Here is a 280,131-nt window from a genome sequence, read left to right on the forward strand (position 1 = left end):
ATTCAATAATGGTTATATGCTTAGGGGTCTGGAGAGATGATCAGGGGTGAAGAGTACGCATTGTCTAGAGGATCTGAGTTCAGTTCCCAGCAACCACCTGTAGCTCTAGTTCCAGGGGATCTGACCATCTCCTCTAAGCTCCTGAGGGACCTCTACTCCTATACACATACCCGAACAGAGACACACATATTTACTAAAAATTAACAAAACAAAACAAAAAAAGTAGGAGTTGGAAAGATGGCTCAGTGGTTAAGAGCACTGGCTGCTCTCCCAGAGGAACTGGTTTCAAGTCCCTGCACCCACATGGTGGCTCACAACCATCTGTAGCAGTCTTAGAGGATCCAGTATCTGTTCTGACTTCCCAGGAAGCAGACGGTATATAGTACACAGGTATACATGCAGACCAAACACCAATAAATAAACAAATTGAGTAATTATTTTTTAAAGATCTATGGTAGGGTGTTTTGATCAATGTCGTCTATAAATGAGGTGCAGTGGTAGGACTCGGGCGAGCAGAGTTACCTTCCAGATCTGTATAAACAGTAATGGTAATCCAGAAAACGGCCTGATGTAGTCTTAAAGATTTATTTATTTCATGTATATGAGTACACTGTAGCTGTTTTCAGACACACCAGAAGAGGGCATCAGATCCCATTACAAGTGGTTGTGAGCCACCATGTGGTTGCTGGGATTTGAACTCAGGACCTCTGGAAGAGCAGTCAGTGCTTTTAACCGCTGAGCCATCTCTCCAGCCTGATGTAGTCTTATATAGAGATATGAAAGGGCGAATGCTGTATGTGTGCGTACTTCTATACACAAGCATAACAACAGAAAGCTTACATCGCTTTTTATTTCAGAGTCTCATGCAGCCCAGGCAAGCTCAGAACACCAACTGTAGCAGAGGCTAGCCTCCAATAACAAGCTTTAGCTTCTACTTCCCACCTGCTGGGATTACAGCTATGTACCACTGTGCCAGGCAATAAAACTCCTTATTATTGAAATATAATCTAATCAGATTTCTATCTAATATTAATATTAGATATTAATCTCTGATAACAGAGAAACCCTGTCTGGAAAAACCAAACCAAACCAAACCAAACCTCCTATCCTTACCCTGTCCTTCTTCCTCTCCATCACCCTAGCAAATAAGTCCAGGCCGGGGGTTGGGGATTTAGCTCAGTGGTAGAGCGCTTGCCTAGCAAGCGCAAGGCCCTGGGTTCAGTCCCCAGCTCCGAGAAAAAAAAAAAAAAAAAAAGGTCCAGGCCTGGGTGTGTATAGCTCCAGGCTGCGGGTAACCAGGGTCTTCCCTAGGGTGACGATTCTAATACCTGAGAACCCAACTGAGTCAGGAACTAATGTGATTGCAGAGGTTTGGTCTGAGGTCAAAACCCGGGAGGCAGAGGCAGGCAGATCTGAGGCCAGCCTGGTCTACAGAGCGAGCGAGTTCCAGGCCCGTTCCAGAATGTGGCAGAGGTTTGGGTGTATTGGTACTGTTGTTCCTGGCAGAATGCATCCATCTTGAGGCAGAGCTTCCTGATGGGGAGATGTGATGGAGTCATACATCTCACTTCAGGATAGAGAGAAGGCCACAGCCAGCAGAAGGATGGGGCAGGACCAGCCATCCCAGGACACCGTCCCAGGACACCATCCCTAAGAGAGCTAGCTTCTCGGATGGGGTCCGTATCTTATTTCCTTCCCTTTCCCAAGAAAGCCATCAACTTGAAACTATCTGAAGTGGAAACTTAAGTGTTCTTTGGAAAGTCGGTTGTGTCGGATGGTGTTTTGCTGGGGCAAACACGTAAGGGAGTGTTTTCCTGAAGTGGACACGAGAGGTGGGTTTGCGAAAGATCATTCACCAAAGCAGGCACAGGAGAGAGGTGTCCTGCTAAAGCGAACACACGAAAGGACACATGATGACGGATTCTTTGCTAACAACAGGCATGTCTTGGTCTGCCTTACATTTTGTAGTGTAGTTGAGCTCCATTCATCGGGACTCTGAGGACTCAGGCTGATGGACGCATGTGCTGAGGCAAGGCACATGGACAACAGGTGATGTTTGGAGGGTACAAATAGGTCTCAACGGAGTGACAGAAAGAGAGATTGGCTTGCTGGTACAGTTAGCTGTGTGACACTTCCCTGAGAGAGGCACAGCAGAGAGCTTCTCCTGGTCTTCCTGCTGGACCGTCTGCTGCTTCGTGCCAAGGCTGAGGCCTGGCTGTCTCTGCTAGGTTGTGCCACCACTGCTGATTGGTGTTTGCTATCCTTGTTCATTCAAACTAGGCTGCTGGTGTACCCTGAAGTGTGTGTGAGTGAATGGAGCTGCAGCCGCTGACCTGTGAGCTGAATGGCCGATTTCCAGACAACACAGAGGGAGTTGCTCCAGGGAACCATTTCTAAACAGGTCCACGTCCCCACCACCACATCCTTCCTTTCCCACTACCTCTGGTGGGTGGTGGGCTAAAAGACAGGTTAAAGCATTTAAGAACCATGATTAAAATAAGGTTTAAAAATTAAAGTTGCAACTACCTGATTGATCTATGCCTTTAAGATCCAGTTGATTCCTAAAATCTTATCCGCAGCCGCGCCTGTGTACGAGGGCCCTCAGGTCTCATCTCAGACTCTGGTCAAGCATTCTTGTATGGTTCTAATGTCTCATGTTCAAACAGTTGGTCCCCAGTTGGTGAAACTGGGAAGGATCAGGAGATATAGCCTTGTTGGGGGAAGGTATGTCACTGAGGGTGGGTCAGGAGGGTTCAAAAGCCTCCCACCCTCCCTAACGTTCTCTCCATTTCTCGTCATTGGAGATGTGAACTTTCAGTCACCCTTCATTCTGCCATCACCGACTCTAGGCCTCTGAAACTCAAGTGAAATTAAACCGCTCAGGATGTCCTGATCACCATGTTTTCTCACAGCAACAAAGAGTGACTAGGGCAGTTCTCAAAAAATAAACAAGCGGGGTTGGGGATTTAGCTCAGTGGTAGAGCGCTTGCCTAGGAAGCGCAAGGCCCTGGGTTGGGTCCCCAGCTCTGAAAAAAAGAACCAAAAAAATAAATAAATAAATAAATAAATAAACAAGAAGTACTTGGGAGGTAGAAGTGGGCAAATCTCTAAGCTTGAGGCCAGCTTGATTTATATAACAAGTTCGAGGCTAGCCAGGGTTGCTTAGTGAGGCCCTAACTTTAAAAAACAAAGAACAAAACAAAAAGACCCAACCAAAACAAAAACAAACAAAAAAATAAACAAGAGAGGCAGGGCCTGGTGGCACACATTTTTTTAATCAGAGGAAGCAGAGACAGGAAGATCTCTGTGAAAATGAGGCCAGGCGGGGACTCCACAGGAGAAAAGAAATCCCATCTCAAAATAAACAAACAGGAGGACATATACGAAGGGAACATTTGACTACTTTCTGTTTTTAGTATTCTATTTACTGTAGCTCAGTCTGGCCTTGGACTAGTTAGGTAGCTGAGGATGACTGAAATTCTGATCTTGTCTCTACATCCCTGGCTCTGGGATTACAGTCATGTGTTGCTACACCCAGTTGTGGTACTGGGGCGGTTTCCTGCCTGCTAGGCAAGAACTCCATCAACTGAACCACATCCCTTTGGCTGAATGTTTCATACTCTAGGGCATACAGTAGCTTCCTATTTTGCACAGCCGATTGATATTTTGATTTCATAATTGCCAGTGCTGAGGTGGCATTTTGTATAATGCATAGCACAAAACGACAGGTTGCTTAGGGCCTTTTCAGAAACTGTTAGAAACTCCATCCTAATCTTATGCTAAAATTTAGTCCATAGCTATTCATTTATTTATTTTGGAGACAGGATCTCACCATGTACCTTTGACTGGCCTGGAATTTGCTATATAGACCAGGCTGGTCTTGAATTCACAAAAAAAACTGACTGCCTTTGCTTCTGAGTGCTGGGATTAAAGATAGATGCTTTCATACCTCAGCATTCAGTGGTCTCTTTCTTTCTTTTCTTAATGAAACTTAAGTCAACAACACAAATAAATAGCACTTTAAGAAAAGCAAGCATCCTGTGGGCATAGTGGTGAGCACCTTTAATTCCAGCACCCAAGAAAAAGAAGCAGGTGGATGTCTGAGTTTGAGGCTAGCCTGGTCTACATAGCAAATTCCCGGACAGCCAGGGTGACAACAAAGCAACGTTCTAACATAATACAACCTAAAGATATGCTACAGTGACCTGACAGCATGCACGCTGGAACCCTAGACTGCCCTGTGTTCAGAAGCAAGACTGCACGGGGGAATGTGGTGTAACACGGGCACGTGCCGTCAGAAACATGTCAGATTCATTTCATGTTTGACTTTGAATTTGGTTTTGGACTCTGCTTGTTCAGAAAACTTCTGCTGCTGCCAAATGTCTCCCACACCCACACACAATCACTTAGGTGTCCGTAGTGGGGTCTCCACTCACAGTCTAAGAAGCTGTAGGTCAGTGTGGTGGTGCATGACCATAACCCAACATTTGGGAAGTGGAGGGGATGGGGGATCGGGTGTTCAAGATCAGCCTGGCTTACATGAAACTGTCCAAAGAGAGAAAGCAGTGGGAGGAGGAAGCAAAGAAAATGAAACTAAATGAAATTACCAGTCAGGCAAGCACTTTAAGGCTGACAGTATACCCTTAGCTTCTTTTTCCTCCTCCTCCTCCTCTTCCTCTTCCTCCTCAGCCCCATCCTCCTTTCCTTCTGTTTGTTTCCGGTAAGATCTGGTCTCACTACAAAGCCTCGGCCTGGAACTTGCTAAGTAGACCAGACTGCTTTTAAGTTTGAAGCTATGTCCTTGGGTTACTGGAGATTGACACCATACCTGTTCTCTATCTCGTCAAATTTCAGTTCCAGGAGACTCCATCTGAACACCACCTACCATCTCCCCACACCGAAAATAAAAAATGGAGTGAGAGATTCTAACTGAAAACAGGCAGGGGCGTTGCTCCATCCCCAGAGCATTTATCTAGCACACACAAGGACCTGATTTGCTCTTCAGCGTGAAGTGGTCTGGGCTTGTTGGCACACAGGCATTTGGGAGGAGGCAGGAGGCTTACAACACCTCCGGACCACATAACAAACTCCATCTCAAAAATGGGGCCTGGCAGTCAGGTTGCCCTGCCTCCCACTTCAGACCTGAGCACTTTGTCTTCAATGTCCTCTAAGGTCCCTTGTCTGGGGATGGGTTGCCTTCTTAACTCTGTGACAGGGAGAGAAGAGCAAAGCAGGACTGGTAAACATTGTCCTTGAAAACAGCCAGAGGGGATGTCTCTCAGAGGTCACCATTGTTTGTCCCAGGATTTAAAAACACCTGCAGTGGGAAAGAGAACCAGGAAACAGCCCTAGAGCAAAGACTGAGCCCTGAGCTCAGCTCAGTCCGGAACTCCACAGAGGCTGTCCTGCTGAAGGTGTCCTGCTGAGGATGTCCTTGTCCTGCTGAGGTTGTCCTCCACCAGCTTCTGTGGATGTTAAGGGCTGGATTTGATGTGTGTCTCTGCCTGTGACTGTCTTAGTCAGGGTTTGTAATCCTGCACAAACATCATGACCAAGAAACAAGTTGGGGAGGAAAAGGTTTATTCAGCTTACACTTCCACATTGCTGTTCTTCACCAACGGAAGTCAGAACTGGAATTCAAGCAGGGCAGGAAGCAAGAGCTGATGCAGAGGCCATGGAGGGATGCTACTAACTGGTTTGCTTCCCCTGGCTTCTCAGCTTGCTCTCTTATAGAACCCAGGACCATCTCCCGAGGGACAGCACCACCCACAATGGGCTGGGTCCTCCCCTCTTGATCAATAGTTGAGAAAATGCCTTTCAGGTGGAGGCATTTCCTCAAGGGAGGCTCCTTTCTCTGAGATAACTCCAGCTTGTGTCACATTGACACACAAAACCAGCCAGTACAGCGACTGTTTGTTCTTTTGCTTGAAAGCTTCACCGGAGGGGACACTCTGCTCTACCCAGAAGTCTCAGTGGAAACTCCGATTGTTCCCTTAAAAGCGCTTCCCTCATCAGGTTTTGCTGTCTGTCTGTCTGCCTGCCTGCCTGCCTGCCTACGTACATACAGAAGCTGGCTGTGTAGTACATACATACATACATACATACATACATACATACATACATACATACACACACACAAGAAGGCAGAACATTCATTCATATAAAAATAAATAAATTGAAAAAAATTAAGAATAGATTTTGTACACACACGTACCTAGGGGTTGGTTTTCTCCTTGGGTTCTGGAGATGGCTCACGTTGTCAGACTTGACAAAGGGTGACTTTATAGAGCCCTCTCCTTCTCCCCTTCACTGTACATGGCGAATATCCCTGCTCCCCATCCCTCCCTCCATGGGATGGCAGGTGTTGAGCACCCATCACTGTTACACTAATCTTCTGAGGGCGGGGCTGTTCAAGGATAAACCTAGGACCTCACACAGGCCAAGCAGGTGATTTCCAACCCTAAACGGTCAGGTTTGTTTGGTTTTGTTCTTGTCTGTAAGGGCACTGGAGATCAGACCCAGGCCTCCTGCACAAGTGGGTGATGTACCATCGCGCTATGCTCCAACCTTAAGTGTTGATCTTGTTTGTTATGGGTCAAGGTCTCAGGCAGCACAAGCTGGCCTTGAGTTTACTATGCATCCAAGGAGGGAGAATGACTGAGCTCCTGATCATGGTGCCTCCTCCCCACCACCCCAAGGGCTGGGTGCCAGTGCTATCAAAGCCGGCTGCACACTTTCAAAAATCAACTTTAGAGAGGGACTTGGTGTTACATACCTAGAATTCCATTCTTGAGGTGTGGAGGCAAGGAGGGTCAGGAGTCCATGGTCGTTCTCAGCTACAAGGAGAGTTCGAGGCCAGCCTGGGCTATTTGTGATGCTATCCAGCCTGGGCTATTTGTGATGCTATCAAAAAAAAAAAGGGGGGGGGGTTGGGGATTCAGCTCAGTGGTAGAGCGCTTGCCTAGGAAGCGCAAGGCCCTGGGTTCGGTCCCCAGCTCTGGAAAAAAGAACCAAAAAAAAAAAAAAAAAAAAAGGAAAGAAAGAAAGAAAAGAAAAAGAAAGAAAGAAGAAAAAAGGAAGGAAGGAAGGAAGGAAGGAAGGAAGGAAGGAAATAGTCAGCTAGCCCAGTAGTTGTGCACATCTGTAATCCCAGTATTCAGGAGACAGAGGCAGGCAGGTCTCTGAGTTTAAGTACAGCCTGGTCTACAGAGTGAATTCCAGGACAACCAGGGCTACATAGAGAGACCCTGTCTGAAAAGAAAAGAAAAGAAAAGAAGAGAAGGGAAGGGAAGGGAAGGGAAGGGAAGGGGAGGGGAGGGAAGGGAAGGGAAGGGAAGGGAAGGGAAGAGAAGAGAAGAGAAGAGAAGAGAAGAGAAGAGAAGAGAAGAGAAGAGAAGAGAAGAGAAGAGAAGAGAAGAGAAGAGGCTGGAGAGATGGCTCAGCGGTTAAGAGCACTGACTGCTCTTCCAGAGGTCCTGAGTTCAAATTCCAGCAACCACATGGTGGCTCACAACCATCTGTAATGGGATCTGATGTCCTCTTCTGCTGTGTCTGAGGACAGCAACAGTGTACTCACATACATGAAATAAGTAAATGTTTTTAAAAAAGAAAAAAAGAAAAGAAACTGGATGCAGCTCTGGGGAGGCAGAGGAGGAAGCCAGGAAGCCTCTTGCTCTTTCCTTCTTGCTCCTGCTCTGTCCCGTCACCCCTTTCCCCTCTCTTCTCATTTTCTTCCCCGTCTCTCCAGGTGCTCATGTCCGCTCTACTCCTCTACCCACCCCCCACCCTCCCAACGCCCCTCCCGGTCCCCTGAGTAAACTATTCTATCCTATAGGTAGGAAAACCTCTGAGTTCCAGGCCAGCCAGAGGTATGCAGTGAAACTCTATCAAAAAGAGAAGACATATGGGGGAAGAACTTTTTTGGTTCTTTTTTTTTTTTTTTTTTTTTTCCCGGAGCTGGGGACCGAACCCAGGGCCTTGCGCTTCCTAGGTAAGCACTCTACCGCTGAGCTAAATCCCCAGCCCCGGGAAGAACTTTTAATTAGGGTTCAACCTCTCCTCTAGCCCACCACTGAGCAGAGGCAGTGAAAGAGAAAAGTTATGAGGATGTGGGGGAAGTGGACGTGGTCAGCAGTAGTTCTCTGGGGGCTCCATCTTCTCTGGCAGCAGCTCAGTCGGCAGCTGTAGACCAGTCCTGAAGGAACCCGCCTCGGGAGCAAGCTGCCGCCAGAACCCAAGCAGTTCCTTGTCGAGTTTCTCTCAACGGCTGGGCTGTCGGAGTCACAATGCTCACTATGTAAGGAGAACCAAGCATGCACATCAGTAGCAAAGAATAGTGAGGCGGAGCAAACCAAGCCAATTCTAGGTGGGAGCACTGTCTGGGGTCACATTTATAGTCCTCCATCACACATCCTTTCATGTCCACCACAGCAAAACATCCTGTCACCTGTGTCTGCTTCAGGGAAACCTTCTCCTTCTCCTTCTCCTTCTCCTTCTCCTTCTCCTTCTCCTTCTCCTTCTCCTTCTCCTTCTCCTCCTTCTCCTTCTCCTTCTTCTTTTTTTAAGATTTATTTATTATATGAGTACACTGTAGCCGTCTTCAGACACACCGAAAGAGGGCATCAGATCTCATTACAGATGGTTGTGAGCCCCCATGTGGTTGCTGGAATTTGAACTCAGGACCTCTGGAGGAGCAGTCAGTGCTCTTAACCTCTGAGCCATCTCTCCAGCCCCGGAAATATTCTTTACTGTGTTTGCTTTAGCAAGATACCCTTTCACCTCTGTGCCCCAGCAAAACATCATTTGACTTTCATAATTGACTTTCCAAAGAAACCAGAAGTTTCCACTTCAGAGGAGAAGGAACATGGTCAAAATATATTGTAGGAAGAGAAGTGGGGTTTTTGGTTTGTTTGGTTGATTTGTTTTGAGACAGTGTCTCTCTGTTTGGCCTTGGTGCTCCTGGAACTCACTGTGCTGGCTTCTAATTCACATAGATCCCCTGCCTCTGACCCCTAAGTGTTGGATTAAAGACGCTTGGCACCACACCTCTCCATAAAATTTATTTATCTTTTTCTTTTCTTTTTTTCTTTTTTTTCCAGAGCTGGGGACCGAACCCAGGGCCTTGCGCTCGATAGGCAAGCGCTCTACCGCTGAGCTAAATCCCCAACCCCCTCCATAAAATTTATTAAATGGCAATACTTACAATAATTCAAAGATTGCTTGATTTGTATAGGTGTGGGTATGACATGTACATGCATATGTGCATTTCTGTATGCACACGTATGAAGCCCACCACCCACCGTGCACACACATATGTAGCCACCACTGATATTGAGTATCTTGCTGAACCCAAAGCTCACCAGTTTAGCTAGTCCGGCTAGACTTCTTGCTTTTCGGGGTCCCCTATCTCTGCCTCTCAAGAGAGCTGGAAATACAGGTGAGCCACCATGCACACTGTGCGTTTATGTGATCCTGGAGATTCTGTTGCAAGCACTTTGTTCACTGACCCATCTCCCCCAGATCCTTTCCTTTCAGGACTTTTATTATTGTCATTGCTCTCTCTCTCTCTCTCTCTCTCTCTCTCTCTCTGAGAAAGGAGGCTGGGGCATGCCACTACACAAGTAGGAGGCTCAAAGACAATGTGATAGCTTTGAAAGTCTCCTTTTGTCTCCTTTTACATGAGCCCTAAGCACTGGACTCAGGTCCCAGGCCTGTGTGGTTTACTTTCTGAACCATCTTGCCAGCCCAAGTCTATTCTGAAAACTAAACTTAACACATTTGGGATCGGAGGGACGGCTCAACAGCTAAGAGGGTTTGCATGAAGTCTCTAGTAATAATGGCAAGTGCTGTTATTTGGGGATAAAAAGTGCTTTATTCTCTAACATTTGGTACCAAGGCCAAACAAGAGCCCATTCAGAGACAGTCTCTGGTTCTGTTTCCTTCCATTATTACAAACTCGCACATAACTCTTCAAATCGGGGAGTGGCACTGGCAGTGACTTCTTCCCCAGCTTTCAGTGTGTCTTCCCGGTGTGTCCCGCCACCCAGAGGGAAGCGTTTGCACAGGATTGACTCTGGAACCCCTGGCATCTTTTTTTCTTTTTTTCCGGAGCTGGGGACCGAACCCAGGGCCTTGCGCTTGCTAGGCAAGCGCTCTACCACTGAGCTAAATCCCCAACCCCTTAATTAAATATTTTAAAAATATATAAAGCACATAACTTTTTAAATTAATATTTATAATATATAAAAATGGCATATTAATATTACTTAAGAGAATATATTTCAAAAAAGCACACTCAAACGACTTTGTATAGAATTACCAGGATGTGGGGCAGTGGTGGCTCACAGCTTTAATCCCAGCACTCAGAGGCAGAGGCAGGCAGATCTCAGGTATGGGGACAGTGTGGCATACACAGCAAGTTATAGGACAGCCAGAGTCAATAGTGAGACATCGTCTCAGAGAATGGGAAGGAGGACCTCCCTAGGAAGAGGGGATAGAAAAGAGCATTATGGATGGGTGGGGTTGGAGGCTGGAACAGGAAAATCAAACAGGGAGAGGTAGGGAAGGGGTTAAGAGGGACTATGGGTAGAGACAGCCAAAAGCAAGAGCCATTTGAGGGACGCTTGGAAACCTAATACAGTAGAGCCTTCTTAAATAAAGGTGGAGAGAAAGCTCTAACATAAGACACATTGGCGAAACAATGACCAAGAGTTGTGCGAGGAACCAACCACCACCTGATTGGACGTGAAGCCCTCTCCATAAGATGTAATACATGCCTGACACCGCTCTGATGGCCAAGAGCCTGAGACTGGATAGCCATAGACCGAGGAGGAAACCAAACGGTGCTGTTCTACTGAAGAGTGCAGCAACAACGTGATTCCTAACACGTTCTACTACGCTCGCTCATTGATCTGAGCCTCGCCAGACGTCATCAGAGAAGCAGATGGGATCGGACACAGAGCTGCACAGCCAGACAATGCGCAGAGAGGGACAGACCCTGGACGAACACTCACTCCTAAAGAGGATGTCTCCGCCAAGTCCCTCCCCTCGGGGCTCCGGGAACCCTGCTGAAGAGGAGGCAGAAAGGTCAGGGGACTGACACACGGAGGCACTCACAGGACCTGAAGCAGCAGGCACAGGGTCTCACAGATCTAAACCAGGGGATCCCTGTGCCTAGAGGGGAAGTAGACACACACCCCTCCATACCTAACCCGGAAGCTATCTCCAATTAATAACTGCTCACAAAGGAAAAATTAGTTTTCTCCAACAAAGTCTCACTGGAGGGGTTGGGGATTTAGCTCAGTGGTAGAGCGCTTGCCTAGCAAGCGCAAGGCCCTGGGTTCAATCCCCAGCTCCGAATTAAAAAAAAAAAATGTTTAAAGTCTCACTGGAGACTTGTTTCATAGTGCTTTGTTTGGGCATGAAATAAAAAAACAAAAAAAATGTGTACTGGTCCTTTACTTATATACGATGGCTTCTATTTTTGTATTTTTTTTTTATATACGATGGCTTCTATTTTTGTATTTTTTTTTCTATACGATGGCTTCTATTTTTGTATTTTTTTTTTCTTTTTTCGGAGCTGGGGACCGAACCCAGGGCCTTGCGCTTGCTAGGCAAGCGCTCTACCGCTGAGCTAAATCCCCAACCCCCCTATTTTTGTATTTTAATAGGATATCTGTGTGTGTCTGTATCTCTATGTTTTTTCATGCTTTTTCCTTTGGCTCTTTTTTTCCTGTTTGTTTTATTTTATTATCATCATCATTGTTTTTGATGCCTACTTTTTTCTATAAAGATTTGTGGGGTTGGGGATTTAGCTCAGTGGTAGAGCGCTTGCCTAGCAAGGGCAAGGCCCTGGGTTTGGTCCCCAGCTCTGAAAAAAAAAAAAAAAAGAAAAGAAAAAAAAAAGATTTGTTTATTTATTTATTTTTAAAGATTTATTCATTAATTATATATAAGTAGCTGTCTTCAGACACACCAGAAGAGGGCATCGGATCTCTTTACAGATGGTTGTGAGCCACTGTGTGGTTGCTGGGAATTGAACTCAGGACCATCTGGAAGAGCAGTCAGGTGTTCTTAACCGCTGAGCCATCTCTCCAGCCCCCCAGATTTATTTATTTTTATTTATATGAGTACACTGCTGCTGCCTTTAGACACACCAGAAGAATGCATCGGATGGATGTGAGTGACCATGTGGTTGTTGAGATTTGAACTCAGGACCTCTGGAAGAGCAGTCAAAGCTCTTAACAGACAAACCATCTCTCCAGCCCTGATGCCAATTTTTTTTTGTTTTTGTTTTTGTTTGTTTGTTTGTTTGTTTTTTTTTTTTTGGTTCTTTTTTTTTTGGAGCTGGGGACCGAACCCAGGGCCTTGCGCTTCCTAGGCAAGCGCTCTACCACTGAGCTAAATCCCCAACCCCTGTTTGTTTGTTTTTTATGAGAGAGAAAAGAAAGGGTGTGGTGTTTTGGGTGGTGGGTGGGATCTGGAAAGAGTTGGGGAAGCAACAGTGTAATCAAAATATATTGCATGAAAAAAATCGATTTTCAAAAAAAACAGCAAAAATACATGAAAATAAATAAAAACAAATTTGTTTTCGGAGCTGGAAAGATACCTCGGTAATTAAGAGCTCATGCAGCTCTTCTGGAGGACCCAGATTTGGTTCTCAGCACCCGTACCAGACAGCTTGCAAACACCCGTGACTCCAGTTCCAGTAGTCTCTGGAGGCACCTAGCTACCCCCACCTCCACGAATATATATAAATAATAAAAATAAATATTCTAAAATATTTTTATCGTAAAACAAAATGTAAGCATGAATTACCCTGCTGATCTCAAAAACATGAATATATATATATATTTTTCACATGTAAAGGTTTAATGAGAGAAGAAGAGTAGAAAGGGGGATAGATAAAGGCCAGCCATGAGCACGTGGAGGGAGGGGGGGATGGGGAGATTAGGGACAAAGAGGAGAGAGCAAGAGAGCAGAGTAAGAGTAAGAGCAAGGGCAAGAGAAGAGTAAGAGCCATGACTTGGGCTCCTGCCTCTCACAGTTATTTCTCTCCTTTTCCACCCTGTGGGACCAGGGAGAGACTCAGGTTGTCAGGCTTGGTGTCAAGCATCATTTACGTGCTGAGCTCTCTCCTCAGCTTACCGTTTAAATGAAGTTCCTGAGGTTTGGAAAGAGTACATTCGCGTATAATTGCAAATGAACAGAATAATGCGGGGGAAAAATTGAAACTCAAGTTAGTCTTCTAAAACAGGCTCTTAACTGCTGCACCATGTCGCCCCCTACCGTCTGCCTAATGCACTGACATCCATGCCGCATCATTTTTAACGAGCCAGAGGAGCTCTAGTGTGACACTGGAGCAGCTAGGTTCAGGCCAGAGAAAAGGAACACCCACCAGAGCAACTCTCACTGGCCCTCATCTTTGGCTAGTCACCACGAGAAGCTCAGGTTTAGCCACCCCTGGTGATAACCACGTGAACTCCCAGCACTCAGGAAGCAGAGGCAGGAAGAGTTCATGAGATTTCGGCCAGTGTGTTAACTCATAGAAAGTCCCAAGCCAGCGTGAGACTTAGACTTGCTTCAGACTTGAAGCAACCCTTCTGCCTCTGACTCTGGTGTGTTAAAATTAAAGTTTCGGGCCACCCCACCTGGTTCCTGAGTGTCTTTTGTTTGTTTATTGAAACGGGGTTTTGCTGTGTTGCCTTGGCTGGCCAATAGTAGTTGGTATGTAGCCCAATCTGGCCTCAACGTGCCTCAGCCTTCCAAGTACTAGGTCACAGGTGTGAGCCACCAAACCCGATTCTTGGTCAGATCACCTCTCACCAGTCCTCCCTCCATCTGGTCTTTCCTCTCCATCTACCCTGACCTGGGATAGTAAGAGAAAAAGGAAAAACCAGGCATGGTGGCACATACCTTTAAATCTTAGCCCTCAGGAGGCAGAGGCAGGATCTACATATGAAGTTCCAGGCAGCCAGGGCTCTACAGAGCGATCCTCAAGACACAGAGAGTGACACGTACCTGTAAGTCCAGCACGTGGTAAGTGGAAGCAGGGATGGGGAGTTGGGGTCATCTCTGCTGCACAGGTTGAGACCGTTCTGAGCCACATGCGATCTCATCTTACAGATCGATAATAAAAAGCTGTGGCAATCCACTGAGGAGGTTATTTATGTGCTTTTTAAAAAACAGTGCTTTGGACAAAGCCTCGTACACACTAGGCAAGTGCCCCACCACTAACACACCCCAGCTCTTGGCTTATGATCCATTCTTACTGGCTTTGAACGTGCTATTGTAGGCTTATATTATTCCCAACCTACTTTAGTAAGGGTCCTTAAACGCTTCAACCTCCTTTATAGCCCACTGACCAAAGGCAGGGGAGGAAGATGGTTGATAGGACAAGGGGGATGTAGACCTGGTTAGAAGTGGTTCTTTGGAGTGATTCCAATTTGCTGCAGCAGCAGTCCAATCCACCAGTAAGGCACCAACCAGGAAACAGCAGCAGCACATCCAGAAGAAACCTTGAGACTCTGCGATCGGCGCTGAGGCTCTTGGTTTTACTGTCTATTGTAGTGTTAAGTGCAGCCCCCAAGATCTAGAGTCTGTACACAGCCCTTGGGACCCTGTCACCAAGTTAACTCTGATCAGTGAATAAAGATGTTGACAGCCAGGAGCTGGAGAGACGGCTCAGCGGTTAAGAGCGCTGACTGCTCTTCCAGAAGTCTTGAATTCAAACCCCAGCAACCACATGGTGGCTCACAACCATCTGTAATGGGATCTGATGTCCTCTTCTGGTGTGTCTGAGGACAGCTGCAGTGTACTCATATAAATAAAAATTATTAAAAATATCTTTTAAAAAGATGCTGGGCGGGGTTGGGGATTTAGCTCAGTGGTAGAGCGCTTGCCTAGCAACCACAAGGCCCTGGGTTCGGTCCCCAGCTCTGAAAAAAAAGAAAAAAGAAAAAAAAAAGATGCTGGGCAAAAGAGACATAGATTTTGCAGGCTTGCAAGAGAGAGCACAAAGGGGAAGGAACCACCATGGGATATTCAAAGAATGTATAGGAGGGGAAGGAGAGCCTCCATGGGCTAGGAACCAAGAGAATGTGGCCCAGAGGGCTACCTGGTTGGAGTAGACAGCAGCCCAGGTGGAAGACAGTTAAAGATTGCTGTCTTTATACAGGTGAGGGCTGGCACAGGATGGGACAGGGCCTATGACTGGGCAGTGAGAAAGTGGGGTGGGCACAGGGGTTTGGTAAGGGGGGAAGAGAAGAGAGAGAGGAACCAGGGAGGCAGAGAAGGGTGACCCAGATCTGTGTGGCCTTAAATGGCCATCTTAAGGGGTGGGTTTTTATAGGCCAGTTTATCTTATCTAGGTGGGATATTTACATCATTATCAATTGGTTGTGAGTTTATTGTGTGGACGTTTTGTGAAATAAAAATTTAAGTTATAAATCTGATTGCTAAATTCCAAGCTTTTGGGGTCTTGATTTTAACGGGTTGCTGGGATTTGATACTATAACCATTAGGGGGCAGATGCTGGGAATGTGAGCAGAGTTCAAAGGCAGAGAACCAGGAGGGCGGCTGCAGCTGGGAACAGAAAATAGCTGGGGGTGGCATGACATGGTGCTCTAGAGCCAGCCACCACTGAGGTGAATAGACACTGCTAATGCCATACGTCTCGACGATGGTGGCTATCGAGGGATTGTGGATATTTCTGATATTTATCACTACACACAGTAAATAGTAAGTGATAACCTGGGCTTACCAATAGGAAGATAGATTCTAGCAGCTTGAAGGGTAGCAGCTGCCCAGCTACTGGGCTGCCTAAGGCATATTAAAATTTAAAGGCTGTGTGTCTTTCATGCGGGAACACAAATGGTCTAAGGCGGGGAAGAAATCCCACACCAGATTTTTAATATTCATTTCTACAAGTCGGCACAAGTCCACTGAAGCAGGAAGCAGCAGCTGGAATACCACTGTTCTCTGATGCATTTCTCTCTATGAAGTCAGGACAAGTGCAGATCAGCGAAGAAAGCAAGGTGAACCAATGCCAGAGCGGCATCCACTGTCTGTTGCGTTATACTCTTTCCAAACATCACACGTCTTCACAAGCATCTGCTCAGCAAAATATCACATGCCCTTTCTCCAGGCTGCTTCCAGAAAAACATCACATGACACAACTGAGTCTCCAACGAAACCAAGAATCACCACTTCATGCTATGTAGCCCAGAGTGGCCTCCAGTTGAGGGCCTCCTGCCCTCATCTTTTTTTTTTTAAGATTCTTATTTATTTAATGAGTATGAGTACACTGTAGCTCTCTTCAGACACCAGAACCCATTACAGATGGTTGTGAGCCACCATGTGGTTGCTGGGAACTCAGGACCTCTGGAAGAGCAGTCAGTGCTCTTAACCGCTGAGCCATCGCTCTAGCCCTGCACTCACCTTGAAAATGCTGTGATTACAGGGGTGCACCACCATGCCTAGGATTTGGAGAGTTCTGAGCCGGAGAACAATATAAAAAGTGATTAGAAAGAACATTCGGGAAGTAGTCCCCTAGTATTTCAGAAGGAGCTGTGGTACAATCTAAACAATAAACAATGTTAGGCAGCAGTGCCACACACCTGCAATCCTAGCACTTGGGAGGTAGAGGCAGGAAGATGACACCATCAACCTGGGTACATTGGAAGCCATCTTGGGCTACACAGTAAGATCCTGTCTAAAAGAGAATCCTGATCAGGATCAAGAGGTGGCTCAGTGGTTAAGAGCACCGACTGCTCTTCCAGAGGTCCTGAGTTCAAGTCCCAGCAACCACATGGTGGCTCACAGCCATCTGTAATGGGATCCGATGCCCTCTTCTGGTGAGTCTGAGGACAGCGACAGCGACAGTGTGCTCACATAGTATAGGTAAACAAACAAACAAATCTTAAGAAAAGAAAGCAAGAAAGAACATGATGAAAATCTTGTTATATCTCTCTAAGGTATTATTATTATCGTATATGGCTGTAAGAAAGGGAGGGAGTTGTGTCGAGCAGGCAGATAAAGGGGAAAGAGCAGCAGGAGAGATGATGCTCAGGAGTTAAAAACTGGTGCTACTCTGTTGGGAGGCTCACGACTGCCAGCTCTAGTAAATCCAAAATCCTCCCCAGGCACTACACGCATGTGCACAGGCACACACATACACATAATTAAAAATAATAAAATATTGCAAAGGGCAGGAGAAGGCTGGAGGAAGAAGCCGGAGGAAGGAGGGAGGGATTTTATAAGACTATAGAAATACGAGCACGAGAGGATGGGAAGATAAATACGGAGAGGAACAGCTGCTTTAGGAGACATGGAGAGTGTGTCCTTTCATAGCCAGGAAGTGGGGCAGGTTCCCAAGTGTGCAGATAGAAACTGTGCTGGGGGGTTGGGGATTTAGCTCAGTGGTAGAGCGCTTGCCTAGCAAGCACAAGGCCCTGGGTTCGGTCCCCAGCTCCGGAAAAAAGAAAAGAAAAAAAAAAGAAACTGTGCTGGGCAGAAGCATGGAAAGTAATCTGTAGTAGAAGTCATCTGCAGTCTAAACGCAGGTCAGTCACTGGACACCTTTGTGTCTCCGTGAAGTAGGAAGCCAGATCATGCGCCAATAGTGATGGCACAAGGGGTTGGAAGCAAAAAAACAAAAACAAAAAAGTCAGTATTTTGGAACTTCCTGGTAGGAGCTCTCTATGTAGGTAAAGTCTGACCTGTCCTCCTCTCTCTCTCTCTCTCTCTCTCTCTCTCTCTCTCTCTCTCTCTCTCTCTCTCTCTCTCTCTCGTTTCTTTGAAAGGGGCTTTTATCTTACTCTGTAGCCTAGGCTCCTGGAACTCAGAATCTCACTAGCCAATGCTGACCTAGAGTGTCCATCCCGCCTTAGCTTTGCAGAGCCGCTGACCTATTGGGATGAACAGGGTCTCACTGTGTAGCTCTTAGCCTGAAATTGTGTAGACAAGGCTGGTTTGTAGTAGTTATCGTGCCTCTTTGTCCAAAATGCTGAGATCACAGGGGCGGGCCAGCACACCTGGCATATATACTTACTGATAAAGATTCTCATTGCTGTTTCAAATCCCTTCTAGGATGTTATATACTGGGTAAATGTGCAGTATATTGCTCCTTAGTCTTGAAAATCATGCCAAAGTAAATAAGGACCCAGAGATAAAGGATCATAAACCTGAACCGGTCCATCAGCTCAGTGCAACTTAGCCACCGCCACCTCTCTGAATCATATCAGCTCGGTGGGCATGCTCCTGCCTCAGATACTTTGTCTTGTCACATCCAATGCTGGAAAGATCTTTTCTCATTTATCTAAATGGCTTGTTTGCCTTTACAGCCCCCCCCCTCTCCTTTTCTGGGAGAGTGTTGGTTTATGAGACCCTCAAACTCCCCATGTACTTCGGGATGAACTTGAACTTGGAGTCCACCCTTCCATTACCTAACGTCTGGGATTACAGGCATGCACCAGTATCCTAACCTTCCTTCACTTCTTTAGGCTTATGATTAAACATCTCCGTAGTTAATTCTATCAAAAAGCTACTGGGGCTGTAGAGATGTCTTATTGGTTAAGAGCACGGGCTGCTCTTCTGTTAGGACCTGGGTTCAAGTCCCATCTGTCAACATGCTGGCTCATAACCGTCAGTAATTCTAGTTCCAGGAGCTCTGATATCCACTTCTGCCCTCCACAACAACCAGGTATGCACATGGGCACATACATACGAACATTCATACATACGTACGTACATACATATGTACATACATACATGCAAGCAAAACACTCATACATGGGGCTGGGGATTTAGCTCAGTGGTAGAGCGCTTGCCTAGGAAGCGCAAGGCCCTGGGTTCGGTCCCCAGCTCCGAAAAAAAAAGAACCAAAAAAAAAAAAAACAAAAAAAAACCCCACTCATTCATACACATAAAGATAGTGTTTTCTTTTTTTTTTTTTTTTGGTTTTTTTTTTTTCTCTTTTCTTTTTTTCGGAGCTGAGGACCAAACCCAGGGGGCATCTCCTTCTTGAAGTGGGGTGACCCCAACATGCTGGAACAATAAAGCTCCTCTTGCTTTTGCATTGTCTACCGCCTCTGTGAGTCTCATTCAAGGGTCTGGTAGAGGTCCGACTGGAACCTCACACTACCCAGAGCTGGATTGTTGGATGAAGCTCAGTTGGTAGAGTACGAGCACGAGGCCCTGGGCTTCCTGCCCAGGTATGAGATAATGTGCCTGAAACCTAAGCACTGAAGAGGTGGTTACAAGAGGATCAGAAAGTCAAAATCATCCTTAGCTCTTTATTGAGTTTGAGGCCAGTCTCAGCTACAGGAGACCATGCATCAGAAATAAACAGTCTGGAGAGATGGCCCGTCTGTTAAGAGCTGATACTGCTTTCCAGAGGACCTGAGTGTGTGTTCCAGCACAACACCAGGGGATCTGGTACCCACTTCTGGTCCCTGTAAGCACCTCCACACACGGTATATATACTCATTCATGAACATGAGTAAAAATAAATTTTTCCCCTTTTGTTTTGTTTTTCAAGGTAGGGTTTCTCTGCATAGTCCTGGTTGTTCTGGGACTCACTATGTAGACTAGGCTTGCTTCAAACTCAGAGATCTGCCTGCCTCTGCCTCCCTGTAGAGAAGTTTTAATCCAGCAACATGGCTGCTCTGGCAAGGGATCACATCCAAAGACTTTCTAGGTATGTGTGATCCAGCTGGAATGACAGACACACCTTTAATCCTTCTGGGTGGAATATAGAAACACCTTTACCTCACACCTGTGGAGGTAAAGTTTGGAGAAACAGCAGTGTTTGGAAGTGATGTGTGATTGGTGGAGGGCAGTTCAGTGAGTGCAGTTGGGTTGAGTTCAGGCAATGCAGTGGAGTGCAGTGCAGTTCAATTCAGTGCAGTCTGAATGCAGTGAGTTCAGTTGAATGCAGTTGAGTTCATGCAGTCCTGTTCGGTCATCTGTGAGTCAGTGCAGTGAGTACAGTGCAGGTCAGCAGAGGCAGTTGAAGCCAGAGAATAAGAAAGGGACAGAAGATTAGAACAAACTGCCAGAGTAACTTTGAGGCCAAGCAGAGTAATTCAGTGAGACGCTTAGAGAAGCCAGATTGAATCAGTCAGCCTGGAGAGGAGTTTGTGTCAGAACAGCTGAGCTGAACCAGCCAACCAGAGTTCAGAAAGAACTGGAAGGAGTGTGTTTATTCATCAGTAAGCCTTCAAGATGACAATTACAGGGTTGGGGATTTAGCTCAGTGGTAGAGCACTTGTCTAGCAAACACAAGGCCCTGAGTTCGGTCCTCAGCTCTGAAAAAAAAAAAAAAGATGAAAATTACATTAGGTGAATAAAAGTTATTTTTATAGTCCCCAAGTGCTGGGATAAAGGTGTGTGCCACCACCACCCAACTTTTTTCTTTTTAAAAAGGATTTTATTTTGCTTGGCAGTGGTGATGCCACTTGGGAGGTAGAGACCAGTCTGGTCTACAGAGCAGGTTCCAAGATAACCAGAGATATGGAGAGAAGGGGCTGTTGCGGGGGAAAGGCATTATGAAACTTATCAAGGAGTCAGATGTTTAGTTTGTTTTATGAATTACCCCACTAAAGGTCATATGGTTCATTGATGCCAGCTAGTGAGGGTTTGTGGTTACTTTTGATATTTGCCACAACAGGAAGCTCAGATTCTCTCTTTTTTTTAAAGTTATTTATTTTACGTATATGAGTACACTGTAGCTATCTTCAAACACACCCGATCTCATTGAAGATGGTTGTGAGCCACCATGTGGTTGCTGGGAATTGAACTCAGGACCTCTGGAGGAGCAGTCAGAGCTCTTAACTGCTGAGCCGTCTCTCCAGCCCTCAGATTCTCTTAATGTGGACTCCACGGGAAATTTGGGTTTATTTCCTGATATCACAGAGTACAAAAGCCTATCAGGCTCATTATTTAACACTATTGTTTAGCTTACTTTTTTTTTTTTTGGAGCTGGGGACCAAACCCAGGGCCTTGCACTTGCTAGGCAAGCACTCTACCGCTGAGCTAAATCCTCAACCCCTAGCTTATTTTTTTAAAATTGTTTAATCTTCATAATGGGTGTGACTTTGAGTTTTATGGTAATATTATTACTCTGGGAGAGAGTGCAAGATACAGCTTTTCTGGTTACAGACTAAGGAACACAGTATTTTGGGAGAATGATTTTGTCTTTGTTTTTTGTTTGTTTGTTTGTTTGTTTGTTTCTGGAACTGGGGACCAAACCCAGGGCCTTGCGCTTGCTAGGCAAGCGCTCTACCACTGAGCTAAATCCCCAACCCCTTTGTCTTTGTTTTTTTTTTTTTGTTTTTTTTTTTTTTTGGTTCTTTTTTTCGGAGCTGGGGACCGAACCCAGGGCCTTGCGCTTCCTAGGTAAGCGCTCTACCACTGAGCTAAATCCCCAGCCCCTTGTCTTTGTTTTTTTTAAAAATGTGATTAGGCTCTGGGAACCTCACAGAGTCATACTGATCAGACTTGATAGAGGTAGACCGCCTGAAAAACTAGATTCAAGAGAATCGAACAAAAAGATATCTCGATTCTAAACTTTTGTCTTGAGAGTTGTATTTTGCGGAGTGTGCCTACTTGGATTCCTGGTCTCAAGGACTTTCAGCTGGGTCCAGTCAGGACACATCTGGCTACAGCATTTGCTTCATTCTTCCTACCCTCTACCCACAAGATTATCTCAACGCCCAGGCACAGCCTGAAGTTATGGAGGAGTTTTAGCCCCAATTCCCTGGACTTTTGGGGGGCTGAAAGTGGTTATTCTAAGGTTGTTTTTATGAGGAATTTAGAAATGGTTGTAATTTAACAGGGAGGAATTAGCTAGATTGTGTTATACAGTCATAATCTCATTTGGTAGCTAGGCTGAGATCATGTCTTTGCTTTGGTATAGAATTTGTCTTGCCTCTAGCACAGGCATATAGTGTGCTCCAATATGGCTGCCTCCATGGATCTGGAGTTGAAGAAGGCCTTCACAGAGCTTCAAGCCAAAGTTATTGATACTCAGCAGAAGGTGAAACTTGCAGACATACAAATTGAACAGCTAAACAGGGTGAAAAAGCACGCACACCTTACGGACACGGGTAGATGAGACTAACATGTATGAAGGTGTAGGGAGAATGTTTATTCTACAGTCCAAGGAAGTAATTCACAACCAGCTGTTAGAAAAACAGAAAATTGCAGAAGAAAAAATTAAAGAGCTGGAGCAGAAAAAGTCCTACATGGAGCGGAGTGTTAAGGAAGCTGAGGACAACATCGGAGAGATGCTGATGGCTCTAAGGGCACAGTAGGAGCTGCTGGGAAAGTTATTCCCTACCGATCCCTCTCATCCTGCCAAGGCAGGGGCTGTGCAGGACACTGCCGTCCCTCTGCCCTGTGGCCCCATCTCTCCGTCACCTTGAGCCCCTTCAGGTCCCAACTGAATGTCTGCCAACACTGCCCAGGACACTCTTCTTTCCTGGGGCAAGCCAGGAGCTCTCAATAAAGGGAAGACTGGAGGGCATAGGGAGAAAGCTGCCCAAGCCTATCACTAGGCATGTGGGTTAGACCAGGTTAGACCAATAAAAAGCTATGTCTCAAAAAAAAAAAAGAATTTATTTGTCAAAAGGTTTAAAAGTGTGGGTTGGGGATTTAACTCAGCGGTAGAGCGCTTGCCTAGCGAGCACAAGGCCCTGGGTTCGGTCCCTAGCTCCGGAAAAAAAAAAAGGTTTAAAAGTACAAGGTCTAAGCCAGTCCTTCTATTGATGTCATTGCACACTTCTGAGTTGATTACACCTGTGAGTTCAGGGCAGATAGCAAAGTCATGGCTCTGAGTTTGTAAGAGGACTTTCATGATATTATTAAGATATAAAGACAGGGCTGGAGAGATGGCTCAGTGGTTAAGAGCACCGACTGCTCTTCCTGAGGTCCTGAGTTCAAATCCCAGCAACCGGTGGCTCACAACCATCTGTAATGAGATCTGATGCCCTCTTCTGGTGTGTCTGAAGGCAGCTACAGTGTACTCATACAATAAAATAAAATCTTAAAAAATAAATTTAAAAAAAAAAAGATATAAAGACAACAGTACAGATTACCTTATATAGATAGATGGTTTTCAAAAACGTCAGAAATCCACAAAATTTGAGATTTAAAGTTATTTATCTTTTGTTGAGACATATCTGCCCCTAACAGTTCCCCTTTGGTGGATTTAATGAAGAATTTGAACATCTCTACCTCCAGGTAAGGCAATACTTTGTGGCTAGGCAGCCACTGGACAAAACTACCTGTTTCATCTGCAGACTAATACTGTCCAGAAAAGGACAAATTATGCAGAATAGTTGACTGATAAACCCTGCCAAGACAGGGTGATCAGCCCTTCAACATCTGCATTTCTTTTTTTTTTTTTTTTTTCTTTTCTTTTTTTCCGGAGCTGGGGATTGAACCTAGGGCCTTGAGCTTGCTAGGCAAGTGCTCTACCGCTGAGCTAAATCCCCAACCCCTTAACATCTGCATTTCTAGAGTCTATCTGTTGATGTGGGGCCAGAAGGCTGAAGACTTGTACTCACATGCTGCTAACAGGGGACTTGCTACTGGAGATTTGTCTCTACAACCCTTCGGTTCTGAAAGCTGTGTTAGGCTTCCTATGTGTATAGATATTTGGTCATTCTCATATTTCTGACATAGTTGAAGACTGGTAGTCTCATAGACAACCCAAGCTGTTTAACATTGAAAAAGATAATAAATTTAAAAGGGTGGTTTTTCAGGTGGCATATGATCTCAAACCAGGATATAAGTCAGATATAGAATTAAAGTCTTTTAGGATAGATGACAAGGTGCTTTAGTTAATGGACGAAATTGATGGACCGGGTGTTGAGTGTACTGTATGTTTTATAAATTGTAGAATGGTAGTAACTGTACTCAATTTATATATAAGGGAAAAGGCCTTTTAACTGGACAAAAAGGGGGAAATGTTGTGGTTTACCTTGGAGTTATCTGTATTTTTTTTTTTTTTTTTGGTTCTTTTTTTCCGGAGCTGGGGACCGAACCCCGGGCCTTGCGCTTCCTAGGTAAGCGCTCTACCACTGAGCTAAATCCCCAGCCCCCGAGTTATCTGTATTTTGATGCTAATTCCACTGCCCCAAGGACAGCTGCCTAGTTCCGTAATCAAGTGACTTCACCAGAACCTTCTCTTCATTGAATTTGTAAAATACAGATGAGGGCAAATACAGGATAAAAGGAGGCCTGTCATTGGAGGAGAAGGAATGGGTGGGAGAAAATGTTTAAGGGAAAAGGAAGAGAGGGGAGGGGAGAGAGAGAGAGAGAGAGAAAGAGAGAGAGAGAGAGAAAGAGAGAGAGAGAGAGAGAGAGAGAGAGAGAGAGAGAGAGAGAGAGGTTAAGACTCCAGGTTGTGTTGGGGATTTAGCTCAGTGGTAGAGCGCTTGCCTAGCAAGCGCAAGGCCCTGGGTTCGGTCCTCAGCTCCAAAAAAAAGAAAAAAGAAAAAGAGAAAAAAAAAAAGATTCCAGGTTGTACCTTTACAGGTTGTTACGAATGTTCTTAAGGGATGGATAAGTACAGGGCTTTGTATGTTTAGGTGGGCAATTATATCTTATCAGTTGGATCTGAGGTTATTGTGTTGTGTGTTCTTTCATGTGTAGATTTAAGTGTAAGGGAGTGTGGGGTGGTTGGTCTGGGTGGCCATGGAGTTGGGATGTGTTTCTGCCAAGATATCTAGCAGACTATCTTGGGGCACTGCGGTGCTGGACCTAGAAAAAAGACTGTTTTATTTTTTATTATAATTTTACAACAACAAGGTTCTATGTCTGGTAACCACACTGGGTCTCAAAACCATCTGTAACTCCAGTTCCAGGAAACCTGGTGACCTCTTCTGGGTTCCATCGACACTGTATCCATGTAGTACACACACATATATGAGCAGGCAAATCATCTGTGCCACATAAAATAAATTTAAAAGTACTGAACATTTATATTCCAGTCCTTTCTTTATATTCCTACTGGTCCAGTCTACTTTAATAAGACTCATTAGTTTAACTAATTTATGGTGGTTAAAGAAACTTTTTCCTTCCAAGACAGGGTTTTGTTGTTTTTTGTTTTGTAGCCCTGGCTATTCTGGAACTCACTCTGTAGACCAGGCTGTCCTTGAACTCATAACAACTCATCTACCTTTGCCTCCTGAGTGCTGGAACTAAAGGTGTGTTAGCGAGAAACTCCACTTTATACAAGGCATCCTTCTTTGTAGCCACTGTTTGTTCCATCTCTAACTCCAGTCCCTGGAACTCAGGTTCAGTGATGCCCCACCCAAAAATGCTCAGCATCACCACCTTGTAAGTTATTTTGGCTTTTCTATGCCCATTCTAGTTCCTAAATAAAGACACTGAGACTTACATTTACTGTAAGCTTCGGCAGTAAAGCTGGGCAGATACTGAGCTATTCTAACCCAAGTATGCTGGCCTGGCTCCTTCCCAGTTATTACCTGCCCTCTTAGTCTTGCCCTTGGCTGCTCCCGCTCCACTGGTGTCTCCATGTCATGTAGAGCCATGCACCAACCATGTGGCAGAAGTAGACTAGTACAAACAGGTTAAATAAGTTGCAAGCTAGTGGAGGAACAAGCTTGGCTTAAGGCCTAGGCATTTATTAATAAATAATAAGCTGAGGGCTGGAGAGATGGCTCACCGACTGCTCTTCCAGAGGTCCTGAGTTCAATTCCCAGCAACCACATGGTGGCTCACATCCATCTGTAATGGGATCTGATGTCACTTCTGGTTCACAGCTACAGTGAACTCAATACATAAAATAAATAAATCTTAAAAAAAAATAAGCTGAGGCCTGGGGTTTGGGTGGAAAATCTTGTGGCTACACCACCCACCTGTTAGGACTAAGTGCTTTTTTTGTCTCTGTAACTTGCTTACACAGATACCCAAAGATTGTTTTTGACTGATTGATTGATTGATTGAATTATTTTGAGACAGGCTTTTTCTGTGTTACCCTGTAGACGAGAGCTCATAGAAATCCACTTGCTTCTGCCCCCTATGTGCTGGGATTAGTGGCATGTGCCACCACTGCCTGGCCAAAGATTGTTTTGAATTACCCTAACCACTTAACCAGTTCTTACTTGCTTGCATAGACATTAAAGGTCTTCTTGTGGTTTTCCCTTTAAAATCCCTTCCCCATACCCCTCCTTTACGACATGTCTGAGACTGAGCTTTAAGCTGTTACCCTGCTGGGAGCTAATCAATAAATCCTTTGATTATAGTTGAATCAAGTCTTCCCCAGGGGTCATGAACTCTGTAACACATTAAATGGGCGTACCCTCACCCCAGATAGTAAGAGTAAACTTTGGGAGCCAGCAAGATGGCTTGACAGAGAAGGGTTGGATCAGGCCTGACGAACACACACGGTAGATGAATGTAACAGAAACATTTAAAGGGGAGGGGCAGAAAGATGACTAAGCCCCGTTCTCAGCATCCGTATGGTGGTTAATAACTATCCATAAGTCCAGTTCCAGGAGATGCCTCTCTTCAGACCTCTGTACACACATGGCTCACAAACATATGCAGGCAAAACACTCATACACAGAAATATTTTAAATGGTAAAAAAAAAAAGTGTCTTGGAGGGCCAGCTGTGGTGGACTCATGCTCACTCAGATGTGAACCACCACTTAGTCCTGTGTCACATAAGCTTGGTCATGTCTGTGGCATTGAGGCCTTTAGGAATTTGGGAGCACTAGGAACCAGCTTGACTAGCAGAAGTGGCTAACTCCTGGAGAAAGCAGGCACTATTGGTTCCAACTACTCAAGAAGCTTAGCTTTGTTATTGTGAGAGGGTCTCACGCACTTCAGGCTGGCTGGTCTTGAACAGTGTGGCTGAGGATAACCTTGAAATGACAACCTCCACCTCCCAAGTGTTGAATTACAGGTGTGCACCACACTTGGATCACGCCACATGCACCAACCTCCCAAGTGTTGGATTACAGGTGGGTACCACACGTGGATCACGCCACATGCACCAAGTGTGCTGGTTAGTTTTATGTCAACCTGACACAAGCTGGAGTCACTGGGAAGAGGGAACTTCACTGGAGAAAACGCCCCCACCAGATTGGCCTGCAGTGCATTGTTTGAAGTTGAAGGTTGATGCAGGAAGGACCCTGGGCTGGATGGAGGTCCTGGGAGCTGTAAGCAAGAAGGGTTGAGCGAGCCTCAGGGAGCAGGTCAGTAAACACAACTCCTCCAGTCTCTGCTTTCTACCCTCACTTTCCTAATGGACTGGGAACTGAGAGTTCTTTTGATGAAATAAACTCTTTCCTCCCCAGATCCCTGTTGGGCAGTGTTTTGTCACAGCAAAAGGATCCCTGAGACACTAGGCAAACACTCCTAACTGAAGTATAGCCCCACCCTCCAGCTAACTTGAACTACTGACTCTCAGCTCCAGAGGGCTAGGATTACAGCTGTGTGCAGTCATACCCAGCTCCTGGCCTTAATGAGAGAAGCCTGTTATGTGTCTCTGACACCTTGAGTTCCACCATACCTTCCTGACCACGAGGGGACTACACTTTCTGCAACTGTGGATCAAAATAAGCCCTTCTTCCCTGTTTCTGTTAATTTGCTCAGGAAGGTTGGAGAAAATTACATAACATACAGGAGGCCCTAAATTCAATCCCCAGCACTACATAAAATGTTTACAGAAAAAAAAGAGAAAGAAAAGAAAGCTAGGACTGAAGACATGGCTCAGTAATTCAAAGAGCAGTTAAGAGTTCCTTCAGAGGACACCCAGGTTTGTTACAGCTCAAGACCTTTCGTGAGTCCAGTTCCAGGGCACCCGACATCCTCTTCTGGATTCTATGGGCACCGTAGACACAGGGCGTATAATAAAACAATTTAGAAACAAGGTAAATGTGCAATGACACATCTGCATGATGTGTCTGAAGATAGTGATTAATACTATATCATACACACTAGTTCTGGACTACACAAGGAGGAAACTTAGGGCATATGCAAAGGCAGCCCAGGACCTCAAGACTCCAGCCTAAACACCAGCCTAAAGTGAGCCAAAGGCCCCATCTGCCTTGAACACTTAGTGTGGTCACCTCAGAAGCAAATTAGATAGGATTCTAGGCTACAGCAAGACCTTCCTCAACAAGGTTCATTAAAAAGCAACAAACAAGGGGTTGGGGATTTAGCTCAGTGGTAGAGTGCTTGCCTAGGAAGCGCAAGGCCCTGGGTTCGGTCCTCAGCTCCGAAGGAAAAAAAAAAAAAGCAACAAACAAAACCTGGTGGAAAGGCTAACACTTGTACCAGGTTAAGCAGATGGGCTTTGACATTCATCTCAAGGGAGCTAGAGATTGCTCCCTTGAGATTGCACACACTGTTTACAGAGGACCCAGCTAGAACTATCAGCTCCATCGGATCCAACATCTCTAGCCTCTGCAGGTAGCATCCACACATTTTTAACACAGAACTTGAAAGCTAGCCTGGAGTCTTGTTCTATAGCTTGTGACTTTCCCTTAAGACTATAACTTAAGTTGGGTGTTAGATGCCTGACTAGAGGTGGCTGACTATTCCAAACAAGTAATGAATGAGACAGAGCCTGAAGCCGTTCTGCAGCTCAGGCTGCCCTTGAACTCCCAAATGCTCATAACAAGTATGACAGCTTTGGATTCTCAAGGCCAAAGATTTTGCAAAACCATTTTTAGACTTTTTGATCCCCTGGAATTGGGCGTTAATAGTTGTGATTAGAAGAACCATCTACATAAAGGCACCACAGGTGTGCCTAGTGACCTTCCAGGTCACAGACACTGGAGCCCTTGAAGCAGGGTTGGGAATGGATGCAAGCCACCATGTGGGTACTCAGACTGAGGGTAAAAGTGCTTGCTACCAAGGCTGACCCAGACCCATAGTGAAAGGGCAAGCTCACCCCTGCAACTTGTCCTCCATGCCACCTCATGTGCTGAGCTGGCCCTTGTCCATCAGAAAGAACTTATTTCCCAAGAGGTAAAGGTCTTAAAAGATGTGGGGGTAGGGGTTGGGGATTTAGCTCAGTGGTAGAGCGCTTGCCTAGGAAGCACAAGGCCCTGGGTTCGGTCCCCAGCTCCGAAAAAAAAAGAAAAAAGAACCAATAAAAAAAAAAAAAGTGGGGGTTCGCACGACTCTAGCAATAAAACTACCAAGGCTGGGAGACCTTACTTTACACTCAGAAACCCAGGAGCTCACAGTGAACACACTCCTGACCTTGTCACTAATGCAGACTCGGGTCTAGAATTCTCTGAGCTCAGAATTTCTATCAACCTGTCAACAGCTTTGCCTTCAATTTGGACTAAAGAATGCCTAGGATCTTACTGTCCTTTTCTTGCTGCTGTGTTCTCTGGATAAACATTTACAAACCTTTCAGCCCAAGGTACCAACAGGCTCAGCTCTCAGGCAATGTTAAATGGTCAGCTTAGCCAGAGATGCTCAACACCCATATTTTGGGCACTAAGGCAGAAGGATCGGAGCTCAAAGCTAGTAAGACATGAAGGCACAAGACAATACCTCAGAACAAGAAATTGGCTGATAACTTTAATATTCTATGATCAAATAGTCTATAGGGATGGGGGCCAGTGAGGGCCCCACACTAGAAAAAGCAATACAGAAACCAAGGTAAGGACATTCCATGAATATAGAAGCTTTGGCTTACAATCTGACAAGGATCCAGTTGATCCCTCAGAACGCCCTCAAAGAAAAAAAACCCCAACCACCCCAGCCTGTTGACTGTGGAACTCGCTGCTGGCTAGCCTGCAGAGAATGCCTTAAAAAACAAGGCGTGGGGTTGGGGATTTAGCTCAGCGGTAGAAGGCCCTGGGTTCAGTCCCCAGCTCCGAAAAAAAGGAAAAAAACAAAACAAAACAAAGGCGTACAGAGCCTAAAACACCAAGTTCTGCACAATGGCTTCCAAAGTGCAAGAGACTCGACATAGACACACTCAAATGCCACATAAAGTATAACTTCAGTTTTATTTTTCCATGGTATTTTTCTTTCTGTCTTCATGAAATCACCTCTTTACATGGGCTTTGGTGGAGGTCGTGGTGCAGCGCCCTGAAAAACAAAGAGATGAGCTAAATTAAAAAGATTCAAGTAGTCCCCAGCTCCGAAAAAAAGAACAAAAAAAAAAAAAAAAAAAAAGATTCAAGTATTCTGCTGTGGTGATCGACCTAATTCCAGCACCCTAGAGGCAGAAGAATCTTGAGTCATGGGTCAACTAAGGCCAGTGACACCTCATAAAAACCTAAACCCAAACCCACCCCCCCTCGTAGTTCATGGTAGAGCCCGTATCAGTTATCAAGACGAGGACCCAACCACCGACCTCCTATCACTAATGGTGGTTTCAGGCTATAAAATGAATTTACAGACAACATGCTATTCACTGAAAACAGCCTAGCTCTTCCTCCGAGAAAAGCAAATATTTTAAAATTGAAATGTAGGTCACATCTGCCATACCAGGCTAAAACCTTAATGGATGCTTCTCTGGGTCAAGTTAAAATAATTTACTTACAGCAGGTCTGAATCGTGGTGGGGGTGTTCGGTCCTTCCGGGCCTCACGAGATCGATTCCTGACAACCTTGCTATGAATGGCACAGCTCACGCAGTAGTGCAGCTTGACATAGAGCTTGGGAAGCACGTAAGCTGAGAAATGAAGACACAGTTTAGATTCTTCTTCTATTGGTCAGAACTACTCTAACCTCTAAGCATGTACAATTTTACCCATAAATACGCAATGCAAAGCAAACAGGGACGCCAAGATCACACCCAACGTACACTAAGAGTTCAACTCCTGGGGTACAGGTTGCCACTCAAAAGGTTAAGGGATACTCAAAACAAGAGTGGGCCACACAGTATGAGAATAACTCTCGTTGGGGAGGAGTCTAACTCTGCTGGAAGGTTCCACGGCTTCCATTCTTGTTATTTAAAGGGGGGGTCAGTCAGGGGCTGTGATGCACGCCTTTAATCCCAGCACTGGAAGCAGTTCTCTTGAGTTCAGGGTCTACACAGTGAGTTCCAGGACAGTAAAAAAACAAGTCATAAACTGTCCGCACCACACACTTCCTCAGTCCCTACACAATTCACGGCTGTGGCTCACTTACCGTCGAAGACGCTTGCTTCAGATATGTCCCTGACTGCAGCGGCTTCTACAATGTTCCGAATGACAAACTTCTTAATGGCCTTATCCTTGGGCACGCACCGGGCGCAGTTCGTGCAGCGAATTGGTTGCACATGGCCGCGGCCCTTTTTGGCACGACCGTTGTTTCTCCTTTTTTTGGTCTGTGAATAAAAAGACGCTATTAGAAAGGGGGTGAGACTTCAGCCCTTTCTGGCCGGCCACAGCCCCGTCACCCGTAGAAGTCCCCGGGCACGTCAAGTCCGGGCTGGACGGACACTCTGTCACTTCCTCCTCCAAGGCTTTGACTCTCATGTCCCTACGATCCAAGAACCCACTTCTAACCCAGTCCTCAGGCCCGCGCGCTCACCACGCGGCGACACTCACCATATTGGAGCCAAGACTCGAAAGAGGACCCGGCGGCTCTCCCGACACTCTTATATAGTACGAGATTCCTACGCTCACGCCGGAAAAAAAAAAAACCAAAAAACCTCAGAGACGTGTGATTCTATTTTCTCTCTAGCAACTATTGTACGCGAATTTACCTAATTATTTAGCGTTTCCGATGAAAGGTAGAGTTGTGATAAGTCCCTAGAAATTGTGACGCAAAGTACCAATGGGACTATTTACCGGCGGAAGACTAAAATGTTATACGCTACGAACCAGGAAGTGAATCTAGGCTCTATAACATCCGGTTTACGTAACCTCCGGAGCGGAAGTTATCCAGAATTCGGATGCACACTCCCTATTTAGGAGACCAAAAGAAATGCATTGTGGGAATTGTAGTATGACTTGGAGAGGTCTCTCTATCCCGGAGTAGACGGACTAAAGGCGGCGCTACACCACCGTAAGATGCCATGATTAATTTCTTAGAAATGTGTATTCTAGGTGTAGGAATTAGAAGACCTGGGAGAAACAAACCATTTTGTAAACTCATCTTTCCAAATAAAAGCTTCAAATGAGACAAATGTTTTGTTGATGGGGCTATTTGGGGTTTTGTTTGAACCATCTTTTAAACTTTTTCTGAGGAAGGGTTTCTCTCATGGAACTTGCTCAAACACAGATCTACCTGCCACTGCCTCGCGAGTGCTGGGATTAGGCCACCACGCTGGGCTTGAACCACCTTTTTATTTCTAGATCCTATTAACACAGGTGAGGCACTTTTCACTTCATTTTGAAACACAGTCATGTAGTCCAAGCTGACCTGGAACTCATTTGGTAGCCAAATGTAACCTTGAATTTCTTCTTCTTCTTCTTTTTTTTTTTTTTAAAGATTTATTTATTTTATATATGAGAGTACACTGTCTCGGTCTTCAGACACACATCGGGTCCCATTACAATTGTTGCTGGGAATTGAACTCAGGACCTCTGGAAGAACAGTCAGTGCTCTTCCCGCTGAGCCATCTCTCCAGTCCAAATTTCTTACTTCTTGAGTCTACCTCCCAAGTGCTGGAATTCCAGGCAACCCAGAGTTATCCTGCTCGGGTTAAACGTGCTAATCCTACAGACCAGAGGACTGGATTTCTATCTCCAGAACTCATATAAAACTTTGTTGGCTGGGCGGCACACATCTGTAATCCTAGACTGCTATGTGAGATGAGATGAAAGGCTGAGACAGGAAGCTCACAGGAAAGCTTGTCTAGGAGCTCGGTGGTAGAAACAACACAAGACTGTATCTCGCCAAGGTGGATGACTGGAACTGGGTTTTGAAAGTTGCTGTCTGACGTCACACACTTGCTGTGGCACACACACAATTTTTTTGCTGTTTTTATTTTGCATATATGTGTGTTTTCCCCAAAGGTGTGTACACACACCACACGCATGCCTGGTGCTCAGAAAGATCAGAGGAGCTCATCCACACTAGAATCAGAGTTACAGAGGTTGCCAACCGCCTTGTGGGTGCTCGGAATGGTACCTGAGTCCTCTGCAAGACAAACAATGGTTCAAACCTCTCAGCCATCTCTCCAGTCTTGAGTGAGACTTGATGAAGCTGAGAAGCTTCTGCATGGCTAAAACAACAACCAACCAGGTAAAGAGGAAGCCCACAGGATGGGACAGAATCCTTTCCAGCTGTAACTCCTGACAGGGGTTTAATATCAAGAATATACAAAGAACTTGTAAAACAAGGAGTCCAAATAAACAATGACCCATAGGAAAAACGGGCCTAGAACCTGAATAGAGACTTCTCAAAAGAAGAAAAAAAAAGAAAAGTCTGAGTTTTGTTTTGTTAGTTTCTTTCAAGACAGGGTTTTTCTATGTAGTCCTGAATCTCCTGGAACTTGTTCTGTAGACCAAGCTGCTCTGGAACTTAGAGATCTGCCTGCCTCTGCCTCCCAAGTGGGCGGAGAAATATCTTTTTTTAAAGACTAATTTATTATCATATTTATATGAATACAATGTATCTGTCTTCAGATACACCAGAAGAGGGCACCAGATCCCATTACAGATGGTTGTGAGCCACCATGTGGTTGCTGGGAATTGAACTCAGGACCTCTGGAAGAGCAGTCAGTGCTCTTAACCGCTGAGCCACCTCTCCAGCCCAAGAAATACCTTAAAAGAAAAAAATTCATCTCTAGCAATTAGGGAATTGAAAAATCAAAGAAAAATCAAAACACCTCTGCAATTTTTTTCATCTTACTCCAGCTAAAATGGCAAAGATTAATGGGACAACTGACAGGAAATGGCAGAGAAGGGGCAGAGGATTCATTCCCTGTGGGTGGGATAGCAATCTGGTACAGCCACTGTGGAGATAAATCTATCACACGACCCAGCCATACCTCTCCTCTCCCCTACTCTGCAGATCTGTGCACACTCACTGCTGCTCTAGTCACAGTAGCCAGGAAACGGAACAACCTAAATGTCCTACAACTGACAAATGAATAATGAAAATGTGGCTCATATACACTATGGAAAGCTGTTCAGCTGTAAACACACACACACACACACACACACACATGCTCACTCTGACACACACACACTTTCACATACACACACACTCACACGTACATGCTCACTCTCACACACACTTTCACATACACACACTCACACGTACATGCTCACTCTCTCACACACATATTTTCACACACACACTTTCTTTCACATACACATACTTACACACACACGCTCACATACTCTCTCACACACACATGCTCACTCTCTCACACACTTTCACACACACAGGCTCACACTCACACTCACACACTTTCACACACACAGGCTCACACTCTCACACACATACACCTCACACACACACACACGCACAATCATGAACCTAGCAGGTAAATAGATGGAGCTAGAAAAGGTCATCCTGAATGAGGTAACCCAGACCTGGAAAGTTCACTGGAGGCTCCTAGCTGCAAACCTTCAGGTGTGAGTTCACATTCTAGAGCAACTGCAGAAGTGAGGACAGTAAAGTGGAACCATTGCCACGATGGATCCAGGGTTGGGGAGCAGTAGGGAGGGAGGCAGCAGAGCACATGTGATCTAGTCAAAGGAATGGGAAGGGGGGTTGCTCCTAAGGGAAGAAGATCAAAGTAAACGCAGAAAAAGGTGGGAAGAAGGTAAAAGAGAACAGTAGTATACAGTTGATTTGATAGAGACATGGGACCTCCTTAGGGAATGAGAGGGAGGTAAATACAGAAGGAAGTAGATGAAATAATTATTTCTGTAAAGTCACAAGAAATCATACTGTATTATCTACTTAATAAAAAAACCCTGTAACTCCGTGTATAAATACACACACATTTTTAATGCATCTTCTCAATGGTGCTCCCTCCAAGAGCCAAAGACCACTTAATGAAAATTCCAGTACCAAACGATTCCAAAAAGAGAATCCCTCTTTTGAGGTGTTGGCCAGGGTTGTCCAAGAGACTCCCAAACATGCAGCCTGTTCCTGTTGCCCTCAGTTACTCCTCTAAGAAGGAAAGTGTGTTCCTGTCACTGCTGAGGATAGGATCCATGTCAGTAGCAAGGCCCAGAGGCCCCCGGTTGGAACTGACCCAAATGGTTTCTCCTTACTAGCTTTTGTGATACCAAGGGCATGATGCAAGCTTCCAAAGGAGGGAGTCAGTCTATGGTTCTACTCAGCTATGATGCCTGAGAACCACACCAATGACCAGCATGGCACACTAGCCTAAGAGGCAGTAGTGGCACTCATATTTTGGCAGTAACCAACAACTCCATGGAGGGGGACCATGGGAGCCTAGTCAGTGCTAGTGAAGGCATGGCTATTGGAAGAGAAGCTACCACTTCTAATTTGTCAGGCTAACATAATCCCTAACAACAATCTGTAAACATCTGTCCGTACACCCACAGATAAGTGTAGACTTCACCCCTCACCAAGGCAACTGCTCTTTGCAACAGATGGAGGCCACTACAGAAAACCACAACCGACCAAAGTGCAGAGCTGCAGAGCTCAGTCCCAACGGATACAACTATGAAAAACACTGCTGCACCTGAGGCTCGGGGAACATTACAGAAGAGGGGGCAAAAGGTTGTGAGAGCCAGAGGGTCAGGGCATTTACTGCTGAACAAGGATGATACCAAAGATCACGTCAGAAACTGATGGGGAAAAGCCCAACGGGCCTCAGTCCTGCAAAGAACTATAGGCAGCTGAAGAAAACTGGGGCAAAGCGAGAAAGGTGGCTCTCCCTGGGGAAGACACACCAAGTGGTTATCCTGTGGCAAACGGTAAACACTGAAGAAGACATACTGGCAGCATTATACAGACTGTGCAGGCTACATCTAGAAATATATATATATATATATTCTATACATATGTACATATATGCGATATAATGCAATATCATTATATTATTATAAGAAGAAAAAGACCGTGAATTTGAAAGAAAGTGGGGCTAGTATATGAGAGGGTTTGGAGGAAAGAAAGGGAGAAGTGTTACGGTTGAAATATAATCTAAAAAAAATTTAAAATAATATTACAGGCGAGTCATGGTGGCCCACATCTTTAATTACAGACTTTGGGATGCGGAAGCAGGTAGATTTCTGTGAGTTCCACCTGGGTTACAAAGAGAGACACCCCTGTCTTTAAAAAGAAAAGAAACAACTGTCCTGCTAGACCAACAGCTTTAGTAGTGTCTGGCTTTCCACTCAGTCTTAGACTTGTCTATGTCTTGAACAGATAAATAGTTGGTATGAAGTCTGCCTTCCTCCCAGAAGGAAAACAAGGGAAAGGGAGTCTCCAAGAACAAACAGGGGTGTTAAATTACTCGTGTTTATTTATAACAGACCTTCAGCCAGTACAGTACAAAACTTACAGTAGTATTTCTCCATTACACAAATATTTACTTACAGTATGTTACATATACAAAATGCTTTGCAGTAAGTCTCAAAAGCTGGTTTAACTCCCTTTGAGAAAGGAGAAAAACTCTTTAAAAAGAGGGAAAGTCAGGAACCAGAGGAAGGGACACGAGGTCAAGGGTCAAGGGTCAAAGGGGACACTGAACAGGCTGCAGAGGAACGGTGGGGAGAAGGAGAGGTGGTATTGCACTTGCTTCTGTGTTTATTCTATTTTTGATCTTCATAATTTCTGATTAAAAATATATATATATATTATGTACACAAGGAAAGAAGCTGCCAGAAGTATTATAAAATTCCACCTGCAGCTTGGACACAGACGAGCACACACACACACACACACACACATACACACACACACACACACTCACACACACACAAAGGTCTGGAAAAGTGTCTATTTAGAAATTCTCTCCCTTTCCCCCACTTTTTTGGGGTGTTGTTTTTGAAAAGTAATAAAAAAAGAGAACACCTCTTTTCTCTGTGTGGGTTTTGGTGGTTTGGTTTTGTTGTTCTTACTGTTTTCTTCTTTTACTTTTTTTGTTTTTTTTGTTTTTGTTTTTCAATGCAAAAGGATCTGGGAGAGAGCATGAGGATGTTTGAGGTTCCAGAGCTGGAAGGCTCTGAAAAGTAGCATTTTGTACCTAAGACCCTGGTTAAAGTGCAGTGGTGGGCTGGAGAGAGACAAAGGCCTCTCCTCCCTAGCACCTGGTCTTGTCCCTCCACCTCTGCTCTCATGGGCATTAGTATAGCCTCGGAGAAGGAGGAGTATAGTCCTTCGTGTTTCTGGGAGCTCACAGGTGCTAAGGCTGACTAGACAAAGGGAGTGGTGGGGCACTCTAAGGCTCTAATGCCTCGGAGGAACTAGTCCTTCTGAGGTATCCTCAAATATGTGGTGGCAGACACAGAAGAGGTGGGAGCAGGTATAATGGGAAGAGGCCTAACAACCAGAGTAGTTCAGGACAAGCCCAGCCAGTGACCTCAGCTGTGCTGCTGGCCCAAGGAGGAATTAGGGCCAAAGTTCTGTTATGAAGACCCTTTACTTCTCTCAGGACCACCCAGTTCTCTGCCTTTGGCAGCACCCGCTTATTGCTACATTGTCAGGGAAGAAGAACCACCCCAGAAAGCTTCTCTCTGCCAATCTGGTCCTTCTTGGAAGCGGTGCCACAAAGGAAGAGAAGAAAGTGGTTTTTCCCCCACCCCCACCCCCGCCACCCTTCTTGTGATAGGGGAAAGTAGACTCTCTTCAGAATGCTTAAGAGCCCCAGTCCCAGGATCTGATCTAGCCCACCCTTTATCCTGCCTCTCGACATCCCTAACAGGGATCGAGGAAAGTAGGGAGAGGCAAAAGAGAGAGAAAGGGCCCATGGAAAGGAAGATGGACAGAGAGGAAGAGAAAGGGAGGGGGAAGACCAAGACTATAACTTATGAGGTGTTGTGTTTGGTTTCTTTTCTTTGCTTTTTTTTTTCTTTTCTTGTTTTCTTTAAATATAGAAAAACAGCCTTTGGTTTGAATCTCAGAGAAGCCGAGAGTGGGATGGTTGTGGCCTTGGCAGGGAACTATAGAGAGACTTCCACAGCAATGGAGTTATGCCTCCTCCTGCATGGTCTCACGAATCCTCCATATCTGAATAGCCAGAGTCTCTGCGACCACCAGAGAAGACTGCCTCTCCTGCCATGTGTCGGAGCTAGATGTGGAAGGGCAGTGGGGGTGACTCCCAGTTGCGTCCGTCCCATTTTTGCTAGGACACGGTAGAAGGGTTGACGGGCACACACCTGTCATTCATCCTGGGACAATTTTTTGGTTATACTGAAAGTTGGCAGAGAGAAAAGAGACGTCCCTTTCTCCCTGCCATTGTGATCATAACAGGGCCCAGGAGCCTGGGAACGTGACTGTGAGTCCTGCTGGAAGGAAGAGGAAAAAGGCAGCGTGACTGATGGGGTTGAGAGAGCCCCTGGTCATTGAGCAGCAACCCACTGGTTTCTCCTAAGATGGGGACAGAAGGAGTCCTGAGAGCCTAGGAAGGTCACTGAAGTAAAAGAGTTTGAAAGGTGGAAAAGAGATTCCCACCCATCCCCTTCCCCATGCCCTGGTTCTCAGCTACGTGCCAGCAGCTCTCGGTGTGTCAGAGAGAGGGTTGCAGGCCTAGCTTTAGCCCCTGAGAATATAAAATGGGGGCGTTCCAAGGAGAGAAAAGCCACCACTGAAAGGAGTGGAAAGTTGAGACCAGAGGGGGGAGCCAGGGAGAGGAAAGGGTGGTCTCACATCCTAGAGGGAGATCCTGAATGTAGCTTTTAGGGATCTTGGATTCCCAGGTGAGGTCAAGAGGACCCTCAGTCCACAGTGCCTAGGGAGAGTTTCTACAGCCCCTCCTACCTGCAGATGAGGAAATTCTTCATTCATTTAAGAATAGTGCAAGCTGCCTAGAGTGAGTGGGCACAAGAGGTATGGAGTGCCGGGTTGAAGGGTCCCAGAGAGGAGATAATGCCACAGACCTAAGGTGGGGCCGTTGGGAGGTATCAGCATCAAAAGTGAAGGGTCAGATAAATAAGGGTGAGGATTAAAGCAAGAAGCTCAACGTCTCTTAGCACCGAGAGGAGCTTCCAACCCCTGGAGCTGTCGGAGGATGTGGGATCCACAAAATAAAAAAAAATAATAATAATAAAAAAGTCTAGGCTTAGAGCAGAAGGGAGCCAAGGGCAGAAGAGTGAAGGAGTGACCAGAGATTTCAGTCAATTAAAAAAGGCCAAGGAAAAGTCACTAATTAAAAGAGCAAATGTGCCGGGGAGAGAGGTTAGAAGGAGAAATGTAAGCAAGAGACTTGTCTGGTCGCAATGCTCAAACTGGTCAGGGTAGAGGGGAACAGGCAAAGACGGGTCAGAGTCAAGTGTGAAGTGAGGTGGCCAGTGGATGGGGCTACAACGCAAAACTCCTTAGGGTATAACAGGGATTGGGTTAGACACCTGTAGGTGGGGCGGGGCGGGGCGGGGCGGGGCGGGGCGGGGCGGGGCCGAGAGCTGGCTTGGGGAGAGAGGTTTCTAGCCCACCTTATGTTCCCCCCGGACGATGTGGGAAGAGAACTCATACCGATCCTGGCTGTGATAACCACAGATGTTACACTCGAAAGGGTCTCTGAAGCCATGGCAACCCATGTGGATGGTGAACATGACGTGGTCCAGAAAGAGGATGCGGCAGTGTTCACACTTAAAGGCCTTCACAGGCTCACCGCTCTCACCCACCACCCGAAGCACTTCCTTGGAGGGGCCTGGGGTGCCCCGCAACAACCCCTCTTGTGGTTTGGGGTCCTCTTTGGCATAGGCGGGACTGTGCCGGCCCACCACTATGGTGGGAGGAGGTTGAGGTGGGGGACCCTGAGGGAGGGATACCACCCCGCCAATCCGATCTTCATGGTTGCTCTCTGTATCTGTGGAGTCCTGGCAGCCATTGCTGGGGGATGCCCCGGGGTCAGTCAAAGAGCCTCGGGCTCGATAAAGGAGGGGACCTCCGTCTCCCAGGTCCTCGGGTCCCTCACCTGCTTCTCGTGACCCTGGAAGCTCCAGTCGGCTGGGGAGGGGCTGCATTTGGGTGTACACAGAACTGATGACGGGTGTGAGTTCTGAGATGCAGTTGGTGGGCGGAAGGCGGAGGGGACGAAGGTGCTCAGTACCCACAAAGGCTAGAGACCCTCCGAAGCCAGGCTCCAGACCATGGTGTGCCACCAGCTCCACGTCCTTTTCATAGCCACCGCTGGGGTTCACATCATAGGGAAGGTCTGAGAGGCTGAAGCGCATCTGCTTTTCTCCTGTGGAGTAACAGATCTCGTTGGGGTTGGGTTTGAAGACCCCTAATTCTTTGTTTTCTAACTCAGGAGCCTAAATATAACAAACAGTATCCTCGTCGTTATTAATGAGTTCTGGGGACCCAACCCAGGGCTGCACACGTGCTAAGCACACATTCTCCCACTGAGCTACATCTATAGCCCCAGGGGACCTCATTCACTTTCCCTGAGGGTCAGGCCCTGGGCAGGCTGTAGTCCTAGAGTAAGGCCTCTCTATGAAGTCATCACATCCTCAGAGAGATGTCATTTGCAGGACAAGGAACCACAAGTTGGCTAGGCTGCCTGGTCAGTGGACCCCAGGGCCCTATTCTTTCTCTGCACGCGCGCGCGCGCGCACACACACACACACACACACACACACACACACACATACACACACACAGTGCTAGGATTATGAGCACTAGACATCATGCCTGGCATTCTTAGGTAGGTTCTGGGGGTTGAGAAACTCTGGTTCTCATGCAAGCCCTTTACACACTGTGCTGTTCCCCCAACTCTCTTGGAAGCATGAATTCCCTCCCCATCCACTCCCATCGGAGTGAGCACACATTCTGAGCACCACAGAGACCACTTGGCTCATTTTTTCCCCATCAAATCTCCAGGTCTCTCTGGTCTAATGGCAATGGAAACTGTGATGTACTTGAGCTATGGCCCGAAGCTGCTATCTCCTTTGGGACAGGAACTCTTACCTACAAACTTCTGTGGGGTGGAGCGCTTGCGTTTGGTGAGGCTGTTGGCCAAACGGTCGATGAAAGTTGGCCGCTCTGTTGATGGGTGCAGCATTGAGTCAGGCACCATCTCCAGGTCACGGATTTCATCACCTGGAGGGGAGGGGCAGGATGGGAGCTGCTGAGTAAGGGTGGCATTGGCCCAGCAGCCTTGCCTGGAGAAAACCAGCCAGCCAGTAGTCGAGGAAGGTTACACCTGCAAACTGGGCTCTCTCTCCCCCTCCCTCTCCCCCCCTTTTCCTCCTCTAGCTCCCTCTCTTTCTGTCTGTTTCTTTCCTTTTTCTTTTTGTGGTTTATGTTTTCCCAACAGGATCCCACTTATGCAGCCCTGGCTGGCTTTGAACTCACTGTGCAGATAGACCAGGCTGGCCTAGAACTCACAGAGATCCACCTGTCTCTGCTGTTTAAGTGCCAGGATTAAAGGAATGTGTCACCTTTAGATCTTTATCTTAAGCTCAGTCCAGGAATGATCATTTGCGGACAATCGTACACTTCTAACCCCTTTATCTTCTATTCTTTGTGCTTCCTCTCCTGCTCCTATCTAGCCTGAGATGATAGATTCAGAGTTCCTCTATGCCAGGATCCCCCTTGTACTGTCTGTTTTTATGTGTCAACTTGACATAAGCTGGGGTTATCACAGAGAAAGTAGCCTCGGTTGAGGAAATGCCTCCATGAGACCCAGCTGTAAGGCATTTTCTCAATTAGTGATCAAGGGGGGAGGACCCAGCCCATTGTGGGTGGTGCCATCCCTGGGCTGGTGATCTTGGGTTCTATAAGAAAGCAAGTTGAACAAGCCAGGGGAAGCAAGCCAGTAAGTAACATCTCTCCATGGCCTCTGCATCAGCCCCTGCTTCCTGACCTGTGTGAGTCCTAGTCCTAATTTCATTTGGTGATGAACAGCAATGTGGAAGTGTAAGCTGAATAAACCCTTTCCTCCCCAATTTGCTTCTTGGTCATGATGTTTGTGCAGGAATAGAAACTCTGACACCAGGGTTGGGGATTTAGCTCAGTGGTAGAGCGCTTGCCTAGCAAGCGCAAGGCCCTGGGTTCGGTCCCCAGCTCCGAAAAAAAAAGAAAAAGAAAAAAAAAAAGAACCTCTGACACCCTGTAGACCTTCCTGTATGTCTGGATCCCCTATTGACCTGCCTCAGAGCTGTGCTTGCCGCTCATGGGGTGCTTAGGAATGGATGCTTGGAAGGTTCACTAGGAGCAACCTCATCCCTTGCCTGAACTCCTGGTCCTACCCTCAGCTCCTCTATAGTACAACCCACAGCCCCACCTGGCTGGCCAGCCAACGTCTGGGCATCAGTGCTGAGACTCTGTAGGTAGTTGTGGCACCGCTCCTTGTGCTCCTCGAGGGTACTTTGCTGTTTGTAGCTCCGGCCACAGTAGTTGCACTTGTAGGGTTTACCCACGGTGGGAGAGGAGACTGCGGAGGAGAGAGCAGAGGCAGCGTGAGAGTAGCTTCTCCCTGTACCTGGTCATGCAGGAGCCACTGCACAGTGGCTCACAGAGGAAAGAACGTTGATAACTTGATATTTTTTTTTCCCCTTCCCTAACTCCACTTACAACAGAAGAGAAGGTGAACTACATCTGAGGAAGCGTTGGACAACGTACAGCTAAGGGAAGGGACCCGTGGCACACTGCTTTAGGCTGGCAGTGGGATTCTAGATGCTCTGGCTGCTTCTGAAAGGAAAGGAGGATGTGTGAGGACTTAGTAGGGGATCTTCCCAGCTAAGTGCACAGGCCCCGCCCCAGAATCTCAGAGTCTGGGGCTCAGACTGTGGTTTAACCTTTCTGGGCAGCGGGCGGGGGCAATGGCTGTTTATCAGACAAGGGGACTTTTTGCTTGCTGCACTCGGCTTTGGTTGGAGGGAAACTGAAGCAGCAGAAAGGGCAGCCCTGAGCCCTGCCCATGCAGGAGGGCAGTGGGGGTTGGCCCCCACTTGTATTTTTTTTTTTTGATCTCCAGCCCTTGTCTGTTTAACTGATCTTTTTCTTTCTCTGTCATTATACTGTGGTATCGAGAGCCCCCCAGAGAGCCCTGCACTGACAAGAAAAAGGCAAGGAAAAGAACAGAGAAGATGAAGGGAAGGAGCTTGCGTTTATTTTTGTTGTTGTTGTTTTTAAAAGGACATGTTATAAAGCTCTGAAAAATGGGGACACAGGGGGTTGGGGATTTGGCTCAGTGGTAGAACACTTGCCTAGCAAGCGCAAGGCCCTGGGTTTGATCCCCAGGTCCGAAAAAAAAAAAAAGAATAGAAAAAAAATGGGGACACAGATTGTTAACTTATTTAAACACAATTCTTGGAGATTTTTTTGGAGAGGAGGAAACTCAGAGGAACAAGGTATATTTGTGTATTTGTTGCTACCACTGCGTGGCACGGCGGCAGAAGGCATTGCTAGGAGATTGGTAATTATTATTCAGCCCCACATATGTCTCTGTTGGCTACGTCTAAATCGACCTTTGCCATGCTGCTCTCCACCTGTAAATGACAGTTTAGAGATAGGGTGAGTGCCGGGGCCCTCTCCACCATGTTGGGAGAGGATCCTCTAGCCCTTTATTGCTTACAATGTGATTATAGCAGGAAGCATCTCACAGAGATGTGACCTCCATTTCAGTCTCCTTTCCCCTTAATCTCCTATGGGACAATATTTGAAACCTATGCAGTTGACCTTGTTAAGGGTCCGTGTGGTTGCAGGGTCTTGTAGAGAATATCTTTAATCCTAGTACTTGGGAGGCAGACCCAGTTGCGTCTCCGAGTCTGAAGCCAGCCCGATCTACATGGCAAGTTCTATGCTATCCAGAGGTAAACAGTGAGACTCTTTCTCAAGAAAAAACAAAACTGGCATTTTGTGTGGCCAAGCTATCCTTGCAAACCGGGAATCACCCTGGGAGCATGTGTTTTGGCCATTGGATCTTGATGAAGGCCGGGTAGGCAGAGTCCACAATGTTTATTTCCTTTCTCACAGCATCAGCTTCCTTGTGAAACCAATGCGGGCCTTTGTGCTGGGGCTGCAGCTCATTTAGTAGCATACTTGCCATGTGTGTATGTCTGTGTGTCTGCGTGTGTGTGTGTGTGTGTGTGTGTGTGTGCGTGTCTGTGTGTATCTGCATGTCTGTGTGTGTGTGTGCATGTCTGTGTGTGTCTATGTGTGTGTGTGTGCATGTCTGTATGTGTGTATGTGTGTGTGTCTGCATGTCTGTGTGTGTATGTGTGTGTATGTGTCTATATATCTCTGTGTATGTTTGTGTTTCTGCATGTCTGTGTGTGTGTATGTATGTGTGTGTGTGCATGTCTGTGCGTGTGTATCTGCATGTCTGTGTGTGTGTGTCTGCATGTCTGTGTGTGTGTGCATGTCTGTGTGTGTCTGTGTGTGTGTCTGCATGTCTGTATGTGTGTATGTGTGTGTGTCTGCATGTCTCTGTGTGTGTATGTGTGTGTGTGCATGTCTGTGTGTGTGTGCATGTCTGTGTGTGTGTGCATGTCTGTGTGTGTGCATGTCTGTGTGTGTGTGCATGTCTGTGTGTGTGTGTGTGCATGTCTGTGTGTTTGTGTGTATCTGCATGTCTGTGTGTGTGTGTGTATCTGCATGTCTGTGTGTATGTGTCTGCATGTCTGTGTGTGTGTGTGTGTGTATCTGCATGTCTGTGTGTATGTGTCTGCATGTCTGTGTGTGTGTGTCTGTGTGTGTGTGTGTGTGTGTGTGTGTGTGAAGCCTTAGGTTTGATCCCCAGCTGCTCATAGGCAGGAGTAGTGGTGTATTCCTTCGAACCCAGTGTTCAGGAGAGAGGGGAGGAGGACCAGGATCAGAAAGTGAAGGTCATTCTTGGGTACACAAGGACTTTGAGATTGGCTTGGGATACATGAGAGTCCTGTCTCAAATAGTGCAGTATCTGCTGGGATTCCTCAAGCCCCTTGCCTGCCTCTGAAATTCTTATGGTCACAGAAGGTGACACAGACAATTGCCTGCAGAAGTCAGCGATGATCAGAGAGAACAAGGGGTCCCAAATCTGGAGCAAGTTTGGCTGAGGAGGCAGAAGGCGCAGTGCCTCTCTGTGCCCCTAAGCCCTCTCCGGTGAGGCTGAGGAAGAAAGAAAAGCCCAGGAAAGATTCCGAGGACAGATGCCACTAATTCTCCATCCCACCTTCCTTCCCCTCAACCCTCACATTCCCTCTTCCTTGCTGACTCAAGTCTCTGGATCTGACCTCCTCTCCAATCTGGCCAAGAGTCCAAAACTTGGTAAAATATCTGGAAAGTTCTCCAATTCTCTAGTTCCTTCACAGATGCTACCTCAATCTTTCACCATTTTTGTTATTTTGAGGCAGGGCCTCGTATACCCCAGGCTGACCGACTACATGACCTTCCTGCCCCTATCTCTCGGAGACAGCCACACCCGGCTTCAGAGCGTCTTGAGTGAACTAGCGCCTGTTGCTTCAGTTCCCTCACAGCGATCCAACCACTGACCCCTGGGTGCTCTGTGGACTTGCTCTTGCCTATGAAAAAACTACCACTTCTTGGGATGCAAGGCAGAAATGAGGTAGTTTTCCCCATTTGGTCCTAGTGCCTGTCCTCCTGGTTTTGGAAGCTTGTAGATTTATTTATAGGAACCACGAGAAGGTAGAGGGAGGACATGCAGTGACCATTCAAGACCTCTGGTATTTTGGGAATAGGAGTAGGGTCAATGTGGTAGCGGGTAAAGGTCCTGATGCAAGAGAGTGGGAAGAGAGCCTCCCATGGGGCTCAGAATTAGAGGTGACGGGACACACGGCATCATTACAGTGTTTAGACACGAAGGTAGAAAGAAGGAACGTTAAACCAAGCTCTTTTGTTTTTGCTTCACATCACAGAATATGGCAGTAAGAAACCACAGTGAAGACTCCCACAAGTTTCTCACAGCCCCCGTGTGCCCTGTCACAGTGGCAGACATTATAGTATCCCTCTCCAGAGAAGAGTTGTGAACCACGGCCATTTGCTGCAGGTGCTGGGTGCCTCTTTGTTCCTGCGGATCAGTCACTCACCTGAGTGTGTGCGGAGGTGGCCAGTGAGGGCGTCACGCCGGCGGCAGGCGTAGTTGCAGAAGGGACATTTGAAGGGCTTCTCCCCTGAGTGCAGCTTGATGTGACGCAGCAGATTCCCCTTCTGTGTGAAGGAGGCACCACACTGATTGCAGTGGAAGGGCCTTTCCCCTGCAGGTGAAAGGACAGGTCCCGGAGACTGGCATGAGAGGCGTGGAGGGAAAGCCTTCAGAGTACACTCTGGAGGGGCAGCAGGTGCCACACATACCAGGCCTACATTATGGAGGCCAGCCAGGGGCCCTTTTACCCTGAAAAGGTGTGGACTACAGGTGTGTGACTTGAAACCAGAACTTTGGTAGAAGACCTACCAAAAGACCATTGCCCCAGTAGCTGAGTCCACTCTGCCCAGGAGCTCAATGTCTGAGGAGGATAAACAGGGGCTCTGTACCCCTAAGCAGCAGCTCTGTACCCCCTTACAGTTTTTTTCTTTTCTTTTTTTCGGAGCTGGGGACCGAACCCAGGGACTTGCGCTTGCTAGGCAAGCGCTCTACCACTGAGCTAAATCCCCAACCCCTACATTTTAAGATGAGAAGACCCTGGAATTCTGTCCCTTTTGGACCAAAAGCTCCCCCCACTTTTTTTTGGTGTTGAGATCCACCACAAGGCCTTACACATGTACACACTCCACCACCGATCTACACTGAAGTTTCAAGACTTCTTCTAGAGGTACCCACTCTCTGAATATCTCTGTACATCCCTGAACATACTGAGAAACGTAGTAGGAGCTTTTCTTTGTCACAATGGCTGAAGGAAAGGGCCAGGTAGTTAACGACGTTCCGAGGGGCTTATATCCCTTTTCTCTTGTTATCTATGAAACATGCTCTAATGACCTTTCCATTTCTAGGAATTATTTATTCATTTTTTTATGTATATTAGCACACTGTAGTTGTCTTCATGACACCAGAAGAGGGCATCAGATCCCATTGCAAATGGTTGTGAGCCACCATGTGGTTGCTGGGATTTGAACTCAGGACCCCTAGAAGAGCCAACCAGACCCTTCCATTTCTAAGCACCACCCCCCTCCAGTGGGTCTCTTCAGCCTCCTTCTTCCCTACCAGAGTCTTAGCACAGCCCTGCCTCCCAGTCCCAGCCAACCCCACCCAGAGCTCTCCCATAAGGCCCTTGGGCTTACTTACCAGTGTGGCTGCGCTTGTGTACCATGAGCACATTGGGTCCAATACAGACCATGCCACAGACGTCGCACTTGAGTTTGCCGTTGGGTAGCCGGATGCCGCCAGGGGAGTGAGGCTCTGGTCCGCTTCCGTCGCAGTAGCCCAAGGGCTCCGACAATGAGTCCTCCACAATCACACTGTCATCCTTATCCAGGAGCCGTTCATCCGGCCCCAGCAGTCTGCTCGACTCCTCATCGCTGTACATCTCCACCTTGATGGAGTTGGCTGGGGGTCGGGGGACTGACGTTTAGAATACAGATAGGCAAAGGGGCAACCATTCCCAGGGGCGAACGACACTGTGATAGTACAACAGGGCGCCTGACTGCAAACACTGACTTAGGCTTAGGTGCCCGAGTCAGGAGGGACACGGCCTATGTGTTATCTCAGGTGAGGGTCCCAGAGTCTGAACTGAAAGCAGTGGAGGGGGGTGCACAGGCTGACTCCAGTCACTGGGCAGGAGGGGTAGCTGCCGAGGAGCCTTTGCACCCTCTTGTCACTAAGAATGATGTTCGGTTGGGTGTGGTGGCACCTATCTGTAATCCCTGCACTTGGAAGGCAGAGCCAGTTGGATCTCTGTAAGTTTATGGCCAGCCTGGTCTACATAGTGAATTCCAGGTCAGCTAGGGCTACACAGGAAGATCCTGTCTTTAAAAAAAGAAAAAGAAAAGAAAAAAAAGAAGGAAGGAAGGAAGGAAGGAAGGAAGGGAGGGAGGGTGGGAGGGAGGGAGGGAGGAAGGAAGGAAGGAAGATGACTATGTTTGTCTTGGGCAGGAATCCAGCAGGTAACAGAGGCTGGAAAACAGGCCTGGGAAGACTGGAGGGGGGAGCAGGCTAGAAGCAAAGTGACACTGGAAGACAGGTATCCTATTCTCCCTCTGAGAAGGAACCCCCACGTCTCTGCCCAGCAACCTGAGGGGACACGGGGAGGAGCTTTGGCACTAGCTCTGACCTACATTCTCGGCTATTTCAACCATTTAGAAAATGTCACAGATCTAGAGCCAGCTGGGGAGGGGCATTCAGGGACCCTGTCTGGAACAGAAGTGGGGTGGAGTTGGTGAAGTCCTGCTACTGTGTGTTTTCCACCTCTCTCTCTACCCCGATGTCCATTTCTGTCTCCCGGAACCTTTATTCCCCTGCCCCTGCCCAAGATTCAGACAGGGTTTCTCTGTGTAGCCCTGTCTGTTCTGGAACTCACTCTGTAGACTAGTCTGGGCTCAAACTTACTGGCATCTGCTTCCTGAGTGCTGGGACTAAACGCGTGTGCCACCGTGCAGCTGGGACCTTTACCTTAATGTCACCCATAGGCTTTTTAGCTTTACCTCCGGCTGGCGTTAGCCATTCTTCCCACAAGCTAGGAGAGCTCTAGGTTCTGGCCTCCTCCCCACCCTGAGAGGCTCTAAGCAGGAACCAGAAGGAGATGATTTGGAAATGGTGGCCAGGGGAAGGCAAACTGAAGGCCAAATAAAAAACAGGGCTACCTAGTGCTAGGAGTTGGGAGAGGACCGTACTTACCACTGAGCGAGCGGCTGGGTGAAGAGTGCTGGCTGTTTGGGGTGCTCACCGAGGGCCCCACTGGGGCCCCAAGGAACTCCTTCTCGAGAGATGAGTCCCCGCTACCTTGGAGGAGAGAATGGAGGGCAGGTAAAGCTTGGGCTGAAGCCATCTATAGTCCACTACCTAATGTTTAAGAGAAACTTCAGTTAAATATCACAAACATTTGTCCTGTATTCATGCACAAGGTAGGCTGAATGTTGAGCACCCTACCTGGTGCTCCAGCAGCCGGGTGCCCTGGGCTGACTCTGACTTCCGTGAACTCAGCAGCGGTCTGGCTTACCCTACCTTTATCTGTGCCTGAGGGGAAGAGCATCACCCACTGCCTAACTCTGCAGGAAACAGGCCTAGGACTGGGCGGACCAGGGGAGAACAGAGATCAGGGACATTTTTACCTACTGTTCTCTCTGGAGCTACCAGGAGCAGCTTTGGAATCTGTAGGAGAGGGATCTGGAACTGTCCGGAATCTATTGATAATATCAGTAGCAATAACAATAGCAGCTAATTACTAATTACTGATTGGGTACTTGTATCAGGCCTTAGTCTGTGTGCTGGGACGTCTCCTTTAAGCTTCACAATCACCTTTTGAAATAAGCACTGGGATATTACTTAAATTGTATTTATTTATTTATTCATTTATTTATTGGATAAGGAAACACAAAAGATGTTATATTATTTGTTTAAACTGGTAGTGGCTGAGTTGGGGGTAGGATCACAAACAAGATAAATGCCGAGTCCTTGGCCACTGCTTGTCCAGTCAGGAGTCACTGTTTCAATGGGGGTGAGGTGGGCTCATTAGACTTTGTAATTCAGTCAAATTTTGAAGATTCTAGAAGCTTTCTAGCTGATCCAAGTCCAATCGCATACTTATATTTGGTATTCTCTCGAGAGCTAAATATCAGTTATCCTATGCATGTCAGTTTTTTTTTTTTGGTTCTTTTTTTTTTTTCTTGGTTCTTTTTTTTCGGAGCTGGGGACTGAACCCAGGGCCTTGCGCTTCCTAGGCAAGCGCTCTACCACTGAGCTAAATCCCCAACCCCTGCATGTCAGTTTTAACTTGTTGACAAAATACTTTGTAAAAAACGCTTTTTAAAAATTCTGTTTTTTTTTTTAAATCCGGCAGCATACCTGAAAACATGAGTGAATTAAAAAAATCCCCCCTCCCCACAGCCTTCTGCACATGTATATGAATAAAATCAAAACACGTGTAGATAAACACACAAACACAGATCACACATGTAGATACACATAAAGAGAACATACCTACTGGGATAAACATACAGCCGTCTATTTTATCTGCTAACATGAACATGCATGGATATATGCACAGAGGCCTAAACATGGAAGAGAGAGAGAGAGAGAGAGAGAGAGAGAGAGAGAGAGAGACCCTAACATTCACCTAAAGTTCACCTAGGTTAGTAATTTACCCACTTTCCCAGCTATGCACATACTTACTTTCACAAAATAAAGATTCCATTATAAAATGGTTGGAGTCCTGGGCCTGAGGCAAGAAATCCGGAGCACACCCTCCTGAGAGCTCCCTCTCCAGCTTTGGTCAGTGGGAAGAAAACAACCACTCAGGACTTTGGGACCATTTCCCATCACAACCTCTCCTAAAGTCCCGTTCCCCGTTCTATCCCTCGGAAGCCCGAGGAACCCTGTTCACGATCTATAGAAAAAGCCTTATGCCTTGAATCTGATTTCCCCTGCTGAGGTCCTGAGGCAAGCAACGGTTTTCTTAAGAAGTTGCCTTAAGTCAGCACCAGACACAAACCATGACGTGAGCGGCTCAGGACCATTACGACTTGTAGATTCAGGTCCAGTTTTAACGCATGCCCTTTCAACTGAGTTTACTGAGGTTCGAAGGCTAGCTAGGCTGAAAATGGCTAAGTAAATTCACAGTCCTCCTGCCTCAGCCTTTGAAGTGCTGGGATTGTGTGCATGCACCACACCCAGTTTCTTAGTCCTTTCAAAGGTTAGTGCTGACCCTACTCTAAATCACCCAGCATTAATAAGAAGGGACCTGCTGATCCTAAAATGAATGAGCTTCTTAGAAATTCATATCTGGTCCTGACTCCTGGAGCTGAGGCTGCCTCTAAGACTAGGGGCTAGCTTTCTGGGAAATGATACTCTTAAGGGGAAGCTTAGGGACATTGAGGGGAAAGCATTCTTTGTGGCTCTCCCAGGGAAGGGCTGGAAACAGGAGAGAAAGCAGGAGCCTCAAGGCGCACTAGTAACTCCAGAGGCTCTTTGATGCTGCTGTCATCCCTAGGATAAAGGCAAGAGGGAAAACACACTCAAGTCTACTTTCATGGCACTAAAATCTAAGAAGGATCTGTGTCAAAGGCCAGAGGGTCTTTGTGGGGCTCCAGGGACTTAGACTTCTGCCTGAGGCTGACAGGGACAAAAGTCAGATTTGGGAAACTCATCAGTTCCTCTCTCAGCCTCGGAAACCCCAGTGAGGGAATTTCAAATGCCTGGGACTTCCAAGAAATCTCAGACTGTCAAAGCCAAGAATTAAGGCTGCTCTCAGGTATCAGAGACATTTTCTTGGTCAAAGCCATCATAGATTGGCTGAACCTCCAGGGAGCAAAGCTGAATCGTGAGGTCCACAGCAAGGCAACTAAGAGGTGGAGAAAGGGCGGGGGAAGGGATGGGGAGCACTCGCGCTAAGCTAAGCGTCTCTCTCACACACGGACGGAGACCAGCCCTCTCCTGGATCCCTCGAGTGGTTGCCTCCGGGGAATAGCCTGGAGCTCTGCAAGCCTCTGCACTTCTCTGTAAGGGATCTCTCTTCTTGACCATGGGCTCCAGGTGGCAGGATGCTAGCCTGCTATCAGGGACCAGTGAGTGCATGAGCAAAGAAAGACTGCCATCCCCGGTTCTATTGTGGGCAGGAGGCTGAGGCCCCTCACATGTCGGTTCCAGGCTGAAGCATCTACTGTCAAAGCTCTTCTTCCTATCTCAGTTCTTTCTAGTATCCATTCCCACCTAGGCCTGTTTCGGCATTCCACCCCTGGCTGCTCTACCTCTGTCCCCAAGGCCTAATCAAGATGTCACCACAAGCTCCCACTGTCCAAGTCACCGTCTTCGCTTAGCAACACCAAGCACCCTTTCCCATCCTCCCCAAGTGTAAGGAGGAACGCCCCCTCCCCCGCTACACACACAGCCCCCATCCTCTCCCTCTCCTCAGGCTTGGGAGTTGTTACTGAATTGACTCCCTAGCCCCATCACCCCCTTTTCCCCCCTCCGCTAGCCGCCTTCTGCCTGAACTTACATTATCCTTCCCTTGCCGGTGAGACCCTGGGGTGCGAACGCGGCCGCCGCCTTGGAAACGGCGAGGGAGTGCGGGTGGTGTGTGCATGTCTGCGTCTCGGTGGCAGGCAGGGGTGAGCCCAGCCACTCACCTTCCAGGAAGCGTGGATTCCTGGAAGTGAGGGGAACCGCCGTCATTTCGCAGGCAGTGGCAGCCGCACGGTGAGCAGGGGCCCACGGCTGCAGTCGGCAGAACCGCTCAGCCCCGGGTGTATGTGCTGAGAGCCTCGTGTGTGTGTGCGTGTGTGTGTGTGTGTGTGTGTGTGTGTGTGTGTGTGTGTGTGTGAGAGAGAGAGAGAGAGAGAGAGAGAGAGAGAGAGAGAGAGGAGAAGAGAGGGAGAGAGAGAGGAGAGAGAGGAGAGAGAGAAAGGGAGGGAGGCGTGGATGTGCTTGGGGAGGGGGCAGGAGAAAACGAGTGTGTGTGTGGGGGGGATGCTAGGCTACAGCATCCCTTTTTCAAGACAGTGGAGGGGTGGGAGTGGGGGTGCATAGGGAGGGAAGGCAGATGTGTTTGCCCTCCTGCCCAGAAGACAAAGAAGAACTGCACAAACGCTTGAGAGGAAGGCAAGTGTGTGTGTGTGTGTGTGTGTGTGTGTGTGTGTGTGTGTGTGAGAGAGAGAGAGAGAGAGAGAGAGAGAGAGAGAGAGAGAGAGAGAAGAGAGTGTCTCAGGCTTGTGGGGAGGAGGAAGGGGGGGTGTCCCAGGGAAGAAGGCCCAATCCTCTGCCAGCTAGGGAAGCCAAGGCCCCAGAGGTCATGGGGCCCGGGACACAGGGGCAGCCTCCAGGATCTAGAAGTGGCAGAAAGCTCCTCCCCCAGCGAACTCCAGCTCCTGTCCCTCTACCCCTCCTTCTGACATCACTGACTAGTGGAGGTCTGTGACCCTGAGCTCTTTCTTATCTGGATGGGTCTCCCTGTCTCTCCTCTCTCCTGAGCCTCTGGGGCTCTGGCCGCTGGAGTCCTGGATGACTCTGTGTCCTCTATCTGGATAAGGCCCTTGCTCCCTTCCCTTCCAGAGGAGCTGCTCGCTGCTGCGCTGACCTACTTTGGAAGACTGCTTTTTCTGATTCCAAGAATTTGGGGATGGGAGGGGCCGTGAAACTTTTGGCTGCCAATCCTTGCACCCCTCTCTCCTCAGGTCCTCTTAAGTGTTTCAGAGCAGCAGGACAAGCACTGCTCCATCTGGTTTGAGCAACTCAGTTTCTGTTTTCAGTGTGTGTGTGGGGTGGGGGTGTAGGGTGGGAATCTGTGTTATAAATTAGTGGACTCATTAGTGGACTCTTGTTTCCCCCATTTCTTCCCATGGGAACTATCTTTACTTTTAGAAAGGAAGTTGGAGGGGGGTGCTTTCAGAATCAGATTCTGTGAGATGGTAGCATCCCTTAGTGGAACAGGAGACTGCCTCCCTTTATTGGGTGGCCAGTGGGGAAGGCAGAGAGCTAAGAAAAAGTGACCTAAGAAAAGGCTCATTAAAAAGCCAGGCACTGAGGACAACTCTGCTGGATCAGCCGAGGAGAGGGACGGAGTCAGTAATGGGTTCTTAGATGCCCTATCACACACCCTCTTGGCCATGTCTGGCCCGGAAGGGGTCATTCTTTAGATCTGTCAGTCCTGCCCTGACTTTGTCTTTTTGAAGGTAGCTGTTGACATCCAGAGTGGTGTGGGTTTCTCTTCTGATTCGGAAACCGTCTGTGCTGGGCCCACTTCTCAAACAGGCCGTGCTGACCCACCTTAAGCAAGTAAGGCTTGGTTCCATAACATGGTGAAGCAAATAGCTTCAGAACTTTCCTGCTAGCATCCAGCGCTCTCCGGAGGTGCAATGAGAAGAGCCCTCGGGCCATTTCCCCAGGATCCTTCACAGCTTCCCATTTGCCTTCCTTACGTCAGGGATTGGATTCTGTCCATCTGACAGTCAACACCCAGCACTAACCAGGTCCTCGGTGTTCTTGTTGCTCAACAGTGAATAAACCTGACTGAACTGGAGGTAGCAGAAATGGCTGGTTCCTCGGAAGGGCCTCCTTCAGGTAAAATGACGCACCTAGACTGTGTCACTCTGTCTGGCGTGTGGCAAACAGGGCACACCTCTTCCTCAGCTGACTCCTTCAGAGCCACTATCTTTCTGTGCCTTATGCAGAGGATGGAGGTGATTCTCACGTGTGTCTGACTGATTTTACTCTCTCCATCAGTACACACCAACAATTCCTGTTTGGGTCTACTTTGTTTTTTTTGTTTTTGTTTTTGTTTTTTTTTTTCCGGAGTTGGGGACCGAACCCAGGGCCTTGCGCTTGCTAGCCAAGTGCTCTACTGCTGAGCTAAATCCCCAACCCCGGGTCTACTTTAAAGTAAACAAAATACCTCATAGCCCATTTCCACAATGGCGCTCGGGCTCTTCGCATGCATGTGGCGAAAGCTAGCCTTGAATTCGTAGTCTTCCTGCTTCTGCCTCCTTGCTGATGAGATTACAGTCATCATAGTCTTTACTGTATTTTGTTGTTGTTTTGAGACAAAAGGTCTCCCTTGGCTGGTCTAGAACTGCCTAAGTAGACCAGGCTGGCCTTGAACAAGATCTACCTGCTTCCGCACCATCTTGCAAGACTCACCATCTTCCCTTTTACCTTGAGTTAGGGTCATACTGTGTACTTCAGGATGCTTTAGATCGTGTGTTAGCCTCCCACAGACTAGTATTATAAATTTATGATATCATGCCTGTTCCTTTGGCCCTAACTTTCTAATGGTTTAAAAAATATCTTGAAGACTAACTTTCTTTCGACCCAGACTGGACAGCACACACTTATAATCTCAGCACTTTGGGAGTGGAGGGAGGGGCACCAGGAGCTCCCATTCAGCCTGGGCTATATACCAAGTACAGGGCAGACTAGGCTATAAAAGTCTCCAATCTCAAAAGACAAACAAACAAACAAAAATCACTAACTCTGTCTTAGGCTCTGTCTCTACTCAGGAAACCTGTGGACAAAACCCCTGCCTTCACACCTTGGGGTGACTGGTGTGCCTCGGGGCCTATGGCGTGCTGAGGTCAAACAGAGCCTAGTACATGTCAGGCAAGCAGCCTACGGAGCTGCACCCCAGTCCTCTCCTCCCCCTTTTCTTTTTGACTTATTAAACCTGATTGTTCTGATACTTCTACAGTGCATTCTTGTACTAGGTAATGATCTCTTCCCCTCTATGAGGATACTTAGCAGATGTGAGTAACCTGTGACATGCTATCTGTGGAATAGGTCTGGGGAGAAGGAGAAATGGGTTCTCTGTCTCTGTCTTTAAAGGATGCAAACCAGTGGCCTTCTGGCTGAATTCAGACCGTATCAATTATTTTTTTTTTTGTTTGTTTGTTTGAGATAGGGTATCTCTATGGAACCCAAGCTGTCTTGAAACTTACTATATAGACCAGGCAGGCCTTAAACCTACAGATATCCACCTGCCTTGGTCCCCCAAGTAATGACCACACACAGACCTGACTTGCCACATGGAGGACTTCTTAAAATATTGAGTGATTCATTTACTTACTTTTGAAATTTTTAATTTCTTTTTACTTTTAAAATTTATTTATTCTTATTTTATGCACACTGGTGTTTTGCCTGCATGCATATCTGTTGAGGGTGTTGGATCCCTTGGAATTGTAATTACAGACAGTTGTGACAGTTATTTGTTTGTTTGTTTGTTTGTTTATTTATTTTTCGGAGCTGGAGATCGAACCCCAGGGCCTTGCGCTTGCTAGGCAAGCGCTCTACCACTTATTTATTTATTTATTTATTTATTTATTTATTTATTTGGCCTGGAACTCACTTTATAGACCAAGCTTGCTTCAAACTCCCAGAAATCTGCCTCCTAAATGCTGGTATTAAAAATGTGAGCCAGGCTGGAGAGATGGCTCAGTGGTTAAGAGCACTGACTGCTCTTCCAGAGGTCCTGAGTTCAATTCCCAGTAACCACATGGTGGCTCACAACCATCTATAATCAGGTCTGGTGCTCTCTTCTGGCCTGCAGGTGCATACATGCAGGCAGAAAGCTGTATGATGTATACATAATAAATACATGTTTAAAAAAAAAGAAATGTCAAAAGAAAGGACATTTCCATTAAAAATGTGAGCCATCAAACCCAAGATTGGTTTTATTTCCTTGAATCAGGGTCTGATTCTGTGGCCTTGTCTGGCTTCAAATTCATGTTACTCCTCTGGCCTCAGCTTTCCAAGTAAAGGGGCTGCATGACCACATCTGGCTTGAGGTACATATATCTTTAGCCTCTGCACTCAGGAGGCAGAGGCAGATGGATCTCCATGAGTTCAAGGCCAGTCTGGCTAGCTATATAGAGAGTTCCAGACCCCCCCCCCAGGGCTATGTGATGAAACCCCTGTCTCTAAATAAAGAAAATCGATTTGGATTTCTGCTGGATGTGGTAGGGGTGATAACATAGCAGCTCATGTCTGTAACTCAGTATTTCTGAAGCTCGGACAGGAAGAATTACAAGTCTGAGGTCAGCCTGTGGTCACATAGTGAGTTCCAGATCAGCTTGGGCCATACAACAAGATAGGCACTGAGTAGCGGAGGTGTTCTCCATCTATGACACTCCCTGCTATTCTATTTACTATCCCCCCACACCCACTCTAAGTTTTCGAGGATGGTGCATTCTGCTTGGCGGGACAGAACTCTGCTTGGCTGGTAGCCTCAGGACATATGAAGAAGAAGCACACTTTCCTCCCATCCACTTGCTTCAGACCATCCATTGCATCCATTGCTATCCCCCTCCCTCTCTGCAGCACTGTTAGAGATATAACCCACGAGGGAGCAGGCAGTGACCCACACCATCAATCCCAGCACTCGGGACAGAGAGGCAAGAGTATCTCTGTGAGGCTGACCTGGTCTACAGAATGAGTTCTAGGATAGAAAGCCACAGGGGCATTGCACACTACCACGCTGAGTGGCAGCAGAGACTGACACTTAGTTGAGAAGGAGCGTGGGCCAGGACCAGAGGCTGTCTGCCTTCACCCACGTCTGCTCCCGTGTCCACCTGAAAGGAACATACAGAAGGCATACCAGACATGTAGGAGCGGCCATTGCAGTCTTCTATGTCCATCTTCAGAAGCTCCTGCTGAAAGAGAAAGGCTTGCTGTTAGCAGCCGCAGCTGGGGCGGGATGAGGTTTCTTTTACATTCTGGTGTAAACAAGAAATCTAAGGGATCAGGACAACAAAAATATTTTGTTTTGGTCCTGGGAAACAGACAAGGTTTATAAGTGCCTCAGCCTACCTTTCATCCATCTATCAACCTACCCACCCACCTACCTACCTACCTACCTGTCCACCCACTCATCCACCCACCCACCCACCCACCTACCTACCTACCTACCTACCTACCTACCTACCTACCCACCCACCTACCTACCTATCTACCTATCTTCCTACCTACCTACCCACCCACCTATCTACCTACCTACCTACCCACTCACCCACCCACCCATCTACCTACCTACCTACCCACCCACCCACCCACCTACCTACCTACCTGCCCACCCACTCATCCACCCACCCACCCACCTACCTACCTATCCACTCACCCACCCACCCACCCATCTACCTACCTACCTACCTACCTACCTACCTACCCACTCACCCACCTACCTACCTACCTACCTGCCCACCCACTCATCTACCCACCCACCCACCTACCTACCTACCTACCTACCCACTCACCCACCCACCCATCTACCTACCTACCTACCTACCTACCTACCTACCTACCTACCTTCCTACCCACCCACCTACCTACCTACCTGCCCACCCACTCATCCACCCACCCACCCACCTACCTACCTACCTACCCACCCACCCACCTACCTACCTACCCACTCACCCACCCACCCATCTACCTACCTACCTACCTACCTACCTACCTACCTACCTACCTACCTACTTTCCTACCCACCCACCCACCTATCTACCTACCTACCTACCTACCTACCCACTCACCTACCTACCTATCTACCTATCTTCCTACCTACCTACCTACCCACTCACCCACCCACCCATCTACCTACCTACCTACCTACCTACCCACCCACCTACCTACCTATCTACCTATCTTCCTACCTACCTACCCACTCACCCACCCACTTACCTACCTACCTACCCACTCACCCACCCACCCATCTACCTACCTACCTACCTACCTACCTACCCACCCACCTACCTACCTATCTACCTATCTTCCTACCTACCTACCTACCCACTCACCCACCCACTTACCTACCTACCTACCCACCCACCTACCTACCTATCTACCTATCTTCCTACCTACCTACCTACCCACTCACCCACCCACTTACCTACCTACCTACCCACCCACCTATCTACCTACCTACCCACCCACCTATCTACCTACCTACCTACCTACTTTCCTACCCACCCACCTACCTACCTACCTACCTACCTACCTACCTACCTACCTACCTACCTACTTTCCTACCCACCCACCCACCTATCTATCTACCTACCTACTTTCCTACCCACCCACCCACCCACCCACCCACCCACCCACCTATCTACCTACCTACCTACCTACCCACCCACCCACCTATCTACCTACCTACCCACCCACCTATCTACCTACTGAGATGTGCAACCCTGGCTGGCCTGGACCTCATTGTTCGAGCTCCTGTCTCTGCCTCACAAGTGTTGTCAACCCATTTTCTTTACAGCACCCAAGCTTCTGAGGTAGACGTGCTACTTTACTGAGGAGCAGCTCTGGATTTTGAGGGAGTGCCCTTGCTCTTCAGTAGAACTGATGTAGCAGATGGGTTACACTACCTCCCCCCTCTGCTCCCCAAGAAGGCAAGGGAACAGCCTCATAGAGGTGCAGACTTGGCCATAGATGCTTGCTCCCAGCACTCAGAGGTGAAGCCTGGAGGATCTTGGGCTATGAAGTGAGATTTTGGAAAGGGGGGATCCATATTCTGTTATTACAGATATCCTCTTCTTTTAGGGTGCATGTAGCAGAAGGGAAGTAGTAGAGAAGCCCTGTCAGGGTTCAGTGATTGTGTCTGTACGGATCATATCATAAACTTTTTATGTGTGTGCTGAACGTGCTAGGCATATGCTGTACCACTACCACATCACCAAGCCCAAACTCACCTCACTTTTGTTTTAGCTCTGGCTGTCCTAGTACTTTCTATGTAGACCAGGCTTCTGGCTGGCCTCAAACTCAAGAGATCTGCCTGTCTCTGCCTCCTGAGTGCTGGAATTAAAGTCCTGCATCAACATGCCTAGCTCCCATGTCTAGACATTCTAATTTATGTTCTATTATTATTATCATTATTATTATTATTATTATTATTATTATTTGAGTATTCAGTCTGCGTGTACACCTGCACACCAGAGGAGGGCATCAGCACATGGGTGCTGGGAATTGAACTCAGGACCTCTGGAAGAGCAGCCTGTGCTCTGAACTGCTGAGCCATCTCTCCAGCCCATGTCTAGACTTACTTTCTTTTTTTTTTAAAAACATCTTTATTCATTTATTGTATGAGTGCTCTGCTGCATGTACATCTGCACACCAGAAGAGGGCATCAGATCCCATTACAGATGGTTATAGCCACCATGTGGTTGCTGGGAATTGAACTCAGGATCTTAGGAAGAAGGGACAGTGCTTCTAATCACTGAGCTATCTCTGCAGCCCCATGTCTAGACTTTCACATGACTTTCCCTACTCCTCTGGTCAATGTTTATTTTATTGTGTGTGTTTTTTTTTTTTAAAGATTTATTTAATTTATGTGAATACACTGTAGCTGTCTTCAGACACCAGAAGAGGGCACCAGATCTCATTACAGATGGTTGTGAGCCACCATGTGGTTGCTGGGATTTGAACTCAGGACCTCTGGAAGAGCAGTCAGTGCTCTTAACCGCTGAGCCATCTCTCCAGCCCCCTTATTGTGTTTTTTAATTTTAAAAAAATATTTAAATCAGCAGGGTAGTAGTGGTACATCCCAGCACTCAGGAAGAAGAGACTTGAAGATCTCTGGGGGTTCTAGGCCAGCCTGGTCTACAAAGCAAGTTCCAGGATAGCAGGAGCTATTAACAAAACAAAGCAAAAACCCCAAAACACACACACACACACACACACACACACACACACACTTATAACTTTAGGTGTATGAGCATCATACCTTTGTGTATTTATGTGTACCACATGAGTTTAGTGTGTAAGGAGGCCGGAAAAGGGCACTGAAGTTGGAGTTACAGATGTATGTGAGCTGTGTGGGTGTTGGGAACTGAACCAGGGTCCTCTGCAAACATAGTAATTGCTCTTAACTCTGAACTACCTCTCCAGCCTCATTCTGTTTATGTTAAAGACAAAGGAAAAAAGTGCACACTCCTGTCAGCAGTTAGGAACTGGAAGCAGGAAGATCAGAGTTCAAGACCAGGCTCAGCTATATAGTAAGCTTGAGTTCAGCCTGAGATACATGAACTCTTGTCTCAGGCTGGAGAGATGGCTCAGCGGTTAAGAGCACTGACTGCTCTTCCAGAGGTCCTGAGTTCAATTCCTAGCAACCACATGGTGGCTCACAACCATCTGTAACGAGATCTGATGCCCTCTTCTGGTGTGTCTGAAGACAGCTACAGTGTACTCACATAAAATAAATAAATAAACCTTAAAAAAAAACATTTAATTAATAGCACTGAGGGATTTTTGTCTGTCTGTTTTTTACTGTTTGTTTGTTTATTTTAAGACAGAGTTGGGGTTGGAGATTTAGCTCAGTGGTAGAGCGCTTGCCTAGCAAACGCAAGGCCCTGGGTTCGGTCCCCAGATCCGAAAAAAAGAAAAAGAAAAAGAAAAAAAAAAAAAAGACAGAGTTTCTCTGTGTAGCCCTGGCTGTCCTAGAACATGCTCTGTAGCCCAGGATGACTCGAACCCACAGAGCTCTGCCTGCTTCTGCCTCTTGAGTGCTGGAATTAAAAGCATTCAGCAGGGCTGGAGAGATGGCTCAGTGGTTAAGAGCACTGACTGCTCTTCCAGAGGTCCTGAGTTCAAGTCCCAGCAACTACATGGTGGCTCACAACCATCTGTAACAGGATCTGATGCCCTCTTCTGGTGTGTCTAAAGATAACTACAGTGTACTTATATATGATTAATAAATAAATCTTTAAAAAAAAAAAAGCATTCAGCAGCACTGTCTGATGAGAGAGAATTTTTTTTTCCTTTTCTTTTTTTTGGAGCTGGGGACTGAACCCAGGGTCTTGCGCTTGCTAGGCAAGCGCTCTACCACTGAGCTAAATTCCCAACAGCGAGAGAAAATTTTAAAATACATATTAATCTATTTATCTATTAATCAGTTAAAGTGATAATTTATTGCAAAAAACTATCTCTTTAGGTGTTCTTGGGGAATTCCATATCTAGGCATGGTGGTTTAAGTATGTGAGCCTAGCACATGGGAGGCCAAAGCAAATGGATCTCTTGAGAGTTCAAGGACAGCCCGATTAGTGAAACCTGGTTCTAGGCTAGCCAAGGTTACACAGTAGCAAGACCCTGTGGTAAAAAACAAAACAAAACAAAAAGGTCTTGGGGATGGAGAGATCTGTGGTGAAGAACAGTGGACTTGGGTTTAAGTCCCAGCACCTGCGTAGCGGCTCACACCTGTCTAACTCTAGTCCCAGGGATCCAATGTCTTCTTCCAACCTCTGTAAGCACTGCACACACATAATGCAGCACAGATATACATTCAAGCAAATTCTCTTATACAGAAAATAAAAATAAAAAGTCAAAAGAAAAACTGACTGTCATCCTTGGGACTCCAAGATACTACACTCAGGGTTGCGGTGACTTTCAGGTAAGTGCTCACACACAGAAAATGAAACAAATACATCGTTTTAAAAAGTCTACATGGTGGAAATTTATATACATCCTAAATTGTTTTTGCCACTCTCCTAATAGGTATAAATGCCCCATGGGAAACCAGAGTGCAGCAGGAAACAACCTGAGAGGCCTCCAGGAGCCCCAGGCTCTTTAAAGACTCTTAGGAAGGCAGACAGAGAAAGTCTGGCTTGTTGGTGAAGCTATCTTAAGGGAGTGTAGATGGGCTCACGGGGGGTGGGGGTGGGGGTGGGGGTGGGGGTGTATTTTCCTGCCCAAGTCTTACATGGAGCAAGGCTCATGAGAAGTCTGACATACCAGTAGAGGGCATCAGATCCCATTACAGATTGTGAACCACTATGTGGTTGCTGGGATTTGAACTCAGGACCTCTGGAAGAGCAGTCAGTGCTCTTAACCGTGAGAAGTCTGAAGTGCAGGCTTGTGTCCATCTGCAAAGCAGTTCTCCCTTTCATTAACTCCAGGGATCCTGGGTGTGTGTGGGATAATTCTTGTCTCTACCTCCTACAATGGACCGAGCTTAGGAACCAGGGCTAGAACAAGCCACAGCTCTTCGGAGGTGAGTGCATTTCCAGTTCCAACAAGCCACAATTATAAGTGATTGCTTAAAGTTTCCCCTAGGGGCAATGGTTAGAGGAGCCTGAGAGCACAGGCTCAGAACACCCTTGGAACTAGCCACAAATCGAGAAGTGGCCAGAGATCCCGAGACAAGGGAGGTCAGTCTGTACTCAGAAGTCAACGGCTCCACAAATGGCCTTTGGGATGTTTTTTCAAAAACAACTACAAAGCTCAAAGTGTTAGGCATGGCTTCCCTCAAACTTTCCCCTCCCCCATGCAGAAGAGAGGATTTTCCTAGTTTCTGTTTGGAAATACTGAGGGTTAAAGCAGTTAAGCCACTGTCTTAAGGCTCATGTGAGACTGAACTGAAAATTAGAACATGGCTCTCCTGCTTCTCTGAGGTGCACTCTTTCTTTTCTTTTCTTTTTTTTTTTTTTTTTCTGGAGCTGGGGACCGAACCCAGGGCCTTGCGGTTGCTAGGCAAGTGCTCTACCACTGAGCTAAATCCCCAACCCCGCACTCTTTCTTTTAAGATCAATTTTCATCATTTTTAAGGTTTGTGTATGTGTGTGTGTGTGTGTATGTGTGTGTGTATGTGTGTGTCTGTATATGTGTGTCTGTGTGTGTGTGTCTGTGTGTGTCTGTATGTGTGTGTGTCTGTGTGTGAGTGTGTGTATGCGTGTGTCTGTGTGTGTGTATGTGTGTGTATGTGTGTGTGTCTGTGTGTGTCTGTGTGTGTGTGTCTGTGTATGTGTGAGTGTGTGTATGTGTGTGTCTGTGTGTATGTGTGTGTATGTGTGTGTATGTGTGTGTATGTGTGTGTCTGTGTGTGTATGTGTGTGTATGTGTGTGTATGTGTATCTGTGTGTCTCTGTATCTGTGTATGTGTGTGTCTGTGTGTGTGTTTGTCTGTGTCTGTGTATATGTGTGTGTCTGTGTGTCTCTGTATCTGTGTATGTGTGTGTCTGTGTGTGTGTTTGTGTGTGTCTGTGTGTGTGTATGTGTATCTGTGTGTCTCTGTATCTGTGTATGTGTGTGTCTGTGTGTGTGTTTGTCTGTGTCTGTGTATATGTGTGTGTCTGTGTGTCTCTGTATCTGTGTATGTGTGTGTCTGTGTGTGTGTTTGTGTGTGTCTGTGTATGTGTGTGTATCTGTGTGTGTGTCTGTGTATCTGTGTGTCTCTGTATCTGTGTATGTGTGTGTCTGTGTGTGTGTTTGTGTGTGTCTGTGTATGTGTGTGTGTCTGTGTGTCTGTGTGTGTATATGTGTATCTGTGTCTCTGTATCTGTGTCTGTGTGTGTCTGTGTGTGTGTTTGTCTGTGTGTGTTTCTGTGTGTCTGTGTATGTGTGTATGTGTGTGTGTCTGTGTATGTGTGTATGTGTGTGTGTATGTGTGTGTCTGTGTATGTGTGTGTCTGTGTATGTGTGTGTCTGTTTGTATGCATGTGAGTGCAGGTACCCTTGAAGGCCAGAAACATTGGATTCCCCTTGTCCTGGCTGGTTTTGTGTGGCAATTGGACACAAGCTAGAGTCATCACGGAGAAAGGAGCCTCAGTTGAGAAAATGCCTCCATGACATCCAGCTGTAATGTCAAGTATTTTCTCAATTAATGATGGTGGCTGTGGGGAAGCCCATTGCAGGTGATGCCATCCTTGGGTCGTGGGTTCTATAAGAAAGCAGACTGAGTCAGTCATGGAGAGCAAGTCACTAAACAGCACCCCACCATGGCCTCTGCATCAGCTCCTGCCTCCAGGTTCCTGCCCTGTCCTGACTTGTTTGTTTTGTTTTGTGAAACAGGGCTTCTCTGTGTAGCCCTGCTGTCTTGGAATTAACTTTGTAGACCAGGCTGGCCTCAAGCTCAGAGATCTGCCTGCCTTTGCTTCCCAAGTGTTGGGATTAAGGGTGCACGCCATCAAGTCTAGCTCTGTCCTGACTTTCTTCAGCAATGGACTGTGATGTGCAAGTGTAAGCAGAATAAACTCTTCTCCAACTTGCTTTTTTGGTCGTGGTGCTTCACTGCAGCAATAGAAATCTTAAGACACCCCTGGAGTTAGAGTTACAAACCAACTTGAACCACCCAACGAAGGTATGGCGTCCTCTGCAAGAGCGGCGTGTACCCTCAGCCACCGAGCTGCCTCTCCTGTCCCTACAGAGCACGCTCTTCATCATATTACATTGCTTCCTTTCAAGATCCAGGCTAGGGCTAGGGCTGGTGCTGTAGTTCAGTTGATAGAGTGCTTGTCTGGTATACACGAAGCCTTGGGTTGGATTCCTGGCATAGCTGCTCACCTGTCATTCTAGCATTCAGGAGACTGAGTCAGAAAGAGCAGAAGTTTACGGCCATTCTCAGATACAAAGTTGAGTTTAAGGCCACCGTGGGATCCAGGAGAAACAAAACAAAAAAAACCCTTTTTCCCTTTAGAGTGACCGTTGTAGGAGGTTCTGTTCCTTAAAAGGCAGAACAAGTTCAGCTGGTTCTTCAGTTGAAACATTGTCTCAGGAGTGGCTCACTCTTGGATCCTTGATGAAATGGCCCAGAAAGATCTGAAGAGTGTTTGTGTGTGTGTGTGTGTGTGTGTGTGTGTGTGTGTGTGTGTGCGTGTGTGTGTGTCTGCGCATGCGTGCGCGTTGCCGCTGCCAATACAAGTCAGAGGACAATCCCAGATATCATTCCTCAGAGGCCATCTACCAGTGGCTGTTGAGGTGGGGTCTCTCATTGGTCTGGAACTTGCTAAGTATACTAGGCCAGGTGGTCAGCAAGCCTGAGGGATCCGTCTGTTTTCACCTTCCCAACACTGATGTTATCCATGTACAAGTACAGCCATCATGCCTGGTCCCCTCCTCTTTTTCTCTCTTCAGGCTGTCCTCCAACTTCCTTTGTAGTTGAGGACGATCCTGTTGCACCTGTTACAGGCATGTGCCACAATACCCAGTTTATGCAGCACTGAGAATTGAATTCAGGTCCTTTTTTCTACTTGCTAAATAAGCACTCTTGGACTAAGCTATATCCCCCAGCCCCTCCCTGCCCTTTTAATGTGGGCTCTGGTCCTTAAGTTTGCAAGGCGAGTAAATATTTTATCTGCTGAGCTGTCTCCCTAGACCCTGGGAGTGTTTTCTGAGTTAGACTTTCATCCTAGTACAAAGTGAGAGCCCTCCTTATTCTTTTTTTTTTTTTTTAAAACAAGAACAGTTTATTGAATGCACACACCAGAAGAGGCACCAGATCTCATTACAGATGGCTGTGAGCTACCATGTGGTTGCTGGGATTTGAACTCAGGACCTCTGGAAGAACAGTCAGTGCTCTTAACCACTGAGCCATCTCTCCAGCCCCCCCTCCCCGCCCCCTTATTCTTTCTTTCTTTCTTTCTTTCTTTCTTTCTTTCTTTCTTTCTTTTTTTTTTTTTTTAATTTGGAGCTGGGAACCGAACCCAGGGCCTTGCACTTGCTAGGCAAGCATTCTACCACTGGGCCAAATCCTCAACCCCTTGCCCCCTTATTCTTAATGGCTCTTGGCACTTGCTGTGTGCCATAGTTTGAGCAAAATCAGTGCTCAGTGTTCTCCAACTGATCCTAAGGTGGGAATTCTGCAAGTGAGAGTGGTCTGCAGTCTGCTGTCCTCAGTCTTGGTTTTCTGAAAGCTCGGATGGACTTTACTCTTTGCTCAGCCCTCAAGGCACCACCTCCCCTAGCTGAGCAGGCAGTTCTGAGTTTCTCCTTAGAGTTAAGTTAGGCAGAGCCTGCTGGAGACACTCTGGAAAGGGTGCTGTAGGGGGAAAAAGTTAGCAAGCCAAAATAAGTTTTGCTCCAAGATCTCAGAGATGGGAAGGAAGGCACAGGAATATGTGGGGCCTGGTGGTACACACCTGTAATCCCATCACCTGGGAGAGGCTGAGGCAAGAAGCCATGAGTCTGAAGCTAGCCTGGGTTACATAGTGAGTCCTAGAACCAAGCCCTAGTCTCAACACACACACACACACACGCACACACACACACACACACACACGCACACACACACGTGGTGGTTCCAGCTCTTGAAAGGCTGAGACTAGAGGATTGCCACGAGTCTGGGGCTAGTCTGAGCTACATAACAAGATCCTGACTCAAAACAAAAGCAAAATGATAATGCCATTCAGTAATGCAAGAGAGGCATGTGCACTTGTAAATTCTCAGTGAACTGAATGCAGAGTAGCTAGAACGGCCGGTCTCTCCCCCTTCTGCCCACTAAGAAGGCAGTACTCAGTAGGGGATGGAAACGAGAATCAGCCGGTCTGATCTCGGGGACTAAAGAGCCCACCCCAGACTGAAGCCAGGTCTTCACACTGGCTAGGCAAGTCTCCTTGGCACCCTCACACTCTTATTCATTTAATTTAAAATAGTCTGGTGTGTGTGTGTGTATGTGGTATGTGGTGTATGATGTGTGATGCTATGTGTTGGCTGTGCTTGTATATGTGTTTTGTGTGTGTGTGTGTGTGATGTGCTTGTGTGTGGAATGAGTCTGTGTGATGTGTTTGTGTGTGTTGTGGTATGTGGTATATACTATATGGTGTGTGTGTGTGTTGGCTGTGTTTGTGTGTGTGGTGTGTGAGTCTGTGTGATGTTTTATGTATGTTTGTGTGTGTGTGTGTGTGTGTGTGTGTGTGTGTGTGTGTGAGAGAGAGAGAGAGAGAGAGAGAGAGAGAGAGAGACCAGAACAGACCTATGTAGGAGCTGGTTCTCTTTCTATCATGCGGGTCTCAGAGAGAGGTAAGCACCTTTACCCATGAGGCATCTCACCAGCCCCCTCTTCATGCTTTGAATGACACATAACCAAAGTCCTGCATGGCACGGACTTTCTCCCACATGCTATTCCCTTTAAGCAGGAATGGCTAAAAGTGGCGTCCTTCCTAGAGAGAATTCCCTGCCCACTAATTTCCTAACGGGTGGTAATGCAGTCAGTCCAGGGTCTGACTTCCAAATGCCTGCTCAGCACCCTACCAGTCTGTGTCCCAAAATACTCAAATGGCTCTATTTAGGAAAAACATACGAGGAAGTGAAATTTCCTCCATATAATAAACAAACTGACATTTATCTATTTATTGATTGATTGATTTAAGGATTTTTTTTAATATGAGTACCCTGTATCTATCTTTAGACACACCAGAAAGGGGCATTGGATCCCATTACAGATGGTTGTGAGCCACCATGTGGTTGCTGGGAATTGAACTCAAGACCTCTGGAAGAGCAGTCAGTGCTCTTCACCACTGATCCATCTCTCCAGCCCAAAATTTAGTTTTTAATTGTTCTTTTGTTTGTTTGTTTGTTGAGACAGGGTCTCTCTGTATAGCCCTGGTGGTCCTGGAACTCTGTAGAATAGGCTGGCCTCGAACTCAAAGATCTGCCTGCTTCCCACTCCCAGAGTGCTGGGATTAGAGGTCTGTGCCCCTGCCTAGCTATCTTTTAGTGTTCTTATGTTGATTTTTCGAGACAGAATTTTATATACCCCAGGATGGCCTCCAGCTTGCTATTTTGACTGAAGATGACCTTGAACTCCTGATCCTCCTGCTGCTTCTCCCTCCCAAGTGTGGGCCATGAGTCACCATGTCCTATTTTATTTTATTTTATTTTATTTTATTTTATTTTACTTTTGGGATGGGGGTCTCACTCTATAGTCAAGGCTGTCCCAGAACTCACTATGTAGCCTAGGCTGGCCTCAAAATTATTTCTAAATGGTGGGGATTATGGGCATGAGCCAACAAGTCCTGCTATGTACTGGGTTTAATAGGCTAAAATAATATGGTTATTTCCAGTAAGCAAAATTATTCAAACCTGCCAAAGAATTCAGTTTAAAGGAATGACATGCTAAAACTTGAGGATTTAGAACACATGCCCTGTGGTCTAACAGATAGAAAAGTGGCAGAAAAGGTGCTGGGAAGACAGTGAGGTTGGGCACCTGGCGAGCTCCATGACATACTTTTTCATGGGGAGTATTGGTTCTTTGTTTTGTTTTGTTTTGTTTTGTTTGAATACAGGGTTTCTCTGTGTAACTCTGTCTGTTCTGGAACTCACTCTGTAGACCAGGTTAGCCTGGAACTCAGAGATCTGCCTACCTGGACTCCTGAGTGCTGAGATTAACGGTGTGCGCCACCACCAGGACATACTTTTACTTCTGGTTATTACTTCAAACAGCTGCAGGGAGAAGTGGGAACATTTCCCCGGTTCCCCTTAGGACCTGAGTTTGAGATGAAGCCCAGTAGTTCTTAACAAATTCAGACACAGTTTCCCGAGTCGTGAGTGTGAGCCGCTCATGAACCCTGAGTACCCACAGCCTCATCCTCTCCTGTGCGTGCCTCCGTACACAGCGTGAAATACGAGCAAAGATATGCTAGAGGCTGGGTTTGCTTCCTACGGAGGCGGCTTTACAGAATTGGGCTACAGAGGGAACAGGGCTAGAGATTAATGTAGACAAACGTAGACCCTTTTTAAGGAATCAGACCCAAACTGAGCAGCGCCGGCTCCAACAGGCTCTTTAGAGCAAACTCGTAGGCACTGAAGGAGGCACACGCTCAGCACGTGCATCTGTCCTTATAGCAGACTCATCTTTACCCCTGGCTATGCCTCGGAACCTCCGGTTCATGTATAAACCTGGTAAAGAAGACCAGTTTCAGGATCGAGTGCTTTGGGAGCAGAGGGGACGGGCTCATCGTGCTAGGAATGCCACGGTAGGGGGAAATGTCACCTCATTCTCTCCTTTTAGACCTCAGATGACTGTGTCTTTTCTCCTTTTCTCTCTGCTCCCCTGTCCTCCGCATGAAGACTGCAGGAGAGAGAGAGAGAGAGAGAGAGAGAGAGAGAGAGAGAGAGAGAGAGAGAGAGAAAGAGAGAGAGAGAGAGAGAGAGCTGAGGTTTTTATGGGAAGGATGAGAACCTTTGCCACTGCAACTCCTTGATCCATATCTCTATATTTCAGGATGAAGAAACTAAGGAAGAAGGCCAAACAAATTACTTCCTGAGTCTTCTGGATCAGCATCTGAGGATCCAAGCCCAGCGTTTAAGGAACAACTCTTTGCGGTCACTATTGTTCAGCTGTATATGCTTGGAGGGGTAGAGAAAATAGAATGGAGAAGTTCCATGTGAACTATAGTAATTCTTTTTCTTTTTCTTTTTTTCGGAGCTGGGGACCAAACCCAGGGCCTTGGGCTTGCTAGGAAAGTGCTCTACCGCTGAGCTAAATCCCCAACCTCAGTAATTCTTATTTTTTCATTCACTTATTTTTTAAATGTATGTTTTTTCTTTTCTCTTTTATAAATTTAAAGTAGTTTTTTTATTTTTTTAATTTACTTATTCTTTTATAAGTACACCGCTGCTGTCTTCAGACACACCAGAAGAGAACATCCGATCCCATTACAGAAGGTTGTGAGCCACCATGTGGTTGCTGGGAATTGAACTCAGGATCTCTGGAAGAGCAGTCAGTGCTCTTAACCGTTGAGCCATCTCTCCAGCCCTGACACAATCTTTAAAATTTTTTTATCTTTATTTTATTTTTCTTTATTTTATTTTAAAACATCATTTTTGTTTGTTGGGGGGAGTACGTTTGTGCTACAGCACAAGTTGAGAAGTCACAAGACAACTCATAGTCAGTTTTCTCCTTCTAGCTTCTAAGGCTTCAGGGATTGAACTTAATGTGTTAGGGTTAAGTCTATCTATTGAATTGTCTTGCAGGACCCCTATCAGAATCCCTATTTTTAAAAAATTGCATTAAGATTTTTTTTTTCTGTTTTTTTGGAGCTGAGGACCGAACCCGGGGCCTTGTGCTTGCTAGGCAAGTGCTCTACCACGGGGCTAAATCCCCAACCCCTGCATTAAGATTTTTTAATTAGGGGACTGGAGAGATGGCTCAGTGGTTAAGAGCAATGGCTGCTCTCCCAGAGGTCCTGAGCTCAAATCCCAGCAACCACATGGTGGCTCACAATCATCTGTAATGGGATCTGGTGCCCTCTTCTGGCACCAGCTATATACTCATATAAATACAAAAATAAAGTTAAAAAAAACTTAAAGAAAAAGAAAATGAAGTTACAAAAGGTGATGAGCCACCACGTCAGGGCTGGGAATTGAACCCAGATCCTCTGGAGGAGCAGTCTGTGTTTTAAACACTGAGCCATCTCTCCAGCCTGTAAATTATGTTTTTATGAACGTGTACGAGCATGTTAGGAAGTCAGAATGTAGCTGGTGGAGTTGGTACTCTCACCCCACCACGTGGGTTCCGGGCTAGAACTCAGGTCTCGAAGCTTGTGTGTTTATCTGCTGAGCCATTCCACCTGACCGGCAGAATCTCAGCATGGAGTGCAGCCTAGCTTGTCCTACATCGTCAACACTGGCCTGGAAGTCATGACAACTCTCCTGCCTTCTGCAAGCTTGGGCCACAGTTGTGTGTCACTGTGCTGCTATTAATTTGAGCTTCAAAACAAATCAGTTTCGAAGTCAAAGATTCCCAAACAGGTGCATGAAATTACATAGAAGTCTTGACTGCAGCAAGGGACAAAACTCTGGAGAGGTGTCTTTGGTGGTGATACTAGCCAGAAGTCCAAAGAGCTCACCGCTCCGTGGCCAGAGAGACATTTCCAGGCCCCTCGGGTATCAGGGATTCTTGCTTGGATAAGCAGCTTTGGTGAGCCTCTCTACTTCCTGAACTAGGACTAGGACAGAGGCTCCAAGTGCTTCGAGCTGGAATGGAGCTGAGAGTTGATCTCTAATCTCTTGGAAAAGAAACAAAGCCGAAAGCCACTTATCTGGTTAACAACAGCCGCGGCAGAAGTAGAATCTGGGAAACGAGCAGGCGCTTCTGCCGTGGGATTTAATGTTGCCCAGCTGGCAAGCCTTAGCAACCCTGTTTGCCTTTTCCCATGTTTAAAACATTTTGGGGGGTATTCGCGAATGTATGCATTTTCATATTCTTGTGGGAGCACATGTGTGTGAGTGCATGTGCATGCATGTGTGCTCACATGGAGTCCTGAGGCTGATGGTGACTTTCTGTTTTCAATATCTAGATCTAGATTTATCTCCCGAGCTAGGGTCTCTCAGCTGAGCGATTAGTCATGTAGCTAACCAGCTTGTTCCAGAGCTCCCCTGTCTCTGTCTCTCATGTGCTGGGATTACCATATGCCACTACACACGGCATCTAAGAGATGCTAGAGATATGAGCTTCAGGTCCACACTTAAACCATGGAAGGTTTTTAGGTTCTGTGAACAGGGCCTTAAATCGTTGAACTAGAGACACAAGACTTATAAAGAATAATCCTCTTAGTCCCGTGTCTTTCCAGAAATTATGGGAGAATTAACAAACTGGTATTCACTGATCTTTTTATGATAATAACAGCTTTAGTCAGCTTAGGGGGCCACTTGAAGGTAAGGTTGTGTGCTGGCTAGTGCCTACAAAGTCAGTCTCACCAAGAGACCAGCTTCCAGTCAACCCTCCCAGTTCTTACATGTTTTTGTCTGGCAAACTTTGACCTTCTCTCTCTGTTTCCAAGACAAAGATGCTCCTGAGAAGATGCAAATCAACAGCCTGGAACTCAAAGCCTTTTCCAGCAAACAGAACCACGAGACCATTTTCCGTGTTTTAAAAGGTCTGGCCTCATAGCTTGGCCCATAGGACTGGCACTATTAAGAGAAGTGGAGTAGGTGTGGCCTTGCTAGAGGAAGTGAGTCATTGTAGGGCGCGCTGTGAGGTCACCTATGCTCAGGCTATGCCCACTGTGACACAGTTTCCTTCTGTTGCCTGCAGATTGAGACGTAGAACTTGAAGCTCTTTCTCTAGCGCCATGTCCGCCTGTGTGTCACTGTGCTTCCCGAATTGACAATACATCCTCTTAAACTGGAAGCCAGTCACAGCTAAATGTTGCCCTTTATGAGAGTTGCCTTGGTCATGATGCCTCTTCACAACAATCAAATCCTAACTAAGACACCAATAAAGAAAGGTAGTCTCGGGCTGGAGAGATGGCTCAGAGGTTAAGAGCACCGACTGCTCTTCCAGAGATCCTGAGTTCAAATCCCAGCAACCACAGGGTGGCTCACAACCATCTGAAGTGAGATCTGATGCCCTCTTCTGGTGTGTCTGAAGACATCAACAGTGTACTCACATACATAAAATAAATAAATCTTAAAAAAAAAAAAAAAACCAAAACTGCCAAAGTTGTCACTACAGGGGTGGGGTTTGAGATTTCAAAAGCCCATGCCAAGCCAAGCCTCCCACCCCCGCCTATGAATCTGAACAGTTTTCAGCTGCTGCTCCCATGTCTGCCCGTATGCCACCACGCTCCTCACCATGACGGATAACAGACTAAACATCTGAAACAATAAGCAAGCCTCCATGTAAATGCTTTCTCTTATGACAGCTGCACTCGTCATGGTGCCTTCTCACAGCAGTGACTGAGACTGAGTTTTGCCTACATGTGTGTCTGTACCAAGTGTATGACTACTGCCTGCACAGTCTGGAAGACAGTGTCCTTTCCCCTGGAACTGGAGTTCCAGAGTCTATTACAAGCCCCCATGTGGGTGCTGGGAATTGAACCCAAGTTCTTAGGAAGAACTGCCAATGCTCTTAACCACTGAGCTGGAGAGCTCCCATCTGATTTTTTTTTTTTGTTTTTTTTGTTTTTTTTGTTCTTTTTTTTCGGAGCTGGGGACCGAACCCAGGGCCTTGCGCTTCCTAGGTAAGCGCTCTACCACTGAGCTAAATCCCCAGCCCCCCATCTGATTTTTTTGAAACAAGGTCTCTCACTGATTCTGGAGGTTATTAACCTGCTAGGCTGGCTGGCTAATGAATCCAGGAATGCTCCTGACTCCGTCCCCAAAACATTGAGATTATAGGTGTGTTTTGTGCCTCTTGGCTTTTACACAGATGCTGGTGATTCACACTCAAGACTTCGTGTTTGCAAGGCAAACACTCTGTGTGTACATACCTTCCACTTTGTGAGTCCTGTGGATGGAGCTCAAGTCAGGTCATTAAAGCTCGGTGACAGATACCTTCAACCACCAAGCCAACTTGGCAGCTACCAGTTCTCTCCATATTGACTCATCTGGAAATCCTGTCTTGAAACCGAAAATGCTTTTGCCTGAATTTAAGCTCCCCAAAGACTAAAGGAACTTCTCAGGATGATCTAGGCAACAGAGTAGAGCCATGTCTCACTCTGCCACTAAGTAGCAGTCCTAATGCTTGACAGTTTCATTCTGAGAGAAGGCGTGCAATTCTTTACACATACAAGTTGGTGACAAATTCTTGACCTTGGATGAACGAATAGGGTACCTTATTTAGTCAGATTTAAACGAGTCACATGTAGTGAGTGTTACATGATGATGGCCTGTTTCCCCAACACTCGGGAAATGAAGCCAGAAGGCTCAGAAGTTCAAAGTCATCCTCAGCTATAGGAAATTTGAAGCTAGCCTTGGAAAACTGAGATTCTGGCTCAAAACAAATCACTAAGCATGGTGGCACTCACCCAGGAGGCAGAGGCAGGTGAATGGATCTCTGTGAGTTTATGGCCAGCCTGGTTTACTGAATGAGTTTTAGGCCAATGAAGCCTATACAAGAATAAACCAACCAACAAAATAAAGAAAATCCCACAGAGAAATTGAAGGACAAGTCAGCTAGACACAAATGTAATCCCAGTGCTCGGAAGGTTAAAGCAGGAGAATCACAAGTTGAGGAGTTAGAGGTCATCATGAGCTTCATAGTTCAGGGTCAGTCTGGGTTACATGAGACTCTGTTTCAAAAACACAGCTGTGGTTTGCTTGCCTTGAAACCTGGTGGTATCCGCTCAGTCCCTGGAACCCACGTAAAAATAAAAAGAGAACTAACTCCAAAGTTGTTGTGAGCCTGACATGCAGCATACAGCTTTGCTACACACACACACACACACACACACACACACACACACACACACACACACACACACACACAAGCTCACACTTACCAACCAACCAACCTAACAATCCAGGAAACCAAACAATACAACCCTAGCAGACAAAGGGTAAAAACACTAATATGGGTCTGTATGAGAAGGCACACTGAGGGTGGTTTTAACATTCAGAAAGAGGCCTTTTGCTTCCCAAGTTTATGTGGTTCCCACACAGTGGTTTACCATGGGGCTTCTCCTATGATTTCTCTCTAGGGCTCCTGAGTAGTGAGTAGATCTTTTCCTTCCCAGTCCTGCTTCTCAAGTTCTCTAGGCTTCTCACCCCAACAGTAGAACCGACAACGCTGAATCCTGCTATTTCTCCCAGTCCTTCACAGCCTCCTGGAGACAGTCATAGGTAAGCCTGGGTCTTTTTCTCCAGTATTCCCAGTGAAGCTCCTAGGCCCCTTGACTTTTCTGGTGCTCTGTCGCTTTGTTTTTGTTGTTCTGTTCCTATGTTCTGTCTTAACTATTCCCTACACAGGAGCTTCCTACATGTCAGTTCCTGTCTGTCTTCAGCCCTCTCTGGAACTATCTTCCTACCAATCTCCAATTCTGAGGTCTCTGACCAAGGTGCTGCAAACAAGCTCCTGTCCCTCAAACGCAGATCTCCCCCCAAGGCTGCGACTCCCCACTTCTAGTCCAAACCAAAGCCCCGCCCCGGAGGCCAAGCCACGCCCCTGACTCGCGTGGGCTCCGCCCCTCACTCACCTGAGGCGTCTCCGCGCGCGCGCGCAGGCTGTTGGGGGTTGAGGGAGAAGGACCGCGTCGGGTGGGATAAGAGGGGTGGGGAGTCCCCCACTCTTGGCCCAGGTGGCCCAGCGCGGGGGGATGGGGTCACTGAGGCGGCGGCAGCCAGGCCGAAGCCGGGATCCGGGTGTTCAGCGGTGGCGGCTCCATCTCCATCAGGGGCTTCACCTGAGGAGGGACCGACCCCCCCCCGGAGCCCCCCCCATCACGGCCATCCCCCCCCTCCGGAGTAACTTCCGGTCCCACTACCAGGCGATAGGCGACTGGGCCAAATACCGAGCGCCCCCAAGCCGGGGAGACTGCTGAGGGAAAAAAAAGGGAGAGGAGCTAGGGGAGAATAGCCGAGCGCCGAAAGATTTAAGTCCGAAAGGCCTTGTCGTGCAGAGGTTAAGTCAAATCTATCCTTCATCTGCATCTAATTTGCAAACTAGGTGCACACTGATCGCCCAACGCGCCCAGGCGTGTCTGCCCTTGGTGCCAAGGTTTGCCCCTGCCCTCCCTAAAATAATATTGATTTCATTCCTGTTTTGCATTCCTTGTCAATCCGGCCTAGAGAGCAGGAATTGGGGAAACGATTTGAGGGCAACAAACACTTCTTTTTTTTTTTTTTTTTCTTTTAAATCGCTTCTCTCTTCGTAGGTATCTCCAAGTCAGTCGTTTAGGTGATGCTGCAGATGATAGCAGTCCTGAGAAGGGAGATCCACTCCTTGATTTATCGAGCGAGCGACTGCACCTCCCTCCCTCCGGTTAGCTTTGGGTTAGTACCACACCTCCCTCTTGCAACATATTCACTGTCCAGGCCCAAGAGGTTCCAGTCATAGTCTTAAACAGACACTTTATTGGAATCGTTTTAAAAGCACTCTAAGAGGGAAATCTCCTTGCATCCCAGAGGCGATTGAAAGTTGTAGACGGGCAGTGGCGGCACATGCCTTTAATCCCCCGATTCTGGAGACTAAGGCAGGCAGTTTGGTCTACAAAGTGAGTTCCAGGACAGCCAGGGCTACACAGAGAAACCCTGTCTTGAAGGGAAAAAAAACAAGATGATGAAGAAGAAAAAGAAATAACGTACAGTTTTTACACATTCCATACATCACACACATATCTGAAGAATCTAAGCAATGCAAAACAAGGCCTGAGGGGAGGCATGAGAAGTAAAGGTATGGTAGGGTAAGAAAGTGATGTCTTGAGAGCTGCTTTCTCCCCTCAGTAGAGGAAGGAAACGTTTATCTATGGCACCGAGGATTAAGGCTGGGTTGGTAAAGAGGTGTAGGGGGTCCTTTGGGTACAAACTGCTGTTCCATGCTTTCATGGAACCACCTGAACGTGGACACGGTGCCAGGCATTGCTGAGCACGCCTCGAAGGTTCCAGATTGGGGCCACAGTGTCTGGCTGCACATTGTAACTGTCATCTACCGCTTTACAAATGATGTTCAATTCCTTCTGCTCAGCTGGCACGTGAGCTTTCAACTGCCATATTCGCCAAGCCCAGGCCTTCCTGGGATGCTGTTCCTCTCCCTCCAGCTCAGCTTCCTGCCAGGTCAGTCCACCATCCATAGACACATCCACTCGAATCACAGCCCTACCACCACCACTCCATGCATAGCCCTTGATAATCACCTCTCCTGATTCTACAGTCGTCCCATCTTGAGGCTGTGTGATAGCTGACTGGATGGGTAGTTCCTGAATTGATGGGGCTAGATCAAAGTCTACAGTGTCCCAGTCCACAGATGGAGAAAAGCCTTTGTAATCCCGCCTCTGCCAGTGACTATAACTTTCCTCTGACTCCACACTCACTCTGCCCAACCACTTGACATGGCGAGCACCTACCACACCAGGAACCACCACCCTTACGGGGAAGCCATGGTCACGAGGCAGAGGCTGACCATTCATCTCATAAGCCAGGAGGACCTCGGCTTGGGGATCCATGGCCCGAGCCAGAGGGATGGATGCCCCATAGGCAGTTCCAGTGGGGTCTGAATCCAGTCCTTCAAAACAGACATGGGCCTCGGTTTCACGGAGTCGGTGACCAGCCTGGGCTAAGACATCACAGAGCCGTGCCCCGGCCCAGCGTGCCGTGCTGATGGCCCCTGTTCTCCACTCCAGACCTTTCACTTCCTTGACCTTATTCATCTCCGAGCGCCGGTTACCAGCACACTGCAGAGTGACAGTGACCTCATGTTTGGGGAACTTATGCAAATCATCCAAGGAGAGAGAGAGCGACTGACCTCCAGGTGCCCCTACTACATGCAAGCGATAGGTGTCTGGGTCCAGGTTAGGTACAGGCAGATGGTTCCGGGTAAAGAAAATAGGGTTTGGTGTGATGTAGCTTTCTGTAAGCAGTTCAGGAGGAGGCTCTGCATTAAAGGGGCGCTGGCTATTAATCCTCAGGGCTGGATGACGCATAGGGTCATTGGAATAAGGGTCAGAGGCCTCCAAGGGAGGGGACATTCTATCTTCGGGGTTCAGCTCCCCAATCTTATACTCAGCCAGTAACTCACGTACATGGGGCTGGTTGTGAACAGCATAGAGGGCCCAGAAGGGTTCTAGGGGACCTCCAGCAGCTAGCATCAGTTTTGATTGTCCTCCTGGATGCAGGTCCACAAATTTTGTGACATCAAAGACCTCAGAGCCTAGAGTTACCCAGACTCCAGTTTGAAGGTTGTTGTGAGAACGCACATCCTCTTTAGAGTATATCCGTGGTGACTCCTGAGAAGCCTGAGGGTTGGGGAGGGAACAGAATATTAAATCACTTTAGGTCACGCTGACCCCACCCATGGTCAGCCTGAGAAATTAAGGGGAGCAAGTAGTAGTCCGCAGTGCATGGAGACAGATCACCATAGGCAAGAACATATACGATCCCTTTGTTCTAACATGGAGGCTCTTTTCCCACTCACCCTACACCGATGGTCATGATAGGCCAGCACGGCACCAAGGCCTATCAGGGTCCCCATGACTTTCCATCCCCGAGTCCTTGAGTTATCATCAGAAAAGGTGAGGCTGGGATGCTGCGGCTTAAGTGAGTCACTTGAGGAACATGCTTGAATGCAGAGTCTCAAGGGGGTTGACTTGGCTCTGGAAGACAGAGGTATTAGTAGCACAGAAAGTCCTGTGAAGCTGTGTGGTGGGTTACCTCTCATTAGTCATTGGTGTTCAGTTGGAATTTGGTTCCTTCCGGATGGGTAGGACCAGTGAAATATGACTTTCTCTTTCCTCCATCGCTGTACTATATTATATGCCAGATAAGATAAATGTCTACCAGATAAGATAACTATGAGATAGGCTAGGAGATAAGCACTGGTTTGGGATAGCCTACCTGATGGCCCGCGGAAGCCCCACAGCCACAGATCTGTATAGCCGAGGCAGCATTGTGGCAGACCTAGAACAAGAAGATCCTAGGTTTCAAACCAAGAGAACTCCATGGTTGGGAGACCTGAGAATGCATGGTCCAAATGTGTTCTTACGAGTAAGCTTGGAGCACCTCGGAGACACACTGTGCAGAAAGGAGTGGGGTGGAGTGGGGGGCAGAAAGGTACAGAGGCTTCTAGGAAGAACAATGCCCCAAGGCTGAGGGACCTAAAGGACAGATTAGAAATTTGCCATTCTTTTTTTTGTTGTTGTTGATCTTTTTTTTCGGAGCTGGGGACCGAACCCAGGGCCTTGCGCTGAGATTTGCCATTTTTTTTAAATGATGCTGTGTATTGAAACTAAAGGTCTTGAGAATGATATAACTCTACCACTGAGTCATATCCCCAGCCCCTACTTTAATTATTTCAAATTGAGACTGATGAAAACAGACAAGAGGTGGTGGTGAAGGAGCCAGAATCCTGGAAGCAAACTGCCTTGGGTTTGCAAAACCAGGCCTTGTCATTAACCAGCTCCCATGGCAACACAACAGGCCTCTCTGAACTTGTATCCTCATCTCTACCCAGAGGAACTGATACGAAGAGTAAACAAGTTAATAACATTCACTCAGGCCTTTCCTCTTTTCTCCCTCCACCCTTCTAAAATAAATACCCCATATGAGAAATGAACCCCAATTCAGAGTCTCCACCCTGACCTCGTAGTCTATGGCATTCTAGTGATCTCAGCAAACTGAGCAGAGTCAATGGCCAGGGTGTCAGGGGATGGGCTAGAGAAGGAAGTTAATTCTTCTGCTCTCTGTCCTGTTGCAGTGTCTTCCTCACAACCTAGTGCCTCTCTGACCCAGGAGGGTTAAAGCGAAGAGGAGTAAGATGCTACTAGAGGTGGGAGTCTTAAGGATGGCAAAGGAAGGAAGATTCTCTTTCCGCCTGGGCCACAGGGATCCGTATTCTTCCTGCCATCTACCCTTAATTTCAGCAACCCGTTCTTACCAGCCCCGTGCCAGGTTTAGGAGGGGTGGCCTGTTAAATACCGAAATGCGACTCCGCGGTGCAAGCTCCTTACTCTCCAGGACACTTTAGGTAGGAGGGTGTGTCTGTCCAGAATTCGGACAGAACAGCAGCCTGCGACCCCAGGAACACACAGACATCATAAATGGAGATAGTGGTTCTTTTGCTACTCCTAAGATTTGGAGTTTGCTCCAAGTTTACTCCAAGATTTGGCGGCAGTGGCCGCCTAGGTCCCACCCTCGCGCTCCCTTCTTTCCCTCCCGGTCGCAGTCCCCTTACCTAGCTGGACGTCGGCAGCGGAACAATTTCACCCGCCCCGCGCAGGGCTAGAGCGGCCGGTGCGGAGGGGCGGGGCGGGGCGGGACTCGGTCGTGACGTGTACAGTTTGTGCAGGCGTCCTCACGCCCCTCGCCCGCGTCGCAACCATTGGCCCCTAGCTTCCCAGCTGCTACTGACGAGGACTGGCAGCTGTCCTCAGGTCGCCAGATCGCCAGGTCGCCCCGGTCGCCCGATGCGGAGCGCGGGGGCGGGGCGTCGCCAGGTTCGGATGGTGCAGGCCTCTGCCTCCCAGGACAGGGGGCACACACTGGTGACCAGAGCCAACCGCAGCTCCGTAGGGAATCCTGAGGCCTCACTGATGCTGTGCACCTACACAGCGGAAGGTGACAAGGGCTCCAAAGGTGGCCACGAGGATGGCGACCAAATTCCTGGGGAAGCCTCAGGGTCCTGCAAATATGTTCCGCCCCTGGGCAGTTCAGTGTTGCGGCGTTGAGCCCCGCAGGAATAACGGCAGAAATGATGCCCAAAATATTGACTCCAAGATTCCCAGAGTGAATTTCTGAAAGTGTGAAACCAGCAACACCGAAAAACTATGTTTTATTTGAGACAAGGTCTCACTATGTAGCTCTGGCTGGTCTGAATCTAGTTTTGTAGACCACGCTGGTCGGGAACTCCTAGATCTGCCTGCCTCTGCGTCGAGTATCGCGTTTAAAAGCATGAGCCACCATACGCAGCTCTTAAAACACATTTTAAAAATTTTACATAGTGGATTTTTAAAAAAAGCATCTACTTTAACAAGAAAAACGGCATCTTAACAAAAGCATAAACAATAGTTTTATATATAAAAAGTAAAGGTCGCTAATAGAAAAGTTTGCTATTACTCTTTACCATTTATTAGAGATTGAAAATTTGACACCCCGTGCTCCGGGTACAAACATCCATAGGCTGCCCTCTAGAGACCAGAAAGTTGAGCTACAGTCATATCAACTTAGAGCAAACTTACATCTGGAAGATCATCTTTTCTCTTTTAGTTCTCCAGCTTTTTTTTTTTTTTTTTTTTTTTTGAGGAATCGGGCTAAGAATCCTGAGTAGGGGAGTGTACTCAGAAGAGGGGACGAGATAGTGAAAAGGTGTATCAGCTCTTAACGTTTTTGGAGATGGCAAGGTTTCCAGCTTTTGCATATATCACCCTAATGTTTCTGGCTTTGATTTTTTTGAAGCAGGGTTTCTGTGTAGTCCTGACTATCCTGCAGCTCCATAGACCAGGCTGGCCTCAAATTCAGAGATCTGCCTGCCTTTGCCTCCAGAGTGCTGGGATTAATCCAAAGACCACCTCCAGGCGCTGTTGTTGAAAACAGTTTCAGCTGGTGTTACAGTACGGGAGGATTGTTCCAGCACACAGGAGGCAGAGGCTGGCCACGACGGTAAAAAACACCCTGTCAAATATGTACTTGGTATGGTTTCTCCCTCCACCTACTAATGCACCAATTTTACTTTGTGGAGCCAGTATCTCCTGTAGCTCAGATAGACGTAGACTTCCAGGGGCTGGGAATGCAAGGTGTGTGCCATACACCTAGCTCAACCTTCACGTTCAACCGTCACTGCACAGCTGAATTGGAGACTGAAGCACTGCTAACTTGACAAAGGCCCACAGCTGGTGACTACGACTGGCCTGGAAACTAAGGGATGCCTGCTAACTGGCCCTCTGAACTATGACAGATGGGAGGACTTCAAATAAGAAACAGATCCAGGCAGAGATGTTTTTGCTTGATCAAAGCTAATTCGGTAATTTTTCTTTTTTGGAAATAAGGTCTTGCTAAACTACTATTTAGGATGCCTTCAGTCTTACAGCTTCAGCCTTCCTAAGTATCTGGCAAAGGTCACATATCCAGCGGTTTTCCTTTTTAAAGATCTGTGTGTATGAGTCGTATATGTGTACCATGTGCATCAGCCACACTGGGCCTGAAGTTACGGATGGCTGTGAGCTACCATGTGGGTGCTAGTTATCGAACCCAGATCTCTACAAGTGCAACAAGTGCTTTAAACCGCCGAGCCATCTCCCCAGGATCTTTTTCTTTTTATCTTAAGGTTATGGATCCAATTCAGAGACTTATATATACAAATGAGCCTAGAAAAATGCATAGCATGCTGCTTCCCGCAGTTTAGATATGCCATTCCTGTCTAATCGCGATGTGGTCCAAGAGATCCAGACTACCAACACACAGAAAAAAAATGTAACAGTCACATTTGATAAACCATCTATGTCTTTGAACATTAGTTCACACACTCACAAATAAAAACAAAGAAAATAGGGTTATTTTCTAAATTGGTTCTTCAACTGTTTAGAGGTGCCAAGATGGAGAAGGATGTTCGAGGTGTCATGGATTTCTCTGGGCCCTGTCTTCCCAAGTTTTAGTTTCAGGCAAATAAACAGTAAAAACAACAGTCCAATGCACTTTCTTTTTTCCTTTTTTACTTACATTAAATACATCGATAAATCAGCAGTTGCATTCTGTTACCACGATTGTTATGTTAGGAGAGTGAAAGAAAGGCAAACACTTTCTTAGGAAAAAAAATATAAAGGCAGAAAAGATGAGCCCTCCCCTAAAAACTGATCAGAAGAAAAAGGGTGACAGGGAGGTGGGGAGAGAACCAAACCCCTCAAGCCCAACAGAGCTCAAACAAAGGCAGAAGAGCTGGCAGGAGGAGAGGGAAGGCAGCAGACAGGCCCCGGAACTAAGGCCAATACTGTTCCTAAGAAGGGAGGAAGGGAGGAAGTGAAAGCCTGGGAGATGGCTTCCCAGCCCCAAGGCAATAAAACATCTTCATTTTTGCAGAGGAGTTAAGTTTCTAAGAGACTTAGAGAGCTTCACTCAGAGTCTCCACTTGCAAAAAGGATGTGCCTGGGTGTTTTGCAGATGAACAGGTTCTAGAAAAGTAAATATGTATGTTTCAGGGCCGTGAGAACTAAGGCTGCCCCTGGAAAAGGAAGAGAATTGAGTTCTAAGTGGAAGAACCTAAGTTGGGTCCTTGAGAATCTTGGCTTCATGGATTCCTCAGCTGGAATACAAGTCAGTGTCTAAGCCAAAGGGGCAGAAAGGCTCAACTCTAGGCTACTGTGGTCTTTCCTTTCTTCTGAAAATTACCCCCAAACTCTGGCTGAAATATCAAATTCCTTCTTGCTTTGATGGCTTCCCACAGACACCCTCAAACATCTAATGTAGGATGTAGAGAAGCCAGAGATTCAGAAAGGACCAAGGCCCTCTGATGATACAAGGCAGCTGTGAGGCACCTTCAGTTCTAGTTGCCCTGTCACTGGACAAACGGCCTCTGTGGGAGGAGCCTCTAGTGGTACATGGATTAAGTAAGAGTGAGTGGGGGAATGAAGGAGGAACTAAACCCAAGATATTAACAAAAGGGAGAAGAAAAGGGGGCTAATGGGAACCAGGAGGCAGAACTGACTGTACAGAGAATCAAGACTTACACGTATTTACAGGGAAGTAGAAAAGACATGGTAAGACGTAGCAAATCGAATGTGAACCCTGGGAAGATAGAGCACTCCCTTTTCCTGACCTTTCTTTACTCCACTACCATGGCCCGTGCTATTCTGAGGCCACTCCCCAGTTGCTCAGACAAACCTATACCCAAGAATAGAGGTGTGAATCAGTCAGAGGAAGCTAGCAGTGGACACTGGGTGTGAGTAGCTGCCACTGTGACTGTTGTCTATAGGGCCTCTCCAAACCTCATTCATTGTAGATTCCATTTAATTAAAAAGGTTGAAGGATAGGTAAATCAATCACCCCCCCCCCCAAGAAAAACATGTATCTTGACTGAACTACCATCAATTAAAGTGCAAACTGCAGGGGCATGGTGTCTGGGGTTAAGGCCATCTCAAGGCCAGGGTAGGGAAATGCCTATGTATACACAGGCTTCAGAGGACGGCATCAGAGACTGGTACCTCCTCCAATTAGATCACAGCAGACTAAGGGTGCAGGCAACCAGTGAAGATTCTTTGGAGCACTCTGAGGTCCAATCCCCACACTCGGTGGGGTTAGTGGATGGGGACAAGAAGGAAAGCAGCCTTGGGACGAGTTAGAGCCACAGATGACACTGCATCTCCATCTGTGTCCTATTAACTAATAAACTCCATTCAGTGCCTGCGAGCTCACCTCCCCGATCTCACTCCTACCTAGGACACCCTCCACAAGTCCACTGATTGGTGCCGCAGTGTTTCATAGACAAGAAACTCTCACCAGATAAAATGAAAGGAAATGTTTCCTTACTCCCTCCTGCTCTGAGCCTTACTCTCCCGGCAAGGTTTTTAATGTAACTAAAAGTATATTCCTCCCTTCTCAGTACCTGGGAATACCCTTCATCATCTTGTAAAGAGGAGGAAACAGGATCTAGAGGAGGGAGTGCTGAGAGGTGGGAGAGGGAGGCAGGAGACAAAAGTCTTCTCTGAAACACTGGGAAAACATGGAGGGGAAGGGGTGGGGGGTGATGGGACAATGAGGAAGTCACTGTCTTGCACCGAGAACATGAAGTAAAGAAAGTTTGTTTTGGAAGGAAGGTCCTGGGGAGATTTGACCCCAAGCCCCAGAGTAGGGCATAGTAGTGGCAACAGCTGCCTGGTGTTGGTTGCTGAAGCATTAAAAAGTGCCATGACGGAGCTGTCAGGAGGCAGCCCTTGGGAGCCAGGGCTCAGTGTGCTGTCACCGTAGGGGCTGTGTGCTGAGGGGCGGGGATGGAGGTTATGTCTTAGCTTTCGTGCTAATTCCATACGTATTTGCTGCTAGCCACCCCTCCCTCAGTTGCTACAACACTGGCTCTTGTTCTGCTGGGCCTGCTCATGAAGATCCACGCCCCGACTTCGGCCTGCTGCACCCCCTGGATTCTGGGGTTCACTCTTTGGCAACTTCTTTGCTAAAAAAAAACAGAACAAAACACGGTAGATTTCACTCACATACACATCCCACCCCAAACAAGAGGACTACTGAGAGGGGTAAGAGAGATTAATTAAAATGATGATTTGAAGAGTGCACAAGTATTTGCAAACCTCCCTGAACAGAGCTGATACCAAAGGAAGGAAGTTACAAAGCAAGTGAAGCTGTTTCTACAACTGAAGATTTTCTTGTCTGATGGTGCTAGGGACAGAACAGACTGTTAAACCTGACCTTGGCTTCTCTCTGTAAGTCCAGATTAGCCTCAAACTCTTGACCCTCTGGTCTCAGCCTCCCAAATGGTAGATTGCAGGTACACACCCCGATGTCACTTTATTTGTTTTTTAGTCTGTGTTTAACTATATGTATGTGTGTATGAGTGGGTGGGTAGACACGGATGCAGACACCCTCAGAGGTCAGAGGTGTCATACCCCTTGGAGCTGGAGTGACAGGTGGTTGTGAGCCACCTGATGTGGATACTTGGAAGCAAAAGTGGGTCCTCTGCAAGAGTCGTCTGTGCTCTTAGTCACTGAGCTGTCTCTCCAGCCTGCTTTGTTCTGAAGTCCGGTCTATGTAGCCCAGGCTCGCCTCAAACTTGCTAAATAGTCAAAGATGACCTTGATCCTCTCATCTCCATTTCCCGAGTGTGACTATAGGTGTGCTTCACTGAATCTTGCTGTGTTAGCCCACTGCCCTGACTGGTAAGATTTTGTGTATGCATTATTGTGCGAGAGTGAAGGGTTTGTTTTTTACTTTGCCTTTGGTTTTGTTTTGAGACAAGTTTTAATACATAACTAGCTTCGGCTGTATTTTTTGTCCTTTATTTTTTCCTCTGTCTATCTGTCCAGGAATTCATCATATCATAGACTTGGCCGGCCTCGAATTCACAAGAGATCCATTGGCCTCTGCTACCCAAGTTGCAACAACATAATTTTAAGGTTTGGGGCCATCACAACACGAGGGAATGTATTAAAAGGTTGCAGCACTAGGAAGGTTGAAAGCCACTGGCCTAGACTTCTTATGTAGTACAATTAGTTTCAGATCTGTGGCAATCCTCTGCTTTGGCCTCTCACGTGCTGGATTATGAGTAGTACCATTCCTAAGTTAAGGCTTAATTTTCCTTGCTTTGCTTCTTGGCAGTGCTGGGCCTTTTGCCTCCTACGCAAGTAATCTACAACTGTACTCCATCTCCAGTCCCAGCCTATAGTGAGTTGTAAAACCACCAGTCCTTTGGGTTAAGGACAGCTTTACCTGTAAGGAGAGACAGAAGATTTCAGACCACTCTGACCTTACCTATTGCCAGGAAGAGATCATTCACGTTCATAGCAGTCTTAGCTGAAGTCTCCATAAATAATAAGCTGTTGTCATCTGCATATGCCTGAGCCTCCTAAAAGGAATGAAAGTGGTATTGCTTTTATATTCCCATGTGGTACTCTAGAGTAAAGGGGTATTTGATGTTCTCTCCTCTTAATGTCCTTTTATATAAGGACCCTGGTATGTAAATAATATGTATTTTATATACAGCCCTGGACTCATAATATAGTAATGATTCCCCTCAAGATAAACCCATGTGCGCTAAATTCAACAGGATGGATGTCAGGAATCTGTGTGTGTGCATATATTCAGATATGCACACATGTATAGGCCAGAGGTCTACTTTGGGTGTCCTCTTCCTTAATTGCAGTTTGTCTCATTTGTCTTTTTCTTTTCAGTTTATTGTTTGTATGAGGAACAGCGGAGGTGTCTCCGTATAAAGGTCGGGGGCCTTGAGGCCGCAAAGGCATCTCCTGCAGGAGGGCCTAATTGAGGACTGTCTGAGAGTCCAAGAATTGCTGATGCAGACATGCCAGCCAATCAGGAACTGCTGTTTACAAGACATGCTTTTTGGGGACCAATGGGGCGTGGGTGGAGGGTATTGAAGGAGCTGCTGCATTTCTCACCTGCTCCTGGAGTCTGAGTCACTGATTCTTTGCCACCTCACCTCCAACCCTCAACGACAAGGGAGGGTCAGGCAGCAGGCAGGCCAGGTCTGAGACGTTTGTATATGTGTACACATGTGTATGTGTGTGCATGCTTGTGCCTGAGTGCCATGGAATGCTGATAGAGGTCAGAGTCAATGATGAGGCTGGTTCTCTGCTTCCTTCCATTTTTATGTGGACCCCAGGGACTGACCTCAGGCCCCCAGGCTTGTACCTTTACCTGTAAGTATCTTACTAGCCCCACTCTATGCCTGCAAGACAGCCTCCAACTGAGCTCCAAACCCTGTTTTAGCTAGAGTAGCTGGCCAGTAAGCCCCAGAGACACTCCTGCCTCCACATCACCAGCCCTGAGGCTGTAGGTAGGACACTGTGACCTTACCATGCCCTTTAATGTGAATGCTGGGAATCCAAGTCCTCATACTTGCCATACAAGTACTCTACAGCTGGAACCACTCCCCCAGGGCAAGGAATCCTAACTGTGGAGCAGTGTAAACTGATAGGAGTCTTTGTCAAGAGTCCCGTACCTCAAACTTAACTATTTCCTGCTTCCTGCTCTCACCCTGGGACCCTACAACTGCTATTTCCCCACCCCTCTGATGTAGAACTTTCTTCTGATTCCTCTAAAATCTGTTGGCTGCTGTCTGGTCACTGTTGCTGTATTTAATCTGGTATACAACCAGGAAATGAGACGATGAAAGCGTCACATGAAATTCTCAGGAGACTGTTTGGGAAAAAGAGGTCCCACATACAGAGTGAACATGCTAGGAGGATTCTGTAGGCCACCTTACTTCATACTCCACCATGCGCTTGTTGGCAAGGTCAGCTTTGTTCCCTGCCAAGGCAATGACGATGCTAGGGCTGGCTTGCCGCTGTAGTTCCTTTACCCATGTCTTTGCCCGGGCAAACGTTTCCTGGGAAAACATCAAAGAGAATGGACTGGAATGAGTGGTAATCCACACTCACTACCCTCTCAGGCTCACAACTCTCCTCTCCCAGTTGCCCTTCCCTCTGAAGTCATAGGTCTCTGACAATTCACATTTTCTGGCTTAGTGCTTAGAAGCATGGTTGGTTGGTACTTTTATCTTGCTATTTAAGAACTGTTTCCTCTCCCCACCTAATTTAATTTCGATGAAGCTCAATAAACACTTTTCTTAGCCCACGTACCTGATTAGTGATATCATAGACCACGATGGCAGCCTGGGCACCCCTGTAGTACATGGGGGCTAAACTGTGGTATCGTTCCTGCCCAGCTGTGTCCCAGATCTCAAACTTGACTGTTGTGTCATCTAGACACACCGACTGGGTGAGGAAGGCCGCTGTGAAGGAGAAAATGAACACATTCTAAGTGGGATGATGGACAGGAAGATCCCACTCCCCTCCACATTACTTCTGCACATCCTGAGACTAGCTGCCACCAAGGCCCATCAGCTACAGGTTTAAGTGTTCTCCATTCACGTAAATATTGGAACAGGACCAAGATGGCCTCTGAATATTTTTGAGTACAGGCAGGAGGCTCAGGAGTTCAAGGTCATACTTGGCTATTTAGCAAGTTTGAAGCCAGTCTGGGCCAAATGATCCCTTGGATATATTTTTTTCATTTGTTAACATAATTAAGAGTCTCAGAGCTGGGTGGTGATGGCGCACTCCTTTAATCCCAGCATAGTTTGAGGGTAGCCTGGTCTACATAGTGAGTTCCAGGACAGCCAGAACTACATAAAGAAACCAAGTCTTTAAAAAAAAAAAAGAATGAGGCAGTAACTGCATATGTAGCAGAGAATAACCTTGTTGGGGCACCAGTGGAAGGTAAAGCCCTTGGTCTTGCCAAGGTTGGACCCCCAGTGCAGGGGAATATGGGGGGGCTATAAGGGGGATGTATAGGGGGAAATAACCCATATGGGGGAAGGTGAGGGGGGAGGGGTAGGGAAGGGAATGGGGGTTTATGGACAGGAAACCAGGAAAGGGAATAAACTTTGAAATGTAAGTAAAGAAATATATCTAATAAAAAAAATAAACAAACAAATAGACCTTCCTCAAGATGATTAAAAAAAAAAAAAAAAGAGTGAGGCAGTAAGAATCAGACAGAAGTCACATCCAGAAGAAGAAGGAGGGTGGAGAGTTGGCTTGGCAGGCAGGAGCACTTGCTACTCAGGCAGTGTTTGATTCCAAGCACCTACAAGGCAGCTCATAACATAGAATTCATCTTCCAGGGGATCCAATAACTTCTAACCTAGCAAGTACCAGACACACACAGTGCACAAATATACAAATGGGCAAAATATTCATATATATAAAATGATAAATCTATAACCATAAAAAGCATTCAAACAGAAAGAATTACAGGGAGCCAGGCATGGTAGTATGTCTTTTTTTTTTTTTGTTTTTTTTTTTTTTTTACGCATATGAGTACATTGTGGCTGTCTTCAGACACACCAGAAGAGGGCATCAGATCCCATTACAGATGGTTGTGAGCAATCATGTGGTTGCTGGGAATTTTTTTTTTTTGGTTCTTTTTTTTTTTTTTTTTTCCGGAGCTGGGGACCGAACCCAGGGCCTTGCGCTTCCTAGGCAAGCGCTCTACCACTGAGCTAAATCCCCAACCCCCGGTAGTATGTCTTTAATCCCAACACCAGGGAGCAGGCAGATCTCTGGAGAGATGGCTCAGTGGTTAAGAGCACTGACTCTTACACAGGACCAAGTTTCAGTTGCCAGCACACAAATGGGAGTTCACAAGCATCCATCCGCTCCACATCCAGGGGGTCTGCAAGCATCAGGCACACACATGGTATACATACATACACACATGCAGGCAAAACACTCATATACATACTAAAAACACTCATATACATACTAAAAACAAGTCTTGTAAAAAAGTTGAGTAAGGGGCTGGAGAGACAGCACAGAGGTTGAGTGTACTGGTTGATCTACCACAGGACCCGGTGCATAATTCCCGATACCCCCACGGCAGCTTACAACTGTCTGTAACTCCACCTCCAGGGGACCCTACACCCTCACACAGTCACTACACATAAAGATATAAATTAGATGTAAAAAGTTAAATAAGTAATAAAACTAGTAACTTTTACAAATGAGATTTTCAGGGCCCAACACACCTGCACTTGTAGCCCTTGGGAGGCGGAAGGAGGAAGATCAGGGAGACAAGGACATTCTTGCTCTGCCAGTCTGGGCTACTGGAGCTCCCATCTCAAACAAGCCAGCCCACAGGATTTTAAAGTGATGACAGGTACTAGAATAACACACTTCCAGGGTCCGTGTGTGGAGGTCAGAGAAAATCTCTGTAGATCCTCTCTCCTTCCACCTTTATATGGAGTCTAGGTCTGAACACATTGTCCTCAGGCTAGCACAGCAGGCACCTTAACTTCTAAGCCATCTTGTTGACCCATATTTTTTCCCAGTAAAATGATAAATTTTATTTTACTGTGTACTTGTGCGCCTCTGTATGGGCATATGCATGTGAATGCAGATATCTACAGAAGCCAGAGGAGGTGTGAAAGCCCCTGGCTTGTCTTTTGGGGTCATAGGTGGTTGCGAGCTGCCCACCTTATGTGGACACTAGGAATCCAGGTCCTCAAAAAGAAAAGCAAGCCCCCTTAACCACTGAGCCATCCCTCCAGCATCCCCAGGAGAATTTCTAGAAAAGGTTCTAATATAGACTCAAGCAAGTTATTAAGTAAAAGTGGTGATTCGTGCTAGGTAACGGTGGTGCTCACACCTTTAACCCAGCACTCCAGGAGGCAGATGCAGGCTGATCTCTGTGAGTTCAAGGCCAGCTTGGTCTACAGAGTGAATTTGAGGACAGCCAAGGCTGCACAGAAAACTCCTGTCTCCAGAAAGAGAAAAAAGAAGTGGAATATTTTTTAGAAAGGACTCTAATACGGACTTAAGAAGGTTATTAAATGAGTGTACACTAAGGGGGGTGTGGGTTATCAAGAGATTTATCTGATTACATATCTGATTATGAACCACTGCTCCAAAACACCACTTCCATGGGATGGTACTGTGGGAACATGAGACCTTTGCATATGAACAAGTACTCTACCTACTGAGCCATATTCCCAGTCCTTTTCTGTTTAGTCAGGGCCTGGTTTGTAATGGAGACTGATCTAGGTCTTACTCTGTAGCACATATAAGCTTTGAACCTGGATTCTCAAGCCTTCAACTACCAAGTAGCTAAGATTACAGGCCTGTGTCAATGGGTCTGAACGTTTTGTTTTAAATTTTTTTTATTTTTAATTATGTATATATTTGTTTTTAAAATATTTTTAAAAAATTACAAGTACTGTGTGAGTAGTCAAATCCCCTGAGCTGGAGCCACCTAAGGCTTGCTCAGAACCAAACTTGGGTGTGTGTGTCCCTACAAGACCAGAACATGTTTTTAACTTCGCAGCTATCTCTCCAGTACCTGAGTGTCAGCCTTGGTTGGGCTGACCCAGAACTTGAAGCAGTCCCCCTGCATTAGCTTCGAGAGCATTCCTATGTTCAGGGAAGAACCACCTCACCCTGCCCCCCCCCCCCCAAAAAAAAAAAAAAAAGAAAAACAGGGTTTCTCTGTTGCCCTGACTGTCCTGGAATTCATTTGGTAGACCAGGCTGGTCTCAGAGATCTTCCTCCCCGTGTTTCCAGAGTGCTAGGACTAAAGGCATGTATCACCATGCTCGGCCTGACTTTGTATGATTGTGACAGGCCTCACATAGGCCGGGCTGGCCTCAAACTATATTGTTAAGATGGCCTTGAGTGCCTAATCTTCCTGCAGTTTCCGTTTCTGGGAACCGTCCTGAGAGCCAGTTCTAAAATCAAGTCCCAGATGTCCCTTTCAAGCCCTACTAAGTGCTAAGCACTCACCTCCAATGGTACTTTCCTGGTATTCATGGAACTGTCCTTTGACAAAACGTAACACCAGGCTCGACTTCCCCACTGCAGATTCTCCCAGCAGGACCAATTTGAACTGGCATATTTTGCTGGCCTGGGGCTGCCCATTGGGCCTGGCTGTACTTCTGCTAGTCATAGCCAGGTTATCAAAGTAGGAGAAGGTAGAGGGAGGGGAATGCCACAAATTGGCAAAGGGGGGAGGGGAAAGGGAGGGACTTCCAGGCCTCAACAGTCCTGTAAAGGAAAAAAGGGTAAAATTAGACACAGCTCCACGAAACTGCGCTTTTTTTTTGTTTTTTTTTTCTTTTTCTTTTTTCTTTTTTTCGGAGCTGGGGACCGAACCCAGGGCCTTGCGCTCGCTAGGCAAGCACTCTACCGCTGAGCTAAATCCCCAACCCCCAGAAACTGCGTTTTTTAAAAACTTTTTTTTTTTCTTTTTTTCGGAGCTGGGGACTGAACCCAGGGCCTTTTGCTTGCTAGGCAAGCGCTCTACCACTGAGCCAAATCCCCAGCCCTTAAAAACTTGTTTGTTTGTTTGTTTGTTTTGTTTTGTGAGATGGTCTAAAAACGTTGGTGTACAGTCTAGGTTGGCTTTAAATCCGTGATAATTTTCCTGCCTCAGCCTCCCAAGTGCTAGGATTAGAAGCAAGAGCCACCAAACTAAATAAGGTTTCTTTACCAGGGTCAGACAGCTTGGAGTGAGCTGGATCCTGCTTCACCCCCTCTCCCTGAAGTGCTGGAATCGCAGGCCCACCTTACCTCATGCTAAGTTTATTTTGGTTTTCTGAGACAGTCTCATCCCATATTAGTGGCTGGCCTGGAACTGAACATGTATACCAGGCTGGCTTTGACCTTACTGTGACCTCCCTGCCGTTACCTCTTGAGTGCTGTGGTTACAGTGTGCACAATCACTTTTTAGAACAAGAACAGAATCTCAACTTCTTGTTTCTAAAACTTAGCTCTGGTAATTAATTATACAACGCTGAAAGGTTACTCACCCTTCTGACAAGCTCCTACACAGCTGGCCTTCAGTAAGTGTGGTAGATAGCCAAAGAACTGGTTCTGGGCAACTGTGGTGCTGTGTATCTGCAACCAGCCTTCAGGAGGCTGAGGCAGGAGGATCTGTCATTAGTTTAAGGCCCTCTCTGCTCCTCCCCACTCCCCATCACCTATGCACACAAAGAACTGCATCTGCAATAAAGATTGTTTTACCAGACTATGACTAGCAAGGGAGCTGAAATGGAGACCGAAAAGGAGTTTAATCTCCAGCAGGTCTTCAAGGTTTTCCCCTGAATCACAGCTGGCCTGTCCAACCACTGGTATGCAACTGGTGGGTTTTTTTGCTTCTCCTCCTCTTATTGTTTGATTGATTGACTGGGTGGTTCTGAGGATTTTCACGAGGTAGGCAGGCAAGTATTTTACTACTGAGCTATATTCTCAGCCCTTCGTTTTCTTAGATAGGATCTCACTATATACTTGGCTTGATGCTTAATATGTGGCCTAGGCTGGCCTCTATCTGACAGAATTTCAGGTGTGGACCACTGTACCTTGATTTTTTTCCTGGAGTCTTGATGCTAGGTCCATATTTATATTTAACATTTACATATACTAATTATTACTATCTTCCTGCATATCCCAAGATATGAAAACATACATAGAGATGAAGGGAGGGTAAAAAGGATTAACAGAGGACTGAAGCGGAGTAAGCGCAGGACTAACAAATGACTGTGCCCTGTGCATTCTACAGCAACAGTCCTAATAGTCCTGACTTCCAGTATTATTAGAAGTTTATGTGTGTGGAGGTCAGAAGATAATCTGCATGAGTTTGTTCTCTCCTCCTACTATATGGGTTCCAGGGATTGAACTCTGGTTGCCTGGCCCTGGACAAGTGTCTTTACCTGTTAGGCCATTTTGCTACCCTCCCACTTGTGTCCAAAAGGCTCACACTCTGGCTGGGTGTGGTGCTGAACATGTAGGAGGCAGACACAGGTGACTCTGGCTTCTGAGACCAGGCTGATCTACAGAGTAAGTTCCAAACTAGTTTAGCTCCTGCATGTATGTGTGTACAGCTAGACATATGGACACACACCATACACAACTGTCCAAGAAATCTGGAAACTATTACTGGAAGTCAGAATTAATTTGCTTCTTAACCAACGATGCAGTCTTTCTCATACTGTGGGCTGAATAGCAATTATGATCTTGAAATCAGAAGGGTGGAATAAAGCTGTCTGTGGCCAGTCTGTAACTATCAGTGCCACTGAAGAACTTTTAGATGCTTAGGTGAGCATCCCAGGGGCCAGAAGAGCCCTCAACCTTACTACTAAAATTATAGAGCGATGCAGCCGTAGCCCAAGCTGCCCTGCCTGAGATCCTGAGATCCTGAGTGCTGGCACAGGCCTTTGCCAGCATCCCCAGCTGATTTTTGTTAAGCTAAGAGTTGACAATGGACAAATGATCCACTTAAATTTAAAAAAAAAAAAGAAGCAACAGTGATGTGGCTGTAACCTTCAGGGTTCATGTGGCTGTGGCTGTGGCTGTGGCTGTGGCTGTGGCTGTGGCTGTGGCTGTGGCTGGCTAGCTGCGTGTTAACTCCTTCTACACAGTGAAAGGTTTGTCCCTTCTAAAGAGCAAACACCCTTCCTGGAGAGAGGACTCTACAGTCACGGGTACATGCTGCCTGGTACATCCTCCAAACAGGCTCTCAAGGCCTCAGAGGCAAGAAAGCAAAGCACAGCAGCAGGTGTCACCACCACCTTCAAACCCCAGGCCAAAAGATGTGCCTTCCTAAAGAGCAGCTGAGCAGTGCCTACTGGGCCAAGCAGATAATCAATCGCAGCAGGCAGGACCTGCAGCAGTCACTGCTGAGAGTTCAAGGCCAACTTGGTGAGTGAGAACCCACCTAAGCGAAGCTGGGTGTAGCGAGTGATGTCCATCTGTAATCTCAACACTCAGGAGACAGAGCCAGAGTGTATCATCACAGATGTAGAAAGGCAGGGTGTGACCACACCCACTTTTAATTCTAGCACTGGAGAGGATCTTTGAGAGGTCAGGCCAACAAAGGCTACACAGTGAGACCTTGTCTGAAAACATAAGAACTGATGGTCAACCTGGTCTGCTGAGACCTCGTCCAGCCACGCTTACACTGCGAGACCAAAAAGAAAGAGCAGCCCCACAGATGAGAGACTGAGGTCTGTGCATAGGGCAGCCCACTGGGCAGGGACACAGGAGACTGTTCTCCAGGCACCACTGCAAAGTCCGAATAACAGGAAAGTATGTCAGTTAGCCTGACAGTCCCAACTTGGGCTCAGCTCCCCACAACTGGCTTCAATTCAGTACACAAAGTCTATGCAAAACTTCTAGAGCTCTTATCTGTCAGTAAACAGTTTCCAGCCCATGCCCACCACACTGTGCCCAGTTAGTCAGCTAAGAGACAATCCATCTGTCAAATATGCCATTTCTACTTCGCAGGTGAGAAAACTGAGGCTTATAAAATTAATTTGTCAGGCATTAAGTACAGCCAGCTGACAGTACTTCTGCTCGCCCCCCATATTGCCATGCTTGCTTTTCCTTCCTCCTCTTTTGTTTTTTTTTTTTTTTTTTGGCTGTGTATCCTAGATTGGTCTTCAACTCAAACTCCATTTGTTTTTGCTCTCTATGTGTGGGGATTAGACATGGATCACCCCACTTGGCCTCCCTCCACTGTATTTGTTTCTAAACATTTTTGGAGACAGGATCCTTATTTTAGCTGCTCAGATGCTGGGAGAATAGACATAAACCACACCCAGCTCTACCCTACTTTGTTGTTCCTAAAGACAAACAAGGTTTCTTCTCTGCGCAGCCTTGGCTGGCCTAGGAATCACATTGTAGACAAGTCTGGCTTCAAATTCAGATTTGCCTGCCTCTGCCTCCTGAATACTGGGATTAAAGGAACAGACACAGCAGATCTTACTGTACTTGTGTGCAAGCACGCTTATGATGACTGGAGGATCCTGAGATGTTTCTCCAGCACTGTCCATTTGAGTTTTTGAAACAGGGTCTCTCAGTGGCTTCCCAATTTTGCTAGATTGGAAGGAAGGCCAGTGAGCCCAGTCATTTATTTATCTCCACACTTCTCCAGGCTGGAGATTACAAGTGTGCGCCAGATTTCCCCACCACCACATAGGTTTTAGGGATCGAAATCAGGCCTTCAAAAGGATGTTTCCCACTGAGCTATCTCTCCAGCCCCTCCACTGTACTTCTCAAAGAATCAGGACTGCTTAACTTTGGGGAGGGTACCAAAATACAAGTATGAGTGTACACCAGATGGAGGTTCTGTCTCAGTTCAGCTTCAGTAAGTACTTGGCTTTGGAACTGGAGAGCAGGCCTTCCTAGGATCTATTCTCATTCTGTTCCAACGGGACTGCCATTACTCCTCTGCAGCAGGCCTTAATATATTAGCCTGGACTGGATAGCTGGCCAGAGCAGAACCGTGGCAATCTGTACATTCTGGTGAGTTTGGGAGATAATGTGAGATTTACTAAAGGAAGATGGGGCAGAAGCCAGCAGATACCTTCATTTCCTTTCCATCTTGGTTAGACCCGAATCGCTGAAATCTTGAACTGAGAGTTGTACTACTTAGCTCAGTTCTTTAACTGCTGACTCAACACTCTCCAGCGAGTCACAGGCTTAAGAGCTCCGCCTCCTCCTCCACACTCCCCTTATTTCTCCAAAGGTAAAAGCAGGCTTACCGCTTATCCGCAGGGCAGTGCTAACTCCCTATTATTGACTAGGGAAAGATTAGGATACCTTCCTTAATTTGTCTGCCTAGAAAATTCCAAACTTATAGGGTTGAGTATAAATGTCACCTATTAAAATACATAATTATCTTCTATGTATGGTAAAATTCATCATTGCTCTAGACTCCCCCAAAAAGCTAATTAAGATCAAGACAGAAGGGCCAGAGAGATGGGTCTACAAAGTGAGCTTCAGGACAGCCAGGGCTACACAGAGAAACCCCGTGTCAACAAAGCAAAGCAAAACCTGTGTACGTGCACATACATGTACTTGAATGCCACAGCACATTTGTGGTTAGAGGACAGCCCCCGGGAGTTGGCTTTCTCCTTCCACAATGTGAGTTCTGGGACTCAAACATTCATCAGTACCTTTCTTTCCCTGCAGAGCTACCTCCCCAGCCTAGCAACATGGTATTTCTATCATGTACTTACCACAATGAGTTATATCCATTTACTCTGCTAAACCTTCTCAAAAAGTGGGATTAAAAAAAAAAAAAACTTATTATAAACCCACGGAGAAGGAGCAGTTGTTCGTTACGTGTTCCTGACACCCTTCCCAATCCACTCCTCCCTGGATAGACCTAAGTTCAGCTTAGGAAGCTCTTGACAGGCTTCAGAACAGTTCTCCTCCGGACGGACCCCACCCACATGGTACTGTTGTAATTCACATGGGCCAACTGCTCTTCCTGTCACCCGTGAGTATGTCTCACATGGCCTAATCACACAGTGCCTCTGTAATACTGAGGCAACTGCCAAGTGCCTAAGAACAAACCTCTCTGAGATTTTAGGTGAGGATAAGCAGGTTTCGTTTGTTTGTTTGTTTGCCGACACAGGGTTTCTCTGTGTAACAGCCCTAGCTGTCCTCGAACTCTCTTTGTAAACGAAGCAGTCTCAAATTCAAATTCCCCCAGAGTGTGGAATTAAAAGCCTGTACCACCACACCTCGCAAGCAATTAAAAAAAAGCTTTAGGTCATTATCCACGGCCTTGAGAAACAGTTTAGACATGAAGGTCACACCACTACGCAGCCAGACAGGTATCCACACCCGCTAAAGGAAAGAAAGGTGCACTCCAGCCCAGAAGTCTGCACTCACCACACCTGGGTGACTCCTTTATCAGTCCAGTTACTGCTCAGTTAACTGATGAAGCCTTTCCTGAAGCCTTTCCTGAAAGGTTCTTGGGAACATGCATTCCGCATTGTTTTGTGGCACCCTCCTTTCAGAGTGCCAGCGCATTTCCTTCCCTGAAGTTCACATTTGGATTCACACGTGCTACGTAAGCAGACCCCCTTCCCACCTGAAATGTCTCAGGGTCAGGAAGCGGGGAGTCAGTTGCCTCTCCCACCCTTCTATGGCTCCTTCTCAGAAGCCAAACAAATTAACACACGGACAAGCACACCACACAGGAATAATTCTTGCACTAAAGCAAAGTAAGAAAAGTTAAGATACAGGGTATGATTTTAAGGGCAATAAGATGCCCTCTTCTCCCAATACACTATTGTAACTCCAGGCCTATGTTTGTAATTTGTACATTGCTAAGTCTACTTGTTAGCTTCCTCCATATGCAGAAGCCTTTGGTAAACTTGGGAAATATTATTTTAAGTCACTATGAATAGTTTACATCTTAGATTTTAGAAATTCCAGATCAACCTCTATTCTCATTCTCTTTGTATTTAGGGTCTTGTAAATGCTAATCATATATTCTACCACTAGGCTACCATCCTGGACCCTAGATTAAAAATAAAATCTTTTGGGCAGTAGTGATAGGGTCTGCTGTGTAGTTTACTCTGGCCTTGAACTCAGCTGCTTCCACCTCCTGAGTGCTGGAATCAAAGTCAGGTAGCACCATGCCCAGCTTCCAAATCCTATCTTGAAAGAAAGTTTTAAGAAGATAGGAAAAAACAAACAAACAAAAAAAACAAATGAAAAGAAAACTCACAAAGGGACACAGAATAGGACAGGAAATGGTGAAGGTTTAAAGATACCAAAGATTTAAAGAGGATGAAAACACACGCACGCGCACACACACACACACACACACACACACACACACACACACACACACACGACTGGCTGTGTAAGGGAGAAAACCTGTGGGGAGGGGCTGAGGTTTTTGCTGGACACTGTGCAAGGAGCATATTAGAGGGCTTCAGAAAGTCAAAAAAGTCAAGTTCAAATTCAGAGAAAGATGGGAACTTTTTGGGTCTGGAACGGTTGTCATCTCCCTAAGATAAGGAAGAGACAGTCAAGTACTGGGAAAATTTGAATGAAGATGGGGTTTCTGATTCTGATGTTTCTTTCTTGCCCATAAGAAAGTTGCTCGTGGGGCTGGGGATTTAGCTCAGTGGTAGAGCACTTACCTAGGAAGCACAAGGCCCTGGGTTCGGTCCCCAGCTCCGGGGGAAAAAAAAAAAAAAAACTAGAAAAAAAAAAAAGAAAGTTGCTGGTGCATTTGGGCAGTTTCTAGGCTACCCAGTGCATGGCTGTGTGAATGAACACTGAAGAGAGCAGCTGCTAAGTCAAAGGACAGCTCTGAACCTGATAGAGATGGACTGCAAAAGGAACACAATGAAGAACAGAGTGTCAGCCAAGAAAGTACCGAGAATGGGGAGAATGAACAGCACTTGGGGCAGATGAGAAAACCTGTCTCTGCTTGGGTTTTTCTCACGTGCACACTAATTACAGTCTCATTCTTCCCACAGTATTCTCTTGTTTAGTCTTATTTAATATCTCTAACTGTCCTAAATGAAATACGCTATGTGTAGAAGGACTCAGATTTTACATATGTCTGTGCAGCATAAACACTTTCACATATGCGTTACTTTGGTAATTAAGAAACGTAGTGATGCAAGCTGCTGAGATGGCTCGGCCCCAGGTTAGTGCTCTTGCACAGACCTGTGTAGTTTCCAGCACCCACGTGGCAGCTAATAATTGTCCTTAACTCCAGTTCCAGGAGACCTAATACCTTTTGTGACCTCTGAGGGATCCCGCATGTATGTAGTACATATGCATACACTATGTAGTGAGAACAAAATGAATGCTGTGATAAATAGCATTAGTACAGAAAAGAAAGAGGAGGCAGAACCCTAAGGGAGAAACCAAAAGGGTCCAATCTATAGAAAACTTGACAGGTCAGCAAAACCCTTCCTCTGTGTGTGTGTGTGTGTGTGTGTGTGTAGAGAGAGAGAGAGAGAGAGAGAGAGAGAGAGAGAGAGAGGGAGGACTCCCATTTGTCTGGCATTAATAAATCCATCTTCTAAGCTGCCAAGCCTGAGTACTGAACACCCACAAGAGTTGTCCTCTGATCTCCACACATGTATTGTAGCTTGCACACGCACACGCACGCACACGCACACATGCACAGAGAGAGAGAGAGAGAGAGAGAGAGAGAGAGAGAGAGAGAGAGAGAAAGAGAAAGAGAAAGAGAAATGACTCCTGAATAAGTGGACAAAGAAGAAAGGGTGGTGCCAACCTTCTGGTAGGTAACTTCTCAACTCTTTCCCAAATCCCTTCAGGGATATCACCTCACAGTTCCTGGCGTGGAGACCTCCATTAACTACCTAGGAAATGCTCAAGTGCAAGTCTCACAGACATGGTACTTTTCTTTTTTTTAAATGGCTGGGGATTGCTTTGCCCCTTTTCATGCAGATGACAGAGTTCCTCAATTCTAGGTAAAAGTTAAGAGTAGTCACCACAGACTGCATTATGAAGTGGGAAAGACTGAGCAAAGCACTCCCAAATTTTCTTAGTTCTCTCACAGTACATGAAATAGGGAAAACAACGAATACAGTAACAGAAAGTAAAGAAGAGTGCAGTCAAGACCAGCTATGAGGTCAGGGTAAAAAGTGTAGGGGGGCTGAGCTTGGAGCTACCAGGAGCCATGGAAAACATAATTTTACTTTGTCTTCATTCCCTACTCAAGAAGTACCCCAAAACTTCAAATCACCACACCCAAGCACTAAAGGAACAAAAGAGTAAGGAACTTCCAAGATACACCATCATTCCAGAAGTTCCCATAACTGATACCAGGCCCTGCTTACTTCCTTCTACTTTGGTCTTCTAGATCAGTAATGCATTCTTCATTTACTTCAGGGACCAAATCCCTCGGCTACACCAGTGTACCCCTAGTTCCCCTTTCAACAGTCACTTTCCCTGAAAAGAATGCCTCTCATTTGGCTAGGAACCCCGACAGTGGATGTCTCTAGAGATCCAGGCTCCGCTACCCCCGGGGCTGGGTGTAGCACTGTCCCCTCCACACCTCCTGCCAAATGGGCTGGCTTCCCCTCCCTCACTGCCTAGTCCCCGACCCCAGCTCCTCCCTCCACACCGCGCTGCTCAGAGTCCCGAGGCAGGCCCTGGTCCTCACCGGCTCCGGGTCCCCGCGCCCGGCCCCCGAGCGGCCGCAGCCAGAACCCAGCCGCCTCCCAACTAGAGGCTCGGCTCCCAGCCCTGCCGATCACCTCCTCGGCGCCCACTAGGCCTGCGGGACAGCCCCTTTTGCCCGCTCCAGGAGGCTCTCGAGCCCTGGCGTCGGCCCGACCCGCCTCTGCCGCAGGCAAGGCTGCGCTCCTCTCGGGACCTCCGCCTCTGCCCTTGTGGGCTCCATCAGCTCGGTACCTGGGGCTCCGTCTCCCCCGTCGGGCCCAAGCCTGTGTGGAACAGACAAACAGCTGCAGCTCAACCAAACTCCTGCCCCCTTCGCCTCCTCCTCCTCCTCGCGGGCGGAGGCTCCAGCCAATCGCAAGACCACCCGCCTACCGTGGTGGGTGGGCTATATGGGCATTCACCCGCCAATCCTCTGGAGAAAGGCGGGCTTTGAGGGACTGTCACCAACTAGTACAAGTGGGGACCAGACTGGCGAGGCCGCAAGCCAATACCTAAACGAGAAGCCTTGAAGATTGGCGGGATGAGTAGCCATTAAAGAGAGTGCTTCTGGGAAAGGGGGCAGTGCAGCACTGACAGGCATGTGCCTCAGCCAATAAAACCTCGACACCCGTGACACCCCTCCCCCGCCTTTTGACTCGTAAACATCTAATCAGGTGAGTGAAGAAGGCGGGTCAAATGGAAATCTTAACCAGTACTGGGAAATTTCCGAACTTGACAGGCAGGCAAGGATAGCGCGAAAGAAGCCTTAGAAAGGCTTTTGGTCGGGTGTGGTGTGGCAATCCTAATCCCAGCACTGTGGACTGAGGTGGAGGCAGTGCTAGGTCTTCATCCTCTACTAGTGAGTTTGAGACTAGCCCGGGCTCCTCATTAACATGATCTCAGTTTGGGGGTGGGGGGCTCAAGGGGTGGGCTTGGCGGCCCATTTATTTAATCCTAGCAATCAGGAGGATCTCAATGAGATTCAAGCCAGCCTGGTCTACAAAGTTCCAAGCTACATAGTCTTAAAAAACGAACAAAAAACCAGTATTAACCTTCTCTCTTCTCCCCTTGGCCTGGATTACACCGATGCCCCGCTTTCTCTGTCAAATTAAGAAAGACCTGAAACCAGGGGAATTTTACCTTGTAAATTCTTCTTAGTGGAGCATTAGAGAACACGAGTTTTTTGGGTGGATTGCCTAATGTTTTGATCATGTAAAAACCGTGACAACAGAAAGTGGTAGTCTGAAGGAAGATACTTTAGCCTCCTAAATTTTCACATTGTTGATATTTTCTCAATTGTTTGTAAATTTGAAAAAATATTTGGACAGCTTTGCTGAGGATTTTTTCCGGTACTGAGGGTTGAACCCAGAAGACCCAAGGCTTGTTCCCAGTACCACAGCGTGCTGGCTGCTCGTTGCCCACAGCTCGCAGCTGACTGTACCTCTGGAAGAGATGCAGCGTCCTCTCCTGGCCTCTGCGGACACTAGAGACTCACATGTACACACAATTTCACAGTCAAACAAAACCCTACACAAAATGGTAAAAGCTTCCTGGGAAATGGTGTTGAGATGGATGTCCCTGAAGCCCACTCAAGTCAAGTTGCTGCTAAGAGAAAAACTGAAACGGTGTTCTGTATTGGTGTGCCTGTGTGCATAGGGGAAAGTAGGAAGGAAGTTTCCCCACCCTTAGAAACACCCCACCACAGCGCATGGCAGATGCCCTGCATACACAGAGATTAGGTGGAAGGATATGAACTATATACTGACTATTCTCATTCAGAATTTCACCCACACCATTCTTTCAAGTAAATGAATAAATGATAAATATGAAAGAGATTCACTATACACCTGAGAATATTTTCTTTTAATGAATTACAAACTAAATTACAAATAATATTAACAACACTGGAGGACACACCTGAGAATATTTTCTTTTAATGAATTACAAACTAAATTACAAATAATATTAACAACACGGGGTGGGAGAAGGAAATCATAAAAGAAATATTTTCTTTAAACAATTAAAAAAAAATCCCAAAGTGCACATGGTAACAAATCCATCCACACTGACAAAAAAGAAAAAAGAAACAACAAACAAAAAACCATTGAAATATCCAAACTATTCTAACTTGAAAATATAAATATAATTGTTCACTCTTTTATAGAAAATTTCCCCCAATGACCTAACCCAGCCTTTAAAAAGTATCAGCATTCTCGAAATGTCTCCTAGCTCGCTTCCACTACTAGGAGTGAGGGTGGCTCTCAGAGGAAGATGGTAATAAGGCTCTCTGACAACTGAAGAACTGAACTTCCCAAAGGAGGGCTCGAACGAAATCTGGCTCACTGGTGGTAGGTACATTTGCTTAGTGAGGGCAAGGTCCTGGGTTCAGCCGGCAGCACCAGAAAACAGTAAGATTGCTAAAAAGGGAAATTCAAGTGTCTTTCACCTTGCCCTGTGAAGCACACAGATCAGAGTGAAGCGTAAGCCTGTGCCCTCCTGGCTCTTCTTGCCTGGGGAAGGGAGACAGGGCTCTGGAGGGAATCATTTCTTCTGTTTCTCCAACCAGGCTTCCTTGGTTGCTAGATGAGGCCAAACACTAAGACTAAGGTACAAATGGCTTAGGTCTATTTTTTTACTCTAATTCATTAAAATGGACCCCTCTTGCTTGGTTCTGAACTGTCCCAACTTAGGCTTCTGCTCATTAGTTTAGAAAACATTGTCAGCAGGAGTCTGGGGGCATTTCCCTCAACACGGTAACTATGAGACAGTCTTAAGGTTGGGATGGCAAAATCTGACACTGGGGAGAACTGTCAGTTTTGCTTCAATACTAATCCTTCTCAGTGATGACTGGGAAGAGGGAGAGAAGCTGGAAGTCGGGTTAAGTGCATCTAATGCCAAAACTTTCTCCCTTTTCACCTAATCCTTCTCTGCACCTCTGAATCCCCAGAACCGGCTGGCCCAGAGAAAAGGCTAAGACAGCCAGAAAACAGCAGAAGGCTGACCTGTGTCCAAAAGGCCCAGGATCAGGTCAGACCACAGGTGAAGAGGGCTTTGGGAAGGACATCAGAGTCGAAGGTGGGGCACTGGTTTAGTCACATCCTGGAAGAAAGGGTGAGCCAGGGCTGCTTTGGCTGAAATCCGCTTGTTGGGGTCATAGTGCAGCATTTGCTGGAGAGAGAAATACAGTCTGAATTCAGTGATGGGGCAGTGGGCCAAAGGGACAGCAGGTGCACTGAGAAACTTGGGAACCAGTATTCTCACCCAGTTCTTGTTTCCCTCCCCCTGCATCTGAACCAGCCTACTGATGAAGAGAGGAAGCGAGGGCTACCCAGTACTACTTCTAACAGATTCGGGCTCTCTTCATCCAGGAAAAGCTCTTCTCTGTAGAGTGGGAGGGCAGCTATTGTGGCCGGACACTTACAGATAACAAGCTCCGTCCGTCTTCATCCAGGGGAGGCACAACCTTGCTAAAATCCTGCCGAGCCCACTTGGGGAAACTTGGCTTATAATCAGGCATAGAAGTAACTCCTGGCCAAACCACCTCATCTGGGGTCCCCAGAGTCCGAAAGATCCGGAAGAGTTGGTCAATCTCAGAGTCTCCAGGGAATAGGGCCCTGCGGGTCACCTGAACACAGGGAGAGGGAAGCAAAGGCCACACTGATGTCAGTCCGCATTGCCCCGGTACAAAGGAGGCTCCCACAGTCAGTGAAAGGTCAGCAGGGCCCATGACTCCCCTCCCCGGGGCTCATCATGGGGTCGGTCATACAGAGCTTGAGACAATGAAGTCCCTTATCTGTCTCTTCGCCCCTCCTTCCTTCCCCCAACCGTGGCATCATAGATCCCCAAGGCTGGGTGGGGCTGGGAGGGGGTGAATGTCTGGGGTGCCACTGACACGTAGCAAAGGGATCCCAAGCCACTCACGGGGTATGGGGTAGACACTGCGGTCATCCCCCCTCCTTGTGATGCAGCCACTTCTAGATAGGAGCACAGCGGGCAGAGACTGTGTCTTCCATTTCTTCTGTGCTCCCCACAGCACTTAGCATGGTGCTGGGTACACACTAGGTGCTTAACAAATATTTTTTGATGAATTGAGAGAGGAATATGGGCAATTATAAGGTACTGGTGGATAAATTCACATTCTATATGTATATCTATAACTAGGCTAATGGTCTCCAAGCCCCCAGTTTCAACCCAAAGGACCATAAAAATATTACTGATCTGTCTCCCCGCTGTTACATTAAATGGGATGGGAGCTCCCATATGAAGCTAGGCTTAAAGGATCCTTCAGTCTGAAAAGCCAGAGGTTGAGGGGCAGGACATGACCAAGTCTACAAAAAAGGATAGGCGCATTTGTGGTATGTGTCTGTGTGTCTGTGTGTCTGTGCCTTTACAAAACCTTGTCTTGTAAAACGAAAGCCGAAACACACAGACACACAGACACACACACAAAACCAAAAAACTCCAAAAACAAAACAACAAACAAACCCCAAGCCAACCAAAAGCAACGATGATGACGACAAAACCACAAAGGATCAATTCAACCCATTTGTCTTTTCTAAACTCCTTCTTTCTAAAGAGGTCTATAGGACCAATGGAGACAAAACAGACCTGTTCAACCCTTGACACTGTGACAACACTATCATCTGCAAAGCTCAAGCTCTAGTAATAAATCAAATATAAAAAAAAACAAAGCTGGGTGTACACCTCTAGCTCAGCACCTGGGAGGCAGAGGCAGGCAGATCTTTGAGTTTGAGGCCAGCCTGGTCTACAGAGTAAGTTCCAGGACAGCCAGGGCTACCAAAACACACAGACACATAGACACACACAAAACCAAAAAACTCCAAAACCAAAAATAAACCAACAAAACAAAACAAAAAAAAACCAACAAACAAACCCCAATCCAGCCAAAAGCAACAGCAACAACGACAACAAAAGCACAAAAACCCCTACCACCAACAAAACAAAAATCCACTCTGTTGAAGTTTATGATTTTGTGTTGAGGCCACATCCACAGCTATCATCGGAAGCATGTGGACTGTGGGCCACCTGTTGTACTCAATGGAATTCATTCTTCCAAATATTTGAGGATTAAAGCCGAAACAGCTGTATGAGTAGAGCCAGCGGGGTGGCTCACGCCTGTCAAGTCAATCTCATGGGCTAGATGGTAACAGTGGAAAGTGGAGCCCAAGCACACGATCAAGAATACAAAGCCAGTCTGGGCTACAGAGTGAGACGATCTCAAAACAGAGCAACCAAAACAAAATAGCTGAATGGGCACAGAGTGGTCTGCGCTCACTTGGGAAATAAGAGATAGATACTAGTTAACTAAATCTGTGTAGGGATATTCCAAAATTGTAGTTGGTATCAGGGCAACCACCTCTAGAGTGGTGACAGGTGAGAGAACCCTGAATAAAAGCACTGTGGTTCCTGGCAAGAAGATGGGCTTTGCTCTTGGATGTGGGTATGGGTGGGCTGTAGAGAGCCTGGCAAGCCTCCGTACCATTTCGGCAAAGATGCAGCCCAGGCTCCAGATGTCCACGGCTGTGGAGTAGTACTTGCAGCCCAGAAGAATCTCCGGTGCTCGGTACCAGAGGGTCACCACCTGGGGAACAAGACGACAGCAGGGCTTACAAGGGAGGGAGGGCCACATACCTCAGTTCAACACAACCTTCCAGCTTCTTTTAAAATGATTTCACTGTTTTTTTAAATTTCAATAATGTGAATACATGCAGGTCTATGTAGGTTTCCACAACTATGCAGTGCCCTTAGAAGCCAGAACAAAGTGTCTGATGCCTTGGAGGTGGAGTTGAGGGTGGCTGCAAACTGCCAGTCATGGGCTCTGGGAACTGAATACAGGTCATCTACAAGAATATTACACGCCCCTAACTGTCGAGCCATCTGTCTATCCAGTAATGTATTCTAAATCCCCAGATTTGGGACCTTCCTAGAAAATCTGAGATATTTAAATGATATAGCAACCCGTTTTCCTGGCCTAGTATCCAAGTCGAGGCAACTTTGTAATATGAATTCAGTGCATATCTTAAGACCCTGTTGGTAAAAGTTAGAGCAATGACTTGGCAGTTAAGAGCGCTTGTTGTGGGCTGGAGAGATGGCTCAGCGTTAAGAGCACTGACTGCTCTTCCAGAGGTCCTGAGTTCAATTCCCAGCAACCACATGGTGGCTCACAACCATCTGTAATGGGATTGGGTGTGTCTGAAGACAGCTACAGTAGTACATTAAGTAAATAAATAAGAGGGTTGGGGATTTAGCTCGGTGGTAGAGCGCTTGCCTAGCAAGTGGCCCTGGGTTCAGTCCCCAGCTCCGGAAAAAAAAAAAAAGAGCGCTTGTAGTTCTTACAGAGGACCCAGGTTCAATTCCCAGATCACTACAATCTGTGACTGCAGTTCCAGGGTATCAGACACTTTCTTCTGACTTCTGTGAGCACCAGGCAGGCATATGGTACAGATACATGTGCAAGCAAAACACTCATACACTTTACATAAATAATTAAAGGCCCTTGGGTTGTCAGAGATTCCATTCACCAAAGAACTCTTGCCCCAAATTTTGGTAATTTCCAAATGCTCTTACGAACATCTCCCAAGATCCTTTTTTTAAAAAAAAATTTATTTATTTAATGTATATGAGTACTCTGTTCAGACACACCAGAAGAGGGCATCGGATCTCATTACAGATGGTTGTGAGCCACCATGTGGTTGCTGGGAATCGAACTCAGGACCTCTGAAAGAGCAGTCAGTGCTCCTAACCACTAAGCCATCTCTCCAGCCCCATCTCCCAAGATCCTTAAGGAAAACCATAAAGGGACTTACCTCATGAGTGTAAGTACGGACAGGGACTCCAAAGGCTCTTGCTAGTCCAAAGTCAGCCAGCTTGATGGACCCCTCTGCGTTGATAAGCAGGTTCTGGGGCTTAAGGTCTCGGTGCAGGACACGGTGAGAATGGCAGAATGCTAGGCCCTGGAGCAGCTGGAACAGATAGCTCTGACAAAGGAGAGAGGGAGGTTTGTTTCATCAAACAGATATGACTTATTCTTTATCCTCAAAATTCAATATGCTGGGCTGGAGAGATGGCTCAGGAGCTAAGAGCACTGGTTGATCTTCCAGAGGTCCTGAGTTCAAATCCCAGCAACCATATGGTGGCTCACAAGCATCTGTAATGAGATCTGATGCCCTCTTCTGGTGTGTCTGAAGACAGCGACAGTATACTTATATATAATAAATAAATAAATCTTTAAAAAAAATTCAATATGCTGCACAAGAACTATACCATATACTTGGGGAGGGGTTCTTTAATTCTTTAGTTACATTTTATTTGTTTGTTTATTTATGGGGGCAGGGGCATGCCACAGTGCATGTGTAGAAGTCAGAGGACAACTTGCAGGAGCTCCTTTTCTTCTTGTGTGGGACCTAGGGATGGAGTTCAGGCCGTCAAGTCATTAGGCTTGGAGGCAGGCTCTTTCACCACTGAGCTATCTTGTCAGTCCTGCTTGTTTTTAAAGATACTGTCTTTCTGGCCTGGAACTTTGTAGCTTGGCTGCCCTTGTACTTACATCCTACTGCCTCAGCCTCCCAAGTGTTAGGATTACAGACACAAACCAACACACACAACTACAGCATAACCACACCTTTAATAGCGATGTCTTTCACTGAATTTTCAGCCTGGCAAGGATATAGACCAGATACTACTCAACTTTTGCATCCCTTTTTTCAACCCCCGTGTCTAGCAACACTGAAGGTGTTAAGTGACTATGTGTTGAGTAGGTACTTGCTGATACATTCAAAGTGCTTCCAGGATCCAGCCTAGCTTGAAAACAGACCACAGAGACTCACTGATTAGTTTTTCCCACACCACAGGTGGGAGAATTTATTTCAAGGAACTCATCTACCCTCAATCTCCTGTATCTGAGTGTTATCTGATCTCCTTCCTGCCTGAGCTGCCTTGGTTGGTTCACAGGAGCTCAATTTGGATTCTTCTGTCCATTCTAGGGTTAATGACTAATGACAGGAAAGGGGGGAGTGTGTTAAAGTCAGAAGTCTGAGGGGAAAAAAAGCCAAAATAAATCATTACTAGTCCGAATTACCTGCTTCTAGTTTCCCCTAAAGCGTGTAGGCTAGACTTGAGCAGGATTACCTTGATGAGGGGAAGAGGAATGCCAGTGAGAGCAGAAGCATCCATAAACTTCTTGAGGTCCTGGTGCAGGAATTCAAACACCAGATAAAGCTTATTTTCTGTGTGGATGACATCCAGCAGCCTGCAAGGGAAGTTCCAGGAACCAGAGTTGAGGGAGAGAAATTGTGAGGCCAAGCAAACAGAATTCATCTTGGGGATCATCCCTCAGAGTAGACTTACTTGACGATGTTAGGGTGATTGAGCTCCTTAAGGAGGGAGATCTCTCGGATGGCAGTACTGGGCACACCTTCAGTCTCACTTGGAGAGGTTGGGGAAACAGAGGCGGGAAGACGGTTACAAACATTATTCTTTCAGGGATACACAACCCCCAAACCCATTAGGAAGTCAGAAAGGAAAGGTGTTGTCAGGGGTTAATTCCTGGGTAGTCAGGGTGTGGCTTTTAGACAATATTCAAGGTCATTATTTCCTCTTTTTCCAGTGGAAGATAAGGGAAGCCTCCAGGTGAATAAAAAGCAGAGGAAAGGTAATAGCGGAGGGGGTTGAGAGTAGCTCCCAGCCTCCCCAGAGAACCAGTGAATCTCAACTGCCATTCTTTTGAAAGAGGGTGAGGGTTCTAAGTATGGTGCTGGAGTAGTGAGAAGAGCTCTCCACTCAGAAAGGAGCTTTTCTCTGGTTCCCACATAACCCAACTCCATGAACAGCCCTGGATCCTACCTCAGCTCCCACCTCCCACTTTCTCTTCCCAAGTCTCTCGGCTTGCAGATCTGGGAGCACACCGGGAGGAGCACGACAAGAAACTTTCCCCTGAATTCTAGCCCCGGACAGTCTCCTCCGGGAGAGCGTCCACCGTCCGCCAACCCACCGCTCGCTTCAGGAGTCCCTCCCCGCCACCTTCCGGTCCCGGGAGGCTACCCGCCTGTTTGGGTAAGGGGTTGGGGGGGGGGGGCAGCCAAGAGGTCCGGGCAAAGGAGTTCCGGCTTCGGAGGCCACTCACGTGTCGAGCCGGATTTTCTTAAGCGCCACAACTTCTCCCGTCAACTTGTTTTTGGCTTTGTACACCACTCCGTACGTGCCCTCTCCAATCTTCTCCACCTTTTGGAAGTTCTCCATGGAGCGCTAGTGAGGCGGCTCAGGCCCCCGGGAGCGGGGCCCGGGAACCCTGACGAAAGCGGGCCGGACACTCGGAGCGGAGGACCTGGGGGCCCGGGTGAGCACGGCAGCCCTAGCTCGGGATGGAACGCAAGCAGAGCTCAGCCCTTGACAATTTGTCCAACTTGAAACAATGTTGCCGCCTCCCCCACTGCTCCAGCCTGCCATCCGAGGCCCCGCCCCTCCTTCCCGCGTTTCCCTGGCCCCGCCCCCCGTCCTTCCGATTGGTTCACGTCACGAGGGCGGACCGGACCCCGCGCTCCCGCCTCAGAGGCCCCGCCCCCGGCAGGCGAGCGGAGGGGCCGAGGCGCAACTTTCCCCTAGTTCCTGGTTTAGGTTCCGCGGGCCAGAACTGGTGTTGTTTCTGGTCTACGGATTTTTCTTACCTTTCCCTCACAATTTTCACCATCCCTTGGGTGAGATTAAATTCCACCTGGCCAAGAAAGTCTCTTTTAAAAAACTAAACCTGGGAATCTTTAAAAGAAAAAAATACGTATTTTAAATTAGGTGTGTGTTTGCGTATCTGTAGGTTTTCACGGAAACAGCAGATCCCCGGGAGCTGAGGTCCTGGGCGAACTCTGGTCTTCTGCAAGAGCAGCTTGTGCTTTCAACAGCGGTGCCGTTTCTCCAGCACTCCCACCTGCTTTTCTGAAACATCTCATAATGCAGCCCTTGTTGGCTGGAATGCGTTCAAAAGTCCACGTTGTCTTCAAACTCACAGAGATCCGTTTGGCTCGGTTTCCCGGGTGAGGCCATGTGGAACACGAATTCAATCTCTCTCTCTCTCTCTCTCTCTCTCTCTCTCTCTCTCTCTCTCTCTCTCTCCCTCTCCCTCTCCCTCTCCCTCTCCCTCTCCCTCTCCCTCCCTCCCTCTCCCTCCCCCTCTTCCCCTCCCTCCCTCCCTCTCCCTCCCTCTCTCCCTCCCTCCTTCCCTCCTTTTTCTTTCTTTTCTTTTTCCCAGACAAGGTTTCTCTGTGTAATCTTGGCTGTCCTGGAACTCGCTCTGTAGGCCAGGCTGGAAAATCAATCGGGACTCTTATTGTAAAGGATTCTTTGGCTAGATAACAGAGTCGTTTCTCAGCCTAGCTTAATACTGTCTCACTGTTTCGGGGTTCATTGGCTGCTTGTGTTGTTTCATTGCTGGCAATCTACACTCCCAGCCCCTTCTGGCTGCTTTTGGATAAAGGTGCTGTTTCTGTCTTAAGGAACTCTTTGGTTTGACTCAATTCTCTTGACTCTGCCTTGCTGAACTGTGACTGTGAAGTATATGAATTGCGGCTGCCCATCAGCGAACTCTTTCCAGAATAAGTGTGTGTCAGTGAATGTGACCCAGTGAAACCAGACACTGTCATTGGAGCAATGGGATGAAATCAGTTCCGGCCCTTTCCTTCTTCCCAGGTTTCCCCTCCTCTGGAGGGAGAGGAGGAAGGCCTATGCAAATGAGCATCCCCTTCTATATAGGGGCTCATTCTCACCCCCTGGTACCTTTGGCTGCTGAAAGGAGGACCAGTATGGGTGTCCAGAGAAGGTGCTTCCTTCCTGTGCTTGTGCTGGGTGCTCTGCTGGCTTTGGGGTCTATAGAAGGTGAGTGTGTGTGGTCAGGAGCAAGTGCTATTAGCTGCTCTGGATTTCCACCTTCTAATCAGACAAGTAAAAATATTTCAGGCTGGCTCTATTTGATTTGGTGAGAATATAGTTTTGTTTGTTTTTTATTTGTTTAAGACAGGTCCAGTGTAGCCCAGGCTAGCCTCAGATTCATTATATACCCAAGGATGGACTCGAACTCCTGATCCTCTTGTTTCTACTTCCTAAGTACTGGGATTACAGACTTAAACTATTGTGCCCACGGAGGTGACATGAGCAGGGAGATCCTTTGGGTAATATCTTAAGTGCTAGTGGTAGGAGATGTAGAGTAAAAAAGAATAGGGTGTTCAACAAGACCAAACTGATACATACTGCCTTCTGCACTTGGGCTGGGGCAGGTGAATACAGCCAGGACTTATGTGCCAGGGTTGGGAGAGGTCTAGAAGGGTCTCAGCTGAGCATCACATGAAAGGACTCTGGGGGATTGAGGCCTCGTGACAGGGGCAAGGGGAGGGAGTGAAGGGTGGTGAGAGCGTCTGGAATGTCCTGCTGCTGAGGAGGGAGAGCGGGCAGTCAAAAAGAATGGTGCATCTTATGACTGCTCTTCAGTGGCTGAGAGGAGCATAGACCAAACCCCCAGCAGAACCCTGGGCTTCCTTCCTGTGGACATTAGACTTGGGTTAAGGACAGTTCTCTGTGCTGATACGTGTGCTTGTGTGTGTGTGTGTGTGTGTGTGTGTGTGTGTGTGTGAAAGTTCCTTAATCTGGCTTCTTCATTTGTACTGCAATTTCCAGGCTTTTTTTTCTTTTCATTTCTTTTTTGAGATGGAGTTCCTTAATGTGCAAATGTTCTGTTGATACCCACAGGTCGAGGTTCTTAAGGCACTGTGCTTACATTTCAAACCCTGACTTTAGTTTTTGTATTTTTCCCACCATGTGAGTCTGGGGAACATTAGGCTAGGCAGAAAGCATCTTTACCCCATAAGCCACCTCATTTGCCCAAGATTTTTCTTCTGAATACAAACTTCAGACAGGACCAGCAAGCAGTAAGGATAAAGCAAATGTATCAAACTGTTGGTGGGATCTGGGATCTGGATTCAGGTAAGGGATGTGGAAGCTCATTTTATTCCTTTCTTTTCAGTCATACATTTTAGCTCTGGTCTCCCAGGGTAACCCCAGCTGGCCTCCGACTTGCAGTGATTTTCCTGCTCCTTCTTTTGAATGCTGGGATTACAGATGTGACACACTATACCCAATTAAATTATAATAATTATGTCTGCTCTGTCCCCACCTCCAACCTGTACCTGCTTCTTTTTTTTTTTTTTTTTTTTTTTTTTTTTTCCGGAGCTGGGGACCGAACCCAGGGCCTTGCGCTTCCTAGGTAAGCGCTCTACCACTGAGCTAAATCCCCAGCCCCTGTACCTGCTTCTTATTCCTCTCCTCCTCTCCCTGGTCTGTCTCTGTCTCTCTTTCCCTCCCTCCCTCTCTTCTTCCCTCCCTCCTTCCCTCTCCTTTTTTCTTTTTTCCCCTCCTCCTCCCCCTCTTCTTCCTCCCTTACACCAATACCTCCTCCTTTTCCTTCTCCTTCTCTTCTTCCTCCTCCTTCTGAGACAAAGTTCTTTAGACTGGGTTGCTCTACAATCCACTTTGTAGTTCATGCTGTCAACCTCATGGTGATCCTACGCTGCTGACTCCTGAGCACATGCCCTGATGCCACAGTGGCCTTTCCACCATGTAAAAAAAAGTCTCTGAAGGACTGGAGAGTTAGCTCAGTGACTGTTCTTGTAAGACCTAGATTCAGTCCCCAGCGCACCCACATGGCAGCTTACAACTAACTGTAACTCCAGACCCAGGGGATCAGAGGTTCCTTCTGACCTCAGGGGTCACCAAGCATACACACACACACACACACACACACACACACACACACACACACATACTCACACACCAATTAAAAATGAATATTATTTTTTGTTTGTTTGTTGAGACAGGATTTCTCCATGTAAAGATTAAAGGTATGCACCACCAGCATCCAGCAAGAATGAATATTCTTTAAAAAAAAAAAAAAACAAATCTGAGCCGGCCATGGTGATATATGCCTTTATTCCCAGCACTCAGGAAGGAGAAGCAGGCATATCTCTGAGTTCAAGGCCAGCATGGTCTACAGAGTTAGTTCCAGAATAGTCAAGGCTACACAGAGAAACTCTGTTGAAAAAAATAAATAAAAAACAAAAACTAAGATGAATCTGAAGTGTGGAATAGAGCTTAGAGGTTAGAGTTGGTCAAACACACACAAATCCCCAGGTTCCAGCCCTGCTGTGATTCTAGCAAATACCTAACCCCAGCATTTAGACAGTAAAAGCAGGGAGATTGGGACTTAAGGGTTATTGTCTCCCACACTGGAAGTTTGAAGCTAGCCTGCGATGCAGGAGACCCTTTTCTAAAACCAAAGAGATAGAGAAGGAGGGGGAGTTGAGGGGCAGATTTTTTTTTTAAGATTTTGTTTATTCATTTTTATATATGACGAGTACACTGTCACTGTCTTCAGACACACCAGAAGAGGGCATCGGATCTCTTTACAGATGGTTGTGAGCCACCATGTGGTTGCTGGGATTTGAACTCATGACCTTTGGAAGAGCAGTCAGTGCTCTTAACCACTGAGCCATCTCTCCAGCCCGAGGGGCAGATTTTATGGTGATTATGGGCCAGTTTAAAAACAAAGTCCGGGCTGCGTGGCAGCTCACACCTTTTATTTTAAAGATTGATTGATTGATTGATTGATTGATTGATTGATTATACATAAGTACACTGTTGCTGTCCTCAGACACACCAGAAGAGGGCATCAGATCTCATTACAAAGAGTTGTGAGCCACAATGTGGTTGCTGGGATTTGAATTCAGGACCTCTGGAAGAACAGTCAGAGCTCTTAACCACTGAGCCGTCTCTCTAAACCTTGTGACTTAAAATTTTAATCCCAACTTTTGGGAGGCAGAGGCAGATGGGTCTTCTCTGTGAGTTTGAAGCTGATTGGTCTTTGTAGAGAATTACAAAATTGACTTACACTTCCACATCACTGATCATCACTGAAGGAAGTCAGGACAGGGCCTCAAACAGGACAGGAGCTGATGTAAAAGCCATGGCTTGCTCAGCCTGCTTTCTGATAGAACCCAGGACCACCAGCCTAGGGATGACACCGCCCACAGTGGGCTGGGCCTTCCCCCGTCAGTCACTAAGAAAATGCCGACAGGCTCCCTCCATTATGCCACCAATCCTATGGAAGATTTATTTTCTCAGTGGAGGCTCTCTCCTGTCTGATGACTCAGGGTTATATCAAGTTCCCATAAAACCAGCCGGGGCGGAAGGGGGGCGCGGCGGGGGTGGGGTGGGCGGTTCTCAGTGGTTCACAGCAAGACCTTGCTGCCTTTCCGGAGGACCTGAGTTCCTTCCCAGTATCCTCTCCAGTAACCCCTGAGTCTATAACCCCAAAACCAGGGAATCCAGTATTTATTTAATTTATTTAAAGACATTAAAATTAATAAAAATAGGCTGGCCTTGGTAACACACACTGTTAATCTCAGTACTCTGAAGACAGAAACAGGCAGATCTCTGTGAGCTTGAGGCCAGCCATTACACATAGAAACCCTGTGTGAGCATGCGTGCGTTTGTGTGTGCGTGCGTGTGTGTAAATAATAAATAATTTAAATGAAAAACCATTTCTGGTGTGATGATGCATGTCTTTAATTCTTGAGCTCTAGAGGCAGTCTGAGTTTGAGTCAGCCTGGTCTACAGAGTGAGTTCTAGGTCACCACATTGTGGGGTCCTATCTCAAAAAACATTTTCGTTTCTAGGATTTTTTAAAGACAGGGTCTCTCTATGTAGCCCTGACCATCCTGGAGCGCTATTTGTAAGCCTGGCTGGCCTTGAGCTCACAGAGATTCACCTGCCTCTCCCTCCCAAGTGCTGGGACTAAATGTATGCACCACTACAGCCCAGCTTTAAAAAAAATAATAAAAACATTTTAAAGAAAGTAAAAGAGGGCTAAGAATATAGCTTGGTGGTACAGTGCATACAGATGTTGGGTCTCAGTGTTGCCCTCCATCCCTCCAAAATAAATTTCGCTTCGAATTTAACAGTGAGATGGCACAGGACATGGGACTGCCCCCTGAGAAGGGGTAAAGGATCCCAGGATCTTACGGTACATTTCTTTTAGGATCCAGGAATCAGGACTGGCATGGCGTCTCGAGGCAACTTGTAACTAAAGTCTGGAATAAGCAGCTGTACCCTGAGTGGACAGAGGTGCAGGGGTCTAACTGCTGGAGAGGTAGGATTTGGAAACTCTGGGGAAATGGGATATGATGAAACTTAAGAATGGGGTTAAATTGAAGCAGGTAGGGAAAGAGGTTTGGAGAGGGGGAGCCAGGGTCTCGGCTAATGTGGCTTTGCTTCCCAGGTGGCCAGGTGTCTCTGAAGGTCAGGAATGATGGCCCTACACTGGTTGGTGCAAATACCTCCTTTTCCATTGCTCTGCACTTCCCTGGAAGTCAAAAGGTACTGCCGGATGGTCAGGTTATCTGGGTCAACAACACCATCATCAATGGTAAGCACCTTTCTCAGTACCTCCTGAGCCTTACTCATTCCTGGGGCTCAGATTCCGAGGTATCCCCAGTAAGCCCAGGGACAAACCCCTTCCTCTCCTATTTAACAGTATTGGGGTTCAAGCCTAGGGCCTCACTCATGTTCGTCAAATGCTATTCCATCGACCTTTATCCCCCATAGAATCTTTTTTTTTTTTTTTTTTTTTTTTTTTGGTTCTTTTTTTCGGAGCTGGGGACCGAACCCAGGGCCTTGCGCTTCCTAGGCAAGCGCTCTACCGCTGAGCTAAATCCCCAACCGCCCCCCCCCCATAGAATCCTAAAACAAACAAAAACAAAACAAAAAAGCCAAGTGATGTTTATACTCGTTATAGTCAGTGCATACTGCAAGTGTACAAAATGATAGTTTCTGAATCGGAGGACAACAGATGGCTGAAGTCGTACAGGCTGAGATGTAAGTCCATCATTAGCTCTGACCCTGCACGGGTAAATTGCTGTGCGCTGGTTTCCTGTCTATAAAGTGGGTGTGGCCTCCACAGAATGTTAGGAAGGTAAAGACAGGCTCGTCGATATAAGGTGCTCAGCAGACTTGCCTGGACCTATAGTAAATACTTACTGTTGGCTGCTGCTGCTGCTGCTGCCCCGAATCTCCCTGTACAGTCAGTCACTGCAAACATTTCATTCTATGGGCCTCCGGTGTTCTGTGTATGCTCTCTGTGATACGACTCTCTATACCATCCCGCGTGGGTTATAGCATGGAGACTGCAGTTCTAGCCAAGGCGCACTCCCACTCCCACAGCCCATCCCAGGGACTATCTTAGGAGCTTGAGTGCACACAGAATAATGATGGAGCTTGAGGTTGATGCTGTCTACTACTTTGTAGGGAGCCAGGTGTGGGGAGGACAGCCAGTGTATCCACGGGAACCTGATGATGCCTGCATTTTCCCTGACGGTGGACCCTGCCCATCTGGTCCCAAGCCTCCGAGGAGAAGCTTTGTTTATGTTTGGAAGACCTGGGGTGAGATCTTCTAGCAGCCCCCTCCCAACTGTAATCCTACCTGAGGAGCCCGCCCTTCCAGACACCTGGAGGGCATCCTCAACCTCCCTTCTCTGAAGTCTTTTCAAACCACCTCTCCGTTCTCTTTGACCAATTGCCTTCCCTTCCTTGCTTTTCTCTCAGGACAATACTGGCAAGTTCTGGGGGGCCCGGAGTCCAAGCTGAGCATTCCAACGGGTCACGCAAGGCTGGGCACACACACCATGGAAGTGACTGTCTACCACCGACGGGGGTCCCAGAGCTACGTGCCCCTGGCTCACTCCAGTTCAACCTTCACCATCACTGGTAAGGGGAAGAGAAGAACAAGGCCAGACAGGCAAAGGGCATGAGGTGGGGACTTGGACTGGAAAGAGGAAGTCGTATCCAACTTTCAGAGGGGAGGGGCAGAAAGACTGGGCAGAGAAATGTGGGGCTTAGAGACAAAGACCTGGCTAGTCAGCTTGTACCTGGAGAATGTGGCTGGGAAAGAGATGTGACTTGGTCCCCGCTCTGGTCTTTCTGGCCCCAACTGCAGACCAGGTGCCCTTCTCCGTGAGTGTGTCCCAGCTACAGGCCTTGGATGGAGAGAACAAGCGCTTCCTGAGAAACCATCCTCTCATCTTTGCCCTTCAGCTCCACGACCCCAGTGGCTATTTGGCTGAGGCTGACCTCTCCTACACCTGGGACTTTGGAGACAGTACTGGAACCCTGATCTCTCGGGCACCTGACGTCACTCACACTTATCTGGAGCCAGGCTCAGTCACTGCCCATGTGGTGCTGCAAGCTGCCATTCCTCTTGTTTCCTGTGGTTCCTCCCCAGTGCCAGGTACCACAGATGGCTATGTGCCAACTGCAGAGCCCCCTGGAACCACGCCCAGGCAAGGAGCCACTACAAAGGGGCAGATGCCGACCACAGAGCCCCCTGGAACCACGGTTGTGCCAACCACAGAGGTCACAGCTACGACCTCTGAACAGATGCTGACCTCAGCGGTCACAGATACGACGCTGGCAGAGATGTCAACTCCAGAGAGTACCATACCCGCAAGGCCCTCTGGAACCACAGTTGCACAGGCAACAATCACAGAGTTGGTGAGAACTACTGCTGAAGAATTACCCACCCCTAAACCCGAGGGTTCAGATGCCAGCCCACTGCTGCCCACACCAAGTTCTACAGGTAAGAGCACGTGAATGAGGTTCTCGGAGGTGGGCTGTCAGTTCTCCACTCTGAAGTCTTACCCAAACTCAGATGCTAACCAGTCCTCTCTTTAGCATTGTGGCCGTTCAGAATTCTCACTGGCTCTAAGGCCTACAGAGTGTCTTAGCTGCATGCAAGAGATGTGGAATTCAGGAAAGGAGTCTTCACTGGGCCACCAGGGAAGAACGGGATTGGTTTTTGTTGGTTGCTTTTTTTTTTGTTTTGTTTTTTTTTTATCTCCAAGAATAACAGCTAGGGAGCCAAGGGAACAGCCTATGGTTATTAACAAAATTGTGTCACATTTTCTGTTCAAGCAAAAATGCAGATATTTCAGACCCTGACACCCCGATTCTGCCATTTCTAATGCTGAACAGATTGACACAGGTCGATGTCTAGTCCAGGACCTAGCCCAGTGTGGGACAAGATAAATATTAGTAGAATATTTTGTCATTTTTTTCTTAGTTAAAAAAAAACGTATGCATGGTTTGCATAATACACAAACACCTGCATGTTTGTGTACTATTTGTATGTCTCATACTCCTGGAAACCAGGGCACTGGATCCCGGGCCCTGAGTCTAGAGTTACAGATGATTGTAAGCCACCATGTAGGTGCTGGGAATTAGTCCCAGATTATCTACACAAGCAACCAGTACTTTAAGCCACTGAGCCATTTCTCCAGTATTGGAATTGGAGTGTGTGTGTGCGCGCGTGCGTGTACGTGATCTCTTTCCCTAGGTGGGAAAAAAAACCTTTTTTTTCCTAACATAGCTTCCTTACATATGAGACCTACCAGATCTTGGTTGATTCAGAGCCAGTCACTGTAGGATCCTGTAGCTCTGGCTGTACTTGGGACAAGGCCTGCTTGGTCTTGACTCTGTCCCCTCAAATCTCCCCCTGACAGGGTCCGTTAGCCGTCTACTGGATGACACAGACACCATAATGCTTGTGAAGAGACAAGTCCCCCTGGATTGTGTTCTATATCGATATGGTTCTTTTTCCCTCACCCTGGATATCGTCCGTGAGTCTTGCCTATGTTGGGGACTGAGGAAAGGAGGCAGAAGCTTCCAGGGCTGGCTGTAGTGATGTACCTTGAGAGAAATTACTTGAGAATACCCCAGTGGCAGAGATAGTTTTGGGAGAACACCCCTTGGGCTTTCCTGTTTATGGTCTTGGTAGAGGAATCCTAACTTAAAAAGTTGTAACCTTGCAGAGGGTATTGAAAGTGCTGAGATCCTGCAGGCTGTGCCATCCAGTGAGGGGGACGCCTTTGAGCTGACTGTGTCCTGCCGAGGCGGGTGAGTGTCCTGCTGGCTGTCCTGCTAACCATTGAGGATGACTGTCACTCCTTCTGGAGTTCTGTCCCTTCCCAGACCCTTCGATGCAAACTCATACTCTTTCAGGCTACCCAAGGAAGCCTGCATGGATATTTCATCACCAGGGTGCCAGCCCCCTGCCCAGAGGCTGTGCCAGCCTGTGCCACCAAGCCCAGACTGCCAGCTGGTTCTACACCAAATACTGAAAGGCGGCTTGGGGACTTATTGCCTCAATGTGTCTTTGGCTGATGCCAACAGCCTGGCAGTGGCCAGCACCCAACTTGTTGTTCCTGGTAGGTACTTAAACAAGAACTAGAAGAAATGGAAGGACAGAGGCTGAGAGGGAACAGACACTGAAGTAACATCTGGGATTCTTGCTTACAGGTCAAGAAGGCAGCCTTGGGCAGGCTCCCTTGCTTGTAGGTGTCTTACTGGTGTTGGTGGCTGTGGTCCTTGCATCTCTGATATATAGGTAAGACACTGCTCTCCAGTATCTAGGTCCTCATCCATTTTTACCACCAATCCCTCTTCCTTCAGGGGTACAAAACTACTACTCCCATGTGGGAGGAAGCATGGTGTCTGGGAGAGGGCCCGGGGTGGACAGGCCCGGGATATAGTCTTCCTAGGGTAGAAACAAGAGTGAAGTGATTGATAACGTGCAGCTGTTGTTAATATTAGGAGTGGGCCAAGGGCTGGAGAGATGGCTCAGTGGTTAAGAGCACTGACTGCTCTTCCAGAGGTCCTGAGTTCAAATCCCAGCAACCACATGGTGGCTGACAACCATCTGTAATGGGATCTGATGCCCTCTTCTGGTGTGTCTGAAGACAGTGACAGTGTACTCACATGCATAAAACAAACAAACAAACAAACAAATAAATAAAAGAGTGGGTCAGAGGCCAGTGATTTGGCTCAGTGGGGAAAGGCACTTGCCACCAAGGCTGACCACCTGAATTCAATCCCCGGTTCTAGGAAAGACCAAATTCCCCTAAATTTCCCTCTGACTTCCACATGTGGTCCATGCACCGCCACCCATAAGTAAATAAAAGTGTAAAATTAAAAAAGAAAAAAAAAAGCAGGGCAGTTGAGGTAAAGCACATTATTCCCCCATGAAAAAGGTAAATTCTGCAGGACATGATAGCACACACCTTTAGTTCCAGCATTCAGGAGGCAGAGGTAAGTGAATCGAGAGTGTGTGTGTGTGTGTGTGTGTGTGTGTGTGTGTGTACTTATAGGGGTTGGGGGGAGGTATGTCAGTGGCTAGAGAGACAAGGGAAGATGAAAATTACTAGGTAGAGTAAGGAAGAGGGGAGACAGCTCCAGTCAAAGCCAAGTAAACGTGGGATACAGGATTAGCACGGGCAGGCCGTCCTTGCTTACCACTCTCCCCTCTTCTCTCCATACTAGGCACAGACTTAAGAAGCAGGACTCAGTTTCCCAAACGCCACATGGCAGCACTCACTGGCTGCGCCTGCCTCCAGTCTTCTGCGCTCGCCGCCTCGGTGAAAGCAGTCCGCTCCTCAGCGGGCAGCAGGTTTGAGCATTCTCCATGCTGTGGATTTCCTGGGGCTGACAGCAGTGCCTGTATTTTCTGCAGTCTTCCCTCCAAGATTACCAACCAATATCTGAAATAAATTCTCAGAACCTTGCGGTAGGCTTTCTTTGTTCATTTATTTGTTCTGTCTGCTTTTAAATCTGTCTGTAGAGGGGTGAAGGTGTAAAAAGAGATGTGTCGCTCATTTTAACAGATATCCCAGTGATGGAAAAAGTCACTTTATTAGATGAGGCATTTTCAAGGTTACGCATCGCTGGTTGTGTAAGGATGTCTGTGTGGGAGCAGTGAGGTGGCGGAGGATAATAAATACTGTGAAGGTGATGGAACATCCTTCTGGGCTGGCAGGAAGGTGTGGCAGCATCTAGATAGTGGGAAATCTCCAGGAACAGGGAGGTGGGCTCAAGGCAGATGGCATCCATCCTCAGCTCCAAAAGCCAAAGAAATTGGAGGAACTGGGAGCCGGACCCATTAGCATAGGCATCTGGTTCTTATGGGTGATCTTGATCTGAAAAAGAAGGGATCACATTTGGAAGCCTGTCCCGGTGCCTTAGAGCATTAGCGTTCGGGATGAGTTTCTGGGGTTACTGAGAAAACCGGAGATTGGGAATAATGGTGCACAGGGAAACCTGGGGTGCCAGGGAGAAGTAAAGAAGCTGTAGAATGGAGACTTAGGCTCCAGGAGCCTTAGGGTCCAGCCTCTACAGGCATAGACAATACTCACTGTACAGGGTGCTTGCATCCAGGGTTCTCCATCAACTTGCATAGGGAGGGTTTTTGTGGTCCTGTGGAAGGTCGAGAAAGACTGCTTGAGATATTCTTACCAGCCAAACATCAAAACTCTGCTTTCTCGGGTTAGCTTTGAGACCTTCTATCATGGAGACAGACCCAATAAAATGAGCCCCACCCCCCTCCCATGAACCGTCACCTCCCTCCCCTCAGGAACCCTTACTGGAACGTGATCTCGGAGCACTTGGCCAGCCGGTGTCCAGCACTCTTGAGCCTGGTATAGATCTGACCCATCTCAATCACACCCTCTATTCCTACGACTTCCAGCCGCTTGTCACTCATGTCTGGGGGGGTTAGAAGCAGAAGGAAGCGGGTTCTCCTGGAAGCTTCAAACCTTCCCCTCAGATCCTGCCCACATTAGCTCCTGGGCACTTGTCTCACCTGGCACACAGGTTTTGAGAATATCGGGGTCTGTGATTATTTTGGCCACACTGCCCAGTGCCTGGTTGATCCCACACGTATCCCCGTGAGGTCTCTTGGTGTCACCCCAGAGATTGGAGCCACCATGCATGCTCGGGATATTCAATACCGCAATGCCTTCGAGGGACAGGTCACTCAGATCCAGCAGCTTCCCACATATCTAAAGGGAGAGGGACAGAGCGGTAGGTAGGGAACACGTAAAAGCTCACCTTACAAAGTGTGGCTGCTCCTGCCAGAATTAAGAGGCATGCAAGAGAGGAGAGCAAAAAAGACCTAACAGATAGACAGTAGATTTTTTAAGACAGGATTTCTCTTGAAAAGAGTGGCGGTGGCTGTCCTGGAACTTGCTCTGTAGACCAGGCTGGTCTTGAACTCAGAGACCTGCCTGTCCCTGCCTCTGGAGCGCTGGGATTAAACTACCACCTAAGAAATATCTTTATTAGCTTAGCATTGGTGGCACACACCTTTAATTCCAACAGTCAGGAGGCAGAGGCAGAAGGATTTCTGCGAGTTTGGGGTCAACCTGATCTATATTTTGAGCTCTAGGATAGCCAGATCTACACAACAGAGACCCTGCCTCCAAAAGAATGTATCTGGTCTTTGTCTGTATGTGAGGGATGGGCACATGTATGTATGCCTGTGTGGCAGTCAAGAGGACAATTTGTAGGAGTTGGTTCTCTCCTTATTCCCTCTGAGTCATGGGGGATTGAACTCAGGCTGTCAGGCTGGGCAGCAAACTGTTTGCCTGCTGAGCCATCTCACCAGCTCAAGGACTCCTGTATTCTAAGGACTGGCAAATCAGGGTTGGAGAGCTGGGTGGTCAAAGAAAGGTGGGTCACACATATGTGATATTCCCAAGGGCTCCTAGGTAGGAAGAAACTTGAATACAAGAAAATGAAACAACTTGCATTTGGAACTTTGAGGCAAGAGGATTGCCACATGTTCTGGGTCAGCTCGGGCTACAGTGTGAGACCCTGTCTACAGAATTAGACATGGGTTCAGTTGGCGTGATCATACGTACCTCGACGGTCACTGACTCTTCCAGCTTTTTGCACGTTGAGAAGATGGACTCCGATGTGGCAAACTCCAAGTACCAAAGCTTGTTCTTCATTCTGTGTCAGCCAGCAAAAGCCCAGCAGGGAGACACAGGTTACACATGCTGACAGCTCCAAGGGGAGCAGCAGTGGCTTTAGTTAGGGCTTTCCTAGAACTGTTTACATCCGTAGTTAACCATTCTGTGTCAAACTTGGTTACAAATCCAATCCTCTTTGTTTTGTTGTTGGTTTTGATGTTTTTTTTTTTAAATGTGTGTAGCTCTGACTATCCTTGAACTCCTATCTAGACTAGATAGACTAGGATGGCCTCAAACTCAGAGATTTGCCTACCTTTGCCTCCGTGTGTGTGTGTGTGTGTGTCCGCGTGTGCGTGTGTGTAGCTCTGACTATCCTTGAACTCCTTTATAGACTAGGATGGCCTCAAACTCAGAGATCTGCCTGCCTCTGTCTCCCAAGTCAGTACTGGGATTAAAGGTATGTGCCACCATGCCTGGCACAAACCCATCCCTGAGGCTGAGTGTTGTTCCCTGTCTTTTTTCAATGCTTATTTTGTGTGTGCAGTCACTTGTGTATACAGAGGTCAGCTGACAACCTACAAGAGACACTCCCCTCTTGTGGGTCCCACGGATCAGACTCAGGTCACCAGGCTTGGGTGTAGGTAACCGCCCTACTCCCCCATTTCCTCACCTGCTATTGAACTTCTCAGGGTATTTCTCTCTCATGAGATGGAACCGGTGAGCAATGGAAGCATCCTGGAGAGTTACGAGCATATTTTAGAGACCACACTTACCTGTGTGTTCAGAGCTCTTTCTCTGCCAAGTTCTCTTTCCCTCTCCCCACCCCCTTCCAGAGCGCAGCATGTCCCAAGTCGTTTCTGCAGCTCATACCACTATATACCCAATTCCCAACTTTCCCGTGTCTCTTCCTTCCTTTATGAGCTCCAATTTCTGCCTGCTTAACCCACACTTCTCTCCTCCCTTCTCCCCGCCCCTACTCCACTGACCACACCAATGGAGAAGTAGTTATTGATGATTTGAGAGGGAACTGGATCACTCTTTTCTCCGTTTTGTTGGGGTATCACTTCCAGGAGCCATCGATCGAGATATACCACCTTACTTATCTCTATATCCTTGAGAATCTTTCTCAAGTTCTCACCTTCATAACCTAGAAGCGGAGAAGACAGGCTTGCAGTGACCCCTGCGCCTCAGAGAGCCCACTCTGAGCCCGTCTGCAGGCTCCCCACCCGCTGCCTCTTCTGTAGGAGCCCCCAGCCCTTTGCCAGGCAAAGGGCAAGATGCCCAGGCTCCATGACAATGACAAAGTCAGCCTCTCGCTGTCCCTCCCATCCTGTCACGGAAAATAAGCATTTCCGATGTGTGTGTGTACATTGTAGAACTTATTCCAACACACCTTGAGTAGTGAAAGACAAACCTGAATAGCATGAATTAACAGCCAGCTGTGGTGGCCATGTCTACAATCCCAGCACGTGGGGGGCTATAGGAGGAGGATTATTGAAAGCTTAAAACCATCCTGGGCCACATGGGAGTTCAAGGCCATCCTGCACTGCACAATGATACCTTGACCCAAAACACAAAAACACAGCAGAGCTGTGTTGGCTCACGTCTCACTCGGGGTTGGGGAGGTGGGGCAGAGACAGGTGGATCTGAGTCCCAGGTCAGCCTGGCCTACAGAGCACAGAAAAACTGTGTTTACAAAAAACAAACAAAAAAACAAACAAACAACAAAAAAAAACAACCGAACAAAAAAGCCAACCAAACCAACCAAACATACAAAAACATGCCAACAAGTATGTTTGTTTTTATTATTTATATTTTTATTTTTGGTTTTTCAAGACAGGATTTCTCTGTGTAGCCATAGTTGTCCTGGAACTCACTCTGTATACCTGACCAGGCTGACTTCAAACTCAGAGATCCGCCTGCCTCTGTCTCCCGAGTGCTGAAACCCTAACCCTAATCCTAACCCTAACCACCTCCTGACAATAAATCTAACCTTTCTGTTTGGTTAACTAAATACAAGTCTTAAAAAAAAAAAAACCGGGGCTGGGGATTTAGCTCAGTAGTAGAGCGCTTACCTAGGAAGCGCCAAGGCCCTGGGTTCGGTCCCCAGCTCCAAAAAAAAAAAAAAAAAAAAAAAACAAGATTGACAAAGGGCAGAAGATGCCCCTTCACAGTAGAGCGCCCATGTCTACCATGTACAAGAACCTACGTTCCATCTCTGGCACTACAAAATAAAGAACCACAAAAAACAACAACAATTCATAAACTGGAAAAAAAATAACCTGTAAAAGATTACATTTCCTAGCATTAAAAAATGCTTAAAAGGTTTGGGGTATAGCTCAGTTGTACTGCTTGCCTAATGCAATGTGGGATCTAATTTAAAAACAAAACAAAACAAAAAGTCAAAGCCACCACAAACCCACAGACCCATGCGTTAAAGCCCACAACACAGAAGTGTCACAGGAGAAACACCAGTGACATACCTATCAAAGATGTCCAGTATCACTAAAGTTAGAAGAGATGATAATCACAGCTAACTTCGTGTTGCCTATCAGATTAAAGCTAACCATCCTGGGCCAGGCCAGCCTTGAAGCATTAATGAGTTTATTAATAAATTGGTACTCTCGGGCTGGAGAGATGGCTCAGTGGTTAAGAGCACTGACCACTCTTCCAGAGGTCCTGAGTTCAAATCCCAGCAACCACATGGTGGCTCATAACCATCTGTAATGGGATCTGATGCCCTCTTCTGGTGTGTCTGAAGACAGAGACAGTGCACTCATATATAATAAATAAATTTTTAAAAATTGGTACTGTCATGTACTTTTAATGTAGGTGAGTTACTCATTTTTAGAGGATATTTAACAAAATATTTAACAAAATATTGTTATGGCAGGCAAGGAATGAACAGAACTGGGCAGGAGGCAGATTTTCAAAGAGGCAGCTTAAATTTTCCAACAGTACCCGGCACTCCCAAAATTTTGTATCATGGAATAGCTAAAAACCCCCAGAAGCTGAGCATGGTGGTGCATTTAATCTAAGCATTTGGAAGGTGGCGTCCATTGGATTGCTAAGAGTTGGAGGCCAGCCTGGTCTGTGTGTTGAGATCTAGGGAGTGAATACCACACACTAAGACAAATCAAAGAACAAAACCCAAAACCAGACCAGCAAAGCCAGACCGACGTGGTAATCAGAGAAACAAAGCGAACAGGTAAACTGGTCACAGTAAATGCCATTAGCCAAGCCTTCCTGGCCCTGTACCAACGGAAGTTAAAGATAAACTTAGAGCATTAAACTTAGCCCTTTCTTTTTTTAATTTTTATTAATCTTTATTTTATGTGCATAGGTGATTTGCCTGAATTAATGTCAGTAGAGCACATGCATGCCTAGTGCCTACAGAGGCCAGAAGAGGGCATTGTATTACCTGGAACCAGAGTTACATAATGGTTGTGAGCTGCTATGTGGGTGCTGGGAATCGAACTTCGGTCTTCTGTAAGAGCAGCCAGTGTTCTTAACCACTGAGCTATCTCTGCAGCCCCTTAAAACTTTTTCAAAAAGATTTACTTTATTTATATGAGTATACTATAGCTGTCCTCAGACACACCAGAAGAAGGTATTGGATCCCATTACAGATGGTCCTGAGCCACCATGTGGTTGATGGGATTTGAACTCAGGACCTCTGGAAGAGCAGTTGGTGCTCTTAGCCTCTGAGCCACTTCTCCTGAGCAATTCTGACAATTGCTGACACAACAATTCCACTTTTAGAAATTTCTCCTGTAGAAGCTAACATACACATGCATGCATGCATGCACACATGCAGGATTAGATGTGTAGCAAAATATTCTTAGAAATAAATGAAAAAAAAAGCTAACTATTCCTCAGTATAAACATCTATGCCATAAAATACTAAGCAGGTATTGGGAACAGTAAAATATAATAGTATGCTAAGGTCGTAGACACATAATTTGAAAGAAAGTCCTAGGACAGTGGGTCTGGTATCACCGGTGTGTTTGTTAAAATGTCACAAGTGGGTTGGGTGAAGTAAGTCAGTGGGTGAAGTGCTTGTCTACAGCTCCGGGGACTCCCCCCACCCCATGTGAATACACAGAACCAAGGAGAGCTAGACTCAGTAGCATGGGCATATGCGTTCTCAGGTCTTCTTCAGGAAGATGCGAATTGGATACAGAATACCTGAAAGCACATTAGCAAGCCTGGGATAAACATCAGGAAAAAGACGAGATCCTCAATCTCAGACGTAGTAGAAAGTGAGGCTCAACCTTGGAGGTTGTCCTCTGATCACACCTTCATTTACACACACAGATGCACGCATATGCATCCTATACACACATACATTCTATATGCATACACAGACACACTAAGATTAAAATTATGTATGAGGGGTTGGGAATTTAGCTCAGTGGTAGAGCGCTTGCCTAGGAAGTGCAAGGCCCTGGGTTCGGTCCCCAGCTCCGAAAAAAAAAAAAAAAAGAAAAAAAATATGTATGAGCACACGTATGCACGTATATACACATAAAACAAAAAACCAGAGCACTGCAGGGAGAAGGCTCAGTGGGTAAAGGGATATGACGCCAAACCTGAAGACCTAGCATGATTCCTGAGGAGAGAACTGATTCCTGCAAGTTACCCCACCCTCCACACGTACACGAAGCCTGCCTCTAGTTGAAGGTAAGAGACAGAAACTGAAGCTGGGCGTGTTGAGACGCCCACACCATCCCAGAGCCTGGGAGGCTAAGACAGGAGGATCACAAGGTTCCTGGCAACAATCCATCTCAGAAGGAAGGAAGAATTCAGGAAATTGTGAGAAGAAGTCATACAGAGGGACAGACCCCAAAACTTCAGGGAGTAGCTTATAAGGAACTTTCCAGTTACTTTCTGGACTTACTTATCTGAAGTGTTTCGTTACTTTGTTTACTATCAAGGGTTTATTATTTTCGTAAAGAGGATGATTAGGAAGAAGTCTATTTTCTGCAGTTTGCTGATGGCAAAATACCATGGTTTGTCTTCCCACCTTTCACTCAGTCAGCTTTTCTCAGCAAAGATCGTTGGGCCAGTGAGATGGCTCAGCAGATTGACACAGGCCTGACAACCTGAGTTCAATCCCCCAGGATGTCTGGAGGTAGTTCTCTGACCTCCACCCCTGTGCTATTACGTACAGAGATACACAGGTAAGTTTTTTTTTTTTTCAGGTAAGTATTTTTTAAAAAAGATTGTCTGCGACTTTTGCCAAAACCAGTATTTTGTATGTAGTTGTTAAGTCTAACAGCTCTCCCTTTAACCTCTGAAAGCTCACTGTCTTTGTTACAGAGCACACCTTATAGAAGTTGTTCCTTCACACTTCTGTCTGTGGTAGGCAGAGTAACAGCCTATCAGAGCCTATCACACTTGAATATTAACACTCATACAGAGGGCCAGGTGTGGTGGCCTTCCTGTGGAGGCCCAGTTCCTTTGCAGACTGAGACAGGAAAATGGCTCTACTTCAGAACTTGAGACCAAACTGGACAACACAGTAAGATTTTGCTTCAAATAATAAGTGTGTGTGTGTGTGTGTGTGTGTGTGTGTGTGTGTGTGTGTGTGTGTGTGTGTGCGCGCGCGCGCAGGTGAGATTAAATGAGGAATGACGAATGTGCAATTATCTTGGGTTATCTGGATGCTCCTAAAATAATCACCATCATTGTTGCAACTGAAAGCAGGCAAGAACCAAGTATGGTAGGTAAGATAAGCCGGCGATCCTACTGTTCAGTCTGAGGCAATGGGATTGGTTGCCTCAGGTTTAAGGCCTATCTGCCCGCCTAAGTGGGTTCCAGGCCAGCCTGGGCTTATGTAGCTAGGTCCTATCTCAAAAAACAAACAATGAGCCGGTGAGTTGGCTTTGGCAGACAAAGGTGCTTGCTGCCGAGCCTGACAGCCAGAGTTGAATCCTCAGGACTCACTTGGTGCGGAGAACTGACCCCCAAAAGTTTTCCTCTGACTTCCGTCTGACCATTGTGGCACACGCATCCATGCCCGCCCTCCCACCTACCCACGTGCAAATGAGCACAAACATAAACACACACAAAGAAATGACTTTTTTTTTTTAGAAAACTTGGGGTGGAGGTGGGAGTGGGCTGGGGAAAGAGTTCCAAGGACATGAGACAAACGGTAACAGAATGGAGATAACAATACTGGTTGGACAGGGGCTGTCAGCCAAGGAATGTAAGCAGCCTCTAGAAACTGACGAGGAGTTCTCCCCAGACTGCTGAACCCTTACGTTTAGTGAAACCTAAGTTGGTTTCTGTTTCGAACCTCTGTGCTCTAGAGCAGTACTTGTGGAGGTCACTTTTGGAGGGGGACTATTACCACAGCAACAGCAAACTACTACAGATGTCTTTAGTGACTGCTTAACATGGGGCTGACCAAGTTCCTGCTGTCCTTATCTGTCGGGCTACAGTAACTGACAGAAACAGATGAATCTGCAAAATATGTATCTCCCCTCTCTCTCTCTCTCTCTCTCTCTCTCTCTCTCTCTCTCCCTCCCCCCCCCCCTCTCTCTCTCTTCCTTGCTTTTCTTCTTTCTTTCTGGTCAGGTGTCTCTTTACAGTCCTGGCTGTCCTAGAACTTGCTCTGTAGACCACATTGACTCCTTGTACTCACAGGGATCAGCCTCCCGAGTGCTGAGATTAAATGCGTGTGCCACCACATCAATCTTCAAGATGGATTTTCAGCCTTGAAAATCATTGACATTTTTCATCCACTTAGAAAATATATGTACTTGGGCTGGAGAGATGGCTCAGTGGTTAGGAGCACTGACTGCTCTTCCAGAGGTCCTGAGTTCAAATCCCAGCAACCACATGGTGGCTCACAACCATCTGTAATGAGATCTGATGTCCTCTTCTGGTGTATCTGAAGACAGACACATGTGTACTCATATACATAAAATAAGTAAATCTTTAAAAAATATATATGTGTGTGTGTGTGTGTGTATTCATTTATGCTTGTGTGTGTTCACACATGGGAATGTTTGTATGCATGCATGTGTGGGTGTGTGTGCATGTATGCACAAAAGATGCGAGCCATGGTATGCCTTTGGACATTGGAAGACAACCCTGTGAGTCATGGAGACAGTTCTCTCCTTTTGTCCCTATGTGTGTTCTGGGCTCTGAACTTGGCTCGGCATACTTTTACATGAGGAGTAATGTCACGGTGCTCACACACAGTGCGTGTGTGTGTGTGTGTGTGTGTGTGTGTGTGTGCGCGTGCATGCTTGTGAGAGCATCTGACTATGCAGCCCTGGCTGACCTGAAGCTAGCTACACACCTAAATCCGGCTGGTGCCAAACGCAGAGGTTTGCCTTCCTCTGCCTCTGAGTGCTGAAATGGCACCAAACCTGGCAACGTCCTGCATGTCCTTGTGCTCATGATTCAGGCTGAATCACAGAACCCTGTGAAAGCCTCATCGACATTACACAGCGAAGAATCAAATACGGAATTTCAAAGTGCCTAATTCGAAAAACGGAGAAGTGAGCTGAAAACTGGTCATATATCTATATATAAGTCTGAGAGGTGGCTCAGTGAGTAAATGTACTCTCTGCCAAGAGTAATCGAGCTGAGTGTGATCCTCAGGACTCATATGAATAAAGCTATATACACTGTGGCCTGCAAGTGTGTGCTGCTGTATCCATGTATGTGTGCACGTGCACAGACACAGACACACAGACACACACACACCCCAAATAAACAAAACACAGTAAGACAACTAAAAGAGTCTCACATTATAGTGTCAGAGAGCTTTCTGTTTTTTTCTTAAGTTCTTTGAGAGAGGACTGTGGTTCAAGGTTTATACCCTCAAAAGCCTCAGTGGCTTCAAAGGGAAAATGGTTAAGTAACCACCATGAAGCCAGATGGACTGAGGTGAACTGGAGAAGACAACTAGAAAGTGCCTAGCCTCCGTAGGCACCAGGCACGCACGTGGCTGGTAGGTCTCTGTGCAGCTAAAACACAGAGTGATCATTTTTCTAAACACACAGCACAGAAGTTGGAATGTACTAGGAGACAGAAGCAATTGCCTCAGAAAGAAATCAGCGAGTGGTCAGTGAGCTGCCTCAGTGGGTGACGGCACTTTGATGCCAGGCTGATGTCAATCTCAGGAACCCATGTGGCAGAAGAGAAATGACTCCCAAAACCTGATAACTATCCTCTGGTGAGTTCAAAGTCAGCTTGGTCCACAGGGAGGGAGGGAGAGAGAGCAAGGGAGGGAGTATGTTATCCTCTGCTATCTCCTCACAATGTGGCTTGTGGTTTGACAATCAAAAAAAGAAGTGGCCAGACAGCTGCTTGATGTGCGAATGACCCTTGCTAGGTCCTCAGTTCGAACACAGCTCTCACCCCCACACTGTTCCTCACTCTCCCACCACACTCCTTTATCCTGAGCCCTAGAGTTGTTTGTGAGAAAGACATGTCAATTCTAGGGGAAGGGAACGGTCACCTTCAACAGCCCTTGACTCTGAATCTCGTCTTTTGTTTCTTCCACAGCTTTCTTTGGCCACTCTACCTTGGTACTGGTTTTGTGTGCCTCTCTTCTTTCCAACTCTCTCTTTATACCAGAACCCTAGGTTTTTAATCCCCCTCCCCAACAGTACTTATTTATTCGTTATTTACTTGTTAATGTGAATGGATGTTTTGTCTGCCTCTAGGACTGTGCACCGTGTGCTTGCTGTACCCACAGAGGACGGCGTCAGATCGTCTAGGATGGGAGCTACACAGATCGTCTAGGATGGGAGCTACAGATGGTTGTGAGCTACCGTGTGGGTGTTGGGAACTGTACCCAGGTCCTCTGGAAGAACAGTCAGTACTCTTAACTGCAGAGCCATCTCTCCAGTCCCATGTCTTTCTCTTAAAGCTCCGCAGTCCCCAGCAAAACTCCTCTTTACCACTTACCTCTTCCCCATCTTAGGCACCGAGCCAGGTCATTTCCAGTGCCCAGGGGCAACACAGCGACTGGAGGCACAATGGGAAAGTTGGCTTTGTCTGAGGAGGAGGCAGGTGAAGACATAGATGGAGGAGGCTGGCCCTGGAATGCGACTGCCCCCATCTCCTGCCCAGAGGGAGGCTCTCCCTGCACTGACCAATGGTCTCTAGAATCCAGCCTACGGTGCCGTCTCCACCACACACCAACACCCGGAACTGAGGAACGTCTTTGAAAAACCTGAGCCTGGGATGAAAGGGAAGAGAGAAAATGAAGGAGGGTAACTGAAATCTACCCAAGTCCTGGACAGATAAGTCACTTCCTGTCTCTCATTCCTATGACCCTGTTCCCCCTCATCAAAAGACTTCAGTTAGGACCTGGGCAGCTGGCTCAGCTGATAAAGCACTGGCTTTGCAAGCTCTGAGACCTGAGTTTGATCCTCAGAATCCACATAGCAATGCCAGGCATGGTGATGTGTGTTGTTGTTATAGTCCTGCAGGGAGGTGACACAGGGAGATCCCTGGGCTCACTGGTCAACTAGACCAGCCTCGTTAGTGAGCTGAGCCACTGAGAGAGCCTGTCTCAAAGGAAGTATAGCATTCCTGAAGGTGACACCTGAAACTGTTCCTTGGCCCCAATTCAAGCAAATACCTCCAAGCTCCCACCACACACACAGGAGAGAGAGAGAGAGAGAGAGAGAGAGAGAGAGAGAGAGAGAGAGAGAGAGAGAGAGATCATCATCATCATCAAAATGTAAACGGTTGGGCAGAAGGCTCAGTTGGTAAATGCCTTCCCAGCAAGCATGAAGACTAGGGTAGACGGACTCCTATGCACCACTGGGAAAAACTTTAAAAAGATTTGAGTTTCTAGTAAAGTACAATGGGGAAGTTCTTGCTATCCTTTAGCAATTCGAGAAAACCAAAACTACTTCTGCTCTGTCTTTTGAGTCCGGGAGTAATGCATTGCCTAGTGATTAGGGAGAAAAAGCATTTAGAAATCTGAGCTCTTGGGTCTCCTCTCGAGCAGACACCCACTCTCTCTCTCTGTCTCTCTCCTTCCCCTTGAGCATGCACACACACACAGTCGCACGCACACACCTCAAACCCTGTGACACAACCCCTCACCTATACGCACCCTGGCTCCGGACCATCCTTCAGGTTAAACACCTGCCGAGGGTTCAGAATGTACTGGAACTTCCAAAGCACGCTGCATGAGAAGAAAAGAAAGGCCGATAGCACGGACAACGGGACTCATACACTATTCCATTTTTCTTTACTCTTTTCTAATGTCCTCCCCCAAAAAACCCCCTCCACACACACATTCCCTTCCTCCCCACACACTCTGATCCTCTCCCCCCATCTGGGAAGAACCAGAGCCTCCCTCCTCACCTCTGCCCCTGCTTGCCTCCGCTCTTAGGATTGATGAAGACCAGAAGGGGGTGGGTGTTAGAAACAGGTTCAATCTGCAGTGGGGGAAGACAGTAAGGATAAATAAAGCAAGATTTTGTCAAGGACTGAAAGCAGGCCCTACAGGGCACAGGAATGGCGTTTCCCAAGATGCTTTTCCTCTCTCCTCTACCAAGCTGGGGTTTTTAGAGAGCAGGTATCCCCTACTTTCCACTTCAGTCTCTCCCCAGAAACCTCCAATCAAAAGCTGTCGTGACCTTTAGGCCCACGACCCTCAGCCCTGTACCCGAAAAGCCTCAGGGGTGCACAGGCTCGTAACATCTGTGGTCTTCTGTTTGCACTCCTGTCCAGATACCTGGGAACAAGGAAAGGGGAAGACAATACGGGTTATCCAGGGATCAAATTGGTGGGTCTCACTTGGATCCTCTGTTCTAAATGTCACGCTGGCTGGGTATGGTGGCTCACACCTATCCTATAATCCCAACACTTGGCAGAGGCAGGGGCAGGGGCAGGGGCAGAGGCAGGGGCAGGGGCAGGGGCAGGGGCAGGGGCAGGGGCAGAGGGGCAGAGGCAGAGAGGCAGGGGCAGATCTGAGTTAAAGGCTAGTTTGGTCTACACAGCAAGTTTCAGGCTAGCCAGGGCCACATAGTGAGAAACAGTAAAAAAACACTCCATATCAAACCAAAGGAATACCATGTGTAGTGGTATTCATAAGAAAGCAAGGATGCTTTCCTGTTCAGGGAAAGCTCCTGTTCCCTCCCAGCTGCTGCTGAGGGACTTACCAGGACCCTGGGGTAGATGGAACACGGAGGCAGGATATGATCACGGAGCAGTCCACAGTCACACTCGGGACCAACAGCCTGCAGACAGTCATCGTGGATCTAGGAGCACAGAAGGGAAACAGAAACCATGCAGGAGACCTTGTCAGCTCTCCGCTTGGGAGTATGGACAGGAAGAAAGCCCTTGGGAGCAAGAGTAACTGTTGGAGTGAGAGAGTAGAGAGGGTCTATGGGGCTCAGCCTGGAGGGGCAGTTCCTGAACTGACCTCCAGGTGGCACCACACGCAGTGCAGTCCCGTTAGGCTGTGGTAGGTCCGGATCTTTTTCTGACAGCGGTCGCAGCGTCCAGAATGACAGCCTCCTCGAACCCATACGTGTGGCTGGACCTTAGGGGAGAGAGGAAAGCCCTTGTCTGGGAGCACCTCGTGTGTGGAGAGCAATGAGGGCAGAAAGGGGATAGGGACCAGGGCCAGGATGGGGTTAGCAGTGTGGGAATGAGCAGGCATAGGGTCACTCACACCAATGTCTTTCCGAGACTTGGCATAGGTGCTGACTTCACAAGGCTGGGCCTTCATGGCACAGTGGTCATGAACAATGTACTTACAGACTGGGGAGAGGGAAGAAGGTCAGAGCCTCAGTTGTGGCCTTTCCCCTGTTCTCCTTTCTTGGGAGTGAGGAAGGATCACTCACTGGAACAAGACATACAACCCTTGCTGCCAGGTTGTGGTAGAGAAGTTTGCAAGGGCAAAGCTCACCTCGCTGTCCTAACATTGCAAGTACCACCTCCTGTCTGTCTCCTATGCTAGGCTGGAACCAGGCTGGAAGCTCTCTGGGAGTTTGAGGCGAGCCTGCTCTATTGATCTAGGCCAGGCCAAAGCTACACAGTCAATAAAATAATTGAATCTCTGACGTACTGAAAAATGATAAGGCCTCCCTTTAATTAATCAGTTGCACGTGTCCGTGTGTGGGTGCGCATGGACCACAGTGTACGTGAGAGATCAGAGCACACCTCTCTCTGGTCAGTTCTCGATCCCTTCATTGTAGGTTCAAGGGACTCGAACTCAGAAAGTCACAGTTGGCAGCAAGTGCCCTTACCCAGACTCATCTCGCATCCCTGCTTGTTTGCTCTGAGACAGTCTTACGTAGTCCAGGTTGTACTTAAGGCTGTCCTTAAACTTCCTCTGTAACTGAGGCTGGCCCGCAGCTCCAGATCCTCCCATCTAAGCTGAGGAATGCTGGTACTGCAGGCATGTGCTAGCAACAACAGTGTGACTGTTTACTGTTCACAGCCATCTTTTTCAGTCAAGGAAGCTAAAGGTTAAGGGAAAGCATGAAACCCGGCACGATGACTCATTCTTTAATGCCACATTCAAGAGGCCGAGTAAGTTGGGTGTGGTGGTGCACACCTTTAGTCCCAGCACTCAGGGGGCAGAGGCGGCGGCGGGGGGGGGTCTCTGTGAGTTTGAGGCCAGCCTGGTCTATATAGCAAGTGCCAGGACTACAAAGAGAGACCCTGTCTCAAAAACAAAAAGGAGGAGGAGGAAGAGGAGAAGGAGTGGCAGTGACAGCAGCGCCACTGCTGCTACTGAGGCAAGAAGATTGCTGGGAGTTTTGAGGTCAGTTTGGGCCATACAGTTCCAGGCCAGTCTGAGCTACAGTGAGAGATCCTGTCTTTTTATTTATAAGTCTTAAAAAAAAAAAAAAGATTATTTCGGAGAAAAAAAGACATATGGGTTTGAAACTCAGCACAGCGTACAAATAATAATAATTGACAGGAAGTTATGTTGCTTTCCCAGGATCACAGAGAGTGAGTGGCAGAGCCCCAAATTCAAATCCCTGTTTCTCTGCAATCTTAGCAGCACATCCCCACTAACTGCTGAGCTTCCCCGCTCCCACCTTCCCAGTGTAACTCACGGTTACAGCTCAGGCCTTGTTTGCCGAGGCCAATGCTCAACTCGCACAGGTTGCAGTAGACCGGTCTGGAGAATCTCTTGGGTCTCCATATATGGTGTCCATCATCTTTCATAGTCTAGGAGGTCACAGAGGGTGCCAACTTCTTAGAAGGCTAAGCTTGTTTCTCTGGGGAGTACATTTCAAGGCAGCACTTGACCCGTCCTTACAAAACCCTTTTCCACTCACCATGTCTATCCCCAGAAGGACAAGCAGGGGCACAGTGGTAGCCCCAGCCCGGACCCACTCAGCTAGGGAGACACAGCCACTGCCATCCCGGTCCATCTCTTTCATCATCTCCTGAAGGATCTGATTGGACAGGGAGAAAGGCCTTTTGCTGGGACTGACTCCCAGACCCTCTCCACTGTCTCCTAGGACATCACGCAGAGTCATTCTAGCAGAGGAACCAGATGCCCATGGGAGAGGGGTAGACAAACTGCCTCACCGGTCTCAGCTCAGACACATCCCAGTCCAGATATTCAGCCACTCTCATCATTTGCAGGATGATTTTTTCTACTTCCTGGAGATAAGAGGGGGAAAGCCATAGTTAGCTACTTACTGTCACCACAAAGCCACAGCCACTTACTATGGCCGCTGCACAGACATCCTCAGAAATCAGGCTTCCTGGATTCCACTTCCAGATTCCCCTCTCATTCTCAGGCACCTCTGACAAGTTAAGCATTCACAGGGCCCATATCCTCTGGCTCCTTTATTTTACAGTCTAAGCTCTTGGGACCCACTTCCACAGTTAGTCCTAGGGGACTAAGAATCTTCTCCACACCACTGTCTCCTGCTTTCTCTTTCTTAAATGGGGCTGAACCCGAGGTCTTGTGTACGCTAGCAAGCTCTGAGCCACTGAGCTGCACCTCCGACCTTCTCCCTGTTTCTAGAGACCCTGGGAAAGTCCGGGTGTAAGAGCACGGGCAGATGGACAGACTCCCTTTCCTACCACACGTGTCCCACAACTCACTGTGCTGTCTAGGATCCCATTTCTGTCCATGTCGTACAGCTTGAAGGTGACTGTGAAGTGTTTGAGGAACTGGGTCAGTTTATGAGAGAGAGCCAAAGAATTCATCCCAAGGCCAGGCATGGTGGGCCGTAATCCCAGCACTTGGAAGGCAGAGGCACGTAGATTTCTATGAGTTCAAGGCCATGCTGCTCTACATAGGAAGTTCTAGGCCAGCCAGGCATTCATAGTGAGACCCTGTCTCAAAGAAATATTAAACACAGCAAAAACCGAACCGAAACAAAAACTCCCAAGGATTCAGAAATCAAGAGATATGGAGGGAGCTTGAAGCTAGGAATAGGATTGACAGAAGAGATTAGAAAGAAGGGAGGCACAGGGTATGGACCTAAAATCCCAGGACTCAGGAAGCTGAGGCAGGAGGATAGACAATTTGAGACCAGGATGGGTTACACATACAAATGAGAAAAAAAAAAAAAAGAAAAGAAAAAAGGAAGGGAAAACAGCCATGCATGCTGGCCCTGATAAGTACAACAGAGGCCACACACAGTTCTATGTGCCATGAACATCCAAGGCCACCTCCATGGGGATAGACAGGCACAGGAACCGAAGTGACGGTGGTGGGTAGCATTAGGTATAGGCAGCTCAGGAGAACAGAGGGAACAGGCCCAGTCTCAGGTCTCACCTTGCTGTCTTGAAAAATCCCAAAGGAATATGGAAAGGGGCCTGGGGAATACCCCCCACCCCCCACCCCGCTTCCCTTTTCCCCTCCTCCACCTCACCCCCGGCTGGAATGGTGAACTCACACTCTAGCTTGTCTTCCGGACTGCCGCCTTCCAGGAGGGTGAAGTAGCAGTAGACGTCACTGAGACAGATCACATTGGCTACAAGATGAAAACATGGCAGATCCGTGGGCAGATCTCCCTTGGGTCTTTCTTCTTGTGGCTTTCCCAGATCTCCCTTTTATCTTTCTTTTTACCAGCACCTAGCTCAGTGACAGCACCCTCTACCTCCCTCTCTCTTGACCGCCCACAGTATGTGACAGTTTCAACTCTAAGTCAAACTACTTTGACATTTTCCCCCATAGGCCCAGGCTTAATCGTACCTTTTGACTCAGTCTCCTCATCCAAGTCTTGACTGCTATGGAAGGACCAAAACAGAGTCCAGCATAGGTGATGGGGAACCTCCTCCACTTCCAGATACATTTTCAGGAACTGTTCAAATCCCAGGTACCCAATCTCCTGTGATAAAAGTGAGTATCAGTGGGCTGGAGAGACGGCTCAGTGGTTAAGAGCACTGACTGCTCCTCCAGAGGTCCTGAGTTCAAACTCCAGCAACCACATCACCATGGTTCACAACCATCTGTAATGGGATCTGGTGCCCTCTTCTGGTGTGTCTGAAGACAGCAACAGTGTACTCATATACATAAAAATTAATAATTTTTTTAAAAAGTGACTATTAATTTGGGGAGTCTGCAGGATGGAGAAGCTGGGGACTGAGGAATGGGAATAGGCGACGGATGCGGAGTTCTGATAAGCACGAGGCAGAATACAGTTCTTAGACCATCTCCTGAGTTACTAGGATCTCTCGTTCTGTTCCAAAGCAATAGCTGCAGGTAACAATGGGGTGTTTAGAGGGAAGAGCAAGAAGCGGGCCCACAAAAATTCCTAGAAGTTGGGGATCCCAGTGGAGAGGTAGTCGAGGAAAGGGTACCCCATGCCACTTACATCTCCTTGGCAATATTTGTTCATCTCAAAGACCTTCAGCACATCGCTGACACTTTTGGTGGAGTCTGCGTAAGAAGACAGTGAGACAAGAACAATGTGAGCGGCCCTTTGCCAGAGTTCCACTTGGACACCTACAGCTCAAAAGGGGTTGAATGAACAGAGCCATTGTAAGAAGGCAAGAACAGGGCTGGAGAGATGGCTCAGCGGTTAAGAGCACTGACTGCTCTTCCAGAGGTCCTGAGTTCAATTCCCAGCAACCACATGGTGGCTCACAGCCATCTGTAATGGGATCTGATGCCCTCTTCTGGTGTGTCTGAAGACAGCAACAGTGTACTTATATATAAATAATTTTTTTAAGTCCTTAAAAATTAAAAAAAGAAGGGCAAGGACATGTCAGCTCCTCCAGCAATCGCCCTCTTTTCCCCCTTTGAGGCCTACAGCAAACAGTCAGGAGGAAAGGTGGACAGAGGTGGGAGCCTCAGGCGTGGTGGGCTGTGTAAGGAGACCAGCTCCAGGTGGCTGGGACACTGAAGTTAAGTGTCAGGAGAATGAGGCCTCCAGAACTGAAGGGCCAGGAGAAAGACTCACAGTCTATGTACTTTTGCAGCTGGGCAAAGTCTTCTGGGCTGATGAGGCCCTTGTCTTTGGCCATCTTTCTTCTCTGCTTGAGGCTGATCGCAGAGATAACCTGGTTGTACAGCCTCTTATGTTTGCTTTTCAGAGGGTAAGCCTAGGGGAAGACCAGAGAACTGGAGAATGCCAGTTGTCTGCACCCTGTGCTTCTTTTCTCTTTATTCCTCCCCGCCCCCGCCCTACCCCGTGTCTGTCTCCAACTCTCCCCGACAAGGCCTGTCCTGTCTGTCTTTCTCTGACTCATCTCTGACATTTTCTTTCATTTCTGTGTCTTTCTTCCACTCGGACTTGTCCCATCTGTCTTGATTCATCAGACCACTATCACCACACCATCCTCACTGCCCCTCCCCGAAACCGTCCCCCCCCCCCCCCCCCCCCCGCCAGCTCCTCGGGATGCGCCTGGCCTTTTTCAGGCTCCCCCCACCCTTTCAGGCTGTGTGGCCCCTCCCCATCTCCTATCCTCCCAAGGTTCTTACTACCTCAGCACACCTCAGAAGGCAGGACCCCATCTTGCTCCTCCTCCAGCCACCACTCCCCCGAGCCACACCCCTGCAACGACCTCTAGCGCTTCGGACACGTGACTCAGAACTAGGCTGAGATCCTACCTAGTCCTGTTCATATCCCGGGGCTTGGGGCTTTCTAGGGAAGGGTGGGGACTTGGCTAGTGGGACTGGAGGAGGTTAGCAAGGAAGGCTCCAGCTTCCTGGGTGCAGGACTGCTGAGCTGCTTGCTGCAGACTCGGCTATGATGCCAGATCTTCCACCATGCTGGGCTACCAGCGTTTATGGAGCCCCACCTTTTGGTACTGGACCCAGGAATCAAACGGGAATAATTACGCGGTACCGACTAACACCTGCCTTAAGGACTGAATAATAAACGGTGACATTTCTTGATGATGTTATTTGTTTGCTTGCAAAGGTCTCCCTACTAGTTGGCCCCGGCTGTTGGGAGAACTGGTTGTGTAGAGCAGACTGCATCAAACTGTTCAGCAATAGGCCTCCCAGAGCCACTGACCTGGATAAGCTATTGTATCTGGGGTCTTGGGTCTCCGAGGCAAACGTTCTACAATTGAGCTACAGCCTAACCCACCTTGGTAATTTAATAACAGCAACAGCAGTAATTACATATTTTACAGAAATAAATAGCACCAGGCTGCTGAGGAGTTAGAACTGCTCACACCTAACAGGATTCCACTGGGCCTGTGGTTTGGAATAATTACACCAGCAAAACGGAGAATGGTACATACCTTTCACAGTTGTAAAGTTAAATAGACTATATTAAGAATACCTCAAATTATGTCTGCTATAAAGGAAGCCTACAAGAAACAGCAACTATCACTGTATTAATACAACTAAATATTTAAATGAAAACAATTTTAAGAAATAACACAAGAGAATTAAACGTTCAAACAAACAAGCAAGCAGTGTAGTGCTTTACCAGCTGAAATCCAAGTTCTCAGGAAGAGGAGGCAGGATCATCATGCGTTCAAGGCCAAAGTGGGCTACATCATGAGAACATGTCTGTCTAAAACTACCCATCCCTCTCTCTGGGAAAAAACCAGAACCAAAACCAAAAATACTTCTGGTGGCCTCCACCTGTGATTCCAGTACCGGAAAGCTGTGGGAGGGACTGTGAGGAAACACAAGGATTTTAAGGTCATCCATGGCTACTTGGCAAGTTCAAGGTCAGTGTAGGATACATTGAGATCCTCTTTCATTTTTTTTTTTGTTCTTTTTTTTTTTTTTTTTTGGAGCTGGGGACTGAACCCAGGGCCTTGCCCTTCCTAGGCAAGCGCTCTACCACTGAGCTAAATCCCCAACCCCCATTTTTTTTTTTTAAGAGTTGAAAATTTATTTAGAAAAAAGCAAGCCCTCCCCCAGCCCAGCGAGGCGTTTCCGGGGCCCTGCTCTTTCCAGTCACCACCCCTTTCCCACTCCAGCCTCCATCACACTATTATGAGGCTGCTACTTGGGTGAGGGGTTCCTCCAGGTACTGCACCAAGGCCTGGGCCTTGGCCTTGAGCATCCCGAAGCCTACAGTCTCCTCTGCATACATACATAGCAGAAGGTTGGCCACCCTGGTAATGGCTACACGGCCCTCCATGCAGTCCATGAGGATAAATTTGAGACTGTCTTCATTAAACGCTTGGTTCCCGTTCCTATCGTATGCGGCCCAGATGTTACTGGCGATGGCCGCGGTGACCTGGGCATCTGTGTCCCCATAATCGGAGTAGGCCAGCAACGATCCCTCATTATTCAGCAGCAGGGTGCTTTGGACTCCTCCAGTGTTGGCTTGGCTTAGTACCTGCATCAAAGCCTTAGGACGCAGCATGCCTGCGTCTCTTAACCCTGACCTGCTCCCACAAACCCTACAGTCGCAGCCTGCCTCTTTCATTTTTTAAAAAACCTCATGTCAGCCATTCTTGCTTTCCCAGAATGCATTCTTGTAATCCCAGAATGCAATGGGGAGGCTGAAGCCAGAGGATGGTGACTTTGAAGCCAGTGAGACTTTATGTTAAAAATTACAACTAAGGGCTGGAGAGGTGGCTCAGCGGTTAAGAGCACTGACTGCTCTTCCAGAGGTCCTGAGTTCAAATCCCAGCAACCACATGGTGGCTCACAACCATCTGTAATGGGATCTGATGCCCTCTTCTGGTGTGTCTGAAGACAGCTACAGTGTACTCATATATAATAAATAAATAAATCTTTAAAAAAAAATTACAACTAAGTTCCACATGGTAGAGCACATCACACCTTTACCTTCTTTTTTTTTTTCCTTTTTTTTTTTTCGGAGCTGAGGACCAACCCAGGGCCTTGCGGTTGCTAGGCAAGCGCTCTACCACTGAGCCAAATCCCCAACCCCTCACATCACACCTTTAATGGAAGCACTCTGGAAGCAGAGGCAGGAGGATGTCTGTAAGTTCAGGGCCAGCCTGGTCTACATAGTGAGTTCCAGAACAGCCAGGGTTATGTAGAGAGATCATGTCTAAAAACAAACGAAAACTTACTTGCCAATCTTTTAGAGAACCTGATTTGATTCCTAGCACACACATCAGTGGGCTCACAACAGCCTATTAATGCCGGCTTTAAGGGACATGGTGCTCTTCTCCTGCCTACACAGGCACTGCACACACACGGCAGACACTCAAATGTATACACAGAACTTAAAAATAAAATCCATCGATCTTGGTGGCCTGTGCTTTCAACCTCAGCACTCAAGAGGCAGAGGTAGGTAGGTCTCTGAGTTTGAGGACAGCTCTACATATTGACTTCTAGTCCTTTTAGCCAGATCCTGTCTCAAAAAACAAATAAAGAAATCAAAAACAAAAACAAACCCAAGAAGGGGTGATGAGAAGGTTCAGCAGGTAAAGGCTTGCTGCACAAGCCTGGCTACCTTTATTGCACACAGAACATATAAGGGTAAGAGAGGTGGCTCTGGGGGTTGGGGATTTAGCTCAGTGGTAGCATAAGGCCCTGGGTTCGGTCCCCAGCTCCGAAAAGAAAAAAGAAAAAGAAGAGAGAGAGAGAGAAAGAGAGAGAGAGAGAGAGAGAGAGAGAGAGAGAGAGAGAGAGAGAGGTGGCTCTGCCGTTAGGAGCACTGGTTACTTTCCCAGAGGTCCTGGGTTCAGTTCCTAGCACCCATCTGTAATGGGATCTGATGCCCTCTTCTGGCATGTACCACAAATACACACGGGATACTCATACCTAAGTAAAAATAATCTCTTCAGAAACTGAACATGAGCTGGATGGTGGTGACTCACACCTTTACTCTCAGCACTCCGGGTTAGGGGTGGGGGTGCGGGAAGGAGCAGAAGCAGATTGGAGGATGTGGGGCAGAAGCAGACGGATCTCTGTAAGTTCAAAGAAAGCCTGGTCTAGAGCGAGTTCCAGGACAGCCAGGGCAGTTACACAGAGAAACCCTGTCAAGGAGGAGGAGGGGGAGGAGGAGGGGGAGGAGGAAGAGGGGGGAAGAGGAGGGGGAGGGGGAGGGGGAGGAGGAGGAAGAGGGGGGAGGAAGGGGAAGAGGAAGAGGAAGAAGAGAAAAAGGTAAGAGAGAACCAACTCCACAAAGTTGTTTTCAGACCAACACACTAATTTATACTACTCTGGTGCATACATGTGTGTGTGCACGCGCACACACACACACACACACACACACACACACATGCACACACACACACTAAAAATAAAACTTTATAAAAGAGGGGAAAAAAAATAAAGAGGAAGAGAGGAGAAGGACGATACGGCTGAAGCTCAAGGCTGGGAGAGCCCAGGACAACTGATAAGGCGGGAGTGCGGCTCCAGCCCCAGAGCACTGCCTTCACTTGCTCTCCCTGCCACACGCTGCCCTCTTGTTCTCAAGCAGTCCAAGGCTTTACCTATCACACAGCATTTGCTGTGCTGCCTGATGAGGACATTTCCCCTAATCCCAGTAGAGCCATGTCTCACCTAAAATATCAGCTTCTTCATGAGAACTTCCTTGATGTTGGAGCCAACTCATTCATTCACTCATTCATTCACTGAAGCGGGGTTTCACTAGCCTGAGCTGGCTTGAGACTCATGTAAATCTCCTGCCTGGGTCTCTGTACTTTTTTTTGTTCTATCTCAGTGTGGCTTCCCTGTGAAATCACAAGGAGAAATTATTATCCCGTCTTTGAGTGTCCATATTTCACCAAAACCTTGGTTCCACAAGGGTAGGACCTTATCAGTCTTCTTTCTCCTCTTTCCTCAGTATCTAAAAAAAGGACTCAGCATGGACTGAACTCTCAGTGTCGCTTGTATAAATGGTTCTATAAACCTGGGTAGCCATTTTTGGTGGGGTCTACGAGTCCAAGTTTGGATAAACAGGATGCCACCGAGTGTCCACCTGGCAGTCAGGAAAGTATGAGACAACTTGGAGGGTCCGTAGTAAATAACATCTGTGTTCCAAAGACTCTCTGAGAAGATTCGAAAATGATCTTTTAGGACGATGACACCTGAGAAAAGGACTTTGCCTTTCTGGCCCCACCCATGACTACAACCCATCCTTTGCTGCCAACAAAGCTAATGAATGTAAGAGCCTTATGATCAATAGAGATTAAACAGCTTAATTAGTATCTCTGATTACTGATGGGGAATTTTAGATGATTCCAAAGTTCTGGGAAATGGAAACTGAGGAGAAAACAAACAAGGAACGAAGAACAGGGAGAGGCCAAGTCTTCTCTCTGGTCACTCTTCACAATGGCACAGGTCCTTCCTGTCCCTTCTTGGACTCCCCAAGTCTCACGCCTGGAAGAGGCGATGTGTAATGGAAACTGAAGACATTCCTTGCTTTTGTTGTTTGCCTTTGAGCCAGGGTCTCATGATGTAGCCCTTGGTACAGCCTCTTAAGTGCTGGGGTTACTTATAGTCATCTGCGACCACACCCTGCTCGAGAATGGACCTTTGAATTAGGTGCATGTTGGAATCACAGCTCTTGGATGAGTCCTTTTACTCACTGAACCACATTAAAAATTTAAAGCTGGGAATCAAACTCAGGGCCTTAAGATCTCAAGCATGTCAGGTGGTCCTCAGTAATGTACAGCTACTGAGCTATATACACTAGCCCAATCTTATCAATAAATAGGTACCCAATCGGTCACAAAGTGGGTTTTAAGTAAGTTTGTATAGCAATAATACATAGTAAGTGTGGAATACAGAATTAGAATTCAATAAACATCAGTCAATATTATATAGGGTTAATACACAGAAAATAATTTTCTGCCAGGTGAAGTGCAGTTGCAAAGACAATTCTGGCCACTCAGGAGACTCAGACCAGAAGATGGAGAGCTCGAGGTCTGCCTTGGCTACAAAGTAAGTTTAAGGACTGCATGGGAGACGTTGGTGAGACCCCGTTCCCCCACAACCCTCCCCAAAATGAGAAAAAGAAACACATTCGGATATTAGGAAGAATTACACCTTTAAGTCAAGAACTCACAAATTCTAGTGACTCAGACTCCTTCCACTTTAAAGTGAAAATACTTATGTCAGGTACAGACATGTAGCAGCATCAGGATCGTGAATTTGCCTCGGAGAAAATGAGGAGGTGGCTGGAAACTATAGAGTGAGGAACATCTGTGTGTTGGGACCTTGGACATGGGGTCTTCTAGGGATCTATTCAGATGCCCTGACTTCAGGTCATCTGCCCCTGGACCTGAAGGAGAGCAAGCTATAGGAGCCCAGGATCTTAAAGACCTGGAACAAGTCCAATGTTGTCCTCCACTTCATCCCAGCCCTGAAGCTATAACCTGGGCTAGTCCAGACAGATGCAGGGCTGGAAGGGTGGGGTCTGTAGTCCTACCCCCAGCTATCTGTGACTCACACTTCCCTTCCCTCCGCTGATTTCCCGACTCACCTCTACCAACTTGGGGTGAGACCAGAAGAAACTGACTTGGAGGGGAACAATCCTACAACATCCTGGGCTCAGGATCACAGTCAGACTCTAGACAATCTGCCCAAAGTACGTCCACCAAATCTTGATGCCTCTCCTTTTCCAGACCTAACTTTAAACACTGAATACTAAAATTGCAGCTACTGAAGAGGTAAGGTTTCCACAACCGGCACTAACACTTAACGTTTCCTTTCGCTCCATTGCTCACTTTCAAATTCACCATTACTCAAAAATTAGCGTGTTTCTAGGACATTCAGAATGTCCCAGCAAGAAACTTCACAGAGCAGGTACTTCTCGCTTTAGAGCCAAGCCTAAGGAGCGGGACTAACCACATCACGTATCCCTTTTGCCCAGGGTTGAGGGTCCGTTCTTTTCTCCCCATCCCTGCTACTACTCAGAGATATTGTTTTCCTTGAAGCATCAGAAGTCATTGAATCATCACAAACAACAAGGATAGTTGTGTTGCCCGAATAAGGGGGTGGCACTATGTTCCTGTACGGAGGGTGTCGGAGGGTGTCGGAGGGTGTCATAGCTACAAGTACAGGAGGAAGTTACGATGTTGGCATAGTTGGGGGATGTGGGCTTGTATTTTCCGAGGCTGTGGAGATGACCAATAATATTTACTTTTCTTCCTCGGTAGTCAGGTTCATTTCTCATTTAAAGCTGAAAAGTGGCTTTCCACCCAGTGTTTTCAGAAAATTCCCCGGGACAGGTGTGGAAAGGATCGGAGGCCAAAGAAGAACCCTTCTTCACCCGTGTGGCACCTTGGGGTTTCCAAAAGGCACCTTTCTTCCGAGTTCCCGGGAGCTGAGCTTCCCCAGCTCTCCGGGTGAGCAAGAGGGATGAGGTTGGAGGGAAGGTCTGGGGGAAACGCAGCTTACCCCGTCTTGCGTAGCGCTACGGCAACCCCCGCGTCCCGGCGCAAACCCTTCCAGCAGCCGGCTCCAGCTGTCAACGCTTCCTTCTCTGGACGCTGCAGCCCTCACCCAGCCCGTGGGGCGGCCCCTTCCGCAGTCCTTCTGCCCGGGTGCGAGAGTGCGCGAGTGGCGCGGGGCTCTCGGTGGGCTCTAACTTGACCCAGGAGAGCGCACGGTCGGAGCTGGGGCGCCGGAGCCCGAGCTGGGCTTGAGGGGATGGGCTAGGAAGACGCGGCCGCCGCGGGGCCGCCCAGCTCCTGACGACACACTGCCCGCCCCCGACCCAGCCTGCCCTCCCGCCGCGCCCGAGACCACCGCTGTTGCCAGCTTTCCAACACAATCTGCTCCGCGTTTCCAGAGTATCTCCAGGGCTCTGGTTTGTGCCACTTTCTCCACTCCCACGCTTCTGTCTTCCCACGCCTGGGGCAGCTCTACTTCTATTTTTCTCTTCTATTTAGTCAAAGCGTCTCCCATCATCCCTTCCCTGGAAGGCCAAGGTAGGGGTCAGGGTGCCGATTGGAACCACCCAGCAACTAGTCAGCAATTGGCCGGCCTTCCAGTCTCCGAATCGTCACTTTGGACGCGCCTGCCCAACTCAATGACTCCATTCAGGAGAATCCAGAGGGGGCAAGGCCAGAGTTCCACACTTGACGCTAGACCTAGGTACATTTCCTTCGCCACATGGCTCCACACTGCTTGACCCTGCCTGAGATAATTGCCTACCTCTCCTCCGAGTACCTCAGCTCCTCCTCGGACTTGTCTATGCACAACTTTTTCTCTCCAAAATCCATATCCTTTCCTTAAGACCAGGGTGGAGGTTTAGGTGCATAAAGCACGTTTGACTGTGTTCACCTTTTCTCCGTACCCAACCCTAGCACTTTACCCTCTGGCCTTGGCAGATGGCACAGAAGTTGCTGGGCAAAGGTAGCGGCTGAAGTCAGAGCCTTTCAGTTTTTTCTACTTGTAATTGGACTCTTGGAGCAGCATGGTTGGTTCGTGAGGCTGAACCGAGAAGAGACCAAAGATTGGGGTTTACTGGGGACCCAGGCATCCTGCACCCCGGCCCCGCCCCAAACCTCTAACTCCCTCCTACCCTTCTCTGAAGTAGGAGTGTAACAAAGCTTTGTGTTCTTGGAATTCTATCCTCTTACAGCTAGAAGTAGAAAGGAGTGGGAGAGCAGACTGCTTGTTGGAAGTGTGTGTGTGTGTGTATGTATTTGGGTCCAGTGAGGGTCAGAGAAAAAAAAAAAGAAAGAAAGAAAGAAAGAAAGAAAGAAAGAAAGAAAGAAAGAAAGAAAGAAAATATATTAGGCCCTCTAGTGGAAACAGAGAAGTAAGCAGTTTTCAAATATTTGGAGACAAAGCTGTTGAAGCAACTCTCTGGAGTCCAGATCAATGGGGTTTGTTGTTCTTTAAACTTTAGATTCAGATCAGGAGTTGGAGAGTGAGCTGTCTCTGTTCTGCTGTCCTTTTCAGGTTCGTTCTGTTCGGTTGTGTTTGCACACGGATTTTTTTTTTTTTTCCTCTTCCTCCGCCATCATTGCCACAATCACACTGCAGATGAACTTCAGTGCCTGGATCATGCTTCTCGAATGCTCCACCACCAATCTATACCCCTATCCCATACCTTTCTTTAACAGCATATTCTTCACCGTTAGCAAAGCTTATCTCCCCTTCCTACGTAGCCCCTGTCTTCACAGTCAGTAACTATTTTTTCCTGAGATAAGATTTTAGCATGTATGTAGCCCAGGCTGGCCTCCAACTTGCCATCCTGCCTCAACCTCTCAAGAGCTGGGTTTGCTCATGTATGCCACTGTTGGCATCAACGGACACTTTTGAAGGCCTCTTTATACCTGATTTTGCTCTTAGATCTGTAGGATAAGAAAAAAATATAGACCAAACAAGCGGCTAGATGTCTGTAAAGCTTCCCAGCTCTTGATCACCCTAAACAAAGATCTGTTTAAATAGCACTGTGTCCAAAACTACTCTTCTAATCAATCCTTGCATAAAATTAAAGACTCTCCTACATTGAAAAAAAAGCCACCATTGGAATATGATTTCTCCAATAAGGGTTAAGAGGAACTCAGTCTTACTGTAGCATCTTTGCGCCTTATTTAGGATCTGTGCTTTGCCATACTCCAAGTCAGTTGGTGGTGGGGGTGGGGGAAGAAAGGAGAGAAACGTCCACGGAGGAGGCGTTTGATGACTCTAGTTCCAGGTGCTCATCTCTTTAATCAACCACATCATACAAGTCAGAGAGAAAGAAACCGCAATGAACAAAGGGAAAGGAAAAAACAAGCCTGTTTTCCCAGCCTCTTCTTCCTCTGGGTGGGGGTACACATCCGGGGCCCAGGGCTGGGTCCAGGGCCAGTCTACTGAACAGACAATTGAGTTTCACTTCCTGCCAACCTGCAGAGATGGGGGCAGGATGTCTGAGGGGTACAGTGGTGGGGGAGTGTCCAGAGATTAAAGAGTAAACAGGTCACATTAGGATTTCCCCTCACTGAGCAGGTCCGTGGAGAGTTGTAGAGACTGCTCTTGAAATAGTTCAAATCATGCACCTCCCTCACTAATTTTCAGAGGCACCATTCCATGTTCTCATCTCTTTTTCCTCTCTGAGGAAAGGTTACTAGAGAGACAGAACTGAAGTACAATCGATGAATGAACAGATAGGGGCTGGTGGGCTTAGGGTGAAGTTCACTGGCCAGAATGATTGTCTGACTTATGCTAGCTATGCTAGCTACACTCGGCTACACTCTAGGTTCCAGCATACCTCCTCCCACCGTACACATAAACAAGAGGAAGCAAGGGCATGGGTGAACACACACACACACACACACACACACACACACACACACACACACAAACAGTGAGGGATTAGAAGTAAACACTTGTAATAACATGTAGTACATGCAAATAGCGTTAGTGAGTTCTTGAAAACTTTGTTGAGGTTATCAGCCTGTTTTTTTTGTTTTGTTTTGTTTCTTTTCCGGTGCTGGGGACCGAACCCAGGGCCTTGTGCTTGCTAGGCAAGTGCTCTACCACTGAGCTAAATCCCCAACCCCTTGTTTTGTTTTTTAATCAGTTTTTTCCTCCTTTTGTTTGTTTTAAAGTGAAACATATTGTCTATTGCTGAGGTAGTCACTAACCTTTTCCCCTTCTCAATTTTCCCCATCACTGTTGGACGTTGAGCAATAGAAGAGGGTGAAAGAGTTAAGGAAAAGCTTTGTAGGAGGAGGGCAGAGTCTAACACCTAAGGAGAGGCGCTTGAGCCAGCACCTTCCTGACAGAAGAGGAAACAAGTTTAACAGGACCTAGCCCCAAAGGAACTAAGTTGCTGAAGGGGGAAGGGAGGGATAGGGACGAGACTAAGGCGTTCCTTTGAAGAACAAGGTTCCCTACAGGGCACAACCTAACAAAGGGAGTGGCTTCACAGTCCCAATAGATTTAAGGGTGAAACTGCTGGTGGTAGCCGAAGCTAATCCGAGGTGTTGGGCGCGGCTAATTAGAATACTGACTGGGTCCGCCCTAAAGCCTTCACTCTGTGCCCTCTGACCCGGAGGATCCACTACTGAGCAGCAGGCCAAGAAGTTACCTCGCCGCTGAATCCCCAGGGCTGCTCGCCAACTCAGTCATGAAAACCTCCAGCACCCCTGAGGCCACGGGCACAGGTGATCGACCCGCAGTGCGCCGATCTTTGCGCGCTCTTTTCCTAGGTCTCTGTTCAGTTAAGCTGGGCGGCAGAGAGTGATCGACAGGCGAAGTAGACCTGCCCACCTTAAGTGTTAGTCGGGGTTTTCGTGCATCCCCTGCACTCCTGAGACTCTTCTGCTCGTGCCAATGAGCGCCCTGGAATTTGGTGCAGGCTACGGGCCTTGCATCTTCCTTTCCTCTTTTACCAGCTTTTCTACTGGGCCTTGAGCCTGAGAGGACTGTCTGGAGTAAGGCTTATGTAGGAACTTCTCTTCGAATCCAGAGGATTGTTTTATATACATCAGGAGGTCAACAGTGGTATCGGTGGTAGTAAAAGAGCTCACGACTATGAGCGTCTACACTCCCCTTTCCGCCTCCCGAGTCAAAGAAATGGGGCAGTCTCTCTTTAAGATTAAAATGGTGGCTTGCTATGAGGAGAACTCCACTTCCGGCGGGGAGGGGGCGGGACCCCAGCCCGCTCACGCCGGAAGTGGTTAGGGTTCTCAAGATGGCGACTCCCTATGTAACTGACGAGACCGGCGGTGAGTTCGGGAATCCGGGAGCCGCTTCTCTCGGGATTCTTGGGTTAGGGGTTCAAACTTGGAAAAGGGTTTGTGCCACGCCCATCCCGGGGCTCCTCCTTTGCCACGTCCCCGTATCGCTTTCTCCATTCATTCCTTTGGGTTATTACCTGCGCCCCCTTCTGGTCTCGTGTCTGGGGGGGGGGGTCTCTGCTTCCGGTCTCCCAAACCCTGGGGTCCTTCAATGTCCCCTGCTCCGGGACCCTTAGGAGCCTCAGCTATTTCTAGTTGTTGGAGTCCCGTACCTTTTCAGGGTTCTCCAGCATTACGAGCTCCTGCACTATCAGTTCCCTCCAATTCCAGCCTTCTTCCCCCCTCCCCCATCTCTTACTGTTATACCTGCTCTCTACCTTTCCCTGTCTCCATTCTTTTTTCTCCGAGCTGTATCTGCTGATGATCTCATTGCTACATAGTGCTTTCCTCACTCTTTGCCCGGTCTTCATTTGTTTGGGGGTGGGGGAGGAAGTGTCACTGAAATCCAAGAGGTGTGAAGGGAAGAGGAATTTAACTTTCAGCTTGACTTTTCTCACTAATGGAGTTTTCCATTTAAAGTGAGAGAAAACAAACAGGAAAGTATCTACTGGCCTTCCTCTCAACATCTTTGACAATTGAGAGAACCCCATTATTTCTTTAAGTTTGAGTAGAATTTCATTCCAGCTGTCTGAAATGTTTAAGTCTGCTGTTTGTGTGTGGAAACTGAGAATCAGTTTTATGTTTTTGTCTTGTTTGTAATTGCCTTGTCTTTGGAATAATGTGCAATGTTAACTAAGAGTGATCAAATAGTTATAAGAGAGACATTTGAAAAACTCAGTGCAAGCATCTGGTAATTGTTTTTGTAGCCCTCATTTTGGTCTTCATGTGTGGTCACTGACTCTAAGGTTTTGTAGAAGTGATTCTGTGATTGTGCGGTAATACACCATGTGTTTTAAAGTGTGCCTTGTATGCTTCTTGGTTTGCTTTATATGTTCCTTATTAAGTAGACTTCCTGTTTTATAATATTTAATGACAACTTGATTTTCTGCCACCTTTCCCTGTTCTTGCATTCCAAAGCGTTGTAGCAGTGTTGCCTTATGTTCTCTACTCAGTAGGTCTTATAGCTAGCAACTGGTTTTGTCTTGTTTTTTAAAGACAGGCTCTCACTATGTGCCCTTACTTGGTCTGGAACTCCCAATGCAGACCACACGTCTCTGCCTCTCAGACGCTGGGATCAAAGGCATGCACCACTGTGCCCAACCTTTAAAAAGCAACTTTTTCTTTAACCCTCCTCCAGTCCCCAGGTGTGGTCTCTCTATGTGGCCCTGGCTGGCCTGGAGCTCACTGTGTAGAGATCCACCTGCCTCTGCCTCCCTTGTTGTGGGATTAAAGGCGTGTATTACCATGACAGGCAGCTTGCAGCAAAAGCTTCTTATTCTTTTTATGTATGTGTTCCATCTGGCCCCTGCCCTGCCACAGAGATGTTTTCTGTTCTTTGTGATCTCTGTGGCTCCGTAGAAAAGGAAAGTGAGCTGTTCTTTTGCTTCTCTGCTTTTCAAATGCTATTGTAGCAAAATAGCAGTGTTCCTGTCTACTGCCCACAGATGATGGGGTTTTTGGTATTTGTTTTTTAAAGACTTATTCTATGTGTGTGATTATTTTGCCTGTGTGTATGTCTGTGCATCATTTGTGTGGTTGGTGACCACAGAAGTCAGAAGAGGTATTAGATCTGGAGTTGTAGTTAGAAGCCAGTGTAAGTCAGTACTGGGAATCAAACCCCCAAGTCCTCAGTCCTCTGCAGTAGCCACTCTTAATCCCTGAGCCAACTCTCTAGCCCTTTTGTTTTTATTTTTGTTGTTATTCTGTCTGTAGCAGCTTGGGAATACTCTGAACTCCCTACTTCCTGAGCACGAGATCATTGACGTACCTTTGTATTTTCAGCTACACCTCAGGATTACTACAACCTGGACCTCATCTGTGACACATTTCCTTTCAGGTATTCCCCTTCGCTTTAGCCTCCTCACCAGTCGCCATTTGACTGTCTCAAGTCCACAGAGGCAGCTTTTTGCCCTCTTTAGGTTTCCTGGTTCCATGTGTGTGAATGTGTGTACTTGCCTGTGTGCACGTGCATGTGTGGGTGCAGTCCACATGCATGTGGAGGCCAGATGTTGATGTCAAGTGTTTTCCTTGACCCCCCCCCCTTCCCCTGCCACACCTCCTTATATCTGACAAGATCTTTCCCTGTAACCCAGAGTTTGGTGACTCAGTTAGTCTAGCTAGGTGCTCCTGGGATCCTGGCTCTGTCTCCCAAGTGCTGGGATTGTAGGCAGGCCACCAACCCACAGTGTGTCCGAGGATGCTGGTGAGCTGTCTGTTCTGGTCCTTACAGTCGTGTGCAGGGTGGCAAGTGCTTTAACTTCCAAGCCGTACCCTTACCCTCCCCCCCTTACTGCTTTTTTTGTTTGTTTGTTTGTTTGTTTGTTTGTTTGTTTTCTTTTTGGTTTTGGCTGTTTTAGGTAGAGTCTCTTACAGTTCAGGCTTTCCTTGAACTGTTCTTGTCCCCACCTCCTATGCCTGAATTGCAGGCATTCAGTTCAGTACTGTACATGGCTGTCGTCGTCATCTTGAATGATATCCACCGACTCTTTTCTTAGTTTCTGGTTTTAGGCTGTAATATATTACTAGAAAGGAAAGTCAGAAGTTAAAAGATTCAGTATTAACTTCTATCAGTGTCACAGCGTTTGCCAATTCCTGCTTCCTGGTGTCCTAAATTCTCCTGCAACTGTCTTACCAGCTTGTTTCCAAACCTCTTCCTTTTGAGGCAAATACCCTTACTTTCTATGTCATTGGAAAATTAAAGACTGTCATTTCCGTCTCTGAGCTACGGCCAGGTAGGTATCTGCACCTCCTTCCCTCCTGCCTTCGTTCACAGCCGCTTGAGCACTGGGATTATGTGCGTGGGCTGCACTGTTAAGTCCAGATTTCTTCTATTGCATCTCTCTTGGTCTGTTGCTGAACTGTGGTTGTCATCCCCAGTGCTTGTCTCCTGTGGAATGTCAGGTCTCACCAGTCTGTTGCTTGACTGTGGTTGTCATCCCCAGTGCTTCCTATCCTGTGTTGCCTACACCGTTTTCTTTTCTAATGCTGAATGTCTAACTCTTGGCTGTATCTTTCAGATTCACCTTTTCTGAGCTTTCCAGTGTTATTTCCTGTTATGGGCATCCTTTCCTAGCCAACTCTAGAGCAACCTTTTTGTCTCTTTTTAAGATTTTGGTATGGGGTTGGGGATTTAGCTCAGTGGTAGAAGGCCCTGAGTTCGGTCCCCAGCTCCGAAAAAAAAAGAAAAAAAAAGATTTTGGTAGATTTTATTTATTCTGAAGCAATGAGATGATATAGACTTGGTTTTTCAGAACAGTTTCAGATTTTTAGAACAGTTGAGAAGATGGTTCAAAGAATTCCTATATACCTTACATCTTTTCCCTTTTACTAGCACTTTATATTGATAAAGTATATTTCTTACTGTAAGCTAACCAGTATCAGTATGTTATTAGTTAAAGTCAAAGGTTATTCAGGCCAGGCATGGTGGTTATACCTGGTTCCCAGCACTTAGGAGGTAGAGACAGAGCCCTACACTCTGAGACCAGCCTGGGTTACCTAGACCTTGTCTCCAAAAACCAAGCAAAAACACAAACCCAAATTATTGAAACTTCCTTAAGCTGGGGGTGGTAGCCCAGGCCTATAATCCCAGCAATAAGAAGGTAGAGACAGTCTTACCCCTTGAGTTTAAGGACAGCGTGATCTATACTGCCTTGAAGGAAGGAAGGAAGGAAGGACCGACCTTTTATAATTTTTTTTTCTGATCCAGGATCTCATCTAGCATGTCATCACATGTAGGTCCCATGTCTAGTGTGTCATTACTTGTAGGTTTCATGTCTCTCATCTAGAATGTCATCACATGTAGGTTCCATGTCGTCTCTCATCTAGCATGTAGGTCTCATGCCTCCTTAATGATAGTTTCCCGCACTTTTCTTGTCCTCAGTTACCTTATGGGCTTTTTTGTGGGGGTGTACATGTGTGAGTGTCTGTCCGCTCATGATTTCAGAGGCCCGAGGAGGCCACTCCCTAGTGACAGGGTCTCTTGCTGGGTCACAGGTGCGTATGGCCATACCTGCCTTTCTACTTGCATGCTAGTGATGCTTTTAAGCGTATTTAGTATGTTTGAGTGTTTTGCCAACATATGTTACATACGTGTTTGGTGTCTGTAGTCAGAATATAGTTGTTAGCTGCCACATGAGCACTGGGAATTACACCGGGGTCCTCCGTGAGAGCAGCGCGTGATCTTGACTGTCAGGAGCCGATTCGCCAGCCCAGCGGTAGTGAGGGTTTTAACTCAGGTGCTGTGCTTGCTCCCACAGCAGGGCCTTTGCCCAGAGCCACCCCTCCCAGGTGTGTATGAAACACAGTCCAGTCCAGGGAGGCCTTGACCTCTGGAGCTACCTTTCCTCAGCCTACTGAGTGCTAGTGTCCCAGGTGTATGTCTCCATCCCCAGACGCTTAGACTAGTTGGGTTTGGAGGAAAACAATAGAAACTATGGAGGAAGACATACAGGTTACAGGTTATAAGATAGCAGTGATTTCCCCAACCCTGTGTATAGTAACACTGATATCGTCTGAAGTAGTGTTTATAAAGTTTTTCCACTGTAAAAGTTTACCTTTCCTCATTTAAAATTATTTTTATGTATATGGAGGTTTTGTCTGGACATGTGTCTGTCTACTTCCTGTGCCCAACAAAGGGCATTGGATTCCCAGGAACTGCCTGTATGGGCAGTTGTCAGCTGCCATGGGTGCTGGGAATTGAACTCTGGTCCTCTAGAAGAGCAGTTAGTACTTATCTTCCCACCCCTACCTCATGTTTAATGGAGGCTATCGGTCACTGTGAGCCCAGGTAAGGATAAAGGTATTAGGCTTTCTTTTTAAGGACAGATTATTTGGGCTCTTCTTTCTAACCTTGTTTTTTGTTTTGGTAGAGCAGGCTATCCTGGAATTCACTTAGGAAACTCAGGCTGTCCTTGAACTCACAGTCGTTTTCCTGTTTTAGCTTTCCAACTGCTAGATTTACAGGTGTGAGTGCACACACATGCTCATTCAGTTATTTGCTTAACATCATTTTGCTGATGTTTATTTTATTAGGGTTAGCGAGTATTCATTTATCTCATAGTTCACACATCTCTGCTCTACTTATGGGCAGGGTGGGGAGCTTGTGATGCCAAGGGCTGGAGCGTTTAGGCAGGACTTGTGTCACTCAGCTCTGCCTCCCTCTTGCCTTCCAGCCTGCCGTTGCTTCATTGTTTGTTTCAGACAGGCCTCTCTATGTAGCCCTGGCTGTCCTGGAAATGGAACTCTGTGTAGTCCAGGCTGGCCTTGTACTCGGAGATCTGCCTGCCTCTGCTTTTGAATGCTGGGACTGAAGACGTGCCACACTACATCCAGCTTGCCCTCCACTGCGCTCAGGTGATGCTCGTGCTTCAGACTGTGCAGTAGTGAGGTCACAGGTCCGTGCTGCGCCTGGCTATCCTCGTGCTTACTGTTGTGTTAGGCAGGTCCCTTCCTTCCTTCTCTTCCTCCATCATTGTTATTTCAGACAGGATCTCCTTCTCTAGCTCTGGCTAGCCTGGTTCTTGCTATCTAGATCAGGCTGACTCAGCTTGCAATTATCCTCTTCTTTGTGACTGCTAGAATTACAGGCCTGTGCCATTTTCTTTTTCTTTTTCTTTTTTTCTGGAGCTGAGGACCGAACCCAGGGTCTTGCGCTTGAGCTAACCCCAACCCCCATGTGCCATATTTTTATCATGGTTAACTCAAGTACCTTGTACATTTGTTTGTATCTTCCTTTTTTACTTCATGTTAATATTTGCTAATTAAAAGTTCTTCAGCTGGGGAATGTGGCTATAGAACACTTAACCTGCTATATATGAGGTCCTAGGTCTGTCCCTAGTAATGCAGAAACAACTCACTAGGCCAGGTATGGTGGTAAGAGTCTTAGCATTTCAGGAGGGTGAGCCAAGAGGATCACTTGACCTTATGACTCTGGAGCTAGCCTAGGCCAGCAGAAAGAAAAAAGTTTCTAAAGCTTGTTTTTGTTTATTTTTAAATTTATTTTACTTTATGTGTATGAGTGCTTTTCTTGTAGGTATGTATGTGTACCCTGTATGTCTGTTGGGTCCCTCCTTGGAGCTAGGCTCATGGATGGTTTTGGCCACTGGGAACTGAACTTGGGTCCTGTGCAAGAGCAACAAGTGTTCTTTTTTTTTTTTTTTTTTTTTTTTTTTTTTTTTCGGAGCTGAGGACCATTTTTTCTTTTTTTTTTTTTTAAATTTATTTATTAATATATAAGTACACTCACTGTAGCTGTCTTCAGACATGCCAGAAGAGGGCATCAAATCTCATTACAGATGGTTGTGAACCACCATGTGGTTGCTGGGATTTGAACTCAGGACTTGTGGGAAAGTAGTCAGTACTCTTAACCACTGAGCCATCTCTCCAGCCCGCAACAAGTGTTCTTAATTGCTGGGCCATCTTTCCAGAAACACCCCTACCTTATTCTTCTTTTTTTTTTTAAACATTTATTCATTTATTATATATGAGTACACTGTAGCTATCTTCAGACACAACAGAAGAGAGCATCAGATCCCATTACAGATGGTTGTGAGCTACCATGTGGTTGCTGGGAATTGAACTCAGGACCTCTGGAAGAGCAGTCGGTGCTCCTAACCGCTGAGCCGTCTCTCCAGCCCCCTAGCCTGTAGTCTGTAAAAATGAAATGGTTTGTGAATTTGCATCCTTGTGCAGATACCCTGGTATGTATCTCTATACTGTCAGTGTGTACCCTGCCGAAGCAAGCACAGAGTAGTTGCCAGCAAGCCTCTGGGAATACTGCTAGTGATAAGATGGACGGTAGTGAGACTGCTAGCTTCTTTGCTTTATACAAAGCATATATGAATTTGCTGGATTCGAATTTTTTTCTTATGTGTTTCTGTGTTACACATATTAGTGGGTGTGTATGCATGTGTGGGTAAAGGGCCGGGTCATTGACCTTGGGTATCCTCTCTTTTTTTTTTTTTTTTTTTTCTTTGACCGTTTTTTTACAGTCCAGACTTTATCCCCCTCCAGGTCTACCCTCTGACTTACACACACACACACACACACACACCCTTTTTTCTTTTTTTCGAGACTTCACTCAGTAGGCTTGGATGACCTAGAACCTACTGTTAGACCAGGCTGGCCTCTAATGCACAGGATCGCCCGTCTCCGCTCCCTGCTTTGGGCTGAGAGCATGCAGTGCCACACCCAGCTCCACTTTGTTTCTCTGAATTTGGAGCTCACTGTACAGCTAGACTGCCTGCTGAGCAAGTGGGGTGGAGCCTCTGTCTGTCTGTCTGTCTCCCTGGCCCTGCGAATGCAGGCATGTACGGCTGTGCTGGGGTTTAGATTTCTCGTGCTTGTGTAGGAAGCGCTTCTCCAGCTGAGCCGTCTCCCCAGCCCCTGGCTTTTGCTTTGTTTTTCATTTCTATTTCCTTTGATTAGTAGTAAGTTTAAACTTTTTGTATTACACTTACGTATTTATCTGTATTTGAAGTGAGTGATTATGCTCTCAGAGATGTCAAAGAACAACTTAAGGGACTCAGTTCTTCCCACCGTGTGCCAGGCTTGGCCAAAGCCACCGTGACTTGCTGGCCACAGTGCCAGGGCCATGTATAGTAACAGTGCTACAGCCCTTGGGATTCATGGTTTTGATTTTAGTTTGTGATACTGTTCACTAGTTGTAACTTGGAATGTCAATGAATTTCTCATCATACGTGAAATGAATATTTCATGGTTATGAAAATTGAATAAGATCCCTGTAAATATGGAGCCCTGTAACTGCTGCTACTCTTGGGAGTTGACATAGATTTATATTTGCTCTGCTCGGATCCTTAAGGATCCTTATTACCTGTGTGCTCGGTACGCAGCTTGCTGGAGAACTAGCCTGGCCTGCACAGTCCTTGCATTCAGCATTAGCCAGCTTGTGGGATACACATCTGTAATCCCAGAACTGAGGAGGCAAAGGCAGAACAACCATAAATTCAAGGTCACCCTCAGCTCCACAAGTTTGAGGCCAACCTGGGCTACATAAGACCCTGTCTCATGATACACAATCCTCTTACTTATCATGGTTTAAGATAAGGTCTCTTTAAGTCAGTCTAGCCTTGCACTCACAGCAGTAGTCTTCCTGCCTCAACTTCCTGAAAGCTGGAATTTCAGGCCTGAGCTTAATTAACTTTTGAAGATTTAGTCACACTTAGTGGCACACACAATTTTAATCCCAGCATGTGGTGCTGGGAATTGAACTCAGGATCACTGGAAGAGCAGTCAGTGCTCTTAACCACTGAGCCATCGCTCCAGCCCCAGATAATTTTTTAATGTTAAGACAGTGTACACATATACATAAAATAAATAAATCTTTAAAAAAAATTATTGTTTCACTGTTTTATATTCAAAATTGGGTCTTACATAGCCAAGTGTGGCTTTGGCTCCTGATTCTCTTTCCTCTAACACCTCTTGAATTCTAGGGTTGTCAGAATACATTGCCAGGTTAAACCTACATCTCCACCGTGAGTGTGAGAGCGTGTGTGTGTGTGTGTGTGTGTGTGTGTGTGAGTGTGTGTGTGTGAGAGTGTGTGTGTGAGTGTGTGTGATGTCTGTGTGTGTGTCTGTGTGGTGTGTTTGTGTGTGATGTCTGTGTGTGTGTGTGTGTGATGTCTGTGTGTCTGTGTGGTGTGTTTGTGTGTGATGTCTGTGTGTGTCTGTGAGTGATGTCAGTCTGTGTGTGTGTCTGTGTGCATCAGTCATGAGGAGGGTTTGATATGTGCACTCTTGTTCCGTGTTCCTCAGGCTGCACTTCAGCTCGAGGCAGTCTTCCTGCCTCAGTCTCCCACCTGGACTGTTGATCCTACAGTACTTAGTGTAGCGGTTTCCTGTTGGCTTACCAGAATGTGTCATGTTTAATCCACTCATAATCTGACTTCAGGCCACTGTACTTTCTTGAAGCTTTATTCTTAGAAGATAAATAAGGATTTCAAATAAGCAAAAAAGCTGTTTTCTTTTTTTGTTTGTTTGTTTGTTTTTCAAGATAGGATTTCTTTGTATAGTAGCCCAGTCAGTCACTTTGTAGACCAGGCTGGCCTCAAATTCACAGAGATTCACCTGCCACTGCCTCCCCAGTGCTGAGATTAAAGGTGTGCACCACCACTATAAAAAAAAAAAAAAGCTATAACCTGGGGTTGGGGATTTAGCTCAGTGGTAGAGTGCTTGCCTAGTAAGCATAAGGCCCTGGATTCGGTCCCCAGCTCCGAAAAAAAAAAAAAAAGAAAGAAAAAGAAAAAAAAGCTATTTCCGTCATCTATAGTATCTATGCAGTATTAAACACTTGCCCCCTTAAAATAGTATTTCATATACTTTAACACCTTGTAACTCTAGGCTCTTGTTTCCCATGGCACAGTGCTGTCCTTGCTTGGAGTATTTCCTGACAATGCTGTCGTTCTTCCTTGAGAACAGTGATGATGATCATTTCTCTAACCTAGATGCTCTTTTTACTTTTTTTTTTTTTAAAGATTTATTTTATTTATTTTATGTACAGCATTCTGCCTGCATATGTGACTGCAGGCCAGAAGAGGGCACCAGATCTCATTACAGATGGTTGTGAGCCACCATGTGGTTGCTGGGATTTGAACTCAGGACCTCTGGAAGAGCAGTCAGTGCTCTTAACTGCTGAGCCATCTCTCCAGCCCTTTTACAATGATTTTAATTAATTTACCTTCTTATGTTATATTGGGAGGAGGAGGACTTACTATAGTGCATTTGTGGCAATAAGAGCTCAGCTTACAGGTATCAGTTCTCTCCCTCCACCTTATACACTCATGGGATCAGACAGATGGTCAGGTCCAGCAGGCAGCTTTGGCCACCCAGCAGTCTCACTGGCTCTGTTTTTTTCTTTTTTAGAAATTGTATCCAGGGCCTGGAGAGGTGGTTCAGTGGTTAAGAGCACATGCTGGTTTTCCCAAGGACCCAGGTTTAACTCCCACCATTTGTTAACTCTAGCTCCAGAGGGACCCAGCACCTCAGGCCTCTGCAGCACCCGCAGTCGTGTGTGCATCCCCACAAATACAGACATAATTAAAATCGATAAGCCTGGAGAGATGGCTCAGTGGTTAAGAGCACTGACTGCTCTTCAGAGATTCTGAATTTGGTTTTCAGCTCCCACATCAGATAGCTTGTAACAGTCTCTAACTCCAACTCCAGGGGAACCCAGGGCTTCTGATCTCTGTGGGCATCTGCATTCATGTGCATATATCTGCGTGCAGGCACACACCTACATATAGTTTAAAAATATCTCTTAATAGCAGCAACAACAAAACCAAACCTTTGAGAAAGGAAAAAGAAACTGACCCAGGTCTTAGAGTTGTTAGTCCCGAGATCCTGCCAAGTGCAGATCTGTGTGTGACCTGGGCCTCTTTCCTTGTGGCAGGTCCCGGAGACTTTCTTCTCTACCAGGCAACTTCCAGGTCCTGTGGGATCCTCCCAAGCCTTGCCGTGTTACTATTTATTGCCTTGCTGTGACTCTTTGATCAGGACCCTGTTCATCTTGAGAATTAGTTAGCTTAGTCGTTAGGAGCACTCACTGTTCTTGCAGTCTCTGGGTTCGATTCCCAGCACCCACACGGCTGCTTGTATGTATCTGAAGCTCCAGTTCCAGAGAATCAGACACTACTTTCTAACCTCTGCAGGCACCAGGCACATGGGGCGCACACACACACAATCAAGACACTCCCCGTACAAAAATTAAAATGAAAAGAAGGAGTTGGGGATTTAGCTCAGTGGTAGAACGCTTGCCTAGCAAGCGCAAGGCCCTGGGTTCGGTCCCAAGCTCCGGAAAAAAAAGAAAAATAAAATGAAAAGAAAGTTTTTATTGCTAGTAGAGTTAAAAAATAAATAGTTTAAGGATGGTACCCATCCAATGTGGAGAAATAACAAGATTTAAAATTCTCTATGGCAGCAGTCCCTGGTCTGTAGTTTCTGACTGCAAGAGTTATCTGAAAGTCCTGATACTCTGCCCTCGATTTTCATTTCTGTGTGGGAGTTGCCAGATCTCTCCCTTCTTTTTGACTTCACCCTTGGATACACCGAGGCCAGAGGCTGCAACCAAGATAGCAGAGAATGGGTGCTTCTTTGTCATGTGTATCTCTGAGGCCGTCACACCTGGGGTCGGTTAAGCTACAAAGTTGTATCTTTTTGTCTACAGTGTCAGTTGCCCGTGGCTGAATGACAATCAAAGATACAGTGTAGTACAGTATTTCGAGATGCCATTCGTGTGTTTATTATGTTTACTGAGGTGTATTCTCACAGTCACTCTATTTTATTGTCACTTGTGATATATAGAGTAATTGCTTTATCACAGGTTTGTCGGTAAAGGAGAAAAGAGTACGAAGGGTAAGTATCCCTTCTCCAAAATGCTTGGGGTCAGAGTGGCTTTGGACTTTTCAGATTTAGAATGCTTGCATATATAATATATACTTGCATAGCTATCTTGGGAATGAGATACACCAGCTTTCACTCAAGTTTCATATATACTTGATAATAGTCTACTTACTTACTTATTTATTTATTTATTTATTTATTTATTTATTTATTTATTGAGTCCGGGTTTCTCTGTGTAGCCCTGGCTATCCTGGTACTCCTAATGTAGACCAGGATGGCCTTGAACTCACGGGGACCCACATACTTTGTTTGCCTCTGAGTGCTGGGATTAAGGGTGTGCACCACCATGCTGGGCCTTGTTTTAATTTATTTTTTATTTATTTTATGTACGTGAGTACACTGTAGCTGTCCTCAGACACACCAGAAGAGGGCATCGGCTCCCATTACAGATGCTTGTGAGCCACCATGTGGTTGCTGGGATTTGAACTCAGGACCTTTGGAAGAGCAGTCAGTGCTCTTAACCACTGAGCCCTCCATAAAAACAAGGGGGCTGGAGAGATGTGATGGCTCAGTGACCATCTGTAATGGGAGCTGATGCCCTCTTCTGGTGAGTCTGAAGACAGCTACAGTGTACTCATATGACTAAAATCTAAAAAAAAGGCCTCACTACTAGTTCTGGCTGTCCTGGAAGAAATTTTAGTTTTATAAAGCGTCCTTATTGTACTTACATTTGGTTGTGAAGTTAGATGATGTAAAATTTTCTACTCACAGCATCTTGTTAATCAGAATTTTAGTTTGGGTGGCATTTCAGAGTTTAGGTTCTTGGATTAGGGATGTTCAGCCTGTGTGCAGAGTTCAGTGCTACTTGTAGTTTTCAGCATCCACTGGGGCGTTTGGAATGTGTCCTTCAGATAAGGGTTACTGTCTACTGCATGCAGATAGCTTACATTTGTGGGTGTGCCTTTTCCTCAGTTCTGTACAGTATTGCTTATCTAGTTGCATTATCTGTTTTTATAAAATTGTTTTCTTTGCATTAGTGGCTTTAACTCTCCCTGTCCTCACATGTAAAGCTGATACTGTAACGGGCTTGTCTGTGGTGTCTTTTTTTACCGTCTTACTAGAGTGTGCTACAAGCAGACAAAGTTTTTCTTGCTTTGTTGCTGTATTTCTAGTCTAGAGTGGCTGGAACAGTAAGTGCTCGATAATGTTTAGAATCCATGTGTGCATAGATGAGGTTACTGTGTCTTTCCTATAGATATGTTAAGAGTGCACAGCTGAGGGCACCACATAAAACCACCGCCACAGATTCTGTTGTCCTCTCCAGCAAACCTTGGCTGTCTTTGTATCCCATCGATTCATTCACAATGAAAGCCTTTTCCTCTCAGTACCGTCTATAGAGGCCACCTTAAGTCAGGTCTTCACACTGCGTAACGGTCATTTCTATTTTCTATTCATAGCTTATGACTTACTTGCTCCTTAGTATCTGTGGGTTCTGCACCCGCTAATTCAACCAACCCTGGACTAAAAACAATTAAAAACCTTAAGGTGGTTAGAATCCATGTGGTGGGTGGCTACAGTCATGACATTGGGGAAAATGAAGTGGGCAGGTCACTAAAGCCCAGAAGTTCTGGCAACATAGTGAGAGGTCCTCCCCCAGTTTTATTTATGTGTACGTGTGTGTGTGTGTGTGTGTGTGTGTGTGTGTGTGTGTGTGTGTGTGTGTATTTGTGTGTAGGTGTCTACAAAATCCAGAAGAAGGTGTTGGCTCCCCTGGAGCTGGAGTTGCCAGGACCTGTATAGTGAGCATTGAACTTGGATTTTCTGCAAGAGCAGAATGCACTTTTAACCACAAGGTGACTCTCCAGCACCTATGTTTTTTCAGACAGCATCTTGATGTATATAGCACACGTTGAACTCTTGGTCTTTTGCCTCAGCCTCCCAAGTAAGTGGGCTATAGTTTTGTACTGTCACTCTCAGCACTGTACTTAGTTTATTGGTAAAACTCCTTGCCATCAAGTTTGGAAACAAAATCCCTACTTTTAACAAAACGGGCAGTTATGTAGATACAAGAGCAAGCAAGGCCACAGGAGGAGTCTTGTACGTATACCAAGTGCACTTTCTAAGACGCCAAGGAAGGGCACTGGTTGTTCGTTTGTGTGATTTTGTTTTTTGTTTGTTTGTTTGTTTGTGTTTTTTGAGACAAGTCTTTTCTGTGCAGCCCTGGCTGTCCAGGAACTTGCTCTGTAAACCAGGCTGGTCTGGAACTCAAGAGATCTATCTGTCTCTGACTCAGAGTACCAGGACTAAAGGTGTGAGCCACCTCTGTCCTGCTTGGGCTTTATTTATACTACTTAAAATTCACTTTTGAAGAATAGTGGGTATAATGAAGAAGTGAAAGTGTGGGTTGGGGATTTAGCTCAGTGGTAGAGCGCTTGCTAGGCAAGGCTCTGGGTTCGGTCCCCAGCTCCGGAAAAAAAAAAAAAAAAGTGAAAGTGTGTTTTGGCCAATAAAGCAAAGAAGAAAAGGTATAGAACATAGAGAGAGGGGTCTGGAGAACTTCAGTATTTCAGTGGCTGGAGCTGAGTAGGAATAGTCGAGACTCAGAAGTTTAAGTCTGCCAAAGACAAGTTTACCTGTCCCCTTCCTCCACGTGTGTGCCCTGTGGACTGTAGAACCCACATTTGCTCCTCTTGCTCACATCCTGAAACCTGAAGTGCTCCCTGTATCTGTCCTTCAACCACACCCATGTGTGTAAAGACGGGTGGTCTTCCACCAATCCCGATGGGTCCTGTGTCCCTCATAAAATGTTCATGAGTCACCGGATCAGAAGTGATTTCCCTCAAGCCGGGGAGGTGACTCCCAGCACTTGAGAGGCACTCTGGTGGGACCCGAGTTCAAAGATCCTGTCTCATAAAACAAAAACAAAAATAAAAGTAGTGTTGCTCTCCTTTATGTGGCTGTCATTCTCCAAGACATTTAGGTTTAAACCTGAAGCAATAAATGTTTTTTTAAATCCATATTATGCCACAAGTTAATGGGAATTCTTAGGAAGAAAAATTACTTACAGGCTGGTAAAAGTAAAAGCATGCAAGCCCAAGGACTGAGTTAAATCTCTGCAGCCACATAACCCCGCAGTATCGACACTGTGTGTGTGTGTGTGTGTGTGTGTGTGTGTGTGTGTGTGTGTGTGCCTGTGTGCCTGTGTGTGTGTGTGTGTGTGTGTGTGTGTGTGTGTGTGTATGCCTGTGTCTGTGTGATCCTGTGCACGTACAATACACTAACACACACAATAATGATATGTTTTAAGAATGCTACAGAGAGGGGCTGGGGATTTAGCTCAGTGGTAGAGCGCTTACCTAGGAAGCGCAAGGCCCTGGGTTCGGTCCCCAGCTCCGAAAAAAAAAGAACCAAAAAAAAAAAAAAAAAAAAAAAAGAATGCTACAGAGAAGGGGTTGGGGATTTAGCTCAGTGGTAGAGCGCTTGCCTAGGAAGCGCAAGGCCCTGGGTTCGGTCCCCAGCTCCGAAAAAAAAACCAAAAAAAAAAAAAAGAATGCTACAGAGAGTTTGATCGTAGCCAGAGCAGCCCTGTTTAGAAATATCTATAATTTTTTGTTTGTTTTTTGAGACAGGGTTTCTCCATGTAGACCAGGCTGGCCTGGAACTCAGAGCTCCCCCTGCCTCTGCTTCTCTCTTAAATACTAGAAATAAAGATATCTATAATCTTATAGCCACAACATAATTTTTTTTTTTTGGTTCATTTTTTCGGAGCTGGGGACCGAACCCAGGGCCTTGCGCTTCCTAGGTAAGCGCTCTACCACTGAGCTAAATCCCCAGCCCCAACACAACATAATATTTTACATATTGTGTTTATGTGTGTGTTGTGTGCTTGAGGACATGTATATGCACTATGTATGTGTAAAATTTTTAAGGATGTATTTTATTGTTAGTTGTGTATGTGTGTCTATTTGCTACATGTGTATGGGTACCCTCTGCGACCAGAGGCATTGGATGTCCTGGAGCTGGAATTCCAACTCATCCTTTAGAAGAGCAATGGCTCTTAAATGCTTAGGCATCTCTCCAGCCTCTGAGAAGTTCATAAATACATTGATGGCACCCACCCGCTATCCCTACCCTTTAGCTCCTCCTAGATCCAGCTCTTCCCACCTTGATGTCTTTTTTTTTTTTTTTTTTTTTTAAATAGCCCACTGAGTCCAGTTTGCACTGACTCTTTTAAGACTGGGCAATCCACCAGAGCATGGCTGACCCACCAGTGGACAGAAATCAATCAATCAATCTCTCTCTCTCTCTCCCTCTCCTCCATCCTTCCTCCCTCCCTCTACAAGGTGCTCATTTAGCAGTCAGAGGACAACTTTTGGGAGAGAGTTGGTAGTTCTTTCTCTGGAGACCCAGCTCAGGCTGTCTTGTATAGCAGTATGTGTTCATTGAGCCCCTTTCCAGCCCCTGCATGATTTCTTTAGATGTTTTTTAATTTTTAAGATTTTTTCCTATGGGTATGGGTGTTTACATGTCTGTGTACCATTTGTGTACATGCAGTGCCTGTAGAGATCAAAAGAGGGTGTTGGATCCTCCTAGAGCAGGAGTTATAGACAATTGTTAGCTGAAACGTGGTTGCTGGGAACTGAACTCAGGTCTCTGGAACAATAGTGCTTTTAACTGCTGAGCCATTTCTCCAAACCCTTGTTTAAAATTTGTCATTTTTAAAACGATGTGTTTTTCCATTCTTATAACATTGACTATAAAGTTTATTTAATTTAGTTATCTATAGATAATACTTTAAATGTTTTGGTTTGTTCTTTTGAAGGAGTCCCTTATGTTAAAATGCTGCAGGTTGGATTAACTACCAGAGGTGAAGCATTTGACCCCTTACTTCTCCGACACTCAGTGCAGTCCTACATAGCACGAGTGTCTTAGGGTTTCTGATGCTGTCATGAAACACCGTGACCAGAGTGGGAGGAAAGGGTTTATGTGGGCTTATACTTCCACATCACTCATGCTAGACTGATTTAAAACACTACTGGATGACAGATTTGTTCATTTACCAGAGGTCCTAAGACAATCTTTTCAGTAAAGGACTCATGTCAGATATTTATGACGCATGCCATGTGCCCGATGGTAAGGTCCTGGACGGGCATCGCAGCTGCGTGTCCCCTGTCCTGCTCCAGTACACTGCTCAGCTCAGCCAGACCAACCTCACCACTACATACAGTCTTGCTTTTCTGCACACTTGTTTTATGTGTTCTGAATGAGTATGTATGTCTGTATACTGTGTATGTGCCTGGTGCCTGTGGAGGTCAGAAGAGGGTGTCAGATCCTCTGGAAGTGGAGCTACGGATGGTTACAAGCCTCCATGTGGTCCTCTGCAGGAGCAAGAACAGAGGCTCTTAACCCCTCAGTCATCTCTCCAGCCCCCTACCCATCTGAACGTTGTTTCAGAGGGAACTTGTCTTTCTTTTTTTTTTAAAAAAAAAATTTTTTTTTTAAGATTTATTTATTTATTATATGTAAGTACACTGTAGCTGTCTTCAGACACACCAGAAGAGGGCATCGGATCTCTTTACAGATAGTTGTGAGCCACCATGTGGTTGCTGGGAATTGAACTCATGACCTCTGGAAGAGCAGTCGGGGGCTCTTAACCACTGAGCCATCTCTCCAGCCCCGGAACTTGTCTTTCAAATCCATCTTGCACTTTTCACTTACCTATTTTATTTTATGTATGTATGTGTGTGTATATGTGTGTATGTATTTATGTATGTATGTGTGTATATATGTATGTATTGAGACAGTGTCCCTTGTAGTCTAGGCTGGATTTGAAATTGCTGTGTAACTGAAGCTGAGCCTTTTCCAGATCTTTCTGCCTCACCTCTAGATCCTCTGAACAAGCAGCCAAAGCTCTTAACCGCTTCCTCCTTCAGTCCCAGCGTGGCTGTGGCTCTTGTTATTCCCTGACATCACCTGTCTGACTCACCTGAAGAGCTGGTGTACCGCTGGGAGCCTTGCCTAGCATATGAGGGCTCAGTGCTCTATGCCAGCAACTCTATACAGAATACTATCTCCTCCCTCAAAAACAAAGAAAGAAGAAGCTCTTTGTCCCCTGAGTTCTTCTCCCCAATACCATGTCTCTATTTACTTTTTTCTATCACCTCCAAGTGTTATATCATGTCTTAACCATTTTCTTCTTTTAAAAGTTTGTATTATATCTTTGCTGGGTGGTTGTGTTTTTAATTGCTGAAGCCTCTGGTCCTCTTAAAAAATATATTTAATTATTTTGAGTACTTTTTTTTTTTTTTTTTTGGTGTATGTGTGTGCATATGTGCCGTGATGCCAGAGTCGGTTCTCTCCTTTCACCATGTTGGTCCTGGGGATGAGCTAAGGTCTCCTGGAACCTTTACCTACTGAGCCTAAGGTTTATGGGGCCGGGGTATAGCTCATTTGTAGCACAAACACAGCACCATGTAAATCAACCATGTAGACTTCTGAGTGTTCTCTTGATGTCTTCCTGGGCACCTTGTTGTATCCGTGTATGCACGGATATACACACCTCACATGCACATAAATAAAAAACATGAACCAGTGTCCTTTGCATCCGCGTGTTCCCATGCCTTTGTGATCCATCTTCCTAAAAGTTTTGAATAAAATCTTTCGCTCAGTCTTCTTTTCTCTTCTCCGTGTACTTGCCTTGGCCCCTGACGGTGTGGTTTCTTTACTGCTGTTGATGTTCCCTTTGCCTTGTACTTTCTCAGAAAGCCAGCTCTCCCTGGTCTGCCTCATGTGTTACTTAGAAGCAGCAGCAGCCACTCTGTGGGGGCAAGGATTCTGAGTTAGTCAGTAAATAGCAGAAGATTGAAAGTTGATGTGAGAAGTGCCTTAGCTGTGGTCTCTCACCTCAGCACGCAGGAAGTGGAGGTGGGAGAATTGCAAGTTCAAGGCCTGCTTGTTCGACATACTGAGCCTTGTCTTTCATTAGGACGGAAGGATGGGTGCTGGGGGTTGTGCACATTTACACACACTTCTCTCACTTTGGAAGGTGTTTGGAAACGAGAGACTAACTGCAGCTTAATTTCTGTCATTTCAGGCAAGTACATTGCCTCAACACAGAGACCCGACGGGACATGGCGCAAGCAACGGAGGGTCAAAGAAGGATACGTGCCCCAAGAGGAGGTCCCAGTGTGCGTGGTTAGGCTTAACAAGGGGTATTTAGTGGGTCCCTACACAAGTATAGCGTATTATGCCGTGGAGTTCAGGGATGAATCGCCTGGGCCTGAAAGAAATGGAAGGAGGGACAACGGTCTCAGGAGAGGAAGGAGCTGGGATTGAGGGGTGAGTGGGGGTTTCCCCAACTAGTCTTGTTCCTTTGACCTCTCTTCTCCAGGATCTCTAGACAGCAGTCAGAGGGCCAGAGCCTTGAGTTCTAGAACTTTGGTACAGACCAGGGACCCTGAAGGGCAGAGAAAACGGGAGTGCAATGGGAAGGGGTGAGGTGGGAGGAGTGAGGCTGGGGTTAGTCCTGGAAGCTTTAGCATCTCTGTTTCTTGCAGCTATGAAAACAAGTATGTGAAGTTTTTCAAGAGTAAACCGGAACTTCCCCCAGGGCTGAGCCCTGAGGCCACCACACAGGTCACACCATCCAGACCTGACAGTGGTGAAGCAGGCCTCTCCAAGACAGCCAAACGCAACCTGAAGCGGAAGGAGAAGAGGAGGCAGCAGCAGGAGAAAGACGCGGAGGCCTTGAGCAGGACTCTTGATAAGGTGTCTCTGGGAGACTCAGCCCAGATGCCCAGTGCTCACCATGGCCCCCAAGCCACCCCTCCAGCTGCCTCCGATGCACCTGACTCTGCTGCCACCACAGAGAAAGCCAAGAAGATCAAGAACCTGAGGAAGAAGCTGCGACAGGTGGAGGAGCTGCAGCAGCGCATCCAGGCCGGGGAGATCAGCCAGCCTAGCAGAGAGCAGCTGGAGAAGCTGGCACGGCGGAGGGTGCTGGAGGAGGAGCTGGAGGACTTGGAGTTGGGCCTGTGAGGCTTCAGGAGTAGGGGAGTGGACTGCAGAACAAACCATGGGGTGCTCTGGGGTCCAGGGAGCGTGGGCCGCAGCAGTCAGGAGGGGCACCCCCATACTGGCTCACTTCCACCTCCTCTGGCCCGACTCCGTCCTCCAGAGCCGAGGCTCTCTCTCCTTCATCCCTTTCCCTTCTCAGCTCCCATTTTTGAACTTTTCCCTTCCATCCATTGTTCACAGTCTGAGTGCTGACCCCAGGTACCTCTGCTGCTGATCTGGGTGTCTTGTTGAAAAGGAACCCCAGGAGGGTGGGAGTCTGTCGGAGATCTGAGGCTGAGGGTACAAGGAGTACCCACGTTTTAGAGTCTTGGTTCCTGTTCAGTGTTTATGAGTTACTTCCCTGCCATCCCGAACCTCTTCTTCCTCTTCCTCCTCCTCCTCCTCCTCCTCTTTTTTTTTTTTTTTTTTTTTTTTAAAGGCAGTAAGAATAAATTCAACTAGACAGCATGGCTCAGGCTTTGACTCTCTTCTCAACTCTTGTTCTGTCTATGAAGAAGACACTAGGGTTTTAATGGTGCTGGGGACTGAACCCAGGGCCTTGCACATGATAGCCCTGCCACTAATCTGCATCCTAACCCTTAACACTTCACCATCATACATGCAACTGGCTGTGGTAGCACACACCTGTAGTAGGACTGGAGTCAGGCGGGATCGCCAACATTTCAAGGCCAACCTGGTCTATCTCAACAAAGTAATGTAGGGCAAAATTACACTTCAGTAAACAGAAGTTAGCATTGAAATGTAGTAAAATTTAGAACAAGATTAATTTGACACTAATGTATGTGTCATTGTGCCACAGAACAATACATCTGCTGTACCTTCCTTATTGCTTCTGAAGTTAACTGTAAACCAGTTGAAATTTCACCTTGGATGATGCCCAAGATGGTGTCAGGGCAAAGTAATGACTTACTGAGATATATCCAAAAGATCTGCTGTTCATCTCTTGTCTTACCCATGCTGCACCTTTGTCACAGAGTACTGGGAACCAGGGTTAGCTCTCAGGAATTCAGAGGCCACCAAAATTAACCCCGTTAAACTCTTACCCTCTCCCAGGCCTTTTAAAGCTTTTGGATCTTTGAGAATCCTTCCTTTACCATTACTGTCACCCTCAAACATGAGCTAAGTCACCCATGTCTGTGTGCTCCATGTGTGCTTGCCCATGGTACACAGACGTGGAGAAGACATCCACCTTGTAAGGCTTGATGATTCTGAACCTCAGGGATCCATCTGTGTCCACCTCCCTAGACAAGCTCCTTGAGGCCCCCACCCCTCTTGTGTGAACTCGCTTGTGTTTTACCCACGAGCTGTCTTCCCTACCTGTAATGGTTGTCAAACATCACATTTGCTTAGTTCTCAACCACCCTCAGTAGACAATGAGATCCAGCTAGTCAGTTAGTTTGAGACCTCAGCTGGCTTAGATCTGGAATTCACTGCCTCTGTTTCCCCAGTACCGGGCTTACAGGTGTGGGCTACTGTATTCCTTGAGCTTAACGGTTAAATTCTCAAATATCCAGCTGAAATAAGGCCTGGAACCATGCATAGAAAAGAACGTGGTTAATGGTAAATTCTTTTTTTTTTTTCTTTTTTCCAGAGCTAGGGACCAAACCCAGGGCCTTGCGCTCGCTAGGCAAGCGCTCTACCGCTGAGCTAAATCCCCAACCCCAATGGTAAATTCTTAGTCTGGAAACACTAAGAGACCAAGAGCCTGCGTTCCTTATTGTAGGAACCTGACAATTACTACAGATTTAGTTGCAGATATCATACTTTATGATAAGCACACATAAATGCTTACAGGTTTCTGAGGGGTAGGGTGAGATTGGAGTTAAATGTCAGAGTGCTTACCTAGTATGGACAAAGTCCTGGGTGTAATTCCCAGAACCACGTAAAACAACAAGACAGCACAAGCCTGCAGTCCCAGCACACAGTTCAAGGCAATTCTGAATCCTCACTGCTAATGTGAGACAAAATTTTGAGTAACGAAAGCTCCCTGAGGCAAGACCTACACCAGGACTCCTGGTGGAGTGTGCTGGATACTTTTATGTCAACATAAGTGAAGTCATGAGGGACCCTCAAGAAAATGCCTCCAAAGGATGGGCCTGAAGGGAGGGCATTTTCTTAGTGGGTGGTGCTATCCCTGACCTGGTGGTCCTGGGTTCTATCAGAAAGCAGGATGAGCTAGCTACAAGGAGCAAGCCAGTGAGCAGCATCCCTCCATGGCCTCTGCATCAGCCTCTGCCTCCAGGTTCCTGCCCTGTTTAAGTTTCTGTCCTGACCTCCTTCAATGAGGATCAGTGCTGTAGAAACATAGGCAAAATAAACCCTTTCCTCCCCAACTTTCTTTGGTGGTGTTTCATCTCAGTAACAGAAACCCTACGATGCCCCCTATAAGATGGAAAAATTAAAAAAAAAAAAAAAAAGCCATCTTCTGCTGCCTTAGATCCTGCCTCAAAATCAAACTTGTTTTTTTGTTTTGTTTTTCAAGACAGGGTTTCTTTCTGTACCCTTGGTTGCCCTGGAACTAGCTCTGTAGACCAGGCTGACCTCGAACTGGCAAAGATCCACCCATACCTCCCAAGTGCTTAAAGGCATGTACCACCACACCCTGGCTGAAATGAATATTTTTTTCAAGGATTTATTTTTTATGCTTATGTGTCTATGTGAATGTCAGCGGAACACTGGTCAGGTCCCTGTGGATTCCAGAAGAGGGTGTAGCATTCCTTGGAGTTGGAGTTACAGGTAGTTATGAGCTGTCTGAGGTGGGTCCTGGTAACTGAATTCAGAGGACCGCTGCAAGAGCGGTATGCTCTTAACCACTGAGTCATTTATCCAGCCCTGATAAAAATCCTTTGTTAAAGCCAGGTAGAAGCTGGTGTGGTGGTGCACATCTTTAATCCCAGGACTCAGGACTCTGCAGACAGAGCTTAAGGAGTTTCGGGCCAGCCAGGGCTGCATAGTAAGAACCCTGTCTCAAAGGGGCAAAAATTAAAGCTAACAGACATAACTGCTGTATATTAGTTTTCAGCTGCCCTGATGAGACACCGTGACTTAGAGAAGAGCTAGTTTGGGGCTCACAGTTTCAGAACACGAGAGTCCATGGCCATCGTGGAGAGGGAGCATGGTAGCAGGTAGGCTGGCATGGGCCTGAGTGCTGGGATTAAAGGGTTATGCCATCATAACCAGGCCTCAGGTTGGGTCTTTGTGAGCATCCTCCTGCATCCCTATCCCCCATGTTAGGATTATAGGCACACACTTCCATGCTCAGCAAAGGTGGCATTTGAATAATGTGACTAATACTTCATGAATGTCAGCCGGTGAAGACTTGGCCTGCGTTTGCAGGTCTCAGTGTGACAGGTATGTGGCCAACTTGCTTTCAGTTTTGCAGGTTCTGTCTCCCTCCACAAAAGAGCATTTACATGTAAGGCAAGAGTCTTCAAAACATGGCCCATGGGCTGGAGGGATGGCTCAGTGGTTAAGAGCACCAACTGCTCTTCCAGTGGTCCTGGGTTCAAATCCCAGCAACCACATAGTAGCTCACAGCCATCTGTAATGGGATCCGATGCCCTTTTCTGGTGTGTCTGAAGACAGCAATGTTGTATTCATATAAATAAAATAAATCTTTTATATATTTGGTTGTGAGCTTAACTTTTAACGGCTGAGCCATCTCTCTAGCCCAAAATAAATCTTAAAAGAAAAAAAAAAAAAAACCATGGCCCATGAAGCTGGTAAACTTAGAGCCCCCCCGCCCCCCGCTCTGAAATACGTCCCTTCAGCATCATAGTGGCTATTCTAGGCTGAAGAACTTAGCTGGTCTTTGCTGCATTGTGGAGTCTTCTTTCGCCCATCCTTTACCCCCCCCCCCCAGTTCCAGTTCACCCCATCAGTAGAAAGGAGAGAGACAGCTTAGAATATTCTTTTATTTCTTCTTTGAGTACGACTACCAGCAAACCATAACCCACACCCCTGAGTGAGCAACAACCACCCACCTTGCTTCCCAGGGTCCCAGCGTGTTATTTAAAACGCAGTTCTGCAACTGCCGTGCCTCAGCCCCATATCCCCACGTGACTTAGGGTTACTATTAATGTGACAAAACACTGTGTTACCTGGCATCTCCCAAACTGCTGGGGTCGCTTACTGCAACTGGGCTGCACTTTCATCAGTAGCCTGTCCTAGGTTCTTCCTGTCACAGGTTTGTCATAGGTCATGCCAAAGCTTTTGTGCATGACCCCTTCAGTCCTGGGCCTTCAACTGCCACTGAAGCTGCATCTTTATCAATGACCTCTCCTGGCCTCTCACAGTGCCACAGCTGCTCTCCATGATCCCTTCATGCTTCCAAAACACATGACCAAGTCTAGCTGACAACGTGAAGTACAATTGTGGCTGCCTCTGGAACACAGCTTCTCTGTGCACTCAAGAAACACTCCCCAGAAGATTTCACCTGAGTGTTGCCGGTCTCTTTTTTTTTTTTTTTTTAACATTTATTATATATAAGTACACTGTAGCTGTCTTCAGACACAGCAGAAGAGGGCATCGGATCTCATTACAGATGGTTGTGAGCCACCATGTGGTTGCTGGGAATTGAACTCAGGACCTCTGGAAGAGCAGTCAGTGCTCTTAACCTCTGAGTCATCTCTCCAGCCCCTGCCGGTCTCTTAATCACTGCTAGCTTCTTACTCCATCAATCATCCCAGTAAAGCAAAGGTTTCTTCTCTTTAGTAGTTCTGATATCGTGTTAATCACACCTGATTCTTTTGCCCCAGCTAACCAGAACCATAGAATATTTGCAATCAAAATAGCAGTGGCCCTGATAGAGTCATTAATCTTACCTCAGAAATGTCACCATCTGGGCTGGAGAGATGGCTCAGTGGTTAAGAGCACTGACTGCTCTTCCTAGAGGTCCTGAGTTCAATTCCCAGCAACCACATGGTGGCTCACAACCATCTGTAACGAGATCTGATGCCCTCTTCCGATGTGCATGAAGACAGTGACAGTGTACTCACATAAAATAAATAAAATCTTTTTTAAAAAAAGTCACCATCTTCTGCACAGCTCTCAACGTTCTTATCTTCCAAGCTCCCAAGCTCCCACAGAACATCCCACCATGGTTACAACACTCAACACTCAATGGCTTTTCTAGCCCAAAGTTCCAAAGTCCTTCCAAAAATCCTCCCAAAAACATGGTCAGGTCTGTACAAAGCAATGCTCCTCTAAACTGGTACCAATTTGTCTCGGTTCTATTGCTGCAACAAAACACCATGACCAAAAAGCAAGTTGGGGAGGAAAGGGTATATTTGGCTTACACTCGCAAATTATAGTCCATAATTGTGGGAAACCAGAACAGGAACACAAGCAGGGCTGGAACGCGGAGACAGGAGCTGATGTAGAGGCCGTGGAGGGGTGCTGCTTATTGGCTTGCTCCCCATGGCTTGCTCAGCCTGCTTTCTTACACAACCCAGGAGCACCACCAGCCCAGGGATCGTACAACCCACAATGTACCAGGCCTTTTATTGGTCATTAACTGAGAAAATGCCTTACAACTGGATCTCATGGAGCCATTTTCTCAACTGAGGCTCCTTACTCTGTGATGACTGTAGCTTGTGTCAAGTTGACACACAAAACCAGTCAGTACAGCACACCTTGGATTAAAACGAAAACACATCCTATTTCCGGTTTTTTTAAAGAAACTAAAATTCCAGGATTCTCACTACGGAAGAAAATATGTAGTGGTGCTCTTTGTTTCCTCCTGAAAGCAGACCACAAGACGGACTGCAAAGGTGCCTGCCTCCTTGCTGGGAGACATTCTCGTCACCAGAGATGGGGAGCTGAGGCTGAGAGAACTCTACCACAAACAAACCCTATGAGTTAGGCATGGCGGTACAAGCCTGTACTCCCAGCAGCACTTGGGAGATCAATCATGGAGGATCAGGAGTACGAGTCCTCCTTGGTCAAAAGGTAAGTTTGAGGGGTTGGGGATTTAGCTCAGAGGTAGAGCGCTTGCCTAGCAACCGCAAGGCCCTGGGTTCGGTCCCCAGCTCCGAAAAAAAAAAAAAAAAAAAAAAAAAAAGGTAAGTTTGAGGCCGGTTTGGGTGGTGTGAGACTCAAAAAACAATAACGAAAACCAGTCCAGAAAGGAAAGTTTCTATCCACATTTCCCCGACCGCCAAATCTCTCCTCTTGTCACATCTTCCTAGTCGATCTAACCTAGTATGTAAGCTCTCAGTCCTCGCTACCATCTTTGTATCTTCATTACCCTCGCGGAGGTCACAAAAATAACTCAACACAGCGTGCGTGCGTGCGTGCGTGCGTGCGTGCGTGTGCGCTTTCACCTGCTACTCTAAGGCTAATTTGATTTTCAGACCCAGCCAGAGTGTGAGAGAGTTAGTTGCTCTAGTTTGCTTTCTATGGCTGTGATCAAAACAGACTATGACTAACTTGAAGCGGGATCTTTTTCATTTGGTCGAGAGCTGATGAAGTGAAGCCAAGGCCCAAAGGATTGGGCCTGGTGGCCCACGCCTTGATCACAGCACTTGAGAGGCAGAGGAAGAAGGATTTCTGTGAGTTCGAATTCAGCTTTGTTTATGGAGGGAGTCCCAGGCCTTCCAAAAAGACATAATGAGACCCAGTCTCCAACAAACAAACAAGTCCAGAGCTCCACCACCAACAGCGACAGGACGGAACAGGCAGGATTGCTCCTGGCTGCTCTCTATTTCTGTTCAGCTAACTTTCTCTTGTAACCTAGGACTACCTAGGACAGTGGTTCTCAGCTTTCCTAGTGCTGTGACCCTTTAATACAGCCCCTCATGTTGTAGTGACTCCCCACTGTAAAATTATTTCGTTGCTACTCCGTAACTGTAATTTTGCTACTGTCACGAGTTATAATGTAAATTTCTGTGTATTTTTAAAATGACTTATTTATGTACATTTATGTTGTCATGCATATACATGCATGTACACCTGTAGGCCAGAAGAGGGCAGAAGATCCCATTACAGATGGTTGTGAGCCACCATGTAGTTTCTGGGAATTGAACTCAGGACCTCTGGAAGAGCAGCCACTGAGCCATCTCTCCAACCGCAAATTTGTGTTTTCCAATGGTCTTTTGTGACCCCTGTGAAAGGTTCTTTCAATCCCCAAGGGGTCATGAGCCACAGGTTGAGAACAAATGGCCTAGGACCTCCTCCAATGATCTCAGAGAATGCCCCACAGACATACTCATAGGCTAATCTGAGGCCGGCAATCCCTCAATGGAGTCTCTCTTCCCATCTGCAACCAAGACTAGCCATCATTACTGGTAAGGGAGAAACTTTATTCTTCCCACAAAATTGGTTGAGAAAGTACAACCAGTATGTCATTGCAGAGAGGTTTCTCATCCTGCCTTGTGTGTAGCTGCCCTCTTACGTAGAGCCACATGGCTTTCCCTGCGCTTATCTTCCTGGAAAGAATCCCCTTTGATAAGGGTACAAATCCTATTAAAGGTCCCCTTTCTCATGACCTCATTTAAATCTAATTATTGCCTCAAGGTCTCATTTCCAAATGCCATTACAGTGACAGTATAAGTCAGCCCATATGTCCTCAGTGTGTGTGTATGTAATAAGTAACGTGTACATATACGTATGATAAATAACGTATGTGTGATAAGGTGTGTGCATGTGTGTATGTGTGCATGTGTGTGCCTCTGTGTTTGTCTCTGTGTGTTTGCGTGTGTGTGTGTGTGTGTGTGTGTGTGTGTGTGTGTGTGTGTGAGTTTGAAGGTCACTGCTATAACCAATAATGAGGGAATAAAGTATCACTCAGTTTCTTCCTCTCCTACTCACTTGCTTCCGCAAAGGTAGTTTATGAAAAAGCTCCTGGCTCCCTTTTCTATTCCGAGGCTATGTTACTGTTTGACCCATTTTTTGCTCATGCTCTACCCCTTTTAGGTAGGTAGCAAAGGTCTAGAAATTTGAGCTGTTTTAGGACTGGTCATTTTGGCATCAGCCTGTACTGTGGTTTGCTGTCCACTAGGTGGTACTGAGAGGCCAGTGGTATGGAAAATTTCCCCTATGCTTGTTTTCAAAGCAGCAAATAGGTTTGTTTTTTTCCTTTACAGAAACTTCTAAAATCTCCTTTTGTTTAGTGTGTGTGTGTGTGTGTGTGTATGTGTGTGTGTGTGTGTGTGTGTGTGTGTGTGTGTGTGTGTGTGTGTGTATGTGTGAATACCCTTGAGAGGACATCCTGTGGAGTCAGTTCTGTCCTTTCTTCCAGTCCAGGGGATTGAACTCAGGTTGTCAAGCTTAGCCAAAAATGGCGGTCAGATCTTACCAGGCCTCTCTTTTGGTTTTCTGAGGTGGGATCTCATGTACCCCAGGTTATTTCACTGTACAACTGAGGATGACCTTAAACTACTGATCTTCTTGTATGCTTGATTATAGACTCGTTACACTGGATAATCGTTTTTATTCAGTCTCCCAAGTACTTAAGGGAATGGTGTCTACACCTCTCTTCTCTCTTCAAAATTAACCCAAGGTCACACATCAAGAGTAGAGAATCTGGTATTAAGAGTGTGGCAGTGTTGTCGGGAGGTGGTGACACAGGCCTTTAATCCCAGAACTCTGGAGATAGAGGCAGGTGATCTCCGTCCCAGGCCAGCCAGAGTGACATGGCAACACTTTCTCTCTGTCTCAGAGAGTGGTAGGGATCAGGGCTGGGGATATGGTCAGTCACTATACTGCAGAGCTTTGAAATAGTTTCTCTTATTTCTTTATTTGGAAACAGCCTTTTTTTTTTTCTCTTTCTTGTTTTGTTTGTTTGTTTTGCTTTTAATTTTCTTTCTTCTTCTTCTTCTTTTTTTTTTTTTTTTTTGCTTTTTGCTTTTTGCTTTTAATTTTCAAACAAGGTCTCCCTATATAGTCCTGGTTGGCTCAGAACTTGCTATGTAGACTAAGCTGTCCTGGAACCCTCAGAGATCCACCTGCCTCTGCCTTCCAAGTGCTGGATTAAAGGCATGCACCACTATGCCTGGCTCCCACATGCAATTTTTAAAAAAGAATTATTTTTATTGTATGTATGTATTCAGACACACCAGAAGAGGGCATCAGATCCCATTACAGATGGTTGTGAGACACCATGTGGTTGTTGGGAATTGAACTCAAGACCTCAGGAAGAGCATTCAGAGCTCTCAACCCCTGAGCCATCTGTCCAGCCTCCCACATGTAATTTTTAGGGAGTAGAAAGAGAGACAGGTGGTGGTTGCACACTCCTTTAATTCCAGTATTTGGGAGGCAGAGGTAAGTGGATCTCTTGAGTTTGAGGCCAGCCTAATCTACGGAGTGAGTTCCAGGACAACCAGAGAAACTCTGTCTCAGAAAACCAAAACTAAACAAATAAAAAAAAAAAGAAAGGAGGAGGAGAAAGAAAAGAAGAAGGAGAAAGAGGAGGAGAAGGAGGAAGAGAGGAAGAAGAGGAAGAAGAAGAAAGGGAAAGACCAGCAGGGGTGAGGAGAGAGAACCAGAGAAAGCATCAGGGACTGAGTATCATGCGTATATGAAAATGCTATAAAGAAACACAGTATTTTGTAAAATTAACAGCATCTAGTGTCACAGGATTTTTATTGTTGGAACAAAACACCATGACCAAAAAGCAAATTAGCAAGTAAGGATTGTTTTGGCTTACAAGTCCACATTACTGTTTATCAAAGGAAGTCATCAAAGGAAGTCAGGAGAGGAACTCAAGCCAGGCAGGAACTGAAGGCAGGGGCCGATGCAGAGGTCATGGAGGGGTAATATTTACTGGCTGCTTCCCATGGCTTGTTCAGGCTGCTTTATTACGGAATCGAAAATAACTAGCCCAGGGACAGAACCACCGCAATAGACAGGGCCCTCCCCCATCAATCGGTAACCAAGAAAATGCCTTACAGCCAGATCCTATGGAGGCATTTTCTCAATTGAGGTTCCCTCTTTTCAGATGTTGATACAAGACTAGTCAGCACATGTAGTAAAAGATGGCTAGAGAGATGGCTCAGTGGTTAAGATCACTGCATGCTCTTGGAGAACACCTGAGCTAATTTCCAGCATCCACATGGCAACTCACAACCATCTGTGCATCAGCTCCAGAGTCTGACACCCTCTTCTGCCTCTGCAGCAGGTACCTGTACACATGTTACACACAGACACACACATGCACACATACACATACACACACACACACACACACACACACAGAGAGAGAGAGAGAGAGAGAGAGGGAGAGAGAGAGAGAGAGAGAGAGAGAGATATTTTACTTTTTCGAGGCAGGGTTTCTCTGTCTATTCTTTTTTTTTTTTTTTTAAAGATTTATTTTATTTATTATATATATAAGTACACTGTAGCTGTCTTCAGATACACCAGAAGGGGGCATCAAATCTCTTTACAGATGGCTGTGAGCCACCATGTGGTCGATGGGAATTGAACTCATGACCTCTGGAAGAGCAGTCGGGTGCTCTTAACCGCTGAGCCATCTCTCCAGCCCTCTCTGTCTATTCTTAACTGTCCTGAAACTCATTCTGCAGACCAGGCTGGCTTAGAACTCACAAAGATCTACCTGTCTCTGCCTCTTCCATGCCTTTTAAAAAATTGAAACAAAACAATCCAACAACAACAAAAAAAGGGGGGGTGGGGTGGAGAGATGGCTTATTGGTTATCTGCTCTCCCAGAGAACCCAGGTTCAATTCTCAGCGCCCACATGGTAGCCCTCAGTTGTCTGTAACTCCAATTCTAGGGCATCTGATGCTTTCTTTCGGCCTCCACTGGCTCTGCACGTTTGTGGTGCCTAGATATACATGGAAGCAAATACACATAAAACAAAAAACAAAGATCTCTTTTAAAACTTAATGTCGGGGCTGGGGATTTGGCTCAGTGGTAGAGCGCTTGCCTAGCAAGCACAAGGCCCTGGGTTCGGTCCCCAGCTCCGAAAAAAAAAAAAAAAGAACCAAAGAAATCCAAATAGATAAATACAGAAAGAAGATGGTGCAATGGGTAAAGTTAATTGCTACAAATTTAATTACTTAAATTCGATCCCTGGGTCCTACTTGGTGGAAGGAGCGTTGACTCCTGAAACTTGCCCTCTGACTTCCACAAGTCACTAGGACACATAGAATAGAAATAAATCAATGTTAAAGTTTTTTTTTTTAAAAAACTATTTTCAGGCTGGAGAGTTGGCTCAGTAGTTAAGAGCACTTATTCTTGCAAAGACCCAGGTTTGATTCCCAGTACCCCACATAAAGGCCCATGACATCCTTGGGCACCAGGTATTCATGTGCTTCACAGACATTCATGCAGACAAAACACCCATATGGATAAAACAATTAAAACTCTTCACAAAGTACTGATCTAGGCACGAGTTTTAAAGATCTGGGCTGGGTGCAACAGTGCAGGTCTGCAATCCCAGCAAGTCAGGTGGCAGAGGTTGGAGGATAACTCAGAGCTTGAGCCCAGTATGATCTCTACAGTGAGCTCCAGGCCAGTCAAAGATACACAGTGAGGCCTTGTCTCAAGACACCAAAACTAAAACCAAACCACAACAAAAAGCATCGAGCTTGACGTCAGGTGCCTAGAACACCAGCACTTGGAAGACAGAGGCAGAAAGATTTGGAGCTCAAGGTCACCTTTAGCTACATACTAAGTAAAAAGCCAACTTGAGCAACATGAGGTATGAGAGTTCAGGGATTCTGCTGGTCCCATGTTTCCTCTTCCCATAGGTCTTAGTTACTTTTCTATTGCGACAAATGCCAAGATCAAGGCAACTTAAAACATTTAATTTGGGGAGATCATAATTCCAGAATGTTAGAGTCCATAACTGACTGGCAGCATGGCAGCAGATGGGCAGACATAGTGCTGGAACAGTAGCTGAAAAATACAAGCATTTCATGCACACAGAAACACAGACACACACAGAGACAAACAGACAGACAGACAGAGAAAGAGAGAGAGAGAGAGAGAGAGAGAGAGAGAGAGAACACCATGCTGACAATGTTGACTTCTGAAACCTCAAAGCCCATACCTAGCTATACACCTCCTCCAACAAGGCCACACCTCCTAGTCCTTCCCAAGCAGTTCCACCTACTAGGACCAAGCACTGAAATGCATGAGCTTATGGGACCATTCTCAAACAATCACACATAGGAACACTGAGATTATAAACTTGCTATCTGGGTTCTGGGGATCTGTTTGTCTGTGTGTTTCTGTGTTTCTGTGTGTGTGAAATGCTTGTATTTTTCAGCTACTCTTCCAGCACTATGTCTGCCCATCTGCTGCCATGCTGCCAGTCAGTTATGGACTCTAACCTTCTGGAATTATGATCTGTTATCTTGCTATCTGGGGATCAGAATGCTGGTCCTCAAAATGCCATGGCATACACTTTTATGCACAGAGCCATGCCCCAGCCTCTTGGATAAAACCTCACTATGTAGCCCAAGCTCATCTCAAATTTGATATCCTGCTAGCTCATCAGCCCATGTCACTGTGGCTAACTATGCCCTTCTTCTGTTTCACTCTCTTTTCACCATAGTCAGCCTTATAGCAGAAGGTCAAGATCCTTGCAGATCCACTCTTTCTGATCTTAATGACCACCGACCACCATTCTTTGTTCTATGGCTAGTGATTGACTAGATATTCTCCACACATTCCAACACTTGGTTTCCAAAGCTCTCTGAATGTTTTTCTCAGTGTACTCCTAATCTGCTGACCCATGACTTTTGATTTGAAAGTAGATGGGAGGCTGAAGAGAGAGCTTAGTGGTTAAGAGCACTTGTATTCTTTCAGAGGACCCAGACCCAACTCCCAGGATTTATATGGTGGCTTATGACTATCTGTAACTCAGTTCCCAGGAATCCGACACCCTTTTCTGACCTCTGTGGGCACTGGGAACATAAGTGGTATGCATACACGTTAAATGCATGTAAAATGGAGATTTAAACACTTGCCCATACACACACATACAGAATGGGGCTTTTTGCATGTGTACGTGTATTTACAAGTACATGTACTCACATGTGCATGTGCATATGCGTGGGAGGTCAGAGATTGATGATGTGTCTTCCTTGATCACTTTCTACCTTACATATGGAAGTGAGGTCTCTCAATTGAGCCAAGAACTCCCTAGGCAATTTGGCTGCTCTAGCTAGCCACATTATTCCAGGGATAGGTTTACAGATGGGCCACTATGCACACTCAACATTTATAAGTGTGTACATATCTAGACTCTGGCCTTCATGCTTGCTTAGCAAGGACTTTACTCACTGGGCCTCCTTCCTAGCAGCATACAATGTGTGTGTGTGTGTGTGTGTGTGTGTGTGTGTGTGTGTGTGTGTGTGTGTACTATTGTTTGTGTGATTGTGTGATATGGTCTTGTTATGTATCCAGGCTGGCCTTGAGCTCACTATGAATCAAACTGGCCTCAAACTTTGGATCCTTCCACTTCAGATACTGAACACTTTTGTGTTTTCTTCTTCTTCTTCTTCTTCTTCTTCTTCTTCTTCTTCTTCTTCTTCTTCTTCTTCTTCTTCTTCTTCTTCCTCCTCCTCCTCCTCCTCCTCCTCTTCCTCCTCCTCCTCCTCCTCTTCCTCCTCCTCCTCCTCCTCTTCCTCCTCCTCCTCCTCTTCCTCCTCCCCCTCCTCTTCCTCCTCCCCCTCCTCTTCCTTCTCCTCCTCCTCCTCTTCCTCCTCCTCCTCTTCCTCCTCCTCTTCCTCTTCCTCCTCCTCTTCCTTCTCCTCCTCCTCCTCCTCTTCCTCTTCCTCCTCCTCTTCCTTCTCCTCCTCCTCCTCCTCTTCTTCCTCCTCCTCCCTCTTCCCCTTCTCCTCCTCCTCCTCCTCATCACCACCATCATCATCATCATTATAGTTTTTTTTTTTTTTTGGTTCTTTTTTTCGGAGCTGGGGACCGAACCCAGGGCCTTGTGCTTCCTAGGCAAGCGCTCTACCACTGAGCTAAATCCCCAGCCCCATCATTATAGTTTTATACAGGGTCTCTAACTAGCTTACAGCTTGCCAAGTAGGTTTTTGAGCCCCTAAGGGTTGTATTAGAATCGTGGCTCACGTCTGAACAGACTATAGCAGGCCAGTACAGTTCCATGTGAGAAAGGTTTATTGTGGGAGAAGGGGCATAAGGGGTGATGGAGAGAAAGTGTGTACACCACTTGGATGTAATGGAGGAGCACTTTGAATTCCTGACTACAGATGTGAACTCATGGATGTGGGCCACCAAGTCGGGCCCCTGTGTCACTTTTGAGCCCTTTAGTTCTCTTTCCTTTCCGAGGGTGGAATGGATTTGTACGGAATGTCAACCCTTCTCCAAACACCGAATCAATGGATTAAGGCACAACAATGGAAGTCCTCTTCCCTTTCCATAAATCAGGGACAGAAATGAGGTAAAGCAGACTGGTGGTTGCCTCTCCCCTTCTAGACTGGTCTCAGATGCCCACAGCCCTCTCTCTAGCTGCTGGCCCAGCAGAAGCAGAGCTCAGAGCTCACCTCCCCACCACAACAGAACTCTGTGAAAAGGGGCGTGGAGAGAAGAGGGAGCAGAGGGAGGGAGTGGAGAGAGCTAGACTCTTGCCCTTGCCGGCTCCCTAGCCAGCCTTTGTCAGCAGGAAAGGAGTCAAACAGGTTTTCCAATCTCAGGACACAACCATTTCTGGGGTCACATTAAGAGGGGACACACACACACACACACACACACACACACACACACACACACACACACACAGTGCTTCCACACATAAAGTCAGTGCAGATCAGCATTTTGTGAAAGAGACATTCATCGTTCACTGTTCCCAGAAGGAGCAAGATCTGTTGTGTTATCAGTTTCCTGCCATCCCAAAAGTGATAGAGCCCTGAATCTCCCTTTCCTCTCTTTCTCCCTGGGCACCTTGTGCTGCTTTGGTATATTTGTTCTGCTACAAGTTCCCCACCACCCTGTCAGGGGAGTCTTCTGGGAGTAGGTTCTTCAGGCTTTGGGAAGAATGAAGATGCAGGATTTGCTAGTGTTGAAGTTCTGGGGCATCATGGGAACAGAGTCGTCTGCCCTAAGCCCCTCCCACTTCCTTGGACACTAAACTGTTCCAGCTGTGCACAGTCCCTGATGTCACCTCCCATATGGCTTCTAGAAACTTATGAGTAACGAAAGGAGTGTGTTTGGGGGGTGGGGAGGGTGGGGAAATACTCCTATAAACACTGGTTTCCAAGGTAACAGACTGGCAAACAACCTCACTAGCCTCCCAAGACTCCTTTTCTCCTAACTCCCTCAGGGCTCTGAAGGGAAAATAGACCACAGGCCACCTCCTTTCAGCTTTCTACATGTCAAGATTGGGGTCTAGACAGCCTTAACTCATTCCAAACACAGTTTTAAAATACTTGTGTTTGTGTGTGTGTGTGTGTGTGTGTGTGTGTGTGTGTGTGTGTGTGTCTGTCTGTCTATCTATCTATCTATCTATCTATCTATCTATCTATCTATCTATCTGCACTTACCTTTTATATACTAAGATGATGCCCAACCTCTACAGGGTAAGTGGCTGTCAGAAGGGGCTGGTAATGGCTAAGAAACTGGCCTCTCATGGGCCTGGAAACTACTATATACGTTTACCTTTTGCCTATATCCCATGATATTTGGTCCTTAGAAAATCCTCCCAATTGCCTTCTGATACTGTTTAGTTAGCAAATCTATATAGATGTCTTCTGCCTCTGTCTGTGGATAGAGAGACATCAGTTTACAGGAAGAGAGTGAGCAAGTCAAAGGGGGTTCCTTCCCTTAGAACCAAGTTCTCTTTTCAGAACAGGCTTGGCACAAATCCTGACCCTTTGCACACATTCCTGAAAACCCCAACCAGTGAGAAATGACAAATTCAGAGGAAGAGCAGGGTCAGCCTGGCTCAGAGGTGGGAGCTGCGGGCAGGGGTGGTCATGACAGAATTAGTCACTCAGCCCTTGCACACAGACCCTGCCTACAGCTCCTGGTTGTCCAAGGGGGTTTGTTTGAGTGTTTACATGAGGAATCATGTGCAGAGTCTATCACTAGAGTCTGTGGCACTGATGCTTTCTAACCATGCTGCCTGAAACAGATCATTAGAGATCTACTCCTTTTTGGCAAAGAGGTGATAATACAACTCACTGAGCCTTGGGGTTGGGGATTTAGCTCAGCGGTAGAGCGCTTGCCTAGCAAGCGCAAGGCCCTGGGTTCGGTCCCCAGCTCCGGAAAAAACAAAAACAAAAACAAAACAACTCACTGAGTCTTGAGGGAGACCATGACTGCCTCGTCTGGTCTCATGTGATCCTTCGGTTTCTCGGATGCGGTTGCACCTCTGAGGCTTTCCATAGCCACAATGAGTAACCTGGTGAGCCCTTATAAGAGAGAAGAGGGGTGAGGAGGAGCCCTGCAGGGGGCTACATTGTAGTTCTTCCCTATATGTCATCATTTCCTGCATGTCCCAAGCCTGATGAGAGCCCCCAACATTCATCGCTCAGAGGTTCTCTGTGTATCCTTTCTGTCACTGATCAATTGGGACTTAGTCATTTTTACCCTGCTGGGTGCTGGGTCATGGATCCAGCATCACTGAGGACAACAATTAGTCAGGAATATCCCCCACCTCGATCCTGGAGTGTGAGGGTCCCCTGCGGTGTCCCAGAGAAAGAAACAGCTCAGCAATGAGGACCTATGAAGGACAAGAGTTTGGTGACCTTTCTCCATCCTTGTGGGCTTCCTCTTATGCATCAGAATGATGGACATGCTTGTTCTTCCTCATGATTACAGAGTGAGTGTCCCCACATGTTACCGAGGATACTGGGGTTTGACTCTGTGATGGGGAGACACAGGATTCTGCTTTAGCTAGATGGCATGATGGTGCATTTCTGTAAACCCAGAGTTTCAAGCTAGCCAGAGCTACAGAGTAAGACCTTGTCTCAAAGAAAACAAAACAGAGGGCTAGAGAGATGGCTCAGTGGTTAAGAACACTCTGCTCTTACAGAGCATCAGTGTTTGGTTCTCTGCACCCATAGGTGGCTCATAACTGTTACTTCGGTTATAGGGGTCCAATCAATTCTCTCTTTGGGTATCTGAGGGCACCAAGCATGCGTGTGGTACACACACACACACACACACACACACACACACACACAGAGAGACCAACATTCATATACACAAAATAAACATCCAAAAGTCAAGAATGGATATAGAGAGTGGTGGCACACACCTTTAGTCCCAGCACTCAAGAGGCAGAGGCAGGGAGATCTCTGTGAATTAGAGCCTGCCTGATCTACCCTGTTTCAGAAAGCCAAAGGAAGGGAAACAAGATAACTGTTTGACTTTAGCTACTTAAAGAACGAGATGCATGAGTCCATGTGGTGTTAGAGAATCAGAACCAGGTAACAGATTCTTCAGAATCAGATAACAGATCCTCCTGCCAGCCTCCTTCTCAAACCTCCCTCTCAGGGACTCCACTTCCTCTTATAACACAATAGCCTGTGCCTGTGAGATCTTGGTTTCAAAGCACACACTTGGGATCCACAGTGGAAGGAAAGAGCGGATTCCTGAAAGTTGTCCTCTGACCTCCACCTCCTTCCCCTACACAATTGACCAAATGTAGCTTTAAGTGAAAATAAATTGATAGCTAGGGAAGAAGCAGAACAAAACTAGGGTGCTGGTTCAGGTCATCTCAGTACTCTGGAAGTCGCAGAGGATGATTTGAGCCCTGAGGTTCAGGGCCAGCCTCAACTACACAGCAAGCACTCTCCTTTTTTTAAAATTAAAACATTTGTTTTTTTAAATTTTATGTGTATGAATGTTTTGCCTACATGCACGTCTGTGCACTACTTGGGCTTCTGGTGTGTTCACAGACTGGAGAGGAAGCTGAATCCCCTAGAACTGGAATTACAGATGGTTATGAGCCAGCACGTGGATGCTGCATTTTGAACCTGAGTTCTCTGAGAGACTAGTCAATGTTCTTAACCATTGAACTTCTTCTCCATACTCATCCCCCCTTCTCTCTTGTCTCTCTCTCTCCTCCTCCTCCTCTTCTTCTTTTGCTTCTCCTCCTCTTCCTCTTCCTCTTCCTCTTCTTCTTCTATTTCTTCTTCTTCTTCTTCTTCTTCTTCTTCTTCTTCTTCTTCTTCTTCTTCTTCTTCTTCTTCTTCTTCTTCTTCTTCTTCTCCTTCTCCTTCTCCTTCTCCTTCTCCTTCTCCTTCTCCTTCTCCTTCTCCTTCTCCTTCTCCTCCTCCTCCTGCTTCTCCTCCTTCTCCTCCTCTTCTTTTGTTTCTTCTTCTTCTCCTCCTCCTCCTCCCCCCTCCTCTTCTTCTTCTCCTCCTCCTCCTTCTTCTTTTGACAGGGTCTCTCTACACAGTCCTGTCTGGTCCATAACTTGCTGGGTAAACCATCAAACTCATATAGATCTTCCTGCTTCTGCCTCTTGAGTCCTGAAATTAAATGGATGTGCTCCCACCCCCAAAGATGGAATAATTCTTCCTTTACAATAATGAAACATATATTTTTTTATTTATTTTTAAATTTTTTTTTGGTTCTTTTTTTCGGAGCTGGGGACCGAACCCAGGGCCTTGCGCTTCCTAGGCAAGCGCTCTACCACTGAGCTAAATCCCCAACCCCATATTTTTAAATTTTGATGCAGGGTTTCATAGCCAAAGCTGGCCTAGAACTTATTGTACAGTTGGAAGTGACCTTGAATTTCTGGACTTCCTTTGACTCATACGTATTAATATTACAGGCATGTGCCCACATGGCTAATTTGCACAGTGTTAATGATGGGACTCAGGACTTTGTGTACATTAAGCAGCAATTCATGAACTGAGCTATAGCCCCAGGCTCCAAGTGTCTAGCCATTCTGTTTGTTTGTTTGCTTTTGTTTTTTTTTCAAGACAGTGTCACTTCATCCGTTCATAGTCCTGGCTTTCCTCCCCTGGAACTCACTCTGAGACCAGGCTGGCCTTGAACTCTGCCTTTGCCTCTTGAGTGCTAGGATTAAAGGTGTGTCCCACCACGCTTGGCTATATCTAACATTCTTAATATGTTCTCTTCTGTATAGTACTGGAGGTCTTGTCTCTGTCCCTGTCCCTCTGTCCTTTTATGCCCTCTGATTCTCAGCCAGCCTTTAGAGATCGACTGAAGTCAATCTTCTCAGCTGGGTTCCCACAAAGCCATGATCCTCACATTTCACCCACTGCCTGGCGCCCAGGCCCCTGTTCTCTCCTGGGCACTGTGTACAGTTTTATTTCTGTTGTTGCTATCCTTGGTTTTGTGTGTGTGTGTCTGTCTGTCTGTCTATCTATCTATCTATCTATCTATCTATCTATCTATCTATCTATCTATCATCTATCTCTATCCTCTATCTCACACCTATTTATCTATGTACTTTTAATCTATCATCTATTTATCTACATATCACCAATTATCTATCGTCTATTTTTTTTTGAGACAGCATCTCAGCCTTTCCCTGAGTCAAGGTTGATCTCTATCTAGATATTTAGCCAAGGATGACAGTGAACACCCACTCCTCCTACCTCTGTCCCAAGCACTGGTATTGCAGTCATGCGATCCTACAGGACAGGTGCAAACCACATCTATCTTCATGCAGCGATGGGATAGGGCTTCCTGCATGCTGGGTGAGCATTCCACCATGGGGATAGGGCGTCCTGCATGCTGGGTGAGCATTCCACCAACTGAACTACGCCCTTTGCCCTAGAGAAGATCCGTGAACTACAGTCCACAGCTCTGGGTCACGAAACTGAAGACATGAGTTATTAAAAACTCAGTGGGCTGCAGAGATGGCTCAGCGGTTAAGAGCACTGACTGCTTCTCCAGAAGTCCTGAGTTCAATTCCCAGCAACCACATGGTGGCTCACAACCATCTGTAGTGGGATCTGATGCCCTCTTCTGGTGTGTCTGAGGACAGCTACAGTGTACTTATTATTATATAATAAATAAATCTTCAAAAAAAAGCAAAAACAAACAAAAAAATCCAAAAAACTTAGCAATAGTAAAATATTTCTGATCATACAACAACCCAACATTATATCAAAATCAAATGAGTGATGAATCCAACATGTGCTTCTCTGTAGTCTTTGTCCTGAACATACAGCATAGACATCTTTTACTGTGCATAGTGCATGCCCTACAGTGCTACTGGCTGCTGCTTCCTGAAGCACCTCTGTTCAGATTTAAGATGATCAGATATAATGAATTGCAGGGCTTGGAGGGGCATCTCTGCTCCTACCAAAGGTAAGAGTTGAATCACAGAACAGATTTCTGCTGTTTTCCAACCTTTGTTTCTTTTTTTTTTTTTTTTTGTTCTTTTTTTTTCGGAGCTGGGGACCGAACCCAGGGCCTTGCGCTTCCTAGGCAAGCGCTCTACTACTGAGCTAAATCCCCAACCCCCCAACCTTTGTTTCTTAATGTATATCAGGTAAGTATATCCTTGGATTGTGTTGGTAGAACGTTTGTTTGTTTTTTTTTTTTTTTTTCCAGAGCTGAGGACTGAACCCAGGGCCTTGCGCTTGCTAGGCAAGCGTTCTACCACTGAGCTAAATCCTCAACCCCACGATTTTTTTTTTTTTCTTTTTTTCGGAGCTGGGGACCGAACCCAGGGCCTTGTGCTTCCTAGGTAAGCGCTCTACCACTGAGCTAAATCCCCAGCCCCACGATTTTTTTTTTTTTTAAATGGCTGTTGGATCTGGGTGTAGTGATACATTCCATTAATCCTGGCAGCTAGCTCTTGGAGGCAGAGGCAGGTGGAGCTCTTTGAGTTTGAGGCCAGCCTGGTCTACAGAGTAAATTCCGGGACAGTCAGAGCTATAGTGAGACCCTGCTTTAAAAAAATGCTGTTTGAGAGCTAGGTGCATGTCTGTAATCCTAGCACTTGGTAAATAGAGGCAGGAGAACCAGGGATTCAAGGTCAGCCTGGGCTTGTGCAGTAAGTTCCAGTCTGGACTGCATGAGATGATGTCTCAAAAAATAACTAGTTAAATAAATAAAATGAAAATGAGGATAAAATTTTCTGTTTCAAGTTGCTTCCTTGAATTTCATGAAGCCATTGAATGAATTTAACTTCTAATAATTTCTGAAATGTTTTTGTATTAGGTATTATGCTTATACAGAGTGATGCTCTCAATATTGAGCACTATAAAACTGAATATTGATCAAGGGTTCGGTAGAGTGCTAACCTGTCACGAATGAAACATTAGGTTAGGGTTAGGTCCCCAGCGCCCACAAATGGTGGTGGTACATTCCTGTAATCCTGGCCCTTGGGAAGTAGAGGCAGGAAGGTCAGGACTTCAAGGTCATTCTGGACTACCTAATGAGTTCAGATTGAGATACTTAAGACTCCATCTCAAAAAACAAAACACGCGAAGTTGGAGAATGGTTCATTGGTTAAAGAGTTTTGGTTGTTCTTCCAGAGGACCTGGGTTCACATCCCAAAACTCACACAGTGTGGCTGAAAACCGGTTCTAACTCTGGTTCCTGGGGATCCACCACCCTCTTCTGGCCTCTGTAGCCATTACATGCACATGGTGCCAAACACCCATGCTCATGAAATAATATTAAAAGATTAAAAAAAAAAAAGACCCACAGATATACAGAAGATAAAAAAAATCCATCAAAAAAAGAAAAAAGAACACATCAACTCTGAAAAAGACTGAAGATACACTGATCAAAAATAAACAAGTACACCTATCTCATAAATATGTAAATTTGTTTTAATTCATGGAGGGGGTCAAGATATAGTCTCCCTTGTATGAGAGGTTGATAGGTGTCTTTCTCTATAGATTTCTACCTTCCTCCTCCTCCTCCTCTTCTTCTTCTTCCTCCTCCTCCTATTATTATTATTATATTATCATTATTATTTTGAGATAAGGTCTCATTATATCGCCCTAGCTGCCCTGGAACTTGCTAAGTAGACTGAAATCTGCCTGTTTCTTCACTGGGATTAAAGACGTGTGCCACTATGCCTGGCTCACCTTAATTTTGAAAATTATATTATTCATTTAGTGCGTATGTGTGTGGAGGGGATAGCATTCATGCCATTATGCACGTGTGGAAGTCAAGAAACAGCTTGTAGGAGTCAGATTTATCCTTCTACTGTGTGCATTTCAGGAAGTGAACTGAGGTCAGCAGGCTGGCTGAAGGCGTCTTGACTCACTGAGCCATCTTGTCAACCCTCTACCTTACTTTTTTTTTTACGTTTATGTGAGAACTGGGGATCCTAATTCACATTTTCATCCTTGCGTAGAAAGTGTACTGGCTGAACCATCTTCCCAGTCCTGTTTTTGTCTTTAAGAAATGTTAGAGTCATAAATAGAAAATGTTTAAGAAACTTTGCTCAAGAGCTCAAGGCCAGACTGCAAGACTAGGCTCTGACTTAAACTCACGATTTGATCAAAGTTGGGCACAGTGGCTCTGTGAGTTCTAGCCTGGTCTACATAGGGAGTTTCGAGATAGCCCACACAGAGAGATGCTGTCCAATGACAACAGCAGCGGCAGCAGCAGCAGCAGCAGAAGCAGGCCTCATCTTGACCCCTTCCCTTTGAAGCTCATGCTGCCTCTGCTGCCTGCTAACTCTTTGCTCTTATTGATTTTTTTCCTGTCAGGACATGTGAAGCTAAGGGTTTGCTGGCCCCAGATCCCTGAGAAGCAGGAATGTCCAACTCTAGGAAACAGCCTTGGGCCTATCCTAACCTCTCTAGAAACTCTGGCTCTCACACTGCCTGGAGGCAGACCCCAGAACAGTACAGAAAGTCATCTGGTTTCCAGCAGAGGGCTCTGGGGTGGGGTGGTGATGTCAGGGGCATTTTTGGCTTCTGCTCTTTGGTAGAGCAGGAGTTAATGGTGAGTTGCAACATCTCTCTGGGCTGAGTCACCTCCCACTGTCCCCCAGCCCCCATTCTCTACAGTTGAAGGTTTATAAAGAGGACCAGAGGCTGACAGCAAAGACCTGGAGGTAAGAGTCCCCTGCCTAGCCCTGTTCCTCCAAGTTCCCAGAAGTCTCAGGTCAGAGGGCTCAGGCAGCTTCTGGAACTCTTGTCTGCTGGGACCATGGACTGGCAGCAGCTGTGGCTGGCCTTCTTACTTCCTGTGACAGTCTCAGGCCGGGCTCTGGGGCCTGCAGAGAAGGAGGCGGTGGTGGTGAGTCCTCTGGGTAAAGGAGGGCTCAGAGCATGGGAATGACAGGGATACACATGCTACAATCTCCTCTAGGTTTTCCTCTTGCCCTCCAACCCTCCTGCCTCACCCTACTTGCTCTGCCTCCTGGTCTCTGTGGCCCACCTCCTGCTCCTTTCCTTGTCCCCTCCGAGGCACCTCACGTATGCACACAGTCCTTCTGTATCTGTTCCTCATATCCGGCCTTTGGATTGTTTGTTTGAGAAACGGTCTCACTACATATCCCTGCCTGGCCCTGTGTAGTCTAGGGTGGACTTGAACTCAAAGAGATCTGCTTGCTTCTGTCACCAGAGCACTGGGATCAAAGACATGCACCAGCACACACAGCTTCCTGTAGGTCACTTGGAAGCTGTACCCTGAGACTAACCTTCTTTCAATCTGCACGTTATTATAGGATTACCTGTTGCAGTATGGGTATCTACAGAAACCTCTGGAAGGAGCTGATGACTTCAGGCTAGAAGATATCACAGAGGCTCTAAGGTGAGGCTTTAAGGTCACAAAGTGCAAACTTTCATAGCTGAGGTGTCAAGTTCTTCCCTCTCCCCAGGCCCACCTCTGCTTGTCTCACAGCAGGGCCCTGTAGGACGATGATGTTACTCAGAGTGGTGGAAAGTGAAGAGAGATGGAGAGTTGGGATGAGGAGACACAGGTCAGGTGTGGTAGCACACAGCTGTGATCTCAGCACTGGGGTGGCAGAGACAAGCATTAAAGTTTGTAGAGTAGGGCTGGAGAGGTGCCTCAGGGGTTAAGAACACTGGCTGCTCTTCCAGAGGTCCTGGATTCAATTCCTAGCAACTATATGGTGGCTCCCAAGGATCTGTAATGGGATCTGCTGCCCTCTTCTGGCTTTCTTGGGTACTTAAGCTTATGTAAACAACATTTACTTAACACAGAAACACACAGAAGAATGAGTATCTCCTCCATGCTCCCTTCCCACCTATGCCTCCAAGGTTTCTCTGGGTAGCTCTGGCTGGCTGTCCTGGAACTCACTCTGTAGACCAGGCTGGTCTTGAGCTTAGAGGTACTCCTGACTCTGCCTTTGTAGTGCTGGGATTAAAGTTGTGTGGCACCACAGCTGAGCTAAGAACAAAAGAGTTGGAGACTAACCTGGACCACACGATGAGAATTTATCTTGATTTTTACTTTTTGATTCTCACACTGTAGCTTAGACTGGCCTAGAACTCCTGGGAATCTGGCTGTCTCAGCCTCCACTACACTACAGTTATAGGTGTGAGCCACCACACCAAGCTAGAGCCCTTGTCATTCCATGTTTTACTGTATTGCTTTTGACAATTACATGTATGTGTGCGTGAGTATGTATGTATATGTATGTGTGCATGTGTGTATGTATGTATATATGTGTATATCTATGTATGAATGTATGTGTATGTGTGTGTATATATGTATGTGTGGATGTGTATATATATGTATGCATGTGTATTTGTATGTATATGAGTATATATCTATGTATGCATGTATGTGTATGTGTGTATGTATGTATGTATGTATGCATGTATGTGTGTTGGTCATTTTTGCCCCATTACCCTCTCATTCCCCTTCCATTCCTCTGGAATCTTTTCTTCCCTATTCTATTTTCTTTGTAACCCACTTAGTTTAAGTTGGGTTGTTTGTTTTAAAGCTTTTTATGACATTTATTGTTTTTGTATATCTGCGTGGGTGTGGATGTGGGTGCACATGCCATGGTACACATGGGAAGATGAGAGGAGAAGCTGTGGGAGTCAGTTCTCTCCTTCCATCATGCAGGTCCTGGGCATTGAGCTCACATAGTCTGCTTTGGCAGCGAGCCCTTCACCTACTGACCCAACTCACTGGCCCATTTTGATTTGAAAGTTTTGTTTTAGATTTATTAATTTTATTTTATGCATAAACATATGTGCACTACATGCATGCTTGGTGCCCAGGCTGGTCAGAAGAGGGCATCAGACTCTCTGTAACTGGAGTTAAGGATGGTTGGGAACCACCACGTAGATGCTAGAAACTGAACCTGTAAGAGCGAAAATTCTCATAACTAATGAGCCACCTCTCTAGTTCTCCATTTTGATTTTTTTAAATTTTTAATTAATTTTTATTTATATGAGTACAGTGTAGCTGTTTTGAGACACACCAGAAGAGGGCATCAGATTCTATTTCAGATGGTTGTGAGCCACCATGTGGTTGCTGGGATTTGAACTCAGGACCTCTGGAAGAGCAGTCAGTGCTCTTAACCACTGAGCCATCTCTCCAGCCCCGCCCCCCCATTTTGATTTTTGAGACAGAGTCTCATGCTATGTAGTGAGGATGACCTTGAACTCCTAATCCTCCTGTCTGCTGGGATCACAGAATGAGTTAACCATGAATACCCAGTCAGTCCTTGTCTCAAAAACAAAGCAAAATGAGGCTGGAAAGATGGCTTAGTGGTTAAGGGCACTGGCTGGTCTTACAGAGGACCCAGGTTTAGTTCCTAGCACTCACACGGCAGCCCATAATCATCTATGACTCCTGTTTTCTGTCTGTAGGCAATCCACACGGAATAGACTTATATAAATGCAGGGAGTAGACTTACATACACTCAGGGAAAACACTCATATGCATAAAATAAAAAAGAAATAAATACATCTTAAAAATAAAGCAAACCCAAACAGCAAGGCATGCTGGCTCGCATCTTCAATCCCAATGCTGAGGAAATTAAGGAAGGAGTGCTGTCACGAGTCTGAGGCTGGCCTAAGCTAGAGAGAGACCTTGTCTTGAAAGACAAACAAAATGAGAATCACAGCCATTGGATCTACCCAGGCCACAGCACTCCTTGGGAGGCTCTGTCCTTCGTAGCTAAAATATTGATAGTTACTTACAGCCCACAGGAGGTGCTACACGTGTAAAATTATGGATTGACGTTGTCCTGGTGCAGGCTGGGGGGGGTGAGTCTAGCCGACTGAAGGGGGTTGCGTGGTGATTGTGCAGGGAGATGCTCCAGGAGGTGACCAGGGAGTGGAGTTGAGGTGCTCACTAGGTCAGAAAGTCAAAAGGTAAGGAGGAGGGGAGGAAGGCAACACTTCAGGGCAGTCTTCCTTAACATATCCTGAAAATGGAGTTGGAGTGCTGCTGTTTCTGCAGACAAAACTCTTATTGTGAGCACTGGAGACTGCAGTGTCCGCTTCAGCTTTTGTACCAGCCTTTGTCATTACTTTGGGCACAAAGAGGGCAAAGATTGATCCTCAATTTCCAGCCATTCTAGATCCACCTGCCCTTGTAGACCTCTCTCCCTCTCTTTCTAGAACTTTCCAGGAAGCATCTGAACTGCCTGTTTCCGGTCAGATGGATGATGCCACAAGGGCCCGTATGAAGCAGCCCCGTTGTGGCCTGGAGGATCCTTTCAACCAGAAGACTCTGAAATACCTGCTTCTGGGTGAGGACTGAGCTTGGGAAGGGAAGGAGAGGGCAGCCTGTGTTAGTGGCATTGGGATAGTCTGGAGTATTCAATAACACCCCCTCCCCTTTTTATTATATAAGTACACTGTAGCTGTCCTCAGACACACCAGAAGAGGGCATCATTACAGATGGCTGTGAGCCACCATGCGGTTGGTGGGGTTTGAACTCAAGACCTCTGGAAGAGCAGTCAGTGCTCTTAACCACTCTTAACCAGCCCTCATTACCTTAAGAAGGGCACTGAGTACCCTCACCCTGGGCGGCTCTCCTGCCTGTGTTTCTAACTTCACTTTCTGTCCCTTTACCAGGCCACTGGAGAAAGAAGCACTTGACATTCCGCATCTTGAACGTGCCCTCCACCCTCTCACCCTCCAGAGTCCGAGCAGCCCTGCATCAAGCCTTTAAGTATTGGAGCAATGTAGCCCCCCTGACCTTCCGGGAGGTGAAAGCTGGTTGGGCTGATATCCGCCTCTCGTTCCATGGCCGCCAAAGCCCATACTGCTCCAACAGCTTTGATGGGCCTGGTAGGTACTGGTTCTTAGCGCTCAATTTACAGACCTCAGCAACAAATTGCCTCCTTGAGCCAGTTACTCTGGGACCATAAAGTTGAGGTTGTTAGTTTTGTCTGCCTATACCCTGTACACTGAATGCAGAGGTGCGCTTCTCACCTAGTGGGTCCTTCAACCTTATGCCTGTCTTTCATTCAAACTTCTTTCAAACTTCACCTGAGAGGGTACTGGGACACAGAGAAAAGAGTGGCTGGGGAGGTGAAGCTTCTGTCTTGGGCTACAATGAGGGATGCCTGGGAAATCTGGAGCGACAAGGTATGGTGGTACACCCTGCCTCTCACGTAGCTCAGGCTGACACGAAGCCCACTATGCCCCTGAGGCTGATCCCGAGCTTCCGCTCCTCCTGTGTCCACCTTCCAAGTGCCGTGCTTACAGGTGCTTTATCACTTTTGACAGCCCCGTGAGTGTAGAGCCCGCAGGGTGTGCTCTGTCAGCGTGGGCTCCGACGTTATCTTTTCTTCCGTCCAGGGAAGGTCCTGGCCCATGCTGACGTCCCAGAGCTTGGCAGTGTACACTTCGATAACGATGAATTCTGGACCGAGGGCACCTACCAGGGAGTGAACCTACGCATCATTGCGGCCCATGAGGTGGGCCACGCCCTGGGACTTGGGCATTCCCGATATACCCAGGCACTCATGGCGCCTGTTTACGCTGGCTACCAGCCCTACTTCAGGCTGCATCCGGATGATGTGGCAGGGATCCAGGCGCTCTATGGTGAGCATAAGAGTCAATCTGAATGATGACTCCAGGCTCCAGGAGACAATACTAGCTTTCATGGTGTGAACTGGCTTGGCTTCTTTCTCTTCCGCTGCCCAGTTCTTTAAGCTATTCATCCTCAGAAACTGTCTCCAATTCTGACTCTTTTATGTCTGATCACCCTTCCCGGACTTTCTCCCTCACACCCTAATGTTTTTGGTGGTGGCTGTTTTGAGACAGGGTCTCTGTTATGTAGCCCTGACTGTCCTGGAACTTGCCATGAAGCTCCTCGGGGCTGGCCTTAAACTCACGGAGGTCCACCTGCCTCTGCACCCATTCCGGGTGCTGGGCTAAGGGCACACATCACCATGCCCAGCAATCCCATTCTTGAAGATGCAGAGTATACATTCTTGGAAATTTCCTCCTTGCTGGTGCTTCTCAGAACAAAACTGTCTCCTGCATATCCTGGCCACCAAGGGAAACTTCTTAAATTTCACTTCTTCTTTCTGTGGGGCCATTGATGAAAATGTATAGCAGACAGGCAGAAAGGCTGAGTGTTTGGATTTCTTACCTTGTTTTACTTCACCTCACAGGCAAGAGGAGGCCGGAGCCAGAAGATGAGGAGGAAGAGGTGGAGATGCACACTGTGTCAACAGTGACCACAAAACCCAGTCCCATGCCAAACCCCTGCAGCAGTGAAGTGGATGCCATGATGCTAGGTGAGACCCTTTCCCCAACATGCCGTTGACAGGCAATGGCGGCAGTCTATTAACACCAAGGTCTAGACAAGGGGGGATGACATGGGACCACAACAGGAGCATTGGGGGTTGGACTCCAGGAAGTGGCTGGTAACCAGGGAAGATGTGTGTAGCAAAGGGAGGGAACACTCAGAGCCAAATTGAAAGGGGGCAAGGTAGTTGGGCAGTTGGGCAGTGGTGGCACACACATTTAATCCCAGCATTGCGGAGGCAGAGACAGGTAAATCTCTGAGTTCCAGGACAGTCAGGACGACACAGAAAAACAAACAAACAAACATCTGGGTAAGCATTTACCATGGTTGTCACCTTATAAAAACACATGTACGGGGCAGTGTGGCACATGCCTTTGATCACACCCAGCACTCGGGAAGCAGAGGCAGGTGGATCTCTGTGAGCTCAAGGACAACATGGTCTACAGAGTAAGGTAGATTATGAAGAGAAGCCCTGTCTTGAAAAACCAACAGAACACACAGGGAAGCAAAACAAAATGGGGTTCACTGTGATGCCCATTAGAGAAGGCTTTGCTCCTGGTTGGAAAAATTATAAAAGGTACCTGGAGTGGAGCACTAGGTCTTCAAAGGGGATGGTTGACTGACTGGAGGGCTGTGAACAACAAAGGAGAGGCTCATCTCTATGTCCTTCTCTGCCCTTTTCATAACTCATCAGTAGCCAGTGAGGATACCACCTGAGATACTCGAGAGTCATTCTCTCTAAACTTGTTGATATGCTTCTGCTCTCAGGGCCTCGGGGGAAGACCTATGCTTTCAAGGGTGACTATGTGTGGACTGTAACAGATTCAGGGCCAGGGCCCTTGTTCCGAGTGTCTGCCCTTTGGGAGGGGCTTCCTGGAAACCTGGATGCTGCTGTCTACTCTCCCCGGACACAGCGGACTCATTTCTTCAAGGGTAAGTAGGGTTCTTGGGTCATGTCTAAGGGCCTGGTCATTGTAAAGCTTTGGGTGGGGGAGGCATTGAGACGTTTCTGAGAGAGGGCTCAAAGGCCCATCTGCTGACGAGGTGGCTTGCTCTCCCTTTGACCACTCTCAGGAAACAAGGTGTGGCGGTATGTGGATTTCAAGTTGTCTCCTGGCTTTCCCATGAAACTCAACAGAGTGGAACCCAACCTAGATGCAGCTCTCTATTGGCCTGTTAATCAGAAGGTGTTCCTTTTTAAGGTATGACAGAACTCTAGGTAATCATTTCCGAGGAGTGACAGTCTCACCCTTAAAGAGGCACCTTCTATAGTTTGGTTCAGCTTATAGAGTCCCTAAACTTTTTCCTCATTATCTTCTCCCCATCCACCCCAAATTAGGGCTCAGGATACTGGCAATGGGATGAACTGACCAGAACTGACCTCAGTCGCTACCCCAAACCAATCAAGGAACTTTTCACTGGAGTGCCAGACCAACCCTCAGCAGCTATGAGCTGGCAAGATGGCCAAGTCTACTTCTTCAAGGGCAAAGAGTACTGGCGCCTTAACCAGCAACTTCGAGTGGCAAAGGGCTATCCCAGAAATACGACACACTGGATGCACTGTAGTCCTCGGACTCCAGACACTAACTCATTAACTGGGGATGTGACCACTCCTGCAACCGTGGAATCAGTCTTGGATGTTCCCTCTGCCACAGACGCTGCCTCCCTCTCATCCTCAGCTAATGTCACCTTGCTAGGGGCCTGAGAACTAGTCAGTGTCTGCTCCTTAGGGTTGTGCAGATGGGCACTTGACCTAGTGCCCCTAGATACTCCAATTCTGGATGCCACATTCCAGTATTCCTAGAAGGTGACTGCTTAATTCTGAGTCATTCCCCAGTCCCCATTTCTTCTTGTCATATGGCTGTTTCAAGTGTGACATCTATTTTCTGGTGGAGGGAAATTGTTGATCAGGACCCCCCCCCCCCCCAGGGTCTCTCTACATAGCACTGGCTATGGTTATCGGCTATCCTGAAACTGTGTAGTTATGTAGACTAGGCTAACTTGAACTCACAGAAACCAACCTGCCTCTGCCTCTGTCCTGAGTGCTGGGATTAAAAGCGTGTGCTACCATGCCTAGCTGGCTCCCCCCCCCCCCCCCCCGGCGCTGGGGACCGAACCCAGGGCCTTGCGCTTGCTAGACAAGCGCTCTACCACTGAGCTAAATCCCCAACCCCCCCCCCCCTTTTTTTTTAAGATTTAAGTCATGTGCTACCATGTCTGGCTCCCAACTGGGTCTCTAGCTGGCCAGAGGCAATAGCCAACAGCCACACTATTGGACACCTGGGTTGTATACCTCACACATAAAGTGCAAGAAAATGTCATGGCCAGTAAACTGAGCTTGGGATCTGGAGTCCTTGAGCCACCTGACTATGGCTTTTGGTCAGCGAATTAACCTTGTCAAACCTTGGATTCCCTATTAACAAAATAAGGTTACTATCAATGTTACAGGATTGTTATGTTAGATGAAATACTGTACGTGAAGCGTCTGACAGATTCTGGAATGTTTGTGATTAGTAAAGGCTAGCTTCATGTTCCTGGGACAGAACTGGGTGTCTGAGTGTATGATATATATATGTGCATTATATATAGTAGTGTATGTGACATGGGTGCCACAGCAGATCTTGAGGGGGCAGATTAGCTTTCTTGTGTGGTGCAAAGAAAGTAAAAAAGCAGCAATAGTAGAGGCCCAGCTCCCCAGTTGAATTTTCAATGACATTTTATTCCCGAATTCCCTTGTTCTTCCTCCCTGTCATTACAGATCTGCTGCTCAGGGGAAAGTTATGTTTTCTGTAATATGTCTGGGAAACCAGGACATAGACTTCAGTCAGGAGAGTCAGAGGAGGGAGAGTTAGAATGGTCAATGGCTGGACCCGAATTCTGGTTTAGGAGCAAAGCTACTTTGAGAGACAGAAGGCACTTGACTACCGTGCAGCCGTAAGACCAGACTCCTCTGAGAAAAAGGACAAGGAGCCAGCTTTTGGAGAGAGGGTAGCTGAGGCAGATGCTGCGGTCTTCCTCCATTGAGGAGAGGGGGGAGCACCATTGAAGACGGAGCTTCCCACCGAGGTAGCAGGATTCAAGAGTATAGGGTCCAGGAAGAAAGGCCAACCAGAAGCCCAGTTACCCCCAGTAAGGAGCCTGGGGACTGGGAGATCTTGGAGCATTTCTGTGCCATCCTTCCTGCCAAAAACCCTATCACTGGGTGTGGTGGTGCATGTGGTGGCCAGCACTGGGGAGGCACAGATAGGCAGATCCCTGTGAGTTCAAGGCCAGCCTGGTCTACAGAGTGAGTTGTAGGACAGCCAGGTTACACAAAGAAGTCCTGCCATGAAACAGCAAAACCCCAACCAAACCAAAAACAAACAAACAAACAAACAAATAAACAAACAAACAAAAAACCAAAACCAAAAACCAAACCAAAACCCCAAAACCCAAACGAAAACAAAACAAGTCTTTGAGACTGGGTTGTAGTTCAGTGGTAGAACACTTGTCTACTCTGGGCATCGCTCTGGGTTATACCTCAGCATTAGAGAAAGTGATAACAAGCTGTTCTGGGCACACCTCCTAGGTTTGGAGTCAGTGTCTCTAGGGACCATGGCACCTCTGTTACTGGACGGAGGTAGGTGCTTGTACCTTTCAGTCTTCCCCCATCTTTACGAGAATTTCCTCTGACTATCTCCAAAAGGGCTGCTCTGGGCACAGAACCTATCCCTAAGTCCAAGAGGTAGGGAAATCTGTATGGGTCCTAAGGGCTCAGGCCCTGTGTATCCACTTGGCAATCTCCTACCCTCATCAGGGTGTCAGTGTCACTGGAGGATAGGCTCAGTGAGGTGTGGTAAGGAGGACGGTGGAGCTGCAGTCAGAATCAAGGTCCAGGACGGTGTGGGGGCCTGTGGCCTGGGGGCTTGGTACCAGCTCAAGCTCACGGAGACTCTGCTGATAACTCTAAATGGGTACGGGGTAGAGAGAGAGAGTAGAAAAAGGGTTCTGGGTCAGGGCCCCCAGCTCATCCTAGCCATCACCTGGTTACCACCATCCCCTCCAACGAGGGTGTCCCAACGTCCTACTCACTGGAGCTGGCCTGTGAGCAGGGCTCCGGATGTTGGGGGGAAGCTGATTCCGACATCTGCCTCCACACAGTCCTGTCCCAGAAGGGGTCCGGTGCCTCTTCGACTCTTGCTGATGGAGCCGAAGGAGCTGGAGGTGCCTTTGCTGGTGGCTCAAGATCACTGTTGGGGAGGAGGCAACATAGATTCAAGGGGGCTTCTTTAGGCCCTGAATACCAACCCCAAACAGAACCAAACACCACAGAAATCCACGTGACCCTACTGTTGTGGGTCTCTCAAGCCTCAACTTCCCTACAGTTACTGATTTTTCTTCTATGTTTTTCTCCTACCCTTCTCTGGCTCTCATAACAGTCCTAAAGTAACTCTGCCCTGCACCTCCCGCCAGTTTTTCTTCTCGTTCTACCCAGACCTCCTTTGGCTAGTCCAGCTTTAGGCTTCCTTCAGTGCCCTGCTCCGGTTGACGTGGGATCCTCCCCAGCTCTCATCTCTCCATTCCCTTCCCTCGAGTATAGGATCCAGGGGTAGACGTAGGGGCAGGTTGGCTGCTTTTTGTACCACAGCATTAACTCACCATTGGTGTGGCTTCCACGTTCCTCAGCCATGAGTTTCCACTGGGCCAGTGTCCCAAGAGCCCCCAAGATTGGCCAGGTTCCCAGCAAGACCCAGCTATACCAGCAAAGAGGAGGCAACTCTGGAAGTGCCTGCAGGCGTTTACCCAGCCGAGTGCCTAGGGCCAGTCCTTCCAAGAAGTAGTCAGCACAGGCCACCAGTACCGCAGCACCTAGCAGTGCTGTGCCTAGGACTGTGAACGGACGTGGCCACCGAAGTGTGAGCAGGGCTCCCAGCAGTGCCAGCCCTATCAGTCCTCCGACTGGCACCCAGGCTGAATGTGGCCGGTAGATGGGTTCAGTGCCCAGTAAGGTTCCAGCACCCAGGGTCAGACCTAGCAGGAGACCGGTCAGAAAGAGCCCAACACTGCGGACCAGCATGGTGACCAGGCCACAGAGGAGTCCAATGCCCAGGGCGATGCCTGCGCTCACCTCCAGGCTCAACTGTGTCTCCAGCACCCGCTCCTTATGGCACAGCAGGAAGATCACTAGAGCGCCTGACAGCAGACCGGAGAGAAACATCACTGCCTTGAAGCAGCGGTAGCCTGGGGAGGGAGGCATGAAGCACTGAGAAGCAGAAAGGGGGGTCCTACATGGATGGTTCCGGTGTATTGGGAAAGAACAGCTAACTAGGGAGAGAAGCCTGGAGCAGCACACTTTGGGAACCTCAAGGAAAGGACAAAGAAAAGTATATGCCCAGTGATAGGAGGACGGCATTCAGAAATCCTGAGGGGACTGGTTGAGAAACCAGGAGGTAGAGTGGATGCACCGTGGAAAGAAAGCAGGACAGTGTCTGTCTAGGTTATCCAGCAATGGTACATGGGAAATCACCACAGACTGATTCAGATGCTGGGGAGAGTTGAAATCTTGGGTCAGAAGGATAAACTAGGAATGGAATTCTGAGTTAGGAGACAGAGGAAAAGCCCATACTGGAGGCAGAGGTGAGAGCCAGAGGGTGCGGGCAGGCAGAATAACAGGAAGCTGGGAGAGGCAGTATGGAAAACTCCGAAGGTAGCCATCTCCTGAGAGAGGAGGTGAAGTGGCCTGGGAGCAAGGAGGACATTTGGCATTACTTTTGAGAAGAACAGTGTTTGGCAGCCCTCCCCAACCCTCCCCAAGGCCCTGCCCTTCCCCGAGGCCCTGCCCTCACCGAGGCAGCAGTAGATGATTCCAAAGCAGCAGCAAAGGGCACACACAAGAGCAGGGGCCAGGGCGAGGCTGTCCTGGGGTTCCAAGATGCATCTTGGGTCTGGAGGCTCTGGGAGTTGTTGATTAAAGGGCCTTGGGTAAGATGTTAAAGTCAGAGGCAAGGAGGCTTTCTCCATGGTCACAGAGTGGAAGGTTAGAGTAATCTCCTCTCATCCATCCATAGCTATCCGGCAGGGGTTGGTGAACCTGGAAGAGAACAGAGAGCAGGAACCACAAACCTTGGGGACTCTGTACTTCCATTTCTCTTGAAAAGTGACTTGTTCCAACTAAAAAGCAACTCCCCTCATCTGCAGTTGAGATTCAATACTAAACCCTGTTGAACCAGACAGGGTAGGGTTAATAACGTGAGGAGAGGAAAGAAGAGAAGCGGATGAGTCACCTTAGGGTCTCTGAACAACTGCTTACCACCCTGCAGGGCTGAGGAGAACCTAGACCTCTAGCTTCATTCAGCCCCAGAGGTCCTTCCTAGGCACAGGGGTGGTTGTTGGCTGCAGGCAGCCCCCAGGGCCACTGTACTCATTGCTCCCTAAACTCCTGCGAGTCGGAGCCCAAACACTGTGGGCTAAATGCAACCCCCGAGGAAGAAAGGGAACAGACATTTAGAAGTTTCAAGTAAGCACAGAGAGTCACCTAGTCAGCCTCTGCGGGATTTTGAAGTCTCGGCTTCATGCTGAGATGGAATTGTTGGGGATAGCTGAATACAGCCCTACACGGAGGAAGCAGGCAGGCGCCTTGCCCTTCTCCTAATATCTTGGTATCCACTTGCTACCCGCCTCAGACTCACATGGGGATTGTTCCACCCACCCTCTCATCCATGCACGCCTGGGCTGCCAATGGGATTTGATTCTGATCCTGAAGGATCACAGAGGAGAGGCTGGCACTGGGATATTATTGCAGAAGTGGGGTGGTGAGGATGCACTTTCCTTCTGCTATTGAGGCTGAGGATTGGAGAACTCCCGGGGCTCTTCTCAATCGCTTAAGAGTCTGGGACGCAAAACAAGGAGAGGTCAGGAAGGGTGTTAACTACTCACCACCCAGCAGGGCTGAGGAGAGCAAAGGGGTGGAATTGCTTCCCTAGACCTCCAGCTTCCTTCCAGCCCAGTTGGCCGCAGGCACACTCCTGGGTCACTGTGCTCGTTGCTCCCTAAATTCAGGCAAGTCGGAGCCCGAACCCTGTGAGCTAAATGCAATTAGCTTGTGGGTGGGGGCTTGTGGGGGAAGGAGACAGGGAGTGTGTATGGGGGGGGGGAGATGACATCACGGGGCGGGCCCCCTCAATCTTTACCTCTGTGTATGGGGGAACTCAGGCTATCCACTTCTCTAATCTAGGACGAGGGACCCCCCCAACCATACCAATGAAGAGTTTTGTGATGACCACCAAGACTAAGACGGAAGGTCTCTGAATGCTAAGGAGATTAATTAACAACTTTACGTTTTCAAAGCCCAAATGGGGTCCCAAAGCACCCGCTGGTCCAACTTGGTTTCTCCCACATCCCAGAGAATTAGAGTATTGTCTTCTGGAGAACCGGGTGGTCGGGATACGGGATGTGCAGAAGGGTTTTTAACTAGTGCTGGTTGGGGGTGTTCATGGGGGTGAAAAAAACTTGTGGAGCAAGACGGGCTTGGCAGGGACACTGACAGAACTGTAAGGTTTTAGGAGTGCAGAGGAGAGGTTCCAACAGGGTCTGCTAGGGATGGGGGAGCGTGCTGGCGTCGACCCAAAGCTTACTATGTAAATGAGATGCAAAGCAGTATGCAGATGACTGCGGGGTTCTGTTACGCTGGGCTAGGTTCTGAGCTCTGTGGAGCCAGATGCCCTAGCCGCATTCCCTGTCCCGGCCCTTGCGCTGTGTTCGCAGGAAGCCGATCAGCGGCCTGGGAGCTCGCCAGCTGGGTCCTGGAGAAGTGTTGCGTGTAGTTAGGGGGCTGGCTAGTCCGGGACATACATTTCTCAGCTTCCTCTTGGCTGGGCAACCGACAGGGAAGGGTCTGGGCCTACAGGGTCGCCGGCTCCTCTGCGTGCCCTGGGTGTCTGCACGCCAAAGACGGTGTGTGGTTCGGCGGTTGCCCCTCATCTCCGTTTCAGCAGTGACAAGGAATATAATCCGCAGGCTTCAGCTCGCTTACAGCGGGACCTGCGTGGAGGTCGAGGGCACTTTAAGGGGTGGGGCCGGATGTTCTAGCACCGCCTCCTCGATTGACTTCGTGCCAGCTGCGCAAGCTGGCGCTTTGTCCAACCGCTTTTCACTTTCCTTCCCGTCTTTTCCCCGGTGACCCCGGAAGTGGAAGTAGGCGGCCGTGGCGGGGACGGAAGGCGGAAGCGGAGCGTGAGCGGGAGGCGGAGCCGGGGGAGCTGCTCTTGTAGCTCCCCCTGGCCTCAGGCGCAGCTGCTTGTGGGGGGGAGGAGTTACCGCCGCTCTTCGGTACGTCGCCTTCGCCCCTGGTGCCCAGTCGGTGCGTTCTTAGGTGATCTTTTGCAGGGGCATCTCGAAGCTCCGCCCTCAGCTTTTCCTCTAGATCTGCACGGTCCCCACCCTTTTCTGACAGATTGCGGCCTCCCTCTTTCAGGCAGTCTTTTTTCTAAGAGTAATCTCCCCACTCCCCGACCACACCCTTTGCGGCATCCCCCTCCCCGCCCCCTTCCCATTTCCAAGATTGGTGATTGTTAGCTTCCTGGGGAAAGAAGAAAAAAGAAAGATTTAGGGGGTAAGGGGGTTTCTGAGATCGGGGTTGGTGCAAGCAGGTTTGTGGTCAGTCTAATTTACGTTTATTGTTAGGGTTTGCGAATATCCGTCCCCAAAGAATTTGAGCTAACACTGTCTGGGGAGTGGGTACATTGACTATGTCATTTTGAGATTGTTTAATTCTTGGTTCTATCTTTGACCGTTCCCAACTTGATATCCTGTTACAGGCAATGATGGCAGTGACCTAAAATCCTCAGGAAGCCCCGGGGTCATGGCCCAGAAGCACCCGGGAGAAAGAGGGTTGTGTGGAGTCCACCACAGTGGTGGTTCCTCCCTCATTACATCAGGATCCTCTGTGGACCCCGAAATACTTTCATTCTCAGGACTCAGGGACTCGAAAGAGACTGCTCCTAATGGTACACGCTGCCTCAAAGAGCACTCCGACCCTAAGTGCACACAACCTCCAAACCCAGCCCACTGGTCGGATCCAAGCCATGGTCCTCCAAGGGGTCCAGGACCACCTAGAGAAGGAGGCTACCCTGATGAGAGCGAGACATGTTCGGAAGAGTCAGGAGTGGACCAGGAACTCTCAAGAGAGAATGAGACTGGGTACCAGGAGGATGGGAGTCCTTCTTTTCTTCCCATTCCATCTGCTTGTAACTGCCAGGGAAGCCCTGGGGTCCCTGAAGGGACTTGTTCTGAGGAAGGAGACGGCTCTTCTAGCAGCTTTTGCCACCACTGCACCTCTCCAGCCTTGGGGGAAGATGAAGAGTTAGAAGAAGAATACGATGATGAGGAACCTCTTAAATTTCCCAGTGATTTTTCACGTGTGTCCAGTGGAAAGAAACCCCCGTCCCGAAGGCAGAGGCACCGTTTTCTGACCAAGGAGGATGTTCGGGACAGTGGACGCAGAGATCCCAAGGCCCCAGGCCGTCATCGGCTGGCCCGAAAACGAAGTCAGACAGATAAGCGCAGAGGCCTGGGACTGTGGGGAGTAGAGGAACTATGTCAGCTTGGACAGGCAGGCTTCTGGTGGCTGATTGAACTGCTGGTATTGGTGGGAGAGTATGTGGAAACCTGTGGCTATCTCATTTACGCATGCAGGAAGTTGAAAGGCAGTGACCTGGACCTTTTCCGAATCTGGGTGGGGGTCTGGGCCAGGAGATTGGGGGGCTGGGCCCGAGTGATGTTCCAGTTTCTAAGTCAGAGCTTCTTCAGTGTGGCAGGGCTGTTCATCCGTTTGCTTAGGGTAGTGGGTGCTTTCCTCCTCCTGGCTCTAGCCCTCTTTTTGGGGTGTCTGCAGTTGGGCTGGAGGTTTTTGGTGGGACTGGGCGACCGGCTAGGCTGGAGGGGTAAGGCCGCTTGGCTGTTCTCGTGGCTGGATTCTCCAGCCTTGCATCATTTCTTGACTCTGCTGAAAGATAGCAGACCATGGCAGCAGCTGGTGAGAGTAATTCAGTGGGGCTGGCTAGAGCTGCCCTGGGTCAAGCAGAGGACTCAGAGGCAGGGCACTGCCCATGTAGCTAGCGGGCGATACTGCCAGCCTGAAGAGGAAGTCGCCCGACTCTTGACCATGGCAGGGGTTCCTGAAGATGAACTAAACCCTTTTCATGTGCTGGGGGTTGAAGCTACAGCATCCGATATTGAACTAAAGAAGGCCTATAGGCAGCTAGCGGTGATGGTGAGTATCCTTTGCTTCTTCTTGTTTCTCTTTTCCCATATTTTCTGTTCCAGGTTTTAGGGAGTGTAGAGTTAAGGGAAGGTAAGCAGGAGGCCAACTTGAAGCTGGAGGCTTCCCTTCCCTTGTTTTGTTTTGGAGGTGGGGTTTCATTTGTGAACAGCCAGACCTGGAACTCATGCTTCTCCTGGCTCCATCTGTGAGTGCTGTGACCTACAGGTTCTGCCACCATGCCTAGCTAAGGGGCATAAGACTCTTAGCAAAGAGTCATAAGGCCGTTTCTCTGACTAGGAATCTGACTTTTCTCCATCTTAAGTCTTTTGTCATGAGGTCTTTTTTGGGGTGTGGGGGGCATGTAATATAAAAGGAAGGGATTGACTTACACTGCTACAGCTAAGTGAAGCTCCTTTACTTAGGGTAGGGAGGAGCCTAGTCAGACAGTCACTTAGTCGCTGTCACCTGAACAAAGGGATACTTGTTTTGTTTTGGGGTACGGCTTTGCTGTGTAGCTCCAGCTAGCCTTGAATTTGTGATCTTCCTGCCTTTGCTTTGGAAAGGCTGGGCTTACACAATAGCACCATGAATGGTAAAAGAGGAGTTTAAAGAAACTATCTCTTTTAAAAAAAGATTTATTTATTGGTTTTATGTATGTAAGTACACTGTCACTGTCTTCAGACACACTAGAAGAGGGCATCAGATCTCATTACAGATGGTTGTGAGCCACCATGTGGTTGCTAGGAATTGAACTCAGGACCTTTGGAAGAGCAGTTGGTGCTATTAACCACTGAGCCATCTCTCCAGCCCCCAAGAAACTATTTTTAAAATAAAACAACAAAAACTTTTTACCGATTCTTTGGAAGTTTCACATTCTGTACCCCAGTCCCACTCATCTCCCTGTCTGCTTTTACAAACTTCCACCTAAAATAAATACACACACACACACACACACACACACACACACACACACACACACAGAAAACAAAACAAAGCACAGAGAATGTCTTGTCGTGGAAGCTGTGTCTTCACAGTGTCCAACAGTATATCCTCTGGCCACACATCTTCACGTAAGAGTTCATGGCAGTGAGTTTGGTTTGCGGTCTCTGACCTCTCACCCGGACTCCTCTGGGTTATCCTGTTGGCCCAGTGTCATGGGGACACTGCTGCTTTGGACCAGCAGGATCAGCCTTTTTGTGTGCTCCAATAGTTCATAGATGATGGGGATTTTGGGGTGGATCAACTCAAAGTCCTGCATCTGGGCCTGCATACCGCCCAGGTACCCAGGGCCTTTGTTCATACTGTGTGGCTTGGACCTCTGTGTGTCTGTGGCCCACCAGTGCTGTCTGGTGGAGGGCAGCTTTCTGTGCATCTTTCCTGCCTCTACATGGCAGTTAGCATGTCTCTGGATGTCTACTGACAAACCACTGCCATCAGCACAGTCCTGGGATACTGTGATGACTTCCTTGTCATTGACCTCAGCACAGCAACCAGAGGTCCCAGCCCAAGGCAAATCAAAAAGAAATGATTTTTTTTTTTTTTAATTTTTTTTCGGGGCTGGGGACCGAACCCAGGACCTTGAGCTTCCTAGGCAAGTGCTCTACCACTGAGCCAAATCCCCAATCCCAGAAATGATCTTTTTAGGTTTGCTTCCACACATGTGTATACACCACACGCAGCCTGGTACCCAAACTGATCAGAAGAATGTGGATCGCTTGGAGCTGGAGTTACTGATGGTTGTGAGCCACTATGTAGGAACTAGTACTGAACCTGGGTCCTCTGCAAGAGCGTCAAGTCTTTTCATCCCCTGAGCTACCTCTCCAGCGCCAAAGGGAGAGTTCTTTTTTTTTCTTTTTTTTAAAGATTTATTTATTTTATGTATATAAGTACACTGTGGCTGTCTTCAGACACACCAGAAGAGGGCATCAGATCTCTTTACAGATGGCTGTGAGCCACCATGTGGTTGCTGGGAATTGAACTCAGGACCTCTGGAAGAGCAGTTGGGGGCTCTTTTTTTTTTTTTTTATAAAATATTTATTTTATGTATATGAGTACACTGTAGCTGTCTAAAGACACACCAGAAGAGGGTATCAGATCTTATTACAGATGGTTGTGAGCCACCATGTGGTTGCTGGGATTTGAACTCAGGACTGTCGCGCGCCCAATGTCCCGCCAGCAAGAACGACGCGTGGCAACAGGATTCTTCTGCGAGCAAGCCTTTACTGTGTTACAGCTCTTCTTAGTGTTACAGCTCTCTTAGTGTTACAGCTCTCTTGAACAGGGACTCCGAGCAGCAAAATCGCTCGGCTTATATAGACAACAGTATGCTAATTATCTCTCAGGGATTGGTGGGGCTTGGATCACCCCACTACTTGTCCTCCAGGGATTGGCGGAGAATGAATCACCTCATTAGCATATTAACAGTCAACTAACACCTGGTGAATAAACCGCACATGTGCAGTACCGCTGTTCACCACTAGAGGGAGCCCTAGCAAGGGGACAAGCCTGCACATGCGCAGTAAGTCGTTTATATCCAGACAAGGCTGGATGTCGGCGCCATCTTTGTTTCGCCGCGCTGCTCTCTACATCTCCCCCTTTTTTGTTTAATAAAATGACTGGTCTAGATCTGGGTGTCACGTCAATCTTGTCATTGCTCCTGTCTTAGGTCGTTCTCATCCAAACTCGGCCTTACCCGTCATAGAGTTACCCTATCGCCACCGGGCCCCGTGTCTTAGGTTGGTCCGAGTTCGAGGAAAGTTGCCCGTCCCTGGATACAATGACTCCACATGACTGTGACAAAAATGATCTAGGGCGAACTCTTGATCTTTCAAAGAGGCCAGCCATATGTTGGGAGAAGCACCCTTTTTAATGGTGGTCATAGCCTGGTAAACAACCATTTTGTGTCTGGCATGTTCTTTTTTTAAACAGCCAATAAGCCAGAGACCTACTCCGCATCCCAGGAGGACAATAGCTCCCCGGGACAAACATGCCCGCCCACTCCTTGAAAAGGGAGAAAGCATTGGTAATCCATGAGGTAAAGTCTTCAACTGTGATGGGTTCCAGCCTAGTGCTGTTGAGGACAGCAATCTGCATCAGCAATTGTCTTGATAGTTGCTCTGCTTTCATGGACCAGTTTCCTTTCAGATAATTCGAGATTTCTTTGCTCTGTTGAAAATTCTGAGAAGTTAGCTCACAAAGGAATAATGCATAAACCTCTAAGGGAGGAAACACAAGACAGCTGTGTCATATGATACAGTGCTTCAATTTGTTCTTGAACTAAATCTATCCTTTGATTGGCTAATAGAAGGCCAGATGCCAAATGGGTATTAAATTCTTCTTGTATCTCTAGCACCACTGCAGTTCTTTCTACAATCTGATTGACAGTCTCAGCCGTCTGTATTTGATTGGTCATAGCGATTTCAGCTGTGGTAGCTGCGGCAGCAGACAGCACAATGGCTGAAATTATGGCTGCCGTAATTCCAAAATCTCTTTTGGCTCTCAGCAAATTAAGAATAGGAAAGCTATCTGGGTTTGCCTCCACTGGGATTGGCACAAAGGAGGGAATCTTAACTATCACTGCGGTGTCATTAGTGCCATCCCAGCATTCAGCTAAATAGCAGACTACATCAGAGCTATTACAATTTAAAGCACCACTGCTTACATTAGTGCTTATCAGAAAAAAGGTGATCTAGCACATACTGAAGTACTAGTGGCAGTATTATTTACCAAGAGGTTATTATATTGAATATTGATCAACCTGGTATCACCTTTTTCTGGTAGCTGAAACATTATACAGCACGAAGTTCTCTCCCATCAACCTAGCAAAGGGGGGCGCCATCTTTGTTTCGCCGCGCCGCTCTCTACACAGGACCTCTGGAAGGACCAACTGAGCCATCTCTCCAGCCCCAGTTGGGGGCTCTTAACCGCTGAGCCATCTCTCTCCAGCCCGAGATTTCTTACCATGGAGAAAATCTGTCTCTTCCTGGAGAGGCAAGTGTAGACCTAGTGTGGGAGTGCTCAGAATGTGCATGTGAGTTGTTATTCCAGGACCAGGAAGAAAACAGCTTCCATTTTCTCGTGGTATTGGGGACGGAGTCCAGAGACTTGTGCATGCTAGGCAGGTGTTCTCCCACTGAGGTACGTACATTTTAAACTGAAAACAGGAATTTTAAGACCAAGAATATGGAAGGGAGGAAAGAGGAGCATACATCAATATATGTGTATCATGCATATGTTATGATGAAGACATGATTGGTTTTGTTAACTGTGTAGGTGGCCCACTTCTCTTGATACACTATATACTTGAGGGAAATTATTATTTTTTGGCAGTGCTGGGGATCAGACCCAGAGCCTTGCTCATCCTAGGCATCCACTTAGAACTGAGCTAAAGCCCCTAGCTCGGCTGTTGCTGTTTCTATATGTACAGGTAGAGCTACATTATGAATGTAAGTATGTATATGTATATGTATATGTATATGTATGTAATATGTATAAAGCTGCAGCTGAGGCTGACTTGTACTGAATCTATGGGTCTGGCTTGTTAAAACGTTTCGATTTTCAAATTACTATAGTGGCTGTGTGACATAAAGAGCCTTGGGTAAGGCTTTCCCAGACAATTAAAGGTACAGGAAGACTCTGGACTTGATAACTTAGCAAGGAACTAGATTTGGTGGGAAATGCATTCCTTGATGGTTGGCTTGGGATATCCTTAGAGTGGATAACAATTACTTTCCCTCTCAAGTTGTTACAATAGTAGTAGAACTCTTTTGTTCCACTTTCAGAACCTCTAGCAGATATCTTCTCTTGGGCAACATCATTTTTACTAACATTTCCAACTTCTCTTGGAGGAGTTGTCCCATTCTTTATGTACCCAGTTCTACTGCAAAGATCTCTCTTGCTCTGGGACAGAATTTCTGTTGGCTTTTCTTATACAAAGAAGGCTGCAGTGTGAATGTTTATTCATATTCAGACAAAGCTTGAGACTAGATTAGCTTAGATTAGTTTGAGACTGTGAAGTCTAGACACAGCCTTTTTATTTGGTGTAAGTGATGATACTCATCTCTATTTCTGCTGGTGCAAATGGGAACACTCAGGATGCTGTAGGAAGATGGGTTGTTTGTGGTAGAGAAAAGGCTGAGATTGTAACTGAAAGACTGATAGGGGGCTGGGGATTTAGCTCAGTGGTAGAGCGCTTGCCTAGGAAGCGCAAGGCCCTGGGTTCAGTCCCCAGCTCCGAAAAAAAGAACCAAAAAAAAAAAAAAAAGACTGATAGACTTTCAGTTCTGGAACAGAGAGGCAGACTAGTAGAAGGTTTCAGATATAAGGGTCTCTTAGTTACTCTTGTTGCCATTAACTTACAAAAGAAAGCATTTTTATTTTATTTTTTTTAAGATTTATTTTATTTATTATATATATAAGTACGCTGTAGCTGTCTTCAGATACACCAGAAGGGGGCATCAGATCCCATTACAGATGGTTGTGAGCCACCATGTGGTTGCTGGGAATTGAACTCATGACCTCTGGAAGAGCAGTCGGGTGCTCTTAACCACTGAGCCATCTCTCCAGCCCAAAAGAAAGCATTTAATTGGGGGTTTGCTTATGGTTTCAGAGTGAATCCAAGACCATCATGGCAGGGAGCATGGCAGCAGGAAGGCATGGTGCTGGAGCAGTAGCTGAGAGCTTACATCTGATCTGAGGGGGAGAGAGGGAGTGGGAAGAGTCAGGGAGGTGGGAGGAGAGAGAGAGGAGACTGTCTTTGAACTCATGATTCTACTGCTTTGTCATCCAGAGTATAGGATTATAGGAACAAACTTATACTTCTAACTTTGGATGAGTTGGAAACGAATTGGGTTTGAAGGTGTAACATATTGGAAACTTTTATATTCAGACTGTTAATAAAACAAAAATGCAAGGTAGGGTGACTTACATCCCTGTTTGTCTGGGAGTAAAGAGTTTACTTATGCACGGGACTGGAGCTAATCTGGGATACTTTATATGGGGGTTTTGTGTGTGTTGTGCTGTATGTGAATGCGCTCACTCACGTGGGTGGGGTCAGAGGACAATTTCAGGTGTTGGACCTTGCCTTCCACCTTGTGTAGTCGGGTTCTTGTTTTCTCTCTGTTGCTTATGTCAGGTTTGCTGGCTTCTGAGGAGTCTCTTGTCTGCTTCTCATCCATCCTGTAGGAAGGCTAGGATTATAGAGGCTTGATCTGGGCGTGGTCCAGCTTTTATGTGGCTGTGGGGATTTGAACTCAGCAAGCACTTTACCCTGAGCCATCTCCCTGCTTCTTATTTTTATTTAATCCTCTTAAAAATCTATAACAGATAAAAATATTCAAGACCATACAACTTAAAAGGAAAGCCTGTATTTAAACTCAGATCTCTCTGCAAAGCTAGAGTAATTGACCATTAAGCTATTCGGATTCTCCAAAGGATAATGAAAGAGAACTCTTTGATATAAGACTATCTTTGAGGGGTGGAGACATGGCTTAGTAGTTAGGAGCATGTGCTCGTAGAGGACCTAGGTTCAGCTCGCTCCCAGCACTCGTGCTGGACAGCTGTACCTACTTCAACTGCAGCAGGATCCGTTAGCTCTTAAAAACCGTAAGGAAAGCTAAGAGGCTGCCTTGATGATTTAGAGGGTAGAGGTCGCTCATGCAGAACAGCAGAGTCCAGTTCCCAGGATCCACAGTGGCTCACAGCTGCCTATAGTTCCCATTCTCGGGGATCTGACACTTCCTCCTGACCTTTGTGTCACCAGGTACACACACACACACACACACACACACACACACACACACAACCTGAGATAGGGGAGGCTTGGAATGGATTTGTGATGAAAATTTTCTGTGTTTTGCATAGGTCCATCCTGATAAAAACCACCATCCCCGGGCTGAGGAGGCCTTTAAAGTTTTGCGGGCAGCTTGGGACATCGTCAGCAATCCAGAGAGGCGGAAGGAATATGAGATGTGAGTCTGAAATGGGACATTTCAGATGAAGTAGAGGGAATCCTCTCCTGGAAGGCCCTGGACTTGTGGGTGCAGGCTGTCAGGCAGAAAGAACTTAAATTCTTATTTTAACTTAGCCAGCAGCCTCTACAGCAGTGGTTCTCAACCTGTGAGTTGTTGACTCCCAACAACCGTTTTGCAAGGGTCGAATATCAGCTATCCTGCATATCAGGTATTTATATATTTTATTTTTAATATATTGCATAACAGTAGCAAAACTATACTTATAAAGGAGCAACAAAAATAATTTTATGGTTAGGGGGTCACCACAACACGAAGAACTGTATGAAAGGGTTACAGCATTAGTTAGGAAGGTTGAGAACTGCTTGCTGCTCTAGAGGCATCCAGACCTGTCTCTCTTTGTGCCTTGTACCCTGACTCACAAAGCCTCTCTCCTTTTAGGAAACGGATGGCAGAGAATGAGCTCAGCCGCTCGGTGAATGAGTTTCTGTCGAAGCTACAAGATGACCTCAAGGAGGCAATGAATACGATGATGTGCAGCCGGTGCCAAGGGAAGCATAGGTATGAAACGGGGTGGGGGGCAGCTGCAGCTTAGGGGTGGTCACCAAAGACCCCCACGCCTCCCACTCTTACCTACTACTAAGCAATTGAGGGCTTAGGGTTGAAGAGGCAGCTCCATGGTTAGGAGCACTTGATCTTTTTCCAGAGGATCCGATTTTGGCTCTCAGCACCTACAACAGGTGGATTACAACTGTCTAACTACAGCTCTAGCCAGACTCCTCGGCTCTGAGGGCATTTACAGTCATGCACACATACTCAAAGGCACATATACAGATAACTTAAAAATGATAAAACAAATCTTCAAAACAAAAAAAAGATTGGAGTGGCTCAGCAGTTAAGTACTGTCTGTTCTTCCAGGGACCCATGTTTAATTTCTAGCAACTCTGGTGGCCTACAGCCATCCATGACACATTCCCAAGGGATCTGATGGCCAGTGTTCTTTTCTGACCTCCAAGGGCACCAGACATGTATGTGGTATACAGATGAACAAACACTCCTACACACATAAAAAAAAAATTAAAAAACAAAATAAAATATGACACCCAGATTCTATCCATTCAAAAAAAAGGCATCGAAGTCCCTAGAACTGGAGTTGCAGATAGTTATGAACTACCATGTGGGTGCTGTGAGTCAGAACCATGTCTTCTGCAAGAGTGACAAGTGCTCTCTTAACTGCTGAGCCATCTCTCCAGCTCCTGAACTTTTTAAAAAAAATCTTTAAAATTACATTTACTTATGTATATCCATTTGCTTGCATGCATGCCTGTGTACACAGAGGTGCACATGTGGGGAAGTCCGAGGACACTTGTGGGAGTTTTCTTCTGCCACGTGGACCTAGTGCCACGTGTGATCATCAAGCTTGGTGACACGTACCTTTTCTACTGAGCCATCTCACTAGCCCAAATTTTTATAGTTATAGAACAAAATCTATAAAACAAGCATTTACATTTTTTTAAAATTTATCTATTAATGTTTTGAGTGCATGTATATATGTGTACCATGTATGTCTGGTGATTGCAAAGGTCAGAAAAGGGGTTTGGACTTCCTGTAACTGGAGTTACAGATGGCTGTGAGCCCTCATGTCAGTGTTGGGAACTAGACCTGGGTCCTTGGCAAGAGCAACAGTGCTCTTAACCCCTAAACCATGTTTCTAACCCCCTTGAGATATTTTCTAACTACATTCATGGGAATGTTCGGTAGGTCTCACATGTAGTGGGATGACACTCTTAGCTTTTGAGTTGTGGAAGCTAGTGGTGTATTAGTACATTCCAGAAGGGCTGCCCTAATAATCAGGAGGCTGTGAGGTGAGACATAGGGGCAGTGGATAGCTATCAGAAGGGTAAAGAGAGCCCAAGATAATTTGCCTATAGACCTGCAATATTCAGATTCCATAGTCAATATTCTTTTTTTTTTTAAGATTTATTTATTCATTATATATAAGTACACTGTAGCTGTCTTCAGACACACTAGAAGAGGGTATCAGATCTCATTACAGATGGCTTTGAGCCACCATGTGGTTGCTGGGATTTGAACTCGGGACCTCTGGAAGAGCAGTCAGTGCTCTTAACCGCTGAGCCATCTCTCCAGCCCCATAGTCAATATTCTAATCAATCACCTTTGTAAAATCTTTAACATAGGTATGGCTTTTTGGGGTGTATGTGTTATATAATAAGCAGTAAGAAAAAAAAGAAAGGCTTTACAAGGCCTTATAGGTAGTGGTTGTTGGAAGAGAGGAAATTCCTTAATAGCCATACAATATCAGTTGTATAGTCACTGATAAGGTGCCCATGCCCCTGTAAGCAACCCTAATAAAACTGATTAGCTCACTCCCCACCTCTCAGTGAAGGGTAGGACATGGAAATAGAACAACAGTTTTAGGGTGTAATGGGAATGGGAGGGAGAAAAGAGAAATAAGAGGGTGCATAGGATCAAAATACACTGTGTATATGTATGAAAATATAATCAAAGCTCTTTTTGTCTGTAATTGTTATATGCTTATCAAAACATGAAAGAAAAAAATAGCTTAAATATAGAAATGTGAAAGCAGAGTGTGGAAACAGACCCTTGTAGCATCAGTACTTGGGAGTTTAAGGTAGAAGCATTACATGTAAGTATAGCCTGGGCTACATACCAAGACCTCAAAAGAAGAGCGTTGAAGGGAGAGGCTAGAGAAGCAGGTATCACGGCTGAATAAAGATAACTTTAGTGTTTGGGCCATCTTTGACAGTAATGACCACGGAAAAAGTATTAAGCAGTTATTGTGTTGGGCTGCAGGAGGTTTGAAATGGACCGGGAACCCAAGAGTGCCAGATACTGTGCCGAGTGTAACAGGTTGCATCCTGCTGAGGAAGGAGACTTCTGGGCAGAGTCAAGCATGTTGGGCCTCAAGATCACCTACTTTGCACTGATGGATGGGAAGGTGTATGACATCACAGGTACACTTCTGACCTCTAAATACAAGATCTTATTTCTTCATTTCATTTGCTAGGAATGGATGTTTTGGGTAATCGTCTCTTTTTGCAGAGTGGGCTGGATGCCAGCGTGTGGGCATCTCCCCAGATACCCACCGAGTTCCTTACCACATCTCATTTGGTTCTCGGGTACCAGGCACCAGCGGCCGACAAAGGTGATTCTTCTCTCACTTACTACTGTGTCAGTTGTGTGGTCTCAGATGCCTTGCTTTCTAGGAAGTTTGGGAACTGACCTGGTGTATGGTTAATTTTGGTAGCCGACTGTAATGTCTCCTGCCTCATTATGTCTTTGCTCCCTCAGGGCCACTCCAGAGTCCCCTCCTGCTGACCTGCAGGATTTCTTGAGCCGGATCTTTCAAGTACCTCCAGGGCCGATGTCCAATGGGAACTTCTTTGCCGCACCTCACCCTGGCCCTGGGACTACTTCAACCTCCAGGCCCAACAGTTCAGTACCCAAGGGAGAAGCCAAACCTAAACGGCGGAAGAAAGTGAGGCGGCCCTTCCAACGATGACACCCCTTCTCTTCCTTCTTCAGTCAATGTCAGGGAGTCAAAAGGGCTGTGTACAGCGCAGGATGGAGTTTGATTTATTTTAAAATACTTTAAAAAGGGAAACATTTTAAATTGTTCACTCAGTACTTAGAGGAAGCCCATGACCTCTTCTCCCCCTTCCCCAACACCCAGGAACGGAATCTTGTTTTCTGACAATACCAAAGAAATAGGAGGTGGCTAGAGCAAAGACTAAGGGTCTGGACCTAGTCCAGACAGTGCGATTCTGAGGTGTGGGAACTGGGGACTTCTCTGGGGTCTGTACGCCTTTATCTTACCATCTGCTCTCAGAGCAGGTGAGACATGCCCCCTTTAAATGAGTGTATCTTATTTCTTAACCCATTGCAGGGTCAACCCTCCCACCCCCTTTATCCTGTTACACTAGCTAAAAGAAAAAGCATGTAGCCCTAATTTTGGAGATACAGAACTCAAGAGTGGAAACTGATTTTTTTCCTCTGACTTTCACTTTATGGGTAAGCCACCTAACTTCAGGCTTGTTGCAAGGATGGCCAAAATTAATTTTTAAAAAGCAGATTTATGCCGTTCCCTTGGGTGAGGGGTTCCCAGAGGCCCCCTTGTTAGCCGAGGGTTTGTATTTTTTTAAGTTTGTTCATATTTGTATGTACATATCTATTTAAAGCCAGGGGTTATCTTTCTATAAATATATAACTGGCAACTTAAATCTTCCTTTTCTTCTTTACCCATGAGCTGGGAGTCCTGTTTTCTTTGGAGCTAGGGTCTTGCTGTGCCGACCAGGTTGGCCGCCAACTTGCAGTGATTCTTGTGCTTGCCGAGGGCTAGGATTATAGCGTGTGCCTCTATACCTAGCTTTTGAGCTCGTCTTTCTTCCTTTTTTTTTTTTAATTTTTTTTATTCATTTATTCTATATAAGTACACTGTAGCTGTCTTTAGACACACCAAAAGAGGGCATCGGATCTCTTTACAGATGGTTGTGAGCCACCATGTGGATGCTGGGAATTGAACTCAGGACCTCTGGAAGAGCAGTCAGTTCTCTTAACCGCTGAGCCATCTCTCCAGCCCTGAGCTCTTCTTTCTTTTTTTTTTTAAAGATTTATTTATTTATTATATGTGAATACACTGTAGCTGTCTTCACACACACCAGAAGAGGGCATCAGATCCCATTACAGATGGTTGTGAGCCACCATGTGGTTGCTGGGATTTGAACTCAGGACCTCTGGAAGAGCAGTCAGTGCTCTTAACCGCTGAGCCATCTCTCCAGCCCCTGAGCTCTTCTTTCTTATTTGATAATTTTTTCCTTGCTGTTAGCTGTGAGTGAAAGGTACCCCCTATTGGACTAAAGAAGTAGTGATAAAGTTTTGCTTAAAAGTTTTCTATAGTAAGTCTACATTTTGTAGTTTCTCCCCAGCATTATGAGAACATCTCTCTGTCCTTGCTTATCAAATTTCAGCCATAACTGAAAGACTTTATTTTAAGAAAAATTTACAGCAAAACAGAACTTGAAGTTAGCGGGTTTAGAGGATATGGCAAAACATAATTACCAGAAAAGCTGCCCAAGCATTGATGGCTTCTTGCTAGATAGAGGAGAGTGAGTGGCAGGCCCTAACCTCACTCACCTTTCCTGATTCAGAGAACCTTGACCCTTTTAAGGCTGGGCCCAGGAACCCCATTTTCCAATTTCTCCCTTCTTGGAGTTTAGAAAGGTTTATCTTATCTGTCAGGCTTCCAAGATACAGAAGATAGTACGGAGAAGGGAAAAACATTCTATTAGTTCCAGTGCCTTCCCTCAATGCCTGCAGACCTATCAGCCCGTCTTTCAGTATTTGTTGATTCCAAAGAGGCGAACCCCATGGAACTGGGGCAGCTTAGGCAGCAGTACGCTGAGCAGTGAGGCAGTGTTGATGAGGAAATGAGCAGCATCATACTTGGTGTAGAAGCTGGCCAGTAGGTAGCTAGGGAAAAAAACAATAGGATGACTGAGGTTGGCCTCCCATATCCACATTCATGCCTTCCCAGTGACTTTCTTTTCTATTTTGAATTACTAGTTTTATTGCTTATAGTCCAAAACTATTCCTACTAATCAATGGTATTTAACGAGGTTCAGGTTATAATCAGAAGGCATCTTTAACTAGAGGTTAGAAATCAGTTTGTTTGGTAATGGTTAATGATAAATTGCAAGTGACAGCCAAAGCTGTTTCAGCCTATATGACTTCTGGAGCCCTGTTTGCTTCCTTTCTCCAAGTCAGTGTTAGTTTTAAACCAATAACACACATCCTGCGTTTACTTTCTTGCTTCTTTGGGGACTGTAAAATCACTTCAGCTTTGGTTAGGAGCTTGGTTTATTTTCAGTCTCCCTTTCCTTAGCACCATGAACAAGTGAAGAATGCTTGACTACTGTCTTGTACTTTACAATGTAGGGTTAGTGTACTTGTGTGTGTGTCAATATAGGTACATGTTCAAGTGTACACATGGAGACCAGAGGTCAACGTGAGTCTTCATGAATTGCTCTCCACATTTTTTTTTTTTTTCGAGAGAGGGTTGCTTTCTGACTCTGAAGTGCAGCAATTTGGCGATTGGCTGGCCAGCCAGCCCTAGGCATCCTCCTGCCTCCAACTCTTCAGTGCTGGGATTATAGGCACACATGGTTATACATGGCCACACCTAGCTTTTACATATGTGCTACGTATTGAACTCAAGTCCTTATCTTTTGTGGTAAGCACTTGATTGACTAAACCATTTCCCCAACCCCTAGTACTTTTCCCTGCTGTAGAGCCGTTTTGGAGCCAGCATCTCCTCTACTCCCACTCACAGTACAATAGGGGAAATGCTGAGGAACTTTCGTGAGGAGGTAAACTGTAGTCCGTAGTCCATCTGCTCCCAGTGTGTCAAAAGCCGAGCCTTTCCTTGGTCAGGGGTCTCAAAGGGCGTCCCTTTGACTGTATGTAGGAAGACATACATTGCCTGGGAAGAGGGGAAGGACAGTTTAAGAGTAGAAAGTAGTCCTTTGGGTCAAGAATTATGCTAAGATCCCAAAAGGAAGACATAGATTTCCAACAGTTGGTGGCTTTATTTTGTTTTGGTTGGGGTAGACCTGGGTTGGGCACAGGGTGTGGTTCAGTGCTCACCAAGTTATGGATGACGTTGGTCAGGGTCCAGACAACAGGAATGCTGAAGAAAGGGATGCTGAGGAGCACCACATGCAGCAGTCCTACCAAGATGACGTAGGCCAGCCAGATGCCCCGACTGTTCATCACTCGAGTGTTGGGGTTTACTTCGCTGTGGGCCACCCCCACATTCATCCTACCACAGTGAGGGATCAGGCAGGAGTCCAACTCAGTTTCCTCATTACCCCTGATTGAGCTTGTTCCCCAGTTGTCTCCTGAAAAGCCAAAATCCCCTGAAGTCTTGGGAATGAAAGGATTTCCCTATCATGCAAAAAAAGGAAAAACTGAAGACTCTGTTAAAACTTGAGAAGACATGAAGCAGCTGGGCATGGTGGCTCATGATTGTAATCCCTGCTCTTGGGAGGTTGAGGCGTGAGGACTGTTTGAGCCGATCCTGGGCTAGAGTGAGATCATTTCTCCAAAACAAATGAAAAGGCACGAGGGTCTTCAAAATGGCTAAGCTGGAGAAGGTATTTGCTACCACCCTAAAGACCTGAGTTGGATCCCCAGGACCCACACCGTAGAAAGAGAACCAACTACTGCAAGCTGTCTGTCCCCTGACTCCCATACCTGCGGTTGTTAGTGTGTATACTCACTGACAACTAAGTGTCTTTTCTGCTGTTGTTTTTTTTTTTTAAAGGAAAGGCCCTCACTATTATAGAAATACTTTTAAGTTTTAGTTAGATCTTTACATTTCAACTAAACATGAAGCAGTAAGCTTAGACTGTGACATTTACTTGAAGGACCAGGGGAATCGGGAGTATTTTAATTTACTTTCTTGAGGAAGTTAAGGTCACACCCAGAGTCCCACAAGAAAGCTATTCAGTTAATCAAGGGACCAATAAAGAAGGCACCGAGAGTAAAGCTACCTCTAGTCCCCATCTTTTTTCCTGAGGCTTGTCCATCCTGTCTCTCACCCGCTCTGCATTGTCAGCAGCCAAACAACGCCATCCTTTCGCTCAATATGGGGCGCTGCAAGAACTTACCCAATTTTTTAGCTTTTAAACTTCCGCTAGCTCTGATGCCCGGGTCTTTTGTTTGTTTTGTTTGTTTGCTTTTAAAAACCCGCTCTTGCTTGTCCCCAAATCCCCCAAATCAAGTACAGAGTCTGCCCATGCTCCTCCCAGAGTCCCAGTTTCACACGTCACTTTAAGGCTTTCCTCACGGCACCTCTCGAATTTAAGGTTGTCGATTCCCCGCCCTTCCCGATACTCCCACCGATTTCTCTCCGTAACCTTTTCAAGTCTTACGCAGCCCATACCTGCCAGCTTCAGGAGCCCGTCCGGCTTGGGGCACAGCTCTTACACCTGTGGTCTCCAGGAAGTGCCCGACTTTCGCCCTGTCTGCGCTCTCCCTATTGGTGGAACAGAATCCGCTCTGTCCCCAATCATTGGCTGGTTACGCGATGGGGACGTACAATTGGTCGCCTTTTCTATCGTTAGGCCATGCAAGCCCCGCCCTTCCCGGGGTCCACCTTTTCAGAGAGCTGTGGAAAGTGGCCAAGAGGCGTGAGAGCGACGCCGCCACTGACTAATGGGAAGAGCCGTTGGTGTGAGGTGGGAGCAAAAATGACAGCGATTGGTTGGATGAGCCTAAGCTCCTGAAGAGGGGGCAGCTGTGGGGGTCTGGTGGAGTAAGGCGCAGCAAGATGGCGACCGAGACGGTGGAGCTCCACAAGCTGAAGGTACCGTTACGCGGGGAAGGCTGAGGTGGGGTTTTCTGGAACCTAAATTCTACACGGGGCCCTGCGTCGCCTAATTCCACGTGTTTTCCTGTCAGGCACTTGCTTACACTTCTTTCCTGGCTCTCGCTGTAGTTTTGTGCCTCCTTTCTTAGGCCTACCTTAAATTCCGTTTCTCCTCAGTATTTTATTGCTATCGTTACCTGGTGTTTACCTGTTGTTGCCCGTTCTTCTCATTGTTTTATTATCTGTCACCCTTCCACACCCGGCTGTGAAGCACCTTCTGCCTTTTATATTCCGTTCTCATTTGATCAGCATTACGTCAGTGGTCTTTCTCCCGTGTCCCATGCTGACCCACAATTATGTTTTTGTTTTTGTTTTTTTTTTTTTCTCGGATTGGTGTAGTCACTTCTCTTGTCCGAAAGCTGAGATTTCTCAGTTAACATATAGTGGCATTTTTGCATGTTTACCTGAATGTGTCCCAAACATAACCCAGAAAGTGCTTTTAAAAAGGTGGGGTTAAGATCTTGGACTCGAATTTTGAAACCAAGGAGAGGAGGAGCCTTAAGATAGGTTCCTCGGTGGAAACTTGGGGCAGAGGCATCTCTAAGAGGTTGTAAAATGGCGAACACATTTTCCCTAAAAGTTTTTCGAGTTTTCCCAGGAGGTTCTCAGCATCCTGACCTCTCCTGACTATCCTACCACTAGAGAGAGAACGTATAGGGTAGATAGCTGTAACGTTGGAGGTATATGAAGTATATTTGAAAACCTTAGGATTTTGCTTGCCCTGTTTATTTTTGGGAAGAATCCCAGCTCTCTTGGTGTCACACACCCCCTATCCCCTTTTTGGATCTAATTTTGTTATTTACGTGTGTCTGTGAGTGTGTGGTGCATGCTCTTGGAGGTTAGAAGAGGGTGTTGGATCCCCTGCATCTGGAGTTACAGGCAGTTCCTCATGTGGTTCCTGGGAATAGAATTTGGGTCCCAAAGAGCAGTAAATGCCCTTCACCATTGAGCCATCTCTCCAGGACACCTTGGTGTCATTTTTTGGTGACATTCTAAACCACAGGACCTATTGAGCTGTACATTTTGGTAACCCGAGGTTCTTTTCTTGTATGTAGACTTGCCCTTCGATTATTATTCTGTAAGGACAATAATTCCTTTTTAAGAAGAATTAAGAAACTATATTCATTATTGTTTTGTTTCCCAAGTAACTTTGGTTGTTTTGGTCATCTTATTCTGGGAATCATGTACAAATCAAACTTACTTAATAAAAGCTGAGAACTTTTCTTTCTTTCTTTATTGAGACAGGATCTCACTCTGTAGCTCTAACTGGCCTGGAACTCAGAGATCCTACCTCTCTGCTTCCCAAGTGTCGGGATTCGAGGCATGCACTGCCATGCCCAGTGTTTTGTTTGTTTGTTTTATTTTTTAATAGTTGCTTTAAATTATTGGACTGTGATGATTTTTTTAAAAAAAGATTTATTTATTTTATGTGTATGGGTATTTTGTATGTATGCATGCATGTATGTATGTATGTGTACCTGCAGAATTATGGATAGTTTTTAGTCTCCATGTATGTGCTGGAAATTGAACCTGGGTCCTCTGAAAAAACAGTCTGTGGTCTTAACTGTTGAGCCATCTCTCCATCCATGAACTCTCTCTCTCTCTCTCTTTTTTCCCTTAAAGTTAATAATTGGGTCTGGGGAAATGGCTTAGTGGTTAAGAGCACGCTTTCTTTCAGACGACCTGAGTTTGGTTTCCAGCACCAAAGTCAAGCGACTCACAACCACTTGAGCACACCAGCTTCAGGGGATCTGATTTTCTTTTCAGGTGTCTTTAATCTTTTTTTTTTTTTTTTAAATCTTTTAGGATTTATCTATTTTATGTATGTGAGTACACTGTAGCTGTCTTTAGACACACCAGAAGAGGGCATCGGATCTCACTCATTACAGATGACTGTGAGCCACCATGTGGTTGCTGGGAATTGAACTCAGGACCTCTGGAAGAGCAGTCAGTGCTCTTAACCACTGAGCCATCGCTCCAGCTCCCTCAGGTGTCTTTAGGCACCTGCTTCTGTGACACACACACACACACACACTCTCTCTCTCTCTCTCTCTCTCTTTTTTAATCTTGAAAAAAAAAACCTTAAAAATTGCTGCATTTTTGTTTTTCTTTAAGATCTGTAAATGAAGGTGTGTAGAAAAAGCTCCTGTAATTTAGTCTGTTAAGGTGACATTATTGTTTGAAAGCAAATGTGTTTCTTAACTGTTGGACTCTCAAATTTCATTATTGGATTTTTATGTTATTCTAGTTACTGTTAACTTGATGTAGCTATAATGGAATTATCATAAGTTTTCTAATGATTACTTGAACAAATAAGGAAAATTGAGCAACTACCTCCATTTTTATCTGTGTAAGTTATATAGTTCTGTACTGTTATACATATTATAAAACATACACAGAAAATTAATATTTAAGTGAAAGATTAAAATTTAGTGGGCTATTTGGTATTCTCTTGTTTGTTCCCCTTTTGAAACCCTGGAGTAAGTCACTAGTTGTCCCATGACTTTCCTTTATGGATACTGTATTTGTTTATGGAGTTCCTCCTTCCACCGTACTGTTATTTGTTAGTTCATAAGTTTGCATTCTTATCTAATGACCTGACTTCAGGTCTATAGTCTTAAGAGAACACAAGGCACTCCTGAGGGTGTAAGCAGGACTTACTCTTTAATCACATTTGCTTGTTTTTGCTTTTTTCTCTAGAGCACTTCTTAAACTTTTGGAGGTCACAGATATCTTTGAAACTCTGATGAAAGGTATGGACCCTTTCCCCAGAAAAAGGCATGTACAATACTTTGCATGCAATTTAATGGGCTCCGCAAAATTACCTTGTAGCCCTGAGGAGTCCATAGACCTCTGGTTAAGAACCCATAAAAATTCTGGCTTAGAAGACAATGTTAGTCTCTAGTGTTGACCTTGATTGAATAATCTGACTTTTTGGATTGATTTAGAGTTTCTATTTTATTTCATTTATCTTTGAGATAGGGACTTTCTATATAGCTTTTCCTGGCCTTGAACTCTAAGGCTATCCTGGAATTCACTGAGATCTGTCTGTCTCTGTCTCCCAGTGCTGGGTTTGAAGGCAAGTGCCACCTCTCCTGGCCAATTTTGGGTTTTTAATGCCTTAAAAAAACACTTCCCAAGTCGGGAGGTGGCACATGCTCTTAATCCCAGCACTCAAGAGGCAGACACAAGTGCTTCTCTCTGAGTTCAAGGCCAGCCTGTTAAACAGAACAAGTTCCAGGATAGCCTAAGCAACACAGAGAAACCCTGCCTCGAAAAACCAAAAACAACAACAACAACAAAAAAAAAAACCTGTTTCCAAGCTGGGGATAGTAGTGCATGTTTCTAATCCCAGCACTGGGGACACAGAGGCAGGTGAATTTCTGTGAGTTCCAGGCAAGCTTGGTCTACATAGTGAGTTCCAGGACAGCCAGGGTGATATGGAAAGATGGTGTCTCAAAACAACAAAAAACAAACTCCACTTTTATAAAGAGAAATTGGGGACTTTAGTTCAAAGGGAAGGATTAAGCTTGAAGTAGGAAGGACAAAAACATTTACATTGATATAAAAGTCCATATCAGGTACAAATTTCTGAAAAATCTGTGACATGGGCGCGCTCTCTCTCTCTCTCTCTCTCTCTCTATATATATATATATATATATATATATATATTTTTTTTTTTTTTTTTCTGACTCAGTTGGAAAGACTGGATTGTGGTTGAGAATGTCTTGAACTATAACACCCCGATTTATAATCACACATGAAAAAAGGAACTCTACAGTGGAGAGAACCAGAAAAATCTATAGTAGTGTCAGAGTGTAGCGAACAGTAAAATATTTGTGTTGTTGAAACAAAGGTATGTAAATGTTGTTGCTGATAGTTTGGAAAGTTAGTAAAACAACTGGCTATAAAAGTAAATTGGAATGGTGATGAAAAGGGTGAGTTTTTTGTTACTGTTTTTAATCTTTGTGTGTTCTTTTGTATGAATGCATGTGCACTTGTGGAAGTCAGGACAGGCTCTGGTGTCCATTCATGTCTGCCTTTGTTGGAGACAGGATCTCTTGTTCCGTGCTGCCTGTTTGAGGTGGGTTGGCCTCCCAGCTTCGGAGGAGTCTTCTGTGTCTGCCTCCTGTCTCACTGCAGAAGTGCTAGCATTACATGCTCTCTCATCTGAGAGATGTGAATAATCTGACTTTTTGGATTGACTTAGAGTTTCTATTTTATTTCATTTATCTTTGAGATAGAGACTTTCTATATAGCTTTTCCTGGCCTTGAACTCTAAGGCTATCCTGGAATTCACTGAGATCTGTCTGTCACATCTCTCATATGTGGGCAGGCTATCTCCAAACCCTCTTCCCTTTTTTAAGGGTAAGATACGGCTTCACTCTAGCCCAGACTAACCTTAGACTCATGGTGATCCCTAACTCAGACAAAAGATCTCCTTAGGTTGTATAAGCTCTCCTGCGTGTCCCCTCCCCTCCTCTCCCCTTCCCCCTCCCTCTGTGTGTGTGTGTGTGTGTGTGTCTGTGTGTGTGTGTGTGTGTAATATAGCCCATCCTAGCTTAGAATTCGTGATCCCCCTCCCTCTACCACCTCTCAGGTATTGGGATTACCCAAGCGGTAATCTGTTCAGTAGGAGGCAGGAGTTACATTAACTACTCAGTCACCTCTCTAGCCTTCAGCAGTTTTATTTCTTGTAGCTATAGCATAGATAGAGAAACTTTTGAAAACTTGAGAGACGAGCTTGAACTGATCAGTTTGTGTTCTTTTGGCACTGGTGAGGATGGGGTGTAGAGGAGAGACTTACCAGTTCAGTGTGTATTATGATAGTCCCCTGATTCAGAGGCCTTTTCACGATCTCTATTCTCTATCTGCTATTCTCCTCATTCTACACTCTCTCACCCTCCAACAGCCATGCTTAGGTTATTCTTCTTTATTTGCTAACACATTTGCTGTGTGGCAAGTGCCAGTTGATGCTATTTATACATATTAGCTGGTTTAATTCTCATAATAACTCTATAAAGTAAAATGCCTCTATGTCCTCATTTCAAAAGAAATATGGAGGCTCAGATCCAGGAATTGATTAATTTGTCCTAGTTCTTATAACTAATAAATGACTTGTCAATCCAAGCAATTAGTATCCAAACTTCATATTACTCTTTTAAATTTTCAATGTAAAATTATTGTGTGTATATATGTGAACGTGGGTTTCTGTGTGTCATGGCATCACAGGACATCAAAGGAAACTTTTAGCAGCTGGCTCTTTTCTTTCACAGTGGGGTCAGTGGATATAACTCAGGTTGTCAGGCCAGCATGGCAAGTACCTTTTACCTGTTGAGCTAGATAGAAAAAGGTGTTGGATCCCTGGGGCCCAGAGTTACAAACTCGTGAGCTTCTGAGTGAGTGCTAGGAGTCCAGCTTGGGTCTCTGGAAGAGCCACTAGTGCTCCTAACCACTGAACCATCTCTTGAGCCTTACATTTCTTCTTCTTTTTTTCTTTTTTGGTTTTTTGAGACAGAGTTTCTCTGTGTAGCCTTGGCTGTCCTTGAACTTACTCAGTAGACCAGGCTGGCCTCAAACTCAGAGATCCCCCTGTCTCAGCCTTTACGTTCTCTTAAAAAATTTTCTTTTTAAATTACATTATTTATTTTAGTGTGTGTGTCATGACATGCATTTGGAGGTCAAGAGAAAACTGTCAGGACTCTAGATTTTTTTTAATAGAGTTTTTTTTTTTTTTTTTAAAGATTTATTTATTATATGTATGTGAGTACACTGTACCTGTCTTCAGGCACACCAGAAGAGGGCATCAGAACCTGCTATACAGGTGGTTGTGAGCCACCATGTGTTCACTGGAATTGAACTCAGGACCTCTGGAAGGGCAGTCAGTGCTCTTAACCACTGAGCCATCTCTCCAGTCCACTGGAGGACATACTCTTAACTGCTACATTCTGAAGTCTCTATAGCTATACTGTATAGATAGGAGCCTTACTTGTTCCTATCAGTGTTTCTCAGTTTGGAATGCTATTGACTCATTCAGTTGAAAAGCTCCTTCCTTATATACCTTTCCTGCTTGCGTGCCCATTCTACCTACTAAATACTTCTCCCATCATTGTACATTGACAAGGAAAAACAAAACAAGCAAAATCCAGCAGTTATCCCCATTTCCAATGCTACCTTGCAGAAACACAGAGCATGCCTTCTAGCTGCAAAGTTCTCCCTTCTGTAAATATCTGCCCCACCCCACCCCCCCCCCAGCTGGGGACGGAACCCAGGGCCTTGCGTTTGCTAGGCAAGTGCTCTACCGCTGAGCTAAATCCCCAACCCCAAATGTCTGCTTTCTAACTTTGACATTTTGGTCTTAGATCTTTACTTTAAAACCAGAAACATCATCTTTCAGATCAGACATTTGTGCTCTGAACTGCATATAGGATTTGTGTTTCTTTTCCTGTTTGTTCACCGTAGATTAATGACATGTTGGACTTTATAGGATAAGAATATATAGCTATCACAAGAGCTGAGAACGTAGCTTAGTTTCTAGAGTGCTTGCCTATCATATGAAAAGTCCTAGATTCAGTTTCAAATATTGTATAAAACCTGTTGCAATGGTGTACACCTATACACCATTACTGGGGAGGTAGAGGCAAGATGCTTAAAAGCTCAGTCATCTTTAAGAATATAACAAGTTTAGGGGCAGCCTGGGCTACATTAGATTTTTGTCTCAGTAAAAAGACTAGATAGATGACTCATTGGGTAAAAGTGCTAGCCTACCCTTCTCAGTTCAGATCCTTGAGACCAATGGCGAAGCTGACACAGTATTGTGTCTGTGATTCTAGTACTCCTATGATGAGAAGAGAAGCAAAGACTGGAATCACCTGTGAGTTCTCAGGCCAGTAAGCCTGGAGCATACAGTGCAGTGCCAGATGTGTCATGGTGTTTGTACACCCCTCTACACATGATCACGAACATAAACACAAGTATTTAAAGAGTATGTGTCCATCCTAGTAAAGCTATTACATAGTTTATCAAAGATCTATAATTTCAGCTATGTATAATTGACACTTATTTTGGTAGTAACTTCTTTCCCTAAAGCCCTAAGATCTTTATCTTTTTGCTTGCTCTTAATATTTATTTTCATGTGTATGAATGGTTTACCTGCATGTATGTACACCTTGTTCACATAGTGCCCTTGAGGGTCAGAAGAGGGAGCTGGATTCCCTGGAGCTGAAGTTATAAATGGTTGTGAGTCATGTGGGTGCTGGGAACTGAACCTGAGTTGTCTGTAAGAGCAGTGAGTCTGTCTTCCCGCTGAGCCACTTCACCAGCCCTAACAGAATGTTTGGTTGGTTGGTTTTGATTTTTGAGACAGGGCCTCACTATGTCATCCTGGCTGGCCTGGAACTCTCTGTAGACCACGCTGGCCTCGAGGTCACAGAGATCTTCTGGGTGCTGGGATTAAAAACCTGTGCCATCATACCTGGCTGCTTTTATTTTTATTTATGTGCATATGTGTTATGTTTATGTGAATGTATGCCACATGTGTGCAGGTGCCTGTGGAGACCAGAAGAGGGTTTAGAGACTACCAGACATGGGTGTTGGGAACCAAATTTAGGTCCTCTGAAAGGACAGCAAACTCTTAATTTCGGAATATCTCCCTGGCTAGAGATGAACTGTTGAGCAAAGTCTTCATTCATTTAAAGAAAACCGTGTCTGTGCTTATGTGTCATGGCCGTATGGAGCACGTGTGGAGGTCAGGACAGCCTCTGCCACGTGGTTCTCAGGGGAGCTCAGGTCAGGCTTGGCAGCAAGTGTCCTTATTTGTTGAATCACCTACCCAGCTTTCATCTAGTTTTTGTATGATTGAAGATTTGAATCTTAAATCGAACATTTTATATATATACCTGTTTTTATTTTTTGAGACAGGGCCTCATATTTTAATTTAAAAATATTTCTTTTATTTTTTTCAGATTCTAATATAGTTACGCCATTTATCCATTCCCATACCTCCTTCCAAACTCTTCCAAGTGCCCCCTTTTTCAAATTTATTGCTTTCTCTTTTTTAATCAATTATTGTTATAGACATGTCTGCCTATCTGTCTCTCTATGTCTCTCTCTGCACATACACCTAAGTACATTGGCGCTCAGTCTGTTTTATGTTACCTGTATGTATGTTTTATGGGCTGACCATTTGGTATTGATAATCAGTTTTTATGCTCCTCTCTGGGGAAGACTGTTTCTCCCACTCTCAGCATTCCTTAGTCCTGTTGTTTTTGTGTGGTGTTCAGGATCCTAGGCTTGTCTCTCCCCTGCATCAGAGTGTTTATTATTAGGCAGTCATGTTGAGTGCAACTTCTGACATTCCTAAGACACAGTCTTACGGCAAACTTAAGACATTATATGTCTTGTGTTTGAGCGTGTGCATGTGGATGCAGATGGTCAGAGACCCAAGGAGGAAAGCAGAGGTTGTTAAGTTCCCTGTAGCTGGCATTGCAGGCAGTCTGGGTGCCCCTGCAGCGGGTGTTTCCTTTAGTTCTCAGTTACCCATCACTAGTACTTCTACAGCCTGTAAGATTGGTAAGTATACATTTTTACTGGTTTAAAATAGTATGTGTCTGGTAAAAGGAAGGCCCTCCTGAGAATGGAATGGGTTAAGCCCAGAAGTCAAAAAGCCCTGGGTCCCCAGTGTCATGACCTCTTATAAGTCACATTGTATATCGTGTGCTTTTCTCAGGTGTGCTCTGTCCCTTACAAGTAATCCTGATGAGGTAGGATTGCCAATCTTGTTTGCCACCTGGCTTCTTTCATATGTTAATACTTTAAATGTTTTTATTAGTTTATATTAATTACGCATAAAATGTCCCCTGTGGCACCTTTTATACATGTGCATAGTGACTTTTGATCGGCTTTAGATGCTTCCATCTCTCTTGCTTCCTTCTAACTCCTGCTAATCCTGTTCCTGTTCCTAGCAAGTCCACCCTAGCTTAGGGTAGGCTTGTCTATAAGAGCACCAGGGACACTTTCTCTATGGAAGCATGGGCATTTACTACTGCAGAAAATATCTCCCTCCCCAATTGACCGTTAACTGTTCAGAAATCCTCAGAGAGGGATGAGGCTCCATGAACCCCTTGCCCTTTCATGACAAGGAGTTAACCTGGTCCAGTTTTGTGCGGCTCTGATGCAGAAATCAACGCGGCTGTGTGATTTAAGGATTTTAACAGGGCCGCGGTATATATCGCTCTAGAAAAAGAGAACTTGCCCAGCCTGCTTAAGGTTCTGGATTTTAATATACAGCACAGTTACAGGAAAATAAAAAGCTGATCACCAGTCGTGGGAGAGTGTTGCATGCCTTTGTCTGGTGATGTAGATGGAACTGTTCATTGTTGACGTTAAGCCACACAACACATGAACAGTTATTAGATTTACAGATGTGTATGGTATATTGTAATAATACATTAGAAATAATAGGTATTTATTAGTCCATTTCTACCATTATGACAGAACACCTCAGGTGTATGTACTTTATAGAAAGATTTATTTCCCAAATTTGGAAATGGAAAGTCCCATTAGCATAGTGTTACCCTATAAGAGATGACATAATGGTGGCATCAATTTTGAGGGGAGATTACATGGTAGGAACAAAAGCTAGAGGTTAGTGAGAGCTTAGGACAGAGTCTCATGGAATGAGTCTAGATTGTCTTTGTTGTTGTTGAATTCCTGGTCTTCTTACCTCCACTTCCCAAGTGCTGGGACTGCAGGCTCAAACCTGGCCACTATTACTCTTTTATATAGACTGATGTTTGGAGAATTAACCTAAATTAATTCCTTTCTAGAATTAGGCCTCCTTTGATGACCTAAATACTACTCAATAAGCTCCACTTTTGGGGGCGGGGGTAAGAGTGGGTTTTTCTGCTGGCCTTGAAGTTTTGACTCTTCTGCTTCCCCTCCCAGCTGGGAGGATTACTATCATGTGCCACTGTGTAAGGCTGCTCTACATTTTTAATAGTCCCAGAGCCAATACACTGAGGACCAAGCTTCGACACAAAAACTGGGCTTGGAGAATCTGGCTTTAGAACACTGGGTTTCTGACTAAAGATTGATTTTTATTTTTCCCCCTTTCTTAAGTTGTTGACAGTGTAATGTTTTAGAACTTGCCCCTTAGTTATTTAAAAAAAGAGTTGCACAAATAGATTACAGCTTTACTTAAGTGTGATGTTTTACAGCGTGTGTTAGAAAGCCCTGTGGTCTTGGTCAGGGATAGGCCTTGGATTTGGGAATTGACCATTGTCCTTGCTACCGCCATCTTCTCTTTTGTGAGAAAGAATGACCTCTTTATTCATAGGAATTAAAAAAGTTGTTTGTTTGTTTGTTTGTTTTCTCAGCTTGCTGAACTAAAGCAAGAATGCCTTGCTCGTGGTTTAGAGACCAAGGGAATAAAACAAGATCTTATCAATAGGCTCCAGGCATATCTTGAAGAACATGGTGAGTACTTTGTGGAGGGAACATGATGTGAGTGAAGCATTACATTAGGTTTCAAGCTCTTACACTTAAAAAGATTTCTTCCTCTCTCAGGTAATTGATGACATAAGGTTTAAATTAACAACATCAAGAAAACTTTTAGAGATGGCCACGGTGGCTCATGCCTCTAATCCTTGCACTTGGGAGGGAGAGGCTGAAGGATGGCTTCAAGTTCAAGGCCAGTCTGATTTACAAAGTAACAGTTTGTTTCAGACAAAAACCACCACCAACAAAGAGTAGGTTTGGGCCGAGCCAGATGCTGTAATACAAGCCTGTATTCAGTACCCAGTGGACCGAGGCCTGAGGATCAGGTGTTTGAAGCCTGCCTAGGCTAGAGATCTAGGTTAGCTAGAGCTGCAGAGTGGGATCCTGCCTCCAAAACACACAACTCTGTATGTGTCTCTGGGTGTAGTACATGTAGGTGTATTAAAAATTTTTTTAAAAGATGTACTTATTTATTTTATATATATAAGGTACCATGTGGTTGCTGGAAATTGAACTCAGGACCTCTGGAAGAGCCGCTAGTGCTCTTAACCACTGAGCCATCTCTCCAGCCCCGTATTGAAATATTTTCATTTGTTATATACTAAAGAGGTAGGATCTTGTCCCATTGCCTCCCTGGCTGTGAATCGTAGTATGTTATTTAAATATCAGGATGGAGGAGACTGGAGGATGACTCTGGTTTAGAGCATGTGCTGTTCTTGCAGAGGACCTGGGTTTAATTCCCAGTACATAGGGTGTCTCACAACTGTATGTAATTCCAGGGATCTGACGTTCTCATCTGGTACATAGGATGTATGTACGTACATAAAATGCAGGCAAAACTCAGTCCATATAAAATAAAATAATGAAATATTAAAAAATTTGCCAGTCCTGTAATCCCAGTTCTTTTGGAGGCTGAGGCCAAAGAATCAAAATTTGAGACCCAGTTGAGCAACTTGGTAAGACCATACCTTTAAAGAAAAAATTATAACACTGTTACTAGTTAAGAGTTTGAAGCCTTTAATTTTAATCTGTATTGTATAAACTTTCATTTAATATGTTTGGCGAGTCACTGTTAACATAGTTAAGTGTTATCAGAGACTAGTGTCTGGACCCTTGAAATCCTTAAACTGGGTGATCTTTGGTTACCCTTACACCTCATCTCCCCCAATCCTACCTTGAAAAAGAAATAGTGCCCCCTTAATACATATTATCATCCCAGCTAATATGTATCTTTCCAATTTTTATCATTCTCTTTTTCCCTATTCCTCATTTCCTTCCTTTAAATACTCTTCAGACCCCATTCTTAGGTATTTGCTGTATCCATAAAATATTTTTAGGGGCTAGAGAAGTGGCTCATTAGATCAGGGCATTTGTTGGACCTGGATTTAAATCCCAGCATCCATGCTAAAAGCTGGATGTGCTCTCACAAACCTGTGTGCGCTGTGGGTGGAGAAGCTGGGAGGGCTCCTTAGGCTGCTGCCTAAGGCTAGCTCCAGGTTCAGTGAGAGCTTGTTTCAAGGGTGTGAGATACCCATCTCAGAGGGGTAAGGTAGAGAGTGATGGGGCACGTTATGATCTTATGTTATCAAGCCTGGGAGCAAGAGTGTGAGCCATCTTACAAGCTACCACAGTTTATGGCCTTAACATTCCTTAACAGATTCCTCTATTGTATGAAGTATTACATATTATATATTAAAGTGTTGTTAGGATATATAATTCTCTTATAAACTACTTTTCTTTTTTATGTGCCTGAGAGATTATATAATATATGCCCAGATTAGTGTTGTAGTCATTGTATATTCACTAATGTGTAAATATTTAATATGATTTAGCTCACTGTCAAGTTGCTTCCTAGAATTGTCCTATAAATCTGAATTCTTCATTAGGACATCAGGGTTCTTTTAAAACATACAACTATTTATTTTTAAAAGATTTTATTTGGGGCTAGAGAGTTAGTTCAGTGATTAAGAGCAAGTAGCTGCTTTTGTAGAGCACCCTAGTTCCCCATTCTTACATGGCCGCTTAAAACCATTTATAACTACAGTCCTGGGGGATATGACGCCCTCTTCTTGTCCCTGAAGAGCACTGCATTCATGTGCACAGATACATGCAGGCAAAACACCTAGATACATTTTTAAAAAAAGAATAATTACAAAATTATTATATTTTTATTTTATTTGTGGGTGTATGCCTTGTGTGTTAAGAGGCCAGAAGAGAGTGTTAGATGTCCTGGAACCAGAGTTAGGGTGTGTGGGTGTGAATAATGGTGTGGGTGCTGGAACCAAGCCCATATCCTCGATAGTACCCAGCCACTAAGCTGCCTCTCCAGCCCACACAGGGCTCTCTTTGTCTCTACAATCCTAGACTTGGCATTCTCCTATCAAGTGCCTACTGTTGCTGATTTGTTGTTGGTTTTAATATACTATAATTCCATCCTGAAGAAAATTTAGATGCTGTCTGTGTTCTGAGTTCAGTGGGTTTCTTCTTTGTCCACAAGTGCTAGAAATGCAGGCATTGGTAATGCCTGGCTACCTTGTTGTTTTTAAACACAGATATCTTTGTCATTGGTCTTTAAAGTATACATATACATATGTTATACACACACACACATACACACACACATACGTATATATGGGGTGTGTTTGTGTGTGTGTGTGTGAGTTGTATGAGTGTTCTGTCTTCAGACACACCAGAAGAGGGAATCAGATTCCATTACAGGTGGGTGTGAGCCACCATGTAGTTTCTGGGAATTGAACCCACGACCCACTGGAAGTGTAGTCAATGCTCTTAACCACTGAGCCATCTCTCCAGCCTTGTCATTGTTCTTTTATGTTTTTTTCTCTTGGTGTTCTTTAGTAGGAGTGCTTAGTTTTGAAAATAATTTTTTCACCTATTTTGTTGTGTGTGTGTATTTATGAGTGTGTATGCACAGGTGTGGGTGCCCGAGGAGGCCAGGAGAAGGTGTCAGATTCCTTGGTGCTGGTATTATAGGGTGTGTGAATTGCCTCATTGGGATGCTGGGATCTGAATCCTAGTCCTGAAGAGCAGCAAGCACTCTTAACCTTCTGAGCCATCTCTCCAGTACCATTTTTGGGTCTTTATTTATTTTCTCGTTTGCTTGTTTTTATTTTTATTTTTTTAAAGATTCATTTATTATGTATACAGTATTCTGTCTGAATGTACGCCTACAAGCCAGAAGAGGGCACCAAGTCTCATTACGGATGGTTATGAGCCACCATGTGGTTGCTGGGAATTGAACTCAGGACCTTTGGAAGAGCAGTCAGTGCTCTTAATCGCTGAGCCATCTCTCCAGCCCGATTGCTTGTTTTTTGTTTTTTTGGGTCTTTTTGGGGTTTTTTTTTTTTTTGTTTGTTTTTTAAAGAAATCCTGGGTTGGGGATTTAGCTCAGTGGTAGAGCGCTTGCTAGGCCCTGGGTTCGGTCCCCAGCTCCGAAAAAAAGAAAAGAAAAAAAAAAAGAAAGAAAGAAATCCTTTCCTACTACTAAATCTCTTGGTGTTTTGATTGTGAGCCATTAATGGTTGGGCCATCTTTCTAGCTCCCCCCTCCCCCCCAAGATATACTCACTTGAGGTCAACTGTTGGGTATTGTACTTAGGAGCCATCCACTTTGTCATTTTAGAAATGCTGTCAGTCACTGGGATCTAGCCATGCTTGGCTCCCCAGGTCTGGGATTACAAGGGTTCACCAGCACACCTATGCATGCACCTTATTTTGTTGTTGTTACTTATGTAATCCAAGGTTGCCTCTAACTGAGAATGGCTTTGAATTTTCTGTTGTTTTGCCTCTGTCTCCCAAATGCTGAGATTACAGGGCATGCACCACCGTACCCAGTTCTAATTAGTTGTTAAATTAATTTTATACTGTGACTTAATTGTAACCTAATTGCATTTAGTTTTTCAGTTTAGGTGGAATTCAATTTTATGCTGATATCGGAGATCTGGTTTTATTTTCTCTAAATGTGGTTTATAAGAATTTTCTCTAAATGTGTATTATAAGAATTGGTTCTGCCCTCATTATTGAGTTGTAAAGCAAAGAGATTGTACTTGTACCACTGTGACCAAGTGGTCAAGGCTTCACCTGAATATTTTAATGTTCTTTAGCTGAAGAAGAAGCAAATGAAGAAGATGTACTGGGAGATGAAACTGAGGTGAGTTGGAGAAGTTAGTCCCTGGCCTGCTAATGTCACTGCTTACTGTTGGTGGTTTGTAGATGCCTGAGAAGAATGAGAGACTTAATTCGTTTGAGAGTTCTTATGTTGTCTCTTGATGGCTATTCCTTTATTTTCCTAGTAGAATTTAATTCTCGTTTTTGAGCTAGGGTCTTATAGCCCAGGCTGGCCTCAGATGCAATATATAGCTGAGGATAATCTGAATTTCTGGTCTTTCTGTTCCCACCTCCTGAGTGCTGCCCTGTCTAGTTTATCTTTCTTTAAAATGGATATTTTTGTTGTTGTTTTTAATGGAAAAATTGCATGTTTAAGTGTATGAAATACTGGGCTCAAACATGTAGAGTTGAGGCCAAGTTTTCGGGAGTTAGTTCTGTTTCCACCTTGTTTAAGGCACAGTTTTGTTTTTATTGTTACTGCTGAGCTGCAGTCTCAGCCACGCATCTTGCTGTGGAAGTGCTAGATTACAGATCAGCATTGCTGGGTCTAGCTTTTACCTTGGTTCCAAGAATTGAACCTAGGGTCTTGTGACTTCAGCCATCTTGAGGCCTTAATGGATTTTTTGGAAATTTTTATTTTATTTTGATTATGTGTCTGCATGTGGGTAGGTCATGTGGATGTGGTGCCTATGGAGGCCAGAGGTGTCAGATCTCCTGGAGCTGGAGTCAGAGGCAGTTATGAGCTGCCTGAAATGGGTGCTGGGAATCAAAACAGTATGCACTCTTGAGCCATCGCTCCAGAACCCCTCATGGTTATTTCTTTTCTCTTTTGGTTTTTTGAGACAGAGTTTCTCTGTGTAGGTCTGGCTGTCCTGGGACTTGCTTTTTTTTTTTTTTTTTTGGTTCTTTTTTTCGGAGCTGGGGACCGAACCCAGGGCCTTGCGCTTCCTAGGTAAGCACTCTACCACTGAGCTAAATCCCCAGCCCCGGGACTTGCTTTTTATACCAGGCTGGGCTGGCCTCAGACTGAGATCTACCTGTCTTTGCCTCATGAGTGCTGGGATTAAAGCCATCACCGCCTGGCTCTTAATGGATATTCTTGATTCATGCTAACCATGTTGTTTCATTTGGTTTTAGGAAGAAGAACCAAAGCCTATAGAACTGCCTGTTAAAGAGGAAGAACCTCCTGAAAAAGTTGTTGATATGTAATTATAACTTTTAATAATAATTTTTTTAATAATCTGTTTTTTTTTTTGTTTTGTTTTGTTTTTTACCCCGAGAGACAGGATTTCTCTGTGTAGCTCTAGCTGTCCTGGAATTTGCTTTGTACACCAGGCTGGCTTCAAACTCACCAAGATTAACCTGCCAAGGGTTGGGACTAAAGGCATGTGCCACTACACCCAGCCCTTTTTAATAATGTGAATAAGAGCAGATCTAATTTTTAGTGTGCTAGTGTGCATGTATGTGGAAGTGATGTAAGGTGGCTTTCTTAATCATTCTCCGTCTTAGTTTTTTGTTTGCTTCTTCGTGTTGTGTCCCATGTCCCATCTGCCCTCTTGTCCCCCAAGTCAGGGTCTGACTATGTTGCTTTGGCTTTACTGGAACTTGCTCTGTAGACCAGGCTGGCTTCAAACTCTGATCCTTTGCCTCTAATTCCCAAGTGATAGGATTAAAAGTGTGCCCTCAATCCACCAACTTTTTGAGACAAGGTCTCTGACTGCCATAGAGTTCACATTGAGTAGAATAACTGGCCATTGAGCCCCAGGGGTCGTCCTGTCTCCACCTTCTTATGCTGAGGTCTTAGGCACCTGCTGCACACCTGTCTTCCACAGTAAGATTGGGGCTTGAACTCAGCTCTCCAGGTTCCTATGGCAAGCATTTACCATGGGAATCCTTAGTATCCCAGATAGTGCTTAATCACTGTGGTTTCAAGTTTCATCCCTTTTGCTTGTTACACATTCCCACTGACCTTTTCATTTCTGATAAGGTCAGGTGCTTTTAGAAAGGTCTCAGCAGTTAAGAGCACTGGCTGCTCTTCCACAGGTCCTGAGTTCAATTCCCAGCAATCACATTGTAGCTCGCAACCATCTGTAATGAGATCTGATGCCCTCTTCTGGTATGTCTGAAGACAGCCACAGTGTACTTATATATAATAAATTAATTAATTTTTTAAAAAAGTATGTTTTCAGTGAGGAAAATAAATTTTCTTCCAAATTATGTGTTAGGTAATTAGAACCAAGTTAACTTCAATATAGGCACCATTCAGTTCTCCTAGCCTTTGTTCTTTTGTGAGCCACTCTAATAATATTCAATTAGAATCTATGAGTTCCTGTACATTGTAAATTTCTATAAACTTTTTAAATACTAGCCTCTGCCTCTAGAGCACTGGGACTAAAGGCATGTTCCCCATGCCCAGCCCTGTAAACCCTTCCTCCTAGTTATCATAATGGGTAGTGTAGGCCAAACAGTGTTGATAGTTACTTAACCTGTGATGGTCAGAGTAGGCTAGGTAAGATTGTAATGCATGATTCAGATGGACTTTGCTATTGACTAATCAGGCACGGTGTTTCCCGGCATGAAACAGATAAGAAGCCTACTGCATTTCTGTTCGATGTGTACAAACACAAAAATTCTCAAGTGAATAAAAGAAGGGTTACATTGGATTGTGGCAAAGGCAGTCTGTCTTAGGGTTTTACTGCTGTGAAGAGGCACCATGACCAAGGCAACTCTCATAAAGGCAAAAATCGGGACCGGCTTACAGTTCCAGAGGTTTAGTCTATTATCCTCATGGTGGAAGCATGGCAGCATGCAGGCAGAAGGAGCTGAAGTCTGCAAGCAGAATGCTGACTTCAGGCAGCCAGGACTATGGTATTAAAGCCCACACACACAGTGGCACACCTGTTCCAACAAGACTACACCTTTATGCCAACCTAACACAAGCCATCACACAGTCTCAGCCAAGTGAGTCAGTTTCCAGACATGAGCCAGGTTGCAGACCTAGAACCACTTGAATGCAGGGGTGGCCAGGTTCCCCTGAGGAGAAGGACCTTCATAAGACACCTAGAAGTTTTGCTGTTAGCCTTTCTCCAGTTCTTCCCCAGAGGGACCTATGACCTTTTACAAGTACAAGAGTAACTGTACCCTGGGGGAAAGGAAACAGGCTTTCGGGGGTCTTTTGGTTACTGGTTCAGAATTGATGCTGATTCTGGGAGATCCCAAGAAATGTTGTGGCCCTCCAGTTAAAAGTAGGGGCTTATGGAGGCCAGGTGGAGTTTGGGCTGATGTCTGACTCACAGTAGTTCAGTCACAGTAGTTGAGAAGTTATACAGTGGTTATTTACAAGTTGGAAGAACTCTGGCATTGACTCCCTAACCTGTGGGGTGAGGGCTATTATGGTGGAAAGCCTTTAGAGCTGCCTCTGCCAGGGAGAATAGCGAATCAGGCTCAGTATTGCATCCCTCGAGGAACTGCAGAAGTTAGTGGCACCATCAAGGACTTGAAAGATGCAGGCGTGATGGTTTCCATCACATCTCCCTTTAACTCTCCTATCTGGTCATTGCAGAAGACAGATGGGTCATGGAGAATGATACAGCGATAACACATATGTGTATCAGAGGATGGGAAATCCAACCAGAATTCAAGTACCTTCTACCTCAGTGAAATTCTTAGGAGTCCAGTGGTGTGAGGCATGCAGAGATATTCCTTGTGAAAGAAGCACAGTGTTTAGTGTTTAGTTTGGATTCTGGAGATAGCACATTGCTCCTTAGATATGTTCCTCCAGCTCATATACCAAGTGATGTAGGAAAGCTGCTAGCTCTGTGTGGGGCCTGGAACAGGAGAAGGCTCTATGACGGGTCCAGGCTGCTGCACCTCTTAGACCAGATGCTCCAGCAGACCCAATGGCAAATAGGGGTGCTGTTTGGAGCCTTTGACAGGCCCCTTTAGGTGAATCACAGAAGAGACCTTTGGGATTTTGAAGCAAGGCTCTACCATCTTCAGACAACTATTCTCCTTTTGAAAACCAGCACTTGACCTGCTGTTGGGCCTTAGTGGAAACTGAAGGTTTGAGGATGGGCTACCACATGATAACATGAGCTGGGCGTTACTGGACCCACGAAGTCAAATTAGGACATGCTCAGCAGCAATCTATTATCAAATGGATGTGTACACTATCAGGCCCAGCAGTTCCTGTAGACACAAAGGAAGTTATGTGAAGAACTTGCCTAAAGTCTATGGTTCTCACTCCTGTTAGGGGTTGGGGAGATGGAGACAGGGCCTGGTGTAGTGGTTCTTCCTGGTTGACTTGACTCTATCTGAAATGAACCACAATCCAGAATTGGAGGGCACACACAGATCTTAAGGCTGGAAGACAAAAATTTCTGACCTGAATTTTGGCATGGAGATCTTGAGGCATAGTGGCCATGAAAAGTTTAGGTCCAGGCATGGTAGTACGTGACTTTAATCCCAGGAGACTGAGGCAAGGAGATCTGAGTTCAAGGTTAGCCTGAGACACAAGTTCCAGATCCAGGCGAGGTGGTTCACACCTTTAATCTGGGCCACACCTTCTGCTGGAGGCCTGCCTAAGGACATTGGAAGAAGGAAGACTCACGCTTCTTCCACTGCCTGCAGTTACTTGTGGCACATTTGTTGGAACCTCCTTCTACAGGAGAGTAACTTAAACAACCAGCCTTGTGGGACTGAGCAACTGCAAGATTCTTGGACTTCCATTCACAGCTGACCATTGTTGGGTTAGATGGACTGTAGACTGTAAGTCATCACAATAAACTCCCTCAATATAGACATTCCATAAGTTCTGTATCTCTAGAGAACCCTGACTGATACACCTGGATTAAGGATTTGGAGCCTCAAAGCCCTCTTTTCCTCCAACAAGACATACCTCCAAATAATGCCACCCCCTTATGACCAAACATGAGCCTATGGGGGACTTTCAACAAGGCCATACCTCCTAACTGTCAGGTACTGCCACTTGGAGCCCTAGTAGGACCTGTAGGGCTATTACTAGTCAAACCACAGCTACTTTCTGGAGCATTTTTGTTTTTTTTGTTTGTTTGTTTTAATTTTTTCCTCCTCCACTTTTATCCTAAGATTAAACTGAGGGCCTCATGTATACTAAGTATACAGTCTATACTCTTCAGCCTGCAGTATAGACTTATATATAGTACCTAGAGAAGATGATTTAGTGAAATAGTTTTTATAAAAACAGCAAATGAATGTAGTGATAATTAACTTGTTTGGGTTAAAAATAGTTTTTTTGAAAATGGATCATATTAGAATATGTAAAGTGTAAATCTCTTCAGATAGCTTTAATCTGATTAATGGATTTTGAAAGAAGGACATTAAAAATTGGATGCTATTGTAATTTTGCTTTGCAGAGAAGTAGTTATGGTTTTAGGTGAAACTATATGGAAAGATTTTGAGTCTCTATTTAAGGAAATATTTTTGTATGTGACTGGATAGGAGAGAAACTAGTCAATGAAGAGTGGAGATTTCCCATGAATCCTATGAGGATGTGACTCGTATGTATTGCTTGGGTTTAACATGTCTAAGGGAATTGGTATATGATATGAAAAGTTCCCTCTCTGGTTCCCTTTTTACTCTGAGGTTTACTGTAATGGTTGCTTTTCAAACCGTGACAATGGCGGGTGAGGTTGTGATTTAGTTGGTAGAGTGCCTGGTGTGTACAGAGTTTGGGTTAAGTCCTGAGTGAGACTAGATGTAGTGCTGCGTGTTCACAGTCCAGCACTCTCGAAGTGGGGGCAGAAGCATCAGACACCGACGGCATTCTCAGCCAAGTGAAAACATGGACATCATAGAAAAGACTGGCTCGAGCTTCCCCTGTGCCACAAGGATTGGGATTTAAAAGGCATGTGTCACCATACCTAGCTTTTGCCCCTGTCTTAGAAAAAAGAAGTCACAGAAGTTTATTTATTTACTTTTTTTTTTTTTTTCAGAGCTGAGGACTGAACCCAGGGCCTTGCGCTTGCTAGGCAAGTGCTCTACCACTGAGCTAAATCCCCAACCCCAGTTTATGTTTTACTTGAAGTCTACTTTCATTAAAAAAACAGTTCTACTGGGCCTGGTGGATCAGGCCTGTTTTGTTTTGTTTTGTCAAGGATTCTCTGTGAGATAGCTGTGGCTGGCCTTGCCTCTGCCTCCTAAGTACTGGTATTTGTTTTTTGAGGCAGGGTCTCTGTAGCCCCGGCTCTCCTGGAATTTGGTATATATACTAGTCTAGCCTTGAACTCACAGATATCCTCTTGTCTCTGTCTCAAATACAGGACCTAAAGGTGTGTGTGTGTTACCATGTCTGACTGTTACCATACTTTTAATCCCAACACTTAGGAAGCAGAGGCAGGCAGAGTTCAAGGCCATCCTGGTCTATACTAGAAATTACAGGCCAGCCAGGGTTACAAGGTGACACCGTGCATTAAAAAGGTAGGAGAGGTAGGGCAGTGTGTAGTAGTGCGTGCCTGTAAGCTCAGGCTAGAGAGAGAGAGAGGCAAGAGAGTGAGGAGTTTGAAGATAGCTTTGGCTGAATGAGAGAGGTCATGGTTCATCAGACAACAGCAACAGAAAACAAGGGAGGGTTAGCAAACAGTCTGAACATTCCAGGGCTGATTTGAATCTCTTGTATATACAAAAGGAAATCTCTTTACATCATTTTAGGCCTGAAGTTATGTGTAAATACACTCCTATTTCTAGTTTTAAGGATTTTTTTTTTTCCCCTGAGCCAAGACATATTTGTAGGACTTCATTATGGACAGCAGGGGGCATTTGTGCTTGCCTGTTAGTCTAAGGACTTACAACGAAAAGATGGAGGAGAGAGTAAGGTTGTGTTCCAGAATTGCTTCCTCTGAAAATGTCATTAAACCATTACTACCTTTCAGGGCATCAAATGGGAAAAGTGTTTGGGATATTGGAACAAAAGCTGCCCATGTCTCTAAATAAGGGACCTTAATGAGACTGGTTATGACCCACAGTTTTATGGGAGTTGTTTGTTGGAGAGTTAATGCCCTTCCATTTACCCTGGGGACTTCCGAACTTCGTCTCCTGCCCCTGGGGTCCCCCTCTTTTGTTTTCTCTTAAGCCTTTTGACCAGTAACTTACCATGTTTTCCTAATTCAGCCCCCACCTCCTTACCCTTTCTTCTTCCCACTTCCTGTGGCATTTTTATTTGTTCTGCTTGGGCGGTTTCAGCTAGAGCTAAAATCCCACGGGAGCAATAGGGACTTAGAAAGGGGAAAACAGGGCTGATGCAGCACTGGTTAAATATTGTGATGAAAGTTGAGAACTATTAATAGAAGGTTAGATATCTAGTTCTTAGTTCAAAAGTAACTGTTAAGTGCCTAAAAGCAAATGGAATGACTTACCGTGTGCATCCCTTCAGCCCAGTGTGTTTAGCCTGACTTCTTGGCTGATGGTGTCTCAAACCTTAGTTAAAACAGTTTTATTTTAATTTTTCTTCTCAGTTGATGACAGTTCATGGAACCAGCGTTCTTATGGACTTCCTGTTTCTTTGGAATAAGGGGTGGTAGACACATGTGGGGCAGAGGACATAACTCAGGTGAATTCTTGCACATTTCTAATGTTTTGGATTACGATAGCAGTTTTCTGACCTTTAAAAATCTGTCTTTTTAGGGCATCAGAAAAGAAGGTGGTAAAAATTACATCTGGAATACCTCAAACTGAGGTAAGTATTCTTTTTATAATTTTTATTGAGGTAGGAATATGGATGCATAAATACCATGGTAGACGGATGGACAGAGGACAGTTTTTCATAGTGGATTCTTGCCCTGCACTTTGTTGAGGTAGAGGTTGCTCCTTTAAAAACATTTTTTTAAATTACATTTTATCTATTGGTGTGGGGGAGGGGGGAGGGGAGAGGAAGGGAGGGGAGAGACCGCGTGAGCGCAAGCGCACACTTGTGTAAGTCAGAGGACAACTTGGGGGAATTGGTTCTCTTCTAGCATGTCCTGTGGGTTCCAGAGATAAACTTAGGTTGTCCGGCCTGGCATTGAACATTACTCACTGAACCATCTTGCTGGACTTAGTTGGGTCCTTGTTTATGCTGCTATCATGTCTGCTTCAGGCTGTCTGGCCCCTGTGCTTCCAGCAGGTAACCACCTCTCATCTTGTAACAGGAACGCTTGGCCTGTAGATGTGCACTAGCACATTTGGCTTCTACATGGGTCTGGGACCTTCTAGCTCAGGTTATCACACTTGCACAGTCTGCACTTTCAACCACCAAGTCCCCGTTTTTATTTTTATTTTTATTTTTTCTTCTTTAGAATAGCATCTTACTATGTAACTTAGGCTGGCTCGAAACAAAATCTTTCTACTTCAGTCTCCTGGGTGTTAGGATTCTAGGTATGTGTCACCATGCCTGGTTGTTTCTGTTTTTAACCTTTTCTTCTGTCTTCATCACTATTTAATTTTTTTTGTTTAGGGCTGTTAAGTTGGCACTGTAGGTAAAGGTCCCTGTGGCTAAAGCTTGAGCTTGATCCATGCAAATAATGTATTCATAGACAAGTTTACTAGGGGAGTTGGGGGAATAGTAACGATTGAGGTTTCTTTCTCCATCAACTCAGGAGCGTTGTCATCTGTTACATGTAGCACTGTAGTCTTACTAAGTTTATAGGTGTAGGAGTAGGGTTTGAGAGGATCGTGTGCACTCTGGACGTGCAATGGTAGATGTCCCTCTAAGTTGTTAGTTGGTAGCTGTTGAGTGCAATGTCTTTGGATTCTTATCTTAAGATGTTTGAAACATTTCATTTGAGATCTTGTGTTTAGTTTTTTGTATTTTCACAATAGAGGGTTTTGTTGTTGCTGTTGTTTTGAGACAGGGTCTCTCTCTCTGTAGTCCTGGCTGTCCTAGAACTTAGTATGTAGACCAGGCTGGCCTCAAACTCAGAAATCCACCAGCCTCTGCCTCTTGAGTGCTGGGAGTGTGCCTCCATTCCTGGCTTATAGTTGAGATTTATTCACTTCTTTTAGAATTTAGGGAAGAAGTATTTTTTGTTGTTGGTGGTGGTGATGGTTGTGTTTTTAACTGTTAGATTATCTGTACTGGAACCAAAATGCTTTTTTGATCTCTGTGTGTGCATTCTCTTTCCCTCTCCTCCTCTCCTCTCCTCTCCTCTCCTCTCCTCTCCTCTCCTCTCCTCTCCTCTCCTCTCCTCTCCTCTCCCCTCCCCTCCCCTCCCCTCCCCTCCCCTCCCCTCTCCTCTCCTCTCCTCTCCTCTCCTCTCCTCTCCTCCGCTGCCTCTCTCCCCCCTCCCCTCCACCTCTCCCTTTCCTTCCCCCTCTCCCCTCCACCTCTCCCTTTCCCTCCCCCTCTCCCCTTTCCTTCCCCCTCTCCCCTCCACCTCTCCCTTTCCTTCCCCCCTCTCCCTCTCCTACTCTCCCTTTCTCCCTCTCTCTCCTTCCGCCCCCCGCCTCCCCCCACTCCCGTTATCTTTTTCAAACAAAATATAACTGTATTTTGGGGTTTGTATAGAATATGGATTTTATTTTATTTCTTTTTGTTTTTGAGAATGTGAATGCAATAAGTGAGTGGTGTGTGTGTGTGTGTGTGTTTTGGAAACAATTGCTGTGTTAAGCCTTAGAATGGATACTACCTGATGTGGTCTGAGATTGTCAGTGTTTTCAGTTAAGAAATGACCCTAACCAACTTTTTTAAAAACAAATTACAGTTTTCTCTTCATTTTTCATTTATTACCACTTAGAGAATGCAGAAGAGGGCTGAACGTTTCAATGTGCCTGTAAGCTTGGAGAGTAAGAAGGCTGCTCGGGCAGCGAGGTGAGTGCTTCTCCCTGTTTGGATCCAAGGTGGAGGGAGAGGTTATAACAGTGTAGGGGTTAGAGTCTTGTTTCTAGTTATAATTGTTGTTTTAAGTAGAAGTGTTTCCATTGAACTTAATGAACAGTCTGGTCCATACTCAGAACATTTCATTTCTGCTGATTTGATGTAGTAGGTAGACACTGGGTTTTGTCGTCATTGGTCAGGGCTTTTATGGTAGGTAACCGTCAGGAACTGCCAGCTGCTCCTGAGTCTGAGGATTTCCTTTAGTGGACTCCTGCACTGCTGGTGAGAAGGAGAGTAAACTGAACCTCTTTCATGGGGTTGTTAGAATTAGCTAATGATTGCAAAGTTTGAGATCACAGGAAAGAAGTGTGATGCACCCTTGACACGGACACAGACAACTAGGGGTGTGAACAGCTCCTAAGACTTAGCTTGTTTTTTCTTCTTACAGGTTTGGAATTTCTTCAGTTCCAACAAAAGGTGAGAAACAGAGGCTCTTCTGAGAAGGTTCACTTTGTCTTTCCTACTTCAGACCTCATCCCTGCAGGCTAAGGCTGCTGGGCTGGCTCTGGAAGCCCTTAAGGAGGCTGTAGCATTTGTGTGTGCCCTAAGACCCCATGAGTAGTGACGAGGGTGCTCTGAAGTGAGGACAGAGCAGGCCTCACCATTTGTTTTTCTTTTCTAGGACTTCTGAGACATTTTTACTACTTGTTCACTTATTTTTGTGTCTTACTAGCATAAAATTATTGTGTACTTTTTTAGTGCTCTGAGCAAACCTAGTGTTAAAGTGAAGGAGACTATATTTAACTTCACAATTTTATTTTTAAGAAGTTACCAAGAAGTAACCTCTGATATACTTAAAGACTTAGCCATGAAGCTTATGTTAGCATCATATATACTGGTCAATAAATTGGAAAAACCATGTATCCAATGCAGTACGATTTAGTTCAGTGTAACTGTAGTATAGTGGACGATGTAGAATGTTAATGGTATTTTAAGAGCTGAGAAGATGGCTCCGTGGGTAAAGTACTTGAAAAGAACTCACATTGAGAAAACAAAAAAGCAGGCTATGGTAGGTAATGTGTGCTTATAATCCTAGTAGTTGGCAGGCAGAGGCCGGTCAGGTACCTGAGCCTTCTGGCTGGTCATCCTCAATAATTGGTGAGAGGCCGTCTCTCAGTAGAACAGAACAGAGTACACAGATGCGGGTAACCATACCTGAGGTTTTCCTCTGGGTTCCACATGGACACACAAAATAATAGGACATTTTAAGGTAGAGGATAGCAGGGTATTCCTGCACTTGGGAGACTAAGGCAAGAGAATTGCCCTTTGAAATCCAGCCTCAGTGATATAGTAGAAAACTATCTTAAAACAAGAGCCAGGACGATGGTGGTGCACACCTCTAATCCCAGCACTTGGGAGGCAGAGGCAGGTGGATATCTATGAGCTCAAGGCAGCCTGGTCTACAGAGTGAGTTCCAGGACAGCCAGGGCTACACAGAGAAATCCTGTCTTGAGGAAGAAAAAAAGGACCTAGTGGCTGGATCTGTACCTTAGTTTGTAGTGTGCTTGCCTAGCATGCAAGAGAAGTGGATAAAGGATTTGGGGTTCAAAGCTCTCATCCTCCACTGCATACATGCCGTACTAGTTACTTCTTTGTTGATGTGATAAAACACATGATGGAAGGCAGCTTGAGGCAGGAGGAATTTATTTTGGCTTATGGCTGCAGAGGGGTAAGAGCCCACAGTGTTGGAACAGAGGTAGGGCCCCAGGCCCCAGGCCCCAGGCCCCAGGCCCCAGGCCCCAGGCCCCAGGCATGGGGGCAGGAACAGAGAGCTGTGAGCTCACATCTTGAAATAAAGGTGTGAGCGCATAGAGTGATTAGGAAGCAGGCCGGGCTTCCTTACCTCCACCCTCAGTGACGATGCTGTAATTGCTTGTTTTTAATATTTTGTATGGATGGATGTTTTGGTTTTTGAACCAATATCTAGAAGATAACCTATGTGGAGTTGATTCTCTTCCTCCACTTTTACTTGGGCTCTGGGGACTGAACCACCAGGCATGTGGAGCAAGAGCTTCATCTGCTGAGCCTTCTCACAGGCCCAACGTCTCAGTCTGTGGAAGTGACTTATATTCTGTTTGTGCGGATTGTTCTTTTTTGAATCAGTTAATTTTTGAGACAGAGTCTTATGTGTGTCTAAAGGGTTTTTATCCTGTGTATTATGTTTAATTTGATTTGAAGATTTAATCTTTGTGAAATTTTAAAAATATTAAGTAACTTAATTTTTATTTCCTTAGGTTTATCATCTGACACCAAGCCAATGGTATGAAATCTTTTTTAATCTTTTAAAAGGCCAGATTTTTTTTAAAATAGTTTTTAACCTTTATTTTATGTGACTGTGTATTCTGCCTGCATGTGTGTCTGTTGGGTGCATGTTGGGTTCCCTGAGTTCTGAGTCACAGACAGTTGTGAGCTGCTGTGTGGGTGTTGGAATTGAATCCAGGTCTTCTGGAAGAGCAACCGATGCTTTTAAGCCCCAGATCCAGCCCCACAAAGCTAGATCTTAATTCTGTACAGTTTTGAAGATTGAGTCTCTGTCAGATTAGAGGGGACTTGAGGTCAAGAGTTTGGTAACTTTGCAGTATAGTTTGCCCTGAATTCTAAGTGTTTGAAGTGGGGAAGTTAGAAAGCTTGCCACATACTAAAGTTCCTATAGATAACCTTCCCTACCAGCCTTTACTTTGAAAGGATAAATAGATTTTCGTTAGCTAAAGGCTAGCCCTTTGTTTTATGACCCTGAAGTTTTAGGCCTTATCTAGTAGCTTTTAGTCTAATTCTTTTTTTAAAAAAATATTTTCATTTTGTTTTGTTTTTTAAAAACAGGGTTTCTCTGTATAGCCCTGGCTATCCAGGAACTTGCTCTGTAGACCAGGCTTCCCTCATCTGCCTGCTTTTGCTTCTGCTTCTGCCTCTCTGCCTCTCTACCTTTGCCTTGAGTACTGGGATTAAAAGTGTGTGCCCACCACCGCCTAGCTTCTAATTCTTAATCCTAGCACTTGGGAGACAGAGGCAGGTAAATCTCTATGCAGTTTGAGGTCAGCCTGTGAATTCTAAGCAAGCTAAGGCTACATGGTCAGATGTCACAAAAAAACAAAACAAAACAAAACAATGTATATATATGTGTTATACACATATATTTGAGAGGAAAGAATGAAGAATTAGAGTAGTGTTTTCTGGGCCATTGTGATTAGTCAGTGAATTTTCAAAATAGTGTTGTGATAAAATAGATTCAACTCTCAACTCATGCCACAGTCAAAATTGTAACTGAAATTGAAATATTTTATTATTATTTAATATGTTAGAAATGATTGTACCAAGGCTTCTAAGAAAAGAGGAAAGAATTGTGTCAAGTAGTATCATTTGTTTTATAAAGTTGAGAAGTTTTACCTTTCCTTTAAGATACATCATTTATCAGAGTTTAGTGTGATGCGCTTGTAATCCCAGCATTCAGGAGGCTGAGGCAGGAGGATTACTATAAGTTTGAGACTCTGCTGGGATACATAGTGATTTGAAGGCTATCTTGGGCTTCGTAGAAGAAGAGCCTGTCTCAGAAAACTAAAACCAGTCTACTTTTAGAGATTCTTTGGTGTGAATTAATGAGTTTGGACTGTGAATAGTGGACTTACTTAGAGTGGTGATGTTTTTTTTTTTAAGATTTATTTATTTATTATATGTAAGTACACTGTCGCTGTCTTCAGACACAGCAGAAGAGGGCATCAGATCTCATTACAGATGGTTGTGAGCCACCATGTGGTCGCTGGGAATTGAACTCAGGACCTCTGGAAGAGCAGTCAGTGCTCTTAACCGCTGAGCCACCTCTCCAGCCCGGATGATGATGGTTTTTATATCTGGTGTTTTTTGAGCACTGTTTAGCCTACTTTGGTCTTAAGCTCTTCCAGGCTCTTGCTGCCCTTGATGAGTAGGGTGAGAGAGCTGAGTCCTTCACCGTCTATTTCAGAAGAGGCTTTTTAGTTATCATTGGGAAGGATTTCTGTCACTTAGTTACTGAGTTTGGCACGTGGTATGTTTGATTCCAGGAAGACAAATTTGAACTCAGCTTTGAACTATAGTGTCTGCCTTGGTTTTGTTTTCGTTTTTTTTTTTTTAATGTGTCCCTATTTTTGTAGGTTAACCTGGATAAACTAAAGGAAAGAGCACAGAGATTTGGTTTGAATGTCTCTTCCATCTCTAGAAAGGTAATATATGTCACCTGTAATTTCTGTTTTTAGACTATTAGAACAGCATAGGAATTTTGAAACAACTCTTGGGCAGTCATTTTGTGAAGCTGGCTTTTTAGCACTTTTTTTTTTTATATCATTTGAATATCATTGCCCACTATTGATTACATCAGATGAGGTATTTAACAAAATAATTTTGTTCAATAGATTATTTTCACACCTTTTATCCAGACTACTAAAACAGCCTACTTCTCTTCCATATACTGTTGAATATAGTTTAATCCAGTGCTTGGGAGGCAGGCAGGTCTCTGTAGGGAGACCCTGTCTTTGAAACAATGCTGTGGCCTACAGTGCTGTTACTGCCTGCTCTAACTATCCTGGTACAAGTGTAATGGGAGTAAAAGAAAACATGTACCTAGAACAGCATTGGGAGTTCATATAGGAATGCTTATGACCCCCTGCCCTGCGCCCGGCCCTTTTTTAAAAAAAATTTATTTATTTTTTCCATCTTTATTAACTTGAGTATTTCTTATTTACATTTCAATTGTTATTCCCCTTCCCGGTTTCACGCCAACATCCCCCTAAGCCCCCCTCCACATATTCCATTGTGTAGATATACCACATTTTCTGTATCCATTCCTCTGTTGAAGGGCGTCTGGGTTCTTTCCAGCTTCTGGTTATTATAAATAAGGCTGCTGTGATCATAGTGGAGCACGTGTCTTTGTTGTATGTTGGGGCATCTTGTGGGTATATGTCTCCCCGGCCCTTTTTAAAATCCCAGTCTGCTTATCTCTTCATACCATAGATGACACATTAACAGTCTGAAGAAACTTTGTTTTCAGTCCTTGGCTGACTTCATGGGTGCACATACATTTCAGTTTTTAGCTCGCTAACTGTGTCATACACGTTAGGTATTACACAGGAATTTAAAGGGCTCTGTTTTCCCTCTTATTCTCCCATCTGTAGGATATCTTCCCTCTTTCTCTTTGTTTAGTGAGAGTCATGTCTAGTCCTGTCTCTACTTCAGTTCTCAGTGAATAGACTGCTATTGGTTTAGGATGAGGGAGGTGATACCAGAGGGTGGCACTGGCATTTAGACAATATTTATACAAAAGTTTTCTCATTGAAGCCCCATGGTCATGATAAGCTAACAAACCATTCCTCAATAAAATAAACCCACATAAATAGATAAGGCCTGGCTAACTACTCATTGTCTTGTTTTTGTTTTTGTTTTTGTTTTTTTTCTTCCTTTCTTTTTTTTCGGAGCTGGGGACCGAACCCAGGGCCTTACGCTTGCTAGGCAAGCGCTCTACCACTGAGCTAAATCCCCAACCCCTCACTGTCTTGTTTTTCAGTCTGAGTGTGACTGATCATTTCTTCTTCTGTCAGTTTTCCTTGGCTCCAAAAGACGTGTTTGCATAAGTCCTATTGGTAGATGGGACTTGGTGATAGCAAAAAAAGCAGCAGTTGGATAGGAATGAAGACAATCAGTTCAATTGATTATTTATGGTCAAAGGACATGGATTTTGCTAAAAACTAAATCTGAAAAAGTAACCAACCAAGCCTGGATTAGGTCTGTATATTAACAAGTCTGTCTGCCTTTAGTAGTTTTGCTTTATTACACATTGACATACTTGGGAAAGTAAAGCTTAATATTTTTGGAAGTTGAACAAAATGCATGTTGATTAAAAAGATGAAAAGCACGTCTAAGAACACTGGAATATTTGTTTTTCTTCCTTCTCAGGAATACATGGGGCAAGCGTTAATGATTTTTGTGGAGGGGAAAGAAGCATCTGTAGCCTTACTAATTTTAGTTTATCTTTCTTTTCTCTTCTGAAATATTGCCAGGTTTTCCTACATTTGGAGCTTTTCCTGTGATCAACTATCCTACTAAGTAATCCTTAATCCTTTTCTAGATTTTGTATTCTTAGCGTTGGTGGGTGGTAATGAGGCTAGTGACCGAGTACAGTGCCTGCCTTGTATGTGCTTTTCAAGCACTCTACCCTGACCCTAGGTATATTCCTAGGTATTTTCATAAACACACACACACAGCACACCACATGCACACTTGCGCGCGCACATACACGCCCCACATGCTCATTATTGGCCAGTGGTGAGAAGTGTAATAGTCTTGATTTTGAGAAGATTGTCCCTGAAGTATGTTGAGACACTAAAGAAGAGTCAGTTTCACTGTGTGTTGTCTCACCCTCTGACACAAGTGGTTACTTTGTGTAACTCTGTCTTTTCTACTAACTGCCCAGTTCCCAGATAATGACTTTGAGACTTACTTATTTATGAATAGATGCCTAGGCCATAGCTTGGGCTTGTTACCTGATTAGCTTGTAACTTATATAACCTGTTTTTTGTATTTTATGTGTGCCACATGGCTGACCACCTCTCCTCACAGTCTGTATCTCCCATGAGACTTCTCCGGATTCCCAACCTCTTATTTCCTACCTTTTGCTAATTAGGCCATAAGCTTTTTACTGACAGATGATGCTTCCACACGATACGTAAGAGACTGTCTCTACAGTTTTGAGGGTATGAGGTAGGAGGGTCAGGAGCTCCTGGTGATCACTGCATAGCAAGTCCAAGACTAGAATGGGCTACATAATACACTGTCTCAAAATTAGAGAGGCAATGCAGAATCCTCTGTCTGTTTTTCCTTATTTTTCTCCACCTGTTTAAGGTTAAAAATAAAACAAAAACCTATTCTTTTTACTGGCCTAGTAGAACAAACTTTGAGGGAGGGCAAGGAGCTGATGAAAGAGAGATAGATAGTAGAGGGGACATTCTCTGACCTCTGTCTATCCATTCATCTGGTCCTTCTGTAGGGTGGGGAACTGAACTGAACTGAACTTGTCCTTTATCTGTAACAGAGAAATCTTCTCTTCCTTCCACTATTCCCCTCCCCCAACATTTTCTACTTCTTATGTACTTCCAGTGATATCATTATATGTGCCATTCAATTTTAATTGAACCATTTGGGTATAGGAATTTGGAAGAAGGGGGCAGAATGGATTTTTTTTCTTAAAAAGATAATCTTAACTTGAACTAAATTGTAATGGTTTTTCTTTGCTTTGTTTGTCATGCTTTCCCACTCCGCCCTAAGATTAAACATACTTTAAAAAAAAAAATTAGGTTTTTTGAGTCAAGGTTTTCTATATCCCTGTCTATTCTAGAACTTGCTCTGTAGGCCAGGCTGGCCTTGAACTCATTCCCCCCCTTCGCTGCCTCCCAAAGTGCTGGGATTAAAGACACTCACCACCACTCCTGGCAGATAAGACACACTTAACTTGGCCATGATTTAGGGGGGAGATTGTTTAGGGATGAGACTGTAGCTTAATTGGTGGAATGCTGGATCACTCAGCTGCATTCCCACCACTTTGTAAACTGGGTGTGGTGGGGCTTTCCAACAGTAACTCTTAAGAGGTAGAAATGGAGGGTCTGAGGTTCAGGGTCATCGCCAGCCACATTGTGAGGCCAGTTTGGACCCATGAGACCCAGTCTCAAAGAGACCAGGACGGTTTGATTTTAAAATTTGGTGAAGCAAAGTGAAATTTTGGATGCTGTATCATTAATATCAATAATTATGGCTGGTAGATTGCTCTGTTTTTCATAAATTACATGTCTGGGAATTTTTTTTTTTAATTATTTTGTGAACACACTGTCACTCTCTTCAGACACACCAGAAGAGGGCATCAGATCCCATTGTAGATGGCTGTGGCAACCACCATGTGGTTGCTGGGAATTGAACTCAGGACCTCTGGAAGAGCAATCAGTGCTCTTAACTGCTGAGCCATCTTGCCAGCCCTGGAAAATTTTGATAGAACATTTTTAAGAACTATATGGTTGAAACCACTAAGGTCTTCATATGTTTTGACTTATGTTTCATTTCATTCACACACGCTATAATTTAAGTGCTATAAGACTCTGTGTAAAAGGAAATAATGGGGGCTGGGGATTTAGCTCAGTGGTAGAGCGCTTGCCTAGCAAGCACAAGGCCCTGGGTTCGGTCCCCAGCTCCAAAAAAAAAAGAACCACAAAAAAAAAAAAAGGAAATAATGGTGTGTTTGGTTTGGGGCATGAGGCTATATTGTGTGTGTTACTGGGGTGTGTGTGTTACTGGGGGTGTGTGTGTGTGGTTTAATTTTGTTGGCAGTATATATAGGGCATTGAACTCTCAGCAAGCACTCTACTATGGAACTATAGCTACAATTCTGATGGGGTTTTGGTATGAAATTGTGCTGTCAAAGATTCCTGATCTATGAATTGTAGAAGCTTAGAAAAGTTTAAGGTATTAACACTCAAGAAGCTAATATTACTGATCATTGTATTGGTAAGGAGTGTAGTAGTTTATACACATGAGTACCATTCAAATACAATTGATTAATAACTGACAGCTTCCTCTAAAAGCAGGGTCTCACTGTGTAGACCTGACGAGCCTACAACTAGATATGTACACCTAGTTAGCTTTGAACTCAAAGAAGACACTGTCAGATTTCAGATTCCCTAGAACAGGAGGTTATGGATGGTTTTGAACTACGATATAAGTGTTGGGAATCAAATGCAAGTCCTTTTCTGAGGGATAACTTTTATAGGTGATCATAGCAGGCAGGGGAGTGAACCACAAGAGATGAGGGTGAAAACTTCATTCATGTTGACTTCAACCTGGATCAAGACTTAAGGAGTATGACCCTAGGCAGTTTACTCCCAACAAATGTAATAAACAGTTATTTAGGAAAGGTTTCCTGGTGTAATACAATCTCTAGTGTGTAAGGAACCATAACTACATCAAAACACAACTCGGTATATATTTCTTCCAAGAAGATACCTGTCTATAGATAGGCTGCCTGCACTAGCGTAAGGGCCTCAGGAAGGGACTGGCCTGGTATCAGCCCTACAGATAACATGGAGGTCATTTGGGCTATTAGCCACCCCTATTAGTTGTGTTTTGGGGAGCTCAGGAGAGCCTCTGGTTATACAGATAATGAAGGGTCATTATACACTGGTCCTAGTTGTAGGAACTTGATATGGACTGGCTCTACAGATAATGCAGATCATTAGGCTATTAATTATTTCCTGTTCCTGGTTTTCTGGATGTAAAAACGGGGTTTTTACGTCTTTCCTGTCGGAGGAACAATCCTGCAGTACTTAGCACTCCTGGTTTCTTTGGAGAACTGTGGGCATAAGTACTTTTGTGTTCTGCTCCCAACACTCTGCAAAAACAAGTGCTCTTAATGTTGGAGTCATATTTCTAGTCCCATAATGCCTGTCCTTTTGATATTCTGTGAGCCTCACACAAGAGGTTGATGTGTGGGAAGTCAAGGCCATGTCGTATTTATTTCCCATTGTCCTCTGGACTCTGCTTTTCATCCTGCCATCAGTCACATAATGGTAGGGTGAGGAAATCTATCGTAAGGCCCTTTTGCCTTACAACCTTAAATTCGTTTAGTCTGAGAACTTCTGACATCTTAATGCATATTATAATTCATTATAATTCATTTATAGAAAGCACCAGCTACTTAGTTGTTTTATTTGCTGTGGATAGAGCTCAGTGGTGAAGCACTAACATATTCAAGGGCTCACATCCTCATACTGGTGTACAAAAAGGGTGAGAAGACAACTGTCCTAGCTCACACCAAGACTCTTCAGTCAGGCCAAAAGAATGGTTCCTGAGGGGAGGTTTGCTGTAGTATCTTAGGTTCCTTCTATTGACAGATTTGAATCTGTCCTGAGGTGGTGTGAGGGCCGATGGAAGAGTCACTTTGTTGCACTAACCGGCAGAAGGACAAGCAGCTTTGGGCTTTGAAGATAATAGTAAGGGTTTTTCTTATTTGAGTCCAGTAACTACTTTTGTGTTCTTGGGAATTTCTGAGTTTGAAATTTTTCAATGTGCCTGAATTGCACTTGAGGCTACTGTTGGTTTCTCGGGGTTTCTTTTTATGAACTAGAGTGGTACTGGCAAGATTGAAGCCTATGAATGTTTGCGTGTTAGAACTCCTGCTCACAGGGCGCAGCTGCATTACCGTGGCTGACACCCTTTGGCAGAGCAAACAGCCTCAGCACAGTTTAGGAGCAGTGTTTGTGTATTCAAGATAAAACTAGCAAAGTTTGAAAAATGTTCTTTTAAATTTGGTCTTCACTTTAAAGTTGAGTTTGGAAATGAACAAAAGTTTAAACTCATTTTTGGATAGAGATATTAATGTTGGTATTCTGCTGGAAAAAGGAGACAGTCACTTTTTTAAAAATCTGCTGTATTAGCTGCCAATTACTGCAGGTGTAATCTACTGTGTACTTAATTCCTAGCCGTAATTTAGGTTGCTGTAACCTTGGGGTTACCCTCTCCACCTCACTCAGAGACTTCGTATTTCATGAATTAATGCTTAGGTCATAAACTTTTGCTCTATTCCCCAGACTAGCTCATATCTCAATAATCCAGTTTATTCTAGTTCTTCCACTGGTTAGTTACCTTTCTTCAGGTTTATCATCTATCTCCTCCCACCTCTGACTCTTTCCTATAACCCCAAACCCCTTACTGGAACTCCCACCTCCCATTTCCTGCCTCGGCTCATTGGCCATAGGCTTTTTATTGATAGGTTATGCTTTTACACAATTCACAAAGATGATTTCTGTACCCGGATGCAGTGGAAACTTGTCAAGAGCTCTTGAATATGTACTTATAATCTAGTGCCTCCATTTTGCTCCCTTAGGACACTTGAGATAATTTAAAACAATCCCTGTGTATTTAGGGCAGGGAAAATTATGTTTTGTTAATGTTTCGGTTTTGTTTGTTTTGAGATACTGTGTGGTTCTGGCTGTATTGGAGCTTACACTGTAGACCCAACTGATCTTGAACTCACAGAAGTCCTCCTGCCTCTGTCTCCCAGGTCCTAGGATTAGAAGCATGCCCTTTATACCACGCTTGGGTGGAGTAAATTCTGCAGCCATATCATTTTGCTCTCAAGTACTTGCCTCTGATACTGGTTTTATTCTCTCTGGATTTCAAAGTGTTTCTTTCTTCCATCTCAGTACTTGTGGCTTTTCTTCTTTCCTTCTCCTTCTCCTTTCTACAGTATCATGGACTAAACCCAAGGCCCCAAAGAGGCTAGGCAAATGCTGTTACCACTAAATTACATTCCTAACCCTTTCTAGACCCTGCAGATGCTCATGTGCTTCAGAAAAACCTCAAAGTCCCATCTGGGCAAATGCACATACACAAAAGAAACGACTGAGCAAATTACAAATGAACTTCCAAAGTGGAAGCTTGAAGGTTCTTTGGAAAGTCGGTTGGATGGTGTTTCGCTGGGGCAGACATGTGAAGGAACGTTTGATTGAAGTGGACATAGGTAAAAGGCTAAGGCAGACTCATGAAGGAATGTTTAGCTAAAGTAGACATAGATGAAGGATGTTCTGTTACAGTAAGTACATGCAAGGACATGTGATAAAAGGTTTTTTGTTAACAACATACACGTATTGGTCTTATATTGTGGAGTTGGGTTGAACTTGTTGGGACTCCATAGAGAGAACACATCAAAAATCTTTGGTATTGTGTTATAGTGTTTGTCACTTCCGTGGGTTCAGGCTGATTGACAGATTGATGTTAGCAGAGACAGATGTAGATATTGAAGCAAGACATATGCTGAGGCAAGGCCTGTGGAGGACATGTCATGTTTGGAGGGTATAAGTAGAACTCAATGGACGGTGACGGAGGCTGAGCATGGCTTGTTTATAGAGCTAGCTGTGTAACGCTTGTGGATCTCACATCTTTGTTGATCTTTGTTTTTCTGAAAAGGCGTAGCTGAGAACTTTTCTTGGCACTTTTCTTGGTCTCTCTTGTTGACTCGTGTTGACTCCTGGATGTCTCTGCTAGGTTGTTTCATCATGGTCGCTTTCTTTGTTACCCTGACTCCTGAGTGAGACTTGGTGTGTCTGTGAAGTGTTTGCAAGTAGATCGAGCTTCTGTCTTTAACAGTAAACTGAACTGTCGAGTTTTAGACAGCATAGCTGACAGTTGCTCCAAAGAACCTTTCTAAACAGACTTCCCCATATCCTTTCTTTTCTACTGCCTCTGTTGGGTGGTGGGCTAAAAGAGAAGTTAAAGTGTTTAAGAAATTATAAACTTGCACTTGCTTCTTGCCAAGTGAAGAAAAGACCCTTTTTTTTTTTTCATGGCTCTAAGTTTATTGTTAGAGTGCTTTCAAGATAATTTATTAAGATAGTTAATGTACAACAGTTCAGGTTACTTACGTAGTTAGATGGTGAAAACATTGAGGGAGAAAAATGTTAATTGGAAGTAGAAACTGCCTTTATTTTTTGTGTTTCTTTAATCATTTCCAAGATTGTGGTAAGGCAAAATCTTTTTCTCCATTCGACCTTTGCTGTGAAACTATTCAGTCTAAAGGGTATTTTCTTGAATATTAAATTCTGCTAAGGGGACTGGAGAGATGGCTCAGTGGTTAATAACACTTCCAGAGGTCCTGAATTCAAATCCCAGCAACCACATGGTGGCTCACAACCATCTGCAGTATGACCTGATGCCCTCTTCTGGTGTGTCTGAAGAGAGCTCCAGTGTACTCATATACATAAAATAAGTAAATAATTTTTAAAATTCTATAGGACATCTAGCTGATATGCTTATTTGCAGGTAAAGTGCCACTTACACTTTGGAAAATTGAATAGAAGGGATTAATTTAGATTGTGTAAAGCCACAGATAAGGTATTTTCCTACATTATACCTGTATTTTGTGTGTGTGTGTGTGTGTGTGTGTGTGTGTGTGTGTGTGTGGGCTGCAGAGTGAAACCCTGATAAAAACCAAACCCAACAACAGTAACCATTACAATACAGTACAGTACAAGACAGTGCAATACAATGCAACAGAACACAACCAGTGTGTCATGTTTACCTGATATGATAGTTCTTACATGTGAAACACCTTTTTGTACATGTGATTTAGAACACTCTTGAGGGTCTTAGTCATTCCTTCAATGGGTCCTTTTCCTTAATAGTCCTTGAAGACATTGTAAATGTAAAAGGAAAACAAGGATTAGAAGTCAGTTTTGAAAAACCTTGGTTTGCACTGCTGCAGAGGACCTGAGTTATATTCCCCAAACCTATGTGGGCAATTTATAAAGGCCTTGAAGTCACAATTTCAGGGAGTCTGATGCCCTCTTCTGGCCTCCTCAGGCGTGTACAAATTATTCACACAATTTAAAAATAAAAATAAACCTTCAAATAAAATACATGTTTAAAAACAGTGATAGTGATTCGTGAAAGCTTAGCAAATGCAGATTACACCTTCTTCTCTGCTCTCTTTTTTCTTTCTCCTTTTCCTCTCTTTTGGCAATGGTCTCATTCTATAGCCAAGGCTTGTCTTAAGGTTGTGATGGCTCTCATTGTACTGAGTGCTAGAGTTACAGGCATGAGCCGCCCTGTCCTGTTCTGTTGATTTCACTCTCTCTCTCCTTATTTCATATATATATATATGTTTGTTTCATATATATATATATATATATATATATATATATATATATATATATAGATTGTTTTGTTTTTTTTTTTATTTTTGTTTTTTTGAGACAGAGTTTCTCTTTGTACTGGAGGCTATCCTGGAACTCCCTCTGTAAACCAGGCTTGCTTCAAACTCTGAGATCCATCTGCCTTTGCCAGCCCAAGTGCTGGGACTAAAGGAGCGCCCATCACTTCCTGGCACTGGTCATTTTTCTTGTGTGAGTTTTTTTACTCCCTCTAGCAGGAGGGTCCCGGAGACTGAACTCAGATCATCAGACTTGACAGCAAGGGCCTTTACCTGCTCAGCCATCTTGCCACCACCCCTGTTCTTTTTTTTTTTTTTTCTTCTTTTTTTCGGAGCTGGGGATCAAACCCAGGACCTTGCGCTTGCTAGGCAAGCGCTCTACCACTGAGCTAAATCCCCAACCCCACCCCTGTTCTTTTTATATGGGTACACACTCATCTTCTGTACAATTATTAAATCATAAATGAGATTTTTGTGTGTCTTGCTTGTGTCCCTCCCCTCCCCCCCCTCCTCCCCCCCCTCTCTCCCCTTATCTCATGGTGGCACTTACCTGCAATAGAAGCACTTGGGAAGAGGATCTAGAGTTCGAGGCCAGCCTAGGCTACAGAAAACCTTCTCAAAAAAACCAAAGGGTTGGGGTGAGGATTCAGTGAGTAAAGGCACTCATGACCTGAGTTCCACTCCCACAGTGCACAAAAAGTGGAAGAAAACCAACAGTACAGAGGTGACCTATGACCTCAGGTGCCCCCATAAGTACATTAGTACATAATACTAATGCACAGTTAGCGCATAGTACTAATAACAATGTAATAATAGTAATAAATACCAACAAATGGGGCTGGCTCCTTATGTTCCAGATGAATGTAGGTTTTATAGTGGGATTTGTAAAGAAGTAACGCCGAGGTTTGTGATTTCCATAATGCCGTTTCAGCTCTAGTTTATCATTTGTGTCTTGAGTCTGTTCAGGTGCTTATTTTGGGTGGCATTAAAGTCTTTTTAAAAAGTTCATAGTGGTAGTTACTGTTGGTCTAGTCCTTCCTCCTACCAATGAAAATGTTCTTTTGATTCCCCCTAAAAACTGGCTGGTTTTTTTTTTTTTTTTTTTTTTTTTTAAGAAAAAAAGTCGGGCTGGAGAGATGGCTCAGTGGTTAAAAGCACTGACTGCTCTACCAGAGGTCCTGAGTTCAATTCCCAGCAACCACATGGTGGCTCACAACCATCTGTAATGGGATCCGATGCCCTCTTCTAGTGTATCTGAAAGACAGCTATGAAATAAATAAATGTTTTTTAAAAAAAAAGAAAGAAAGAAATCTCCATTTAGTTTTTCTTTGTTTTTTGTTTTGTTTTGTTTGTTTGTTTGTTTTCTCTCCTCCAAGACAGGGTTTCTCTGTGTAGCTCTGGCTGTACTGGAACTCAGTCTGTAGACCAGGCAGCCTCAAACTCACAGAGATCTGACAGCCTCTGTCTCCCCAGTGCTGGGACCGGTGGTAAGTGCCACCACACCCAGCTTTCTTTAGTTTTTAATCTTAATGGCAATCAGCAAAAACTTGGGTGCCTTGCCTTGGGTGCTGAAGATGTAGTGGGGTTTTTGGTTGGAAAGCTTTTAATAATGGATTCTATTTCAGCAGATGAAGAGCCGGTTAGCACAGTTAGTGCAGATTCATCTGGGAAAGGTCACCTCGAGGTCACTGTTGGAGTCTTTCCCCACAGACTTAGAAAGTACAAAGCAGTTTTGGTGTGACAGGAGATAGGACCCTAGTATTGACACGGTGATATGACTACTGTGGGTGTGGGTAAAAATAATTGACAGGGACTTCTAGGTCATGATCTTGTTATCTCTCTGCTTTGGGAATTAAATGCAGCTTTGGAAAATTGATGTGTTTATGTAAAACAGCAAATTAGGAAAAGTGTTTTCTTAAGTGTTTAGGATTCCACTCCTGGCTGATTCTGCTGCTTACAGTTAGTGAGATTTGTTCTATAAGGTACTTAATCTCTTTAAGCCTGACTTTCCTGTTTATGAAGTGAAATTGTTTCTGGTGCCTGATTCATAGGATTATTATAAGATTGAGATACTGTGTATAACACCAAGCAAATAGAAGCATGCAGATTAGTATTTTGGTCAAGAACAAGACCCTTTTTTTCCTTAGAAGCTGCTTGCCCTTTTTAGTAGTTGAGTAATCTGATGAATACCTACTGTAGACTCAGTTTTGGTGATACTAGGAGCGTAATGGTTTCTTCTGATAATGCCCAGTGGTTAAGTGGTTGTGTAGCATTCATCCCTGTCTCGTAGCCCCTAAGAAACCTTGACTGTACTCACTAGAAAAGAAGTTGCAAAGGGAGGAAAATAAGCTGACAGTCTAAGATCTGGCTGGTGCTCGCTCGGTCGCTCTGGCTGTTTGAAGAGGTGGGCTAAATTGAGTGAGCACAGAATGCTGGATAGCTGCCCTGACTGCCTAGAGAAATGGCTGCTATGATCACAGGGACAAAGGCAGTTTGTTGGTTGGGACTCAAGTATAATGTATTGGAACATCCCTGTGCATCTGTAGGCCTCTTGATTATCTTTGCTTTGGCCTCTGGTTTTGGAATACTCAGAGACATGCCTGTAGATATGAATTCTTGGGATTTAAACAAAAATATAAAGTTTAAACAAGAATCTAACCTAGAAGAATCTCACAGAAGCACATTCAAAAATGAGAACAAAAAGCCTGGCTCGGCACCTCCTGCCTGCCTTTGATCCCAGCAAGAGGAGCTCGGCTGTGTAGAAAATTCCAGGACAGGTAGGGCTACATAAAAAGACCGTCTCAAACAAACAAACTAAAGGACTATACCAACTGCTTTCTTCAGCACTGTTTATGGAGAACCAGCATATACTTAGGTCAGAACCTAAAAAACACTTAGTTATTTATCCTATTTTGTTATCTCCTCTTTTACCATCTTTCCTAACTATGCCTAGTCACCAGCAGCTGAGGCCTCAGCACCCCCCGCCCAGGCTGCTGAGGTTACAGGGTGTGGTAGGCCCACCTTACTCTGCTGTAGCCTGCTTCTCTAAACCACTGCCGGAGAAGGGCCAGCTCCCACCCACTCGGTGTAAGCTGAGATCGTCTCCCCAGTTCCGAGGTAGATTGGAGTTCACAACTGCTTGGAGAGTATCTAGGGCCTCTGGCAGATGGTTATACTTGCCTCTTGTCTTTTCGTGGGCAGGAGAAACAGCTTAGTAGTTACAAGCACACTGGCTGCTCTTCTTGAGGCACAGGTTCAGACCTGCAAGTGGTTTACAGCAAAGTAAAACAAAGTACGGTTCCAGGAGATCCCACACCCTCTTCAGGTCTCTGCTCACTAACACACATATGATGACAGGCATGTTCAGGGAAAACACATAAAATAATCGTTAGAACTTTTTAAGTTTCATATTATTTAGAGCTTTCTGTGACTTTACTGGATAGTTCAAGCAAGCCCTTGACTTTCTTAGCAAATTTTTCACAGGACAACTTGGAAGGAATCAGTTCTTTCCTACTATGTGGGTACCAGGAATCATGCTCAAGTGGACAGATGTGACAAGGGCTTTTATCAGTCAAGCCCTCTGGCTGGCTGCACTGTGTCTTCTGTCTGTCTTTGGCCTGCACAGAGCTTGCCGAGTAGGTTAGGGTGACTTGGAGCCAGTAAACCCCTAGAGATCCATCCTCCTGTCTCTTTTGATTCAGCTCCTTACCCAGTGTTTTATGTGCCGGGTGCCGGGATTGAACTTATATACAGCAAATACTTCACTGTGACTCAGCCATCTTAGACTTTAGTTATGTCTCTCACAGTGGCCAGGAACTCACTGTGTAGCACAGTCTTCCTGATTCTTTCTCCTAAATGCCGGTATTAGACCCACTACTATGAGGGTTGGGGATTTAGCTCAGTGGTAGAGCGCTAAGGCCCTGGGTTTGGTCCCCAGCTCCAAAAAAATAAAAAATAAAAAATAAAAAAAATAAACCCACTACTATTCATCACCATGCCTGACCTTTTCACTGGACTTAGAGGGAACGAGGCCCTACTTAAAAGTCTTTAGTCGTTCTCAGTCCTATATCTTAACAGTCTTGTCTCCTATTACTGTAAGAAAACACTGGAGGCTGAGTAACTTGATAAAGAAACTTGCTTATTAGCTCATTGTTTTAGAGGCTGAAAGTTCAAATAGCAACATGGGTCCCACATCTCCTGGTTGCCTTACATCATGGCTGGAATGTTTTGGGATGGGGAAAAAAATCACATTTCCAAACAGGAAGTGAAAACATGACTCAGGTTAGATAAGATTTTTTTTCCCTTTGAATAATTTGTTTTTACAAGAATCAACTTATAGGGGTTGGGGATTTAGCTCAGTGGTAGAGCGCTTGCCTAGCAAGCGCAAGGCCCTGGGTTCGGTCCCCAGCTCCGGGAAAAAAAAGAAAAAAGAAAAAGAAAAAAAAAAAGAATCAACTTATAGTTCTATGAGAACCTTAATCCTTTCTGAAATGATACCATCCCTGACCTTGACAACTCCTGTTATGTGCAATCTCCTTTTTTTCCTAGTCTAATTCATTTTTTAAAAGGTTTTTTTTTTAAGGTTTATTTTTTTGTGTGTATGAGTACAATGTTATTGTTTTCAGACACACCAGAAAAGGGCATCAGATCCAATTGCAGATGATTGTGAGCCACCATGGTTGCTGGGATTTGAATTCAGGACCTCTGGAAAAGCAGTCAGTGCTCTTAACCGCTGAGCCATCTCTCCAGCCCTCAAAGTTTTTTTTTAATTGACATTTTATTTATTTACATTTCAAATGTTATCCCATTTACCGGTTTCCCCTCCACAGAAAGTCCCATCCCATCCCTCCTCCCCTTACTTCTATGAGGGTGCTCCCCTACACACTACTGCCTCCCCACCCTGGCATTCTCTTATACTGGGGCATTGAGCCTTCACCAGGACCAAGGGCCTCTCTTCCCATTGATGCAAAACAAGGCCATCCTCTGCTGCATATGCTGCTGGGACCATGGGTCCCTGTAAGCAAGCACTTCTTGGAATCTGCAATATTGCTTAGGTTTGGTTCCTGTATATGGAATGGATCCCAAAGTGGGGCAGTCTTTGGATGGCCTTTCCTTCAGTTTTTGTTCCACACTTTGTCTCTACATTTCCTTTAGACAGGAAGAATTCTAGGTTAAAAATTTGGAGATGAGTGGGTAGCCCCATCCCCCAACCCAGGGGCCTTACCTAACCTCAGGATATGGTCTCTACAGGTTCTCCCTCCCCTTTGTTGGGCATTTCAGCTAATTTCATCCCCATTGGGTCCTGGGAGCTTCTTGCTTTCCTGGCATGTGGTACTTGCCCCCCAGTTCTACGTCCCCCATTGCTACACTCCTCTGTTCAAATTTCTGACCCTCTGTATATCATCCTCTTCCCATTCCTGATCCTGCCCCCCTTTATCCTCCCCCACCTCTCTTCCTCCCATGTTTCTCCTACCTTCTACCTCCCATGAGTATGTTGTTCCCCCTTCAAAAAAGGACTGAAGCATCCATAATTTGGTCTTTTTTCTTGAGCTTCATGTGGTCTGTGAATTGTATCTTGGGTATTCTGAGCTTTTGGGCTAATATCCACTTATCTGAGAGTGCATACCATGTGTGTCAGTTTTATACCTAGCCACTTTGCTGAAGTTGTTTATCAGGTTTAGGAGTTCTCTGGTGGAATTTTGTGGGTCATTTAAGTATACTATCCTATCATCTGTAAATAGTAATAGTTTAATTTCTTCCTTTCCAGTTTGTATCCCTTTGACCTCCTTTTGTTGTCTAATTGCTCTGACTAGGACTTTGAATTTGTTTGTATAGTGGATTATGTTGATGGATTTCGTATATTGAACCATCCCTGCATCCCTGGGATGAAGCCTACTTGATCATGATGGATGATCATTTTGATGTGTTCTTGGATTCTGTTTGGGAGAATCTTATTGAGTATTTTTGCATCAATATTCACGAGGGAAATCCATCTGAAGTTCTTTTTCTTTGTTGGGTCTTTGTGTGGTTTAGGTATAAGTGTAATTGTGGCTTCGTAGAACGAATTTGGTAGTGTTTCTTCTATTTCTATTTTGTGGTATAGTTTGAAGAGTATTGGTATTCGGTCTTTGAAGGTCTGATAAAATTCTGCACTAAACCCATCTGGTCATGGACTTTTTTTTGTTGGGAGACTTTTAATGACTGCTTCTATTTCTTTAGGAGTTATGGGGCTGTTTAGATGATTTATCTGATCCTCATTTAACTTCGGAACCTGGCATCTGTCTATAAAATTGTCCATTTCACTCAGATTTTCCAGATTTGTTAAGTATAGGGTTTTGTAGTAGGATCTGATGATTTTTTTTTAATTTCTTCAGTTTCTATTGTTATGTCTCCCTTTTCATTTCTGATTGTGTTAATTTGGATACTGTCTTTGTGCCCTCTGGTTAGTTTGGCTAAAGGTTTGTGTATCTTGTTGGTTTTCTCAAAGAACCAGCTCCTGGTTTTGTTGATTCTTTGTGTAGTTCTTTTTGTTTCTACTTGGTTGATTTCAGCCCTGAGTTTGATTATTTCCTGCCTTCTTCTCCTCTTTGGTGTGTTTGCCTCTTTTTGTTCTAGAGCTTTTAGGTGTGCTGTCAAGCTGCTGATGTATGCTCTTTCCAATTCCTTTTTGGAGACACTCAGAGCTGTGAGCTTTCCTCTTAGCACTGCTTTCATTATGTCCGATAAGTTTGGGTATGCTGTGCCTTTATTTTCATTAAATTCTAAAAAGTCTTTAATTTCTTTCTTTAGTCCTTCCTTGGCCAAGTTATCATTGATTAAATCGTTGTTCAGCTTCCATGTGTATTTGGACTTTCTGTTGTTTTTGTTGTTATTGAACACCAGTCTTAGTGCATGGTTATCTGATAAGATGCATGGGGTTATTTCAACCTTCTTGTATCTGTTGAGGCCTGTTTTGTGTCCAGTCATATGGTCAGTTTTAGAGAAGGTAACATGAGGTGCTGAGAAGAAGGTATATTCTTTTGTTTTAGGATGAAATATTGTGTAGATATCTGTTAAATCTACTTGGTTCATAACTTCTGTTAGTTTTACTGTGTTTCTTTTTGGTTTCTGTTTCTATTGATGCGAGTGGGCTGTTGAAGTCTCCCACTATTACTGTGTGAGGTGCAGTGTGTGCTTTGAGCTTTAGTAAGGTTTCTTTTATGAATCTGGGTGCCCTTGCATTTGGAGCATGGATATTCAGATTGAGAGTGCATCATGGTAGATTTTTCCTTTGACAAGTATTAAGTGTCCGTCCTTATCTTTTTTGATAACTTTTGATTGAAAGTCTCATTTTATTCGATATTAGAATGGCTGCTCCAGCTTGTTTCTTGGGACCATTTGCTTGGAAAATTTCTTTCTAGCCTTTTACTCTGAGATAGTGTCTGTCTTTGTCACGGAGGTACATTTCCTGCATGCAGCAAAATACTGGATCCTGCTTATGTATCCAGTCAGTTAGTCTGTCTTTTTATGGGGTTGAGTCCATTGATGTTGAGATATTGTATCCAGTCAGTTAGTCTGTCTTTTTATGGGGATTGAGTCCATTGATGCTGAGACATTAAGGAACACTGATTGCTGTTTCCTGCTATTTTTGTTGTTAGAGGTAGAATTATTGGTGTGGGTATCTTTTGGGTTTTTTGAAAGAAACTTGCTTTTTTCTTTTTTCTCCATCTTTATTAAATTGGGTGTTTCTTATTTACATTTCAGTTGTTATTACCTTTCCTGGTTTCCAGGCAAACATCCCCCTAATCCCTCCCCCTCTCCTTCTTTATGGGTGTTCCCCTCCCAACCCTCCCCCCATTGCCGCCCTCCCCCCACAGTCTAGTTCACTGGGGGTTCAGTCTTGGCAGGACCCAGGGCTTCCCCTTCCACTGGTGCTCTTACTAGGATATTCATTGCTACCTATGAGGTCAGAGTCCAGGGTCAGTCCATGTACAGTCTTTAGGTAGTGGCTTAGTCCCTGGAAGCTCTGGTTGCTTGGCATTGTTGTACATATGGGGTCTCGAGCCCCTTCAAGCTCTTCCAGTTCTTTCTCAGATTCCTTCAACGGGGGACCTATTCTCAGTTCAGTGGTTTGCTGCTGGCATTCGCCTCTGTATTTGCTGTATTCTGGCTGTGTCTCTCAGGAGCGATCTACATCCGGCTCCTGTCGGTCTGCACTTCTTTGCTTCATCCATCTTGTCTAATTGGGTGGCTGTATATGTATGGACCACATGTGGGGCAGGCTCTGAATGGGAGTTCCTTCAGTCTCTGTTTTAATCTTTGCCTCTCTCTTCCCTGCCAAGGGTATTCTTGTTCTTTTAAAGAAGGAGTGAAGCATTCGCATTTTGGTCATCCTTGAGTTTCACGAGTTCTGTGCATCTAGGGTGATTCGAGCATTTGGGCTAATATCCACTTACCAATGAGTGCATACTATATGTGTTTTTCTGTGATTGGGTTACCTCACTCAGGATGATGTTTTCAAGTTCCATCCATTTGCCCATGAATTTCACAAAGTCATTGTTTTTGATAGCAGAGTAGTATTCCATTGTGTAGATGTACCACATTTTCTGTATCCAGGTTTTTTTCCAGCTTTTTCTAGGGTGTACTTTCCCTCCTTTTTTTTTTTTTTTTGGTTCTTTTTTTCGGAGCTGGGGACCGAACCCAGGGCCTTGAGCTTCCTAGGTAAGCGCTCTACCACTGAGCTAAATCCCCAGCCCCTGTAGTTTCCCTCCTTGTATTGGAGTTTTCCATCTATTATCCTTTGCAGGGCTGGATTTGTATAAAGATATTGTGTAAATTTGATTTTGTCATGGAATAGCTTGGTTTCTCCATCCATGTTAATTGAGCATTTTGCTGGATACAGTAACCTGGGCTGGCACTTGTGTTCTCTTCGGGTCTGTATGACATCTGCCCAGGATCTTCTGGCTTTCATAGTCTCTGGTGAGAAGTCTGGTGTAAGTCTGATAGGTCTGCTTTTATGTGTCACTTGACCTTTTTCCCTTACTGCTTTTAATATTATTTTTTGACTTTGTGCATTTGGTGTTTTAATTATTATGTGACAGAAGGAATTTCTTTTCTGGTCCAATCTATTTGGACTTGCTTCTTGTATGTTTATGGGCATCTCTTTCTTTAGGTTAGAGAAGTTTTCTTCTATGATTTTGTTGCAGATATTTACTGGCCCTTTAAATTGGGAGCCTTCACTCTCTTCTATACCTATTATCTGTAGGTTTGATCTTCTCATTGTGTCCTGGTTTTCCTGGATGTTTTGGGCCAGGAGCTTTTTGTGTTTTACATTATCTTTGACAGTTGTGTTGATGTGTTCTATGGTATCTTTTGCCCCTGAGATTCTCTATTCTATCTCTTGTATTTTGTCGGTGATGCAACTCTGACTCCTGATCTCTTTTCTAGGTTTTCTATCTCCAGGGTTATCTTCTTTGTGAGTTTTTATTGTTTACTATTATTATTTATTTCCATTTTTAAAGCCTGGATGGTTTTCTTCAATTTCTTTACCTGTTTGGTTGTGTTTTTCTGTAATTCTTTAAGGGATTTTTGTGTTTCCTCTTTAAGGGCTTCTACTTGTTTACCTGTGTTGTCCTGTATTTCTTTAAGGGAGTTGTTTATGTCCTTCTTAAAGTCCTCTATCGGACTGGAGAGATGGCTCAGTGGTTAAGAGGACCAACTGCTCTTCCAGAGGTCCTGAGTTCAAATCCCAGCAACCACATAGTGGCTCACAACCATCTGTAATGGGATCTGATGCCCTCTTCTGGTGTGTCTGAAGACAGCTACAGTGTACTTATATATAATAAATAAAAAATATTTTAAAAAAGTCCTCTATCATCATTGTAAAATGTGATTTTTAAATCCAAATCTTGCTTTTCTGGTATGTTGGGGTATCCAGGACTTGCTGTTGCGGGAGAACTGGGTTCTGATGATGCCGAGTAGCCTTGGTTTCTGTTGTTTAGATTCTTGCGCTTGCCTCTCCATATCTGGGTATCTCTGGTGTTAGTTGATCCTACTGTCTCTTGACTGGAGCCTGTGATCTTAGGTGTATCAGCACTCCTAGACCAGCTCTCCCAAGGCAGGATTTGGGTAAGGAGGGCTGTGGAACAGCCTTAGCTCCAGGGCACAGGTGGAGATGCTATGTCTGACCTCTTAAAGGTCTCACCACTTCCCGCCACTGTCACGTTTCTAGTCCCAGACTTAGAACACACAAGTTCTTGGGGCCAAAGTGTAGCTAAACCGTATTACGAGGTGGTGTATTTTCTGTTTGTTTAGTTTTTGTTTGTTTCTGTTTTTTCAAGAAAGGGTTTCTCTGTGTATCTCTGGTTGTCCTGAACTTGCTCTGTGGACCAGGCTGCCCTCAAACTCACAGAGATCCACCTGCTTTTTCCTCCCAAGTGCTGGGATTAAATGTGTGTGCCACCATGTCCAGGTGATTATTTTCTTTTCTATCTTTCACATTTGTGTGATCTTCGGCTCCTGATATAAGGTTGGCTCACATATTGTAACCGATAAATTACAGTTTTTATTCCTGTAAACTTGTAAATAGAGACTAACTTGTTTTGCTGTTGTCTTGGTCCGTTGACAGTCTGAGGATGATGAGAAGCTGAAGAAACGGAAGGAGAGATTTGGAATTGTGACAAGTTCAGCTGGAACTGGAACCACAGAGGATACAGAGGTGAACTATATTTAGAATGCTTCATAGAGCTAGTAGTAAAATCAAACAACAACAAAAAATTAAGAGAATTGTGTATGTAAGCACACACATGCCCTTGAGTGTCAGTGCTTCTGTGTGGAGGTCCGAGGACAACTCTGGACAGTCGTTCTTGATTGTGTGTCCTGGAGATGGAGCTCAGGTTGTCCGGCTTGCTTGGCTAATACTTCTATCTGTTCTCTTGTTTCCCTGGTTCTCCATAGAGCTCTTAAAGAAGACAAGGAAATACATTGAGAAGGGAGGGAGAAGTACCTCTATTTCCATAGCCTACTTTCTCCCTTATTACTGTAATATCTTTAATAATCCTTTGAGAGTTTTATACAGTGTGTATTGATCATGTTCCCCACCTGTTTCTTCCAGATCTACTCACTGCCCACCTCTTTACAAAAACCCACAGAGTGAGTTACTCATATACTCAGAGGTACCAGAGCTAGTGGGTAGACTCAGGGTCATCCACTGGAGCCCTACGGGATCCTGGAAAGAAAGCTGGCTCTTCCCCCAGAAGCCAGCAACTCTTAGTACCTCTTCAGTTAGGGGTGGGCGCACTTGAACTTCTTCCTGCTCCATGCTGGAATGTTTACTAGCTTGATTTTTTGCAGGTCTTGTGTGGGCAGCCATAGCTGCTGTATGAGTCATGTCAAAAAGACACCGTTCTCCAACCTCTGGCTCTTCCTGTCTTTCTGCCCCCTCTTGTACAATGGTCCCTGAGCTTCGTGGATGTTCCTTATAGATGTCATTTGTGGCTGGGCATCCTCATACACTCAGTCTCTGCACTTTGATCAGCTGCGAGTTTACTACCATCCATTGTTCAGAAACCCTCCCTGTGATGAGGTCTAAAGGCTAGACTAATCTATAGGGAGGTAGACAGGGACTTGAAAGTAATGTGGTGCTATATCCATTTACTGGAAGAATAGGAAGGAGTAGGTTCATTCCTGAGGCTCCAACCATGGGCTTTTGGTCAGATCTACAGTACTAGGTATGGGCCTGTACGGTACACACTGTTGGGGTAGGTGGGCATAAATCCAGTCCGTGGACTCTTTACCACTCCGTAGCCAAACCTGTTGCTTGGGCACGTAAGTAGGCTAGATATAGGCTGCTAAATAAAACACCTAATATTTTTTGTGTCTTTTGTTTTTTTTGGGTTTTTTTAATTAAATGTTTTCTCACATAGTATTTTTTTTAAGGATTTATTCATTTATTATATATAAGTACACTGTAGCTGTCTTCAGACACACCAGAAGAGGGCATCAGATCTCTTTACAGATGGTTGTGAGCCACCATGTGGTTGCTGGGAATTGAACTCAGGACCTCTGGAAGAGCAGTCAGTGCTCTTAACCACCGAGCCATCTCTCCAGCCCCATCACACAGTATATTTTGATCTTATTCTTTCCCTTTTGCCAACTCTTCCCAGATCCTCCCCAACTCTCTACTACCCATGTTATGTGTTCTTTCTCAAACAAACAAAATTTTAAAAATAAAATCAATAAAACAAAAAATATCAACCAACCAACTGAAAGACCCCCATGTAGTCTGTTTTGTGTCGCTACCTAATCTTGGGCGTTCAGGTTGTCCTGGAGTGTGCTTGATATACCTGGAGATTTTCCCTTCCCTGCTGGTCTCCATTGCAAATAGCGTCTTTTATTTGGGGGAATGGGTTGGAATGAGACAAGCTGTCCTGGAATTCACTTTGTATACCAGGCTGGCCTTAAACTCAGAGATCTGCCTGCCTCTACCTCCCTCCTAACTACTGAAATTAAAGGCATACACTACCACTGACTGACATTATAACTTCATTACAACATTTCTTCCTCCAAAGTCTCTCATACACTCCATCCCTGCTCTCTGTCAAATTCATGACCTCTTTCCGCCCCCCTCCCCCCCACTAAAAAAGGCTGACAGTTTGACACTGGACAACCAGTTGGTGTGTGCTCTTCCCTGGGAAAGACCACCTCTCCCAGTCCCTGCTTTCCCAGTTGTCTATGGTTCTTTGTGTAGGGTTGAGCCTCGTGGGCTTTTCCTCTGCCCACTTTGGCATGTCCACTAGTGTCCTTGCTCGGCCCAGGACTGGGCATTTGTGTGGATGAGACTAGTTTTTGAAACAAGGTCTTCATGGTCATCCAGTCTGGCTTTGTACTTGAAGCAGTCCTCCTGCCCCAGTTTCCTAAGTGCTAGGATTACAGTCATGTTCCATCATGTCTGCCTTAGCTTTGGTTTTTATTTGTAGGTGAGTATGTTAGGTTCCCATGGAGGCCAAAACAGCTAGAGTTAATGGTGATTGTGAGCTACCTGATGTGAGTGCTGGGAACCAAACTTGCGTCTTCTGCAAGAACAGCAAATGGTTTTAACTATTAAAAGTTTTCCCGGGGTTGGGGATTTAGCTCAGTGGTAGAGCGCTTGCTAGAGGCCCTGGGTTCGGTCCCCAGCCTGGAAGAAAAAAAAAAAAAGAAAAGAAAAAGTTTTCCCAGGGCTGGAGAGATGGCTCAGTGGTTAAGAGCACTGACTGCTCTTCCAGAGGTCCTGAGTTCAAATCCCAGCACCCACATGGTGGCTCCCAACCATCTGTAATGGGATCTGATGCCCTCTTCTGGTGTGTCTGAAGACAGCTATGGTGTCCTTGGAGTTTTCCCACCCCATTCTTTCCCTCTCTTCCCCTTTCCAGGGTCTTATTTAGTAGCTACTATGTAGACCAAGTTAACATTGAACTTGCAGAGATTCTCCTTATTTGGAGATAGTGTCTTAAAAATGAATGTTTTTACTCCAAGTCTTGGAAGAGTTTTGCTTTTATTTCATTTGCTTCCCTTGCCCCATTGTACATGGAATCTCTGTGTGCAGATGTGCATGTAGAGCATAAAGGTTCTACATAAATGTTGACTGCCTTCATTTCATTTCTTTTCTTTTCTTCTGTTCTGTTCTGTTCTGTTCTGTTCTGTTCTGTTCTGTTCTAGGCATGGTCGCTCACTGAACCTGTAGCTCCGTAGTGAGGTAGACTGGCTAGTGAGTGAGCTCCAGTCCAGGAGTCTGCCTGTCTGCCCTTATCCCTGCTCAGCTTCTATGTGGGTCCTGACAGTTGTTTGTGCAATAAGCATTTTACCATTTGAACCATCTTACTATTCCCTAAAGTTTCCTTATAAGTAAGCATTATATGCCATGAAGATTAGGGATCAAAGGCTGGAGAGAGAGCTTGCTGCTAAGAGCCCATGTTGCTTTTACACACATGTACATGTACATGTACATGGGGCAAATAACATGCATGCAGACAAAACAGTTGTATACATAAAATAAATCTCAAAAAAAATTAAGGTCAGTTTATGCTCTTCACTAGAAAAAATGTAAAAAAAAATTGTAGGCTTTGTGCTAGTGAAATAAAATACTATCTGTAGGTAATAGCTGCTTATTTGGTGATGTAGCGAGGTGCACTTACTTCTTCTGATTAGAATTATCTTATGTGTAAGCTTTCCTTAAGCCAGGTATTTTACTAAGTGCATACATTGGTTTCTCCAGGTTAGAGGGACAATGGCTTTGGTTGGAAGTCATGGTCTATAAGAGAGTAGTAGCTTCTGAAGCGAGTGCAGTTTACATGGACCAAAGGATTTGAAGTGTGTTCTACCTTAAACGAAAAAAAAAAAAAAAAAAAGGAAGGAAGGAAGAAAAGGAAAGAAAGAAAGAAATTAACCTGACGTGTGAACTGACTTCAGAGAAGTTGGCTGGGTTCTGTCTAGGGCTGTAGTTGAAAATAAGGACATGGTGCTTTTCCTCGGCCATATGAGGTAGAGTGTGTGCCCGCTTTCTGATGCTCCCTTCTTTACAGAACCCATAATGTACATAACTGCTGAGCCTCAGGGGACTCACCTACTAGTGCTGTTGCCATGTGGCCCTGGTAATAAAAATAATTAGAGTATCGGTCATGTTTAAAGGCACATATACAACATGGGAGTGCTAGACACTAAATGACCACCTAAGGGCATTCAGACATGAGGGAGAAGGCTTGATTTTGGGGGGGGATGGGAGGATCCACACCCTTCCTCTTCCAACTTAATCTCTTGGCATTGAAGAGTCAGACTCTCTGTGGATGGTATTGTTTAACCCTGAAATCTCCTATCTTCCTACTGATCGTTGAGAACTGTACATTTTTCTGCCACGCTTTTTTTTTCTTCTTCTTTTCTTTTTTTTTTTTCGGAGCTGGGGACCGAACCCAGGGCCTTGCGCTTACTAGGCAAACGCTCTTCCACTGTGCCAAATCTCCAACCCTCTGCCACGCTTTTCTTCACCCTTTTTTCACTCCCTGAACATGCTTTCCTCCTCACCCTCTGTTTGTCTAACTGTATGTATGTATGTATGTATGTATGTAGTATGTATGTATGTATGTATACATGTGGGTGTGTTTAACTCAATGTATACGTGTGGGTGGCTGTGTCTGCCTTCCGTCTCTTTTTCACCAAGCCTCCCAGTTCTGACTGGATAACTTGAAGGATTCTGGAATAAAGTCTCTGCCTGAAGTTAGGTGTTATCTCTTCTTGGGCCTTTTGACAGTTAATGTGGGTTTGGTTTAAAAGATGCTGGGAACTTAATCTTCTATTATCATGCAATCTAATTTTTTTTCTTGCTTTTTGTTACAGGCAAAGAAAAGAAAAAGAGCAGAGCGTTTTGGGATTGCATAATGAAAAGTTCGTGCTTTCTGCCCACCCCATAGTGGTTTCCATTTCTCAGATTTTCTTGGTTTTATATATACAGACACACACACACACACCACACACACCACACACGCACACGCACACGCACACGCACACACACACACACACACACACTTCCCTACCTATCTGCCTACATACACAGTCATGTGCCTCACAGTGAGGAAGCATGTACGTTTGGTACATCCTTGAATTCGGTAGCAGTTTTATTTAACTGCTCTTCTGCATTTAAGATTGTTGTGGTTTTTGTTTTTAATTATTTTTGCTTATTAATAAAAGAGGAAGAAAAGAAAATGTGTTTTATTAGGTGTTCCTTTTAAGTTCCTAGAGCCTGATTAGACCACACAGAGGGAGTGTCAATGACAAATATTAGGGAGAACTAACTGTAATGCCTTTTCCTGTAGAAAAAGAAGATAAAGTAGATTGGGTCTATCATTAGCCAATTCATTATCTTCTTCATACTCACAGATATGCTTTATTTTATCTTTCATAATGAGGCCAAGTCACCCCAAGTCTTTGCTTAGGTTGGAGCAACCCACTGTGATAATGTGGAGAAAAAGCCTTAGGGTTTTAGGAAATGTAAGGATAAAATGTGGGGCTAAAGATTAGTTGCCCTCTACTTTGAATGAAGCCTAACTGTATAAAACAGGCCCTGTCTGCTGGGACACTGTGTAGGACCTAGCTCAGGGTAAAGAGGCTGGCCACTCCTCAGGCCGGAGTATAGAGTCTAAAGCTTCACTGGGTATCAGGGATGTTAAGCATTGTTGGGACAGAAGTGGAACAAGATGGGGGGGGGGGGTGCATCTGTGTGTGTCTGCAGTCTGTCCCAAGCATGGGGCTTGGACTTTCTGGATAAGTATATTACTGCTGCACAATGGTGCCAGCCTCCTTTCCACTTTGCAGTCTGGTTCTGTGCTAGTTTGTCCTCATCTCTTACAGTTACAGTGGTGGCA

At 45.9% G+C, this 280,131-nt stretch overlaps 13 protein-coding genes, 2 long non-coding RNA genes and 2 pseudogenes across 112 annotated transcripts in view; 8 read left to right on the forward strand and 9 right to left on the reverse strand.

Annotated features, from left to right (window-relative positions):
- The first annotated feature begins 21,954 nt into the window (after positions 1-21,954).
- Pfdn1-ps1 (prefoldin subunit 1, pseudogene 1) lies at positions 21,955-22,313 on the forward strand (annotated as a pseudogene).
- A 7,675-nt stretch (positions 22,314-29,988) lies between these two features.
- On the reverse strand, positions 29,989-31,561 carry Rps26 (ribosomal protein S26). The gene is made up of 4 exons (NM_013224.1): positions 31,536-31,561; positions 31,135-31,312; positions 30,546-30,676; positions 29,989-30,088 (listed from the first exon to the last, which is right to left on the reverse strand). The coding sequence occupies exons 1-4, from the start codon at positions 31,536-31,538 to the stop codon at positions 30,053-30,055; spliced, it is 348 nt and encodes a 115-aa protein (NP_037356.1). The 5' UTR covers positions 31,539-31,561; the 3' UTR covers positions 29,989-30,052.
- Positions 31,562-36,096: 4,535 nt separating this feature from the next.
- On the reverse strand, positions 36,097-75,565 carry Ikzf4 (IKAROS family zinc finger 4). 8 transcript variants are annotated; one of them, XM_087555240.1, is made up of 9 exons: positions 52,113-52,387; positions 51,067-51,103; positions 50,291-50,384; positions 48,797-48,901; positions 47,249-47,509; positions 46,056-46,223; positions 42,311-42,460; positions 40,993-41,124; positions 37,957-40,267 (listed from the first exon to the last, which is right to left on the reverse strand). In XM_087555240.1, exons 1-9 carry the CDS (start codon positions 52,286-52,288, stop codon positions 39,504-39,506), a joined length of 1,887 nt encoding a protein of 628 aa, XP_087411366.1. In that variant the 5' UTR covers positions 52,289-52,387; the 3' UTR covers positions 37,957-39,503.
- On the forward strand, positions 52,255-69,700 carry LOC148004420 (uncharacterized). Of its 2 annotated transcripts, none has more exons than XR_015625021.1 (3): positions 52,255-52,312; positions 54,109-54,172; positions 69,528-69,700. It is a non-coding gene; the product is annotated as an uncharacterized LOC148004420 (long non-coding RNA). The 2 variants fall into 2 exon arrangements; XR_015625022.1 differs by lacking the exon at positions 52,255-52,312 and adding an exon at positions 52,444-52,714.
- Positions 75,566-76,070: 505 nt separating the features above from the next.
- On the reverse strand, positions 76,071-79,998 carry Suox (sulfite oxidase). 5 transcript variants are annotated; one of them, XM_087559214.1, is made up of 5 exons: positions 79,911-79,998; positions 78,723-78,834; positions 78,575-78,637; positions 78,156-78,333; positions 76,071-77,976 (listed from the first exon to the last, which is right to left on the reverse strand). In XM_087559214.1, exons 3-5 carry the CDS (start codon positions 78,625-78,627, stop codon positions 76,567-76,569), a joined length of 1,641 nt encoding a protein of 546 aa, XP_087415340.1. In that variant the 5' UTR covers positions 78,628-78,637; positions 78,723-78,834; positions 79,911-79,998; the 3' UTR covers positions 76,071-76,566.
- A 2,368-nt stretch (positions 79,999-82,366) lies between these two features.
- Rab5b (RAB5B, member RAS oncogene family) lies at positions 82,367-101,172 on the reverse strand. Of its 6 annotated transcripts, none has more exon segments than NM_001439891.1 (7): positions 82,367-84,833; positions 86,144-86,237; positions 87,618-87,740; positions 87,994-88,145; positions 91,690-91,950; positions 92,715-92,823; positions 101,107-101,172. In NM_001439891.1, coding segments are annotated over 5 exon segments (648 nt in total). In that variant the 5' UTR covers positions 91,853-91,950; positions 92,715-92,823; positions 101,107-101,172; the 3' UTR covers positions 82,367-84,717.
- On the forward strand, positions 100,813-102,689 carry LOC120093528 (uncharacterized). The gene is made up of 2 exons (XR_015625023.1): positions 100,813-101,528; positions 102,183-102,689. It is a non-coding gene; the product is annotated as an uncharacterized LOC120093528 (long non-coding RNA).
- Positions 102,690-102,772: 83 nt separating this feature from the next.
- Cdk2 (cyclin dependent kinase 2) lies at positions 102,773-110,314 on the reverse strand. Of its 4 annotated transcripts, XR_015624158.1 has the most exons (9): positions 109,997-110,314; positions 109,222-109,299; positions 109,003-109,123; positions 107,682-107,852; positions 106,355-106,456; positions 104,776-104,919; positions 104,276-104,479; positions 103,857-104,022; positions 102,773-103,271 (listed from the first exon to the last, which is right to left on the reverse strand). XR_015624158.1 is itself a non-coding variant. In NM_001437984.1 (8 exon segments), coding segments are annotated over 8 exon segments (1,041 nt in total). In that variant the 5' UTR covers positions 110,113-110,301; the 3' UTR covers positions 102,773-103,917.
- A 159-nt stretch (positions 110,315-110,473) lies between these two features.
- Positions 110,474-121,522, forward strand: Pmel (premelanosome protein). Of its 3 annotated transcripts, XM_087557678.1 has the most exons (12): positions 110,474-110,567; positions 110,681-110,897; positions 115,946-116,056; positions 116,186-116,332; positions 117,211-117,345; positions 117,508-117,669; positions 117,899-118,537; positions 119,460-119,576; positions 119,769-119,853; positions 119,959-120,164; positions 120,256-120,343; positions 121,276-121,517. In XM_087557678.1, exons 6-12 carry the CDS (start codon positions 117,588-117,590, stop codon positions 121,406-121,408), a joined length of 1,350 nt encoding a protein of 449 aa, XP_087413804.1. In that variant the 5' UTR covers positions 110,474-110,567; positions 110,681-110,897; positions 115,946-116,056; positions 116,186-116,332; positions 117,211-117,345; positions 117,508-117,587; the 3' UTR covers positions 121,409-121,517.
- On the reverse strand, positions 121,521-148,511 carry Dgka (diacylglycerol kinase, alpha). 50 transcript variants are annotated; one of them, XR_015623746.1, is made up of 24 exons: positions 148,168-148,471; positions 140,075-140,216; positions 139,487-139,551; positions 138,865-139,000; positions 138,566-138,643; positions 137,766-137,815; positions 137,241-137,315; positions 136,985-137,104; positions 136,760-136,874; positions 135,364-135,452; positions 135,112-135,231; positions 134,849-134,947; positions 134,353-134,421; positions 134,049-134,122; positions 133,785-133,866; positions 132,821-132,906; positions 132,633-132,722; positions 124,688-124,848; positions 124,372-124,436; positions 123,651-123,741; positions 122,591-122,789; positions 122,373-122,493; positions 122,145-122,205; positions 121,521-121,928 (listed from the first exon to the last, which is right to left on the reverse strand). XR_015623746.1 is itself a non-coding variant. In XM_087555551.1 (24 exons), the coding sequence occupies exons 2-24, from the start codon at positions 140,136-140,138 to the stop codon at positions 121,845-121,847; spliced, it is 2,184 nt and encodes a 727-aa protein (XP_087411677.1). In that variant the 5' UTR covers positions 140,139-140,216; positions 148,168-148,511; the 3' UTR covers positions 121,521-121,844.
- Robld3-ps1 (roadblock domain containing 3, pseudogene 1) lies at positions 141,957-142,513 on the reverse strand (annotated as a pseudogene).
- Positions 148,512-150,983: 2,472 nt separating the features above from the next.
- On the forward strand, positions 150,984-173,614 carry Pym1 (PYM1 exon junction complex associated factor). 7 transcript variants are annotated; one of them, XM_087558438.1, is made up of 4 exons: positions 150,984-151,115; positions 153,633-153,687; positions 170,299-170,543; positions 170,762-173,614. In XM_087558438.1, the coding sequence occupies exons 3-4, from the start codon at positions 170,452-170,454 to the stop codon at positions 171,240-171,242; spliced, it is 573 nt and encodes a 190-aa protein (XP_087414564.1). In that variant the 5' UTR covers positions 150,984-151,115; positions 153,633-153,687; positions 170,299-170,451; the 3' UTR covers positions 171,243-173,614.
- A 20,551-nt stretch (positions 173,615-194,165) lies between these two features.
- Mmp19 (matrix metallopeptidase 19) lies at positions 194,166-202,407 on the forward strand. Of its 2 annotated transcripts, none has more exons than XM_087556912.1 (9): positions 194,166-194,223; positions 194,839-194,924; positions 197,717-197,847; positions 198,176-198,391; positions 198,905-199,150; positions 199,726-199,851; positions 200,631-200,795; positions 200,937-201,064; positions 201,202-202,407. In XM_087556912.1, the coding sequence occupies exons 3-9, from the start codon at positions 197,757-197,759 to the stop codon at positions 201,565-201,567; spliced, it is 1,338 nt and encodes a 445-aa protein (XP_087413038.1). In that variant the 5' UTR covers positions 194,166-194,223; positions 194,839-194,924; positions 197,717-197,756; the 3' UTR covers positions 201,568-202,407.
- Positions 202,408-202,560: 153 nt separating this feature from the next.
- On the reverse strand, positions 202,561-207,912 carry Tmem198b (transmembrane protein 198b). Of its 5 annotated transcripts, none has more exons than XM_087558584.1 (6): positions 207,476-207,912; positions 206,551-206,730; positions 205,688-205,932; positions 204,501-205,082; positions 203,934-204,091; positions 202,561-203,807 (listed from the first exon to the last, which is right to left on the reverse strand). In XM_087558584.1, the coding sequence occupies exons 3-6, from the start codon at positions 205,860-205,862 to the stop codon at positions 203,685-203,687; spliced, it is 1,038 nt and encodes a 345-aa protein (XP_087414710.1). In that variant the 5' UTR covers positions 205,863-205,932; positions 206,551-206,730; positions 207,476-207,912; the 3' UTR covers positions 202,561-203,684.
- A 156-nt stretch (positions 207,913-208,068) lies between these two features.
- Positions 208,069-221,332, forward strand: Dnajc14 (DnaJ heat shock protein family (Hsp40) member C14). Of its 8 annotated transcripts, none has more exons than XR_015623701.1 (7): positions 208,069-208,212; positions 208,658-210,111; positions 216,964-217,281; positions 217,512-217,631; positions 219,906-220,066; positions 220,155-220,257; positions 220,404-221,332. XR_015623701.1 is itself a non-coding variant. In XM_087555321.1 (7 exons), exons 2-7 carry the CDS (start codon positions 208,702-208,704, stop codon positions 220,612-220,614), a joined length of 2,112 nt encoding a protein of 703 aa, XP_087411447.1. In that variant the 5' UTR covers positions 208,069-208,452; positions 208,658-208,701; the 3' UTR covers positions 220,615-221,332.
- A 729-nt stretch (positions 221,333-222,061) lies between these two features.
- On the reverse strand, positions 222,062-225,122 carry Ormdl2 (ORMDL sphingolipid biosynthesis regulator 2). 2 transcript variants are annotated; one of them, NM_001439694.1, is made up of 4 exons: positions 225,055-225,122; positions 223,755-223,929; positions 223,439-223,590; positions 222,062-222,581 (listed from the first exon to the last, which is right to left on the reverse strand). In NM_001439694.1, the coding sequence occupies exons 2-4, from the start codon at positions 223,926-223,928 to the stop codon at positions 222,446-222,448; spliced, it is 462 nt and encodes a 153-aa protein (NP_001426623.1). In that variant the 5' UTR covers position 223,929; positions 225,055-225,122; the 3' UTR covers positions 222,062-222,445. The 2 variants fall into 2 exon arrangements, with proteins under 2 accessions (NP_001426623.1, NP_001426624.1); NM_001439695.1 differs by having other exon boundaries at positions 223,755-224,008.
- Positions 225,123-225,283: 161 nt separating this feature from the next.
- Positions 225,284-280,131, forward strand: part of Sarnp (SAP domain containing ribonucleoprotein) — a 60,841-nt gene continuing 5,993 nt past the window's right edge. Inside the window, exons 1-13 of one of the 8 annotated variants that reach the window (XM_087557687.1) lie at positions 225,429-225,477; positions 228,241-228,293; positions 234,269-234,302; positions 235,917-236,016; positions 240,158-240,204; positions 241,299-241,366; positions 247,821-247,872; positions 249,908-249,981; positions 250,436-250,464; positions 252,282-252,307; positions 254,172-254,240; positions 274,365-274,454; positions 279,107-279,154. In XM_087557687.1, coding sequence (XP_087413813.1) covers positions 241,365-241,366; positions 247,821-247,872; positions 249,908-249,981; positions 250,436-250,464; positions 252,282-252,307; positions 254,172-254,240; positions 274,365-274,454; positions 279,107-279,148 — 384 coding nt within the window. In that variant the 5' untranslated portion in view covers positions 225,429-225,477; positions 228,241-228,293; positions 234,269-234,302; ... (1 more) ...; positions 240,158-240,204; positions 241,299-241,364 and the 3' untranslated portion in view covers positions 279,149-279,154. 8 annotated transcript variants of the gene reach the window in all.

This window comes from Rattus norvegicus, chromosome 7, assembly GCF_021556685.1.
Source record: "Rattus norvegicus strain SHRSP/BbbUtx chromosome 7, alternate assembly SHRSP_T2T, whole genome shotgun sequence".
Lineage (NCBI taxonomy): Eukaryota > Metazoa > Chordata > Mammalia > Rodentia > Muridae > Rattus > Rattus norvegicus.

What these genes read in the sequence shown, in the direction of transcription:
- Ikzf4 (XM_087555240.1), bottom strand. Translation starts at nt 52,288, where the DNA reads ATGACGGCGGTTCCCCTCACTTCCAGGAATCCACGCTTCCTGGAAGGT. An exon ending in GACGTTGGCTGGCCAGCCAG is followed by an intron (nt 41,125 to 42,310) that starts GTGGGGCTGTGG and finishes CCTCCCCTCCAG; the next exon opens with GTGATGAAATCCGTGACCTG. An exon ending in CACCCCACAGAAGTTTGTAG is followed by an intron (nt 40,268 to 40,992) that starts GTAAGAGTTCCT and finishes GTTACTCCACAG; the next exon opens with GAGAAAAGCAGATGCGCTTC.
- Tmem198b (XM_087558584.1), bottom strand. Translation starts at nt 205,862, where the DNA reads ATGGAGAAAGCCTCCTTGCCTCTGACTTTAACATCTTACCCAAGGCCC. An exon ending in AATCATCTACTGCTGCCTCG is followed by an intron (nt 205,083 to 205,687) that starts GTGAGGGCAGGG and finishes CTCCCTCCCCAG; the next exon opens with GCTACCGCTGCTTCAAGGCA. An exon ending in ACGTGGAAGCCACACCAATG is followed by an intron (nt 204,092 to 204,500) that starts GTGAGTTAATGC and finishes CCTCCCCAACAG; the next exon opens with TGATCTTGAGCCACCAGCAA.
- Dnajc14 (XM_087555321.1), top strand. Translation starts at nt 208,702, where the DNA reads ATGGCCCAGAAGCACCCGGGAGAAAGAGGGTTGTGTGGAGTCCACCAC. An exon ending in CGGTGCCAAGGGAAGCATAG is followed by an intron (nt 217,632 to 219,905) that starts GTATGAAACGGG and finishes GTTGGGCTGCAG; the next exon opens with GAGGTTTGAAATGGACCGGG. An exon ending in GGCACCAGCGGCCGACAAAG is followed by an intron (nt 220,258 to 220,403) that starts GTGATTCTTCTC and finishes TTGCTCCCTCAG; the next exon opens with GGCCACTCCAGAGTCCCCTC.
- Suox (XM_087559213.1), bottom strand. Translation starts at nt 78,627, where the DNA reads ATGCTGCCTCGGCTATACAGATCTGTGGCTGTGGGGCTTCCGCGGGCC. An exon ending in GGGCTTCCGCGGGCCATCAG is followed by an intron (nt 78,334 to 78,574) that starts GTAGGCTATCCC and finishes TCTGTCTTCCAG; the next exon opens with AGCCAAGTCAACCCCCTTGA. An exon ending in ATCATGACCATCGGTGTAGG is followed by an intron (nt 77,977 to 78,155) that starts GTGAGTGGGAAA and finishes CCCAACCCTCAG; the next exon opens with GCTTCTCAGGAGTCACCACG.
- Pym1 (XM_087558441.1), top strand. Translation starts at nt 151,568, where the DNA reads ATGAGGAGAACTCCACTTCCGGCGGGGAGGGGGCGGGACCCCAGCCCG. An exon ending in TGTGACACATTTCCTTTCAG is followed by an intron (nt 153,688 to 170,278) that starts GTATTCCCCTTC and finishes GACTAACTGCAG; the next exon opens with CTTAATTTCTGTCATTTCAG. An exon ending in CCCCAAGAGGAGGTCCCAGT is followed by an intron (nt 170,393 to 170,761) that starts GTGCGTGGTTAG and finishes TGTTTCTTGCAG; the next exon opens with CTATGAAAACAAGTATGTGA.
- Dgka (XM_087555535.1), bottom strand. Translation starts at nt 140,628, where the DNA reads ATGGGGTCCTGCCTTCTGAGGTGTGCTGAG. An exon ending in AAGGATGGTCCGGAGCCAGG is followed by an intron (nt 132,907 to 133,794) that starts GTGCGTATAGGT and finishes CTTTCATCCCAG; the next exon opens with GCTCAGGTTTTTCAAAGACG. An exon ending in AAGAGTCAGTGACCGTCGAG is followed by an intron (nt 122,790 to 123,650) that starts GTACGTATGATC and finishes CTCTCCCTTTAG; the next exon opens with ATATGTGGGAAGCTGCTGGA.
- Mmp19 (XM_087556912.1), top strand. Translation starts at nt 197,757, where the DNA reads ATGGATGATGCCACAAGGGCCCGTATGAAGCAGCCCCGTTGTGGCCTG. An exon ending in TCTGAAATACCTGCTTCTGG is followed by an intron (nt 197,848 to 198,175) that starts GTGAGGACTGAG and finishes TCCCTTTACCAG; the next exon opens with GCCACTGGAGAAAGAAGCAC. An exon ending in CAACAGCTTTGATGGGCCTG is followed by an intron (nt 198,392 to 198,904) that starts GTAGGTACTGGT and finishes TCTTCCGTCCAG; the next exon opens with GGAAGGTCCTGGCCCATGCT.
- Rps26 (NM_013224.1), bottom strand. An exon ending in TGAAGCAAGCGTCTTCGACG is followed by an intron (nt 30,677 to 31,134) that starts GTAAGTGAGCCA and finishes TTCATTTCTCAG; the next exon opens with CTTACGTGCTTCCCAAGCTC. An exon ending in CACCACGATTCAGACCTGCT is followed by an intron (nt 30,089 to 30,545) that starts GTAAGTAAATTA and finishes TTTGTTTTTCAG; the next exon opens with GGCGCTGCACCACGACCTCC.
- Ormdl2 (NM_001439694.1), bottom strand. Translation starts at nt 223,928, where the DNA reads ATGAATGTGGGGGTGGCCCACAGCGAAGTAAACCCCAACACTCGAGTG. An exon ending in CCAACGTCATCCATAACTTG is followed by an intron (nt 223,591 to 223,754) that starts GTGAGCACTGAA and finishes CCCTCTTCCCAG; the next exon opens with GCAATGTATGTCTTCCTACA. An exon ending in AGCATTTCCCCTATTGTACT is followed by an intron (nt 222,582 to 223,438) that starts GTGAGTGGGAGT and finishes TTTTTTCCCTAG; the next exon opens with CTACCTACTGGCCAGCTTCT.
- Pmel (XM_087557679.1), top strand. Translation starts at nt 117,588, where the DNA reads ATGGAAGTGACTGTCTACCACCGACGGGGGTCCCAGAGCTACGTGCCC. An exon ending in CCTCACCCTGGATATCGTCC is followed by an intron (nt 119,577 to 119,768) that starts GTGAGTCTTGCC and finishes GTAACCTTGCAG; the next exon opens with AGGGTATTGAAAGTGCTGAG. An exon ending in CTTGCATCTCTGATATATAG is followed by an intron (nt 120,344 to 121,275) that starts GTAAGACACTGC and finishes TCTCCATACTAG; the next exon opens with GCACAGACTTAAGAAGCAGG.
- Rab5b (XM_087555979.1), bottom strand. Translation starts at nt 91,852, where the DNA reads ATGACTAGCAGAAGTACAGCCAGGCCCAATGGGCAGCCCCAGGCCAGC. An exon ending in CCAGGAAAGTACCATTGGAG is followed by an intron (nt 88,146 to 91,689) that starts GTGAGTGCTTAG and finishes TCTCCTTCACAG; the next exon opens with CGGCCTTCCTCACCCAGTCG. An exon ending in TCTATGATATCACTAATCAG is followed by an intron (nt 87,741 to 87,993) that starts GTACGTGGGCTA and finishes ATGTTTTCCCAG; the next exon opens with GAAACGTTTGCCCGGGCAAA.